This window comes from Drosophila sulfurigaster, chromosome 3, assembly GCF_023558435.1.
Source record: "Drosophila sulfurigaster albostrigata strain 15112-1811.04 chromosome 3, ASM2355843v2, whole genome shotgun sequence".
Lineage (NCBI taxonomy): Eukaryota > Metazoa > Arthropoda > Insecta > Diptera > Drosophilidae > Drosophila > Drosophila sulfurigaster.
This window is the reverse complement of record NC_084883.1, coordinates 2,669,251-2,904,906: the sequence shown is the minus strand read 5'-3', so window position 1 is coordinate 2,904,906 and position 235,656 is coordinate 2,669,251. Positions and strand designations below refer to the sequence as shown.

At 39.2% G+C, this 235,656-nt stretch overlaps 35 protein-coding genes, 3 long non-coding RNA genes and 2 other non-coding genes across 66 annotated transcripts; 20 read left to right on the top strand and 20 right to left on the bottom strand.

The window, feature by feature from the left end:
- Window positions 1-21,712: 21,712 nt before the first annotated feature.
- Window positions 21,713-23,054, top strand: LOC133840789 (glyceraldehyde-3-phosphate dehydrogenase). The gene has a single exon (XM_062272842.1). It carries the CDS (start codon window positions 21,891-21,893, stop codon window positions 22,953-22,955), a length of 1,065 nt encoding a protein of 354 aa, XP_062128826.1. The 5' UTR covers window positions 21,713-21,890; the 3' UTR covers window positions 22,956-23,054.
- Window positions 22,780-24,126, bottom strand: LOC133840790 (protein C1orf43 homolog). 2 transcript variants are annotated; one of them, XM_062272844.1, is made up of 2 exons: window positions 23,491-24,122; window positions 22,780-23,422 (listed from the first exon to the last, which is right to left on the bottom strand). In XM_062272844.1, the coding sequence occupies exons 1-2, from the start codon at window positions 24,030-24,032 to the stop codon at window positions 23,014-23,016; spliced, it is 951 nt and encodes a 316-aa protein (XP_062128828.1). In that variant the 5' UTR covers window positions 24,033-24,122; the 3' UTR covers window positions 22,780-23,013. The 2 variants fall into 2 exon arrangements, with proteins under 2 accessions (XP_062128828.1, XP_062128829.1); XM_062272845.1 differs by having other exon boundaries at window positions 23,282-23,422; window positions 23,487-24,126.
- A 232-nt stretch (window positions 24,127-24,358) lies between these two features.
- On the bottom strand, window positions 24,359-26,158 carry LOC133840788 (GPI mannosyltransferase 2). 2 transcript variants are annotated; one of them, XM_062272841.1, is made up of 2 exons: window positions 25,942-26,158; window positions 24,359-25,881 (listed from the first exon to the last, which is right to left on the bottom strand). In XM_062272841.1, the coding sequence occupies exon 2, from the start codon at window positions 25,876-25,878 to the stop codon at window positions 24,526-24,528; it is 1,353 nt and encodes a 450-aa protein (XP_062128825.1). In that variant the 5' UTR covers window positions 25,879-25,881; window positions 25,942-26,158; the 3' UTR covers window positions 24,359-24,525. The 2 variants fall into 2 exon arrangements, with proteins under 2 accessions (XP_062128825.1, XP_062128824.1); XM_062272840.1 differs by having other exon boundaries at window positions 25,946-26,158.
- Window positions 26,159-26,229: 71 nt separating this feature from the next.
- On the bottom strand, window positions 26,230-27,392 carry LOC133840791 (uncharacterized). Its single transcript, XM_062272846.1, has one exon. The coding sequence runs from the start codon at window positions 27,234-27,236 to the stop codon at window positions 26,316-26,318; it is 921 nt and encodes a 306-aa protein (XP_062128830.1). The 5' UTR covers window positions 27,237-27,392; the 3' UTR covers window positions 26,230-26,315.
- A 744-nt stretch (window positions 27,393-28,136) lies between these two features.
- Window positions 28,137-35,658, bottom strand: LOC133845192 (uncharacterized). Of its 4 annotated transcripts, none has more exons than XM_062279575.1 (10): window positions 35,516-35,658; window positions 34,760-35,087; window positions 34,523-34,698; window positions 33,457-33,652; window positions 33,192-33,396; window positions 30,866-32,796; window positions 30,699-30,804; window positions 30,346-30,622; window positions 29,961-30,258; window positions 28,137-29,416 (listed from the first exon to the last, which is right to left on the bottom strand). In XM_062279575.1, the coding sequence occupies exons 2-10, from the start codon at window positions 34,953-34,955 to the stop codon at window positions 28,749-28,751; spliced, it is 4,053 nt and encodes a 1,350-aa protein (XP_062135559.1). In that variant the 5' UTR covers window positions 34,956-35,087; window positions 35,516-35,658; the 3' UTR covers window positions 28,137-28,748. The 4 variants fall into 4 exon arrangements, with proteins under 4 accessions (XP_062135559.1, XP_062135560.1, XP_062135561.1 ...); XM_062279576.1 differs by having other exon boundaries at window positions 34,760-34,928; window positions 35,516-35,654; XM_062279577.1 differs by having other exon boundaries at window positions 34,760-34,913; window positions 35,516-35,654.
- Window positions 35,516-38,848, bottom strand: LOC133845194 (WD repeat and HMG-box DNA-binding protein 1). The gene has a single exon (XM_062279578.1). It carries the CDS (start codon window positions 38,744-38,746, stop codon window positions 36,023-36,025), a length of 2,724 nt encoding a protein of 907 aa, XP_062135562.1. The 5' UTR covers window positions 38,747-38,848; the 3' UTR covers window positions 35,516-36,022.
- A 64-nt stretch (window positions 38,849-38,912) lies between these two features.
- Window positions 38,913-40,132, top strand: LOC133845196 (arginine-hydroxylase NDUFAF5, mitochondrial). Its single transcript, XM_062279585.1, has 3 exons — window positions 38,913-39,105; window positions 39,173-39,428; window positions 39,485-40,132. Exons 1-3 carry the CDS (start codon window positions 38,972-38,974, stop codon window positions 40,091-40,093), a joined length of 999 nt encoding a protein of 332 aa, XP_062135569.1. The 5' UTR covers window positions 38,913-38,971; the 3' UTR covers window positions 40,094-40,132.
- A 420-nt stretch (window positions 40,133-40,552) lies between these two features.
- Window positions 40,553-47,565, bottom strand: LOC133845195 (USP6 N-terminal-like protein). Of its 5 annotated transcripts, none has more exons than XM_062279583.1 (7): window positions 47,421-47,564; window positions 46,241-46,613; window positions 44,865-45,546; window positions 44,417-44,799; window positions 44,283-44,347; window positions 41,357-41,462; window positions 40,553-41,287 (listed from the first exon to the last, which is right to left on the bottom strand). In XM_062279583.1, the coding sequence occupies exons 2-7, from the start codon at window positions 46,417-46,419 to the stop codon at window positions 41,221-41,223; spliced, it is 1,482 nt and encodes a 493-aa protein (XP_062135567.1). In that variant the 5' UTR covers window positions 46,420-46,613; window positions 47,421-47,564; the 3' UTR covers window positions 40,553-41,220. The 5 variants fall into 5 exon arrangements, with proteins under 5 accessions (XP_062135567.1, XP_062135568.1, XP_062135566.1 ...); XM_062279584.1 differs by having other exon boundaries at window positions 44,444-44,799; XM_062279582.1 differs by having other exon boundaries at window positions 41,262-41,287; window positions 41,357-43,117; window positions 44,444-44,799; window positions 47,421-47,565.
- Window positions 47,566-48,179: 614 nt separating this feature from the next.
- LOC133845728 (uncharacterized) lies at window positions 48,180-51,904 on the top strand. 2 transcript variants are annotated; one of them, XM_062280280.1, is made up of 6 exons: window positions 48,180-48,359; window positions 48,622-49,007; window positions 49,691-49,939; window positions 50,006-50,198; window positions 50,264-50,571; window positions 50,895-51,904. In XM_062280280.1, the coding sequence occupies exons 2-6, from the start codon at window positions 48,732-48,734 to the stop codon at window positions 51,735-51,737; spliced, it is 1,869 nt and encodes a 622-aa protein (XP_062136264.1). In that variant the 5' UTR covers window positions 48,180-48,359; window positions 48,622-48,731; the 3' UTR covers window positions 51,738-51,904. The 2 variants fall into 2 exon arrangements, with proteins under 2 accessions (XP_062136264.1, XP_062136263.1); XM_062280279.1 differs by having other exon boundaries at window positions 48,619-49,007.
- Window positions 51,905-52,747: 843 nt separating this feature from the next.
- On the top strand, window positions 52,748-54,755 carry LOC133845730 (SET domain-containing protein SmydA-8). Its single transcript, XM_062280282.1, has 4 exons — window positions 52,748-52,884; window positions 53,001-53,083; window positions 53,146-54,409; window positions 54,484-54,755. The coding sequence occupies exons 2-4, from the start codon at window positions 53,031-53,033 to the stop codon at window positions 54,634-54,636; spliced, it is 1,470 nt and encodes a 489-aa protein (XP_062136266.1). The 5' UTR covers window positions 52,748-52,884; window positions 53,001-53,030; the 3' UTR covers window positions 54,637-54,755.
- A 116-nt stretch (window positions 54,756-54,871) lies between these two features.
- LOC133845729 (SET domain-containing protein SmydA-8) lies at window positions 54,872-56,739 on the top strand. The gene is made up of 4 exons (XM_062280281.1): window positions 54,872-55,032; window positions 55,090-55,218; window positions 55,293-56,418; window positions 56,473-56,739. Exons 1-4 carry the CDS (start codon window positions 54,968-54,970, stop codon window positions 56,641-56,643), a joined length of 1,491 nt encoding a protein of 496 aa, XP_062136265.1. The 5' UTR covers window positions 54,872-54,967; the 3' UTR covers window positions 56,644-56,739.
- Window positions 56,740-56,878: 139 nt separating this feature from the next.
- LOC133845725 (uncharacterized protein KIAA0930 homolog) lies at window positions 56,879-62,775 on the top strand. Of its 2 annotated transcripts, XM_062280273.1 has the most exons (7): window positions 56,879-57,424; window positions 58,265-58,431; window positions 58,486-58,908; window positions 58,969-59,413; window positions 60,333-61,826; window positions 61,957-62,106; window positions 62,167-62,775. In XM_062280273.1, exons 1-7 carry the CDS (start codon window positions 57,310-57,312, stop codon window positions 62,205-62,207), a joined length of 2,835 nt encoding a protein of 944 aa, XP_062136257.1. In that variant the 5' UTR covers window positions 56,879-57,309; the 3' UTR covers window positions 62,208-62,775. The 2 variants fall into 2 exon arrangements, with proteins under 2 accessions (XP_062136257.1, XP_062136258.1); XM_062280274.1 differs by lacking the exon at window positions 60,333-61,826 and having other exon boundaries at window positions 57,169-57,424.
- Window positions 62,776-63,114: 339 nt separating this feature from the next.
- On the top strand, window positions 63,115-69,019 carry LOC133845726 (spondin-1). Its single transcript, XM_062280275.1, has 5 exons — window positions 63,115-63,409; window positions 66,135-66,529; window positions 66,586-67,047; window positions 67,109-67,334; window positions 67,890-69,019. The coding sequence occupies exons 1-5, from the start codon at window positions 63,214-63,216 to the stop codon at window positions 68,915-68,917; spliced, it is 2,307 nt and encodes a 768-aa protein (XP_062136259.1). The 5' UTR covers window positions 63,115-63,213; the 3' UTR covers window positions 68,918-69,019.
- Window positions 63,149-65,819, bottom strand: LOC133845727 (protein teflon). Of its 2 annotated transcripts, XM_062280278.1 has the most exons (4): window positions 64,904-65,819; window positions 64,405-64,852; window positions 64,228-64,335; window positions 63,149-64,164 (listed from the first exon to the last, which is right to left on the bottom strand). In XM_062280278.1, exons 1-4 carry the CDS (start codon window positions 65,722-65,724, stop codon window positions 63,634-63,636), a joined length of 1,908 nt encoding a protein of 635 aa, XP_062136262.1. In that variant the 5' UTR covers window positions 65,725-65,819; the 3' UTR covers window positions 63,149-63,633. The 2 variants fall into 2 exon arrangements, with proteins under 2 accessions (XP_062136262.1, XP_062136261.1); XM_062280277.1 differs by having other exon boundaries at window positions 64,405-65,819.
- A 1,031-nt stretch (window positions 69,020-70,050) lies between the features above and the next one.
- Window positions 70,051-71,777, top strand: LOC133841544 (sulfotransferase 1C4). Its single transcript, XM_062274104.1, has 5 exons — window positions 70,051-70,373; window positions 70,429-70,663; window positions 70,726-70,930; window positions 70,995-71,121; window positions 71,235-71,777. The coding sequence occupies exons 1-5, from the start codon at window positions 70,289-70,291 to the stop codon at window positions 71,651-71,653; spliced, it is 1,071 nt and encodes a 356-aa protein (XP_062130088.1). The 5' UTR covers window positions 70,051-70,288; the 3' UTR covers window positions 71,654-71,777.
- A 25-nt stretch (window positions 71,778-71,802) lies between these two features.
- On the top strand, window positions 71,803-73,469 carry LOC133841540 (probable asparagine--tRNA ligase, mitochondrial). Its single transcript, XM_062274101.1, has 4 exons — window positions 71,803-71,988; window positions 72,044-72,251; window positions 72,323-72,549; window positions 72,612-73,469. Exons 1-4 carry the CDS (start codon window positions 71,830-71,832, stop codon window positions 73,467-73,469), a joined length of 1,452 nt encoding a protein of 483 aa, XP_062130085.1. The 5' UTR covers window positions 71,803-71,829.
- Window positions 72,627-75,058, bottom strand: LOC133841541 (nuclear inhibitor of protein phosphatase 1). Its single transcript, XM_062274102.1, has 4 exons — window positions 74,815-75,058; window positions 74,520-74,740; window positions 73,847-74,465; window positions 72,627-73,789 (listed from the first exon to the last, which is right to left on the bottom strand). The coding sequence occupies exons 1-4, from the start codon at window positions 75,056-75,058 to the stop codon at window positions 73,668-73,670; spliced, it is 1,206 nt and encodes a 401-aa protein (XP_062130086.1). The 3' UTR covers window positions 72,627-73,667.
- Window positions 75,059-75,239: 181 nt separating this feature from the next.
- Window positions 75,240-76,453, top strand: LOC133841543 (zinc finger protein ZIPIC). Its single transcript, XM_062274103.1, has 2 exons — window positions 75,240-75,584; window positions 75,658-76,453. The coding sequence occupies exons 1-2, from the start codon at window positions 75,240-75,242 to the stop codon at window positions 76,426-76,428; spliced, it is 1,116 nt and encodes a 371-aa protein (XP_062130087.1). The 3' UTR covers window positions 76,429-76,453.
- A 475-nt stretch (window positions 76,454-76,928) lies between these two features.
- LOC133845122 (uncharacterized) lies at window positions 76,929-82,246 on the top strand. Of its 2 annotated transcripts, XM_062279486.1 has the most exons (12): window positions 76,929-77,421; window positions 77,482-77,599; window positions 77,660-78,397; window positions 78,462-78,788; window positions 78,851-79,657; window positions 79,718-79,897; window positions 79,960-80,055; window positions 80,135-80,170; window positions 80,230-80,496; window positions 80,621-80,980; window positions 81,041-81,629; window positions 81,685-82,246. In XM_062279486.1, the coding sequence occupies exons 1-12, from the start codon at window positions 77,059-77,061 to the stop codon at window positions 81,827-81,829; spliced, it is 4,026 nt and encodes a 1,341-aa protein (XP_062135470.1). In that variant the 5' UTR covers window positions 76,929-77,058; the 3' UTR covers window positions 81,830-82,246. The 2 variants fall into 2 exon arrangements, with proteins under 2 accessions (XP_062135470.1, XP_062135469.1); XM_062279485.1 differs by having other exon boundaries at window positions 80,621-81,629.
- Window positions 82,247-82,699: 453 nt separating this feature from the next.
- LOC133845125 (zinc finger protein 226) lies at window positions 82,700-85,688 on the top strand. Its single transcript, XM_062279493.1, has 6 exons — window positions 82,700-83,408; window positions 83,480-83,785; window positions 83,841-84,053; window positions 84,114-84,215; window positions 84,295-85,009; window positions 85,073-85,688. The coding sequence occupies exons 1-6, from the start codon at window positions 82,850-82,852 to the stop codon at window positions 85,329-85,331; spliced, it is 2,154 nt and encodes a 717-aa protein (XP_062135477.1). The 5' UTR covers window positions 82,700-82,849; the 3' UTR covers window positions 85,332-85,688.
- On the bottom strand, window positions 85,626-86,475 carry LOC133845129 (NADH dehydrogenase [ubiquinone] 1 alpha subcomplex subunit 6). The gene is made up of 3 exons (XM_062279499.1): window positions 86,188-86,475; window positions 85,989-86,104; window positions 85,626-85,926 (listed from the first exon to the last, which is right to left on the bottom strand). The coding sequence occupies exons 1-3, from the start codon at window positions 86,315-86,317 to the stop codon at window positions 85,798-85,800; spliced, it is 375 nt and encodes a 124-aa protein (XP_062135483.1). The 5' UTR covers window positions 86,318-86,475; the 3' UTR covers window positions 85,626-85,797.
- A 700-nt stretch (window positions 86,476-87,175) lies between these two features.
- Window positions 87,176-97,043, top strand: LOC133845127 (uncharacterized). 2 transcript variants are annotated; one of them, XM_062279497.1, is made up of 2 exons: window positions 87,176-87,192; window positions 95,142-97,043. In XM_062279497.1, the coding sequence occupies exon 2, from the start codon at window positions 95,266-95,268 to the stop codon at window positions 96,676-96,678; it is 1,413 nt and encodes a 470-aa protein (XP_062135481.1). In that variant the 5' UTR covers window positions 87,176-87,192; window positions 95,142-95,265; the 3' UTR covers window positions 96,679-97,043. The 2 variants fall into 2 exon arrangements, with proteins under 2 accessions (XP_062135481.1, XP_062135480.1); XM_062279496.1 differs by lacking the exon at window positions 87,176-87,192 and adding an exon at window positions 89,715-89,860.
- An 863-nt stretch (window positions 97,044-97,906) lies between these two features.
- LOC133840540 (centrosomal protein of 131 kDa) lies at window positions 97,907-103,850 on the top strand. Of its 2 annotated transcripts, XM_062272427.1 has the most exons (9): window positions 98,027-98,183; window positions 98,263-98,484; window positions 98,543-100,103; window positions 100,184-100,298; window positions 101,738-101,875; window positions 102,104-102,524; window positions 102,586-103,241; window positions 103,299-103,592; window positions 103,657-103,850. In XM_062272427.1, exons 1-9 carry the CDS (start codon window positions 98,157-98,159, stop codon window positions 103,787-103,789), a joined length of 3,567 nt encoding a protein of 1,188 aa, XP_062128411.1. In that variant the 5' UTR covers window positions 98,027-98,156; the 3' UTR covers window positions 103,790-103,850. The 2 variants fall into 2 exon arrangements, with proteins under 2 accessions (XP_062128412.1, XP_062128411.1); XM_062272428.1 differs by lacking the exons at window positions 102,104-102,524; window positions 102,586-103,241; window positions 103,299-103,592; window positions 103,657-103,850 and adding an exon at window positions 101,934-102,098 and having other exon boundaries at window positions 97,907-98,183.
- LOC133840541 (uncharacterized) lies at window positions 103,821-104,477 on the bottom strand. Its single transcript, XM_062272430.1, has 2 exons — window positions 104,361-104,477; window positions 103,821-104,296 (listed from the first exon to the last, which is right to left on the bottom strand). Exons 1-2 carry the CDS (start codon window positions 104,451-104,453, stop codon window positions 103,874-103,876), a joined length of 516 nt encoding a protein of 171 aa, XP_062128414.1. The 5' UTR covers window positions 104,454-104,477; the 3' UTR covers window positions 103,821-103,873.
- Window positions 104,478-105,137: 660 nt separating this feature from the next.
- LOC133840537 (uncharacterized) lies at window positions 105,138-113,494 on the top strand. 3 transcript variants are annotated; one of them, XM_062272424.1, is made up of 4 exons: window positions 105,138-105,345; window positions 106,254-106,265; window positions 112,226-112,408; window positions 112,470-113,494. In XM_062272424.1, the coding sequence occupies exons 1-4, from the start codon at window positions 105,327-105,329 to the stop codon at window positions 112,958-112,960; spliced, it is 705 nt and encodes a 234-aa protein (XP_062128408.1). In that variant the 5' UTR covers window positions 105,138-105,326; the 3' UTR covers window positions 112,961-113,494. The 3 variants fall into 3 exon arrangements, with proteins under 3 accessions (XP_062128408.1, XP_062128410.1, XP_062128409.1); XM_062272426.1 differs by lacking the exon at window positions 106,254-106,265 and having other exon boundaries at window positions 105,140-105,345; XM_062272425.1 differs by lacking the exons at window positions 105,138-105,345; window positions 106,254-106,265 and adding an exon at window positions 112,011-112,162.
- LOC133840535 (fibrous sheath CABYR-binding protein) lies at window positions 106,493-107,905 on the bottom strand. Of its 2 annotated transcripts, XM_062272422.1 has the most exons (3): window positions 107,712-107,905; window positions 106,833-107,657; window positions 106,493-106,802 (listed from the first exon to the last, which is right to left on the bottom strand). In XM_062272422.1, exons 1-3 carry the CDS (start codon window positions 107,865-107,867, stop codon window positions 106,620-106,622), a joined length of 1,164 nt encoding a protein of 387 aa, XP_062128406.1. In that variant the 5' UTR covers window positions 107,868-107,905; the 3' UTR covers window positions 106,493-106,619. The 2 variants fall into 2 exon arrangements, with proteins under 2 accessions (XP_062128406.1, XP_062128405.1); XM_062272421.1 differs by having other exon boundaries at window positions 106,493-107,657; window positions 107,712-107,901.
- Window positions 108,314-109,465, bottom strand: LOC133840536 (SKI/DACH domain-containing protein 1). Its single transcript, XM_062272423.1, has 2 exons — window positions 109,304-109,465; window positions 108,314-109,243 (listed from the first exon to the last, which is right to left on the bottom strand). The coding sequence occupies exons 1-2, from the start codon at window positions 109,439-109,441 to the stop codon at window positions 108,386-108,388; spliced, it is 996 nt and encodes a 331-aa protein (XP_062128407.1). The 5' UTR covers window positions 109,442-109,465; the 3' UTR covers window positions 108,314-108,385.
- Window positions 113,495-113,877: 383 nt separating the features above from the next.
- LOC133840539 (uncharacterized) lies at window positions 113,878-114,909 on the top strand. 2 transcript variants are annotated; one of them, XR_009894192.1, is made up of 3 exons: window positions 113,878-114,117; window positions 114,187-114,367; window positions 114,449-114,909. It is a non-coding gene; the product is annotated as an uncharacterized LOC133840539 (long non-coding RNA). The 2 variants fall into 2 exon arrangements; XR_009894191.1 differs by having other exon boundaries at window positions 114,187-114,373.
- A 3,337-nt stretch (window positions 114,910-118,246) lies between these two features.
- LOC133845124 (uncharacterized) lies at window positions 118,247-166,416 on the top strand. 4 transcript variants are annotated; one of them, XM_062279490.1, is made up of 9 exons: window positions 118,247-118,719; window positions 133,485-133,657; window positions 149,281-150,227; window positions 153,050-153,295; window positions 153,718-153,962; window positions 157,872-158,001; window positions 158,148-158,807; window positions 161,313-161,751; window positions 165,444-166,416. In XM_062279490.1, the coding sequence occupies exons 3-9, from the start codon at window positions 149,843-149,845 to the stop codon at window positions 166,174-166,176; spliced, it is 2,838 nt and encodes a 945-aa protein (XP_062135474.1). In that variant the 5' UTR covers window positions 118,247-118,719; window positions 133,485-133,657; window positions 149,281-149,842; the 3' UTR covers window positions 166,177-166,416. The 4 variants fall into 4 exon arrangements, with proteins under 4 accessions (XP_062135474.1, XP_062135472.1, XP_062135475.1 ...); XM_062279488.1 differs by having other exon boundaries at window positions 133,482-133,657; XM_062279491.1 differs by lacking the exon at window positions 133,485-133,657.
- LOC133843171 (uncharacterized) lies at window positions 118,779-120,005 on the bottom strand. Of its 2 annotated transcripts, none has more exons than XR_009894478.1 (2): window positions 119,343-120,005; window positions 118,779-119,291 (listed from the first exon to the last, which is right to left on the bottom strand). It is a non-coding gene; the product is annotated as an uncharacterized LOC133843171 (long non-coding RNA). The 2 variants fall into 2 exon arrangements; XR_009894477.1 differs by having other exon boundaries at window positions 118,779-119,256.
- LOC133845126 (sodium-dependent nutrient amino acid transporter 1) lies at window positions 128,551-137,424 on the bottom strand. Of its 2 annotated transcripts, none has more exons than XM_062279495.1 (6): window positions 137,297-137,424; window positions 130,826-131,297; window positions 130,498-130,732; window positions 130,062-130,436; window positions 129,362-130,005; window positions 128,551-129,295 (listed from the first exon to the last, which is right to left on the bottom strand). In XM_062279495.1, the coding sequence occupies exons 2-6, from the start codon at window positions 131,271-131,273 to the stop codon at window positions 129,042-129,044; spliced, it is 1,956 nt and encodes a 651-aa protein (XP_062135479.1). In that variant the 5' UTR covers window positions 131,274-131,297; window positions 137,297-137,424; the 3' UTR covers window positions 128,551-129,041. The 2 variants fall into 2 exon arrangements, with proteins under 2 accessions (XP_062135479.1, XP_062135478.1); XM_062279494.1 differs by lacking the exon at window positions 137,297-137,424 and adding an exon at window positions 133,288-133,409 and having other exon boundaries at window positions 128,553-129,295.
- On the bottom strand, window positions 153,811-154,587 carry LOC133845130 (uncharacterized). Its single transcript, XR_009894699.1, has 3 exons — window positions 154,436-154,587; window positions 154,050-154,372; window positions 153,811-153,951 (listed from the first exon to the last, which is right to left on the bottom strand). It is a non-coding gene; the product is annotated as an uncharacterized LOC133845130 (long non-coding RNA).
- Window positions 164,393-165,043, bottom strand: LOC133845128 (programmed cell death protein 6-like). Its single transcript, XM_062279498.1, has one exon. It carries the CDS (start codon window positions 164,956-164,958, stop codon window positions 164,431-164,433), a length of 528 nt encoding a protein of 175 aa, XP_062135482.1. The 5' UTR covers window positions 164,959-165,043; the 3' UTR covers window positions 164,393-164,430.
- A 1,974-nt stretch (window positions 166,417-168,390) lies between the features above and the next one.
- LOC133841935 (transient-receptor-potential-like protein) lies at window positions 168,391-185,010 on the bottom strand. Its single transcript, XM_062274790.1, has 14 exons — window positions 184,701-185,010; window positions 182,296-182,364; window positions 181,715-181,863; window positions 179,300-179,537; window positions 178,388-178,530; window positions 177,643-178,015; window positions 176,921-177,155; window positions 176,494-176,767; window positions 176,005-176,397; window positions 175,748-175,943; window positions 175,517-175,681; window positions 175,233-175,453; window positions 170,126-170,464; window positions 168,391-169,162 (listed from the first exon to the last, which is right to left on the bottom strand). Exons 2-14 carry the CDS (start codon window positions 182,323-182,325, stop codon window positions 168,547-168,549), a joined length of 3,372 nt encoding a protein of 1,123 aa, XP_062130774.1. The 5' UTR covers window positions 182,326-182,364; window positions 184,701-185,010; the 3' UTR covers window positions 168,391-168,546.
- On the top strand, window positions 179,943-180,744 carry LOC133841934 (uncharacterized). Its single transcript, XM_062274789.1, has 2 exons — window positions 179,943-180,138; window positions 180,205-180,744. The coding sequence occupies exons 1-2, from the start codon at window positions 180,084-180,086 to the stop codon at window positions 180,495-180,497; spliced, it is 348 nt and encodes a 115-aa protein (XP_062130773.1). The 5' UTR covers window positions 179,943-180,083; the 3' UTR covers window positions 180,498-180,744.
- Window positions 185,011-190,192: 5,182 nt separating the features above from the next.
- Trnak-cuu (transfer RNA lysine (anticodon CUU)) lies at window positions 190,193-190,265 on the top strand. The gene has a single exon. It is a non-coding gene; the product is annotated as a tRNA-Lys (tRNA).
- A 263-nt stretch (window positions 190,266-190,528) lies between these two features.
- On the bottom strand, window positions 190,529-190,601 carry Trnar-acg (transfer RNA arginine (anticodon ACG)). The gene has a single exon. It is a non-coding gene; the product is annotated as a tRNA-Arg (tRNA).
- A 3,095-nt stretch (window positions 190,602-193,696) lies between these two features.
- Window positions 193,697-220,831, top strand: LOC133841523 (probable serine/threonine-protein kinase pXi). 3 transcript variants are annotated; one of them, XR_009894319.1, is made up of 9 exons: window positions 193,697-194,495; window positions 212,250-212,340; window positions 212,426-212,629; window positions 214,855-215,092; window positions 215,157-215,260; window positions 216,617-216,769; window positions 216,876-217,191; window positions 217,276-218,206; window positions 219,410-219,550. XR_009894319.1 is itself a non-coding variant. In XM_062274071.1 (9 exons), the coding sequence occupies exons 1-9, from the start codon at window positions 194,462-194,464 to the stop codon at window positions 220,657-220,659; spliced, it is 2,568 nt and encodes an 855-aa protein (XP_062130055.1). In that variant the 5' UTR covers window positions 193,731-194,461; the 3' UTR covers window positions 220,660-220,830. The 3 variants fall into 3 exon arrangements, 2 of the variants coding, with proteins under 2 accessions (XP_062130055.1, XP_062130056.1); XM_062274071.1 differs by having other exon boundaries at window positions 193,731-194,495; window positions 217,276-217,453; window positions 219,410-220,830; XM_062274072.1 differs by lacking the exons at window positions 193,697-194,495; window positions 212,250-212,340; window positions 212,426-212,629 and adding an exon at window positions 214,524-214,615 and having other exon boundaries at window positions 217,276-217,453; window positions 219,410-220,831.
- A 789-nt stretch (window positions 220,832-221,620) lies between these two features.
- On the bottom strand, window positions 221,621-225,719 carry LOC133842711 (cyclin-dependent kinase inhibitor 1). Its single transcript, XM_062275918.1, has 3 exons — window positions 224,839-225,719; window positions 224,357-224,775; window positions 221,621-223,122 (listed from the first exon to the last, which is right to left on the bottom strand). Exons 1-3 carry the CDS (start codon window positions 224,979-224,981, stop codon window positions 222,974-222,976), a joined length of 711 nt encoding a protein of 236 aa, XP_062131902.1. The 5' UTR covers window positions 224,982-225,719; the 3' UTR covers window positions 221,621-222,973.
- Window positions 225,720-229,751: 4,032 nt separating this feature from the next.
- Window positions 229,752-230,738, bottom strand: LOC133845118 (serine-threonine kinase receptor-associated protein). Its single transcript, XM_062279483.1, has one exon. It carries the CDS (start codon window positions 230,736-230,738, stop codon window positions 229,752-229,754), a length of 987 nt encoding a protein of 328 aa, XP_062135467.1.
- Window positions 230,739-235,656: the final 4,918 nt, after the last annotated feature.

Sequence of the window (235,656 nt, the reverse complement as noted above, 5' to 3'; positions counted from 1 at the left end):
CATTATTATTATTTTTAATGTTAAGGGAATTCTAGTCGAAACGTGTACTTTTAAGTGCAAAATAGAAAAAGTAATCCAGAATGTAATACTTATCTGGTGTTTTGCTTCAACTTTTTTAACAGTCAACGTATCGTCGTATACAATTCCTTTATCAGCTAAGAGCTTATTGAAAGCTGCCGCAGCTTTTAGGCCGTCCTTAAGCTTTATTTATTGTTGTTTGCTTTGCATTGAACATCTTGCATTGTAATGGCATGAATCTTTTTTGGTGGAAAATTAAAGTCGTGTTGAATATTCGCCAAGGAGCTTTATCCTAAATATTTTAAGCTAATTAATTAATATGCAAACAATGCTGCAGATAAATGTTGGCCACTTAAGCCAAAGGCCAAAACTCACACAAAACACCAAAACAATAAAGTTCTCTCTAGAGAAAGAAGACAGAGAAAAAGGGGCAAGACATATTGAATTACTCAAAGGCAAAATCGAAAGTGATTTCTCTAATTACCCAATGAACGAAGCAAGCATGGAAATGTTCGGATTGTATTAGTTACATTTAGAGATGAACGTGGTAAGGATTTAGTCATACGATATGAGTGCTTGCAGACTTTTATTGTGATTAATCAGTTTTTGATTTAATATTAATAAGATCACCATTGAATTGATTTTTAAAGACACATATCATCAACTCATTTTCCCTGCCGTAAAGAGAACAACTTAAAACAAAATATTGATAGTAATGTTATATGATACATCGATTAAATTAGAGATGTGATATTGTATGATATATCTAACAACAATATTTATTAATTGTGGACGCTGTATTTTTTTTATCATCTCATCATCGAAAATCATAATCAATTGTGTTCATTTCTATATCACGCTACGAAGCACGACGTGCACCCATCTCTAATCTATTGTTGTATCTATAATTGGTCAGGTCCATTTCTGAATGGAGTACGTGCTTCCACTTGTGCTCTGCCTACAAATTAACTTAATTGCTCTGCATTAATTACAACATCTCTTGAGAATGAGTCGAATGAAATGCAAGAAGAAATTTGCCAAAAGCTACGCTTTGTTCATTGAGTATTGGCGGTAAGCATAAAAAACAATTTGTTCTTCACTCTGACATTTTCAATTCAAGGCTTTGGCAATTTGTAAATCACGCAATGGTGACAGCAGCAGCAACAGCTTGAACAACTGCAAAACTTTGAAGTGAGTGTTAACGGCTTCCCAAACTACTCTGCTGACCATCAACTATACCTACTCTTTCTTTTTCTCACTCTCTAATCCTTTTTCTTTTCTATTTCGTTTTCTCTCTCTCTCTGCATGAGTCCCTCTAAATAAACGTGCTGCATAAATCAACTTTGGATGCCGTTGTTAAAGTCCCGCTATTGACAGATGCTCTGGACCTTTAGACAAATTGGGCCTGACATCTTTTAGTGGATTTTGCCTTCACAAATATGCGGTGTTCATGTTGTATTTCACATAGTATGAGCAACCATGGTAGATGAATAAATCGTATGGTGGCTTTTTGAATAGTAGAAGTAAGCAATGATAAATTCAGAGAAGAAATAAATAAATAAAGAAGAGCTATGCATAAATTGATTCGCAGAAAGAGAAACAAAAATAAAATAGAGATGAAATAAATGTAATTAGAAAAAGAAATTCCCATGGTAACTTTTAGTCGATCATTCGAACTGAAACCAGTTTTTAGTTGTACAATTTGATTTTGTGCATCTGCTGTCAAACGGTCGCCATTTTGCGTTGACAACTAGTAACGAGTGCAGCTTGCGGGCCACCATTTAACAGGACACACACACACACTGACACACTTGCACTTGATCGGAAAATACGCATGCATGCTCCACATTCATCAACTCACAAACATTGACACATAAATTGTTTAGCTCTGTTTGATAGTCCTCAATTACGGTTGCAAAAATACATGCATGTGGGACCACCAGAGAATGGCAACTGCAATTTCGACAGTCAGTACATGATTTAATTCCCTTTGGCGGTTGAATAAGTGCATTACAATCAATTCACTTGTAAACGAGTTTCATTTGACTTAACACATATTGTGTCAGAAGCGAGCATTTATTGCATTTTAGAAATGTATACTCATAATTTAAACTTTCTTTAAATGTGTCATTGCAACCATTTCATTTCGCTCTCGAAGTCTTTTTAGTTGCACTTTCACAGATTTAGCTTAGTCAGTTTTCTTTTATACTATGGATAATGGAAATGAATGTAGCAGTGCTAATAGCCATAAAGTGGAAGGAATACAATCGGTTTAATAAGTGTTCTAAAATCTTAAATTTTTCCTCGATTATTCTATTCACCACTTAAATAATTTGAACTGATTGTAAGATTAAAAGATAATTTTCAGAAATAAAGTGAGTCTACATAAAAAAACAAGTAAAATATATCAGTTTATCTCCCAACTGTGCATTTATTATTAAAAGTGACTACAATACTTATTTACTATAGCGGTCTAGTGATTGCATAGCCTTATGCAAACTAATCCGCCCATAAATTAAATATTTATTTAATGGACTCAATACTCGAACGACACAATCCGCAATGATACAGTTTTTCTCACTGCTTCCTTTTTGCTTTAAATCAGCTTGTCGCTCTCACTGCTTGTCTGTATCTAAGGACCGTGTCTGCATTTCTCTGACACTTGGTGCGACAGCATCTGCATTTTGTGTGCTAAGTACACAAACGTTTCTAGCACTTTTCCAATTGGAATTTATTTATTTTGAAACTGCATATTGTGCTTCCACATTCTTGACATTGCTGCAGTAAACTAGCGTAAACATTGCATGTTCATGGTGCATGCAATTTAAATTGAGCATTGATTAACTTGATAATAAATAAGCACAGTGGAGAACGTTGCTTATTATTATTTATGATGCAACAGCTTCGCAATAAAAATTGTATTTATAATTTAAATAAGCCCACGAGTTAGTTTTTCCTGTATGTTTATGTTTAAATTATACTAATTTGTAATATGCGATTTTATTTTATGCTGTTTTCCAGTAAAAGATATATAGTTTTGTGTGAATGTTTGTCAAAGAAATAATGAGTCAACTTCCTTCCTTTACATAAAACTACTGTGAAATCTTTTTGACTACGAGATACCAGCTACCCATTTTCAATAATAACAACACATTGCAGTATTAAAGTATACCATATTTATATACCATGTAAAATTCTAAATATATACCAAATGCTAAGTTATATATATCGAAAGACTACTTCATTTCAACTACACAAGATTGCCAATGAAAGCAGCTAAATCTCGATTGCGGTTTATTGCCATACAAATTGAATTCCCAAATAACTTCTGCAATATTTGAGTCCTGAGTTCTCAGGAATCATAAATACTGTTGTTATTATTGTACGTACTAAATCATAATTCTAGCTTAAAAATTACGCTTACGAAATCTTTTTCGCTTAAAGTTACTGATATCTAGCTGTTTACATGAACGGACGGATTAACCGGCGGATATTCTCTCGACTGTTGACCCTGAAGAAGAAGAATATATATACTTTATCTGAGATGCCTATTTCTTTCCGTTATACAGTTCTGACAAAGTTGTTGTCTTCTACACTATGAGCAGTTGATATAAAAAGAGTACTATTTGCTATTTATAATACATAATATAGACATAAAAAAAGTTGTTATAGAGTCAATTTGATACAGAAGGTACTATCAATGATATTCTTAATCATGTAATAATGTAATTAAATACCATTTATCACTTCTAATCCACACACAGTATTAACCTGAGTATCACATAGTCGGGCGCACTCGACTGTACCTTTGTTAAAGATTTTTCTGTATTTTCCATACAGTTTTTCACTTGTTTTCGACCACAATCATGAGCATTGTGACCTTTATGAGAATCGTACCCAAGCAGCCACCTAAAGCATTTCAATTTTAATTAAATGCACATCAAATTCAGCTTACCGCGTGCTTGATACGCACGCAGTACCTTAAGCAATGCTTTTAAAAGCCACTTTGAAGTGCTGCCTTCCTTGGCTCAGACATGACTTGAGGGAAGAGGCTAAGGAACAGCACACACTAACATAACATACTTTTCACTTGGCAGTCACTCGTACCCCGCTTGGCATCACGTGCCACTCATTTAATATGCGCTCTCGTGTTCCTACTTGGCTGCTGTTTGCTGCTGCGATTGCGATTTTGCGCATCATTTGCATTTCTAATTACTGCATTCGTCGTCTCAGATTCAGAGCTAGTCTCGGTCTCGGTCTCGGTCTTGGTCTCGCTCTCAGTCGCAGTCTTCCCCTCTACGTTTTCTCCTCTTACTTTTCTTATATTTCCATTGTTTGTACAACATAATGTTTCAGCGAATTCAAGCTTTCCTGGCACTCGGTGTCGCATGATTTTTACTTGCAGCTGGAACAAAATTTGCATTTCGCATTTGAGCTCTTTGTTTAGTTTTCCAGCTTGATTGTTGACCCTGTAAATTAAGTCCTTAAAGTGAGCGAGAGAAATTGCAACATTGATTAACGCACTTTCATGCGCTTAAAGTATTATCCAATAAGCATAAAATTCAGCTTCATTATTGAAATACTGCTTTAAGCTCCATTTACTGAAAATGCTGCTGGCCAAAAAAGGGGTAAAATCCTTGCGATTGGGGTTGCTTATCGCTTGGTTTGTTATTCTCAGCTTACTGATAGCTTGTACTTAAAGTCTGTTGCTACTTGATTACTATAATTATGTTCGTCTATGGTGCCTAATTACCGAACTCTGTAATTGAGCTCAGCACGCAATAAACGAGTGGGTTACGTGGAGTTCGTATATTATTCTGGTAGTTCAATACTTAACTTGTTTTAAGGACGTAATAAAAACTTTTGATACATGATTACATGCATAGTGTTATGTAGTAAGAATATTTGTGCAAGTGGCAAGAAGGCCACAAAAACGTTGAGCCTTGAACTACTGCCTATTGATTTTATATGTTATGTAGCTCCAAAGACCATTTTAAGTTTTTGGGCGACCCAAAATGGCAAGCTGCACCTTGAGAAAACTGCCTGCACCTATTAAAAAGGGGCAACTCAGCTGAATGGCTGCAATTGCAACTGTCACACTCCTTTGGCGCCATGTTTCATTTCCGGATTTTCAGCTTGAGCTTGAAGTAAGTCAATGCAACATTTCACTTTTGCTTATCTATTTTTTGAGTTCATATTATGATTAGAAACTTTTGCTGCTGCATTTCCGCTCAACGGAAATTTCTACTGATTTACAAAAGAGAAATTTAAGTCTTAGTTGCTCAAGTGGAAGACGTCAGATACTCGTGTTTGTATTTTGCTTGCGAGAAAAGTCTGCTACAATTTTCAGCATTTTTGAGGGCAACACATGGGACACATGGCGTATACTTGATGTCGACAATAGTCATACTCATAGTGCTTGTTCATTTGGCCAAGATTGCCAATATTTATTTACTCCATGGCGTTATTGCATTGTTGTTCGTAGACTTTCTTTTCAACTTTCTCAATGTCTACCCAAGGCCATTTTCATAATAATACAAAAAAGCTGCGACCTTTTAGATACACTATCTATGGGTAATCCATATTTTGCCACTAATTGTTTGATTTACAGCACATTTAATTGTTAAGTAATATTCCATGATGTCACTTTATACAGCAAGCTAACAAATTATGAAATAATATAACATTATTTATGAATTAGATGACAAGCAAAATAATTTAAGTGAGTCACTGGCTTATACATTTTTAAGTTCTTCATAATTAAATTACACATTTAACATTTCCAAGAATTTATCAGTATTTGGCCTTATTTACATTGCGCAAAAGCGTATTTGAGCTGCGTTGTGCTATAAATATTTTTGTATTTTTATATTCATTGCGGCAGACATTTGCTATTTGCCATTTAGTTTTATTAGTCCTTGTGCCTTGTGCCTTCGGCACTCGGCATATTCAAGTTTAAGTTGAGTATGAGCTTTTTAGTTGTGGCTACGTTTTTGTGACTGTGTTTAAAGTGAACTCACAACGTGTCGTATACTTAATGCGCTCGCTAATTGTCTGTGTAAGTGCTTTGGATTACAAATTCATGTTTGCAGGAGAGCAATGTCATCAAATATGCAAAAGGCCGCACAATTAATATTACAAAAGCTTTCATGTGAGCGTCAGCGTCATTAAAATAATTATTGACGAGTGCTCGAGTCATTGTCAGCGTCATTTATTCAAATTATTTCCAGCTTAATGCCACATTACACATGCGGCCCAGTGGCGAACTTCCATGTGTGTAGGAATTTGCTTTTAACGAGTTTGTTTCTTTTGACTATGCCATTCCCATTTCGATTCGCATCCTCATTCCCATTCCCATTCCCATTCCGAAAGTAAATTGGAAACGCACCATTTGCCATTTGCCTGTGGCAAACAAAGTGCCAAAACTGAAAATGAAACCGCACAAAAATAAAAATAAAAGGAAACTGAATGTGATTTTGTCGTGGGGCAAATGTTGACAAATTTTCATGGCACAGTGAACTTCCGGCCGTGTCCGGTTACTTCCGGAAGCCGCTGACTTTGTTGCCGATAAACAAACACAAGTTGCTCTGCCCTCTGGCAGCCCAAAGGCAGCTCAGCTGCAATCTATTCGCTGGCCAGAAGTGAACCCGTTTTAATTGTTGCGATAGCGCGAAACGATGATGCCCGAAACGTGGCACCAAAGAACAACAGTCAAGGAAAACGGACACTAAGGTGCTGCAGACATAAAGCGAGGAGGAGGACATAAACTCCTGCGGGGCGTTGTCCAGCCTTGATTTATGAAGGCAAATGTTAAATATAGTTTGAATTCCGTTGCCTCCCAGAGCTCTGTCTGCAGCTCTTTATATCTTTATCACTTTTGGGAGTTCACAGACACGTCGCCTTCGCCTGCCACATGCAAATTAGTGTGCGTGTGTGTGTGTGTGTTTGGTTAGGAGGGGCTCTTTAAATGGATATTTAAATAGGCACCCAGCATGAGCGCTGTCCTGGCTCAGAATTTTGTTAGCTGTCACTTTTAATTGCCTTGTAGAAGAGATCTGAAAGAGACAACGACCAAAGGCTCAGGCGAAAGCACTCAGATGTCAAATGCCACAATCCTTGTGTCAATATGTGCTTGCCAATAAACAACCACACACTGGGCCGCAGTCACAACCAGCGATCAGTGTGTGTGTGTGTGTGTGTTTTCTGATTGTCCAAAATGTGGCTTAGTTGATGGCTCTAGACTTGCCACTCAATAAATGAACAATGCCAAACTATTGCCAGCAGTTTCTATCTGGGTCTATTTTCCTTGGCTCGCTAAGGCTTTAAGTTGTTATTTCTTTGCGGATTATTGTCTTGTTTATGGCCTTTTAGGCTGTGGCTTTCTAATACTTTTCAACCCATAAAACCACTTTAGGCAACATGCTAAGTCTCCGCCCAAAGCAAAGCCCTCTTCCACGCCCATCCAACTCAAGACTAACTGCAGCTCATTAGCGCAGCAAGTGGCGCTGACAAATTTTTGGGAACGCCCCGTTGCATGCAACATTTACAAATAGCGAAACATCAGCGCGCTTAGCGGAAGGATAAAGAGCAACAACAAACAAAACCCGCAAGTGCAAAAGCTGAAAAATAAGCTGATAAAAACGACAAAGCTTGAATTAATTAAATTTTCATAAATCTCGTCAGTTACCTTAAAGCGCTTTTTTTTAAATTATAGCACAAGTATGAAAATAGAGATTATATGATACTTGGTGTTTGATACTCTGTAAAAAAAAATTCATATTTAAATATAAATCAGGTAATTGCTTATTCAATGCAAATGCAAATTCGAAATACTTTGCATAATTCTCTAACCAAAAATGTTAAAATGATTTAAAAAATTCTTTTATTTTTCACCCCAAATAGGTTATAATTTTATTTTCGATAATTTGTACTTGTAGAAAAATATTAATGCCCACACAGAACATACATTTACCCAGGAGCAAGGAACTGAGGCAGCCAACTGTAAATGAGCTGCATTTAAAATTAATGTAGCAATAGAGTTGGGGCCACTGAAGGAGGAGAAGCAACGCTATAAGCTATGTGAAAATATTTTTTTTAAGCCCAGACACGTCAGCTACGAGAATGTGAAGCTCAGAAACTCTGAACTCTGAATGCAAGCAACGCGGCGTATGCGTAATGTGCACATAATTTGCATCACATACTCGAGGTATGGGACATGTGGGGTTCCATTTAAAGCGATTTTCACACAACTTTAAATCATATCATAATATTTATGAAGCGCCAAGGCAGGAAGCCATAAAATGTGAAATGCAGTTGATGTTGTTGAGCGAAACTTTAAGGCAAGCGTTGCATAATAATTGAAAATTTTCATTTGAAAACTTTTACAATTTGTTAGTGACAAGCTGAAGGCTAGCTTCCAATCGAATCTGAATCGCCTTGCAGTAGTAAAAATTGCAAAATGGCAACAATAAAACGTGTCACAACATCTGCCAATTTACAGACGCACATAGACAATCGCAAATCTGCTCATCCACATTCATATATATACATACATATATTTCACAGATTTCAATACAAAAAAGATTTGTTACTACAGTCCTTTCAGGTATGAGTGAGTGTGTGTGGAAGTTGATGTGAGTTGGACGAATGAAGTGAGCACCCATTGCGTTGACATGACAGGTAATCGCCTCTTTACCTGAGCCATGTCACAATATTCACACTTACAGCGACAGAAAATGCAGAGATTTTTAGTTGAACGTTTGTCAGAAAAATCGGAATACAATGTCAAAATATTTTGTAACAAAAAATAATATATATTATATTTGGATATTGTACTACTCGTATGTAATAACATTCTTATTCCCGCTACCTACAAGGTAAGAGTAAATTATTGCTTTGTTCCAACAGGAAATTCATGTAACTTCTGCATTAGTTACTGTCTATTCTTAAATGATTTGGTTGACAATCTGATATATTTTGTACGTTATAACAATTTTCAATACATATGAAATACACAACGTTATACAATTTCTTCTTTAACTAATTTATCATCTTAATAATAAAAACTTGTTTTGTATTACGCCATTTATTGAGTTTCTCTAAAAGCAAACGGCTTTTGAAACTATTCAGCTGGTTATTTACTTTTTTCCTATTTCTAATATAATACTAATTATATTGTAAAGTTGGTCTAACTCCTCAACAACTACATTGTCTGCTCTGTCATATAATATTGTACACATTCTTAATTATTAGCATAGCATACTATATATTTTTTTGTAAGCTTATAAATTAGTATTCTTCAATAAAATTCCATCTACATATCGGAAATAAAGTGTATGTTTTTATAATAATACGATCAACTTATAATCAACATAAGATATATTGGCCTGTACCACTACTAATTATGTATAGCGTTCGTCAATTAAATTTTAAACACAATAGCTTCTCTCTGTGTAGTCACCTGGAGAAACAGTGCAAATTGAGTCAGTAAACATTTTGCCATTGTTTTTGCCTGTGTGTCTAGGGAGGCGTGTCATTGTAGCGAATTGCAGCTGCTGTTGAGAGTTGAGAGTTAAGTTGCGACTACGCGCAATCATTGCACATATTCGCATTCCCAGCAGAGAGGGGAGAGTGGAGAAGGATGTCACGCCCATTGTCATGCAGATTGCAAATCGATACAGCAGATGGTAGAGCCACCTGACAAGTGTCCCAATAATTAGCTCAACACCCGACGGGAAGTACTGGGGCCTAAGTGCCAACATCGAGCTTAAAGCTTAACCGCACACAGTCGGCATATGCATCTCTCTCTTTCCCTCTCACACGTTCTGTACTTTGCCCTTCGTCGACACTCTGTCAACATTATGGTCTATGGGGACAGCGCTTTCATGCGCGATTTGGTAAATTGTTTTTGGCGCGATACGTAATTACAAGAGCTGCAAATAGGAGCAACAAAGTCCATTCGTTTACGGGCAAGTTGCTTTTTTTTTAATAATCGTAAGGGGGCTCATACCTTGCCACCTATTGATGTGCGTCGTCAAGTTGGCTAATAGCCAACGTTATTACATTTGATATGCATTAAAAGCTAACATTGAGAACAACACGATACAACAAAAACCCACACAAACACATGAAGTCATCAACATCAACATCATCATCGATGGCAAACGCGTCGTATGAGTAATCAAACGCCCAGTGGCGCACTGCATAAACATAAAACTGATGGATATGTACATAATATACGTACATATTTATGTGACTCAAACTGATAAATATTGAGAGAGTAATGGACTCAAAGTGAAAGCGACTGTGAGAGTGCGGGTAAAAGTGTGAAAATTAAGACATTTACGTTAAAAGTAATTTATTAATTTCCTCAGTCAGTTTTATGCCTCCCTATTTTTTAATCTCCAATTAAAATTTGTTTATATTTAATAGACTTTAAATGAATGAAAATAATGTGGGTGGGTGGGTATAAATCAAACACGTACAACGAATTAAAAGTGCAAGATAAATGTTAGATCCCAGAGGTTAAATTAAAGATGTTATTCAAGCAGATAAATTTAATATTTCCTTAATGTGTACCAAAAACTGCATCATAATATTTTCATTTCATATTTTATGTAGATTAAATACGCTCCGACTAATCAAATTGTAACTTGTTCAATGTCGCAATTTCCTAGACAATCCATAACTTCCTCCATCTTCTCATGAACTTACTTCCCCTTCTTTCGCGAGGCTCATCATTCATTTTTGAGGAAGCAATTTGTTTTTCAGCGAATTCCATTTGCTATTTAAAGCCACAGTAAAAGTTTTTGTTTTGTTTTCGGCTCAATTTCAATAGCCAATTAAGAGCTTACGAGGCCTGCCTTCCCCCTTCCCCCCTTTGCCACTTGCCCCATGCCTCATGCTAATGTGTTGCGAAAAGATTCATAAAATATGCCCGGACAGGCAGCTGGCAAAATTCTCGAGTCCTGTTGCCTAACAGGGAATCGTCCAGCTTTTTGTGTTTGCCCACACTTCCAATGCATGGTGCCCTCTTTTCCATTTCCCATCTGCTTGTTTGTGGATTATGTGGCATTTTCTTTGTTGGTGCTACTTTCTGCGTCTCCACTTCAACTCCTCTTTCCTTTCACCACTGCAACTTTTGCTTTAGTTCTAGTTTTTGTATTATTAGATCTGTGAACAAAGATTTGTTTCAACAAAATGTGGTCTCAAAAAAAAAATAACCTCGAGAAAATCTTTGTTAAAAAGTTGTTTGTGTGTATGGGGATTTACAGAGTTGATTTCACGCTCATTTTTCCGGGCTTGCCACTCACTTTTAAAAAGCATAATGTTTGAGTACACTCTATGCGTTTATAATCCAGGTTGTGCTAACTTTTCCTCACGCTATGCCTGTCAATTAATAATTTTTAATTAGATTTGAAAAGCACTTTAAGTATTTAGCAATCAGATTATGAATACCTTAGAGTGGCAGAAATTCCATTCAAAGCATTGTTGACCCAAGACAATGTGTTGCATATTTTATACTCAAACAAAATAATGTGTTGCATATTTTATACTCAATACTTACATGTAACACACACTCTTTTGGTTTGCAGTATTTTAAGTCAGGTGCGGCAATTGGTTTACCTTGAAAACTGTAAATATGCATTCAAATTAGACAGTTAGCTTGGAATGGATCAGGCAACGTCAGAATGAGAAGCGTTCTCTGCAATTAAACGGTCTGGCAACATTACGCTTTCGAGCCTGCACTTATTTTCGATAATCGATGTCGATGAATCGATAACAATAACGCCAGTAAATATAAACTCGAACGAGACGATCGCATACACGGCGCATTTGAAATAAAATGGAATGTCAATCACAGATTTTAGTCTATAAATGCTTAAATTTTATAACTAAAACATATATAGTATGACTTTCATAATATTGAACATGATAATGGAAATAGACACGAAAATATAATTAAGTAAATTCACAATTATGTAGAATGTGTAATTATGTCAAGTGCTAACACCGTTTTATTTCACATGCAGTGCATTTAATTAGTGTAATACAAGCTGAAACTGTTGTTGGTAAAATCTGACCTGAGTGCATTTAGTATTCATGCAGCGACAGTTTGTTGGCCTTGACGTAGCGTAAACTTGAACAATTGCAACTCAATTAGCAATATAAATATTGATTGGGGCATGTCTATGACTATATTTAGAACATCCCAGCACTGCACGAGAGAAAGAGAGCAGTAGATAGACCGAGTGAGAGAGTGAGTGTTTGTGTTGAACAAGGGTGAACTGAAGACGTTTAAGGATGTGCAGGTATTTTGCACACAACTTGCTTTTGTATCTGTATTTTCGTATAGTAGATGTGTATCTGTCAGATGTATTACTCGCATGTGTGGAAGGATGAGTTACTGTTACTACTGTATCCACACTAGCCAGTGCAACGCTAGCAGTTATTTAAATTATACTCGCAAGTGCTTTGTTGTCGTTGTTGTTGCTGTTGTTGCAGCATATTTACATTAATATGTGTATTTTTAGCTCTTGTTGCACAATGCCAACATAAACAAAGACAAGGACAAAGCGCAGCCAAGGTGGTTTCAGCTGACTGAGGTGGAGGTGAAGATAGGATGAGTGGTGCTTTTCATATATGTTATGTTACATTCAAACGTATAGTACGTACTACATATACAACAAAACAAAAATATCTCGCTTAATCGCGCTCTACGCCACGATGCGGTTGCTCTTGTGGCGCCGCAACCGGGGACACAGTAACAGGGACAAAGACAATTGCCATATGCAGAAGGTTATTTAGATTAAACACACGAAATGAAAAGAAAAAGAAACGTAATAGTAGAAAAACGAAGGACACAGTCAGCAGCTGGAAATTGCATTTCATATCCACATTCGGCTAAAAAAAAGGGAACCAAAGTGTTAAACTGAAGCAAGCAAATGCTATTTAGCCTTGACAACACGTAACCACGAATAAAGTACTACAACATTGTTGTTGTTGCTGCTGTTGTCGTTGATATTAATGTTACTTGGGTTGGTGCTGCCTCAACAACTTTATAAACTGCACGACAAACTTGAAAGTGGCAATACAACTGGGAGTTTTCGGTACGTCCCGTTGATGTCTACATTTTGCTGTTATTTATCACCTCTTGCACTTTGGTCACGCAAAGTCAGCAGTCGTGCCATGTCGCCGCCTAGCTGCCACGTCCCAGTCACAGTCACAGTCAGAGGCACAGTCACAGCCAAAGCCACATCCACATCCACAGTCTGTGGCATAAGTTGTTGCCCTTCCACCTTCAACCTTCCACCCACTTCCACTTGACTTCATTTTGCATGTGGGCAGCCATTGTCAACTCTGTGCCACGAGCACGTGCTCATAAACAATTATTTATGCACAAAACAACAAAAAAAAAAAACACAAGAAAAAAAATAAATTCAAATATAAAGTATTGCTCTCAGTTGCGAGGATATGCGGGTCAACTTCTGGTAATGATAAGGCACTAAAAATGTCATGGCATAAATTCGGGAGTGCACAAAATTTTTCTTTCATTTCTGCCAGGACACAAAGTCAAAAAAGCAAATGGCGTTTGCCCTTGCTTTTACAAATATAATTAAGAATTTTCTTAAAAATGTCACTACAGTGTCAATAAACATAACATTTCCTGAACTTCAAACACCATTTCGTATTTTTTTATAATATCAATGAGCAGTGTTTTTTGATTTAATCAAAATTTAAGTAGAAAGAAATTTAAAACTTATTTTCGCTTCGCTGTTTCTTATACCAACCACCCAAGAAAGGCAAGGCTCCAACTTAGTGTAAATAGTTCTCTTTCAGTCTGTAAAAGTAACTACATTACAAATCAAGTATATCAAAACTTCCTTTGAACTATACCGAAATAATTATACCCGCTACCCAGGGTATTATAACTTTGTGCCGACAGGAAATGTATGTAACAGGTAGAAGGAGGCATCTCCGACCCTATAAAGTATATATATTTTTGATCAGCGTCAACAGCCGAGACGATCTAGCTATGTCCGTCTGTGTGTCTGTCCGTCTGTCCGTATGAACACCTAGATCTCAGAGACTATAAGAGATAGAGCCAAAATTTTTTTTCGACAGCATTTGTTATGTTTGCACGCAGATCAAGTTTGTTTCAAATTTTTGCCACGCTCACTTCCGCCCCCGCAAATCAAAAAAATCGAATAACAAGCGTAATTTTAAAGCTAAGGTTGTGAATTTTGGTATATATACTAATAACTATAGTAGTTATGATTCCTGAGAATTTGGTTGCGATCAGATAAAAATTGTAGAAGTTATTAAAGAAATACTTTTGTATGGGCAAAAACGCCTACTTACTAGGGGTCTTAGTTGCTTTGGCTGACAATCTGGTATATTGAGCCGTCCATGGTATTTTTTGAATGCGGTACTATATCGATATACCACATATACCATTTGGTATATTTTTAGTATATTTGGTATATTTTGAGAATAATACCGCAAAATATATTGCTTTTAATCAAATTGGGTAGCGGGTATCTCACAGTCGAGTACACTCGACTGTAGCTTTCTTACTTGTTTTTTCTTAATTGTATTAAACTTATTAGTGACGAAATAAAAATATCAATATAAATGTCAAACCAATTGTGCAAAGCTAAAACTTAAATTTATTTTAATCTTATAATAATTTTAAAATTACTGTAAGACGTCATTGTGTACTTTCTAATGCAAATTAAAAACACTATATGAATTTAATATTAAATAATAATATAATAATAAAAATAATAATAATAATAAAAAGTTGAGTGCTATTCACTCGACGACTCTTAACAATGGACAAACTTCAATTTCATGAAACTACTTTTGCTTTGATTTAAAAGCAGCATTGTATTAGTAGCACTCTAGAAATCAAAAGATGTTTTACTTGACACTTTAAGAAAATATGAATACGATTATCATGCTCGTCTGTTGTAAAAAGAACCAGAGAAGTTTTAGAGATCAACTCAGTTTTAAAAATTGGATCCATAATTCATTCAGACTGTCAGTGCGTCGTGTTGTGTTTGTTCCACTGCTTTATAATAATTTTGATAAAAATTTAAAAAGTTTTGTATGCCTTTCAGTGTTGTGCCCAACTGTAATTTAATACACAGACCCATATATATACATATATATATATGTATGTATGGATATACACCCGCATCTCCGACCCGTACAACACACGCATTCAAGCAATACACAATACACAAGCAAAGTGCGTCAAGTGTCCGCGGCTTTGCCACCTTGGTGGCATCGTCCTTTATGCCACATTCAAGTTGACAGCTGCCCCCTAACAAAAAAAAAAAAAAAACTTTTCAAATGAGCAGCAGGCTCTCTTTCTTTTTTTGTTCATTTATAATTTTTTGGCCTGATAATATTTAAATAATAAATGAGTTTTTGACAGGCAGACAACTGTTTGGAGTTTGGCGCTTGTTTGGGTCAATCACTTGAGCGTCCTTTTTCTCATTTTTACTTTTTTCGTGCCAAGTTGTTTATTCGCTCAATGTTGTCTGGAATTGAATAAATCACTTTAACTTCTCAGTTGCAGCTCATTACAGTGTTTCGCCAGTGGAAGAGTGTATGTCTGCTTGTATTTTTACTGTTTTTCAACGACGTTTCCTCAGTGTGGCCATTTTTCAAGCGTTGTTGCTGCTGCGGCTTCCGTTTCCGTGCAATATTGTTGCTGCTGCTTCTGCTGCTGCTGTTGACATTATTGTTGCTGTTGTCGTGCAAATGTAATTGGTTTAGCTGACAGTTTAACTCAGTGCTCAACATTTAGTTGCTGCACTCGAACCGTAATGAAATTTCATGACATTTGGCTCTTGTGACATTACGTAACATATACGCAGTCTTAAAAAGTTTACCCTTAGTGAAGACACGTAATGTGCCACATTTATCGAGCTGCAATGCCGTAGCTACAGATCGACATGGACGACCCCTATAGCTTTATACCCATTACTTTCTACATTTATCAATGTTATGGCTGTGGTTGCTTCACCTCAAGCTGAATTAATTGCTCTGCTCCTTACTGCATTTCAATTTCAAGCAATTTCTCAAATGACCAGCTCATAAATAAGCAACGTATACACCTGCTAATTGCCGCACTCCAAGTAAAGCGTTGTGAAGCAGCTTTAAATTTGTTTATTGCCAACCCTTTTCATAAGCTGACAACTTGGAAAAGTTTGCAAAAGGTAAAATTACTTATCAAATTATATCATGCCTTAAAACGCTCTCTTTATTCGAACAGATGTCATGAGTGTGAGAATGAAGTGGTCTTTTATAACTCGAACTGAAGCCATTGATTTGGTAACCATAAGATTTACTCTTAGATATTCACTTAATACCCTCTAATGAAAAATTTTTGGCAGGGAAGATTTCAATAATTTTTATAGAGATACGACTATAGTATATTTCCAATGTGACAGTATATCGATATACCAAAATTAGCATTTTGTATATAATAATGAAACAGTATTAGAAGAGAATAGTTGAAGAGTAAAAACAGGGCATCAAAAATACTATATCTTAACATAAATATTCATATCAGCAAAAACATTTAATTAGGTTCTTTCAGGCAGTACAATTCATCCTAAAACTAGAATTTTAGAAATAATTTATTTATGCTTTTGCACATTTGTAGCTACCATTCAAATGATTTATTGCACATGATCTAGTCATTTACTATTACCTGCTGGTTTTTAGTGCCATTTTGTCTGCATTGCTCGTAAAATAAATGCCAGTTTCTGTTTCTTGTGGCACAAAAAAAAACAGCAGTGCAAAAGAATAACCAAAGAATGGGCCAGGAGGTTGGAAGTGGGTCGCTGGCTGTATAGGTCTTTTGATTTAATTTCGTAACCATGCCGATGCCTACGCTTGAGCGCACAATTAGCTGTCAGTTGGAGACCCTCTGGATGCAGTTACTCCCTTTGTGTTTCAGCATGGTTCCAACTGTGCGCCTGCCTGTGTGTCTGACAATTCAATTTGTAGTCTGTAGTTTCTGCATCTGCATCTGCATCTTTATCTCCATCTCAAGGCTGCATTTGAATTTTTTGGCAAAACTGCAAATAATTGATGCTGCCTGATGTGGCACAGCATGCCAGATGCTGTTGCTGTTGCTGTTGGTGCAACTGCTGCTGCTGCTGCTGCTTCTACTGCTTATGCATTATGCATTGACTTTACAGCTTATTATCGTCATCGTAATCGTAATCGTGCACAACGAGTTTATCCTGAACAAATTCATCATTCGCTCTTACGCTGTGCAGCTTATGGAAAATATCGTTATACATATATAAAATTATGACACTACTTGAGCAGATGTGTATGTACAATGTACATACTTATTTGAAGCAAATACGATAGCTTCCTGTTGACAGCTGGTAATGCTGTTGTCACCCGCTTGCCAAAAACAATTCGCCATTGTTAAAGGATGTAACGAATTTTGCTGACAACTTAAATAGCAACGCAATTCCGCTAATGCTCTTGCTGGTGCCATCCGGCTTATGTTCTTTGGGCATGACTTTAATGTTATGGACTCTTAAAGTGCCACTATTTATGCGTTTGCTTATTTATATAGCCACAACAAGTGGTGCATAAATTTAATGTTAAGACACCCTTGAGTCCCATTTAATGATACGAAAATGACTGAGCCTAAATTCAAGGCATTGGATTGGAAAATTATTTTAGACCTACTTGAAATGAAAAGAGTGAATAAAATTATTTTTATTAGCCTTACCATTTTATTATTATTATTTTCTTATGAATTGTTATTAATATTTTTATTAGTTATTATCATTATTTTTATATGTAGCAGCATTAGTCAATGATAATCTAATCTCATTGAATCTAAAATGAATTTGACATCAATAATCATAAATAAAGAAAGAATAATATTATATGTTATACGCTCTTAGAAGAAAGTTATATTTTATTCTGAACTCCGTCTTCTTTTTGGAAACAAACAAAACGAAAGTAATTTAAATCACAGTTTGCAAATCAAAGCTACACATATCAAATTGAGCGGGGATAATAGAAAAGGGTCCAATGCGGGTTGTTTGTTGATTATCCTGCAAAAGGATACATTTTTATTTTATTATCATATTGATTAAATCACTTTTGATTGAATAACAATTTGTCAAGAACAAAAAAATTTAAGTAAATTCCGTACGGAGTCTAATGAAATGACAGTTAACTATATAAATATGTATGTTTTTATGTATAGTAAACTATTTGAAACTATTTGATGATAAATTAGTATTACCCGGCTTTCGCCATTTATAATTGACAGCACCTTGACACTGTTCAATCTGAAACTTTGCCAATAACATTCGAAAACACATAAAAAGTTCGCTGCATTTAACCTTGTCATTAGGTTTTATGTATTATTGCAGAATTTCGAATAAAATTTTTAAATGCAAAACTTTTGGCTGTCCGTGCAGTTTCAATTTTAAAGTTTTGCGCATAAATTTCCAAAGACGAAGAAGCAACTGAAATAATTGAGAAAACAAACAAACGACAAAGAAAAAAGAGCTACAAAACAATAACAAAGTCGCCTGACTGCCACTTGCAATGAATTTCCGTTTCCGTGTTGGTTTTGGTTTTGGTTTTGGTTCAAGAAAACCAAAGGGAAATACCAAGTGAGCGTTCTGTCTTGACTCGTCTGTTGCCATCGGTTTCAATTTCCATTTAGCCAGAGTTTATGATCAGCAACAGACCCAGCAAACTGAAATAGAATGCGGTTTCAATATACAAATATGAATATAATATGGACAACAACTCCACACGCTGCCTAACTCCAAGCAATTTCGTAATCAGCGGCCCCATTTGCCTGGTCCGGGTACTAATTCACCACAGTCACCACAGGACATGGCCAGGAGAGCAACAGTTAAAACAATCCAGAGAGAGAGAGAGAGAGAGAGCGTCAGCGTGAGACTTTGAGCTGTGTGGGCGTCGTTTTTACCGAGTGCTTGGCAACATGTTGCATTCATTTAAAATGTTGCAAAGAATTGCTTCAAAGGTTGACAAACTTCTACGACTATGTAAAGCAATCGCACTGAAGTTGAACACTTCCATTTATAAATATGCATTTGGCCAGCACATTTAATGGAGCACGCAAAACTTCAATTTAAATGTCAATGCAAGGCGTCATAAGAGCAAATGGTAAGTCAAGTATTCTCGGCAAAAGTGCCTCAACCCAAAAGCCGAACCTCTTGATCTCTTCAACCATGTGGCCCCAGGGAATGCCATAAAAAATGCCATACTTTCCGGCCATCAGCTATGCAAAAGGGAGCCAAATGCTGGAAGGGGCGCAAAGGCAACGACAGCGGCAACGGTAACGAAACAGACAAAGGTGAGTAATGACGCCCTGGGCACAGCCGCAGCTGATTTTCATGTGTTGTGTTGTGCTCAGTTGTGATGTGTTGTGTTCTGTGTTTGTGTTCTGAGTCCTGTGGATTCGCATTTGCATTTTGTTGGAATACTTAGCCCATGACTTGCCAGCCTGCCAAACCAGCCAGCTGGCAGCAGTCGATTGATTTATAAGCAATAAAACCAACCAGCCAACAACTCCCAACTACGATGGCTCAGCAAAAAAGAATTTTTAGCAAAAGTTGATTTCGCTTGCATCAACAGCGAATATCACATTCCCTTTACACTTGCTTCAATTCGTTCCTATTTGCGCAATCTCTTGCATTACTATATAGTTAATATACCCGATCTATACTATTTATGCAAATCATTTTTACAGTTGCTCTTTTTGTCTGCTAGTTAATTATGCGTAGACAATAAGAGTATCACTCAGAAACGTCCAACAAAACATGTTAATCCTGCAATCTACCTTTATTACTCATACGACCCATAGACTCCCCAATGAGTATACATTTATATTCCTTATTTAACAACATCCGCTTTTATTGATGCAAGAAAGTCTCCGCTGTAAACATATCACGAGTGCTGGATGACACTTTCATTAATTTGGAATTTTTTTATTTTCAATTGTATGTAACAACTTTTTCCGCTACTTGACTTGCTTTAAATTTCTTGATTATTTTAACGAACACATCTTTTATTTGATCTCTTCTACTTCTTTTTAAGGCAGCGTTGGTTATGGCTTCCGGTCGGACAACACTCTTTTAAAATAAATCGTGCACCGAATGTTTTGTTTCGTGTTACATGGTAAATTTAGCTATCACAATTGCCTAATTATAATCCGAAGCTGTGCTTCTGACCTTGTCTTTGCCGTAATCTTCTTGTTCGAACCAAGTCATAACTACATATACATATATGTCATATGTACATAATAACATGCATACATTTCATATATGGATTATTTAAGGCAAAGTGTCTATCTCATTTCAAAAACGAGTAAGAAAGCCAATTTTTTTTTTATTCAATAATAACTATACTCTTTGTGATTTTTGGTTGCGATCCGATAAAAATGGTCGGAGTTATTAAAGAAATTATTTATGGGCAAAAACTCTAGGGTGTAGTTGCTTTGGCTGACAATTTGGTATATTTTAAATACAGTAGAATCCGGTTATAACGACGCCGCTTATAGCGTCCGTCCAGTTTTTGAGACGAAAATTCGATGACTTCTTGGGTCCCCATACAAATTAAATTAATTTAAAACATTAATTAGTTGCATTTTAAAAACTTATGGCAACCATAAAATAAACAAAATGTTATTTTTCAACTTTTGGTTTGTAGGTGTTCCGGATATAACGACGGTCCCTTGAAAGTCGCTATAACCGGATTCTACTGTATAGTATATCAATACACCAAATATACTATTCGGTATATTTATTGCTTCTGCGGTATATTATTTTGGTCTATTTTAAGAATAATGCCGCACTGTTTTGCTTTTATTCACAACGGGTAGCACGTATCTCACAGTCGAGCACTCTCGACTGTAGCTTTCTTACTTGTTTAATGTAGGTATGATCCGACTGCAACCGCCGTTTTTACCATATAAAATGATTTCTTAAATAACTTTTACAATTTTTATCTGATCGCAACTAAATTTTCAGGAATTGTCAACCTACCTTGTTCCTATGTACTAAAAACCACGATTCCAGCTTCAAAATTAGGCTTGCCATTCGATTTTTCCGAATAGAATATAACATATATACTGTATGGGATCGAAGATGACTCGTTCTGCATGTCAAATACATTTCCTAATATCCTATTAGCGCGGACATAAAATAACAAAAGCTTTTTTATCTAAATTATGATGATTAAATTTCATAATCATGTCAAATTTCATAAATCATGATGTCCGTTCCGTTTACCGTTTGGGCTGTACGTTGATAGAATTATAAAGAAGTTTTTAATGACACGTCAGTTCAACTCGCAACTTTACTGTGATCTACATATTTCTATTTTGATTAAATTTTTTAGGAATTGAGAAGAGAACTACTAGCTTTAAGACCAAATCAATACGTTTGTTGCCTTTTTAAAACCCATGACTATTAATTGACAATTCAACAGGTTAATTACAGGGTGGTTTATTATAGTATGCCTACGATGCGAATTGAGCGAATTTTGATAACTCCAGAATTTTGATAACTCCAGTAATAAGTTTATTTTTTGAGAAGATTTAATTTCTGAAGTAAACCTAACTTTTCTGTAGTAATATCACATGTCAAAAATACAAACTGTTCACAACTATTATTTTATTTGACTACTTGAAACGTTCGATTTAAATTTCTCGTTTTTTTCGAGCAACAAAGATTTGCATATTTGTATAAAAGTGGACCTAAATTGGTATTATTTACTAATCTTTTATTGGCATCAATTATAGAATATAAGCTATTTGGTTGTGTCCTTTAAAATTTTTGAGAATGTCTGGTATTGGTATTAACGGTTTTGGACGCATTGGACGCATATTTTTGCGTGAGGCTCTTCGTCGAAAGGACGTTCAGGTGGTCGCAGTAAATGATCCAGCCATGGATCCCAAATACATGGCCTATATGCTGCGATTTGACTCCGTTCATGGTATTTTCAATCAGAAGATTTCACTTGAAGGCGATCAGCTAGTGATAAATGGTAAGAAAATGCAAGTGACCTTTGAGACGGACCCAAAGAAACTCTGTTGGACAGAAAAGGGTGTGCACACTGTTGTCGAGTGCACAGGACGATTTACCACTATCAAAGCGTGCCAGGATCATTTGGATGCCGGTGCCAAAAAAGTTGTTATATCGGCTCCATCCGCCGATGCACCTATGTTTGTTTGCGGCGTTAATCTGGACAAATACAAGCCTGAAATGAAGGTCATATCGAATGCATCTTGCACAACCAATTGTCTCGCCCCAATTGCCAAGGTTGTGCACGAAAATTTCGAAATTGTCGAAGGGCTTATGACGACAGTTCATGCGTGCACGGCCACGCAGATGATACTTGATGGTTCCAGTAAAAAAGATTGGCGCGATGGTCGAAGTGGCATGGTGAACATAATTCCCGCCAGCACAGGCGCCGCCAAGGCTGTTGGTAAAGTGATTCCCGATCTAAATGGTAAACTAACTGGCATGGCTTTTCGAGTTCCTGTGGCAAATGTTTCTGTCGTGGATTTAACATGTCGTCTGGGCTGTGCAGCTAAGATGGATCAAATCAAAGAGGTTATCAAAGCAGCTGCCAAGGATGAAATGGAGAGTATACTGGGATACACAGAGGACGAAGTGGTGTCGACCGACTTCAATGGATCACGTTTTGCTTCTGTTTTTGACGCCAAGGCGTCTATATCGCTAAACGATAATTTTGTGAAACTGATAAGCTGGTATGATAACGAGACTGGATACTCTTGTCGCCTCTTAGATTTGGTTATTTTCTCTCAAATGATGGACAAGTGTTCCGAAGATGAAAAGAAGCGAAAAGCCGAGAAGGGGAAAGACTCTAAATGCAAGAAGTGAAATCGTTAAAATTAAATAATTTATATATCAGACAGTACACTTAAAACTAAATACACAATTAAACTACACTGGAGTTACGTTGAAATTGAACAGACGAAATGCTCATTATTTCATTGTCAGTATTGCTGGCAGCCGTATCGCTCCCCTGCTGTTGATCGGTGACATCCACATCAATGTCGTCTAGCGTTGGCGTCTTTATGCGATTACGAATGATGAGATCTCGTTCGGCAGGTGCTTGCAAATGCAATGGATTGGTGGCCAACTCTGCAGCCACCAACTCATCGCCCTGCAGCCCCAGAGTCATGTTGACTTTGGCATGTTGACCGGCTGCCAACTCGTTGTTTGGCGGCTCCACTGTAGGTGGTGGACGCAAACGAGCTGGATCCAGTAGAGAGTGCATTTTCTGTTTACGTGGTGTTCGAGCAGGTGACGCCTTTCTTGAATTATAATTCTTTAACTGTTTGGCACTGTGTGTGAAAGAAGAGCGAGGGTCACATGTATAAGATAGTAGGAATAGCTGTAGCTACACACTTACGCTTCCATCAACTTCAGTAGCAAATGATGATATGCCTCATACTCATCCTTACCAAACTCATTGGGATCGTGTCTGGCATGCTCATAAGTGTCGCAGAACTGATGTATTATTCGCTGCCCAGTGCCATTTAATGTTACAGACAACGTTGTCAGCAGAAATGCACGTAGACTCTCGTGGGCATGACGGCTGCTTCCGTCGGCACGCGCAATCTCAGACTCCAGCAATTTGACATCGTCCACTGCCTTCATGCGATAATAGTAGGGTGGCAAGTTGGACTCTTGCTCCGGCTGCACAATGTACTTTTCCGTATCTGTCCACAGCAGCTTTGGTTCCTGTGCTATTTTCTGTATGCAATCCAAACGGCGCTCAATCTCGCGACGCAGTCCCTTTTTAGCATCGGTTCCCACGGCCACATGTGGACCTCGACGACTACGCAGAGTGAACCGCATTATCTGGCGCTTGGCGAAAATAAAGAGCATTACACAGGTCAGCACACCGCCGCCAATTATGATAATTATCATAACACCCGATAGCTGCTCCATGCTGCTTTGTTTTTATTAATTTAATTTTCAATCAATCCAATCGTAAATATACTTTGTTATGCTTAAATTAGTGGTGACAAACTAAACGATTATGTTAGTAGACGGCACTGCTTGCGACTTATCGATAAGTGGGAGCGCAAAATAATATTTTCAAACGCGTTTATTCGTCTTATATTTTCTTGGCATTGCTTCGATATTTTTGGCGTTCATCAATATTATGATATAATTTTTCTTAATCATATCAAATTTTTTGGTTTACAAAATTGGTCGCAAATGATACTGTTGCATCTCATAGCGCATAATTGAGCAATGTAAGCAAAAAAATATATTTTCAAAGGTGTTTTATTTTTGTTGTATTTTTATTCGCATTAAATTGGTATTGCTTCGTTATTTGGTGGTCAACATTATTGCGTGCAACGCATCTAAAATAATTACGTACTAATCCAAACCTAATACAGTCTCTTTGGCAACCTTACGCCCATCGTAGTGAAGTTCAAGTCCAGGGATAATTGTTGCTGAACAGGACGGTGCCACATGCACAGTATACGGTACACCAAAAGAAGAGAGCACCAGCTTTTGTGCGAAACTTCAGCTGATCCAGTGATCGCGGCATATGATCTGCAGCAAACCAATAGAAAATGGGCGTTGCTGATGCCAGCAAGCGTGTCGACACCTGAATGTGAACGAACAGGGCACACACCAACGTTAAAAATGCGCCGTGAAGCACAAATGGTAGCGTTTTTTGAACCTTCAGCACATCCCGCCAGCTTGAGGTAGGTGCCCACTTCCTGGTGGCAAATGACCACAAATAATCACAACAATGCCAGTTCATAAAGAGTAGCATGGGCAGCGCCAAAATGAAATTAGGCAGCTGACTCCACTGGTAGTAGCGCAAGAAGCCAACATCCCAATAGTTTGATTGCACATAGTTGTAGGGGAAAGGCAAGGTGTATTGGCACCATGGCGATCCTTCGGGTCCTCGACCCGCGAGCAGGTAATTACGTTCGCTGGCGTATGCCTGGACATGTTGAGGAATGTTCACTTTAACGCTGGGTATGCAATATAGCCGATAGATGTAGAAATAGTAAGCGTGCAGGATGATAAGCGGCACAATCACAGCCAATGACATTTTGAAAACTTGACGACAACGCTTCGCATTTGCTGTCAGCAGCACATGGCGAAGGAAGAAGTAGAGTGGGAATCCTAAGGCAATCAGGCCGTTGGAGCGACACATAATGCAAGCCGATAGACTGGCGCCGATACGAATATAGTTGAACTTTTGATGTGGCTTGACACACTCGAGCATCAGGAAAAAGCTGGTGTACGCAAAGCATGACTCTGAGTAGACGGCACTGAAGAAAATACTTGCCGGATTGAAGCAAAATATTAATGCTGCATTCCAGCTCTTGTTCAAGTCATTGAACATTCGTTGTGTCAGCTGATACAGCAGATTGGCCGCCTCACAGAAGAGCCACACATTTAATGCCACGCCCACAACCAGCGTAAGCGATTGCATCGACAATGGCACATATAAACTCTGGCAAGCCATTGCAATGTAACGCACCATGGTCGGATACAGTGGATAGAAGGCCAGCGTATTCTCGTAAGTGTATAAATTGTTGGCAATATGCAAAAAGTATTCTCCATCCCAGTGGCGTAGTCCATTCAAGCAGCCCACAATCAGCTTGTCCAGCCAGGGCAGAGGACCTTTTGTATAGCCTTCCGGTGGCAGAGGCATACGAAAAACATCCGGCTTATGATCGGGCACCACCCAGTTGGACACCAGTTGCACAGCCAAGACAATTAGGCGACTTGAAAGTGCCAGCTTTGTTACTTTCAGTGTCATTTTCTGTTGAACGCAGACGTAAGCATGTGATTCATGTCATTATTAACCAGATGTGCAACTTACTCACCGACTGGCTGCCTCTGCTTCTTTGTAGATGTAGTCGTGTCGTAGATGTTGTAGTAGTTTAAGTTTTTCTATGTTTTGAAAGTGCACAGCAATGTTACTGTGTGTGTCAAGGAGTCTCAAGACTCCCCGTATATTGATGTTGACATTAAATGGGCCGGCTAGTCCGTCGTAATATAATATTTATCAAATATGTCAAATAACCGGCAAGCGGAGTAACAAAGAGTGTGTACACACCATTCAGTGTGTACAAAACGAATGCGGTGCTATCGATAACAAGAACATAAATCGGCGCTTATTTCAAATGTATTTGCTAGACTTCATAGAAATGAAATTTAATATGTTATTTTTCTTTGTTTACATATTTGTATTTATTAGGCTTCAGATTCCGACTCAGACGCTTTCTGAACATCCACACCATCAAACATGCTCATAAGTTCTTCCTCCTTCCGTTTAATTCGATCCTGTATATTTGTTATAGACTCAGTTTTAGGAATTTCACGAGTAAAAAATTCATCCATAGATTTGAATACATTACTGTATTGCGCTGACTCAAAGTGAGGTAAAATTGAAGACGGCTTCTTGGGAGCACGTTTTGTTACACATGTGCGTTCCATATACTCCTTCAGTTCGTCCAAATGCTGTTCCTCATCTCGCTCATGGGAATCAAACTTACGCTTTGATTCGCGCTTACTTTTATTTGGACTTTCGCGGCGCGTCTTGTCAATTTTTCTGGTAATTTGTGCCGAGGGCATCAAAAGCTTAATATCCCCGACGAGTAAGTCACGATTCATTATTTCTGCCTCATCAGTTTGAATTCCAGTGTCAAGCATGAAGATAGTTGCTGGCTCATCATCTATCCTACCATTATTTTGAACTTCTTCTAATTTATCTTTTATTACTGTGGAAGCGCCTACAGCAGTCTTTCGAGTTGGCCACATGCGATCCGATTGTTTTGAAGCACCGATCGTAGCTAGTCTATCTGGGAACTTTTTGTCGCCATTTACTGAAGTTTTTCCTTTACGGGGACTGACTACTTTTTCACCAGATGCCTTATTACGAATGCTAGCAGCACGTAGCGTTGAAGCAATATTAGACTTCTCCTGACGCCCAGATGCAGGTATCCGACAAGCAGCTGTAGACGATGCTTTTAAGATGACGCTGCCTCCATCACCATCGCCTCCGGTTGCGCGTTGCCTAGCTCCGGTTTTGTGTGATGATAGCGGCGTCGCCATTCTGTTACAATGTGGAGTATCTACCAAATTTGATATAGTCAATCTATTTCGTGCGCTCATACTATAATTATCTATAAAAAAAAGATGAATGGCACTATTTATTCGACGTTGCTTAAATTTGAAGTTACGAAAATTTATACAATTTTCTCGAAAATCCAGTAAGTCTTATTTATAACTCTTATGAAATAGTGTTTAATCTGTTCGTTTCTCAAATTCTAAAATTGTAAAAAGCCAACTTTATGAAATACAAACAAAAATTGAAAGCAAAAAACTTTGAATTCAAAAACTACAAAATGGTTGAGGCATTTCACTAATCTTTTTATACCCGCACCCATAGGGCATCAGAGCTATAATTTTTTCTGGACAGCATTTGTTATGTTTGTTTCCAATTTTTGTCACGCCCACTTCCGCCCCCGCAAATCGACAAAACTCGAACAAGCGTAATTTTAAAGCTAGAGACTTTGTGATTACTGAAATTTGGTTGCGATCAGATAAAAATTACCGAAGATATACTTTTCTATGGGCAAAAGCCTACTTTCTAGGGGTCTTTTGTGCTTTGCCTGGTATATTTTGCACTCTATAGTGTATCTTGATTGTAGTGTCATGTTAATATACCAAATATACCAGTTGGCATGTATTTAATATTTTGTGGTATATTATTTGGGTATATTTTGAGAATAGTACCGCAATATTTTGGTTTTATTCAAAATGGGTAGCGGGTATCTCACATTCAAGCACACTCGACTCTAGCTTTCCTACTTGTTTATTGGTGGTTCAATATATTTTATATTACTTTTGAAAATAAAGTATTTTTCTGGAAAAAAAATTTTGTTTGTTACTGAGACCGATTACTTAACATGTACTCGATAAGTACATACATATGAAATTTAAATTCGCAAAAACTGCATTGCACGTTATCCGACGAATTCAATTAAATTAATGATAAAAGAAACTAAAATGTGTCGTATACATAATTGTTTATTAAAGTTGTTTTTGATTAGCATAAAGTAAATAATGGTCTGAAATCCAGTGCCCAATTTGCAATACCATTATTATTACGTAATGTTTTTTTTCCAAGGTGAATACATAAATTGATCAAATCTAACAAACGTATGGAATATACGCAGTTTCACAAATGTGTTAAAAACTTATTATTTTTAGTTAAATTTTTGGATGATTTAGTATCATTACAGACTTAAATATTTAATTTCAGACTCACAAGATCATGAATCTAACGTTGTATGCCTTTTCAATATATACGTCCATATATGCTGAAATAGCGTACAACTTATGGAACTTGTGCTTGAATAAAATAGATCAGAGACCTTTATCCAAGATCGTAAATTGTAGATGAAAGTGAGTTTCTCCCGTAACTCATTTGCAAATACAATATACGAATATTTTTTATTGTTTGCTCTCCAGAACATGGTGCAGTCGAAGCAGCCAACTTGAGTGAAGCAGCGTCCTTTACATCATGCTTCCAAATAGCAAGGTCAAAAGAGGATTACAGTGATACTCGAAGGTTCACGGGGTAGTCCTCATAAATGTAGTTCGTACTACATAATATAATAATTATGAAATAACACAAGTGCTTTTCTTTTTAGGCTCCGGTTTATGTGCATTATAAAACGGAGGCGGCTGTCTGTATTCTTCACTGAGCCCTGGCGAATGCTGAGTCGGTCTTCCACTCGAAATATGTGATGAATAATTTACTCTTGAACCTACATGCAAAAATCGCGAGTTGTCCGTCGGAATGTGACAATACTGCGAAGGGCGTTGCAAATAGGGACTGGCCGGTGGAGCAGAAGGAGCAAAGGAGGAACAGACAGCCTCTGTAGCAATATCGTAGTGAATTTTTGAAGTCAATGGTGATGCTCTTGAAGTAGTCGAAGAGGCCACATTTCCAGATTGTTTTATATTCGCACGTATATCAGCAGAAGGCTTATTACTGATTACTGGCGAAGATGAAGGTACCTTCTTCATATTTGATATGGTTGGCTTCAGAGTTGAAGCAGTATTGGTCTTCTCATTTAGGAAGAGCTTTTGCATATCTTCCCTAATTGAGCGAATTGTTTCCGATTCATTTTCCACATAACGCGGAACACTGGGTAATTCCTCAAGCAACTTGTCCATATCAGTCTTCTTGACTTGCGGTGTCTGAGATCCCAGCTTCAAAAGTTCTTCCTTGTTATAGACCATCTTCTTGGCGGCATTAAAGTTCGATTTCTTTTGCGTTGTTGCTAAATATGAAGAATATGAGAAATAGGTAAGTAAGTAATGCTGATATTAAATTAAAATGAGCTAGGAAACCCAATAACAACCAGATAATCGTGAAATTGATAACAAATACAGTGCATGATTTTGATAGTCGCCCTGATCAAAATATGCATGTGCCAATTTATTGTAAACATGGGACGATATTTGGATATTACAACTGAAAGAACTTCAATTGGTCCTTTATCTGAATTCCTGATCAACTTGACTTGGATTAAAAACAGCTGAGAATTGTACACAAAATAGCAGGCGGCGTCGCTTTCATGGGAGCGTATGAGAAATACGATGTGGTATATATGGTCTTGAAGACATCTAAAAAGCACGTAGCGGACATACGAATGAGATGCGTACTAGCGACCCCATTCACAATCTCTTAACGGATGATTCGAAATGCTATTGATTCGGCACAGGCATTTGAGTACATGCATTTGTAGTCATTCTCACGATTACTTTGGTATTTTTGGTAATGATATTGATGGTTATACTGATAATTATGATAACGATTATTACTTCGCTTGAATGAGTGTCCCAATGTTGAGTTCTCCTCGGTTGATGGTGGTGGTGTGTGTGGTGTGCGATTGTTTACATGACCATTTGTCCGAGATCCTTTAACGGCGGTGCCGGAGCCAGCGCCGTCACTCGATTCGCTCAGTTTATTGTCCTCCGGATAATAAGGCGAACCGACGAGTGTCTTTCGATCGCGACACATATCAATAATATGTTTGAATTCATCGTTCTTGCTAAGCGTGCGTGGATTACCAATAAGGATTAACAAAGACATAGGCCGTGACAGCAGTACGTTCAAACGCTGTGTGTGAGGAAGAATATAAATGTAATTCGATTCTCGCAAAAGTGACATGAGATATCTACATATATAGCTAAAAGAAGCACTTACCCGACTATTGTTGAGAAAACCCAGCTTTTCAGTAAATGAGCGCACAAATGAGACGATAATAATTTGTTTTTCCTTTCCCTGGAACAGTTCAACAGATCCACAATCAATTTGATGCCAATTGCGCATGTTGAGCTGCTCCTGGATGCGCTGATACTGATTTTTATATGGCGATATTATGCCAATGTCTGTTTCCGCCAACTTTTGACCGTTAATACCGAAATACATAAGATCCTTTACATAATCCATAACCGCATCGATCTCCTTATTGTTGCACAGACTGCAAAATGTGAATCACATGGAATTAATATATACGTAAATACACTTGATTGATCCCGATAAACAAACTTACTTACCTTACTGAACTTTTAGAATTCATTGTCGTGCCGAAAACCGAATGAAACATGATCGGAAAGTCTTCGTTTGGCGTGTGAAACCAATTTTTAGCCCGATTTACATTTTCTGCCAAGGGCAAAAATAATAATAATAAATAAAAAACTAAAGTGATGTTTAAAAGCCTTACCCAAAGCAGCTTCCGTCAAGAGTTCGTTGTCGTAATAAAGCTTACTGTAGAGCGATACAATTTCAGGATGGGAACGATAGTTACGTCGCAATCGCGTCTGCACGGCTACATTGTAATCACCATTCTCGTCTAAGCGATAGCACTCTCGCTTTATTAGACGATCAAACAGAGAGACACTCAGTCCCCAATCGCCGGCACGCTGTGATTGCAACACTGGACCAAGCTGCTTATGATCTCCAGAGAGTATAAGATTGGTGCATGGTGCTATTGTGCATGTGATGCCCATAAGCACCTCGGCTTCTGTTGATGCAGCCGCCTCGTCCACAAAAACATGGGAGAAAACACTACGTTTATCCTCGTCGCGTCCAAAACCGCCCGTCGATAGTTTACCGGCCAAGCTGAGGGTGCAAACCACAATGCGGTAGTTGTGCACCGCCTGCACGTCCGGATAAAAATGTAGGGCATACATGTTGGAGTACTCCAGCAACAGATCATCAATGTTATCAATGCGGCGATCGCAGCTGGCGGCAAAGATGCGAGTGAGCGGACGAGTCTGATTGGGCACCTTTGATATGGAGCGCAACAGACGCAAGGCAATCTCATCACAGGCCGTATTCGAGCCTGCGAGCACTAGTATATGGGTCTCCGGACGCCGAACATACAGTTGATAAATGGCTTCGCAAATGGTTGCCGTTTTGCCTGTACCGGGTGGTCCGAAGACAATGTATGGTGCTGGAAGCTTATTACAAAAGGCGATCTGTTGCACCGCTTGCTGTTGCTCAGGATTGCGTGCGATGTTCTTGTTGTAGAGGTTCAAAGCGCCAATGGCGACTGGTTGCTTGGAAATATTGGAGGGAAATAATAAGCGCTGCACATGCTCGGACGTAGTTAGCTTCAGTTGATGCAGAGCACGATATTGATAGCGCAGAACAGCGCGAACTGGTCGAAACACCAATGCAAATGTGGTATTATCGGGCAGATGGCGTTCGCAGGTGATATTGACGCGCTGCGGCGATACGCCCAAGATGCGGGCAAAGTAAACGCGCGGCTCGCGTCGCTCTTTTTCCGGCGGTCCGAACAGCTCGTTTACCTTGTGGCCCCACTGAATGAGCGCATCGAAATCCTTAAGTGCCAACTCCAATATGATGCCATTGTTGTCCAATAGTTGGCGTATGCTATTGGCTTTGCCAGGCTCGGGTTGGTTAATGATGTTGCTACGTTCGTTAATGATTAACACATCATCTCCTGGTGATAGGACATCTTCAGCACTAATTCCACGTGAATTTGGCTGCAATTTCACGGACAACTCCTTGCCAAACTGATGCAGCTCCATTTTGGACTGCTTGAGTGCCACATAGCACTGCAATCGCTCAATATCTTCTACCTGTAGCAGAGTTCTCAATGTTCCGTGCAGATTTTGTTGCGTCAGCTCGTTGCCCAGCTCACAATAATTACGATACTCCTTGTTGTACTCGGCCAGACGCAGTTGGGCATCCTGGGCATCGCGCTTCAATGCCGTCACAATTGCTGGCGGCGGTATAGCCGGCTCGAGACGTCCGCCTCGAAACTGCTTACTGTTGGACAGTCGATACGGATTCACATTGAAGCTGGCCTTGGGCAATGCCTCAGTGCGCATAAAATGATGCTGCTCCACGTAATGTTGACGCTGTCCATTCACCAACTGACTGTACCCAATCACAATGGGCTGCTCCCGCAAAATCATAAAGACATGCGAGTCCACAAAGAAGATCAGTTGTCCAGTAGCCGGCACCTCCACAGGCAGACGACTGTTGTGCACATAATAGAACTGCCGCGACTGAACAATGATGAACTTCTCAATCACCAGATCGTTCAATTCAGTCTGCAGCGTAAAGCCAAAGTAATGGCTGTCCACGCATGTCTGATACGATAAAGTCAGCATTGGCTCGGCACTGTAAATAAAAGATTGAAATAATAGATTTTATTGATAAAATGTCAATAATTCCAATATAATTGCATAACTAAAAATACTAGCAACTTATTTATTTTAACAATAGATAATAGAATAGAATATTAATAAATTATATATATATTTATATATAGGAAATATATAGTATTTACATTTAGAAATTTTATTTTATGTGTACGTTTTACCTATTGTTTTTATGAATTGTTTTGTAATATTTAATTATTGTATTTAAATTTAAATATTGAAAATCTCTAGCAGGTAGTTAAGTTATGAAACCCGAACCAACAAATATGTGTCAAATGAATACACATTCGTAAGACTAAAAGTCTTCATTATATTGGGCGGGTATTACAAGATTAGATTTGCCAATTAGCTTACCGCTTTGTCATTTGCTGCAACGATTCGAAATCTGACTCATCACCATGATATTCTATATGCTCCTCGTACTTCTCAATACTCTCAAAATTGCGCTGACAAACATAGCAACCCAACGAGCTTAGTTCAAAGTCGACGTATCGCTGTTGCTTTTGGGTCTTCTGATATTTTAATGGTACCGATTCAGCCTTCTCGTCCAGTACGAATTCTACAACAGATTAACTTTAGATACAAACAACAAATGAATACAATTGCGATGTTTATTTACTTTGGGTTATCGGGCCGTTGTTCTCAGCGTCCGTCACATTGCTAACGACAGCAAGATCGGTTTGTCGTTGCTTCTCATCTTTAGCATTGTATTTCTCCTTTCGAAACTCTATCAAAGCCAAGCTTTTAATGCGATAATTTGGATCGCCGCGTGGGGTGTTCATCAAAAAGTTCGTTCGCTGCAACAATGTTCCGATCTACAAGAATAGAAGACCGCAAGACTCGTTCATAATAAACAATGAAATACTTATAATATACAAGTGTACATATGTACATATATATTTATTGAGTTGTGGTTGCACTTGTTATCGGCAAAGGCATGTGCAAATTCTATACTATTGTTCATTGCCCTTTGCGACTGGTAATAGATAAAATAAATGATGGGGAATTTAGAAACAAATATTAAATTAATTGTGTTTGTTGTCTGTGAAGTTTGGCTTCTAAAGTGGAATCCCCTTTTAAAAATATAAGCGCAGCAAGCTACAAAAAAAAGTATATTAAAAGCCCAAACTGAAGCATCTGAGGGTTTTTCCATGCAAACATTTCTCTATTAAAACCGGCTTTAGCGTTTACAACAATAGCAACGGCGAGTGTATTATACTATTATAACGCAAGCGGCTTCAAACACATATGACTCACACGTTTAATTTATACGGAAACAGTCGCTATCGATATTGCTGATACCAATAAGCGAAACTGATTGCAAAAATGAACCAAATTGAATCTAGCTAAGAATGCTACTTTAAAATGTAATAAATACTAAATTCCCATAGAAAATAAAAATTCTAAACATCTAATTATATTGTAGAGCGTATCAATTGTAAGAATATGACTACATACTTCATTTGACGGAACAAAATGTTCAAATTTCATATTGCGTCTTTTCGACTTGTCTTACTAAGTATCATCTACATGCAAAAATATACTGCACAACAATTAGATACCCTACATCTGAGTATTAACATGTTTAATTTTATTTAAGATTTCCCTAGTTGTAGATAATAACACTGAAAACCCGATGCAGTTCTTTAGGTCAATAATAATAATACACTTCTATTCTTACTTACATTGAACGCTCCGTTAATGGAGAGCTTTATGCGAACCTCTGCGCTGTTAGGCTCCGACCATATGTATTGATCGAATTCCCTTCGCAACGTACGCTTGTCCACATACCAGGCACTCCGGGCGCTGACCACTTGCTTATCCGCCATACGGAGCAGAAAGCTGCCAATGAGCTCTCGCTCTAAAGAGAAATTTCATTTTTTAATATAGTATTGTCTTCAAACTGATAATTCAACACCTACCCCAAGACTTGCTACCGTTGTTGTTGTTGTTTTTACTGTTCATATTCATATATGGATAAGCGGGAGGTGTCGATGGCGGCGTCAAAATGGAAGAAGACGGCATTTCTGTTGTTGTTCCTGTATTAGTTGCGTTGTCAATCCAATTGGGCGGCTTCTTTTGGCAAAAGGGCTTTTTTTGGTTTTTATTCTTTGTCATGTTAAATTTATGTACGTATATAAAAGGACACAAATTCACTGTGTACACACACGCACACACACACAAGCACACACTCTTAGACTCACAACGAAATAACGAAGGCAAAACAAATTGTCGCACACTGGATTCTTTCTGGAATTATAAACTGCAAATAGTAAGAATTTTGTACCGTTTTCTTGTTAAATTTTTAGCAATCCTCCTAAAACACACACACTAGCGGACACACAACTTATTTATTTTTGTTGTTCTTAGTAATAAGACCACTGCGCACCACACAATTAACCGATCACTGCTCTATAATGACCATCGTAATATGCTGTCTCCTCAAAAATGTATCAAGTGTACACATTTGCTTAATCTCTCATTCGCACAGTTTCGCGGAAAGCGAGATCGCCTGAGCTTGTCATATGTGCATGTGTGAGTCTTTGTTTGTAGCCCGCGCGTGTGTGTGTGTGTTTTTGGTATATGCATGTGTATGCGATAGTAACGGTAAAACTTGACAATTCAGCCAGTATTGCCGTGCATAAGTACGTAAATACGCACACATGTATCCTACTTACCACTGCGAATTTTTGTTTGCGATAAAAACATGCCACGCCTTCTTGAAATGTATTATATGTATGTGTGTATTGTATTTATTTTGTTTGTATATTTGGGTATGTATTAAAATATAGCGTGTAACACTATTCAAAATAGAACTACTAAATTCAATATGTATGACTTAAAAATCAGACCCAGCATGAAATTACGAGAAATATTCACCAACGCTAACAAAGAGACACTTATTATATCTCCCACTTCTTTCACGGGGAAGACCACTCTTCTAACTGATCGTGACTCGTTTTCGCTGCAATCATTGTTTGATCGAAACCTGTGTTGCAGTGTTGCCAGACTTTCGAACTTAGATATAAAAAACCATGCCGCATATACAGTATATTTTGTGCCATCTCGATGGTCACACTATTATTTATTACGAATTTAAAATTTAAAAATTAAAACATAAAGCCGCTCTGAGTTTTCTTCTACAACTGATTTATCTTAACGCTAGTATAAAATGAAAAAAACGTTTACTTTTTGGCGAGTTTTAGCTTCTCCGATCCAAATATAACGCCGGTATCAACTAGCTTGCGCTTCATGGCAAACGGATTGACCGAGTTGAGTGGTAAACGCTGTTGATCCTCGCTGCCATCGTTGACACTCGCTTTGCTAGGCAGCAATTCGCTCTGCTGCGACTCGGACTCACCAAACATATTCTCCTGCGTGTCCAATGCTGCTGTGGCGACATCTGGTGTGGCAGGTCGCGAGCTTGCAGCTCTAAAAAGGCTTGGCGAATTGGAGAAGCGCTTGAGTGCACCTCGCTTCGAGGCGCTAAGCTCCATGGCTTTGGGCGCTAGTTTGGGTGTGGTTGCCGTAGAGGACGCACCTACCATTGGCAGCACAATGGTTGCCGCAATGCCATTGGCGCCCAGCAGCTGTTGTTGCTTACGCGCCTCCTGTACAGCCTCAAGTTGTGGCAGCAGTTCGCACAAGCGATCCGACAGATGAATGCGTCCACGTTTCGAGGCATATTTCACGGCCAGTTGCAGCAGATCGGTGCAAGCAATCGTTTCGATCAGTTCGCGGGCTCGTGTCTCGCACTCTCCATTGCAGGCGAGCGCAAACAACTTGATTGCCATTTCCTTTTGCAGCTTCTCGGCGCCATCCACCTGCATTATGCTGGCGCGCATCAACGTGTCCTCAAGCTCGGACTTCTCCACCTCAATGTCACACAACGGCAGCTGCATGCGCAACTCCTGCACCATAGGGCGCGGATTTGTCATGGGATACGAACTGCCACGACAGAGCACAGCCTGCACAATCTGTCGGACCTCCGATAATGCCACAATGAAGTAATTATTCGAGACACTGGAACTTTGCTTCATGGTGTCGCAGATGGGGAACCAGGCATTGCTCGCGCGTCGATACAACTGCACCAAGCCCATGTTGTCCGCCATGCTAGGCGAGCCCACATCCGTGTAGCCCAGCCAGCTGAGCTGTCGTCCTGGGGTCAGCGGCACAGGGAAATGTTCCACACGCAGATTTAAGCCGCTGACACTTATGAGCATGGCCGACAAGTGCTGTTGTGTCTGACTGCTTCCAGCGCCGTGATAGACACACAACAGACTATGGTCATGTCCGGCTAATGCCACCACTGGCCCAGGAATGCTGAGCACCTCACGCTGTGTGCCCATCACGCTGAAAAGTCGCAGAAAGTGTGTACTTGTGGCCACGCCAATCAGTTGACTAGTGGCCGCTAATGCCTCGACACTCTCACAATCGGGCAGGCCAAGTGACCACTCCTTGTTGCCGGCCGCTGCGAGAGCAATCACCACCAGCTTGTTGCTGTCCGTGGAGGCTAGGGCCAAGGCGCTGCGACTGAGACTGGCCAGATTGTGTTGATTGTAGTTGTTGCTCAGGTGCAGGGCATGGTGCACGCTAGCATCGTGAAACTCTACGTCAATGGCACCATCGCCGCTGGGTTCTGTGTGTGCGGTTACGATGCCCACATCATTCCACACCAGATAACGATGCTCGAGCTCATTGGGCGTGGCGCCCGGTTGGAATGCCGCCTGTTGCTTAAACCACTTCAATTGAGGTGCAGCTGGGGCAGTTCGACTGCTAGCCATGGAATGTCGGCTCGCATTGTCATCGTCCATGTCATCTGTAGCCTTGCTCATCACCTTGCGTTTAAGCTGCTCCAAGCTCACACCATCGCCGTCGTCCATCTCATTCCCACCGTCGTCGTCACCCTGCTCAAATTCATAGTCGTTGCCACCCAGAAAATCATCCTGCTCCTCTTCCGCTTCCACGCCATTAACAAGATCATCCTGTGGCTCATCGTCGCCCGCAAAGATGGTACCCAATTGTCCGGTGGAATCGCAGAAGGCTACCTCATCCTCGTTGGCCGTATTCCAGGCCAAGCAAGTGATAGCCTTGCAATCACTGGGAGCCGTTTCCACTTGCAATGCTTTGCGACGCTGTACATCAAAGATGCTTAGCTCCCCGCTGGTGGTGCCAGCTGCTAGGCGTTTGCCATTGGGCGAGAACTGACAGCAGCTGTAGTTGCTGGACACACGCTCATCCTGCAGTCTATAGGAGACTTGCCAGTTCGTTGTGTTAAGCACTATGATCTCTTTGTCCAGGCAATAGGCCAATTGCTCGCCGCGTTGTGGCTCAAAGGATGGTGTGCCAAAGAGGCTGGTGCTCTCAAAGCTGTTAGAACGCGGCAGACCACCAAGACTCTTCAGCTCCTCACCCGTTTCAAAGTTCCAGACCTTGAGTTCGCCATCACCGGCAATTGAGACGAGCAGACGACGCTCGACGTGCATGTCCAGCGCCAAAATGGGTCCTTTGTGACCTTCCAGTGTTATCTCGGCGCCAGCATTGTCGCCGCGCAGCAATTTGATGGTGGTGTCTTCGCTGCCAGCTGCCGTGTAATCACCGCAAACACGCAAGCATGTTGCGGGCGCCGTGAAACGCATGAGGATTCCATCGCTGTCCATTTGCGGAAAGGTATAGGCGTGCACAGTGTTGCGATCTGTGGACGCCAAGAGGCGGCTGCCCGTGTGCGCAATGCACATGACGAATTCGCCCAAGCAAGTGGATCGGGGATCATCGTCGCTAATACATGTCCAGTGGCGTATGTCGCCGTCGGTGCCGCATGTGATGATGAAGTCACCTTTGGGAGTGTACAGCAGTCCTGTGTAGCCATTAGTATGCGCATAGCGCAGGGAACTGCGCGTAAAACTCATTGTAATTTAATTTAATGCTGCTGCTTTCAATGTCCACTTTTTACTATGTTTCGCGCCAAAACAAAACAATATGAGTGTTGGTTAAGCCTAAACAAGTATCCGCCCTGCAACACTAACATTATGGGCATTTAAGTTGTTTTGAAAATACCACTTTAAGAAATATACTGACAAACAGCTGACCGGCGTTACGGCATAACAAACAAAGCTGTTGTAAGTAAATAAATTATGATTAAAACGTGCGCTCAGCACTTTAATTTAATAAAATGCGGCGCTTGGCGCTCGCTTTCAACACAACCCTCGCACATGAACATATTCGATCGGAACGCCAAAAGACTACAGAAGGAACGCGCAGCACTCAGGTAGGATTATCATTCAACATATACGAAAGTTGTAATATTTTATGAATTAAATGAATGTTCTGTGCAGTGCAGATGTGGGTCTCTATGATTACTTGAAAGAGGAGGTCGGCTTCCGATTGGCGGATCGAGTGTTTGACATTAAGCGCGAATTTAAAACTGCTGCTGACATTGGCTGTAATCGTGGCTACATATCGAAGCACATTCTCGCCGAGTGCGTCGAACATCTCACGCTGACCGACACAAGCGCCAGTATGCTTGAACAGGCTCAAGGAACACCAGGCCTCAAAATGCATAAACTGGTGCAGGATGAGGAACAGCTGGAGGCGAGTAAACTGACCACTTTTATTCTACTTACATACTGACCATTTTCTTGTAACAGTTCGAAGAAAACTCGCTGGATTTGGTTATCTCCAGTCTGAGTTTGCACTGGGTCAACGATTTGCCCGGCTGCTTTGCCAAGATCAAGAGCAGTCTAAAGCCAGACGGCGTTTTTATTGCATCACTATTTGGTGGTGATACTCTGTACGAGCTGCGTTCTTCGCTGCAGCTGGCGGAGCTGGAACGCAAGGGCGGCATTGCGCCGCATGTTTCGCCGTTTACACAGATACGCGATATTGGATCGCTATTGAATCGCGCCGGTTTCACCATGCTGACCATTGATACGGACGAATTAGTCATTGGCTATCCAAGCATGTTTGAGTTGATGTGGGATCTTAAGGGCATGGCCGAGAATAATGCGGCATTCAATAGGCCGGCGCATGTGAGTCGCGAAACATTGCTGGCAGCCAGTGCTATATACAAGGAACTATATGCGAAACCGAACGAAGAGGGAGTGCCAGCCACGTTTCAGATCATCTATCTGGTCGGGTGGAAACCGGGGCCAAATCAACCACAACCTTTGCCACGCGGTACAGCCGAAGTATCGCTTAAGGATTTGGGTACGATTTTCGAGAAGGGTGGCAAGATCAAGGTGGATGGGGATGCTTGAAGAACACAAAACACATAGATACTAAATAAATTGTTATAAACAAATGAAATTTCAAGTTTATTTTTGTTTTGGGGGAGGGAACTTAGGTCAATCAAATGAATGAACGTTATTTTGAGGAAGCAAATATGTATATCCTTGATTATTACGCATTTCTATAGTATTTGTTCAAGTGCGTTGCAAACTTAAATTATGCATATAAATATAAATAGTTGTTTATTACAAATTACAAACAATTACTTAAATTAAATGTGTAAATTTGCATTTTTTGCTGCAATAAATACCTATACATAATCGATTTGTATTTCATTTTTTCATTTTCAACTGCTAATATTTGGTAGCATTTTGTTTTTTCTTTTTATTTTATTATATATTCATGGACGTAACGTTTTTGAAATTATGTTTGTATATTGGATTTTAACGTTGCTTTGTATTTTGTTCGGTACGTATATACAATTACAATTTACAACATGTCTTTAATATTTTATTTAGTATTTCCATATCCGTTATGTTCCTTTTTTTTTTGTTATGTTGTATTAAATACGATTTGCTCTTGCTACAATATTGTTCATTTCGTTTTGCGTATAATTCATGATTGCTTTCATATAATTCCATGTCTTGTGATTGGGGCATGAGGCGCCCTCGTCAGATTTGGCGCTAGTTATACATACTTATACAATTATCAATATCTTAGAAGTCCCTCGAGAAACTTGAGCCCTTTCACATAAGCACAAAGTTTCTTTACAAGCACACTTTGTTAAGGTTATATGTACAAAGACTAAACTAAACTAAATCTCGTCCAAACCCCGAACTGAAAATTTACGAATGTGTTGGTTTTGTATGTTGTTGTGGTTTTCTTTTCTCAAATGGCAAGGCGAGACAATGCTTAAAACTATGCACAGGACAATGCCGACGTCGATCATTTTGAACAACATTTAGTCGCCATTGTCCTCTTCATCATGGTCTTGGCGTCATCATCCCAGCGCCAAAGGCGATCGCGGTGGCACTGGTGGCGGTGTAGCTGTTGTTGTTATTCTACTATTGCTGTTTGCTGCCGCTGCTGTCGTCATCGTCGTCGTTGTCGTCGTGGTGGCAGTAATAATGGACGATGGCGGCAGCGGCAGCTGACGTCAGGTGCCCAGAAGCATCTCACGCTGCGGTGCATTTTGTAACATATTGGCGGTTTTTAAATGAATACTGAAACGTAAATGAGAAGCAAATTAATATATAAATTTTAAAGTTACATTTAATGTCGACTCTACTCACTTATTGTCCTCCAGTGACATCGTCTCCGATGAGCCGTGCGAGGCAACTGAGGTACCTGCAAGCGAACTTCGTATTGAGTGCGTATCCTCTGGTACAGTAAGCGTAACTAATTTGTTTAATTGTTGTCGAGTGTACACAGATTGTATGTATGCCAATTTGTTCCAAATTGTTTCGATCCCGTTCCCATTTAGCCAATGCGTGCGATTCAGTTTCGTTTTGAAAAGAATTTGCATTTAGTTTTCGTATTCAGAATTTTGTTAGGAATGTTAGTGTTTGTTGTATCGTATTGTATTGTTCGTGTAGTTTGTGCAAAAATAATGTGTATACTTTTCATTAATCAATTATGAGCTGCAAAACACAGTCGATTATTCTAGAAACTGAACATGCACAGTAGTGTCAAAGAAGATGTAGAAGAAACAATAAACTAACAAAGAACAAATTTCAGTACAAAATCATATATATATTTTTTTATTTCTTGTGTGGCATTTATCTAATATAAGTATATAATAATGTATACATTACATCTTTTGCTAGACAACTTAAATTTGGCTTCAACATAAACTAATGTGGAAATATGTGCGTGTGGATGTTGTGGATTTAAAGTACATGTTACATATAGAGCAAAAGTATATCTGATCCATATTCCGAGTTTCACTTTGCTAACAATCTCAAAATGCTAGAAATACGAAACGGAACTGTGTTCATAAATAAATGCAGCCTTAAACGTAGGCAGAGACACATAATTTAAGTAGAATAGTAGTATAGTAGTATACATAAATGTATCAGGAATAATTAAGTAAGGGCGGTGTTAATAATAAATATATACGTAAGTAATTAGTGTTGGTTGCTTGCTTGTGCATTGGAATCGTTGTACGTATTGCTGGAATCGTCGTTGGTAGTAGTAGTAGTATTATCTTAGGAATTATCAGTGGAATATGACTAACTCATAATTTGTATGTATATGTATGTTTGTATATGTGTAATATCAAAGTTGTGAGAAATTTCAACGTAATACAAAACGTTATATATTAATATATATATGTATGTATGTATTGTATATAGATATAATTATGTGCTAGGCAAATTTGAACAACTATTTTGATAGCCAAATTAAAGCTAATTACATAAATTTCCTTCACTAAATAATTGGCATAACAATTAAACTTTGAGCAACGGTAAGTCATGAATCAAATACAGTACAAAATAAAGACTAAAGACGCGTGTTCTCCACGCTCAGCGCATCATCTTCTTGATCTTGCCCTTGCTCCTCTTCGTTCTCTTCCCCCATGAAATTATTACCAGTATTTGAATTATTAACAACAATCACACTACGCTGCTTGTGCAAGTTCGTTGTATTGTTCAGCTGTTGATCGTCTCCTTTTCCGTTCTGCACAATGAGGCGGACACTGTGAGCTGGAGGCGATATTGGTGCCGGGTGATGATTGTGCTGCAAATTCAAATGCAGCTGCTGACTTTGAAGCGCCTCCAGCGCCATGTCCAGATCGAGGCGATTGCGACTGTCGCTATCGCTGCCGTTGCTGTAGCTGTGCCTCTTGCCGCGGCCATTTGGCATTGATTCAGCAGGCGCCAGCTGGTGCATTTGTTGCCAGGAGCTATAGTTGAGATTATTAACGCTTTGGCTGCGGCCATCTTCGGGGCCAGTGATCACGAACCCATTGCTATACAGCGAGTTACTGCTAATTGCCGGTGATGTGGCTAAACTAGTCATACTCTGATAGGTTTTCATTGAATACGCATCACCTACGAACAATAGAGATTACAAGGCAATTGGCGGGTTTTAGTTTCAACAATTTTCTCCATTACATAATGAGAGATATAGACAAGTGACAGTGACAGAGAACGGCACACAAATCACAGAGCTCCAAGAGTCCCACGCAGACAACATTCAGCGTTAAGCGTTTATTGATTTTATTCGAATGCTGCATGATACATGATGGATACATGGACCATGGACAATATGTTAGACAATGTATAAGTGTGTGGGTTTGGGTGTGGGGTGAGATATAATTACAAAATGTGGGACCACCTTCTTCTGAATGGCATGTGAACGGGGCGTATTTATCATATAAGCGTGACTCAGCGGGTTATTCTTAAATATTTTGTTGGATATTTATTACACACTTTTGTCACAATATTTGCTACTGTGATTATAGATATAAGTAGCTTATTTTGCTATTGATTTATATCAAAGGGGGTTATCAATTAATAAGTATATACAATTTTAGTAAAGTGCCCACAACATCCGAAACTCGTACCATCTAAAACCTGCTGCCTACAAAAACTCAAACCGGAGACTGCCCCAATCACGGAAAACCACTTTGAATTGATCAAAAGTCTGTTCGCTCTTCCCCCACCTAATTTGTTCAAACTTTTCCAGCATGCAGCAATATGTTGGTTATAAATTAATAAGTATAAGAATATTATTTTAAATTTGTATCGCCTCATAAAAAATAGATATGAGATAAATATGTACATATACAAATCTTCAAGATTGCTGAACACAACTAAATGATACAATAACGAAATCTTCGACAATACCAAGCTAAAAGATCAAACCACTATATACAAAGGAGAGAACGTAAAATAATAAATATTTATATATACAATACAACACGAGGGCTTACTTTGAATAAAACGAACATAAGGAGTACATTTAAAATTGTAAAACTTACATAATAGCGTATATAACAATGTTGTGAATTCAATACTAAGTATATACAATATTTTGAATCAATATCTAAAAGCTTGCACCACACACTAAATTCTAAATCTATCGAGAACCAAATATAATATTTATTAGTTGAATTGCTCGTGGATTAAGTAAGAAGCAAGCATTAGTAATTGTGTCAGGTTTAGTAATTGTGCTAAGTTATACAATATGGAAATGATGAAGCCATTAACTCACCTGTAGCACACTCGGATGTCTCATATGATACAGTTGATTGCACCTCAATTGCGTTTTGTTCTTGTCTGTAATGAACACAAAAACGAATCAATGAATAATTGCAATCACATCAATTGTAATCACATGCTGTCCACCTTGATATCACATCGGTTAAGACTTGCTTTTCCGTATCGGTGTAGTCTCGTCTACGTCCGGTTTTCTTCTCGCCATCTGCCTCAACGAACACGCCTAGCTGACGTGTGGGAAACTCATTAGATTTCGCTGGTGGCGGCACATCGAGTTTAAGGTCCTTTAGCTTCTTCATGACACGTTCCAGCGCCTGAATGGCATCGTCATCGTTATAGCCAAAGTTCTTGTGCAGCTTTACCTGCAGATATTCAATAATGCCGTCCATATCCTTGAGGCGCAACAGTTCATCCTTGTGCAGATAGAGAATGGTAACGGCCATGGCCAAAATAACCCGATCTCCGTCTAGCAGAAAAGTATCCCACACACGTAAACTCAGACTAAAAGGCACCTGTAACATTACAACAAGAATATGGTTAAACAATGATAAAGAAGAGATTCACTATTGCAACTCACGCGCTCCACAAAGACGACAAAAAACCACTTGATGGCATAGAGCAGTGCGTCCACATTGTGTTTGATAAAGTGTTTGTGTAGTTTACGCATGATCTTGGATAGAATGCGATCGTGATGCTCAATGAAACGCGTCAGCTTAGGGAATCCCTCAATGAAAAGTCCATGCATTCCATACTTGCGATCCGTAATGAGAGTATTAAGGGCCCAGAAGGCTTCCTCCTCCTGCATATACAGCAACAACACGCCAGCCACACATGCCATCCCCTGACAATATCCCAACTCCGAGTTATAGATGCTGTACGCATTCAGCACATTGAAGAGCGAGCATTGCTTCACACTGTAGCGTTCCCGATAGGCGAGATTATCACGAAACTGCCGGTTGACGTCCGCGTCGATTTGTCGCGTCTCAGTCGCATGCTCTTTGGCCAGCTGCAGCATGCGGGCATAGACGCCCTTGTTCGTCGCCATCGATTGATCCACGTTGAGCAGCTGCTTCCAGGCTGGCCAGCGCATGCGATCCGGAATGCCCTTGTAGACACGCTTGTGTAGTTTGTCCTGCGGCGGCGGCCAATGGCTGAGCATCTTCACCCATTTTTTATCGCGCTCCAGCTCAATCTTTGTGCGTTGCACTTCTTGTGAGTCGCGTGATGATGGCAGGCGGGAGTCGTGCATGAAGCCGTATCTGATCGTCATCATAAAAGAACAATAAAACAATATAACAGTTAGTTGACATGAATTTCTCAGTGCCATCGTCGTAACTGATAAGATAATGACGGTGATTGTCGCCGTCTTTGCTAACTGCCAACTGCGATTTTATCAGGTACACAAATTCCAATGAATATTTCAATGCTGATTCTAATACATATTCTTGTGAATAGTTTTTAATAGTTTTTACTGCCCCTTACACGGTCCATGGCAGCCCTGGCTTAGCCCTGTTGCTAACACTGCAACTAGCAATCGCTAATCAACTGTTATCGATCTACGATATCTTGTTAGTTTACAATCAAATAGTGTGTACACATCCTTAATCTCTATTCAAATAATTATACCATCTATGACTATACACATAAGAGTAGATATATCTCCAATTGGTTCCTTCACTGCTTAAATAATTATAAAAATAAAAAACGTATGCCTCCATCGTCAACTTAATGTATACCTATTTAAATAGTTACACTACTGATAAGTGTGTCTACATCCTTAATTTCTTTCTATAATGTTTAAATAGTTACATTAGTCAGCGAATAGTTTAATAATTGCACATAAGTGTGCACATATCCTTCAGTTATAATTTCCAATTCAACAGCTGCTCGCAGTTGTGACATCATTCTTATGATATCACATGCTTCGCATTTTGCAGGGAGATTCGCACTTACTTGTCGGTTATGTGATAGATTTCAAATGTGGGATTCTCCCATGAATCCACCACATTGTTGGGATCCAGGCCCAGTTCATAGCGGTTGAATATATCCTCGCGCTCGTCCTCGGCGCGCTTCACTAATGCATGTTGCTGCTGTTCGCCATTATCGTGTACGGCGGGCGGAGCGGCTGTCATTGTGGGCGTGAACAGACAGTGGGCGTGGGCAGCGCCAGTTTAGCTATCCAATTGCGGCTTCTATTGTTACTGTTACTTTTGTTGTTATTTTTGCTTTTATTCTTCTTTTCGTCTTTGACGCTCAATCCGCTTTGACGATGCTTGGCAAGAATGTTGAATGGGAGCGGCTGCTGCTGTTCGGCGATAGCGCGAAACTTTTCAAGATAAAAAGTCCGACGAAGTAAAAAACAAAAGCATTAACATATGAAACCAAACGCACACTCATATACACATACAGTAACAATCGCACATTCACTCACACACACAATCATTTAAATGCAAGTCTTCGATTTCACTGCAAAAATAAAGAGCAGCAGCAACGAGCATTAGTTACATGGCTTGTGAGTGTTTTTCATATTAAATATGCAGCAATGGCAATAACAACACACGGTGAGAGAGTGAGTGAGAGAGGGTGAAAGAGAGAGTGGAAATCAGCGTGGCCAAAATGACGTGATATTCAATAATATTTAAAAGCGTCGCGTCGTCCATGGAACTGCTTGAAACGATTGAAAACAGCGACAAAAAAAACACAACACTGAAAGTTACTCAGAGACGCCCCCATACTACAATGGACGAAAGGGAGAGCAGTCACACTTATTATGTTATTGTTGTTGCTAGTGCTTCTGTGGTTTACTTTTCATGCTGGCGGTGCCTTGTGGCTATAAAACATAAATATGCTATTAGCTAACAAACTGGTGTATTACTCTCTGTGTAATATTATTCGTCAGACTATTATTGCACTTGGAAAAAGTGTTCAGCACACATTTCCTGTTTTGATTTTCTGCGATTTTGTTGTATTTTTGTCAACACTCACTCACTCACACATAGACGCGACGCTCACTAACAGAAACACATACGCACACTCTCACACGAAACTTGAAAGCATTTTGTTCTTGCGCTTTCACTGCGATTGTGTTTTGAATTCAGCATTGCGCATCTCGCGAAAGCATCGCTATTATTACCATTTAATTTTGTTGTAATCTCAATGTATAAAATGTATTCAATTATTTAAATTGAGTACGTTTAATATTATTTTTTCAGCCTGCATGTTGGGCGAGATTGACCTAACAACAGAACCAACTGTAGAGATGGGGAAATAACGATGACACATTCGATGCATCGGTGTTTTGGAATCTTTTTATATCGATTTTTTAATGTTAATATCGATGATTTTGCGAAAAATAAATGGTCAACTGCAAATTCGAAAAATGCCAAAAAGCACCACAATTATTTTCCGATGCTGCTGCGAGATCGTTAAACACATCGAAATCTACATATGTCGATATTTGTCCTCTACTAAAACCCATAGGGTTGCCGGCCTGCAATATTTTCATTTGCCGCGAAATTTTCTTCATCGAACTGGTTCGATAGATAAGAAATCAATATTTGCATCCTGTGCTTCAGTGTGACCTTAAATCCTACTACCAACGTAACAAAAAATACTGAAAAATATTTTTAAATTCCAAATCAACTCATATATGCCATATTCGTTCATAGAAAAACTATTTGGGTAGACAAATTTCGCAATTTGGTAATGCACAAATGCTCAGTTCAAAGATAAAAATCAAATTAATACAAATATGGTGTACGGTGTCTAGTAAATGCTGTTTAAAAAGTGCGCCTTTTTACACCCAAGGCATTGAAGTGTAACCAAGGTATTAAACGTTAGAAAGTATATTTTAAAATTTAACCTGCGGTCACGCTGGTCAGGTTCCTACGTCTTCGACCATTTTTTTTTAACGTGAATGTACTTTTAATTGTGCTTGTTGAAATTGTGTAAAAAGTCAATGAAAACGTTTCGAATACAACTAAAAAGTGTTGTGCTGTGCACTAAACGCTCTAGCACGATAATTAACATACAGCAAACAATGTGCACACAATAATTCCATTGAATAAAACGGGTATGAAAATCACTTCAATATTCGTGAAGTGCGTAGCTAAATTACTATGAATTTCTTCTCGTCGTCCACTGTACTCGTCGTTCAAACGAGTTACTTTGCTGGGTACATGTTTTTATTTTTGAATGAAGCCTGTCATCCATCGGTAGATTGTCAATCATAATCAAAGCGATAATCGAAATTAAAATTCGCTTTTTAATACATATTTTCTTAGCGCACGCACATATTTATGGTATAACGTTGTTGTTAATTTAATTCGCAGTAGCACAAAATAGCGCCTGTCAACTTCACTCAGTAACAACTACGGGTATCCAAACTATTTTGGCATTGGCATTTTGAGTGCTGTGTTGTTGCTTCTCCAGCTGCTGCATCAATATGGTTTCAACGCGTCAAATGTGTGGTGCTGGTGCCGGATTCGAAGAGACGCCAACATCGTCCACTCGAGCCTCTGTGGTGCGTCGCACTACACAATATCAAAACCAGCATCAACATCAACAACTCCATCAACATCCACAGCAGCAGGTTGCTGCCTCCAGTTCAACGGTGGCGACAATTGCAGCACCTGTTTTGAATTTTCTTGATTTGCCCACGGAACTGATTCATAAAACACTTGGCTACTTGGATTATAAGAAAATTAGCAATCTGCGATCGGTAAGTGTGAGAGACCAAAAAATGCTTGATGGGATAGGTGGTGGGAGGGGCGTCAGTGTTGCCCCATTATTTAATCAATAAAAAGCAATTTGCAAAATGTAAGTAGAATGCGCGTGGGTCGTCTCGGTTGTAGGGGGGCATGTTGCCAGTTATTCAACACAACTACCTGCCTGGAATTGTTGTTGTTTCTTCTACTGCTGATGTATTTATTATTTCTACCACTCAAAAGTTGACTATAGAGTTGAGCGCGTGACACGGACAGATTGCCATTAGTTTCTTGCTTCATCAGTTTGCATTGAAAGCAAACGTTAACTGCGTTAGGCGACAGACAGATCAACATGGCGTGTCACGCACACATTGCTAGCTTGTTTGCCTGTATTTGCGAGTGGTCCGGGGATCCGTTTGCAATGTCGTAAAGTAGGTAGTCGCGTTATCTGTTTTATTAGTTGACATGGCAGCTATCGTTGAGTCCTCGACATGTCGTGTCACGCGCACATCGCTAGCTTGCTTGTATCTGTGACTGGTCCTGCGATCCGTTTGGTATTGTAAAGTAGGTAGCCGAGTAATCTGATACATTCGTAAGCATGTTTGTTATAGATGCCCTTCAAATTTTGAGATGCGGGCCCCTTTTTTGGTGATATATTTTTAACTTAAGAGACGCTAAACCCCCTACTTGCTTTTAGGTATCCAATCGGATGAACGACATTTGCATGAATATGCTGAATGCTGCCTTCGCCAGGCAAATAAAGACGACATTCAATCGATTCCAGTCGATCAAGGCGAGCATGCCACGTCGGGAGTCGGCACGCCGCAATCATCCGCTGGCCTGTGAATGCGACATTATCGAAACATGTTACATGCGCCTCTCGTTGCTCCAAATGTCGATGGGCAAGCACATTGAGCGTGGTCATTGCTGTTTCTTTCCGGGTGCCGTAAGTAGATCCTCTTAATTAATGTCTACGCAAGATTCCTAATGAATCAACTTTATTTCCCGACAGATACTTGATGAGGTCCAGTCTATTTTGAACTATATAAGTATTACGCCGCGATTGCAGCGTCCATATCGCGTCACCGACGAACTTTTTGATCTCTCCACCATGGCCATGGAGTATTTTAAGGATCGCATTGAACCCACACTGCCTGGCCTGGCGTACAAGGACTTCTTTCAATTACCCATCACCACAAAGCGGCGTAAGCTATATCAGAATAATAATAAGGTTCACGAATGAAATCATAATTGCTATTTATCTTTAAAGCTACTCTGGCCATCAGCTCGGATCTCTCGGACAATTCGAATAACTCACCACCTCAGAATCATATGGTACTGCGTAAGGGAATACGCAAGATCAAACAGGGCATGAAGATGTACAACAATCAGCTGTCGGTGCTGCGCACCGAGCTACGCACTTGCAAGCGCAAGGCTGCTGAGCAGGGCAAACAGCTGGCGGAGCAACAGAATCTGCTGGCCGAGCATCAGAAGCAGACGCTTGAATATGCAAACCGTCTAGACGAGAATGACAAAAAGAATGAGGAAATGGCTCGCAAATTTTCCACATTGTTGCAGGTAAGCTAGCTTAAACATAATGTCATAGTTAAAAAGATACATACATATTAGAAATACGTTGTAAATCATTGCAATAAGGAAGGCTTTTTACATATGGCCACTTGTAACTCGCTTAAGGGCATCTTGTCTGACCTTCCTTTGCACTTAATGGCCACTCAACAAATCTGGATTTCAATATTATTAGTTCACGGCTCTGTTAAATCGAAGTCGCCTATTTCATAGCTTTTTCTGTGCCAAATAATATTTATAAGCCTAAGCAACGATTTTAGATTTGCAATATTTTTCAAAAGATGTAATGTATGGAACATTAATTCTTTCCGCAGGAACTCAACAAGTGTAAGACCGAGCTACAATTCTGGCGCTCCAAGAGTCCCGCCATTCCACCAGTTTGCAGCTCGTGCAATCAGAAGCTGCCACAAGTGCTGCCGCCAGAGGACTTGCAGGCACTGGTTAATCAGGGAGTGGATCCCGAGAATATAATCATCATCAACGAGGAGATTGATGCTGATGCGGATGTTGAAGTCGATGCAGATGGAGATGCGAATGGATCTACGGATAATAATGATGCTGTGACCACCACAGTCACGGTGACCGTTGAGAAGCCATTCGCCTCACCAGACGAAACCACCACAGCCAAGCTGCTGGCCGTTAATTTGGCCGCTAAAAATCTAAAGCGCAAGTATGCGAACGTGTTCGATGCCGACACCGCAACCACCGCTGCAACGTCCAAAGCAATTGCGTCCAATGCGTCATCGTCTAACGCAAACATGAACTCGAATTCGAATTCGAAAGCTGTTCAGCAGCAGGAACAGCCGACTGCCAGCGCCAATTGTGGCTATCCAACGAAGCTCTTTTATGGTAATCAACCGCAGCAGTCACAACAACAGCAGCAACAACAACAACAACAACAGCAGCAGCATCAACGTAGCGGTGTCATTGTCAGTCCAGTGTCCATGAAGCTGGCAGTGATCAATAATGGCAATGGTGGAATCTCATCATCGGAGCAGCAGTTGCAATCAAGTGCCGCCGTCGACACATTGCCAACGGCTGTCGGAGCAACTGATCCGACGAGTGCTGGCAACGTGGAGCCGGTGGAGTCGAAGAAGGCACGTAGAGTACAAAAAGCCAATAGATGTGTAAGTGCACATGGCAAACGGAGCAAATAAGCATAAAAACAAAATACATTTTTTACTACTTACGTATATACAAACTCACACACACATACAATACATATATTTACATACATAAAAGTCGCGACCGAACACACACACACAGAAAGAGAGATGTGCGTGTGCTCGCGTGAACTGTAGTGTTAAAAACAAAACAAAAGAAACAAACAAAAACAAATGATCAAGAGAAAAAGGAAATCAAATTAAGAATATACCTTAAACGAACACACAAGCATAGATAGATGTGTATGTATATGGATTACCTATATGTACATGTATAACTTTTATGAACATCTCCGAGTGCATTAGGCGCTCTGATAATCATTATCATTATTATTACAATTAATTATTATCATTACGATTTACAAAGTGTATCTCTGTACGTTCTTTGGCCCCAAATTAGCGCCAATACAATACAAAAACAACAAACATTACACCAGCAATTAAAATCAACACACACACACATAGAACACACTCGTCGTATACTTAACGAAGCTAAGTTTTTTTTTGTAGTTTGAAGTGTATTGACAGACAGAGCAAAAGCGATAATAATAATTTAAAATCGACATAAGTTTAATTATGATTAGTAGCCACACACACATACACGTATATACACACACACACAAACACAACCACTCCTCAAATTAAGGCATGTGTGTAAAACAGAAAATGGAAAAGAAATGGCAAAGGAATATTTTAAATAAAACTTTAACGCATACAAAAATCAAATGCAAGAACAAAACTGTTTTTAATTTTTTTAATGATCGATAACTGCTTTAACGATCGATTAAACTAATTTAGAATACAAATGAGGAAAATGCGAACCCCACAAAAATGGAGACAGTATCGGGTGCTGTTGCTGTTTCTGCTGTTGCTGCTGCTGCTAAAAAGGCCGGCGAGCAACTAACTAAAAATAAGCGAGCAACAACGCGTTGCGTTACGCACGCAATTAGCCAAAGTACTTAGTACACATCCAAGCGATCAGCCGAGGGAAATTCTTTGGGCCCCAGCATAGACCGAGGCAGCAGCGAGAGGCCGACACAGAGAGAGAGTGAGAATAGGATCACTTTTCTCTTGGATATTTATAATTGGCGACTCCAACTATAATGTGCCTCTGGCAGTCACCGGGGAGCGTTCGCTTTAGGTAACCGCAGCACGCGCATTGCCGTGAAAATAAAAAAAAAGAAGGAAAATCAAATCGAAATTAAGTAAACAATGAAATGAAAAGTCTTTGTTGTTGTTGTTGTTGTTGTGTTTCAGACATAGAAGATCCACGTAATCGGGGAAACAATGCAAGATTACAGCGAAAAGTTGCAAGAGGTGACCAATGAGCAGTTGGGCAGGTGCTGGACACGAATTGCGAATGCTTACTTCATAATGGTATTGCTAATGCATCACATTCCAGGCACTTGGTGGTCAGCGAGCGAGTCGAGGCGGGTGAAACGTTGCTGGACGAGCAGCCCTTGATGGTGGCACCTCATTGGGAATGCGGCCAGCTAAAGTGCGCCCAATGCATGCAGGAATCGTACATCATTTGCCGCAAGTGTCAGGTGTATCCGCTGTGCATGGACTGCAGTGAACACGATGCCTTTGAGTGCGACTTCTTCGCCAGCGGCGCCGGCAGTCGCATCAGCAAGGATCTGCTGGTCAAGCACTACAGCATTTGTGCGCTGCTCAAGTTGCTGCTGCTGCTCGAGGATCCAGCGCGACGAGACCAATGCCAGGCGCTGGTGAATCGACCCATCACGCTGGAGGATTACCGTGACAAGGATGGCATGTGGCAAGAGCACGAGGAGCAGGTTGTGCGTCCCATAATCAGCAGTGGCTTGGTGGAAGCCTTGCCCGAACAGCATCTGACGACGGACATCTTGCACGCGCACTGCATCCGCATCGACAGCAACGCCTTCGAGGTGACGGCACGCGATGGCGACATGTTGAAGGGCGTGTATGTCTGCGGCGCCAGTCTGCCGCACCATTGTGTGCCCAACACTGTGGTGTCCCTCGACGAGCAATTCAACATGAAGCTGTATGCTGCAGTGCCGCTAGAGATTGGCACCGTTGTGCACACATCCTACACGAATCCTCTGATGGGGACTAGTCAGCGGCAGCATCAGTTGCGTCTCACCAGGCACATGGATTGCGCCTGCTCGCGCTGCTTGGATCCAACCGAACTGAACACGCACATGAGCAGCATGAAGTGCAGGGATTGCGCCGATGGCTATGCTGTCTGTGAGTTGGCTGGCAGCGGCGATTGGCGCTGCATGAGCGAGACTTGTGGAGCAGTGATGCCTGCTGGGGATGTGCATGAGCTGCTCGGCGAGGTGGGCAGTGCTCTGGTCAGTGCCAAGGGCGAGCTGGAGGCCTATGAGTCGTTGCTGGCCCAGCACAAGCAACTGTTCCATCCCAATCATTTTCTATTGCTGGACATTAAGCAGAATATCGCCAGCATTTTGCGTGCGGCGACTCTGATGAATTCCCTGAATGATCCTTGCAAGAAATTGATGCAACGACGCGTCGAACTATGCGCAGATCTGCTGCCAGTTTGTCGCGCTGTTGTGCCTGGCATCTCCAAGTTGTATGCCATAGCGCTATTCGAGTACCTGGTGGCCTTTGTGGAGCTAACTGAGCTGCAGTTTGCCGATGCCGATGTCAGCAAGAAGGAGTATGTGGTAAGTGGAAGGTTTATCGGAAAACGGTATAACGGTAAGGGAATACTAGAATACTTATAATCTTGCCATGCTAGGCGCTGTTGATGCGAGCACGAGCGGTGGCCAAGGAAGCCCTGGAGTTGCTGCAGTTCGAGCCGGAAAACTCCGCAGAGGGATTTTTGACCGAACGCATTGGAATGGAGCTGGAGCGCATCGAGTCGGATCTGATGAAATACGGCAAACTGTAATGATTGCAAATAAAAGTGAATTAATTTAGTCATAGTTTCTATTGTGTTGGCCCTGAACGTGGACGACAGCACAGAAGGTTCAACAGCCAAACACACAGCTCGCTGCCAGAGAGCAACGGGGAAGAATGGGTATCAATCGAATCGGGTTGAAATAAATAAAGAATTGCCTTTAAATATAAATGAGAAATGCGAATTGCGAATTGCAAATTGCACTCGCGCCACATGCAATGTCGGCCACTAGACACCACACTATTCAGTTTGCGATTGATAATAGACGACGCTGCACGTAATTTATAGCCCACGAAGGGATCGGCAAATTGTACTTTATAGAATGGCCGCAGTCAGTGAAGATTTTCTGAAGAAATGTGAGGTGAAACACAATGAAACGCTGGGCAGGTGGGTTCATCTCTCCATCGCTTCAACTGTCTACTCCTTATTGTAATCCATGGCTAGGTTTGTGATTGCCTCGCGCAATATTGGAGCTGGAGAGACGGTGCTTTTGGAGCAGCCGACTCTGTTGCTGGCCAACAGTGCGGATCGACGTTGCTGCAGCTGCCACAAGCTGACGACATCGTTTTGCGGGTAAGTCTCTGTCTGTCTCCAACAACCAGCTGAGCATTATATAAAATCTTTTGCCTTGCCTTGGGAGTTGTTAGCCAGTGTCGTCTGTTGCCGCTGTGTGGTGAATGTGCCAGTCACGAGAGCAGGGATTGCCAGCGTCTAGCGAATCTGCAGTTGAACGCCGAGCAAGTGGAGGAGCTGCAGACGCACATAGAGGTCCATGGCGCTCTAAAGTATCTGCTGCTGCGGGAACACACCGAGACGCAGGCTCAGTATGAGGAATTACTGCAGATGGAGTCGCAGCTGGCTGTCAGACGTGATACGGACATTTGGAGACACTATGAAGAGGAGGTAATAGCGCCACTGCATGCCACGGGCTTGCTGCTGCAGCTCCACAATGGCGCTGACATCGATGCTGAGCTGCTGCAGCGTTTGCTGGGCATTGCGGATATCAATGCCTATGAGATACGTGCTCCTGAAACAGGTGGTGCCATGAGGGGCATCTACATGCGAGCTGCTCTCTTTGCCCACAGCTGCCTGCCTAATCTGGTGACGGCCATCGATGAGCAGCGGCAGATTAAGGTCTACGCCAGTCGAGCTATAGCTGCTGGAGAGATTCTCTACAATTGTTACACCAATATTCTGCTGGGCACCGAGGAGCGTCGGCATATTCTGAAGACTGGCAAATGCTTCGATTGTCAATGTGTGCGCTGCCTGGATCCTACAGAGCTGGGCACGCACATGAGCAGCTTTGTCTGTACCAGCTGCATACCTGGTGGCTACATTGTTCGCCAGTCGGACACTGGAGTTTGGCAGTGTTTGCTCAATGCTGAGCATACGCTGAAAGCTGAGTTCGTAGCCAATGTTCTGGAGCGCGCCAAGGAGGAGGTATTTCATGCACGCGACGATATATATCGCCTGGAACTGTTGCTCGTCAAGCTGGGACGTTTGTTGCATGGCAATCATTACATTATGTTGGATCTGAAGCAACATATTGCCTCCATACTGCGACAGATTCTGCAAAACATGGCTCATCGTCCCAATCGTAAAGTTTACGAACGAAAGATTCGTTTGTGCCAAGAAATATTGCTTGTGCTAAAAGTTGTGGCGCCAGGACTTAACCGATTGAAGGCCATTGCCCTATATGAATTGGCCAATACCCAGGCAGAGTTGGGACGCAAGTTGTACAGCGAACAAGAGCACAATGCTTCAGATTTATTGGTAATGCAATTAAAAAGTACATTTTCTATTTAACTCATTTGCAGCTGTTTTTAGGCTGAGCTCCAGCAGACTGAGGTAATGTCACGAGAAGCGCTTCGAATGCTACTTTACGAGCCAATTTCAACTCCTGAGGGTCAATTGGCTCGCAATATGCTAAGGGAATTAAAAGAGCTGCAGAACGATATGAAGACACTACAGCAATCAAATGATGATGTTATAAATTAAATTAACGTTTTATTTAAAATACAGAAGTTAATAACTGTTTATTTAAATCTTTTGAAAGACACCAAATTTGAATATGCAATAATCGATTATTTAGCTTAAAGCTTCTGCTATCGGAACTTGTTGGGTGGTGGTAGTCGATAGGAATTATTTAGTTGAAGGTATCGGAATTAGTGTTGAATATATTAATAAAGTTAATATGTTTAAAAAAGCTTACACATTGATGTCTGCAGGCATACACAAAATGGAAAATAAAGCTTAATATACTGCCATTGTTGTGTTATAGTTGTAGCTTTTGATAGATAGCAGGTCGCGATTAGTAATTCTTCGGCGCAATTGTAAACACAACAGCTGGCTAACCAAAATAAGAGAAACTGGAGATGATACGCAAGTGGAACCAGCTGAGAGACAAACAACCCCAAGTTCAAAATTGAAAATAGGGTGGCCAAACAAAAGGTGGATAGACCTCTGTTACTCGGCTGCAGGATTGAAGAGTGTGTTAGTCGCTGTCCGCTGTTTAAACCGTACTCATTGCTCCCACTCGCTTATTAACTACTCAAAGAACTCGCTAATAGAAGTGAATTTAACACATCAACATGCAAAGCTGCAGAAATATTGCAAAATTGTGAAATAATTGTAGCTTGCGAAACCGAAAGCGACGTCATCGCCATGGCGTTGGCGAGTGCAGCGGGTGCTCTGCTCAAACCACAGACTCCACTCCAGCAGCTGCTTGAGGACATCAACTTCCAGCGCACTAAGGAGATGCGACAGCTGCTCAAAGATGGTGATTAAATTTACCTTTGAATTGTATAATCCATTATCAACTATTTTAAGTTTATGAGAAATTTGTCTACATTTGCACATTATCGATTTATCAAGTGCTCTCTAACGGCAACTCCTTCTACCCTTGTCCAATGTAAATGTGTCTGTAAAAGTGTGTGTGCAGATTTTGCTCCACTTTGGACATGCATTAGCTTTGTATGTATGTATGTGTATGCATATACATACACAATTATACTTTGAAGTATGCGATCCACAAACCGGATTTTCGCTTTTGTTTACAATGCCATTGAAGGAAGGGTTCTCTTAAGGCTTTGTTACGCTTTGTCGAGGGGGCGGAAATTGGTATGATGCCCATTTATTCAACAATACCAGCGAATATTATATCGACTAAACAATTTGTATTTACCACTTAAGAATATGGTTTCATTTTCTAACTTTCAAGAGAAAAACAATTGTGGAAGACTAATTAAGATGGTATAATGGGACGAATATTTTGTGATCTAATGTATGTTTGTTTGTTTGTGTACAAATTTCATTCTCCTACATATGTAATTCTATAAGTTTTTCAACTCTTCTATATTACTTATACATTCTTATTTTCAAAATACATATGTAATATTGCTGAACACAAATTTCTTCTCAAAAACGGTAATATGTAAACTTCGGGTTTGCGATACATAATTTAAAAACATGTCTTTGAATAAATATAAAGACGATAGCTGCGTAATATTGAAGAAAACTAATTTTCCAAAAGTAAAAAATAAATAAAATTATTTTTTATAAAAAATATATTATTATTATATACTATAGTAATCGTAACAATATATATGTGTCCTTGTAGATGGCGGCTTTGTAGTGCTACAGGGTACAACATATTGGACGGATTTGTTCGTGCGGCATTTTCTATTTCAAACGGAGCCAGTGCACAGCATTGACTCAGATGATTTGCTCTTTTTTGTGCGAAAAAAGCATGTGAAGAGCTCATCGCGTCACATGCCAAAATATGAGGTAAGTAAGTGTACATCATAATCTGGTGCAGTTAGTTCAATTGTTTGTTTGCAGACTGAAGTTGAAGTATTTCGCAAGGACTCGCGCAAACTGCCCATTGGAGACCCAGATGTGGATTGGGAGGAGACTGTCTACCTGAATATGGTTATACATCAGTTTGACTACACATTGACCTTGGCCATTTGCACCCGAACATCGCCCAAAGAGTTGCAGGTGCTGCGTCGGCACTCACAGCGTGTCTATGCTAGTCCAAGTCGTCGGAAGATGGACACCAAGGGCGAGGGCGAAGAGATCACGTACCCACACATTTGCTTCATGGTGGACAACTTCGATGAGGTGTTCAGCGACATTCTGGTGCGCGATGGCGAGATGGTGTGCGTCGAGCTGGTGGCCAATGACAAGGATGGTGCCGTTCAGGGTGTCATCTTCTTAGGATCGATACGTTACGATGCACTGAAGAAAGTCTACGATGCCAGAGTAAGTTAACCATTATTTCTACCTAAATAGATGCCTGATTGAGTGTTATTTTGTGTGCAGCAATCCAGTCTGAGTTCCAAGGTGGCGCAGCGTATGTCCTTTGGCTTGTTTAGCAGCGGTGCTGGAGTGCAAACGCGCTGTGAATTCGTACGCATGAAGGGACCGCAGGGCAAGGGACACGCCGAGATGGCGGTGACGAAGCCAAAAGGATCGGGCGTTGAGACTCCAACCAGTGAGCCCGGCTTTTGTGCCACGGACATGTGGGACGAATGGGAGGAGGAGAACGATGACTATTGCACGTATCGCCATCAACGACGACTCAGCGATCCCAGCGCCAATCTCAATAATTTCTCACGCTACGGCTGGCGCACCAAGAACACCAACCAGGACATGGTGACTAGTGGCACCAGCGCTAGTGTTGGGGCTAAGGCGCGTTCCGAGAATGAAGGACTCGACTCGTTGGCCAGTGAAGTGTCTGAGATTGAAGCCGGAGACTTGCGAGACGGTAAGTAGTGTTTGGGATTAATCCACTAGCTTTAGTTCAAGTAACATTTGTGTATTCGTTGAATTGCATGCTCTTCAGATCATTTATGTAAATAATGTGGATTCGCTATGTATTTATGTGTTATGTACAAATAGCTTGATTTGTGTTGCGCTTCTTCTGCTTGCTGTGATCAATTCTTTCCTTGTAAACGTAAACATGTTGTGGTTCCTACGATTTTTCCTTAAATTAACAAATTTCAAATTTCACACTAACCAATCAAATGTGTACAATATTTGTTATATTACGAAAAAGGATTGCCGAAAACGTATAAATGTATATTGTATATTGTAATCAATACATGATATATTGCCGAGAAAGCAGGACAACTAAACTACAGTAAAACCAAAATTAATTATTTGCAATTTATGTTTGCTTTTAAGTTTCAAATTGTTGATTACTTTACACTCAGTTTCAATGAATAGAACAGAGATGAATATAGAAGATTATAGTAAAGAAAACATGGGAAATGTTTTAGCGAGCCAGATCTAGAGCTTGACTTCGAAAATGATTAATTAACGGGGATGGGTTAGCTAATAGATCATTCATTCGGTACTGGTTACTGTTTACTCATTTCTCCAGTTAGGCCTATCCAATGTCTATATATATAGCACCAACTAATCCTTACACTCCGCATCCCAATTAATAATTAACACCAAAATCAAATAGTGCCCTATTGAATAGAGTCTCCCGCTACCCGCTACCCGACTCCTGCCCTCCGCCATCTCCTGGTTATTTATGATTTCCCCTGCTTATTTGATCCCGTTGGCGAAACAATTATGTTATAAGTTGCTTGGACGCCGATTGTATGTCGGTTGTTTTATGTGTCGTTGTATATGCTTTTAAACGGAAACAAAAAAAAACGATCTATATCTACTTGTAGATCAGCAACGTCCTGCTTTCTCGGCCTCCGCGACAAAACTGCACCCAAATCCGAATTGTGAAACGCTCAATCTAGCTCAAGCGTGTGCTGGTGACGAACCACACAAGGCACCAGATGCCCCCACACCGTCTGACCCAGTTCCAGAATCCGTGGTTAACGAGATAGCCGCTGCGGCTCCAGCCGTCACTCCTCCGCCGCTCAGCGTTGCCGTCGAGGTGACCGTGTCCAACAACAGCAACAGCAACGGCAGTGGCAGTAGCAGCACAGGCTGCAATTGCTTCGGTGGCAAAAAGTGCAAGAAACGCTGGACATCGGGGGCCAGTGCCATAGACACGCCGGTGATGTCGGAAGTGTATTGTCCCAGTTGCGAGGATGCATCTAATGAGACGCCAGCTTGCCTCAGCAAAATGCCCGACAAGCGTCAGACGAAGCTCAAACCCAAACCGCCCAGCATTCTGTGTGTGGAGAGCGAACTTGTGGTCAGCAAACGTGGCAGTCTTCGGCTCAGTTCCAGCGAAAATAAGCGCAAGGGCAACAACATCACACGCAGTGTTTCACTGAGTGCCGCCGATCGTCGGACGAGTGTGCCAATCCCGGGAAGTGCCAAGAAGGCGCCAGCGGTATCGCGAGTGCGCGTTGTCAAGGGAAAGGAGATGGACAAAAGCAAGGAGAAGGAGAAGGATAAAGAGAATGATAAGAAGTCTTCGAACCAGAAAGCCAATGGAGCCAGCAGTCTGCTGGCCAAGATGTCGCCCAAGAGGTTGCGCAATGCCAAAGCCAGTGACAAGGATAAGGAAAAAGACAAAGACAAAGAGAGAAGCAAGGAAAAGTCAAAGCTGACACCAAAAGCAAAAAGTAACAGCGGCAGCAACAACAACAATAACGATGCCAAAACAGCACCTACAACAGCATCTGGGACAGATTCTGCTACCAAGGTGGAGGAGTACGAGCTGGCCGATGATGCCACTTCATTGAACGGCGAGGCTGCGGAGTCGGGCGATAGCGCCTGCTCCGCCAAGATGGCCATACTCAGCGAAAGCGACAGCAAGATGATGATAAGCGTGCGCGGACGTGAAGAGCTGCCCGTGGTGGAGCAATCTGGCACCCCATCACCGCCCACAGTGGTGCCTGTGACGGTGTCGATGCATCGCTTTGAGAAGTGTATACGTGTACCTGTTAAATCAGAGAGCCATCCATTGCAGCTGGACTTGACGTTGTCACCAACGACGGCGCCGGCTGACCACACAACTAATGATAATAACGAGGAGCAACAGCAGGAGTTAGGGGCCACAAGTGGTGATGCGGTATCGCCCCTACTAAATGGCGAGGCGGATGTGGCCAATGGCAATCAGCCACAAGCAAGCAGCGCCACATTGCCACGCACCTCCAAGCAATCCTATTATAACAAGGTGCTGCATCTGGTGCCCAAGCGTCGCACACCGGACGGCACCAACATATACTATTGGTGCGATCTCCCCAAAAAGGCACTCAAAGGTCATTGCTACGATATCTTATTAGTTATCAATTATGCACTCACGATATTCCTGCCACTTTGCATGCATATAACATTGAACTGTGCTGAACTTGGAATTCATTGTTCTGACTTTTATCCGTTTGCTTACAGAACTCGATGATGGTGCCTACAATCCACTGTGGACCAGTCGAGGGTTCACTCAATCCTTTCACTTTTGGAAGGAGAATCGTCGCCAGCAATCGACGCCACTCAATGCATTCCTCACTTATGTCACACTGCCCTGGTGGAGCATTGCCAAGGGTGAGTTGCTGTCTTCAGAGTTCGCCATTAGAAATATTCTAATCCCTACTGTTGTTTCAGATTTGCTGGATCATCGAGAGACACCTATACTAACCTTTTAGTATTAGATGTGTGCTACGCTTGTGATTTGCTATTATTATGCTTTAAAGTATTACCTATCAAGTCTCTTTAATTTGTAAATTATGTTAGTTATCTTTTGTGATCTTACGTGAACGAGTGTATCTCAGGTAGCTAACTTCATCTGGCTCCTCCCTAACAAATTCCCAATTTGATTTAACTGCATCTAGCTCGGTTATCCTTGACCAAATGCCAACATATTATATTTCGCTAGGAATCTGGACTAGAGCGTTATTTACTATATATTATGTAGATGCGAATTCCCGATTGAAAGTGTGTAGTATAGCAGTACGAGTATAACGAATGCAACGCCAACCTACAAATTTATAAACCACACATATATTATGGTATACTTGATATTATGCTGCATTTTGAAATGATATAAAGATTGTTACCAAAAATCAAATGTACATGTAATACTATTATTTATATATATATATATTATATGACAACATTTATACTATATACATGCGTATGTATGTACAATAATATATGTATATGTATAGTGAACAAGTGCGAAACAAAGTAAAATAAAGAATTGCGTACAATAAATACAATACGAATACAATCTTTGAGTATCGTCATCAGTGTCAACTTAAGCCGAGGTCTCCTGCCGAGAGTCGTGTACTATATTTAGACGAAGACATTTGCTCTTATCACAGTTGCTTACGCTCCATTAGATAAAACGCGGAAGACATCGCAGAACAAGTGAATTTTCCATATTGGTCATACGAACAAACTCTTTTTTATCCATCCACACAGATCCCATGGCAGCTGTTCAATCACAAGGAGCAAAGTACATATGCTAATCGATGTACATCCATTGTGAGAGCAGTAATCAGCTGTCGGCTCATTTTGATGATAACTCGAAAAAGCAGTTCAGAAATGGGATTCAGTCTGTTTGTGTGCATTGCCTGAAGCGGTCGCGTCGCGTTATTATTATTTTGTGTTGTATTCGAGTAGAATACAAAAATATAGATTAAGATTAAGATGTCGCATTCACTGCGGCTGCTTGCCAGCATCATTGTGGTTGTCTGTGTTGTGGCCGGCACAATTAGTTCAGCGGCTGGTTGCTCGCGGGCTCCCACACATTTGCCCCATGGTCGACGAACACGCGGTGATAATGGATACAAATTAATTGTGGCTGATGGTCCCAATGGCTATGTGCCTGGCAAGGCATACAACTGTAAGTTAAGGTGGCCTGGTCTAGTCTGGTTTGTCTCACTTGAGATTGAGAGGTTTCATAATCAGCACTGGGGTTACGGGGCCTAATGACCCCATAGATAACAATGGACGTACTCTCAGCACTCGAGCATATAATAATATTGTATATTAAATCATTTATTTATTCTATGTTGGTGTACAATTATTTCAATTTGTATAGTATTATGATTTCTAGAAGGCTGCAAGTTAAGTGTTTCCATGTAAGATTTCGAAATGGGTTTTCAGTTGGCCGTATTTGAGGAATCCGCTTTCGCACTGTGGACAATAGTAATTATTTAAATGGCTCATCCGATGTTCATTGTAGCGTGATCTGTTAGCGCTGCATTCATCACACCATTCACAGTAATACACACATCTGTTAAGTTTGGGCAGAAAGCCAAACAATAGTAAGTAATTTTCGGTTGTCGATGAAAGTTCAACCTTTTTAAATAATTTTTCAGTGGTTTGATGCGTATACCATTTGCTAATTAAGTTCAAAATGCGCTTCACTTCGCTCACATTTAGATCAGCCTTAAGAGTTTTATTTGCTTGTTCCGTGAGCATCGACAATTCACTAGCGATCTTTTGAAATGTCTGCACAGTTGCACTTTTTTGAAAATTCCATATAATGTCTCGATCCCTTAGTATTTTGCTGAACTTAGTAGCTTTTGAGCGCAAAACCTCGCAAAATTCCACTGGCTTTCGGTGCTCGTAATATGGATCCTTGATAATATTCAACTGCAAATAAATGAGAGCTCAAAAAATGCTGATCGAAAAATGAATAAAAATGTCATAACTTACGCCAACAAATTGCAGAAGGACACCATCATCGCGTAATTTAGGATGAGTGGTTTCAACTGATTTTACCTCAATATCTTCCAATCCCAATAGCTCTTCACTCAAGTCCGTCTTAAATATAATATGCAAAATATTCAAGATATTTTTCCCTGAAAGTAAGTTATTATATAGATAACTTACCTGCTTAACATCAAGCGTTCTGTTAGATGTTGCGTTCTTTGGAAGTTTTCTTTTGGAATTATCATCAAAAATTATTGACATTTTAATTTCGTCAATCGATTCAACTAATGATCGTTTACTACTTGATTTAACTTCTGGTTTTGTCGAGATTTGACTTGTTAGCCCTTCTGAATATGTAGGTCTCCTGGGTATTTTGTTATTCCACATCGCCGGATTTGACCTGTCAGAAAAAGATTCCCGAAGAGCGTTTTGCATTTTCACTTCTAATTTAGAAGTTTCCTTAGTTGTGCCTTTGGAAGTTTTAACGAAATTTAAATCAATATTCGGCAAGTACTCAATTTTATCTATGATTATAGAAGACAAATTTCGATGGGTTTTGTGGTCCAGCTTAAAAGAAGAATCGGTCTTTAATGAATTGGTTTCAGTTATTATTAATGACTTTTTCAGTTTGGGTTTGGTTCTTTTCTCTCCGCTATTCATTGTTAAAAGATTGTAGAATATTGGCTTATTACGACTGACGGGAGTCTCTAGATCATGTTGACCAGTATTTTTCTTCTCTTTTAATAGCTTTCTATTATTTTCGTTCATCTTAGGTATGTTTTTCTGAGGTACATAGACCTCTTGCGCCAATTCTGCATTTTTGTGTATATTAACAATGTTAACTTTTTTAAGTCTAAATGAATTAACGTTATTTTCGTCCTGAATTTCAGTTGATGCAGTAATTCCAGCATTTAGTTCCTCTTTGGTATTATTTATTCGCTTAATCTTTTTATGAGTTATGGATGTGGAAGATTCCTTTGCTACTTCTGAGGCTCCATCTTTTTGAAGAGTCAGTTGTCTTTCACACTTAATTTCTATCCTAGGTTTCAGAGCTAGTGTTTTATCATATCCAGTGACAAGAGTTTTATTAAGTTCAGCACCTTGACTATATAATTCTGTGCCGGAAATTTGATTGCCTTTGACAAGATTGTTTTCCTTTAGTATGTTGATTTGTAATGTATTAGCATCTAGTCCAATTTCCAAGTCATTAATCTGTTCATCTGTTTCTCCGTTTATAATAACATGTGAATCAACCTCAACGTCGTCGTCTTCAAGGGACATTATTTCATTCATCGTATACACGTTGTGTTCTCTTGGAAATTCAAGAATGTCGCAGTGCATCTTCTGCAAGTGATGCAAAAATGCAATCACACTGATGAATATGTCACAACAAAACTGACAAGACAATCCCACGATATTTTCTTTTCGTGATACTACCACATCGCCGCATTTTTCGAAATTTACACATGTTTCTAATAGAAGATTAGCAAACAAACTCATCTCGCTTATAATTGCTTTCGTTAATTTTTAAATAATGTGTTGTAAGCAAACCGCGGCTGTAGCGATCGCATATTAGAGATGGGGAAATATTGATAGCACGTTCGATATTGTGATAGTGTTACCAAAAATAGAAAAAAAAATTTAGTATACTTTGAGGAAATATACTTAATTTAAAAGTATCGTATCTTTATAAATAAAGTTCATTGCTAACACGTAGAAAACACTTCAAGTACATAAACAAATTTTCCATCTTTACCGCATGTTGATCTGCAAAACACCACTATGTCATATCGAAATATGTATACACCACATTATACTCGTTTCTTACAAAATGCACGATCGAAGTATCGAGTACAATAACGAAACGGTTATTTGAATTGACTGGCGTTTAATACTTTGGTGTTTTCTAGTATTACTGCTCGGCTCTCGTACACATACGAAAATTCAGCACTTCACCCACTTCACCATCGCTGCTGAGGCACACACCGGCGCCAGACGTCCCCAAGTTGCCAGTCCACGCCGTGTTGGTCGCTTCCAGCTTTTCAGCGATTCGCTTACCAAGTTCAACGATCGCTGCGTGAACACGGTGTCCGAGGCTGACAATCTACCTAAGACTGAGGTGCAGGTTATGTGGGTGGCCCCCGAAGCAGGGTCAGGATGCGTCTCTCTGTCCGCCATGGTGTACGAGGGACCAAGAGCTTGGTTCTCCGATGACGGTCAGCTCACCCAGGTGATTTGTGAGCACAAATTAAATGCTGCAGATACACAAAAGGAATGCTGCGCCTGTGATGAGGCCAAATACAGCGTAAGCCCTAGCAATTAGTAACAGTTCATAGTTTTTTGCTGTACCGTAAGTTTTAGTTTGTTTTTGAAGGAATCTGGTCAAACGAGACACATCCTAAGGATTATCCTTTTGCCATCTGGCTAACGCATTTCTCCGACGTGATTGGTGCCTCTCATGAAGCAAACTTTTCATTCTGGGGCGAAAATCACATCGCGACCGATGGTTTCCGCTCATTGGCTGAATGGGGATCGCCAACAGCTTTGGAAACTGAGCTGCGCGCCCAAGGTCCAAAGTTACGAACTCTGATTAAGGCTGCAGGACTTTGGTATCCCAATGTCAATCAGAATACATCGTCCAAATTCCGTGTTGATCGCAAGCATCCAAAGGTCTCATTAACCTCCATGTTTGGCCCTTCTCCTGACTGGGTGGTTGGCATCAATGGCGTTGACTTGTGTACCTCGGACTGCAGCTGGAAGGAGTCTCTGGATTTCGATTTGTATCCCTGGGATGCCGGCACCGATAGTGGTATATCCTACATGGTCAGTAGAAGTGACATTCCTAAATGTTATATTACATCACACACAACTCTATCTTCCATAGTCACCCAATGCTGAGACGCAGCCCAGAGAGCGCATGTATAAAATCACAACAATGTACCCGGAAGATCCACGTGCACCATTTTATAACCCACAGACTCAAAAGATGACACCTTTAGCTAAGCTATATCTGCGTCGCGAAAAGATCGTTTCCCGCAACTGCGACGACGACTTCCTTCAAGCCCTCCAGCTGGAAGTCTCTGACGATGCCGAGGAGCACGATACCAGAGGTAAAATTGAAATCGTATTGATCAAATTTACAGCCATAATTTGGTTTGGGCAATCTTAAGCATACCTGCTAAAGGACGAATTCATTTTCTATATCTTTACTCCAACCTTGGTAACTAATATTTAATTTATAAGATTAATATTGAGTAAGATGGGAAAGCTGCAGCCTTAAAAATAAAATTAATTAAGTGAAAAAGGAAAGCTTGTTAGGCGCGGCTGGGTCACCATATTTGAAGCTTCTAATGGAAATCCCAGAGACCATCCTTTAGCATTAATTTCGCTCTCTCAAAAAACTGTTTAATAGAATAGTCGCATTGTGATTTGCGAGCTAGATAGCATGGTCAATTAGAATACAATCTCGATCTGCGGATGATCCACAGGACTATGGTCTCTAAACTTAATGTCTATGGTACTCACTATCTCTAAAAAACTGTTTAATAAACAGTGTTTAGACTGATGGACAAACAAATAGAGGTCGAATCACATTTAAGTTTCCAGAAAATTGGAATACCCTATCCATTAAAAGAATGCTAACTAGTTGTGTGATGTCATTACAGCCGAATGCCGAGTGAGCGACTTCAGTGCCTGGAGCCCGTGCTCCGTCACCTGCGGCAAGGGAATCCGCATGCGCACTCGTCAATATGTGAATGCTGCACACGCTGAGCAAAGCAAGTGCACACGTCAACTGGTGTCCAAGGAAATGTGCGTGGCAAGCTTAGCAGAGTGTCCCAATGGTGCGGGTGCACAAGATCGAGATGAAGATGAGGGCGAGAATCTTGCCAATTCGCAGTCGCTGGTAAGCGACAACGGCGAAGGAGCTGGCTTGTGCAAGACTACGCCTTGGAGTGTTTGGTCAGAGTGTTCGGCCACTTGTGGTATTGGCATCACTATGCGTACCCGAACATTTGTGAATCCCATGGGTCGCAAGCGTTGTCCGCACATTACCATTGTAGAGAAGAACAAGTGTATGCGACCGGATTGCACTTTCGAGCAGGTGGAACTGCCCGATCCCAAGTGCCCGACCACGCAATGGAGTGACTGGAGTCCATGCTCTGGCTCCTGTGGACGCGGCAGTGCTATACGTAAGCGCTTGCTGCTGCTTGAAGATGGTCAGGAGAAGGACGACTGCACAAAACGCATGGAGTTGCATCAACAACGCGAGTGCCAGCATGCTCTGGACTGTAATATCAACCAGGAAATGGCCAAGGAGATTTGCGTACAGCAGGCCGAAGCAGGTCCTTGCCGTGGCAGTTATCAGCGCTATGCCTACAATCCTGAGTCCGGTCGCTGCGAGGCTTTTACCTACGGCGGCTGTCGTGGCAATCGCAACAATTTCCTCACTGAAAATGACTGTCAGGTGACCTGCAACAAGATCAACGATGGTCAGCAGGAGCAGGAGCAAGAGGTTAATGTGCCAAAGCGTTGCGTCATGTCGGAATGGTCCGACTGGACGCCATGCAGTGTTAGCTGTGGTGTCGGCCACTCCCAGGGATATCGCTATCTCGTCAGCTCACATGCTCGCTCAGGTCAAGCCTGTCCCCAGCGTCTGGTGAAGCAGCGTCTCTGCACTATGCCCGCTTGTTAAGTAAGCTGAGAATTTCAGCTGTTTGCTCATTACTAACCACAACATTTAAATTTTGATTGTGAAATTCCAAATAAAGTTAACGTAGCTTAAACTGCCTCTTAATCGTGTTTATTATGTGTTTTTGTTATTACATATGTATGTATGTATGTATGTACATGACACAATTAAGTGCCCTAGGTCACTATTTGGATGGGTATGCTCATTTACCATTTGGTAATGTGAAAATTGCTATTAATCATAAAAACAGAACATGGTGATACACTTGCTCACTTATAGGTAAGTTTGACAAAATCTATTAGCATGTCAGTTATCGCAGGTGTTTAAATCCGTAAAAGATAATTGTACAGATATTGGTTTGAAATAATTTATGCAAATGTTGTAAATATATGTATGTTTGAATTTAATTATACAAGATTATGTCACCGCTGATCTGCGCCGTGTATAAATTATGTATGGTTATTTATAAATAGAAAGGGCTTTTTTAATAAGTGGAGGTCAATAAGAATATAAAAACTGAATTCTGGCTGTATGATATGAATGATTTTAAAATTAAGCGTCAGTTCAAATATTGAATTCGACGCGAATCGTTGTGTACAAAATTTTACAAATGAAATTCAGAAGTAAAAAAATGTTTATTTTTTAAACTAATTAAGAACACATTCAACTTTTTCATCATTTGCATTTTAAACAACTTATTTAATTATTGTGTTCATATTCATGATTAGAATTAGAATGAACCACAACAACAACAACCGTATACATATCTAGAAAGTGATATTAAACAGATTTTCGTTTAATATTTTAAAGAACAACTACAAGTAACTAGTGAGTCGTCAGTATTGTGTTCCAAATATACAAAAAAATACCAAATGTATAATATAATTTTTGCCCTAAAACATTGGTTTTTATATATCTTTTAAGGTTTCATCCGATTACTGCCAGATTTTCAGATGATATTATTTGAATTATATAAATAAGTATTTTTTTGGCGACGAATGTAGTAATTATTTTCTTTGTGTGTTACATACATAGATATTTGTGAATTAACAATTGTCTGTTGCTATAACACTATAATATTCATCTGTCCTAGCATCTATAAGCTATTTTATTTATTGCAGAACTAATAAGTTAATGGGTATATCTTGAGTCGAGATGTCCAATTAATTCCATTGCTAAGCAAGTACATTGACAGTAACTATTTTCCGCTTGGGCCAGCACTTACTGTCGAATTCAAGACAGAGTCAAGTCACTTTCTCTAAGCCGAAAGTGCAACAGTCAAATATGTATTGTAGTCTGTAAAAGAAACGCTTTCCCGACCATATTGGCAAGCGGCAACCAGTTTAGTTGGTGCTAGCCACTTGTGGAGTGCAAATGGATAAGTTACAGGTCAAGTTTCCACATCGCATACGCGACGTAGATCCCGCCATCAGTACGGAGCTTTTGGAGTACTTTAAAGGTTTGTGTAAGATCACAACTAGACTACTGCTTAGTAATCCTATAAATTTAAATAGGTGAGCGCACGGGATTTGTACAAGTCGGACCCGAGGGATACTTTTTTCCCCACAAGTTCAAAGAAGAGGCGGAGCAATACTATAATTTCGAGGCACGACCCGATGATATTTGGATCACCACTGTGCCACGTTCGGGCACCACGTGGACACAAGAGCTCATTTGGCTGGTTGCCAACGGTTTGGACTTTGAACAGGCCCAAGAACGTCCGCTTACAGAGCGTTTTCCTTTCTTTGAGTGGGTGCAAAGGGAAATTCCTTGGGGAATCTTTCGATATACTTAATACTTGTTTTTTACAGATTTCCTTTGTTTATGCATAATGATGTTAAAGCTGAGCTGATCGCAGAGAATGAGGGTAATGATAAGGCTATTGAGTTTATTGAACTCATTTCTCGACCAGGTTACGAAACACTAGATGAACTGCCTAGCAATCAGCGACGCTTTATAAAGACACATTTCCCGTTTTCCTTGATGCCGCCGAGTGTTTTGGAAAAGAAGTGCAAGGCATGCAATAAATTCAAATTGAACCAAATGTCTTTTTGCATGAACACTATCCATCTCATTTTAGATCATTTATGTGGCGCGTAATCCAAAAGATGTGGCCGTCTCCTATTATCATTTGAATCGATTGTTTCGCACCCAGGGCTACACCGGCGATTTCGAACGTTATTGGCGTTATTTTCAGCAGGGATTAAGTAAGTATTAGACGATCCTTCATTTATGATTGGCGAATGTTTAAAGTTTATAAATTATGTGTTTAGCACGAACATAGAAACACGAGTCAGCTTTCTAACTTGGATTATTTCAGATCCCTGGCTGCCTTACTACAGCCATGTGAAGGAGGCTAAGGAATTCAGCCACCTGTCGAATGTGCTCTTCCTTAACTATGAGGACATGTTGACTGATTTACCTGGGACTGTGAATCGAGTCGGTGACTTTTTGAATTGCAGACCAGATGCAGAAGGATTGCAAAAATTGCTCGATCATTTGAGTATTGGCAATTTTCGGCAAAATAAATCAGTTAATATGCATCAAATGGCTGCCGTGGGTATTCTAAAGGATGGCGAAGAAGGATTTGTTCGCAGAGGCGGCAAAGATAGGGACGCTACTAAGCAGGCGGACCAGCAAGAGTTTGTTAATAATCCTAATCTTCTGAAGAATGCAAATGAATGGGTGCAACATAATATTGAGAAATTTCAAACTGCGTGCGATAAGAATTTGCATTGAAAATGTTATCGATTTTTAATGTTCTACATTTACCGCCGCATATTTCTTAATCGACTTTTGTGTTGCATTATGGCTCTAAAAATATTTATAATAAAACTGTTCAATTATAAAATCATTTAACACACTGTTTTAATTTGTATTTAAAGTTTGCAGAATGAACAGCGTATGTAGCTTTTATGCAATCAATTGTGCTCATCACTAAGCTGATCAGCTGTTTCGCCGGCTCTTGTATAAAAAGGGAAACAATGTTGTTATTTAAAAGATTTCACAGCAGCGTACACCGCATTGCAGAAATAAGTAGAGCTAGCAAGCCTGGAGACACGTTGCACGTTAAGGTGAGCACCAATTTTCATTCAAAGATTCGCTTGCATTACATTCGTGGCTTCACAGGGATGGATAAAAAATGTGAGGCGACTGAAGAACAACATATTCTTGGACATCAACGATGGATCAACGAATGAGAAATTCCAGCTTGTTGTGCCCCGTAATACAGGAACACAGCAGCTGACCTCTGGTTGCGCTGTCAGCGCCACAGGTTGTGTTCAAGTGGCGCCCAATGGACACTTGGAGCTGCATGCCGACGAAGTAGAGTCTCTAAGTAAGCAACTATAATGTGATTCTATAAGATGTGATTCTTAACTCAATTTTATCTATTTTGTTCTCTTTAAGCGGATGGTCATTTAAAGGATGGCTATCCCTTTTCACCCAAACAGAAGCATGCTCCCGAATATGTACGTGAGCATCTGCATCTGCGCTCCCGCATCGACTATATTGCCGCACAAATGCGTGTTAGGCACAGGGCACAAAAGGCCATCCACGACTACATGGACGAGCTCAATTTTGTGCAGATCAACACGCCGTTGTTGACTACAAACGACTGTGAGGGAGCAGGAGAGGTTTGGAGTAGCATAACTCGTCTCTGATAACTTTCGTAGAATAACTGCAATTTTTCTTGTAGGTTTTTCGAGTGCAGCCAGAGTCGGAGCCACTGCTGAAACAAATGGCACGACCCAATATTCCATCAGACCAAAGCTACTTTGACCAAAAGGTTTTCCTCAGCGTCTCCGGCCAGCTACATTTGGAGGCCATGTCCTACGGCCTGGGCAATACTTATACATTGGCCCCTGCCTTTCGTGCCGAGAATTCCAAATCACCATTGCATTTAGCAGAGTTTTATATGTTCGAAGCAGAGCTGGTGCATATGGAGCAGCTGGAAACCCTGGCTTCCTTCATAGAGTGCATGCTGAAGGAGATTACTAATCGCCTGCTCAATGCAAACGCTGCTGATCTGCAATTCTGTCAGCAGAGCGCCAATGCTAGCACGGATCTGGCTTGGTTACAAGTACCGTGGAAAACGTTATCTTACGATGAGGCGCTCGCATTGGTTATAGCCAACAAACAAAGCTTCAAAAGCGCTGTCACTCCCAATGAGGGTTTCAGCAAGGAGCAGGAACTGTTTCTAGTTGCACACTGCGGCACACCAGTGTTCGTTATAGATTGGCCGGCACAACAGAAACCCTTCTACATGAAAACTTGCCGCAGCAATCCACAACTAGTGCATGCCCTGGATCTGCTGATGCCATCGGTGGGTGAGCTGTGCGGCGGAAGTTTGCGCGAACCTGATGCTGAGCACCTAAGTAGGCATCCACAGCTGCCGAAGAGCTTGGGTTGGTATGTGGAGTTGCGCAAATACGGCGGATTGCCAACAGGCGGATTTGGCATGGGTTTCGAGCGATATCTGCAGCTGTTGACGGGTGTGAAGAATATACGCGATGTGATACCGTTCCCTCGCTATCCGCACAGTTGTAAAATGTAAGCAAAATGTAATGTATAAATTGTTGTTATTTGCTGGGAAATATGACTACAATTTGCTCAATTTGTAAACGACGGGATTGAGGGATTCCAACAGGCGGAATTGGAAGCAAAGCATTCTATTTGTCCAAGGTTTTATCTCCCCGATGATCAGCTTCTTTTATGTTGCACTGGAAACTCAATGCATTCTATTGATGGGGTTTTAGAGCTGTCCAAGCATCGGCTTACGTCCTGGCCACGCTTCTTTGGCGTACTTCTTCTTTTGTGGACACATCGAGTCACTTTCGCCGCTAGTATCATGCACTTCGTCCACAAAGCGACGCACTGCAACAACACAATTGTTGAAGGGATTCGTACTGAAGATATGAACACTGCACTCACCATTCGCATTGGCCATGGCCAATTTTTGTGCTATAGATGAACTAGGCTCAAGTGGCTCCTCGTAGATAGGCGTCACGTCGGGTGCCGGATTGGGCAGCATTAAGCCTAACTTGGAGTTAATTCCAAGCGGTGAAATGGGTTCAAATTCATTGTTTTTCAGTTGATTTCCCGCATCGCTGTTGCTAGCCGGTAATCCCTGATACAATGGCGAATGGGGAATCGCAGGCAACTGATGCTGTTGATGGTGCTGCTGTTGCAGTTGCTGATGTTGTTGTTGCTGATGCTTCATTTCGACTATGCTCTGCTGGAACATTTGGTGACTCGCTGAGAGTATGCTCGCTGCATTTGAGCTACTGCCGCTGCCCGTGTGCAATCCCATGTGATTGGGCTCGTAACGGGAGCGTTTGGCAGGTACAACAGTTGTCTGCACTAGATTCCGAAATCGTCCCACACTGGGATCTACGTCTTCAGGATTGATGATAATCTCCTCATCGTTGAAGGTAACATTGCGACGTTTGCGGCCCTGCTTCAAAGCATTCTGCTTGCGCAGATTGTTATCGTCGGCAATACCAAGCATCGAAATGCGTCGATTGTGTGCCGTATTGTACTCTGTCAGATTCTACAAAGCAAGTGTGTGACCATGGGCATTACATTCACAACATTTTAAACTTACATCTAATTCGGTTTGGGTCTCCGGCAGCCCCAGCAAAGCGCCATCACTTGTTTCGCTCAACGGCAGATCCTCCATGATGTTTGCATGCTGACCACCGGCCGACGGACGTTCTCTTAGTATATAGTTGCGTGTCGATGCGCCAAAATGAAAGGTGCTATTAATCTGCAGTTGTGTCGGCTTGTGTGCCTCCAACCGCAGGGTGCCAATAAATGTGCCATGGGCTGCAAGAACGAATAAAAAACTGTAGTAAAACTACATACTTAACATTCCAAGTCAAGTAGGCAGGAAATCTCACTTGAGCCCAGATCCACTAGGTAAGCAATGTTTAGATGCTTGTGGTAAACAAAGGCGGCATGCACTCGTGAGCAGGAGGCGTGGTCAATGCAGAAATCATTCATTTGGCTATTGCGGCCAAATAAATAGCATCGTTTGTCATCCACCATTAGCTTTTGCACCAGTTTGTCGTCCTTAAGCACGTCCAAGTGCAGCCCCGTGGGCGGTTTGCCAGCCCAGCTAGGTATATCATAACTGTTGGCCATTCAATTTATTGTAACTTTTATGAGGATAAAAATCGTTAAAAACTCGATGGTGTACACAAACATAAAGACTAGACCGGTCGCGATGTTAATAAGGTACTAAAATATACCAAATATACTGTGTGTGAGTGCCAACTCGTTTATAACTGCACTTAAGTTGGCAGGGTACTTTCATTGCAAAACAATGAATGTAAACAAAGATTATATACAAGCTGCGCAACTTTATTTAAAGTTACGAGAAGGAGATCGAGCTTTAATTGTTATCAAATGCTGTCTTTGTGATGCAGGCGAATTAACAGAGTGGTCGCAGTTTTCCCGACACTTTGCTGTGTCACATTTTGCCTTGGATACATGCTTAATAAGCCAACGCACAGAGCTGGATGACGAGATTGAAGCGGAGGTTGAAATCGAGTTGCAGAATCAGCAAAACTGCGAGATATCTGAAACCGAAGAGACACATAAAGAAACAGAAGTGAAGAAAGAATATTCATACCAATCTGAAGAAGATGAAGGGTTAGAGGGAAACAAGGTAAATACACAATATACATACATACATGTTGTATCTCGCAAGTATAATAGTAAGTAATATTACTATTTTACAGCTAAATCAGCCTTTCTACAGTCTGCAGAATACACATCCCAAGCTTATACATTACTTTATTCAGCTCCTGCGCCAACATGAATATCTGTGGCGTGACGAGTTTAAAAACATGGATTTTAGGAACGAGCGAACTGAAAGCGCCCAACAAATAGGCAGATCCCTTGCCAGGCGTTTTAATGTCAAACTAAGGCCCCAGACTATTAGTCTTAGTGCTCGAGCACTGCTGAATTGGTTTAGACGTCAGTATGCTCTGCACATTAGTAATCGTGCCTTTCGTACCCGTCACCAGGATTACTACGATAAGTTGCTGAAATTTGTGCCCATATCGGACATTTCTGTTGTCAATTGCGACAAATGCCAACGCCGTTTCATCAATGAAGATCAGCTGAGACGGCATAAGCATCGCATCCACTTTGGAGGTGATCCTTATGTCTGTGATGTGTGCCAAAAAGGATTTGTGCACGCGAGTAAACTGCGTATGCATCAGAATAGATTTCACAAAAAATACACCCGTTGGAGTTGTCAGATGTGCAGCTATAGTGCTCCCAGCAAATGGGATCTTAAGTCGCATGTTGCCTCTCACAGTGGAGATCGAAATTTCATTTGTGAGCTTTGCGGCGTATCAACCAAGTCAAGTTCTTCGTTGGCGGTTCATCGGCGCACGCATTCGGAACCCACTATCAAGTGTCCTTATTGTCCAAACAAGTACCGTGAAACATATCTATTAAATTGCCACATTGCAAAGTCTCATTACATAGAAGAAGAAACTTAGTAAATAAAAATAAATGCATTTGATTTTTGAAGAAGGAATTTATTAGAATTTTGTAGACTTATGTATTTAAAAAAAAACTGTGTTTTCTCACGATATTTTGTGAATCAGATGTTGTACGACATCGATATTCGCAAAATTCGATGTTTTCCAAACTCAAGAATTCACTCAATTCAATGGTACATACATATCTACATACAAACATATGTATGTATGATCGTGTAGCGCTATAGAGCCATTGCCATTCGCACAAAATTTAGCGTAGTTTGCGGGCTGGAAATATCGATGTGAGAGAGGATCGATGATTTTGTAACCTTTGATAGTTTAAAAAGATGATATTATATAATGATTGTCAATTCAAGGACTAACTTTCACTATAATTAATAAATAAATAAAATACATATAAAATCTTTTCGTGATAAAATAATCGATGCTTAAAAAATGTAAAAGTATCGATTCATCGATAGTTTCAGCATTTTTTTCTCCACCTCTAATGGCTACGATTTGAGCATAGCCAGGTGAATCAATTTCGCGTTAGTGCGCGATAAAAGTGTATTTGTTTATTTGTTAGTATTATCGGAAGAGCAATAGATTTGCCTTTATCGTAAATAATAACATATTGAACATGCAAAGATGGCGAGCAAGCGATTGAAAATAGATGACATGGTTGTGGATTACAAATTTGCTTGTCGCTGTTGCCTTAAATCGGAGGCGGAGTTCTTCAAGCTGGACGCTCTGACCGAGTCTAGTTTAATAGACGACAATAATGGGAACTCCACAAAAATACCTCTAATACGCTTGCTATTATTCTGCATGCGTACCGAAAATCTGCCTGAGCTGCCGCAATATATTTGTGCTGATTGCAGTAAGAGTTTGCAAATTGCCTACTTTTTCATACAAAACGCTCAAAAGGCTCATGAAATTCTCTGTCGCAAATTGTGCCCTGGCAAGATAACGAAGGCGACAACGCGATTCAATGGTCAACCACCCCTAGAGGTATGTGATTATAATACTATGCGAGGCATCATTTATACACAAAAATTTATACAATTTCAGCTGCATCGCGGGGACAATGTGAAGCCCTCAAAGTCTTCTGTTCGCCACGAGTGCAAAATCTGTGGCGCCATTACTAGCAATCGTCTGGAACTCAAACAACATATTCGCATGCATTCAGGTAAGAAGAAGGAATTGACAAGATAAGAAGACTTAATCATTTTGTATAATTTTTTAACAGAGCAAACGCGCCATTCATGCAAGTTGTGCAAATTCGTGACGTTTAAGCAGCGACTGCTTCCCGAGCATTACAGGAAAGCGCATGGCTTAACGGCTGCTCAAATAGATCAGCAGTTGAAAATGCGCAAATCCTTGCAGGCCGCTACAAATGCGACGACATCAAGGCAAGCGAGGGAAAATGATGATGCACAAGTGAAGGTGTGTACACTGGAGGACATGGAGTTGCTGATTCCCACTGTGCTGACGCCCGAAGACTTCTCACAGCCTCAACTGGACGCGGATCAACTACGTGATATTGAACAACAGCTGGGGAACTCTTTGGATGTGAGTGATTCCGCCGTCTTGCCAGTTGATGATCCTACGGGTGGCAACTCGAATATGAGCATTGGGGCGGAGTTTCTTGTCATGCCCGATGGCTCGTTGCAGCAAGTCCATGGTGGTGCTGGGGTTGTCTTCGAGTACATCGATGACAGTAAAACCCCACAGCAAATAACGGCAAATGTCACGACAAACGTAAGTTTGCAGAACTTACTGGATGACTCCAAGTCGGATGTGAGATACAGTGCAAGGGATATTGAAATAAACCATCCGGTCGGAGATTCATTGCCACAAATCACTGTGAAACCAAAACTTCGACCAGGTCCAGGATCGACGAGTTTAATGAAGCACAAGTGTAATCTGTGTCCCAAAGTATTTCCCACAATTGCACGCCTTAAATCTCATCAATTAACACATAGTCGTAAGTTAATTTTTTGCCTAATCTCTAAGTTTCCAATCAATTAACGTTATTTTCTTTTATTTAGATTTACCCAAGTTTTATTGTGATCAGTGCTCTTTTCACTCGCTGCGCAGCTCCGATCTCATTAAGCACTATACCGAGGAGCATAAGTCTTCCATTGGCGATAGTAAAATTCACGTTGAAAAATCCTTGCAGTCGCTGTCGACGGACAAAAGTCGTATCTACTCTTGCGACATGTGTTTGTTTGAGACACCAAGTAGTGCTCATTTAAGATCACACTATAGTGATAAGCACATGATACAGCCAAGTGACATCCAACTGCGTCCCAGCTGGTCTAACGACACCAAGGATAAGGGATGCAGCCCGTCGCATTTGCCTCTTGGTATCAAATGTGTGTTTTTTACAATTTATATTTATGGAATTTTATTTACAAGCTACTTCGCTTCTTCACAGATCCATCAACATTCACTGGATCAGAAATTGAATCATCAGCAACAGCTGAGTCGACTGGAACCACAACGGCTACAACGCTACAGGAGCTACAACCTGCTCAGCCGACAACTACAGCTGTGGTTACGCCTGCTGGCGATATAAATGTGGTTGTGGATGCCACCTCGTTATTCTATGATGCTGGCGCAGAAACATCAACAGCGACAACTACAAGTACAACAACATCAACAGAACCAACTGAGAATGTCTCTGCAGCATTTGAAGTATTCCCGGAGCAATCTTTATCCAAATCCATCAAAACAACACCGAGGAAAGTCGATTTAAGTGGCATTCTGCCTGCTGTCAGTGTTTCTACTACTGCTGGTGGTGGCAATATTGGTGTAGTTACCACAGCAAATCCAAACAATTCTATTTTTGGAGACATGCAAGACTTCATTGACAATACCGACGTCGCCGCCATTTGCACTATACCAGCCGACGACATGCCGGTCGTTGATGGCGACGATATTGTGATTGATAACAATAATATGAGTTTGGATTTCGATGCCGAGAATTTGTTTGATGACTTTGAGGAAGATGTTGAAGTGGGTGACGATGAGGATGAGGATGAGGATGATCCCGACAATGAGGATGAGAATGAAAACAATGACGCGGCTGCCGATCAAAACTTGCTACTTACCAGTGATGATGATGATGTCGATGACTTTGATGACGAGCAATCCAAGCATCTACAGAAACCATATTGTATCTATTGCAACAAAAAGTTTACGAGCCAATACAAATTTGAGAATCATATGTTTGTACATCGCGGTAAGTGCAACAAGTTTTAATTTAGTTACGCTTTAAAACATATATGAAATCTGTTCTTAGGACTGGCGCCATATCGATGTGAACTCTGCACCAATCTGTACAATATGAAGCGTCTGCTCATACGTCACTACAAAACTGTGCATAAGCGGATGCCAACGAGGGATATGGTTCAGGCCAAGGGCGACAAAGTAACAGTGGAGCGCACAGCGATCGAGAAGCTGCACGTCGGTGTGGATAAGCGTAAGCGCTGTATGTTGTTTCAAATAGGCTTTTGGTATTCATTCGTTTATTTGACCTTCCAGCTCCGATACTGATGTGTGCCAAGTGTCCTTTTGAATGCGAAGTGGAGGGTGAGATGCGAAAACATCTCAATGCTCATCATGGCATTAACGATGGCGGTAAGTATAATGTTAAAATGTTAACACTAGAATCTTGTTTTATCAAAAATTCTTGTTGGGCTTTTAATATTTTCTACAGTCTCAGTACATGCCAACGAGGTGTTTATCATACGCAGTAAGTTTATTATTTTTTACTTACTACGGCAAATAATAATGGCTAATTCTTTTGCACAGAACTACCTTTTGAGTGTCCACGCTGTATTCGCTCGTTTGCAGCAAAACGCACGTTGACTCGCCATTTGCAGCGAAGTCACTTAGTAGACACAATCATTGAGATGCAGGCGCCTCAATGGACAACCAGTTCAGCGGCAACAACAACAACCACTATGACGTCTACAACCGCCTTGCCGAAGAATGCACACCGTATTGTTGCTGAGGTTGACACTGATGGCGATGGCGATGGTGATGGTGATGGCGATGGCAGTGGCTATGGAAAAAGCGGTAAGAGGATCAATAGCCTAGCAAGAATGAATTCAAACTCAAATTCCAAATATGCTCAACACATGCCGCCACAACGACAACATCTGCAACACGTTTTAAATACGAAATTGAAACTACTCTTCAGCGATGACATTGAAAAATGATCTTTGCTCATCGCCGTGTGCAACACAAGACAACATAGTGATAAACAGTGACACAGGAATTGAAACGGATAATGAGGATAATGACAGTAAATCATTGACCTCAACACCAACGTCTGGATTCGCAACAATTACCACAACAGCTGACACAAATGATGCTACCGATGATAAACAAAAAACAACTACAGAATCTTCGCCTTTAACTTCAACCTCCCAGATAACGTCCGAATCACCGACATCACCGCTAACAACAACATCAACAACACTCGAAAAAACACCGACAACATCAACACTTTTTCCAACGCCCACGCCATTTGATTTTGATCTGGATTTCATAGAAAATGGTGCGCATGGCAATCCGCTTAATAGCAACAACGACAACTTTAACGTTTTGCCCATCACAGGACAATTGCTAAACGGCACAGATAAACTACTTACAGCAGCATTGGAGCCGTCACCAGTTAAAGATCTTCGTTCCAGATTACCCCAAACTCCAATTTTTGTGTGCAAACAATGCAATCAGACATTTGACGAATTGAGTAAAATGTTGCAGCATGAATTGGAGCAACATTCCAGCGGCATTGTGTCGCCGCGTAACGTCTATCAGCATCAGTGTAAAGTCTGCAACACAACATATCGAACAGTGACGCTCTTAAATTATCACATGAAAAGGCACGCACCACGCAAAATTCCTTGTAAGCAGTGTCCCAAAGAGTTCACAACGAGTGCAGAGCTAGAGCAACACGTGGATGCCGAGCATCGGACAAACACGGCCTTGAAATGTGGCATCGATGGTTGCGAAAAGACTTTTAATTACAAGCATCATCTTAAGCGACACCAAACAGCTTCCCATACTCCTGTACAATACATATGTCCCGAGTGCGGACGCGATATGTTAACCAGTCTTCTTTTAAGAAATCACATAAAAATGCATAAGGGAACACATTCCTACAAGTGTCCAAAGTGCGTTCGGACTTATATGCGACCCGGACCGTAAGTTAATGATCCACTACCCATTTATATAAGCTAATCAATAATTCCATTGCAGCTTTCAAAAACATGCACTGCGTGAACATAAATGGCATCTTACTGAGGATGAGTTAAATAAAATGTATAGCGTGAATGAATCCACACCTCCGATAAAAGTTCGCGAACGAAGGTCGCATGATGTTGAAAACGATACGTCTGATTAACCATTTGACGCACCACGATTATTATATCATAAAAAAGAGAATATATATTTTGTATACATATGTATAATAAGTAGTATAAACGTTTATCAAGCTTAAGTTTATACTACGTTGTTTGGTATAGAATCTTGCCGCACAATGCAGATTGTCTGTTAAACATCCTATAGTTGTTTGTATAAATGCACGAATGAGAGACAGTTGGTGATCGAGTTAATTATTATGTTAAATTATATACATATATATACGAAAGTGATAGGATTACTGTTTTTTTTTTTATATTATTTTTAATTGACTAAGTATGCTTAATTTAAGCACACATGAACTAAGCCTTGAACTTATAAATTTTAATTTCTTTCTGACTAAACTGCACAAATCTCAATATATTTCACATCTACCTTAAATTAAGTGTTTGTTTCAAACATTATTAAATCATTAAACGTAGTCAAAAATACGTAACATGACAATTATTTCGGGCTGCAAGGGGGGTTTTCTTGTTCTATCCGACCAAAGCGTGAAGTAATCAAAACAGTGGAGTCTCCTGTATGATTGTGAATGTTTTAACTACTTAGCTTCAAATGTCTTTGGTGATATTCAATTGTTCGCGGTTTTTTAGATACCCCATTGCACTTATCGATAAATTCTAATCTTTATTGAATTCTAATCTTTCAGGAATTTCCGTTAGTAATATGAATTCAAATAATATTATTACAATAGAGAGTAAACTAAATTTATTAATTGTACAAATTAATTTGAGTCATGAATGCGATTAAATTAAATATTACGATAAGCTTCGTTTAACTGGAAAAGAACAGTTAGAATTGAGCGACCGTCTTGGTATATTTTTTCAAGAAAACGGTATACTTTGCAATGTAGTATTACGGTCACACTAACAATCACAGTCACAGAAGAATTTGCAAAACTTTTGTTAGCCGGAAATAAAAATTGTTTTCAACCCAAATAAAGAATATTCGACAAATATATTTGCACTCCCGAATCGACACAACATCCAAAAATATCAGACGCATGGCCGCCGCAGCGGATGCTGCCAGATCCAACGCGTTGCTCGCAATGAACAAAGCGAACAACACAAAATGCCGCGCGTGCCTTTCGGTAAGTCGCCAGACCGTCAAGCTGGACGCCAAAATACCGGATTTGCAAAGCGTACGCACATACGGCCAAGGCTTGCGGCAGTGCACCAATTTGCCAATGACCGCGCGCTCCGCTGGCGGCTACAAGTGGCCCATGCAGATCTGCATACGCTGTTGCCGCGCATTGGAGGTGGCCATGCATTTCATGGAGCTGGCTGTTGACTCGAATCGCAAGTTGTTTGCTGAATCGCAGAATGTTAAGTTGACACCACCGCACACGCCAAGTATGCCATCAACAGGCGAGCTCAAGCGAAAGGCCAGCGTTGAGCTGTTGCATTGGAATCAATTTAGTCAGGAATTCGAGCAATTCGTGGAAAGCTATGATGGCATTTCAGCGCCCATCGAAGAGAATGTGCTGTATATGCGAGGAGCGAAGGTGCCACGCTTGGACACTGATGCAACGCCGAGCAACGAGCCTCCAAAAGAAGATGATGGTAAGAAAAAAGACTCCAAATTAAATAAGTCTATATAACATATATATAAATATAAAAATTGTGCTCGGCAGTTATCTTGTTTGATGTAAAGTATGAAAGCAATGATCAGGATCAGGAAGATGAGAATGATGGATCGGATGCAAAGAACAGCGAGACATTCTATGACAATAGTATTACAAACGACGCTACTAATAAAAACAATGAGAACAACAACAATAACAACAACAACAACTTTAATTTTAATAACAAAAATGATCTGCCTGATGATCTCATTCAACGTGCACTCTTCATGACCCTCAACGATGTCGATGTCACTAGAAACCAAACTCCTGAGGAATTGCAAACAATAGAGTCGATCAAAGCCACACTACTAGAATGTGAGACTAAACGTTTTTTGTTATCCTTTTGAAATGCTTATGTGTATTTATTTAGCTACTGAGCAATTGCTGCCCAATAAGGAGAACTCCACAACCATGCTGTCTCAAAAGTCCACACCAAGCAGGGAAATCAATCCCGCACACATTCCTTTGCTCAGCTGTCACATATGCAAGCACACAGCCATGGAGGCCAAACAAATGCGCAGCCATTATATGCGTGTGCACAACTCTGATGTGTCTGAAGACGATATCATTGGTCTCACTAAAAGTGCGTTGATTCGTTCTATTAAGAACGACTTTTATTAACTAACAGTCCATGCAATTCTAGATCAAAGCTTTAAGTGTAGACCCTGCAATAGCTATGAGACCAATAGTCGTACTGACATGCAACAACATCTGATTGAGCATCACAAAATCGATGGTGACTTTGGTAATTGTGAAGACTGCATTACTGCAGTGAGATTTGGATGAATGCATAGCCTAATTTTCTTTACTCTTATTGTTTCCAGAAATGTATTGTTATGTACAGCAGAATTGTCCAGCCTGTGGCCGTATCTTCAAGGATCAGCGCTCAGCACGCACACATTACACACGCATGCACACACCGCAACAACAACCGCAGTCGCAAGCAGGCGTCAGTTGTGCGGGACGTGAAGGAGCAGAACAGCAACACATGTGCATTGCGTGCGACAAAGTATTCAGCTCGAAGGCCAGTCTACAGGCCCATCAACGCTTCTGTCAGGTGAAGCAACCGGTGCACTGTAATTTCTGTGAACAACAATTTAGCAGCATGCGCAAGTACGAGATGCATTTGCAACAGCAGCATGCAGTTGATACGCTGCACGAATGTGAAATATGCAAGAAGAGCTTTAAAAACAGCGAATCATTGTCGGTGCATCGTAAGCGGCACTCGGAGCGTCATTATCAGTGTGGAAAGTGCTCGCTTAACTACATTAATGCGGCAGAATTGCGTGTGCATTATGAGCGAGCCCATGTCCAAGAGGAGGAAGTGGTCAGCTGTCGCAACTGCGGCAGTAAATTCCAAAATTATGCATTGCTGCGTGAACATGAGCAGCGAAATCACCAGAAAGCAAAGGTGTGGCGTTGTGACAGCTGCACCTTTGAGACAAGCACTCGGGCCCGTCTCCGTCAGCACCAATACGAGCACACCGATTATCCTTACAAGTGCCAACATTGTCCCGAGGAGTTTGCCGATCGCGGCAAGTAAGTGAAGTGTAAAGATAATGAAAAAATTGGTGTTACAATCTAGTTTTACTTTAATTGCAGAATACGTCAACATTCCAAGAAGGTTCATGCGGTGGAGCTGACCGATGAGCAGCTGGCCGAAATGTTTCGCGAACGTATTGGATATACCAATCGCCATGATGCATTTAACAAGACCAACAACTCCTTGGAGATACCGGGCTTTAGTGACGATTGCTATACAGAGCTTAAGAGCCTCGGTCTGGACTACGATGACATTACAACCGATCTCTTTTCGAATTCCATTAGCGTACTGGACAATCTGCTCGAGTTGGTGCCATAAAAAACGGAGAAAGAAAGCACCAATATACATCCATTTACCTGCCTAGAATATAAGTAAAAACATCCTGAATAGCTAACGAGAGCTTGAAGACTGTCCATACTAAGCACCTATCAATCAATCTTTCACTCCAACTTCAGCAATCATTTCCACTTCCAATTCCATTTGTACTTTATGTTTGTTTTGATTTCCAAACTGTTTTCTCAATAGTCGCGCACACCAAAACCAGCAATCATAAATTAATATCGAGTAAATAGGTTTACGCATATTTACAAAACAAAAAAGAACCACTCACACTCATAGTCTGTATAAATTATATATACAAAGCATTGATATTTTTTGAAGTAGCTTAATAAACAACAAACAAAAAACCAAGCGCTTGCGAAGCGCTACCGAAAAAACGTTGTTTGGTTTTCGCGACAAACAATTCGTTTTATATTTTTAAACTATTTAAATTTGTTATGCATTTCTAGTTAATGCCCTGAATGAACTTTGAGAGGAAATCTGTAGGTTTAGGATCCTGTGACTCCTTCCAATAGCGCATTATGTGGCCCTTCTGCTTCCAGATCTCCACAGACTCTTTCAGCTCCATTTGGCCCTGTAATAGAAGTTGTGTTTTGATATAGTTGCTTAAGGATAGGACCTAAAGATCGCACATACCTTGATGACCAGCATGTCGATAACTCGGATGTCGGTCACATTGCGGTTTTTGATGAATTGCTCGCGCAATTTCTCACGGCATTGCTCCACACTCACGGGTATGTCATAGTCCATAACTGTGGATTAGGGACGCACATATGTTTATATTTATGGCCGGAGACGGGATAATAGAGTTTGATGACATAACCAAGTGGCTTACCAATGTAGGGAATTTGACGATACCAGGCTTTGTAGAGGTTCAGTGCACGCTTACGTGCTTCCTCGCGATCCACGGATAATATGGGACGCACCTGCTGCACAGCACGTTTGACGACTTCACGTCCAGCCATTATCCCGCTGTGAGTTTATAAATTTAGCAAAATAAGTTCGTGCAAAACGCTGCTGCTTCTTCAACGGCAGGCAACAACAGCTGATAGTGCTGCCAGATGGAGTTAAATTACAAAATAATCTAATTTACGCTCAAAATAAATATACCAAAACATACTGCTGGGTTTAAATATGTGAGCTTTAATAACGTTATCGTTTTGGTTTTTAAATTTTGTAGGAAATATTGCCTACTGACAAGAATCTAATGATCGAAATGTTAAGCTTTTGTGATATACTAATTGACTGGTTCGATAAAAAGCAGTGTTGTAAATGGCATTAGAGATGTTATCGATAAATTGCTGCATCTATGCGCTTGAATTTCAAATTTCTATGCGAATTTTCAATACGCAGCATATGTTAAATTTTTTAGTCATGCTTTTATCGCATTGTTATTGGCCTTTTGTGGGAGTGCAAAGGACAGTCATTGTGGGCTTCGGGCAATGTGGAAAAACTACACATTGTCATTGTAACAATAATAGAGGCAGCTATGGCAAAAAATTACACTTTCATTCATTAAAGCTAGCTATTGTTGCTACTGATGTACTGTTGTTGTTGTTGTCGCTATGTGTTCGCGCTGTTGACCGATCAGCGATCGTCGCTGGCTTTGCGCTCAGTTCAAAACACGTTATGCGCCTGTGCAGAGCGTTTTTGCGCATTACCAATTTCAAAGCCGAGAGTTTCGAAAGTTTTTGTCCACCCTAAGCGCGTGTTATACTTGTATTGCAGTAGCAACTACGCAGACAAATTTGTGTGTGCTACGTTTCTGTGTTCAAATATTTTAATTTATTATGCAAATGCACTAAGCGGGCCACATAACAATACTTATAATAAAAATTTGGTAGGTCAACAATTTCTATTTTAATTGGCATCGCCCGGCAATTTACCATATGAGAAAAGAAAGCTGAAAAAAAACGACAAATATGTACTTACATACATATATGCATAAATATTGTATGTACATATATGGAGGAACTATAATTTATTGTGCATAATTAAGCCAATCAAATGTTTTTGTGTTATTGTGTTGAATTTTTTCACAAATATTTGTAGAATTTCTCAAAGAATTGCGTGCAAATTGGTTCAATTTTCTTCCAACTCACAATATACAGTTATGATAAATACTATATTGGTCAAAAGAAATGATCTTCTAACGTTTGTGTTCGTGTTCTCGATTTCGTTAATGTTGCTGTTGTTGTCGTTGTTGTTGTTGGTGTTGCTTTGTGCGCCTCTTTTCGACTTTTGTACGCAAATTAATTTTAAACGTTCATTGAAAATTTCTTTGTCAAGGTTGTTTGGGGTAAACGGGCAACAGGCAGACGGGAAAACGGGTATGAGCGGTGCGTCTAACGCCGGCTTCAATGCAATACCATAGCGTAGCCCCTCTACCGACCTTCCCCCTCTCTCCCCATCGAGCGCGTACATATTCCGGTTCTGCTTTGTGTGTTTGTATGCCAATTAGTGTTATTCAACCGGGCAAATACATACTATATACTATGTAGATTTGCAGCTGAAAGGTACTGCGTACTCGCTAATTGTAATAATGTGCAAATATTGAATTAGTTGCAGAACATTTCTACAGTCAGTGGAATTATTAACACATATTCGCATTATTTCATTGCCATACTAGTAAGTGTAAGTGTAAAACTGGCTTGGGATCTATTCGCAATAAGCAAAGCGGGTCGAAGGCTTACACCTCTTACCAGTTTTGAGTTTGTTTGCGATTCATGAGCATTTTCATATGATGTACGAGTACCGTTTATCGCCATAGAATGAGGCCACGCCTTTGGCTCCTATTCCTCGTTCTTCTAGTTATTCACCTCTGTCTTTCTCTCTCTCCCTCTCACTCTCTGGCTCGCTCTTTCTATCGGCTTTCATGGCCAACAAAATCTGTCTATAAATTATTATTTTATTTTTTATTGACAGTCTGTCCAACGACGGAAGCTCCGAGGCGCATTAGGGCCCCAAAAAAGTAACGTGTAAAAGGCAGGCAAACAATCGTTGAGCCCGTATCGTTGAAACAATCAAAGAATTCACACACGCACACACACACACATACACACTGGCTACAATAGTCGTGGAGTACACAAGCCAAATTGGTGATAGCGAAATTATCAAATCGATAGGTGAAGCGCCTGTTAACATTTTGTGTTTGCGTGCGCCAACTTCTCTCGATGTGAGGAATGTTTATGCGGTGAAATGAACATGATGAAACTGTTAAAAGAAAGAAATACCGGATTGACAACGTTCTTAGCCTAGACTGGAATTGCTGAAGCATCTGTGCTATAATCGTACTCAACTTGTTTTTTCTTTTTTTTTTTTGGGTAAAAATCTTTGTATGGAAATCTTTAAGCTCGATGATGCTGATAGTTGTTAATCAGCCTTTCCTGCTGAGGAGCCACTCTCTCTTTCTCTTTTTCTTTCCCTGAGTTCTAATTCTACTTGGCGGTGCTACTTTTGATCTATAATTTGCTGATAATGAATGCTCTTATACAAAATTATCTTTGTTTATTTGTCAAAGTCTTCAGATATCTCCAAGTGTTTGTTTGTACGGCACTATTAGCGTGCTATTTGCAGTCTATGAGTGCAATTAGAACAGTAATCTCTATAATCTCTGACCCATATTTGCACATAATTGTGCCATTTTAAATAACAAATACTTAAGGTATTGCGAATGAGTCGAGCGTTAAGCGGTTGCATAATAGAAGCAAAAATAGCAAAAGGCTTTGTGCAACTGGTTGCATACGTGATCAGATGATCACGTGCTGAGCACACGTGTAAACCCTGCGTTTCACTATAAGAGTAGTATACTATAACAGCGGAGAGTATAGCACTTAACGTCACGTTAGTTAAATATTTGCGCAAACCATTTGTGTCAGTTCTTTTGATAGTTTTTGGTTTTTTGGGCGCTAGACAAACTGAAACTGTAAAGTGTCGGAAACGCCATTCACAACAAATTATGCATAATTTGTGCAACAATTAAACGTAAATGCTTATTTAAATAGTTGGTTATTTCGTGTTATAGCATAGCCTGTATAATACTTGATGATGACAGTGCAGCATATGGTAGTTATACCTTTCACACTGTCCGTTGTCCGCTGTCCCCTGTCCGCCTGTAGGGCATTTGTTTAGTTATTAAGCGTCTTTACTTTTGCTCAGCTATGTAGTTTTTTTTTTATTTTTGCCCCTGCTATGCGCACGAGCACTTTGCGCGATAACCGACAACACCGACAACACCAACAACAATAACAATAGCAACAGTAACAACAACAACAACAACGAGACGACGTCGACGTCGACGGCTGCTTCAGACTTTAGAGGTGCTCGTCAGTGTTGAAGTTGGTTCAGGTTTAGTTTCAGTTACGTTTTGGCGTTTTACGGTAACGCAGCGGACGACGACAACGTGAAAGATAACAACAACAACAACAACAACAACAACAACAACAATTCCAACACAATAGCATCCACAACAATAACAACAACAACAGTTAGCTCTACAATTCAGCGAGGTGCGTGTCCAAAAATTCTGCTAACGTGTAAATACTGTAATAACTGAGCGCATTCTATGCGATTAACGAACAAATGACAATAACAAATATTGTACAATATGAATCCGCTTAACATTCAATCGTGTCTGTGCCCGTACTGTGCTCCTGTACCGTTCAATTGCGACAGTGTTGCCAATTGTCGCGTATCTGTAAATTGGCCAAAAATGTCTATTTTCACGTTCTATCAAAAGCGGCACATTCCAAATAAAATACAACACACTCTCATTCACTGTACAGAGTTGCTACCTTTGATGGTTGCGTTTAATCGGCCAAATGGTTTTCACTTTTTTTTGTGTTGCAGCTCGATTGCATGCAAAACTTCATATTACGAGTGTTGAACAGAAACAAAAACAAAAAAAAAAAAAGTATTTACAGCTATTGCGCCCAAGTTGGCAGCTGACGCGTACCTTGAACCCACTTTTGTTATTATTATTATTATTCGTGTTTAGTTTTGTTTTTGTTTTTGTTTTTATTATGCTTTGGCTTTTATGCAAAAACGAAGGAAAACAAAAACAGTTAGCAAAAGAGTTGGCTTTTCACTTTCTTTAAAGTAATTTCCAGTTTGAGTTTGCCGTTAATCGCAGTACATATTATTAGATTAGATAATAATACTCTGCGTATTACATGCTCTTGAAATATTCTGGATTATGTATATGGTTTGGTTTTCTTATCTGCACAATTCTTGTGCTCTTTATTGTTCTTTTATTTTTGCCAAAAAGTTCTTGTTATCATTCGATAAGATTAACGTCTGCCGCAATCGTAACAATTTTAACATTTATGCATTAAAACTGGTTTATAGACCTTACTTTAATATTTACGACTGCCAGCCAAACACGTAGCGCACTTGATGGAAGTATCTATATACATAGTTGTGTACTTAGATATACGAAACTCAGGCGCACACAGGCAATTCCCAGCTAACTGAGTCAAGATGAGATATATTCATATTTTTAATAACAACTCATTGCAATTGTGTGTAAAAATATTGTGGCAATACAGCAGACAGTTCACACTGCTAACGCGTCTGTCTGACCGAGTTGGCAACACACCTACCTCTCAGTCACAAAAGGGGGCCAAGTAACCAATTTGATTTACCAATGATAGACGCACCGAACTCACGCAACAAAACATGGGACTCTGTTCCCGAAAACCAAAAACCAAAAACAAAAATACAAAATACAGAAACCAACCGAACCAACAACTTCAATGTGAATGGCCGGGCTTTTGGGCCGGGTTCTGTATCTGTATCTGGGTTGGGGTTTTATGTTGGGGAATTTTGTACCCTGTGGTCATAAACCACTCATAGTGGAGTGTTTTAGCGATAGTATTTTAGTAATAATTGGCAAAACACTCGACCACTCCCAAATAAAGTTAAAAAATGATGAAAACTACTTTGCGGGTAAAAATATTCCTCTGTTTCTCCGTTTGTGGAGTATCTGAGAGTCGAGCAGTCTCCACTTTTACTTTATTAGTATGTTGTTAGATACCACTTTCAGAGTCGTTTTTCGTCACACTCGCAATTCACACCTCAAATTTGTTGTTGGACTTCAGAATTTTGCCAAGTGAAAGAAGAAGAGACTTGCTCATAAATAAACGCCTCGATTTATTGTTGTGATATGTGCAGATAAAAAAAAAAACAAAAAAAAAGAGAAAGAAGAGCTCGACGCTATTGACAAGGGCGGAAGCTTAAAGCATAATCAAATGATATAAGAAAGTTGTATCAATACGAACATTTGTCCAATTTTTAAACAAATAAATCAGACTGCGCTTTCCCTTTCTTTTTCAATCAATTCAAGATCAAATTCACCATAAGTCTGATATATTTATAGTCGCATTTTTTCTATTTTTCTGTCTAACGTTAAGTGCAAACTGTTGTACACGAAATCATACAGGTTCTTGCTCACCTTATGCAAATAACAAAAAATTAAAAAAACATAATATATTTTTGAATAGTAGTTGTTGATTTCATGGCGTAAATTTTGAAGGTCAATTCGCACTGCAGCTTCTGGTTCCCCTCTGGCAATATATATTCTCTAGTATTTTCGAGCACAATTAGAAAAACTAACAAACAAAAAATGAAGAAAAAAGTTGCTAAACAGCTTAAATTATTTGCCGTAAACAGCTGAACCCTATTGAGCTGCATATTTGTATTTAATTAGCGAGCCACCAAAAAGCAAAAAGCATACATCGGACACCCCCACAGCAATTTCAATTTCTATATAAGTCGCCGTCGGCGAAATCACAAAACAATTGAGATTTGTTGTCCGATTCGCTCGTTTTGTAATTTAATTTATTTTTGTATTTTATCAGCCAGCTCTACATTGTTTAATTGTTTGTCATGGGGTTTTGGGAACTTTAGGTTTAGCAGCAAACAGAAAGAAAAAAAAACAATGACGACAGTTGATATTGCTAATGGCACGTTCGATTGAATAATTAAGTCAGTGTGTTACTTTAATGAATGCCAGAGCTCAGCAGTCACATCATAAGCCGTTAAGTACAGTGAACAGTGCCAAAGTGCCGACAAAATAGTTTAACTGCCCATTCGATCAGCACGTGTAGCTCTAAAATGTAGTTCAGCTGTTCCTAAACTGGCAATCAGCAAATAATAAAATTTTAAGTGCACACTCACAACGGGCGAAAATAATAACTATAATTTCATATTTTGCATTTAAAAAAATATATTGAATATTTTTAATTAGTTATTCCATTTTCACAGTCGACATCTGCTATCGATTGTAGTTGAACTTACTCTTGCAACGCTTCAAATGTATAAACTTATCTTCAACGAGAATCACATGAATCTTTTTCCATTTAGTTACTTCATTTAGGATGCATCACAATTGCCAGACACTTGGCCAGACGCCATAAACAAATAAACAAACAATAACCTTCATTACAAGCGGACAATAAAATTGAAACTGAAATCAAATAAACTCTGCTCTGCTCTGACCTTTGGCTAAGTAATTGAACGTGCACTGAATTTACGAGTAGCTGCAATGCAGCTCCACATAAATTGCAGCTCTTAATTTAATTAGTTCCAGACATTGGCCACGGGAGCAGAGTAGGAGGCAGAGAGAGAGAGAGAGAGGAGAGAACGCCGTTTGATATTGAAAATTGTTTGTGGTCTTCGATATCAGTTGTGATCAACCTGTACGTGTGTTGGCGCACTGATAAGACGCCAACGAAACCAGTTAACTGGACAGTCACTCAGTCAGCCAGCCAGCCAGCCAGTCAGTCAGTCACATGCACTTGATCGATCTATGAAGTTGGCTGGTCGCCTGCCCAATTAGATAGACATGCGCCTATTTGGTGCTTGGACTTTTCACACACATTTCTATGCGAATTAATTGTTATTTAAGCTCGCCTGAGCTCTATAAACAATCAATGGCATTTGTTTTGGGGGTCTGCCAATGACCAGCATATGACCCTGGGGACATTGTGTTTGCCCCCTCCCAAGTATTACGTAATTACGCATACGCCATGTGGAACAGTAGCAAATAATTGAAAACTGAACTGACTGAAAATTACAATTTGCTAGCGAAAGTCAATACTGAATGCAAAGTTTGCATTACTGATGATCAAATTGGGGGAAGTGTGTGGACAGGCATGTGATTGATAGCGCGAACCTAGGAGTTGATTGTAGATTGATAAAGGTTTAGTTCGGTATCGGTATTATACAATTTTTTTGATGATAAAACAAAGCAGAAGCGAAAATAAATTGATTAGGTTCCCGGTAATTGGGCTAAGTTAAGTTATTCTAAATTGAATGACATTGAAAAAATGAAAACTACATATTTCGATTTGATAAAGTTTTCGTATCATTGAAAATTTCACGATATTGCTAGTTACACATTTGAAAAACATATAGCACAACATTTTTTATTTTGAATAGAGTTGAGTCTTATATCTATTTAATTAGTAATACAAATGATTTTGAAATTATTTTTTTGTTTTAACAAAACAAAAAAAAATTAACGAATTTATATATTTTATCTCCTAAAATCCTATAAATGTAGTGGTAATCAAGGGCTAAAGGAATAACCCATAGTTATTTTTAAAATTGTTTCTGTTTATGTTTTTTTCCTTGAAATATTATCGCACGCTACATTTTACGTCAAAGAATTACCCAGATATTATTACTTGGCATGTTTAGTGACGACAATGTTCTTTATTTGAATGTATGTATGAATGTATTTGATTTGATAACACAATATTACTATAATAGAGTTAGTTAAATCGACGAATAAATTCAAAGTTTTTAAAAATTTATTATTTATTTATTACTGGTGATCTTTTAGATATACTATACTTTGAACCATAAACTATAGGATCGCATTGCTAAAGAGCGATTGTAATAACGTATTTATTAAATTCTTTACTATCAATTTTGAACAAAAATAGATAATAGCGGTTGATGTTATTTTACCAAATTAAATGTACATATATATCTCTTTGATATAACACATAAACACACTTAATTGAGTTGGTCAACACCAGCGTTGAAAGTGTAATTGATGAACATTAGCAACTTCGAACTGTTTTATAGTCACAATCAATTGTAGATAGCAAATATTAATTACTGTTTACTCTAACAATTAAATGTCTTGACTTAAGCCCCAGTTATAAAGTAAATTGTGTACTTTTGACTCTGTTATAATTTTGGTTTACTAAATAAATTATAAATGAGCCACGCGCTTCAATTGATTAATAAGATTATCAGTTTTGGTCGAAGCAATTGCTAAACGACTTCTGGCACGTCACAATTGATTATAAGTATATAATAATATTTCCTGAAAACCATTTGGCCAACAAAAGACGATGAGTAACCATTCCAAACCAATTGAAATTCTTCTAATCTATATTTTCTACTTGGATGATTCATCATCATCATCATCATCATCATCATCATCATGGAATTAGGCCCAGGGCGAATTGGTTTAAAAAGCGACTGTTTGGACTAAATAGCGAATAGTGCAAAGAAAGTTGTTGGCAGCATTCTAAAGGTGCTAATAAAGCAAATTAAAATAATAATAATTAGCTGGCGAATGTCCACACATTGAATTAAATTTGATTATAAGCATTTTTATGTTGTGTGCGAGTGAATATCCGCGACTAGTATTATGTTATATTTGGTTGCTTTTCACCGCAATTTGCTCATTATTATGATTTGGCAAAAAATTAGCATTTGGTGAATTTAAAATGTTAAATGTTTCCAAGCTTAAACATCTTTTTACTTTTACAGCTAAACACGACGAAGCGAAGCCCCGTTAGCCAACGACGACGACGACGACGACGACGATCAGAGATCGACGGAAAGTAAAAGCGCTATTAGACTCGAGACTCGAGAGAAACACACACATAAGATCATGGCTGATACCATCAACAAGCCCAGCATACAAATTCGCAGTGGTCTGCCCTCCCCGCTGCCCGACAAGAGCCCCTCGCCGGCCACCAAGCTGCTGATCAGTCATGGCAAACCCAACTTTACCATCGCCCGTTCGCCCAGCACCAAAGACAATGGCAATCCGTTGTCACCGCAGCCCAATGCCAACAACAACTACAACGCCTATAAAAGCGCCAACACCACCACAGTCAACAACAACAGCAGCAGCTTCATCAGCAACACCAACAAATTTGTGGTAGGCACCAAGTTCAATGGCGTCTTCAAGCCCTCGAATGCATCCGCCACTTGGGCGACTACCAACGGCAATGCCACCGCCACCGCCAATGGCAATGGCAATGGCAATGGCACCGCCACAACGGAGCAGAACGAGGCCGCCAAGGTGGTGCTGCGTCGCCCCAAGCCCGTTGATGTGGAGCCTGTGGCGCAGGGTGAGGATGAGAATGTGCCGGAGTTTATACTGCGACAGCGACGCATTCAGGAGCGTCTGGCCAAGGAGAATGTGCTGGACTTTGAGAATCGCCGCAGTGGCTACTTCACGCATGTCATGATCTCGCCGGACTCACCGAATCGCACCTCGTTCGTTGAGACCATGGCCAGTCCAGCCATAGTGCCGGCCCTCGAAATGCCCTTGCCGGCCAAGATTGAGGAGGAGCCGCAACCAGCTACAAATGGTCACAGCGAACCGGCTGCAGAGGCAGAGACAGAGGCAGAGACAGTCGAAGTGGTTGCGGCTGAGGCCGTTGCCGTGGCCGTAACTGCTGCCGAAATTGCGGTTGAATCCAGCAACGGACACATCGAAGAGCCCGAGGTGCAGCCTGTTAGCAATGGCCATGTGGCAAGTGATGATGTGGCACCCGAGGAGGTGGCCAAGGCCATTGAGGAGGTCAACAAAGCGGTGGCTGGCGAGGATGATGATACCAAACCGGAGGCAGAGCCCATAACCGAAACAAAGTCCGAGGTGGAATCGGTTGTTCCTGCCGCTGTTGAGGCCCAAGTGGAGGTCATAACGCCAGTGGCTGCTGTTGAGCCCGTGTCGCCGCCTGTCCAGAATGGAGATACTGCTCCTGCTGCAGCTGAGAGCAATGGACACTCTGAAGATATTACCATCTCGCATACCAATGGAGATGTGCCCAGCATAGCCACACCCGATCCCAGCGGTGCTTTGGGTGTCAACTACGAGCCCAAGACGGTGGTCAGTTTTTCGCAGGAGCTTGGCGGCGGTGAGAACAATTATCCCGACACCGTGAAGGTGCTCAAGGATGCACCTGCGTCAGCAGCCGATGCCGAACTTCAGGAGCTGGCCAAACTAAAGTTCGACATCAAGAGCGATGCACAGGATGAGGTGCAAGTGACGCCCGTTCTACGTGCGGAGTAAGAAGGCGTTTTGGAGTTAGTGCAATTGTTATTAATCAACTAAAACTACAAAAAAAAGGAACGAGAACATTCACTCTGTATTGTATTGTATTTTGTGTTAGCCTCTAAGTTCATTATGAGAAATGTTGCCAAATTTAATTTTATGCTTCACGCATCAGTCAGTATCCGCAGATACGCATCCGTAGACGCATTCCGAAGAGGCATCCCATAGATATACCATATCAATAACTACTGAATGTAGTATGTATGTACGATTTGTATCTATATGACGAGCCAACTGTTGAGGCGGTCGTCAGACCTGCTATACTTAATTATGTTTATTTCAAACAATTTGCTTTATTTAAATAAATTATTATTATTAAAATATTCGTTGAATTGCTTGCAATTGGTTTCATTTAACATACGGATAAATTATTAAGAAACACTATAATAGAAAATATCATATTAATCTTTGGTATATTTCACCAACTTTAGCCAGATGATTTATTCTAGCACTAAAAATGTTACTTTGAAGTAGCTAAGAAATTAATTACAACATCAAGAATACTTTGTTTTTAAAAAATGTTTATTTAAGTAAGTGACATTTACATTTAGTGATCACGTAATTTAATTTCATTTCAACTCTTTAAAATTGGTCTTAAACAGTTTACAATTTTCCTATATAATAAGTTATGATGACTAAATTCTTAGAAGTAATTATCATTAATAACTGAATCCCGTTCAAAAGTAATTAATTTCTTAAATTTATTCAAAAGTAATTTATTTTAAAAAGACCAGTCATATGCAACATCTTGTTTTATTTTCTTATTTTAATGTATTCTCAAAAGCCTCAAACAGGATTTTTCTAAGATGAATTATTCTCTTTAATCAACTTTCAAGTTTACTATTATTTGAGTCTCTTTGGTCTGACATTGGAAGATCAAGTTTACTTCAACTTCGTTTGAACTTTGACATTGCGAAATATATTTGCCATGACCTTGGCAGAAACGTTATCCATCATAGTAGTGCATAGATTTGATTGTGCTTTTTTGAGATTGCCAAGATATATTGAGAGTGAGCTGCACCCATAAAAATTGGATTTTAATTGAAAGACATTTATTATTATCATAAAGCAAGCTGAAACCGAAATTGAAACACCTGTGCCTAGCGGGTGTAATACTTGTATTTTTGTTGGGTTACAAAGTGTTGGGGTGCGTACTCGTAACCATGTCAACAGATTGTCCACGACAGGGGTTGGATTGCTGACCAACATCGGGCCAATATTGGGCAACATCTGCCGGGCACATGTCCTGACCGTAGCGTGCGTTTAATCGATATTATAGCCAGGGGTTGTTTTTGGCCAAAACAAACTGCTCGACCATGGGACAAGCTCAGTTGGCTGTGGCGCAGCCGTCAGTTCGGCTAAAAAGGAAAGCAAAGCAAGCCCTGTTTAAATGCACTTGAAAAGTATATACTCGGAGTGCTAAATCGGGTGCTATTATGGATTTATGTCTTAAGGGCTCGCAGGTACGTTTCGATTGTATTGCAGCAGTATCTATTTATGGACATCTTTCCTTCACTCGTAACGCCTCGGCTTTATCTGCAGATAAACCTCGCCACACGACAGAAAACGAGACCCAAGCTCACCAGTCGCTCTCTGACGACTCTGAACAATTCCGTGCCCCATTTTCGTCCTCGCTCGGCCAACTTTCTACATCAACGCAGTCGTTCGTCGCCTTTTCTGGGACGACCGCAGTCGGCGGATCCGAAGTTTGGCCGCAAACTCAGTGTTTACTTTGCCGAGAAGGATCTCAGGACTAGCAAACACGTGAGTAGCTACAGAAATGAAATAAAAGTACTTGCAACATTATGCAATTCGCCTGCAGCGTCAAGTATCTTCCACGGATCTGTTGAAATCGCTGCTGGACGAGCCCATCAAGCGGAGTTGGTTGTGTCGCAGCGGCTGCAATTCTTCCACCGACGATCAGTCGGACTGTTCACAAAAATCGCCACACAACAGCGAGGGGGAGCACCTGGAACGGTTTATGGCCAGCATGCCGGAGTCCGGCAGCAGCGACAAGCTCAAATCCTACGCTTCCAACTGGTCAGCCAGACAGGCGGGACTCAGCAATGCGACGTTACTGCAGAAAACCGCCAAACCGGATCTGCCCGGTAGAGTGTCTTTCAGCAAGCCGAATATGCACAACGACATGGATTCCAGTGACTGCGACAACGACAAACAGGACATGCGACCTGGCAGCAGCAGCAACAGTAATAGTAACATCTCTGCTCCGGGTCCCTTAACTCTGCCCAGCTTCATCTATAACAATAATAGTACTGGTAACAGCAATGGCATCAGTGGCAGCAGCAAACTGGATGCCATCGACACTGGCGCCCAAAAGAAGTCCGTGCACTTTGGAACATCTGTCTCGGCGGGCAGCAGCGCTGAGGTGCTCGCCGAGACATACGAGTACCCTAAGTGTCCATCCGAGAACTGCACCTGCAGCACACGTTCCTCATCCACGGCCAGCACCAATGAAGCTGCATCCGACGCTAAGTGCGCCTGCGATGCGCCCAGTTGTCGCTATGCCGATTCTGAACCCGAAGTGAAAACATCTACCACACCTATAGCGCCATCGTCGTCTTTGGCGGCAACACGGCAAAAGTCACCCACGCCGGAGCTGAATGTGATCAGAGAGTATAAGCAGGCGGTGGGTGGGACCTTAGATAACAATCTGTTGTCCAAAACCAAATCCCTTGAGCCCATGAATAACGTGGAATTGCCAAACTATCTGGAAAAGTACGCGGCCCAGAGCAAAGACCAAAAGCAGAACAATCTTTCCGAGAAGAATCTCTCCAGCTCCATCACACACCCCAACAACAATAACAACAGCAATAGCAACAACAATAGCAACAATGGTGGCGTGAGCTCTTATCGATCGACAGGACAACGCAATTTTGGTGCCGAGAACAACTTTCTGCCCCTTGTGCAGGACGATCGACGTCAATATAGCACTAGCAGCAACGCTGATTCTGTGATCAGCAATTATCTCAAAGTGGCCGCCACGACGCCGTTCGTCGGCAAGAAAAAGGAGAATGTGAAGCCGGCGAGTGCAGAGACGAGTTCTCGGAATAGTAAACCCAAATTCCTGACCAAGAGTTCAATTTCCAGCACGGGAGCCAAACTCAAGAAAGCCGTCAGCGTAGGGAGCCTGCGGGAGGAGCGCAAGCTAAGCGAGTACAATCTGGATAAGGTCGATAGCTGGATGAGCATGCAGGAGCAGAAGCAGGCGTTGGCACAATTTGAGGAACTGCATAAACAGGGAGTCGATGAGATGGACGACAGTAACTCCCAGTTGTCACTTAAATCAAATGAGGATTCCAGGGACTCGACTTATGATGAAATTGTGTCGGTTATCAAAGAGATCGAGGAAGACAAAAAGCGAGGTGGGCTTGATGAATCTTTTGAATACTATCATTACCTAATCGTTGATTTCTCTATATTTTACTGTATTACCACAATTCAGATAATTTTGCAGAACGCTTACCCAGCGAGTTGAACCTGAAACTCGATTCGCGTTCGGAGACTGCTGAAACGGTTAGTAATGATGATCGCGTTCCGGAAAGCGGCGACAAGTACAAGTGAGTAAAGTATGATCTGGTGTTTAAAAATCTCATATTGCAAGAACTTTATCGTGATGGCTAACGATTAGCCGAGGACCATGAGACGACTGACTTCTTTCCAATAACTAAATATCTAAGTAGTCCCAAAGCTTGACAAAAGTGCCACGTTCCCAATGCTGGAGCAATTATAGTTTGCATAGTGTGTTGATTTTTATAAGTTTCATTTTGGAATCTGATAATGTATGGCTAAGTTCCAAAAAATTGGACAAACCAATTGGAAAGCCAACAAGGTCACCCAAAGTTTGGTAAATCTAGCCTTTGCACCCTTTACCGATAGGGTAAATATCCTGCCGGCAAGAAATATATGTAACAGGCAGTTATCATCGACCCCATAAAGTATATATATTTTGGTTCAGGCAATAATAATTATCGTTTTTATAATTCCTGAGATTTGGTTCTGATCGGATAAAAATATATGGCTAATTACGCCTACTACAATGGGGTCTTAGCTGCTTTGGCTGACAATCTGGTATATGTATTTTGATCTGTATGATATATGTATTTCGAATGTATTATTTCATCGATATACCAAATATGGTATATTTAAGTATTTTTGCGGTATACGTTAATTATGTGGTATATTTTAAGAATATTGCCGCACTGTTTTGTTTTTATTCAAAATGAGTAGCGGGTATCTCACAGTGCAGCACACTTTCTGAAGCTTTCTTACTTGTTAAGATGCATTTGAAATTTACCCGCTACCCATAGGGTAGAAGGGTAGAATAACTTTGTGCCGGCAGGAAATGTATGTAACAGGTAGAAGAAGGCATCTCCGACCCTATAAAGTATATATATTCTTGATCAGCGTCAACAAGACGATCTAGCCATGTCCGTCTGTCTGTCTGTCCGTCTGTCCATTTGTCCGTCTGTCCGTATGAACACCTAGATCTCGGAGACTATTAGAGATAGAGCTATAATTTTCGGCAGCATTTGTTATGTTTGCACGCAGATCAAGTTGGTTTCAAATTTTTGCCACGCCCACTTCCGTCCCCGCAAATCACAAAAAACGAATAACAAGCGTAATTTTAAAGATAGAGCGGCGAATTTTGGTGTATACAATGATAACTATAGTATTTATAATTCCCTAAAGAAATACTTTTGTATGGGCAAAAACGCCTACTTACTAGGGGTCTTAGTTGCTTTGGCTGACAATCTGGTATATTGTGCCGTCTATGGTATATTTTAAATGCGGTACTATATCGATATACCACATAAACCATTTAGTATATTTTTTTTTAGCATTTTTTGCAGTATATTTGGTATATTTTGAGAATAATACCGCAAAATATATTGCTTTTATTCAAAATGGGTAGCGGGTATCTCACAGTCGAGTATACACGACTGTAGCTTTCTTACTTGTTTTTTACTAATACTGAGAGTACGTCCTTAATTTTCAGAGATATTTTGGCCTATTTGAATAATGTGGAGAGCAGCTGTGACAAAACGCTGATGGAAACTCGACGATCTATGCCGGATAGCAATCGCTCCGAGGTTGAATTCGTTGTTGAGCCAGACGTTACCGACGAAGTGCCCAAGTAAGTTGATCCTTATACGTAGAAGCAATAAAATAATGTGTTTTATTGTTAACGTCAGCTACTTAAAAGCGAGTACTAAATAATGAATATAAAGATCGAATAACGTTCAGAGCCAAATTAGTCATCAAAAGGGTAATCGAAAGGAAGCCATTTTAGATGAATCTATGATAAATGGGAAAACTCATTGTAAATACCAAAATTAAAGGTCGATAATTATTTAATTTGCAGACTGTCGGAGCTGTTGATGCTGCCCAATCATCAACTGGCACGTCGTGTAATTGCACTCACTCTACGGGCGAATGAGTTGGCCAATGCCATTCACATGTCCAAGGAACACGTTCTTCAGCTGCGCAGTGAAAAGCAAAAGTTACTGCGAGCGGAGAAGTCTAGCAATGCCATCAAATTGCGTGACCAGAAAAAGCATTACGAGGAGGTGGTGACTCGTCATCAAGGATTTATCGAGCAGCTGCTAAAGGATAAGGGATCGCTGTGTGAGAAGGTTGCGGCGCTAACGCGACGTCTGGAGAGCCAGAATCAAGCCTGGGAGCATAGACTAGAAACTGAGCTAACTCGAGCGAAGGAGACGACTTTGGCTGGAGAGAAAATACGTAGGGAGCGTTGGGTTCGTGAGAATACCAAGAAAATCAAGGTGGGTTGAAGGCAGAGAAGGCAATTGGGTTTACGCTGTAATCGTGTTTTGTTCGAAACAGGAGTTGACAGTAAAGGGACTGGAAGCAGAAATCAATAAGATGAACTGCAACCATCAACGAGAAGTGACAGATTTGAAGCGTTCTCATCAGATGCAGTTGCTCGATGCATTGGAGGAGGCGCGACTCAAGCACGAACAGATCGAGAATGGCATTCGTGAAAGCTGTGCCCAAGATCGTGAAGCGATTATTGAAAAGGAACGCAACGCTATACGAGAGCGACTCGAGCGTCAGCTGGAGGAGGAGCAAAAAACCCAAGCGGAGTTAAGGCAAAAGCTGGCTGATGATTTTGCCGCAGAGCGAGAACGACTTCAGGCGGAGTTGAGGCAAAAGGAATGCGATTATCAGGTTAAGCGACAGGAGGCGCAGCGCGAACAAGATGGCGAACTGGAGCAGGCCAAGTTCGAGATGCAGGAGAAGATGTCAAAGCAGGAGGAGAAATATCAAAATCGCATTAATACAATCGAGCAGCAATATCTTGCGGACTTTGAGCTTTGGAAAACCGAATATGAAAACAAGTGCAAACTGGCGAATGCGGAAAAGGAGAACGCTATTAGACAACATTATCGGGCCGAGCGCGATCGCCAGCTGGATGAGCTTGTGGTGCGCATGGAGGCGGATGCTCTACAAAGCGGTGAGGAGCACGAGCAGAAGATGCTGTAAGTAGCCAAAGAGCTAGAGTTAGAGCAAAGTGAGTGACTAGTATTTATTTGCAGGCGATTAAAGGAAAAGTACGAAAAGGATTTAACCCTTGCGGAGAATGTGGAAAAGTCGCTACGGGAAAAGTATGCGGAGATACGTGGCAAGCTCGCAGAGTCGGATGCTCAGGTGCGCAATTCCCAGGCGGAGGTGCAACAGTTGCATCTGGAGCTGGGGCACAGCAAGAAGATGTGTGGCGATATCATCAATGAGCGTGACAAGCTCCGCGACAATCTGAACACGGATATTCAGAATGAGGTGGCCTTGCTCAATGAGCGACATAAGCAGGAAATGGAACAGTTACAGAAGCGGTAAACCTAATGCACAATTGTATACTAAAAGTTGTCTAATCTCTTAACCTTTTATCTGCTGCAGAGTTCATCAGACCATACATCGGCAAGAGGAAACCATTGATGTGCTTAAAGGGGATAATGACAACCTACGGCAACAGTGCCTAAAATTGAATGCGGTCATCCGGCAACAACGCAAAGATTATTGCGTTAAGTAGACCTGCAATATTAATGTAAAGTAGCTAGTCATATCTGAAATATACCCATATGCTACAATAACATATGTCGACTGATCTTTATTATTACTTGGGTATGCCAATGACATCCTTGGCAATGTCGCTCATATCACAAGGAAGGTCTGTAGAATATTTGTCTTTATAGGTGCTGTTTGTCGCCACACCATTGCAGATGACGGCCGATGAGCAGACATAGCGACGCCGACGTAAGCAGTAGTCTGATTCAAAGGTTAACTTTCCTTGAAAGATGGGCTTTAGAAAGATGCAAGGCTGCTCAACATTGATAGTGGCTTCGGGTGGCATATATTTAACACCTTCGTTGTTGGATACATATCGAAGTACATTCTTCTCATAACCGTTTAGACCAATCCAATACTCCTCAGTAATATTTAATTTTCGTGGGAGATCATCAAATGCTTCTTTTGTATCAAAATTAGCCAGACATAGTTTCTTTTTCTGACAGGCAAATAATGCGTCGAACCAGTCCAACTAGAAGAAAAAAGATTATTTTTTTATTACATCTGAGTGTTCTTATCTTAAATGGCTGTACTACCTTGTTTTCACTGAAATAATGACAGGCTCCGCCGGTATCTCCCTCGCGAACGTATATAAGAACTATAATGTATAGACAAACTTGTAAATTCATTGTGACTGAAATGAAATATGCTTGACTTTTAGATTTATAGTAGAACTTACATAAATAGCGGAAAATATTGTTAAACGATAACGAATTTCATTTGACGCGCCAATTTGACCCTATATAAACAATTATATTTCCGGATAAAGAAATTTTTTTATACGAATAATTTACATATACAATCCATATAGATAAAATATATGTATGCAACTGGACTGAAAAGTTTCAAATTTATGGCTTTTGAGAAAAGAATAACCTAAATTATTTGTCTTAATTTTAAATTTATCATTTTACAGTGCTTTTATTTTTAAAGAATAACTTTAATTATTTGTTTAGATTTGAAATTCAGATTGTTTACTTTATTGTTTTTATTTTTCTATAGTAAATGCAAAAGTTATGAATATTCGTTACAATTGTTTTTTAATTTGGATTTAAGCATAAGATTCCGTTAATTCAAAGCGGTTAACAGCCAACTAACAGTGCACTGCAGTGTAAACAAAATGCGCGCATCTGGCAACGCTCGGTCGGCGCTCCACAGGTTCCACAAGCGAGCGAATCAAAAATCAAAGAGTGCAGTTAACACACAGGTCGGGATCCACAAAATTAAGAAGCAGTGGAACAACAATAACAATAATACGAACAGACGGCAACAACAACGCTTCCAACAAGATACTTTCGTTTGGTCTTTATTCGTATTTGTGCTCTCGACGCTGTCGGAACGTTTTAAAAATAAACGCGGAACGTACCAAATTAGCCGACTACAAATAAAACTATAGCTAAGCTCTAAAAATTTAATTCGACAACTGGACGCATTTCGGTTTAATAACACAACACTTTACTTAAATTCTAACTACCAAATACAGTAAAAACACAATCTTTAACATGTTCAGCTCGTTTACAGGTAAACATAAGAAAAAAAATAGTAATATAAAAACACGAAGAATATTGTGAAAGTTTTGAAATTAGAAAATGAACTGAAATTCCAACGTATTGTCTGTCCAATTAAGTATGTATGGAGTGCGGCAAGTGTCATGTCAAAAGAAAATCGAAAGCAATAAAAATACTTGTAGTTTACATGCGAGTATAAAGTAGTAGAAATGAATGAATTAATTGTGAGACCTTGCTTGTGACAGAGAGAACCTATGACCGCATTGCAGGATTATTATAGAAGAGTTACATCATCGTCCGTTCAGTGGCAAAGGAGTTCGTTGAGCAACTCTTCCCCCTACCCCAGGCTGTCTCTCTTTCTCTCACTCGCGCTCTCTATGTGTTTCTCCCATTCTTTTGTGCTGGATTTTGCTGATCCCAAGTCGCAATACAAAATTAATTGCCCGTTACAGTTACTTATAAAGGGTATATTCTAGAATAGCGTAAGCCACTTATGGCGCAGTACATCTTCTACACTCGCACACACGTGCATTTGGGTATGGGCGTGTGTGTGAGTTTAGCACAAGTTGTTGTTCTTCTCTCTGTGAGTAACAGACACAACCCACACCCAAAATGATGTGATATCTATACATACATACATCTCTATAATTATAGCGTGCATACACATATAGAATACGAACAAACATATGCGTATGCGTATGTGTGTATACCAATATCTGCATGATTGGAATTATTTTGTGTTTTTAGTTATGTTTCTTATAATTTATATTCGCTCTTTGATGTATTCTAAAGTACACGCCCGAAATAAATGACTCTATTTCCGTTTCTGAAATTCTAAATTCCAAATTCCTACAAACTGTCTGAGAATTTATGCTTTTTGGTCTAACTATAATATTCTCTGTTTCCACTTAATGCAAACAGACGCTTCGAAATGTAAGTAACAACGTTTCTTTTCAACTACCATAAGAATATTTTTGCAAATCCAGTAGACTTGACACAACTATTCAAGTTTTTCTTTTGCACTATAGAATATATAATATTAGCTTGCATCAATATTATCAGTAGTTTTTATAGAAAACAAATCCCCTCGCATGTCCACTCTTCCCTCACTCTCTTACCCTTCACGTATTAGTCATACAATTATTAGATGCCAAATGAGATAGGTTTAACGATTTATTGATTATTATACAAAGAAAATCGGGTTCTTCGTTCTTCGTTCCTCGTGTTTCATTTCCCCTTGAACTCCATCTAGTAGGTGTGCAGATCTCAGGTTGGTTAGCTAGAAGTTTATTCATCTTCCATGTCAAAGCTAAGAGGATTGGCAACTGGAGCACGACCTGCTGGCTCATCATTCGCTGGAGCAGCCTCCGCTGGAGCAGCCTCTGCTGGAGCAGCCTCCGCTGGAGCAGCCTCCGCTGGAGCAGCTTCTGCTGGAGCAGCTTCCGCTGGGGCAGCCTCCGCCGGAGCAGCCTCTGCAGGAGCGGCTTCGGCTGGAGCAGCCTCTGCAGGGGCAGCTTCGGCTGGAGCTGTTGCTGTTTCTGGAGCTCCCTCTAAGGCAGTTGTTTCACTGCCCTCAGCTGCTGCCGTTGTTACTCCAGTTTCACCAACGGGTGCTGCGGTAGTTTCACCTTGACCTGGTGACGATGTTGCTCCATCGCTTGTCGTCGCGTTCTCTCCCTTTTTGTGATGTATATTAAGTTCATCTTGCGGTTCTCCTCCTGCCTCATACGATGGTAAGCTTTGATCACCGCCGCTTTCCATAATTTCTGATCCGTTTTCGTCTTCCGTATCTTCCGTCTCTTCCTCGCTTTCCGGCGATTTGGCGTCTTCCGTTGAATTCGAATTATCAGCCGGCCGTGAATCGCTTTCCACACTTTCCTCGCTCCTCCCCTCTTCAACGACCTCACCTTTTGCAGCATCGTGGTGGAAGTGATGCAAATGCTCGTGACTATGATGCTCATTATTAGCTCTCTCGTAGACGGGTTGGGCACATTTCTGATTATTCTCCTCGCAGATGAAATACTGCGGTTCATAGCAATTTTCATCGGTTATCGTGGAGGAATTTTCACGCAACCGAATCTCTAGACAATCATCCATATTGGAGCGTTGCGTAGGCTCCACTCCATGGAATGAGACCGGCTGACCATTGCTGATATAGGTGAAGTAACCCTCAGATTGAAGATCATTTCCGCCAAACCAAAAGTCTTCCAAGCTGCCTTTCGATCCCATGAATTCAACTATTGCCTGTAACTCTTCATTAGTTTGCAAGTTAGCCAAACTGAGACCCTTGCGCAAGCAATTATTTAATGCTCCAAACCAATTCATCTGCAAGGGAGTAAAGATGAATCAAATCCTTGATTTACACTTGGTAATACCAACCTTCTTGGGGGCAAGGTAATAACACTTGCCGTGAATCTGACGCATAAATCGCTTGCCACACGGTCCATCGCTGTTCTTTTTGTCTCTTTTGGCTGAGACGACTTCATCGGAATATACTGCAATAAGGGTCAGTATCACAATTGGCAGAACCCTCATGACTGTGCCAGTCCCAAATTACATAAACTGTACAGCCAGCACATTTTTCTTCTATATATACACTCTTGGTGGGCGTGACAAATTGGATACGCCTATTTAAAAAACCATTAATTGTTTTCAAGTGCAGTTTCGGTTGGTTTGATTGCCTTGAGGTGAACAAATCAATTAATTTGCATTTGATGCGGTCAATTTAAGGGGCTTTATGGGGTGAACATATCAAGTGTCGATCTATAGGAATGTATTCGTGACTAAAGTATTGGGTGATAAACCAACAAGTTGGGCAGAAATAACATGCAACTGGCTTTTGACTTTCTTAAGCTTATATTAAATCTAAATAAGTAGTAGACACTACTTATTACAACTTTTGTGCCAAGCTTTCTATGGCCAATCTTACCGGCTATTAAACCCTCCGTTTTAGTCTAGTTTCAGTAATAATATCTGGTTGCTATTTTGAATTGATTGATTTATTTTGTATACATATAAAATTTAGATCTCTAAATCAATGATTTAGGGATTATCTATGGATTCTCTACCTCGCCTGGTGCAGTTGCCTCTGTTTCTTCTGCTGCAGTGGTCTCTGTCTCGCCTGCTGCAGTTGTCTCTGTTTCTCCTGCTGGAGTGGTCTCTGCCTCGCCTGCTGCAGTTGTCTCTGTTTCTCCTGCTGCTGTTGACTCTGTCTCGCCCGCTGCAGTTGTCTCTGTTTCTCCTGCTGCTGTTGACTCTGTCTCGCCCGCTGCAGTTGTCTCTGTTTCTCCTGCTGCTGTTGATTCTGTCTCGCCCTCAGCAGGACTTGTGGCATCTGACTCCGACACGGCTGCAGTTGTTTCCTTATCATTTTCATTCGATTCTTCCAATTCATCTTCGGGAACAGCACCCTCATTTGACTCTTTTGAACTCTCCTCGGAAGCACTACCGAAGGGGGATGGTGTGTTCATATCCTCATCACTTTCGCCGCTGGGCTCGCCAACATCATGATGGAAGTGATGCAGATGCTCATGGCTGTGATGCCGTGGCTTTTTCGCGTCTACGCTATCGCAGTAGACCTCGGAGCAGATGAAATATTGTCGCTCCAGGCAATTTTCGCTAGCGGTAATAGTCATATTGGATCGTATGCGAACCTCAAGGCAATCATTGCATAGGGCGGACTCATCTGACCATACCACACTGTAATTGCCGAAGTATCGAACCAAACGACCATTGCTTATATATTGATAGCGTCCCTCGGTCTGCAGATCGTTGCCGCCGAACCAAAAGTCCTCTGTGTTGCCCTTGGAGCTGAGGAAATCGATGGCGCCATTAAAATCGCCTGGATTGCTGAGATCGGCAAGCGTTAGACCTTTGCGCAGGCAATTGTTCAGAGCGCCATACCAGTTCATCTGGGAGGCAATCAAATGAGTTTATTTACGTGACAGAAAGGTGACGAAAAAGCGATTTACCTTTTTAACAGAGAAGTAGTAACACTTGCCATTGATGCGTCTCAGATAGCGACGTGGGCAACCTGTTGTCGAGCTGACCAGCTGCTCCCTAAGCAGGACACTCAGCAGGACAATGATTGCAATCAGACAATGCTTCATCTCTCTCAATGGATTGATTGTGTTGTGTGCCGCCCTTGGGCTCCTCTACTTATATCCTCTCCTAGCGTGCAACTTGTGAAAATGCATTATCACAGCATTGAATCGATTTGTCGAGAGCAAAGCACGCTGTTATCTCTTGCCACACGCGGCAATTAATTGAATTAGATTCCATGCATTCCATTCCACAGCATGACTCGATCATGAGCTTCTCGTTCCGGAATATTGCGGAGCATTTGTGGCGCTGCTGTCGACGTAATTTGGTCTTGAGTATTGCGGGTCAGCGCTTGGGGTTATATACAAAAAATATTTAATTGATTGGGTGTGACTGTGAGTGTGAGTTTTCAAATGATTCATCATAGCCCTTGCTAGACTTGTAGTTCATTTATTGATTTACCTTGGGACAGTATAGTATATGACATCATCGGTTGTATTGGTTAGAGGTGTCCTTTAGCAGGACACGTTTTGGCTCATTGCCAGTCGTCAGTCGTCAGTTGCCAGTTGCCAGTTGCGAGTTGCCTTATTTTGTTTGGGTATTGACCTTGGACAATGAGCTAACTTTTAGCTGGCTGACAGCTTTAACTTAAACAAATTGCTAGTCGTGCGAATTTCCATCTGCTCGATTCTTATAGATATAGTACTTAAGTGTGTGTGTATGCTATGACATCATCAGCAATGGCAACAGCGTCAGCGTCAACAACAGAAACAGCAACAGCAACAGCGACAGCATCATCGATTGCCTGTTACAAATGTAGCCAAAGGTTTTGTCGAGAGAGACTAGCCGGCTTTTTCGATTCTGACGGCCAAAAACTGGTGTGGAACGTGAGTTGTGTGTGACCTGGCTATGAGCTGTATGTTACTCATAGAACGACCAAAATCTCATACAGATACAAACGTATCTGTGGCTGTGCCAGTATTTGTGACCGTATCTCAGTATATAAGCACGCTTGAGTTCAGTTGCTCTTGGGTACAGGTTTAGTTTTGTCTCTGTTGTTTAGAGCTTCTGCGCATTATCTGTTGAATGAGTACAACAACAATAACAAACACATTAGCAACATCAACAGCTGTGAGCTTCAGTGTTCGCTCTGGCTGTGTTCTTGACTCTGCTTCGACTGCGGCTTATTGTGTTGCCTTATGGCCATGTTGTGGCATTCTAGCCGGTTTTCAGAGTCTCTACGTTATTGTTGTTGTTGTTGTTGCTATTGACCACAGCATGCCAGAATATGCGTCGTTCTATTACGCAAAATGGTAAGAAAGATATTATGATTCTAGTCAAGCGTGTGGTTACGAATTTCAATGAGTTACATTGTCAATGCGAAATATTTGTAGCAGGCAGCTTTGGTTCATAGCTCCATTTATGTCATATCCTTTAGCTTCAACTCGATTCACAACTCTCTTCTCTCTCTCTCTCTCTCTCTCTCTTTCTGCTTGCTGTGAAATTCGTGAGCAAGTTTATCAGACATGCGTAACTTTTCGATCTACTCAACAGTCTATTGCGTTTCGATCGAATTCCACCACATTCTTTATGGACGCGTGGGCAATCAGAATGTTAATTGAATTTTTGGTAAATAAATATATACACTAGTGTTCGGTATAAACAAAAAGCCAAGCATTTAGAGTCTCTTGTGCGTTTTATTGGTATTTTATGTTGGTTCTATTATTCATTCAGTTTTAATATAAACACTTGCTTTCACAGCCACAGCCACAGCCAGAAAGCGTGAACAAGAGTTGAAACTATTAAAAAATATAAAATCGCCCGAATCGCCATTATGACATCACATACTGTAAATTATTCAAATATTTGCGCATTGTTTTCTTTATACATATGCATAAAGCAATAGACTTACACACCTACATACATAGTAGACACGAATACAAGCATATATAGAAAATTTCTTTGGGTATGCCATATAGAATAGTGCTCGTTGCTACATCGGAAACTGCCGGACCGAGTGGATTTGCCGCTGCGGCATTTAATGGCGAAATGTTTCTATTTGAGTGAGCGCACACGTCATTTTATGGGAATGCAGCAACAGCAGCAGCAGCTCCCATTTAGCGCAGTGACCGAGCTTCCTATGCCAGTAGTTTCGCTTCTATTAAAATGTAGTTATTATTCATATTTCTTAATACCCTACAGCCTTTATTCAAAGTGTATGCTAGATCAGTAGATTGTTTTTATTTTAATTTGTAGTTAAATAAAATTTATTTTATTTGTAATTCTCTTTTCATATGATATATTTTTAAGAATAAGCATGCTCTTTACTCATCTTTTTTACTGAGTGTTTTATAGCCTATGCTCAATTTATTTTCTGCTTATATTATTTTCTATATAGTATCTAATGAGTTTAGCTTTTTGCTGGCGCCCAATTTGGGGGCGACGCAACAAATTGCGCAGTTGCTGACAACTGTGTAACTGTCACCCGAGCATGTAATCTGAAAACTGGAAATCTGAAATCAGAAAATCTAAAATTAGAAATCACAAAAATCTGGCAAGAGCAATGCATGTAATTACGAACTGATTAGTGGATGTTCGATGAAAATTCATATTGTTTATGATTTGGTAATTAGCAAGTCTGGAATTTTCATCGAAAACATCGATAAGCAGTGCAAAAACTGATTACTGATTACAAATCACCCTATAAATTATGATCAGAGACAAGACGATGAATTAGTTTTACTTCCATAGTCAAGCAAAAATGTTTCCCAGTCGCCAGCAGCAGCAATGTAATAAAAGGATCTAAGCTCTAAAAATACTAAATGTATAATTGTTGCCATTTAATTCGACAGCATCTCTGAAGAACTTTGGCGACAAGACCGCCAATCTGTTCAGCAAGAAGAAGGATGAGGCTGAGAAGTTGGCCAACGACAAAGCCGTCGAGGCACAGAAGCTAGCCGAGGAGCAGGCCAAGAAGGTCGGACAGTCCGTGCAGCAGACGAAGAGCGAAGCTGAGCAGCTGGCCACAAGCACTGGTAACTATAATTTTTGAACTAAAAATAGTTTAGACATACTCAATGACATCTCTTCGAGCAGCCAAGGATGCCGCTGCACTGGCTGCTGCCGAGGCACAGAAGGCTGGTCAGGCCATCGATCAGGGAGTGAATCGTGCCGCCGGCGCCGTTAACCAGGGCAAACAGGCTGTGGATAACACCGTGCAACAGGCTGCTGCCGTCGCTCAGAACTCCAAGCAAGTGGCCGCCAACATTGCGGAGTCATCACAACGTGCTGCCGCCAATGCTGTTGATCAGACCAAAAAGGCTGCCAATGAGGCGATCAACAAGAGCGTCAAGGCTGCCGAGTCTGTCGCAGACCAGAAGCTCAAGGAAGCCGAGGGTGCCATCGATGGTGCCATGAAGCAGACCAGCCAGGCAGTTGACCAGAAGCTGCAGGAGGCCAACCAGTACGTTGACCAGAAGCGCGAGGGACTCGAGAAGAACATCCAGGAGGCTGCTAGCCAAGCACAGGAAAGCGCCGGCGCACAAGCCACCCAGCTGTTGGGTAAATTGCATCTTGGCCAGAAGTAGATTCCCATAAATCCATCCCTTAAATTCCCCCTTTCCCCCAAGAATAATAATAATACCCTACCTAAATAATTTCATCTGTGTGTAACGAACAAATCAAGAGAGATGCTTTAAACAAACAAAAAGAATAAAGAAGGAAAAATTGCTTCAACGTAACAAGTGCCAGTAATGTGATTGCTAAATAATAGTTCATAAATGTATTTTTTGATTATATTTTTTGAATATTTGTTTTCAATTTGTCCATTTTCCTCAACATGCAGCGCAGCTTTTGATATTGAAAATGTATTGTGCACTTACTTGTATTTTTTTTATAAGGCAACAACAATATTTACTATTGAGTTGTAATTTTTATATACATCAATTTGTTACTTTGAAGCATTTTATATATATTTATATGGAAATGAGTAGAAGATGATCAAATGAAATCAATACTGAGCTATGCTTTTTCAAAAGTATATTCTGTTTTATAAAGAAATGTATGATTAAGTACTTTTAACTTTTTTGCACAATAAATTGCAAATGTGTTTTTATTATGTATACGCAAAATGTCTTTAAATGATGGTGGGACAAATCAATATTATCTTATCTTTATATTGTTTTCATAATTCAAATGTACCGCGCGTTTTTTATTCAGTTTGTAGTTGCAAAGGTTTGTGTCATTGCTAAACGAATCTTTTAGCGCATGTTACAAAAAGCTGAACTATAGATGGCGCAATTGTCACAGGGTGCCTCGATTAGCAATATTTTAAAGGAAAATTGTTTTCGGGAAATTTAAACGAATATTTAAAATAAAAATGTGCTTGTTAATTTCAATGCAAGTTGAACTCCGTGAGTTACAATGGATCATCAACAAATGAAGGCAAAAGTTTTAACCAAAAGGTGCAAAAAGTTTACCTCGACTGACGAAATTCTAGACAAAGTACACAACGAGTTTAGTTTAGAAATTATTTGGATTTTTACTTTTTTTATTCCTCATAAAATTTGTAAACCTTTTCTTTACCCGTTTTGTTATTGAGTTGTCTGAGCTTTTAATTATGTGAAACTTTGTAGTTGTTGCCTCTAACGGACTGTCGAGCATTGAAAGTTGCGTTCGTTGCAGCAAACAAAGTATAGAAAGTTGCCACACACCGAATATATATGTAGTAAATATTCGTATTTGTGTACGTATTCGTATTCGCTTATTGGCAAAGCGTTGACAAAATTTATGTAAGAGCGATTTTTAATTTCAGATAAAGTTCGCTTGGCTGTTGATTACCTGTCTTGGTGCAGCATTTTGTGGCAAGTATAAAATGATAAATGCATTTTCATTGCATAACGACGAGCGCTTTGGAATTTATGCGGCTGAACAAAATGTCAGAGCAATTAGCTAGGCACTCAGTAAGTGTTCAGGGCTTTTGTCTACGCGTGTGTGTGAGTGTGAGTATGTGTGTGTGCCAGTGTGTTGCATGCAAAGTGTTGCAAAGAGTTCATTTAAATTTAAATGTTGTTAAGCTGCGCTGACCACAAGACGGCAAGTTGCTGAACGTAGACGAGGGACGGCAACGACACCTGGCGATTAATTAAAATAACTGTTTATCAACACGAATTAATCATGTTTAAACATGCTCCAAGCTCGTGAGACCGCATTCAAAAGTGGCGTGCAACCGCCGTTTGGGTCATGTTAGCAGCGAACCCTTGACGGATGCCACGCGGGGCAAACAAACAAGAAACCTGAAACACACGCATGTGTTCCAGAAACTAATAACCGAAGCTTAAATGGGCAAAGTTTGTCCAACGAATTACAGAACCAACAAGCTTTGCAACGTTCACAGAATTTGAGAATGAAGAGCGGCAATGTTTTAAACTTAAATTAAAATTAATAAAGCAGAAAATTGTTCTGTAATGTAATCTGATAAAAACAATGTTTCGAAAACTGTGAAAATTTGTCGTACTGATATATATTTCTTAAATGAGAATTAGTTGTAAACGATGCGTAATGCATAAAATCATGAAAAGGATATGCGATTTTAAATAAAAATTTAAGCGAGCTAAGTACGAGAAGAATTCTGTAATTTCTAAATAATTGAGTAATATACTCAATTTTCAATTCATCTTTAGTTATGTATTATGCGTTACAGATTTAGGATCTCTATATAAAACTAGCAAATAGTAATGAGATAATCCGAAAATAGGATTAACGATTATGTTTTGTGGAACACGTTTTTATGGCATGCTGAGCTAACCTCAAACAATGGCCTGCGGCGTTACTTTTATCAGAAAACTTTAATGCGCGTGTGTGTGCAATTAAGAGTATAAAATAATATGTACTTATATACAATATACGTATTATCGGCAAACGTACATATGTATGTATAAAAGTGTTGCACGTATGCCAGCAATGCGATTAAATTCGGATAAACTTTAAAAATGACAAGCTGTGATTGGGTCCATTGCCATTGGGGACCATCAACAATCAACCGTCAGCCATCAAGCGTCAACCGTAAACCGTAAACCGTAAACCGTGGAGAGTCGAGAGTCGTGAGTCGAGCGTTAACTGACTCGTTCTCTAAGCATTCTGTCACGCGGCTGCCATTAGCCTCGAGCTCAATGGAGCCTTGCAAGTTGCATGCAAAATGCGTTGTAATTGTCAGCTGAATGGACATGTTGGAGAGTGTTGGGTTACCCAAAGCAACAGCAACAGCAGCAGCCAAAGGAGAGACATCGGAGTGCACACAATTTGAGCCAGTGGCGCGTGTCGAAAGACGCAATGAACTCATACGTCAGGACATTGTGACAAAGGAATTCGTTGAATAACTCCAGGACAATTTCATTTAGACGTGTTACAGTATTTAGCTCTTAAGGTTGCTGTTGGACAAGCTGTGCAAACTAAATGCAGTATTCGAATAACGTTCGTGTATCATCACTTTTATTCATCAACAATTGACCTTTATTATTAAAACTTAATAATTAAAGAATGTTAATTGCTCTTGTTCATTACTTAGAGATGCTCATACATATTTATTTTAAAATAATAAGTTAATTGATGAGCTTATTTTTGCAAGCGTCTATTTCTCTTTTAAGTGTGTACATAATACTAAATGATTACTATCGGTATAATTTTTATCGATTACAAGTATCGTATGAATTTATCATATGCTTGTTTTCTTAATTTAGCTGTGACAACTCTAAAATATTTTCTTGGTCATACTAAAGAGCCAATTATCATTCGTAATTGCTTTGCTATTGCTAAATCTGATGCTGATTTGTGTTTCTTTGATTTATGCGTCTGTTGGGTGTCTAAGCCCATTAATAAATTGAGCTGCTGGCCAAGTTAAGACCTAAGGTGTTGGTACAAAGCTGTTTAGTGGACGACATCCATCGAGCATTCGAGAGATAGGAATGATGTCATCAATTGGCTGCACATCCTGCATGTTAATGTGTGTGTGTGTTTTTGTGTCCTGTATCCTCTCGGACAATTAACAACGCTTGAGCTGTTTCTTGTTGGTTGCTTGTCTGCCTATTTGACTGAGCGTGACAATTGGGCAGCCAGCGATTTATGGGTGACGAGAGTTTGATAAGTTGTTTGCCGCAGGAGTAGACGAGAAGTTGTTTCAACTTGAAAGCATCCTTTAAATAAATTCCTAAGCCAGCAAACTCTGGTCACAGCAACTCCCACGCAACAATGTTACAAAATAAATTGAGCGCTGCGATTGCCGGCAATCGTCCTTTAACTCGTTTGCACAAAATTCAATTACTTCCGTTGGCTATTACTGGCTCCCTTTCGCCTGGCAATATATACTTACACACCTCTGCCGTCGATACATATATAAATATGTACACTACATATAAAAGTATATATGTATACGTATACTATATTGAAAGCTAGTCCAAGTGCTTTGGATGCGGATGAAATTGCATTTAGGCAGCCGGCGCACCAACTGTGCACGCATTTTATGCAGCTGTTGGAATTGCCAACAGTGAAGTGGAGAGAACGGGAGAGAAGGGAAGCAGAGAAGTGCAAATGCAGATGCAAACAAGGTGTGTACAAATGTACCCATTATAGAGGTGTGTATGGAGTATGCGATTGCCCACAGCTAAAGTTATCTATTAAAGGTAAGTTGGAGACAGCTTGAATTCAGTTAGATGCTGACTTCAATGATTATTTTAACATTTGCAACTTGTAATAACTATAAAGATAATAAATAAGTATGTTCTTGCAAGGAAACATTATTACCATGTATTAAGAATTTAATATATGATCAAATATAAGCACTGTAATTTGGTGATAGAGAAACAATTTAAAAGTTGGTTGACAAGAATTATATAACTACAATTATTTGTATAATTTATCGTAAGCTGTACTAATTAAAAATATAATTAAATTTGGAATACAAATTTAAAAATAAACGCAATTTTAACTGTAAAAGTGTTGGTCAATGTCTCTACTGTTTCAATTTGTTGTCCGATTAATACATTTTAATATGATTATTTAAGAGTTTTTGTTGATTCTCGCATACCCATCTGAGATTATTAATATTTAGTTAGACTGAAAAATAGCATCTTTAAATCGTTGAAGGAGTCGCATAGAAATACAATTTTCTAAGAGTAAATTAAAATCGCAAAATTATACTATAATATTAAGATATAACATTTAACTCCAAGTAGTATAATATAACACTGAGTTCAATAAAGAACCAAGAAAGACAATTATAATTAATACAAGAGTTATACAAAACAAAGGCTTGGTTAATTGCATTAAGCTAAGTAGAAGCATTCTCAATTTGTCTCTGTTTTTCCCACCTCCCACCTCCCACGTCTCGCACTGATTTTTGTGTGGCAGACACAATCGAGTAGCCTGCATCTAATAGCACTTTGCTTGCTTTATTTACTCGCATCTAAATCCCTGACATGAAAATGGACACATGAACTGTGCACAGCATGGAGCACAGGTAAACTAAGAGCTATTGCAATTGCATTGACTGCTTGAAGTTCAGCTTGTGCTTAAGACCTAGGGAGGAAGTGTGCAACAATGGCAATCGACGGATGCTGCATGCCCCATTTGGGGGCGCCACTTGTCACAGCTGTGTGCATAATTGAAATACCGAATTCTGGTTAAGCGACCGAATCAAATGTTATTCAGGCAACAAAGTTGTTTTTACCGCTTCACCCATTGAAAAACTAACGTTTTTCAAATAGCATCCACACGCAGTACAAAGCACACAGCAAACACACGGCGCCTGCGCAGATTCATGTGGAACGCATTCATATTGGCCATTCTTAAGCATTGCCTTCAATTGGTGTCGCTTCAGTACGACGTCGGCTGGCAAATCAGACGCATCGTCGCCAACATCGCAACGCTGACGTGCCACGAGTTCGTTTTTCGTTCGTTGCTCTGTTTAACGGTATTTTAAATAATTGAAAAGCGCGTCAAAAACACTTTTTGAGAAAACTAAAACTGAACGAGCGCCGAATTGCCTTTGAAGGCTACAAAGCAACAAAAGTCAAAACGAAAAAAGCAAACGCAAAAAAGTAAATAAAACGGAAAAGAATAAAAGAAATTGTTGCATGCTTTTAGGCAGCACAATTGTTAATTGATATTTGCAGTAGATGTGTGCTTGTGTGCGTGTGTGTGTGTGTATGTGAGTGCTGCTAGTTCGAATGCTTTTTTGATTAAAGTGCGCGCGTGAATAGTTTGGTGAATACTTTTTTGTGTGCAATCAGCAAATTGAGGGCCAACTCTTTTGGCTCACACAAGCAAGTCTGCAACTAATTGCCCAAAGCTGGTAAGCGAATTGACTCCCAATGATAAGTCAAAAAAAAAAAAAGAAATAACATGTTAGTCCCATTCGAGTATCGGGCAAATAAATGTTGCTATTTAAGTGTTCACATCAATCACAATAACAAACAAGCAAGCAACAACTCAAAAGGAACACTGAAAAAGTCAAATACAAGAATTAAGTACCCGAGTTTTTTATGAGATTTGTTGCCAGTGGCAGTTGACTTTTAAGTGGCACTGTAGACACATGTTTGCTTCCTTTGACTTTCACAGAGACCCAACTTGGCCACGCACACATTCGAAATCACTTAGCAATTTGTAGCCACAGCACTCGATTCAGCCTGGCAGTTCTTTCTAGTACTGACAGTGTGGCTTTGACATCCTTTCCACAACTCTTGTCGCTGTCATTGTGCCGTCTGTTTAATTTCACAATTCATTTCATGTCAAACGGCTTGTCAATGGTTCTGCTTTTGGTTTTTGCAGAATTCAGTGACGCTTTTATGGTTCTTCTCTCGCCTTCCCCCACAATCATCAAGCCCCAACTCTGAACAAAGCCAACAAAACCAAAAAAGAACATGGCTGTCAAGACGTTTGAAGTTGATGTATTAACTGTTTGCCTTTGGTACTTACTCGAATTGTGCTGCTGCTGCTGCTGCTTAGCATACGAAAGATGTCGCCGCGAAATTTTGTGAATAGGACAAGTGCTTTTGTTGGACATGATTGTGGCACCTCTAGACGCATAAATTCATGCCATTGAATTAGACACTTCCCACAGCAGTGTCACGTTAAGTACTGATCCAACTGATAGAGACTGTTTTTATGGGAAGGCTATGGAATGGTGATAGCGTCTGGTGCAAATGTGACTTCATTTTTCGAGGCGGATAGATTGCTGTTAGACAGGTAATGTCCAGATTTTGTTCTGAGAGCTGATTTTGCTTAATTCAAAGAAGAGTCGCTTCAAAAGTAACATTTGTGTATTGTTTCATTCCAAGACTCTGACGAATACCGCTGTGGAGAATTTAGTTAGTTGAGAGTTTAATTAGACTTTTTTGCATTTAGTATTGCATAGATAGGCAGCTTCAATTATCATTCTAAAATGAAAGCGGAATTAGTTTGCTGATGCTGTCAAAATCACGTTTCGTTTAAATAGAATAGAAATGTAATCATTTAGCAATATTTGAAGCACTGCTAATGCAGACAGCTTGCCAGTTGTGTTCAATGACTATTAATTAACAATAATCTGATACAACTCAGGCATGCACTCGAGCACACACACAGTCGGCAAGTGGCAGGCAAATGTCTAGTGAATGGCATATTAATTTATGATATTACCTGTTTGAATAGCCGGAAATGCTACTTATGTGGAGTTAAGTTGACGTAAGTAATATGCAAATCTCGCTCGTCCTTCAACACGCTCAATATCCAATTAGCCCTTGTCCTATTCACATAGAATAGTCCTCTTTGGTTAATTGAGCTCAGCTCTAATGGGGCACGGCTCTATAAACATATATCTAAACATAAGCCAAATGCCAAGTACTAACAATACTTCAAACAATTTGCTTACCTACCCAAAAAAAAAAATCGGCGAAAAAATAGCAGCAAATATAAGTGGAGGAGTCGCAAGTCTGGCATTTCTCGCAAGTTCGCGGAGCGACGCCTTCGGTTTGGTCTTTTGGGCGGATTTTTCTGGCTTTACTTTTGCTGACTGCTACTTTATGGTGGCCATTAAAGGAAATTGAATATAATTTTGTTTGCTAAGCTCTTCCATAAACTTCCCAAGTGCCCTGGTGCTGCTATATGATTTCTTCCTGTTTTTCTGTTTTTTTTTTCTTTTCTGTTAGCTGCTTCTGTTTTGTAAGGTTTTTCATATTTTATTAAGTTCACGCCATAAAAAGGTCGACGGGGCAAGTCAACCTAAGCGGCCTTAGTTTTAATGGAGTTCGAGCTGGACTCTCACATCTTTCGACACTCTTTGAGAGAGAGAAAGAGAGTGTGCATAAATATGATTGAGAAATTTACAAGCTACGTTAGAATCGCAGCTTAACAGTTGACCCTTTGGTCAGTCGAAATGACTGATGAATGCCCAAGACACTCAGATGGATTTGGTTGGTTTTGCACCGCATTCTAGACAATAATGCCAAACCTATTTCATCTGCATACTTGTACATACATATATTCTGTGTGTATGGGTTAGTTTACATGTACAGACACTTATGTGCAATATGTAACTGGAGACCACAAAAGCCCTTCATTTTTGGCATCCAAGACATTTCGTGTTTGGCCCACTTGCTTACCGATTTCATTATTTATTTAAGTTCGTAAAAGCAAACTTGCATATTGGAATCAACTGTGAAATGAGAAATGAGAACATGAACTAGAGAACCGAACCGAGTCTGGGAGAACTGGGAGCAGCAGAGAAACTGGGAAATGGCAAAATAATAAATTGTTTGCTGCGGTTGTTTGCCTTTTGTCTAAGTTCTTGGGCCTGTTGTTGGCTGTCACCACATCCTACTGTTATTTGTCTATGTTTGGGTTAGATTTGTCGAGTTATCCTTATTGGGTTTCCAATCAAATGCAAAAACATTGTTTTCATTTCATTTAAATTTTGATGTATTGTTCCAGCCCAACACTTGTCCCCGAATTGTATTCTCTTCTTTTTCGCTTTCATCAATTTAATTTTAGTAACAACAAGGATATAGAATATTGGCTCTACAAATTTAATTTTGCATTTTACAGATTTAGTTTTCTTTATTTTTAGCAAGCGTCTGAGATCCTTCTCTCAGTTGTGTGCCGAGTCCCAAATGCCTTAGCCAACAATGCTGTAGGTGAGCTGTGTGTCTTGCGTCCTTTGCCTTGTTGACGTACCTGGGCCAAAGAAAACAGTTCTCATTGGCTCTGACGGTTCTGGTTCTGGCTCTGGCTGTAAGAGCTAACGCAAATCATTTTGTTGATTTTGCTTGGCAAATGTCTTCGACTTCATCTTGCTCCCACGCAGATGGTTTCCATTTTCATTTGTATACGTCCTGGGAGACCACGAGGCGATAGGAAGCCATCAATCAATTCCTTAGATAATTTACTAAGACATTGCTATAATTTGGTGGTAAAAGGTGTATGCTTTTCGGTTGTTGTGGTTGTGACTGACAGCACTTCAGGGTCAAAGGTTGTGCTTAAATGTATAAATAAAACAGAACGAAAATCAGATCTGCTTCTTCGCTTTCGCCTTCGGCTTCTCCTTTTTCTGCTCCGAGCTGTAAGCTGGCTTCAATCCAATTTGGAAATATGTTTAATTTAAAGTATATTTCTGTTAATTTGGGATGTTGAATACAAGTCGAACCGATTAATAACAACAGAACACACTACCTAGCATATTGCGTATACGTACTGATGGCCATATTGAGGTTAAATCTAATAAGCATTTCCGGTTTCATGAACTCATGCTTTGTTGCGGTGATTCTTGTAACTTTTCTACTCGAGACAGACAGTTTTGAAGACTCAACGCCTCAGTGCTTTGCTTTCCTCCTTCCCTCCTTGTGTTGTTGCTGGTGCGTTATGTAGTAGAAATTATGCCAGAAAAACCCCAAAGACACAACCATCAGGCAGAACATACTTAAACACACAAAGGCTGACAAATCTAGTGCTCGTCGCAGCTTGTTGCTTGTTTATAGTACATATAACTAGGCACAGTTAAGGGTTGTTGTTGCTTCTATTGCTGTCTGCCTATTTGGCTTTTATAGTTAGCGGCAGAGGCAACAATTTTGGCAAAGTTTATGTGCGCTGGCAGCCAGAAAGATGCACTGACGATAAATTTAACTTGAGTTGACTTCAAGTTTAGCCATTTAGATTGAAAGATCTAAAACTTGAAACTAGCAAAAATATTTGACATGCCCATAGTTGAAAAGGGTAATAAGCCGTTGGCTATCTGTTCGGGTTGCAGTCATAAAATCAAGCCACAGGCAAACTAACCACTTGATAGCAGAGCATGTAATTTGATTTCGTTTCTAATTAGCCAGTTACATTTAAAGTTTTCCCCACAATGTTTAACCACTTCCTCCCTCATTCCATGCTCTGTTCAACGATTTCCATGCAGAACTACACGTGTTAAACAAGTTCATGAACATCAACTTGTAAGTGAGTTATGCAGCTACCAACAGTCAGTTGCGCTTTTCATGGGATTTCAAAAAAAAACATCCGGAGACATTTCTTCAAGCAATAGTAGTAGATATATTTTTGTACTCTCTGTCTGTTGCACACTATGTCGGCTGCCACTTTTTGTGGCACTGTGGGCAAGTCAGCATCTACAATTTAAATGGTCAAAAGTGATTTTTTTTAGCCCTATTTATCAATATTTCCATGCTTATTGAATTCAGCGTCGAATATTATTGAAGCGATTAAGCTGCTTAAATTGTAACAGCTTTTATGTGAGCTATATTTGTACTTGTAAGCCATGATGGAAATTGTAATCTGCGTATCAATAAATAAAATCAATAAAAAGGAGGAATTTATATATAAATATTGTTATTCAATTTCGAATAATATTTGAAGTGCCTTAACTCAACGAAACCCTAATGCACTCGTAGCTACAATATTTGATTGAAACTCAAATATATCAAATCAAATTCAAATCAAAGTGTATTGAAATTAGTTCCAAGAAAACAAACTCACATTAAGCACAAAGCACCATTGTTGTATTTTCTACCAACTCGAACTACTGTGCACCTACCTGACTGACTGCCTGACTGACTGACAGCGAAGCATTGTGTTGTCAGCTTTTGCAGTGGTTGCCTCGCGTCCTTTCTTCCTTCCTGCCCCATTCGCTAGGGCTGCCTAATGTCTGTTTGGTTTCGTGGCACGGCAAGCCTTGTGGAAAAACTTATCATAAAAGTTTTTGCAAAAGTTGTCAAGGTTTTTGCCAGTTTGTCCTATTCGTCATTTGCAGCGCCCAGCAAAAATAATTATTTATAACTTAAAAGCAAAATAGTAGCAGGAGTCAAATATGCGGCAAAATAAATAGAAATAAATAAAATAATATAAAGAACACCAGCCACCGCTGAAATATAAAACCAATAAACAAATCCCCATTTTTAGGGCCAAAATGATGTTCTATGGCAATGCACACGAATTGCGATATAATTTTTTATGCTTTAATTGGCACTATAAGCAAGCCATGAAAATACTTCTATAGATAGTACATAGAGAGAAAGAGAGCAATCGATAGCTCAAGAGCGGCGACGTTCGGCCCACTTGAGGCAACAATAATAATCGTTCGAGTGTGGCAATCTACAGACACTGTCTCCCTGGTTCGTCTCTGTCTGTTTGTCTGTTTGTCAGTTTGTTTGTCTGCCATTGACAGACAGTCATAAATATGGAAAGACATAAAACGCCAGCAAAAACTATGTACTACATATGCCAATGACGACAACTCCAACACCCAACGCCCTTTTTTCTTTTGTTGCCCACTCCACATCCGCCATCGTCCATCGCCCATCGCCCATCGACATAACAAACAGCAGGATCTGTTTTTCTGATTGTCCTTTGCCAGGGCAACGTTTGATGGAATGTCTGAAATGTCGACAATTTCGGTCTGTCTACGTTCTCAGCCTTAACTTCACTGCTTCGCTCAAGCGTGTAAAATGTGCACGGACTTGTCTACATCTTAAACTTGCTTAATTAATTTAAATTGTGAGACTCCAATGTAAATTTGAGTTTTATGTATTACATTTAATTGTTCAGATTTAAGTTTAATTGCTAGCCTTACACATTTCTAACAAATGTAATCGAATTATTAAATAAAATATAACATGGCAAAATTAAGATAAATGAGTACTCATACATATATATTTTATATTGTCTACATCCTTTGTTGATTTAATAAGATTTATTTTCAAATAATATTTGCTAAAAATTCCTAAACGCAACTCTAATAATATTTTTAATTATTTTTTGCCTCCAGCAAAACACAGAGGAGGACTCATCTCCGAAATGAAAAATACGGTTGCTGCTGTCGAGTCTGAGATGATTTTTTTCTCAATCTGGTATATTTGATAATCTATGGTATTTTGACCGTAATAATATATCGATATATCAAATATTATCCGTATTTGAAATATACATTTTTGATATATTTTTAGGACAATACCGAAATGTCTTACTTTAATTGAAAATAAATAGCAGGTATCACACTGTCGATCACACTTGGCAGAGATTACTTAATTATTTTTATACCCGCTACCCATAGGGTAGATGGATATTATAACTTTGTGTCCAAAATATATAAGTAACAGACAGGAAGAGTCATCTTCGATCCTATAAAGTATATACATATATTCTAGTAGCTATTTAAAAAATAGTTTTAAATGGCGAGTCTTACTTGCTTTTGTTCCCAATCAATATTTGGAATATGTTACTAATTTGGAATATTTTTAGAATAACATTTTAATTGAACATAACTAGCAGGTATCTCACAGTTGAGCCGTTGAACTTTTTTAATTGTTATTTATTTATCTACATTTTGCTTTTTCTTATTTTTAATGCATAATTTCAGATGTGTGCATTATTTTTTATTTATCCAAGCAATTGTTTCTTTCTGTTTTAAAAGTTTAATGTAAATTTTTGTACTTTGGCTATTAGCATTAAATTGTAAAGTATTTCAAGAAGTCATTTATAGCACTTCTGTGGGAATTGTTCGGGATAATCTAAAGCAGCAAATGTGCTTTTATATGGTTATTGTAAATGAGTAGACAGTTGTGGCCTATAAACTTGGCCAGTAAATTTTTACAACAATGCGTTTTGGTTTACCTTTCGGGATGCATCCCAGGGTTCCAATTTTTTGTTTGTTTTCGTGGCTGCGAAATAAAAAAGGAAATTCAGCTAAATGGCATTCAAATTAAATCACCGGCAATCTGTGCGGACATCGTGAAAAAAATGCGTGCTAATTTATTTAAATAATTTAAAAAATTTCTCAAAACCTCACGAACAAAGAAAACAAATAGCAGCTGCGTCTAGTCAAGTTGTTGCCTTAAGATAACAATTGAGCAGCAGCATCAACAGCAGCAGAGCCATCGGAAGCAGCAGCAGCAGGTGAAGAAGGCCTTCAAACAAAGCGTTTTGCCTAACAAAAGGCCAAAAGTTAATGTGTGCCTAAGTAGCAGTCAGGTCGACCCCATACACGCATACACTAATACACGCACAAACACACCAAATACACACACACACACTTCTACTATTTGGCCATTAAAGATGCCCCCATTTTGTTTGGCCAACTGCTTTTTGGGCGCCTTCCGTTGCCACATCCGCCAACTGTCGACTGCCGTCCGTTCGTCGTGCGTCTTTCGTCGTCTACCGTCTGTCGTCTGTCGTTTGTCGCCTGTCCTCTGTCCTCTGTCGTCTTTGCCTACAGCCACCTTGTGTCGTGCCCAGGCTGCTTTTGTTTGCGGCGAGTGCGTTGATTACTTTGGGGAAATGTGCGTGAAAGGTAACGGCGCGTACCTGTCCTGTCGTTTTCTGTTCTCTGTTTGGCTCCTTTGCCGTTTTGCTGGCTTCTAGCCTCGTGCCTCGTGCTGCTATTCAGCCTTGCGAATGCCAATGCCAATGACTGGCGACTGATTTATATGCTCGTCTTTCGAGGGTTCTCCCCCAAATGGCATGTAGCGCTTCCTGTCGTCTCTGATTTTCTATGCAATACACCGATAGACTCGATTTTTACTTACTATTACTACTTGGCTCATACATCATTTATTCAATAAAGCACTAGATTCCCGTAAATCATAATCAACCAAATATTTGTCTAAGCCAACAATTGACAGCAGCTTAAAACAATCTAAAGTAGATAAACGGTGAGCAAAATGAGTATGAGTAATTATATTTTATTACGAAATTTTCGGATCATTTTAAATATATAAATATTGTACAGATAATATGTATTGAATATTTCTAATGTACAATTTCGGAATTTAGTCGCCATTGGAAACACTTTAAGCTGTTTATGACGGTCCTGTGTTGTTATACATTTATTTATTGGCAATTTGTACGAATTCGAATTCGGCATTATTGACAAATTCACTGACAATACTAGTGCTTATAGACCACTAAACTGACTGATATATTTTTCACATGAGTGTTAATTTTATTCGCTTTGATTCAATAATGGCTTTTGAGAGTGCGTCTGAGCGTGTTCAGTGTGTTTCGGTCATTGGCTATTTAATATATATTTTAATTAAGTATACGCAATGGTCGCGTGGTCAAAATATCGCATTATGTTTGATACACAATGAAATTAAGCGCAAACAGACTGAAGAGCCAACAGCAAAGCTTTAGGCTGAAAGATTGGTCGGCATGAAGCTAAAAGGGCGGCCACTTGAATGAAATGCACAAAGAGTTGTGTTTTCAACATTTGCCCATTAAAAAACTCATTAACAAGGCACAATGGCTTGACAAATAACTCGAAATGCATTCACTTCCGCTCTGACAGTCACACACGCACACACAAGATGGAAGCAGACATTACGTATACGCCGTGGTGATCATGACAGCGAGTGTGAGTGGAGTTTTATGCACTTTTAAATGCATTTTATCATTGCAATTAAGAATACAAGCTGCTGACAAATGCACTCAACCTGGTAGTCAGCCAATGACAATACCATTAATTTGACAGCCAAAAAGCTGAAAGCCAAAGGAAATCAACAGAATTGCGCGGCATCGATGTTATGTTAGCTTAACAATAAAATATCCTGCCCAATCGGTTTATTTCAAACTTTTAAAATATCAGTTTAAATAATTGGTTGGCTTACTTTTAGTAAATATAAATTCAGATAATATCTGTTGAAATGCTTTTGCTTTAATACCAAAGAATACCCGTTTGTTTGCTGAGTAATGATTATAAAACAAAAAACAACTTCTGTTTCACCTTAGTACTTGTCAACCTGCCGATTTGTGGACTAATGAGCACAGATTTCCTGATGCTTGCCTGTCGCTTTCACCTAAAAAAGAAACCGCGTGATTTATTAGTGTTCTATTTGTATTCTGTTCGCTTTTTGTCTTGGGTATATGTGGAGCGTTTTATATTGCATGCTTATAGGCAGCTCGTTTGTCATTTCGCTGCCAGCGAACAACAAACAAACAATGCCGAGGCGCCATTTGTGCTTATCTGCACAGCAGGCAAGCAGGCTTCAGGGCGAGTAAGTAGAAGGACTGAGGAGGCAGGCTGTCTTTTTACTTACAAATTACTTGAATACTTTGCGCCTGCTGTTACACGGAAACGGAAGTGGAAGTGTTTTACAACACCCCACACACATACACACACACACACACACACTCGCATATGTATTTATACACAGATTTCTGCTTGCAACTTTTTGCTTCAATCATAAAATCAGAACTTTTTACCCTTTACAGCATAATCAGTGCATGTGAGTGTGTGTGTGTGTGTGGGTTTGAATTGAGTGTGTGGGAGTGTGTATGAGTAGAGCGTAAGCGCCGTTGGCTGCAATTGTCTTGTCTTTTATAGTTGTGCCAGTTGCTTTGCTTATGCATGGTTAGCGCGGAACGCGTGAGTGAGCACGACTAGTGATGACAGATTTCCCTAATCGATTATTTTATTATATGGTCGATATGATGTGACCGTAAATTGTGAATCGTTATTAATCAAAAGAATATGACATAACCGATTTATCAAATGATTTTATAGACGATTTTTCGATATTTTTAAATTTAAATATTACTTGATATACAATATTAAAAATAAGACTAAAAACTTGCATAGATGCCTGTGTTGCTTATCATTTCGCATCTCGTAACAGGAATTAATGGCGTTACTTTTTAGCTTAAAAACAGGAGAATTGAAAAAGTTTCTGAGCTCTTCCTAGTTTTGAGATGCATAATTACTTCTATTAACATATCAATTATAATTGAAACAAAATTATCGATTATTGTCTATCTTATGATTAATCGAGCCATCACTCATTGTGACACAATTTTTAATTCACTCGCACTCATTTATTTGCTAATATTACTTAAATATTTACTTAACTCTGAAATTCATTTACATTTGTTGGAGTTTACGAGTAATATTCGTTCCCAGTATAGTTGTCAGTTTTCGATTTCAGACTTGATCACGTGCACATCTCGAATGGATTGCATTGACAATATGGTCGCTTTGGGCGAACTATCGCTGCGACTACATTTGGCACTTAAGCCTGGATTTTTGTGTTGAATTTTTATTATAAAAGGGTTGCGCTGTACTCAATTTAGTACTGCGAAAACAGTGGCAGGCTGGCAGCAGTAGCCGGAGCAGCAGTTCATGCAACGAGCATTAAATGCTACAGATTTTTATTGCTAACCAAAGATATTGTCATAGATTTTGTGCCAGATACCGCTGCGCTGGAACATTGCGCTCACATTGGCCTGCTCCATGTGGAGCTGGTATCGTTTGAGGGTGTGTGGATCAGCGGGTCCCCAACTGGGCAGTGGCTCAAAGGCTTTTTGTATGCGCTGGCAAAGGCTTAGTTCGGCGGGTTGACTTCTCACTGCGGATATCGCCCAGAACAGTACTTGACCCACACCAAAGGCGCTGAGGCACCAGCCGAAAACTGTTTCGGAATATTATTGAATTAATAAGCGAACAAAATTGGCTTGATTCGGACTTGGGGACTTACCATAAACGCCTGGCAGATAGGTGTAGTCCTTGTACTTAAGGGGCTCGTATCGGGCGAGCATGTAGACCAGGATGGTAATCATGAGGAGCGGCGTAATGAAGCCCCAACAGATACGGTAATACTTGGACGTCTTGATGCCCAGCATAAATTCAACATCGCGACACACTCGCTTCACTCCATACACCCAGCCAATTGCAAGAAGCTCAAAGATGGCCAGCACGAGGGCCACGAAGGTGGCGCCAAAGAAGTCCAACAGGTTGAGAACAAACTGTCCACCTGGAGTAATGTACAGCAGACCCAATAGGTAGCCAATAATGGCGATGAAGACCACGATGCGCCACTGCTTGATTCTGACAAACTCATCCTTGAGCACCGTTGTTAGGCAGGAGACCATGCCCACATTGCTGCCAATGCCCAGCACGAAGAGCATGAGGAAGAATAGCACCGAGAAGAGCTGCGGCAGCACCTTGAACTTTGCAATGGCATCTGGATAGGATATGAATGCCAAGCCAGGTCCGCCATTAACCACCTTCGATATATCCGTTGTATTGTTCTCATACGCCAAGTTGCCCAATATGCCGAAGATGATGACGCCCGAGAGCATGGATGTGAATGTGTCCAGCGTGGTAACGATATTAGCATCTCTGAAACAGCAATGGAATTAATTAGAGCTGAGAATTAATAGGGAGAACGGTCTCACCTATAGATATTCTGACCAAAGCGGTTGTAGGAGGCGTACATCACAATGTTGCCAAAACAAATGGCCAGCGAGAAGAAGACCTGAGTGACGGCCGCATACCAAACCTGGGGTTCCAATAGCTTGTGCCACTGTGGCTTCAAGAAGTACAGCACGCCATCAACAGCGCCGGGGAGCGTGAGAGCCCGAATGAGTAAGATGACCATGACAACGTATGGGAAGAGAGCCAGGAAATAGGACGCCTTGCCGGAGCTTTTAACACCCCTGAACATAATCCCCGCAATAATGAGCCAAGCAGCAGCCAATGCAACTGCCAGAGTCCAGCTGGGATAGCCAATGCCATCATCAATACTCGTCTTCTCTCTCAGTATGATGTTGCTGTTCAGAGAAACGAATACATTGATAGCTTTCGGACGTTGCTTTTGGGGGATTCACTTACGTAAAGTAGAACTCTGCTGAGGTGGTTCGGACTTCGGATGCGTTGCCATTAGCTTCGCTCATTGGCAGCGTCTGTGGTGCGGAGTCCAAGCAGCTGGATCCCCACTCGGAGCGACAGTAGCTCCATGGCAGTGTGGGGTAGAATGATTCCACAAAATAGCGCAGCGTGATGGCCATTAATGTGGCATAATAGGTTGTCACTATGCCCGTGGCCAGCACCTGACCGTAGCCAATGCCTGTGGCGAAATGGATATATCATTAAATATACCCAGCACAATTGCAATCAGAGAATCACAATCACAATCGCAATCACAATCACAGCCACGTACCTCGCATGATGGGCGCAAAATCGTAAACTTTAACACTGCCACGACTCGAAAACTGTCCCAGCAGCATTTCGAGATAGTAGACTGGCTTGCCCACCAATATGAGCACTATCAGATAGGGTATGAGAAATGCACCGCCGCCATTCTCGAGTGCAATAAAGGGAAAGCGCCACACATTGCCGAGCCCGACGCTCAGAGCAATGCAGGACATTAGAAACTCAATATCATTGTTCCAGCCATCGCGTTTGATGCCCTCTCCCACGTCTGCCTCCGTCTCCTCCTCCGTCTGCTTTTGCGGGGTTGTTGTTTCGCTGGGCTTATGACCATTCGCTGCTTCCTTGGCTGTGGTGTCTGCATTGGTTTTGTACGCTCCCGGTATGGAGATCGTGGTGGCATTTAGTGAGCCCACATAAGCTGGATTGAGGTATCCATTGTTATTGCTTTGCTCCATTGCAGCTGCTATTGGTTGGCGTAGCTGTAAATCAATCAAGGTTAACATTAGTTGGTGGTCAAGTTGTGTGGTTCAATAGCTAATTACAAGCTGCAATTATTTCACTACGCCACAAACTGGTTATATACTTCAACAAAAAACTAACAATAAAACAAGTCAGTGACCTACTGACAGCAACACCGATTATATAACAGTTTGCGGCATTCATTCACTAAACTGCAAGTCCCGTGGCTGCATCGATTGAGGGGGGCGCAGGGACTGGGGAATGGGGGAACTCGTCTGTTGCCAACTAAATACAACTATAGGGCTCAAAACAAGTTTCTCAGCAATGTCTCGAATTGTCTAGCACGAAAGGTATTTGCGTTTTTCAGCTCTTTGTTTACGTTTCTCTTTCGTCGTTCCGGTATTTGTCGTTTGCCGTTCATCTTGTAATGGGAGAAGAAAGTGCTTCACACTCATTTCAAGTGTGGAAAGTGAAGGATGCGCACATCTTGAATTTCAAGAGAGTGCTGTGGATAGTATATCACACACATATAGATATTTTGTTAAATGATATTGCGTAATTGCACAAGTTAACACCGAATTCAAGGCGATTCAGTTGACACTATAAATTTACATAAATACATATATAGTGTTTACTTAGTTCCGATTGTTAAATAAGAACACAATATCGATTTGGATTTCACTATATTTAATAATCTATTAAGCTAGTCACAATCCCTTTACTTCATATTTGTATGAGGAACAGCGAGTAGTAAGATCAAAAATGTGACCACACAACATGGCTGAGTGTTCCCGAATAATACATTCTAGAATACAGTCACATTGTATGGACACATTTACAATAATATATTTCGATGTTGCCTTCAAATCATGAGTTGTGCTACACTCTATAAAGTGTGTGACATTCTCAAAAGTTGTGCAATTATTAGAAAGAGCATTCACACTTCGTTAGCTCTGATGAAATTTGTAGTTGTTTACTTTTGCTTTTGTGATCGTTGCTTTTGCTGTTGCCACAGTGTTGCATTTGCGCATGCGCTATGCACAGCACGTTGCAGCTGCATTGTTGTTGGTGCCGCCGCTGCTTGTTCATTGTTCTCGCAATTAATGGAAAGTGAAGGTGCACAAAGCTGTTGCCCTCGCTGTGGAAATGTCAGCGGAAAGAGGAACGTATAATTATCAATCGAAATTTAGCTTTAGAATTGGCAAGTTGAGGCACGTTTGATGTTTTAGTTTTGGAAGTGCGAAGTGTGCATTGCATTGAATAGTTATGAATCAATTACTGCTGTTTCATTGCATAAATATGAAATAAAAGCGTGATAGCTGTGATTCTATTCTATTCCTCTGTTCTATTCTTTCTTTTATTTGGACACGCTTGAGTCATAATAAATATTATATGCAAGTCGAGGCCTTGATAGACAGTTTAGAAATAAGATAAAACCACTACAAGATAACAATCATGCAAACAAATAAAGTTAACCATCGCTCGCCATAAACAATGCCAATTATGCGATACGCCGACAGTTATCAGAGAGATGTCTAGCCTAGATGTATATTATACATATTTAGCAGCAACCATCTCTTGAGTACCTTGACCCATTAAATATTTATTCAATCTTTACCTTGAAAGAATTTTATGAGTTTTAATCTAAGTACCAATCATGAGATGACTGAGTTGGCTTTAAACAAACTTAGTTTTATCTTCTCTTTTACTCTTCGTCACATAACGCAAACTACTTGATTTATTTGAATATTTTTATTGCATTTGAAGCATGTGCCTGCAAAAAGGCCTTATTTTAACAGCTGGCTTTAACCCCACATGAATAGTCAGTTAAAATTTTTATCAATTTGCTTATGTTTGTTTTTATTACGATTTGCACGCGACCATAGTTGTTTATAATTATGGTTTGTTTGTTAGTTTATTGCGATAAAAACTATAATATAATAATAAATTTGTGCAGTTGTTTCCAGTTAAAGAACAACCTGTTGACGCGCCGCTCAACAGTACACTCACTTTTATGAAACTTAGGTTAACCGCGAATTCGTTTTCTTTCACGTTATTTTTCTCGTTTGTTGGTTGTCAAAATTGGCTTAAACACATGCAAAACAATTCATCACCAGAGTTTTGTATTTCAATTTGTTTTCTTATTTCAACAGCATAAATAATTATGAATATTTTTGTCGTTTTCTTCACTTCACTCTTTTCAGCAGCCTTAAATGATAAAAGGTTTTACTGAATTTCAACCGAACTGTTCACGTCGAATGCCAAACAATAACTGAGCGGATCGTCGCGGATCGGTGCAAATTGTTGTTCGACATCGTCGCAACGTCTCGTCGGGAGAGGGAGAGCTGAACGGTAAAAGGCGCTCACACTCTGACCTAGAGTAAGTAAGACAGGTATTTACATTGGGACTGTAAATGGGTCATATTATTACCATATAAACTTAATTAATGCAGTTGAGTAATATTATATTTTGGGGGACATTTCCAGTTCAATCAAACAATTCCCAAAGCAGTTTTTAATTGAATATTTTATATAAAAAATAATATAAGTGTAGACTGCTCAAATTATAATAATTGACAACTATAATTTGTATGATTAATAGCTATGTAATTTCCGTCTCATGGGAGTAATAATAATAATTTAGATAACCTTGACAGCTTGTTGTTCTATGAATAGCTCGATTCAAATTATGAGTAACCCTTATTACGAGTTAACAAATTATTTACCTTAGCTTGTATCTCTGGGTTATTCAACTTTGTTTACAAACAGGTATTTCCTCAGCTGGGATTTGGATATTTTGGTTCTTCACAAAACAAACTTTTGCCTGATTAATACGATGTTTATAATTGTACTTTTTTTGCTGAAGAGAAACAGGTTTTACGATCGCAATTGTAGTGATAAGAATGAGATGTTCGAAATGAGTTTGGTTGTACAATAATTAGATTGCGTTTAGACTGATAAGCCCCTCGAAAATGTCATTCATAAAGCAAACATTTTAAGTGATATACACTCGATATAAATATGTTATGTGTTGCCAAACAAGAAGTGCAACTGCGTAATTCCAATTTGTGTGCTAAATGTGGCTAAACACATGACAGAGTCACCTCAATAATGGAAGTGGTAAATGCATATGCGAATGCATGTGTTTCAATGTGGCACAGAGCAACATTTTAATTGGATGCAAATTGGGAAACACCTAAGTTAGAGCAGCATTTATGGGTTGCGGTCGAACTGTAGCAAAAACCCGTGTTTTTATCTCACAGTTCGGTTTTTGGGGCATTAACACGAAAATTGACCGCAATAAAATTATTTAATTTGAGCAACGATGCGCTATGCATTGATTAAAGCAATTCAATTAAAATTATCAACGGTACTTTAAGAGCGTACAAAAACGCATTTATGGCACCTGCATAAATAAATTATTGCAATGACAATTAATATTTAATTTTTTATTTATTGTAATTAAACGCTGTGATAGAATAAACATAAGTACTTGTGTTACATTTTTTACAAAATAACTTTTCCACATTTAATCTGTAATTAATTTGTAATAATTCGCTTCAATTGGTTAATCTCTTTGTATTGTTGTTGTCTTTTTATACCCTGTAAACAACAGAACACGGAAGCAGTATCGGGATTTTTTATGTTTCATTTCCTCTATCGGTATATTCCACTTATCATCTGCCTATAGAGTAGATGCAAGTTGCGTCTGTTTAATCGCGAAATTCTGACTTTCTATAAACATTAATAACATGCACTGGCAATGAGCCAAAGGATTTATTATCATCTGACACAGTTTACATACGCAGTTCAGTAAATTGATAACTTAATTAGTGTTGGCTAACGGGAAACGTAAATAAATGAGTTTTTCTATAAGCCAACGCATGACTTTTAAAGCCAATAAAGACGACTTTGTACAGTCATATAAATAATAAAATAAAATTGTTAGTTATTTCATGAATTGCCTTGATTATGACTTGGAAAACATTTGTATTTAAGTGCAGCCAAATTACTTTTCCTGTTTAATTAGTTTACTGTAATTGTTGTACTTTTTAAATGGAAATACTCGCAAATATCAACAATTAACTCTATTCTATCTTGGGCATTTAGCCAACTGCGAATTTATGGCCCACAAAAGCCACTCGCAAATTTTCTCAGTCATTTATCAAGTGCCAGCAGCACATAAATCTATTGGCTAAGCAAATCGCAGTGACAACTGTTTAACTGGCACTGAATGCCTGTTTGCCTGTTTGCCTGTCGCAGGAGCTAAAAACAAGCCAAAAGCTAACAAATTCTAAGGGCAAACTCACAGGCTGCCGCCACAATCGTCGTCCTTCGTCACGCAATTCTTGGGTTGCTTTGCATTGTTTTTGTTTTCTTTTTTTGTGCTTGGCCAAGGCATTAAATTTTATAGCATTTACCTGTTCGACATTAAAAACAAAAGACACAAATGTCACACAGTCCAAACAGATGGCGGGCTACAGCTACAGGAAAAGGTTGTTGGTCAAAGCGGCGGCTAACGTAAATGTCACAGGGAAAAGTGGCGGAATGCCAGGATGGCAGGATGGCAGCTTGTTTGTCGCTCTTGATTTATGCTGTTAAACAACATTAAGAATTGATGATTTAAATTTAGAGCTTCGCTGATTTTGTTTAGTTTTCTTTGTGGCACATCGCATAATTAATGTGTCTTTGGGGTGTTGTTAAAAAAAGAGACAGGAATGTTTTTGCAGGCTTTTTGAAGATCGTTCTTATGATAAAAAAGTGTAATAGGAATTCAATGAATATAAAATTGTGAGCATAAGAGATAAACAAGTACTAGATATAATACTACTTAATTAATAACCATAAAAGAGCATCTTAGTGTGATCAAATCGTCAGGGAAAATAAAGTTTAACAGCACTTTGTTTTTCCAATTTATGTGACAAAAGCTTACTGATTTCTTGTTGCATACTTTTACGCCAAATTTTAAATATAGAGTTTATTAATCATACGCCTCTTTGCTGGACATTTGCTGCAGTATTTGGTGGTCATACATATCCTATATACGTCCCATTGCCTCCAAATCGCAATCGCAATAAATTAAGTCTTATGTTTGACGCTTGTTAAAGTCAAATCCTATTACATTTCAAATTCGTTTTGTATTTGTATTTGTATTCGTCTTTGTATTGTTTTTTTTTGTTTCTATACATACACATTTGTGCACCAAGGTGCCGTCGGCACTGCCATAAAAACGACTAGCGTACACGCAACAACAACAACAACAGCAGCGGCAACCGCAATAACAACAACGACTACAACAACTCGAACTCAACTTGACTCGAGTCGCATGGTAAGCGCAGCGCATTTCGTGCGTATAAAAATCTGCAATTCATGCAATTTTCATGGAAAATTTGCCACGCAAAAAGAAAGCACAAAACAACAGGCGCACATGTGTTGTGTGTGTTGATTGTTGGCAAAGCAATAAATATGTGTGTGTGTGCGTATGTGTGAGTGCGAGTGTGCTTACTCACTTTCTTTCTGTGCCTTGAATGTCAAAATATTTGTGTTTGGCATTTTAAGCGTTAAATTTTTGCTGTCAACAATTCGTCTAGTGCCAGACAATGTCATTCACTTGGCACTGTGTTTTCGCCTGTGGTTAGATTTTGCTCAGCATCCACAATAAATTCGCTTGGCACGTTTTTCTTTAAAGGAGTAATGTTTTTACTTTAAGAGATTAGAGATTAGAGAACGCAAGAAGCCAAGATAATAGATTCTACGTATTCAGTTGCGAATTGAGTGATTTAGTAATACATCAATTTCAAAGTGGTTCACAATTTATTGATAAGAGAGAACGGGTCTTAACAAGGTTGTAACATATTACGTCATCAAATATAAAGATTTAAGTATATGTTGAATGGAATGGAGCATTTTGAATCCACTCTTGCTACTCCAGGGTGAAAATATTGCAATTGAAAAATTAAGATTTTATAAGTATAAAAAATAAACGATATGTAAATATATTGCGGAATACTATACTGACCTCTTGATATTCGTAACAAAAACAGTTAAGAACTTATATGCAATCACTTGAAACACTTCCATAACCACTCTGAAAACTTCCGGACTCGGGTTTAGTATTTCAACAAAAAGAAATAAGTGATTGTCTTTTACAACAACTATGCAGAACTGATGTAGCTGACCAGCCGTAAAACTTGCATAACTAAATTGTGAATTTAACAGACTCTCGAGGTATTTTCTGTTGCTTTTCCACATCCGGATTGCTAATTTCCTGTATCTGTGGCTGCAACTGTGCCTGTGCTGAGGTCGATGGATATTGGTCGAGCACCTTAGATTCTTCTTGTGGTATTATTTTGTCGTTCATCACATCCTTAGAGTCCGACTCATCGCCAACGTCGACCTTAACAGTCTTGCCAGCTGGTGTAATAATGTAAATGTGCATTATATCCTCCTTGAAGTTGTGCAGATTAAATGTTAAGCAAGCCGAAAAAGTAATTTGATCATAAAGAGCTAAAATTATTCTTTTGTAATTATTGGCAATTTTGAAACTTTGAATTTGGAAGTCGAATAACACGAATTTGGTTTGAGTCTGAGGAAGTGTAAAAATATTCTGACAGAGTAAATCTTTCCAGCTAGACTACTTCAACAGATTTTTTTTTTGATACATACATATAACATAAAGTGTGTGATATGTTGTTGCAAGTTACCCAAACATGTTCTTTCACAAAGAAAGGAAAAATCGCGCTGCGTGTTCTAAATTTTTTTTATAATTCTTCAGTTTATTTAAATAAATAATAATTTCAGTAAAATCACACAATTTTTTTCTTGATTTGGTAAGTGTAGGTGTTTCTGACCTTCATTCTTTACCATTAAGACTTACCTCTATGGTAAACAAAAACTCGTTTTAAGTGTTTATGTTCTTGATTAGTATGTTAGGATAATTAATTTTTCAACAAGTAAAACTATTTTGGCCAGAACTTATATTTAAGAGAAGCATCCGACAAAAGAATATTTACATCTACTACCTCATATATAGAGTATAACTTTCTGCCTCCAGAAAATATATGTACTAAACAGAAGGAGTCATCTCCAACCACGTAAAGTTTATTTATTCCCAGTCTGCGTCCGCCTGTCTGACAGTCCATCAGTTCGTCTGAACACCTAGATCCATCATTATAGCCTTAACCATATGGTAGAGGAGTTGTATAACTTTTTTTTCCGAAAAAGGCATCTGCGAGGCGCTATTTCTATATTTCAAATCCACCTCCTCTAATCGATAATAATTGAATAACAAGCGAAATTTTGAAACTAGAGTCGATTTTTACGATCAGATAAGAACTATCGCTCTTTTGCTTTTATTCAATATTACATTTAAAATTTCATGTTTAATAAATTGTTTGTGGCTTCTTAAAAAATTCAGCTCCATCCAAGAAAGTGTTTTAATTTTTATCTGTTTAATGAAATTTCAACTTCAGTATTTGCTCCAAAAACATGGTATCAAACTAAAATGTTGTTTTCTAATTTTTAAGGTGCACACTTCTGTCAAACTTAACTTACTAGAACATGAAGGTTTATGTTATTATGAACTTCTGAACTGAACTTACAGCTCAAAACGATAGAAGTTTAATTCATAGTTTAAAGTTCTTTCAATGGAAACTCGTTCTGCCGTCGCCTCGTAAGTTAAAGCTTAATTGCTAATTATGAACATTTGCTTTTGTCGCTGCTTTAAGACACATTGCGCTTTTGTTCCGTTCTGTTCCGTTTCGTTCAGTTCATTTATGTTGCGCAGAGAAGTAGGCAATGAAAATCATGAGCTGTGGAAGCTTTGCCAAATGCCGACAAGCCGAGCCAAGCGCAGTTCTCTTTATCCTTCCGTTCTGCGGCACATTTGTGGTTTTATCTATGTGTGTTTCAGTGTCTGTGTTGGATTTTGCTTTAGTAAGCTGGAAACAAAAAAATATATGTCTCATTCGGTACATCACACGCGAACACACACACATGTGCTGTGTTGTGTGCCTTCTGCTTGTGCTTGTGTGTTCGGCTTGAGCAAAGCAGCGAGTGTTTGTTTTTGGCATGTGGAAAGTAGAACATAATTAATTCAAATTAATTACAATTTGTATGGAATTAGCGCTTGCGGCGAGCCGCCCACAAACAATGATGATGATCATAATGACATTGTTGCTGTTGTCTATGCCAATGTTGCCCGCAAACACACATATTTCAAGAGAGATTTTTATGGGCACATGTTTAGGTATGTTCATTAGCCACGTCCGTTCTCTCCCGTTCATCCTCTTTAAGTTGTATGTATTTTAGCAAAATGCAAATTTCGTGTGACAGCCTAAGTACTTGAATTATGTGCTGGCACTGCAACTGCAGCAGCCTTCAAATAATTTGGCGTATTTTAACGTGTTGCCCTCGTCCTCGTCCCCGTCCTCACCCTGTCCCTGGCTCTTTCGTTCCTCATTGTTTGCCTGACCCAATTAGCACAAAACTGCAACAACGTCATAAACTCAAGTGCACGGCTCAATTGGGCAGTGGAGAGCGAAGGAGGGAAGAGACGGGGAGATAGGGACATTTATAAATCAATTATCCAACGATTGCACGCTCATTAGTGTCAAACTCAATTAACGCTGTGACAGTTTTGCATGCGCTGCAGTCGCTAACCAACTTGCCCTTTTGTCCGCTTGCCTCTACTTCCTCAAAGTGTCAGCTTACTCGAATGGTCTGGCAAAATTCAATTCGTTAATTGGCCTGACAAGCATTTAAAGCATTTGTATTATAATCCAAATGGCATTAAAACAAAGAGAAGGGATTTTCAGATTTGAGTTATAATTTTGTATATCAATTTTATTTGCAGTATTTCGATTTCAATAATGTTAAGAATTATTATTCAACTATTATTAAAATAAGAAGAACCGATTTTTGAGAATCTTGTCCGATTTTAAATTTTTTCAATTATCAAATTGTTGTCAATTATTATTTTTTATATAATAATAATTTTCCTACATTGATGAGGTTTTTGCAAATATTTTTACCTTAAAATAGAGTGTATTTTATTCCTTACCTTTTTTTATTTTTTCGTTAAGCCAATCTGCTTAAGTAGAAGGTGGTCTGTACTCATTTTTTCTTGACCTTTTTACATTTGTTATTTGACTGGCATTAAAACAAAGAGAAGGAATTTTCATATTTAGTTACAATTTTGTTATTGGCCTAATCAAATTTATTTGAAACTCGTCAATTAACCTGATAGACATTTCATAAAGTATTATGACTCAATTAAGTAACAATTTTCTTGTTTGCATAAATAAATACGGAAAATGGCTTGGTTTCATTATTTTCTTTTCTTTACTCTTCTAGTTTTTCCATTTCTAAAGAAGTGTTTAATTAGTACACTTATAACAATTTGTATAAAAACTTCACTAAATTTATTTGTATTTCTTTGATGGATGGCAGCTTAAAGCCAATACGTTGACTCCATTGAGTTAATACAAAGACTGTAATGGAAAATAAATGGATTCATGAGTATTGAATTACAATTTTGTATATTAGCTTTATCAAATGTATTTGCATCTCATCAATTTCTCTTTCACAGCTAAAAATCCGTTATTGATTTTTGTTGTAGGTCAAAGATTATGTGGAATCCTGTCATATTTCACATGCTGCAATCCCTTATCCTTTATGACCTTGGTGATTAGCACCTGACACATTGACTCAAATATTCATGTGTGCTAAACTCAACTTTAATGCTGTTGGCGGTCAGGCTTTGGCCATTCAATTCGCCCACATACAAGTACATACATATGTGTGTACACACACTCTGTGTGAAGAATCTTATGTTATCTGGTCACATTTTATTCAGCGGGGCTCTGTGCCTTTTTTGTTTTTCGCTTTATCGAGCCCAACAAGTATTTTATATCATAATTGCAATCTTGCATAAATGCGTATGCCAGAGTTTTCAGGCACAATTACTGTTTGTGAGCATGTGGTGTGTGGTGTGTGGTGTTAGTGTTTGTGTGTATTTAGTGTGTTTGTTTGTCCTTCGAATCGCCATTTTAGTATGCGCCTTTTTTCATACCAAACAGCAAAGCATCAACTGCCAGCCCACAGTTGTCGTTGTGTTACTACATGTGTATCTGTGTTGTTCACACACACAAATACTTACAAACCGAGCATGTCCATGACACACTTGCCAACGCATGTAAGCGTGTGTGTCTGTGTGTGTGTGTGCTTTTCGGTGCATATCTCAATGTTTGCATCTGCGACCAGGCTTTGCCCCAATCTGCAAACATGTTGGCTCCGCTTCTTCTTGTTGTTGTTGCTGTTGGTTTTTGCTCAACGGCAGCAACGCATTGAAACGCATTTTGTTTGCACTGACTGGACACCCTGACTATGAGATGCCTCTCCCCTCCAGCTTGTCATCTTTATCCACCATCGCTCTCTTCAGACACCAATGAGGTCAGCTGTTATATTATTACACATGTATAGTGTGTGTATGTGTGTGCGTGTATGTGTGTGTGTAGACACGTTTTCTTCATTTCGCTTTGATTCCTTGCGGGCCACGTTCGCTCCATTAACACTCAATCATTAGCTGCTATTACAGGCACTCGTGCATCAAATTAAACGCTAACGGAAATATCATCAATAACAAACGCGACAAATACCATGCGATGGATAGCTAGCTACTCAGCTACTGGGCGACACGTCTTAGGTCAACGTGACCAATTATTGCCTTGCTATGCTGGCGACAAACAATTAGAACAGACTAAACAAACCAATTACGTCCACAGACGAGTTGATTACTTTATGTCTGCGATAAAAACCACTTTAAAGATTTGTTTCTCCAAAAGAAAAACTATAATATAAAATTAGTATGTATTGAAATATTTAGCTACACTGCGATGCTTAATGCTGAAACTTGTCCTTAACTGAATATTGTATTGGACGTTATATATTTTGCGTAACGTGGCTTTAAATAAAAATAATTGAACATACATAAAATGTTAGTTATTCACTTTGTAATGCTTTGCATCAATTTTATGTTAAAACTTGCCACCAATTGAATATTGGTTTTTAAGCATACGTAAAATTTAGTGTGAAATAGTTTAGTTATTTTATGAATATTGGATTGAACGCAATGAATATTTGTTCTTCAGTTGTATGTTCAAACTAGCCTTCAACATAATATTGGGTTGAACGTAATATATACAAGTATTGCGCATAAGTAACATGGTTTTAGTCTATAAAAACATACGTAAAATTTAGTGCAATGAAATATTTTTTTGTAATGCTTAGCTTAAAGCTGAAACTTGCTTCCAATTGAATATTAGATTGAGCATAAAATATTACGTATACGTAAAAAGGTTTTAAATATAAATTATTAAATGTGTCTAGTCTATTTTAGTTACTTTGTGATGCTTGAGCAGCTTTAATCTAAAACTTTTCCCAATATACATTGCGTATACGTAACGTGGTAAAAAACAAATACGGTTAAGTGTAACTAGTTTATTTAAACATACTTTGAATTTAGTATGTAATGAAGAAGTTTAGTTACGTTGTAATGCTCTCCTGCAGCTTTAAGCTAACAATTGTCCCAACGTAATATACGTATGCGTATACGTAACGTGGTTTTAAGCTTAGCAATCAAAGTGTTTAAGATCCAGTGGATTGTCGCTTATTCACACATATAGCTATGCAAATCGCTGCAGTTTATATATCAAAGGATTAGCTTGGGGAGAAATCTGCATGTTTTCAATGACATTGGGCTGAGGCAAAGCGAGCATAAAGTGCATTTAAAATGACATTATCAACGATTCACACATACATACATACCTAGAGTTGAGGGGCTTTTATGCAAATGTTTTTTTACCTGCTAGTTGTGCATTTTATGCGACTATTAAATGGTTCCAAGCTTCAATTGGCCAACACTTTGATTTTATTTGATTACATTTTTCTTGGCGCTTTTATGAGTTGAAAACTTATTGGCTTTTGTCTTTGGCGTCTGGCAAATTCAGAGAAAGCATTTGTTTGTTATGGGAAATTGCAATGGCTTACAGTTGGGCTTAATTAACATTAAATTTGTAAGTTGCTTGGTCTTTCAAAAAAGTGTTAAGACAAAAGCAAATTGCTGCTAAATTGGCACTTAAGGAATTTTGTTAAGCTGGCAAACAGAATGTCCTCGTTTTACCGTGCTCAACCATCGTCTTGTCCGTCTGTCTGCCTGCCTGACTGTTGTTAGCTCAACCCTGGCTACACCGGTAGTCAATTAAAGTCTAACTGATGTTTAACAATTTAATTACGAAAGTTAACAAGTTTAAGTTGAACTGCCAACTACCAACGGGCAACCGGCAACTGGCAACTGGTAACTGGCAACTGGAAGGTGACCAGTAGCAAGCAGCTGCCTCTCGGCTGTGTCTCGACAATTCAATTGTCCAAAACGGAAGGTGTTAGGCAAAATATGCCAAAGGCTGTATACATTTATAATATTTCGACAGACATTTTTGACCTCGTTTTACTTCTGTCGAGATAAAAATGTCGAGTGACTTTCAAAGCGAAATGGTGAGTGGAGAAGACTCAAATGTTGCATAAATATATTACATTAAAACATAAATTTTGCAAATTAAATCTGCTTAAATTTGAAGAATACTTTTAATATTTCAGAACGTTATATTAAAGTGTATTTTTGTGCCTATTTAAATATTAATTTGTAATTTTGTCAGCCAATTAAAATGTCAAATTTTACATTTCTGTTTTGTTGTTAAATATTTTGTTTTCGTTTACTACACCGTATTTTAGCTAATTTGTGCTCGTCTTTGTGATTAATTTGCCCTTTACATGGCGTAAAGTCTGCCTTTATAAGCGTCTTATGAAATTTGCATCTAATTATTGTGCATTTTCCATTTAGTTAGCGTTGCCCAGGATTTTTTCCTTTTTGCTATTTTCCTCATATTTTTGTGGCAGCTGCATTTGTGCCGTTTTTAATGAGTTTTTGTTGCAAGAAAATGTTGTTGTTTCGCCAAAGTTTACACGCTTGACCAGCGGCTACTTGCTGACGGACTCGGTCGTAGCTGGTTGACTGACTCTTTGGATGGTTGGCAACTTGACTGCTTGACTCGCACTTGAGGCACTCGAAAAACTAATCAGCGTCGGCAAAAGTGCGCCGAGTGCCCCGCAAGTTTTACGTTGATTGTGTTGTCTTAGTTCGAGGGTATAAATAGGGTATGTTAATGTGCTGGTTAAATGTGTAACGAATTTCAAAACACAATATTATAGCCTAATTAAAACCTTTCTTTAGTTCAATGGCTTTTGTTATTGTAATATTACCCGCTTAAGGGTACGCATACACCTTAGTTATTTGGCCTAAAGGGTATTAACTTTCTTGCTTCGCTTTTGTTGGCTGACCCGAGTCTTTAGAACATAATTAAGTCTGTTGCAGTTTAGCCAAGTTGAGCGTATTTAATGAGCACGCCAGCCCGACTTTAACCAGGCCTGGCCAGAAAGAACATCGTTTGTGTTTTGCGAAACTTTTTTGGGGGTAACTGCAACATTTTCGGTCAGTTTTGGACTTGACACGGGTCTCGTTACTTATCTTGCTCATTTCCTTTCAGTGCACTTTTGTATTGCATTAACATCGTCATTATCCTGTGTTATCCTTTCGCAGCTTTTGCTCTTGCTTGCTAATGTTCTAGGCACTTTCCGAGCTTTGGAGCTGTTTTTATTTTAAATTGTGTCCAGGATCTGGCCCTCTCAAGTGTTTTCCTTCCGCCGCGCTCAATAGCATAGTTATTAGCTATTGTTATTGCTGTTGTTTTCTCACGTTGCTGTTCTTGTTGCTGCTTGTATCTGTTGTGTGCTTTTGCCTTTCTCACACCTCTGCACTTTTATTCACTGGGCAAATGTGTTAAAAGTTCCGTGCACGCTTCGTTGCCTTCCTGCCCGCAAGTGTATATCCTGGAAAATCCTGTTGCGTGTCTGTCCCCACCGCCTGACGCATTTAATTTTCATTATAGTCACTTGACTGCACACAAAATTATGAATGCAGGAGAAATGGCGAGATATAAGTACTATAAATAAATTCAACTTAATCGTATTGCTTTCATTGCTTTGCTGATGCTCAAATAACCTGAGCATCTTTTGCACTCACGTCTCAATAAAAGTATTCTAACATGAATTTTACTTTTAATTTAAGTTTAAATGCTTGATGAATTTAGCTTTCAAGTCTTATCAGCTATTTGCAATTCCTCTTTTATTAGCAAGTTTTAAAAGTTACTTTAGTACTTCGTCTTGGCTGACTAATTGATGGATTTGCAGATACAGCACACAACATTCTTAATTGCATATAATTTGTGGTATCAAAGCCAACTTTTTCTGAAATGCAAAGCCTTCCCCATTGAGCTGTGCTCTTTACTTGTGTGTAAAATACTGTTACATCAGAAAGCATAAACATTATAATTGTCAGTAAAGCAAAAATAAATCCATAATGCATTTTAAATGCTACTTAATCCTTTCGCTTAAATGGGATTAGGGTCTAACTTTGAATTCGTGAAGCCTTGAAAGTAATACTGTACTACAATTTATAATTCTACGTGGATTAGTTAAAATCTGTTTTAAGAAAGAATCCTTAAAAAAAAAATAAAATGAAAACCAAACGAAAATTCCAAAAATATCTTAGCTGCTTTGTCCTTTTCCATTTATGTTATTTAGTCGTTTTTTCTTGTCTTGTACGTTTTATACGCTAGTGCTAAATGTCAGCGCAGCAATTAAATTGGGAATAGGCGACAACGATGACAACGACAACGACAACGACAACGACAACAACAACGACAGAACCAGAGACAATGAGAACGAGAAGGAGAACGACAACAATTGGGCGAAAGGCAGAGCGAAGCGAAAGGAGTGACGTTGCAGTCGGAGTTGGAGTTGGAGCTGGAGTTGGGGGTGAAGAGGATGAAGGTTGACTTGGTGTCCGGAGGATAGCCCTTGGCGCTTGGCGTGTTATAAAATTATGAAGCAAAAATTGGATTTAAAAAAGCTTGGAACTGCCGCTGGAGAAATGGGAGAGCCATTAGCGTCGCTTGGATGTCGTTTACAGAGCGCTGTGCTGTGGCTGCTGCATTTGATGAGTTTAAAAATTGTAATTAAACTGCGTTTGTTGTCATTGCATTTATAAATAATAATAATAAATATTGCATAATAAGGCAGACCCCTCCAGACGGTTGGCACCAACCAAAGAAAAGCGCTCAAAAGGAAATGAATGGAAATGAATGGCACGATGGGCAAGGGTTCAGTCCAGAGTGAGGCAGGCAGGGAGGGGCTTGAGCTATAGCACTGCAGTTGTTGGCAATGGCGGAGCAAAGTTGTTTCGTTTAACTATTAAAACTTTTGCAGCAACTTCATAAAATGACGTGCGAAAAACAGCGCGCAATGAAATGAAAGAAAAATGCCATTGAAATCAACTCACAGGAGAACTCCCTTTTCTCTTCCGAGTTTATAAAGCAGACCTCTTTTTGCTGCGTGTTAAAAGGTTTTTGGCTTGGGCCAAACACTTTAATTAAAGTGAAATGCAAACATTTCAATTAAGTCCCGGACTAAGCTGATTTCAATCTGACTAAAAGGGATAACTTCCGGCAGACATTTTGCCTTTTGCTGTCGCCTCAAGGGTTGCAACTTCTTTTGCCTCCTCCTTGTCTCCTTCAGCTCCTCATGCTTCAACTCGTTGTCCGGGTCGTGCGTGCTTGGTTGCCTGCCAGCCAAGCTCAAATGTTATCCAAGCACAATTAAAAGGGCATTGCCCATTGCTTGCGACGTCGATGCTGACACGCTGAACGAAGCGGTTGACATTAATTTTGCATTAGCCAACCCTAAGTCAAGTTGCTCATACGCCACGTTAGCCACAAATTTAATTATGCACGCTTGGCAATTAAAAAAAAGACGAGAAAAGAATCGAGACCACATACAAATAACAAGCGCCTTTTGTTAAAGAGCCAAGTAGTTGACCTACCAGTCGCCAGTCTCTTTTTTTATTTTCCAATTAAGTAAATTGCTTAAGCCAGCTGCAGCTAGGCTGCTCCTTTATTATATAAATCACATCGGATCAGGCTAGCCAAATGTTTTTTGTCCATTGATAAGGGGCGCCGTGTCAAATCAATAAAATAAACAAGCCCTAATCGCTGTTTTGTGCATGTGGCTTCTATCATCGTATTTAATTGGGAGATACCTCCATCGCACTTGTTCGATACTTGTGTCTGGCTTTAATTGATTCCGGGGAAGCAGTCTAAGCGTATTATTAGACAAGCCTCAACTTCTATGCCATAATGATTAGTTCTTTGATGTGTGAGCCAGACACAATTGCCATTACGAGTGCGGTTCCTTTCCTTTCGGTCTGCCAACATTCAATTTGTATTACACGACCTCCCATTGTTATCGTTTTAATGCCTTACGAGTATGACGCCCTTTAATGGCCTTAATCGATAATGGGGCCCATTGTAAACGCCTGGTAATCTTAACGACCCCAGTTAAATGAGCTAAATGAGATATGTCAACGCTTTATATGGTAATACGACTATGTGAGTACTGAAATATATGCTCAACGATAGCGCTTAGCGAGTGCGACTTAGAGTGAGAGTAGATTAACTCTTAAGCACACTATGCTCATAGTTTGATTGCGGAACTACATCTCTCAAGTATGTTAGATATCCAATAGAGAGTTTAACAATCGTAATTATTTTACTTCTGATTAACACTTATTCATGAAAATATTTAGGCTATGTAGGTGAAATGGTTTCAAATGGTGCTCAGTTAAATTACATCATTACATCATTATAAAAAATAGATTTTTGATGAACTTCTTTTTATTATCACAAAATCTCCGAGTAGCATGACATTATTGCACAAAAGGTTCGATACTTTGCCTTTACTTACGTCTTTAAACCATTTTTACTTTCTTTTCTTTTTTAACATACACAAACTATGTTTGATTCTAACAATATGTGTGCACAAAAATATTGTTGTGAGAGCATCGTTCAATCATTATGGTTAGTCGTTCAATTTATTGAAAGCACAAAAGTAAGACACATGAGTTTAAGTAACTGGACGATAGGAGACAACAGACCGCAAAAAAACGACTCATCAAAAACGAAACATGTGAAGAAGAGTGAACTAAAGATCAAAAGTGAACAAGAACAAACTAATGAACAAAATTGAACTATGGAACAAAATAGAACGATGAAGGTATTTTTTTCCATCATTCGTAAACTAATCCAACTCTGCTACACACTATGCAGTTCATAAAGCTTGGAACTGACACCAACAATGTTATTAAGCAAATTGACTACTTCATAATCGATTTAAACGTCAAACTGAAATTACGGAAACTATTGTTTTTATTTCGATAACTGTTAGGTTATTAAAAGAACAGAACAATAGACGAATAAAACTGATTCTCAAGTTATCGATGTTATTGTCAGTTAATTTTTTAAAGAAGAGAACGCCGATTTTAAATGTGCAAAATCACTTCGATTGACATCGATAATATTAAATGAATACAATGATTTTGAGATATAAAATATCTAACATAAAAATAAATGAGTCGGAATGGCCATATAGACTTAGCATCTCTAATACGAGTAACAACGCATAAGAGTTGTTGAGGGTACTTTAATGGGGTAAATAAGTCAAGTCCTGCATAAGTGCTTTTAATTATAATCACAAGTTGACTCGTAAAGTTGATAGAGAGCAACTTTATTAATATAACTATAATTTATTTTGCGAGCATATGTTCACATGTGGTTACAATTATGTGTGTTGGCTGCTAGCTCACAATATTGTGAGTATTTAAGAGTTGCTAATTAGATTAAGTGAAGTGTCAAATTTTAGTGTGTTTTCACTTTGCCAGCAAGTTGTGTGCGCTTAACCTGCCCTCAAGTGCACTTAAGCACAAGCAACGCAGCCAACAACTGCAGCGACAGCAACAACAACTATTACAATACTAGCATTTGTTTTCTATTACAGGAGTCAGACGAAGGTGTAGGAGACGAGCGAGGCGAGCGAGGCATGCAAAAGCTGGCTGTGTGAAGGGGAATAAACTGGCACAACAACTTTAAAAGTACAAACCAAGTGCAGAATTGAAGAGCACAGACCGAGGAACAATGCAAAATGCGATGTCAGCAACAGCAACAGAAACAGCAGCAGCAAAAGCAACGACAACGACAGTAAAAGCGAGTCAACAACAGCTTAAAACATAATACGCTCATGGCAAAGTAGGAGGCGGTATCCAGAAGAAGAAGTCACCGAGCTGCATTGGAAAGAGGGGAACAGAACAGAGGGCTGTGGAAAAGTTGGAACAAAGCGTCAGCAGAATGATGAGAAATCTTTGCTGTAATTAGTAAGCGGATAGCTGACAAACTGCACTGTGACTATGAATCAAAAAATGTTAAGCTGGGCTAAAGCGGAAGCGGAAGAGGAAGCGAAAGCGGAAACGTTTGTGCAGGCCCAATAAAACAGACTAAATGTTTCGTCGACCGCGGCAGAAGCGATTGCAGCAACAGCCACAAATGCTAAACAGTTTGCGATCATGTGCGACGTTGAGAAGGCGATTAGGAGCAACCAAAGCGAAGACAATGACGATGATCAGGACGATCGAGAACAACAACAGCAACAACATCCCCACCATCAACAGGAGGATGACGACGACGAGGAGCAGCTGCATCTCAATGATGCCACAGACGTGAAGTCATCGGCTTTGGCCACATCCTCCAATAATAATGGCAGCAAGCGATGCTTGGGACAGCTTCTGAAGCTGTTGCTCTCATCGCCTGGCCTTGTAATTCTGGTCACTGGTTACTCTGTGCTCGGAGCTCTGATCTTTCCGCTGCTTGAGGCACCGCAGGACCTGAGCAAATCTGCAGTCATTGCCAAAAGCCGTGAGGATTGCCTTCGTGAACTCTGGATCATAACGGGTGAGTGAACACAGCATGATAAAGAAAGAACTACTTTAATAAAGGTCATGTTAATTTGAAAGATACATATACATTATTGGAACTCTTAATATCATAAATATTGTTTAATTTCTCGACATAAAATAGTAGCAAAATTATATATTGGTGAACTGAATACGCTATCATGTTCTTTAAAATCGATATCAATCAATGCTAGAAATTTATTTATACTAGATATTCTTGGAATACATATTTTTAAATAAAAGTATATATGATTTGGTATTTGATATATATATATTTTTGGATGAAAATTATGATAAAAGATCTTTTCTTTTACTTTTTATGAAAAAATATTATTAACTATTAAATTTAATTTGAAAATATAAAAATTCAAAATGATATGTTATTTTTATATATTTCAAATTTGAAATTTAAAATTAAATTTGATTTTTACAATAAATTTACGATTTATTTATTTCAATTCAAACTCAAAGGCTATCAAGGCACTTTTAAGTAAGGTCATAGCAAATTTTATATTACGATTAATTTCCTCAGAGCTGCAGCAGATTCCAAGGCCGTCTTTTTCTTTTTTGTTAAACATGATTTATTGTCATTTGTATCGATTGCTATTGAATTATGAGGTCTAATTTAATGTCATAATTTTAGCTGCACATGCAAAAGGGAATTAACGAGAAGGAGTATTTGCCAAAGAATGATTGCAACAATATTGAAAATTTGTATTTATAGATACATTTATTATGTAGTTAAATTTTGGAATACTTTGCTCTGTTAACAAAATATATTTCAGGTAGCAACCAAAATCTACCCCATGGGTATCCAATGGGTAACGGGCATAGAATTTATGCGGCAAATATTACCCGCAGTGAACATAAATTTCAGTATTTTACGCATGATTTCATAATGGGCAACCCACATTAAGTCTCATTAATGGAAATTAATGCCAAGCAAATATCAATATTTTAATTGAAATAAACTCACACCTAAATACGCGCAGACACAACCAAAACAGTCGGAGACAGAGACAGTGACAGTGACAGTGACAGAGACGGAGATAGAAGCAGAAACAGGAACACAGTCAATGGAATGCAATTTCAAATGCATAAATTGAATAATAATAAAATATTTGCATAGCCAAATATTTAGGTAACCACAGGAAAACAAATTTCATGAATTTTCGCGGCACTTGCATATAACTTGTCTTCGAACTAATAGCAGTGAATTTTGATCTATTTTATATTAATTACTTTGGCACTTCCATTACAGCTGCCGTTGGCACTTAACACAAAAGCATTATGTGTGTGTGTTAATTCAGTATGTGTGTGTGTGACTGTCGCTGTCTCTCTGTGTGTGTGCGCAAGAGCTTATGTTGATTTAATGAAAATTTCACATCATAAATAAGCTAATTAATTTACACGGTGTTTGTATTTGAAATTGACGCACCTGGCGTATGATTAATATCATAGACTATTCATTTAATGATGTCGGCCTCTGCCACATCATAAGCCTTAGATAAAGTTTCGAAATTAGCCAGTTAATTTATTTGACAAATTCGTGACTTTTACCTCGCATGTGCTCTAAAGTATAGAATGACGAATTTCCCAGATTAAGCTCATGATAGCAACATTTAATTAAGATAATTAATGCGATAACATATGACAACAGTCAACACGAGATATGCCCAATCATAGGAAAAATAAAAGAAAAATTAAGAACAAAATTTAATTTGAGAAACTCAAATTAAATGGTCTTTTTGATAAAATTGATTCTTTTAGCATGAACTGAAATATTACTAATTAAAAATGAAACCCAAATATTTATTATGCATTTATGTTTTTGAAATGTGGTCTACTTTTAGTAATCAGATGAACTTCCACAAAATGAAGTATCGATATCACACATATCTTGAAATAGAAAAAATGTATTAGTTTCATAAGTTTGTTTAAAATTGAAACATTAAATTGTGTTTCTAGTTATTGGTTGTAAATTAAAGCAATCAAGTTAGATTTTACCTAAGAAGCTGCTTTAAATGCTGCTATACAGCACCGAGCACTTTCTAACTAATTTGCTATTAAAATGACTACAGAGTGTATTCAGTATGTGAGCAGTGTTCGTCTAGAACGCCTTGAACACTTAAACTCATGTACTTTGGTATTTACTTACAGCTCCCAAGCATCTTCACATCACCAATATATGACCTATGCGTATGCGTTGAGTATCGAGTGTTTCATTTCATGTTCAGTGTTCAATGTAGAAAAGGGGTCGCTGTGTTTGCTAGGGGGGTTAGGGGGAAAATTGTGCCCATGGGGCCCGAAGCTTCAGACTGTTGTGGCCCAGAAAGGCCAAATGGCGTCAAGTGGGCGTTGGCAATGGCAAGTAACGATTCTTGATTCTCCTCTTGCTGTTTGTTACTGATGTTGTTAACAAGATGCGGCATCTACCTCTACAATTTGCTGGAAAGGCAAGGCAAAATCAAATGCGAGCATCGCCTCAAGACATTTAGCAAGCCATCAATGGATGGAGGGGAGCAGCGGGGTTGTGGAGGGTCTAGCCATGAGATTGCCAAGAGTGCGCCACTTGGCCAAAGGTCGTAAGCCGAGTCTGTGTTAGACAGACGACAAAAGGTTGTCATTGCATTTTACACAAAATTGCATAATTATTACGATTATTTTCTCTTCGTTTCGTTTGGTTTGGTTTCGTTTCGTATTCCATTTTCAGTTTTCAGGTTTTCGATTTTCGTTTTGTTTCTTAGTTGGCAACTGGCAATTGGCCAAAACACTTAACCCTATCCAATTATGTTGACCTAATTGTGCCATTATTTGCAGAGAAACTAAACGTTCTGTATGAGCGCAATTGGACGATGCTGGTGCACGAGCAGCTGCGACGCTTCGAGGGCTCCATTGTTGCTGCAACGCGGCCAGGTGGCGGAGGTGGTGCAACATCGGCTCAACTTGCTGCTGGCGGTGCCAGCGCTCTGGGCCATTTTGGCTACGACACTTTCACCGGCGACACACACAGCTGGACATTCAGCGAGGCTCTTCTCTATTCGGTGACTGTGATAACGACCATTGGTGAGTTTTTCAGATCAAGCTCCGCAAGTTTTCATTTTGAGCCGCTTTCGCTGTTTACTGTTTATCATTTGCATTTCACTGAGTATCATGGCTAACTGCTTATTATGTTTTCGGGGCATTAAAATTTATGGCGTGGGCCTGTAATAACTGTAAATATTGACATTTGCCTCCGGTTGCTTCAATGCTTGCCACAACGAACGAAGACAAGCATCAGGCGTATTACGTATACGCCCCATTGCCAGTTGCCACAGACAAAATATTTGCATATGGTTAAAGTCTTTACTCCATATATTATAGAGTGCTTTTCAGCTGAGTTCTGTGTTTGGTGGTCGTCGGCAGATGAAGACCAGATTAAAGCCAATTGGTTTATGCCAGACAATGAACTCGATTCATATCTTATCTTACACATATTTCCATTCCAGGCCACGGCAGCCTAACGCCACGCACAGCAGCTGGTAAACTAGCAACGATATTCTACGCACTCTTCGGCGTGCCCTTGATGCTGATGTGCCTGTCTAGCCTTGGTGCGCTGCTTGCCGAGGCATTGCAATGCACGTACATTCGGCTTTGCTGTCAGTTGCAGCGAACGTCAGGCGACAGCGGGAGTGAGAAGAAGACGTCAGCGACGGGAGCGATGACAAAGCGACGTCATTCAGCTAGCAATGGGGTAAGTCAAATAGTCAACAGTGCGTATGATTGATGCAACAGCTGCGCATTGTAAATGAGTATTTGAGCTATAAGCAGCTCAACTTACTCAAACTTTATCGTGTTCACTTTTTATGGATTTTAATTCGATTGCTTGCCTCGAAAGCTGGCACGGCAAACTTGTTCACCGGCAAGGAAAGGCAAGGCAAGCATTGTTCGCTGTCAGACATCTCACTCAGCTCGTATAATAGTTAACTGTTTTTGAAATCTTGGCCAAACTATTTACTATGCCTTCCGAACCCAAGCCCCAGGACAAAGTTACAGCACTCTGATGTATCCTGTTCATGGCCACAGTTTCGGTCGGTCACTTGCCATAGACTAGACTGGACTGAGTGAGAACCATGCTGCGCGTAGTCCTGAGGCTGATGTTGCCTAAAAACCAAAAAAACTTTCACTAGCTGTTGGTATTTTTGCACTCAAACTTTTCGTTCTTACAAAAGCAACGTGTTATTTTTCCTGCCAGTAGTTTTCATTGCTCCTTTTACCAAGTTTTTCACAGTCAGTTGTTAAAAGGGGAGAGTTACTTTACTGATACACCAAGTTCAACAATTTAAGTTGTTCAATCTTTTTATGAAATTGTTACTTTAAATTTATCCAAATATTTATATTAGAAAAATATTTGTATGAAAACTATAACAAATATATTTTGCTGTTTATTAAGTTCTAAAAATATAGAAAGAAGGGAAAAATATTGTAAGAACTACTTTAAGAAATACAAAATGTAAAATGATTGCTCTGGGATAATAAGCTGACTTTTCTTTCAAACTTTTCTTTCAAAAGTATTGAATCTTGCCGTAAGTTTTCAATGTTAATTTCTTCCTACGAAATGTGAAATAATTGCTGTGGGATAATAAGCCGACTTTTCTTGCCAATTTCCAACAATATTGAACCTTGCCATCAGTTTTCATTGTTAATTACTTCTTTGACTGGCTTGCTGAAATTTGACCAGAGTCTGAAGCCTTCCATTTACCATCTCTGGTTTAGCCAGCTAATTTCAAACGCATTTAGTTTTGGTTTTTGGGGTTTGGTTTTGTGAACTGCTGCTGAGGCTGAGAGCAACCTTAGAAGTATGTACTTACATTCCACATTGATTTTGTATTTCGATAGGGCAAAACGAGTTTTAATTAAGACAACAGAAACCTTTTAAGTTTACAAACCCATTTTGAGAAATGCTGGGTGCCTGATGGGTGATTGTTTTGGTATTTGAGCGGCAACTGAAAGTTTGTAATTGATTTGAGCAAAAAACGGAAAGAACTTTTTTATGTTTGTTTTTGGGATCGTGCTACAGATTGCGGGCTGTCCAGAATGTCTCATTTTTTTTATATTTTGCTTTTCCAAATCAAGTAACTTTTTTTTGTACTTTTTTTTATTTGCTGAGATAACAGAAAGTTGCCTGTCGCACGCCATATACATATATAATTTGTAGTCCCAACCGAAACCAGGAGCTAGAGCCAATCCCTTTGCTTGTTTGCATGTTTTGTGCATTCGTGCATAAGTTTTGTAACTCATTTGTTTACTATCCACGAGTACTACTGACATTTTTATTAAAGCTATGAGCTATGAGTTCCGGTGATTTGACAGCGGCATTTTCATTCATAGTCGCAGAATAAAGCTAACCAAAATGAGGGATCATATTTTATTCATTATCTTTACACTTTACTCTGACAAGATTTCTCTTTTCTTTTAACCTATTTTATTGCAATCCACTTTTTACAATTTCATTGAAAATATATTCTATTTAAATTGTCGGCGAAAAATTAATAAAATGGCATTCAAAAGGGTATTACAGAATTCATCAATTCAATCAAGTTAATAGGATATTCACATTGAAAAATATTTGTTCTTGGATGGTCACCAAAGTTGAACTCCATTTTTGTGTCACTCGTCATTCGCGCAATTGTTTGTTTTGGTTTTAAAAATTTCTGTTTAATTGGCAATTTTTCAATAAAGTTTTCTGTTAAATATGCATCTGACCACTGGCGAATGTAAACAAGTGTCCTGTAATTGGGATTGGTGGTTGCACTTCGCAGTGTGCAGAAGCTCGATGGAAGCATAAAAAGCGCTGTTTAATTTCGCTTTGTTGCAATTCATTAACATTTATTTTACTTCATTTTTAAAGCAAATTTGCTTAATGGACCTGCGCTGCACTTTGCAGTGAATCTCCTCGACGTTGCCGACAGGGCGCTGATTTTAATGAAGAGAAACTTTGACTGTCATCGCGAAAAGTTTAGACACACAGCGGCGCAACCTTTAAGGTTGACACTTTAAGCGTGGCCCAAAAAAAACTTTGCTTTGCCAGATGCAGGTCAAAATTAGTTCAGAAACTCGCAAGTCGAGAGTGCGCCAATTTAAATGAATTAAACGAGTGTTCCACTTTAAAAATTATATGCTTGGACTCGACAGCAAAACGGTTGCTTGCGAAATGGTCAGAGCTAAAAGCATGCCATAACTTTTCATTTCCTCCTGCTTAGTGGCGTACTGAGAAATGTAATTGATTTTTTTACGAGCCACGATGGAAAATTGTGAAAACTTTGTATGTAAAAAGTAGGAAATTGCAAGATTGATGGAATTTTCTGTTTTATTGATTATGCGATTAATTCGGTTGTGTATTAAGTTGATTAACAATGTTTCTCAATTTTAAATTTAACAAATATGTCCAAGTTTATTCATTTATTTGGGCAGCATTTATTAATTTATATAAATGTTTTTATATTTACCTATTTATGTATTCGCTAATAAATTTATTATTATTATTCTTATTTATAATTACTTAGCTTACAATTCAAAGTAGGTTCTGAATGCTAATCACTATTTAGCTATTTGCAGCATGAGTTGAGTTTGAGGCTCAATCCTAGCCTTTCTCTCAACTTGTTACTAAATAGGCCATTTGCTAGCTTTGAGATAACTTTTCCTAGGGATAATTGCAAAGTTACGTTTTAAATTTTTAAAGTCTGCTAAAATGAATCAAAGTCTTGTGCTGATATTTGCATGCATTTATCGAATCATTAGGGCTTAATTCAATCCAGGCAAATCACAGTTTGCAGCATGTTGACGACACAACCAAGAATTTTTGGCTTTAGTCTCTTCTTCGTTTTGACCAACCGCATATTGCTCGAATGTCCCCAGGACACTGGCAATTGATAAGCCCTGCGGTTGACTCTGGGGACATGCGTTCGTTGCTTGAATTATTATCAGCATGTTGTCCGTTGGCGTTTCGCCTTTTGCCATTGTCATCGTCATCGTCATCGTCGTTGCCGTTGCCGTTTGCAATTATCATGACACGCACTGTGAATGGTTTTTGGGCAACCACAAAGTCACAGTGGCATATCATTTGTGTGAGTTAAGAGTGTACGTCTGTTGGTGTGCTGGTGTGTTAGTGTGTGTGATTGCCTCGGCATCTCATCATGATGCCACAGAACCGCAACTAACATGATGGCAACATGACAACGTTTCGCATCGCAGCGCAGCAGCCACACACACAGAGACACACACACATAAGCACATACGATGTTGGTTATAAACCACGACAAGGACAAGACAAGAACGAGGACACAAAACTTAGTCATGTCATTCGAATTGTCATCACTTAAATGTGCAAATGACAATTTCATTGACATTTTAAGACAATTCTCGAATCTTTGACGTTTGCTCTTTGATAATGACGATTTCAATAAAGCTGCTTAATTATGCTTTTGATTAATTACCAATAACAGTTGAAGGCTAATTAACAAAAATTGAATCACTTTTATCAAGTGTAAACGAGTTATTCGCATTTATTGAAATTCATTTAAAGTCAATATTTCCTAATTATGCATGTCCATTAAATGCTCCATTTACTCATCTTAAACAAAAATAAATAATTCATTCACAGGCAAATTGTAAGAGCTGCAAATACGATGTGGCCAACAGCGAAACGAGCCTGAATGAGTGCTACGAATATGGGCAGAAGACCACAACATCGTCGAGCATGAAAGGCAAGTTGTCACTGGAACACGCAGAAGGTGGGTGACAAAAGAAAATATTTATTTTTGAAGAGTGCGAGAATGGCTATAAATTGAATAGTCAGCATTACAACAATCGTTGTAAGTCGTTAATCAACTTTCACATGTCCATTTTGCTCTTCTTTCCAATGTCCTGCGGTCAGCAGATGCCTGTCAATTGTTACACAATGCGATGCCAAGTAAGTTGAATCACCAGCAACAAAAGCAGCAGCAGCAGCAGTTTTACCAGCAGCAGCAACAGCAGCAGCACCAACCGGATGTCATGCTAATGACAACAACAACGAATGGCAATACATTGCTGAAATATGCACCGTTGCCACAACAACATCAACATAATCAACAGCAACAGCAACAGCAGCAGCAGCAGTCCTTGCATTACATAAACGCAGCATCGCAGCAACAACAGCAGCAATTATCGACAGCAACTTTGCCGCGACAACAGCAGCAACCACAGAATTTTGTCGCCGTGCCGAGCAGCATGCTGCGTTTCAGCGGCCCATCTACCTTGCCACTCACAGCAGCAGCTGCAGCTGGACCACCGAATTGCTATGCTCCAGCAACAGCCACGATTTACTTTCCATTCGCGCCAGCAACATCCAGCCCAGTGCATGCTGCTGCCACGAACTGTCACCAGCCGTTGGTAAAGTATCATACGATACACTTGCAGCCATCTGCCAAGCATCAGCATCGGCTGCTCACTACAATCGATGCAACAGCACAAAGCGACGACATGGTGGCAACGACTTCAACGCTGGAATCCATCACATTGCCACCGCCGCCAGCATATCAAACCGCCAATACGCATGGTAAGTAAGAAAGCTCTTAGTCAAAGGTGTGAAATGCAATTAGTGTTAATTTACAATTTCTGATAATGCGTAGTTATTTGATTGAATAAAGCAGTGTGTCAGTAATTTGTGCAACTAGTGCTAGAATTCTATTTTAATTACTTTTAATTATTCTAGCTTTAGGCTAGCAGAAAATCAGCAACAACATGTGTAATTAGGAATATCAGGTTTTGAGCACAATTATTACTACAAAACACGCCACAGACAAGGGAAGTTTCTCAACATTATTTAGCTATTTGGTATATACAATGTTAACTATAGTCTTTGTGATTTCTGAAAATTTGGTTGAGATCATATAAAAATGGTTGAAGTTATTAAAGAAAAACGTTGGTATGGGCAAAAACGCCTACTTATGTTACTAGGGGTCTTAGTTGCTTTGCCTGACAATCAAGTATATTTTGCACTCTATAGTATATCTTGAATGTAGTGCCATTTAAACATACCAAATATACCATTTGGTATATCCTTTTAGTATTTTATGGTATATTATTTTGGTATATTTTGAGAATAATACCGCAATATTTTGCTTTTGTTCAAAATGGGTAGCGACTATTTCACAGTCGAGCACATTCGACTGTAGCTTTCTTAGTTGTTTTTTATATTTGATGTCTGATAATAACACTAGTTCAAGACAATTTAGGATGACGTTTTATAGGTGTTTTTAAATTAAATTATACAAATTGGCAATATTATTTATTTTTAGAACAGCTGAACGACCACAAAAATGTATGCGCCAACAACTCAAATGTGTCATCGATATTAATCAATCATTCGCACCTTTGCTCTTTGGTCGCCTGTCAGCTTGTGTGTGCATACAATTATGTAACAATTTGTAGTGAATGACATAGTCATCATTATCATTATCATTATAAGCATCATTATCATCTGGCATAAATAGGCGCTGCGTGTTAAAATGTCAGAGTTAAGCAGGCATACTTAGCGACTTTGGCCTGTACTTTATGGGTTGAAGGAGAAGAGAGGGCAGGAGGGACATTAAAAGCTTTCAACGATGTCGTCGCGGCAAGGACATGCCAAGGACAACATGCACTTGATGCGAGTCGAGACATGTGCGACAGTTTTATTGACGATAATGATGACTTGGCAGTTCACACTTGGCGCTTGCCAGTTGGCAGTTGCCAGTTTCCTCAGAAGACGTCAGCAGGATGTCCACAAGCTGGTACTTTGTGTCGCGTCAGCTGCATGCAAAACTCATTAAACTTTGTTCTTCCTCTGTTGTCGCTCTGCAAAAAGCACGTGACAGATTTACACAAGTAGAAACTGCCGTGGAAGTTGTTGTCTTACGACTCCGTTCCCTTTGTGTCACATGAAAAGTGCTGCAAATTGCAGTCAATAAAGTTGCATCGATTCCAATTTCAATATGCACGTTAATTATTTCAGCTGCGACACAAAAAAGCAACCCATTATCCCGCCAGGCAGTCACTCGGAGTCAGTCTTTGTCCCTGCTGCAGTCTCTGTGTGCCAGTCCCTGTGGTAGACCACGCCATTAGCGTGCTACAAAAAGTTGCAACACGCTGGCAACCACGACATAGCACGCAGCCAACTACAAAATGCATTCAACACAGTCTAATGAATGTGTGGGAGTGTCCATGTATCTGTATGTGTACTTCTCTGTGCTTGTACTCTGTCCAAGTTTAAGTAAATATTTTCAAATTGACCATGTCCTGGAGTGGCCAGAGCTCAACACTCTCCTCGCGTTTTGTCAGCAGCTGCAACTTTAAGTGAAAGATGCCATTACAGTCGCTTCCTTCCGAGGTTTTCCTTTTCCTTCCGTTCTTTTAGTTGGTCAGTTAGTCGATGTGCCAAACGGGCATTTCAACTTTCTGGCAAATTTCGGAAGTATTTTCAGCTCGACTTTATGCCATGCATATGAAAATTAAACACTTTTTGATATCAATCAATTTTGAAGACGTTGATGCAGAGAATTTTAAGAGCTTCCTAAATAGAATACATATAAGCACAATATGTTGATTTAGTTTGTTTATCATTTGGCACCGCAACATCCTGTGCGGGACCTTTTTGGCTAGAACAAAAGCTACAAAATCATACCCTCTCTGTTGGCAGCTGTTACATTTGCCCTCTGACAGCAGTCGCCAAACTTTTGCTGGCAAATTCGCAACAAACCTTTTGCAGAAAAAACAAGGACAACGACATTGTTGCATTACGCCGTGGCAAAACTTTGTAAATGCAAAAACAAATACTGTTAGTGGCTATATACATATATACACACATAAGTACATTTCCACCTTGGGGCACATGCAACACCCACTTCTAACGGCGTGCAGCAGTTGCCGGAAGTTGCTTTGCCAATTTGTGAAACAGAACAAAGTTTTGGATTGTTTTACTTAGTTTATGCCGAATGCAAAAATGAAACTTAATTTAAATTTATTTCAATAGCATATATTATTTAATCAACATATTGTGTATTTTTTGCATTCTTTTTCGCAGCCGTGAGGCGAGCCAAATTCGTGACCCAGCCATTGGCCCACGAGATCAATCCGCTTCTGAATGTGGGTGGAACAACGGCAGCAGGGTCGAGTGATTTATCCTGCAGGCATGATTTATTGCCGCATGCATTATCAACAACAGCATCAGCAGCGGCATCAGCAGCGGCAGCCATAACAGCAACAGGCACAACTGCAACAACTAGCATCATGCAACTGTCAGCAGGCATTAAAACAACAGCAACAATGCCCGATAACAGTTTTATAGCCGCAGGTGTCTGTGACGTTGGCTTTGGTGTCCGTGCCACAGCAACAGCGGCAATGGCAAAAACAGTCCCAACAACAACAACATCAACAGCAGCAACATTGTCGGCGCTGCTCAGCTCGAGTGGCAATGTGGACATCATGGAGGATGAGGACGAACAGGAGCGTGAACGCTCAAGGTATGTACTCTGTATACATTCTGTGAGTGTGTGTATGTGTAGTGTGTACTTCAGCATCTGTGTGTGTGAGTGCGTACATTTTGTTAAAGAGCACAGTTGCCCAGCCAAGAGGGAAGAGGCTGAATTGGTCTCGTTACATGAGCATTAAGTCAGCAGTTTTTGTTGCGGTCGAGCTGCAGCCACATTTGGATATGCAGTTGGTTGGCCAACTACTCGTACAACGAACTACATTTTGTATTCCCCTATTAAAAAATCGATAATTCAAAAGTGAATTGGAAAATGTTTGAGTCAAACAGAGATAGATCCAAAGAAACCCACTTCTTAGTTTCAATTCGCTAAACAAATGACTCTTTTTAAATTCTTAAATTTCCATATTTTGTAATAAATTAATTTAATTTATTTAGTTATTTAATTTGTAAACACTATCCAACACATAAGCTAAGTTTTTGTTATGCAAAGAGGCATTGCCAAACGATTTAAAAAAACCAAATTGTAGTTTAAATTTTCTAAATATTTGGTGATTATTATTTACTTTCTCAAATAAATAAATTGTAGATATGCTTCATTTATATCTTTATACACTTCATAACATTGGCAATAATCAAAACATCAACTAAAAAGTCATAACGGAAGAAATCAAGAATCCGTAATAAAGAGCTACTTCTGTGTGATCAACACTAGAAGTGACTTTTTGAAATATGAATGTAAATTAAAAAAATTTTAAAAACTAAATATATCGATATAAAATTAGTAAGAATGTCACCCTGCACTCATTTTTTATGTTTTCAATTATTGAAACACTCAGTAAATATTTTATGCTCCCTCCATAAATTTCACAATCATTACATATTTCATGCACATAACACATTGCATGTTATATCCTTGCAACTGCCCCATTTTATTATTAACTCCCGTAAAAAGCTTTTTTTTTTAAGTTTTTTACATTTGATTTTGAGGAAAAAATATTTTTGCTATTGGTATTTGTTTTAGATCAACATGCGAGTAATTTTATTTTAATCCAGCCACGTCAAGTAGGGGGAGCCAACTCTTCTCACCAAGTGGCCTTTATAGTAAAACCAAAAAAGCCAAATTGTTAATTTCATTTCATAAACAAACTTTCTGCACGTCGACCGTACTTTAAATCAACACTTCAGAATTTGCTTGCATATTGCAACTGACTCTTGCTCGCTCGTTCTTTCTCTGCCCCTCTACGTGTATATTTCTCTCTCATCTCTCTTTTACTTCTCGCGCTCTCAATCCCTCTATGCCTCATGCCCCAACAGTCGTAGCCAAACATTTGCGGCCGCGTCTGTGGCAAGTGGCATTTTCAGCCCGAGGCTTCGTTTCTGATTTTTCGGTTTTTTTTTCCACGAGTCTCTGCGTTTGTGTGTGTGGTGTTTTTATACATTTTGCGCATTTTATTTAATAAAATCCAGCAGCTGGTAATTAATTTTGACAGTGAACCTGTGCACGCGCTTGTGGCGCCCTCTGGCGTCCGCCTGGCACGACAGGGAAGCTTCTTCAATTTCAGTGCCTCGCCAACCACATACAAGTACACCCACAGCATGTAATTAATTGTAAGCTGAGCTGCAAACTGAATCAGGTCAATTAATTTCATACGAATTGTGTTTCACACGCCCTGCGTTCTTCGTGTCTGTTTTCCTTACTCTACTCTGGTTTAGCGCCTTCTTAAAGTTAACTTAAATATGAGCGCCTTTAAGCATTGCCCTCGTCCAAAGTTGCCAACGTGCCCTCCAAATCAAAACTGTTGACTGCCACAAGGCCTCTGGAGAGCCTCTCAAGTATGCTGTTCCTTGTAGTTTACTGAGCTGCCGGCCAATCGCACATTAAGTGCAAGTCGAAGTGGCTGCCATTCGACGGTCGACGGTCGACAGTCAGAACAGAGCCGAGTCGAAGTCGAAGCAGCCCTGGTCGAGGCGACTACAGACAGCTCGTTGCTGCTGCCTGCAGGTCATCAGCACAGCACAGCACAGACAAGTTCAATAAACGTACCGCAAATTGATTTGACCGAGTACTCTTGAGAGCCACTGTCGAGCGCAACTCAAGTGGCTTTTCCACTGACCGGCAGCAACATGCATTAGCATTGGCTTCACAACCTTTTTGAATGCATGGGATGAGTGTAACAACATTTAGATATTTTCATAGCAAGTTCACTTTCAACTTTTTCGAAAAAATATATCATATGAGTACACTATTTTATTTTAATACTCTTTCTAATATCTTGATTATATATTTCTTATACAATAAGAGGTCAATTTTAAATATACCTTAAGCGAAAATACAATTATTGTAAACACATTTTTATAATCCTCTTTATCTTGTGTCAAGCATAAATTATATCTTAGTGAAAATACTATCCTTATAAATAAATTTTGTAATTTACAATTGGTTCATTTAATATATATTTCAAATTTGAGTTATATCTTTAGTGGAAATACCGTTCATTACCAAATTTCTTGAGTGTATCACTTGATTATTTTAATTTGATTTATTTCTTATTATTTTTGAGTTATATCTTTAGTGAAAATACAATTTTTATTAGTACATATTGGAATGCATTGTATATAATTTTTTGTATAAATTTTAAGTTATAACTTCAGTGAGAAAACCATCAATATAAATAGATTTTTCAATGTTTAATATTATTATAATTTTTAGTTATATTTTTAAAGAAAATACCATTCTTAAGAACTGATCGTAGTCAATTGTGATGATGCCTTTCATATCGGTATCGTAAAACTTGAACGCAGAAGTCAATGTCTGCAGAACAATACAACATTGTATGAAGTCATCGAAAAGAATATTTCCCTGGCCAAAACGATCGAATTTGTGCAGTAATATTTGAATTAATGGATCAGACAGACGATAACCAAATGCCGAAAGTGCCGATTTCAATTCATTATTGTCAATATTGCCCGAATTGTTTTTATCAAAGGTAAAAAAACAATTTCGCCACTCAGTTATATATTTCCATAAAGCTCCAAAATCACGAAATGAAACACTTCCTCGATTCTCTCGATCAAACATGCCGATGATCAATCGAATTGTCTCTGAATTAAAAGCTGACCAAGTGCCATTGGAGAGAGCCTCTTGAAGCTCGTTAGCTGAAATATAACCACTTTTGTCCTTATCGACACTCTGAAAAACGTTCCATAGAAATTTCTCATCGGGCATATCAGTTGCCATAATTTAGACCGAAAGGATCAAAAGTTTAAATTTTAAAGTATAAATATTGAGAAAAGGCAAGCTTATCAAAGCTGACTTTATGCTGAAAACTAAAGCATTAACTCCCTATGGCAATCACCTTCTCATCACCGTTTAAGTTATTTGTCTCACAGCTATCATTCTTAGTCGTATTTCCCAGCCAAGTTGCTGTCTAGTGGAAACAAAAGCCAGACAACAAACGTATACGCAATAACATAACGCATACGTCATGCATGACGAACACATACCATTTTTGATGTCTTATTGATTGGCCAGTGCCGCAGGCACACGTGCCTGGGTATTGCTCTTTTTTTTACGGCTTGTGGCTGTTTGCTTTGAGGTTTTGGGGTTTGGGGACTGGCTTCTTATATATATTTAATTGATTCAGTTTTATGGGCAGCCACTGTGTAAATATTTATTAAACGATTCCACAACTCTTCTTCTCGCTTTTCTTGTATCTTTAACAGCAACTGCCCACATGGCACGCCCTCGCGTGTCCCATTGATAGCCAGCTCCGGTTGCAGCCCATTAAGTCTGCCCCACGAGCTGCCTCTGGCCGAGAAGTCGAACTCTGGATCTGGGGCTAGTAATCCGGCACGCGGTCTGCTTAATGCGACGGCTGCCTCATTTCATCGCCACACTCTCCAGCCGCTCAACCGCAAGACAATGCTGCTGACTCGTCGATGCCAGAAGCATGCCACGGAGCTGTACGATGCCACAGCCAACACGGAAACTTCGGACGATGAAGAGTATATGCAGCACGGCAGCGAGCAGTTTGTGCTGAAGAAGCTGAAGCACAGCAGAAGCAGAAGCAGCGTGGCTGACTCACAGGAGTGTCTCGACCATCACGAGCTGGATGATGAGGATGATGAGTATGAGTTTCAGCGTCAGGTGCCCATCAGTCTGGTCCTGCTCATTCTGATGTGCTACATCTGTGTGGGCACAGTCGTATTTGCCCTCTGGGAGAACTGGTCACTTGTGGATGGCGCCTACTTTTGCTTTGTCACACTTTCGACAATTGGCTATGGTGATTTCGTGCCGTCTCGCAGCTTTAATGGCCCTGAACTTCAGCTGTACGCATGCTGTGCCTATCTGTTGCTCGGCCTCGTCCTTGTGGCCATGTCCTTTAGCATACTGGAGACGCAGCTGATGTGGAAATGCAAACGGATTGCGGTGCGACTGAAGTTGGCCAGCGATTGATTCGACTCCTTGCCGTATATGTATATGAAGGACACTCCTATTAGAGTTTATTCTAGAGCCGTAAACCAAATAAAATTAAAATGCTTAACCATATGTATGATAAACGTAATATTAACTAACACTAAATAGTAAACAGACAACACGCATAATGTAAATTTATCTGGTAATCCTGTTGTCTACTCTCTACTCCTAAATGGCAAATGGAAAATGTAAATAAATCGAATTTTTGCAAATTCCTGTCTACACTTTTCTATGCTAACAGTTAACAGCTAACAGCGCTAACATCATTATTATATTGGGGAAATTTGATAGATGTTTCAACGACGTGCTTGGCATACCAGACATCTCGCATCAGCCTCTGTCTTCTCTCCCCTATGGTGTCTGGCAATAAGTGTCATGCTGTGTTAGTGCCGCATGTGGCAACTGTTGAGGACACAGTGTTCTGTTCTGGCAAGTCGACAGTGCTGCTAATAGTTTATGACACTTTGTGTAGTATACACAAGTATTTATGGGCCTTCTGTCTGCCTAGCCGATTCGCATTGAAGCTGCGAGCTGACAGCAAGATTTGTCACGCGATTTGACGACAGCCAAAATAGCCCGTCAAAATTGCTTAGAGAGTTCGCTTTAATCTTTGATTCTGTTTAAAGCTCATTACCAAATTCTCGTTGTTATCTATTGCGAGTAATCAAATCATATTAACATACTTATTATATGCTGGGTTCATTTTCGTCTCAATTTATACTAAGAATATACCTTTTTTTGTTGTTGTTGGTTGTTGCCTTCCTGTTTTTGTGGTGCGTGCTCAAAATACCTTTGCTTATCCTCTTATGACAGTCCGAATCAGCTAAAAGCCTCAAATTTCAGCCATACTAGTAGAGTGAGTACACACACGTAGCACGACTTCATGGAGCCGTTCATCATGTTCTCCGTCGCATTGGGCGCATACAAAGTATGTTTAGAGTAGCGCATAAATTTCAAAAGTGCCACGCGTCATCAAAATCAAATGCCAGGCGCAGCAAATCCCATGGAACCTCTCGAGGATGGGGCCAACAAAAAGCGAGAAGAAGAAAGCCAAACGAAACCCAAATCCAACCGAAGCCAAGACATCAGCAACTTGTCAGCGGCAACAACGACAACGACACACGCACATACAAAGAAGATGTATCACAAAATCAATTGATATGATATCAAATTGAATTTGTAATTTTCTTTTTACTTGAACTTTATTCGCCAATAGCCCGAGGACATGGCAGGCTCCCGCTAAGAGCAGCGTTTAGCTAACAAACGTCGATGGCGACTTGTTTATGTTTGTGTCTTTATTGCTTTTAATGCTTCCAGCTTAAGAATTTACGCACGTTTGCGTCTCCAGCTGGCAGACGCATAAAACCAACCAGCCGGAAGGGTCACCATGCTCGACATGCGTTTCCTCTGTCGTCTGCAGCTTCCCCCAGGTCTCCTCTCCACGCGATATTGTGACTCTATGTAAATGGCTATATTGCTAGGCCTATTAGCCACAAGTATTGTGCCCGAAGAGAGTATATTAACTGAGAAATTCAATTTGATACATTATGTTATCCATTGAATGTGTCACAATTGCTCAGAAAGCCATAGAAAAGTTAGCTAAATCTAAAATTGATTGCAAATAACAAAGCAGATTGCAAAAACCATTTCTAAAGTTAACATACAGACTAACGAATTATACTTTGAATTACTTCCGAATATACAGAGTATTTACAATCTGATCCATATGAACCTACTGGTTAACCACTGGTCTCAAGAAAAATTTAGCTCTAGAGAAAATGAAATTGTTGAAACTCAAGTCGATAGTATCTTAAGGCAAAACAAAAATCTACCTAGAACATGTTATTCAGCAATAAAGGTTTAGAATGAAACAAAAGTGTTATGCTCAGCATTGTTAAAGATTTAAAAATCATTTTTCTAGTTACATTAAAATTTTTCTTTATGCTCGGAAATAAATATAGTATATAAATTTACTACCATTTTTCGATTTAATCTGAAATAAGTATTCACCATATTAAATTACTTTGCAAAGCTATTAAAATTCATAACTGTAAGAGTATCTGACATAAGCCTTGGCAATTGAAAAGTCAATTATCCAATCAATTTTGAAGTATTCATTCTGTGCCTGGGAATTACGTGTGAATAAATAATAACAGTATTAAATGAATATAGGCAGAAAAAAACAATTTCGAGTTCAATTTGTTGATGTATAATTTTATTGTATTTCCATGTATAATAGGTATTTGCAAGAATACGCACTTTTGCCAATGGCAACACGATGAGTGGAAGTACAATAAGTAAGGCAAAACCTGTTAAGGCTTATCACAAGAGTCCACGCCAGAAGCGCATTTAATGATTTGGCCGCTTGGGACTCATGCTAAGAATGGAGCTAACATCTGATATGTTATCCTTATCCAAGGGCTGGCCACTTTGGTTTCTCTCGTCCAAATCCACAACATGTATATCGAAAGCATTTGAATTGCCGCTCGGCATGCCATGCGAAGCGTTAACGGCGCCTTGGCGTCTGGCCAACGCCAGCTCTACGGAAAATGGTGTCGTTGTGGTTTTCTTATTCGAGTTGTAAGCTATGGCTGGTGGTTGGGGCGCGACCGGCGCCGTCTTTCTGATGGATGTTGCAGCCGCCGTGACCAGTTTGCTGGGGCATAGTGGAAGCTCGCGTGTGCGACTATTTGCGGGCCTTGGCGCCGGCGTCAACTTCCTGGCCAGCTGCAACTCGGGGGCAGTGTTCGATCGAGACCATTCGTTGTTGGCCGCCATGGCGCGGCCAGGCACCGACTTCAATGGTGGACGCCAATGCGTTTTGTTGCGGGGCTTCTCACAAACGTTGATTTCCTCGCTGATCTGATTGAGCAGATCCAGCAGCGTGCTGGTCTTCTCGTCCTCAAACTCAATCCGTATAGGCGACTCACGGCCCGAGGCACAACCGGGATTCAGTAATATAAGCCTGAAAATATAATTTTTGAAATTAAATAAAAAAAACTTAAAATTTAATAATTCACATATATCATATGGCTGAAGCTTTCGGGTCTTAATTGCTTTGCTTGGTCTATCGTATATTTTGAATATAAAAAGTAGTATGTATGTTAATATTTATATCAAATATCGATTTCTGTATATTTCACTATTTTTGGTACATTAATTTGGTATATTTCAACGATAAAAACGCTGCAGGGAAATAGACATAACATATGAGTAATTCCATGACGAAATTTGTCCCGTGCGAGACTCTTTACATTGAAAATAACATAAACTGAAAGAATTTTAAGAATAAGAAAAGTTTATTTTTATAGCTCTAGATAAGTACTTTAATTAGAGCTAAGAATGGTTTTTGGAATTTTCTTTCTGATTTGTTTTCTGTTGTGATAATTGCAAAAATTAACCAATTCGTACGCAAAACCAAAAAATGAACGAAATTATATATTTTATCGAAAACAGATCAAGTTCCTAAATTAATCTAAGCTCTAAATATAGTGCTTATCTAGAGCTTTAAGAATAACATTCACTTATTTTTAAAATTGTTTCAGTTTATGTTATTCTCACTGCAGTGCACTGTTAAAGGTCTCGCACGGGACAAATTTCGCCATGGAATTACCCATATGATACTTTTAACTAAACAAAAAAACAAGTAAAAAAGCTACAATCTGGAGTGTTTAATATCTGATATCCATTTGTAATATAAAACATTAAAATGGCGATATTATCGTTAAAATATACCATATAAATATACCAATTCTAAAATGAAGGAAAAACTGTATTCGGTATACTAGCATTAAAAATATACCATGGATAACAAAATATACCACATTATCAACCAAACCAAGTAAAACTTAACAGCTGCAGTAATTTTTTTTCAGAAATGATAAATAATAATATAGTCAGTATTGACTAATTCAAAAGCTTTACATACTTCTTGGCTTCTTCAATTGCTTTGCCCAGATTCTGGAGACTCTTGCGTTGTGTTTTGGTGCTGCGTCCAATTTGTGAGTTGGGCATTGCACCCTGCAGCACCATATTCCACTTGTGGGTGCTCGACTGCAGCAGAACAGTTCGTGCCACGCGCTGGAAACGCTCGCGAGCGGTTTCCTTCGCCGGCTTTGAGGGAATCGCTTCCACTTTGACTTCGTGCATTTCTCCATCTCCATTCACATTGCTCAAGAGATCCGTTTCACTGCTGGTTTGTACTGGTGCCACCTGGAAGCCCTTCATTAAACGTCGCTCCCAAACTTTCATGCGTCTTGGTCGAGGATTTTTTTTTTTTTTTTTTTGAGGACTTTGCTTTTATTTATTGAATCTTCTCTAGATTTTGAGACTAACAATAAGTTTACGAATCTTAACATTAAAATTTAGCTAACAGTGTGTTAAAACTGCATTCTGGTTGCGCGTCCCTCAGGTCGGTCGCTGGGTAGGTAAGTCATTACGACGAAGACGTGATTGGTTGCTCAACCTTGTTAGACCTCTCGCCAGGTGGTTAGGGTGCAACAGTAGCTTGGTAAAGTACTTTTCCTTCTGTTCTGCGATCACTTCTTTGACTGGTAGGATGTTTAAGTCGCGTTGTATGTTTTCGTTGCGAACGTACCACGGTGCCCCGGTGATGGTTCTCAAGATCTTCGACTGAGCTCGCTGGACTATGTCAATATTACTATTGCTGGCACTCCCCCATAATTGGGAGCCGTACATCCATATAGGTTTTAGTACCGAGTTATACAGCAGGACTTTATATTCAAGGCTAAGGGGAGACCGAGCGTTGATAAGCCAATGAAGGCTGCTGGCTTTTAGCTTTAGGTGTGTTCTTTTGGCTTCAATGTGCCGGCGCCATGTGAGTCTTCTGTCGAGGTGTACTCCTAGATATGTCACTTCGTTTGCTTGCGGGAGTGGAGTGTTGTTTAACGTTAGCGGCGGGCAGTTTTGTCTGTTCAGGGTGAATGTAACGTGCTTGCATTTTTGTTCGTTCACTCTAATTCGCCAATCTGATAGCCATTTTTCAACATCGACCATATGAAGAGCTAGCTGCGCAGTTGCTTGCCTCGGGCATTTTGAGCGGCTAAGAATAGCTGTATCATCAGCAAACGTAGATGTTGTTATTCGTGTGCTTGTCGGGATGTCTGCTGTGTAGAGGACGTATAGTGTTGGCCCTAGCACACTACCTTGAGGAACTCCAGCTCCAACAGTGAAAACATCAGATATAGCAGAGTTGCATCTCACAACAAATTTTCTGTCGTAAAGGTAAGACTCTAAAAGCTTATGGGTGTTGCTGGGGAGCATTGTCTTGATCTTGTACATTAGACCTTCTAGCCAGACTCTGTCAAATGCTTGAGAGACATCTAAAAATATGGCAGTACAGTACTCTCGTTTTTCGAACGCGTTCCGAATTTCTGATGTTATCCGGTTGACCTGCTCAATTGTTCCGTGCTTTTCACGAAACCCAAATTGATGTGACGGGATTCCTTCCTGGAGTCTTAGGTACGTGTTTATCCGAATCAAAACGCATTTTTCAAAGAGTTTAGATAAGCATGAAAGTAGGCTTATAGGTCTATACGACGTGGGGACTGTGTGGTCTTTTCCCGGCTTTGCTATCATTATTATAATTGACTTCTTCCATCTCATTGGATAGTAGCCAAGTTTTGCGATGGTGTTGAAAAGCTGGGTGATAGTGCAAACGGCGCAATATGGGAGCTCGATGATCATTTTGGGAGTTATGAGGTCGCATCCCGGGGATTTTTTCGGATTCAGTTGATTTTTGATGATGCTAACGATTTCATTTGGGCGAAATTCGATTGGCTCACGTTGAAGCTGAGGCTCATTTGATAAAGTCGGCAGAGTAAACGCACTCGTGGCAGGATTTGGTTGGAATACATTTTTAAGGTGGTTGGCAAACGTGCTGGCTCTGTCTGCATCGCTACGCGCCCAGCCTCCTGTGGGATTTCTTATAGGCATCACGGCTTCTTTCGGTGAGCTCAGAGTAGGGTGAGCTCTCCATAGTGAGTTTTTCGTACTAGAAGTACACAATTGCTCTATGTAGTGGCGTTGGACATATGCTTCTTCTTGCTGTAGAGCTTTAGTAAGTTCACGTGAGGCATGTCTTAAACGTTGCTTAGAAGATGGCGATCTGTGGAATTGCCACTCTCGACGTAAGCGTCGCTTTTCGAGGACGAGCTGCTCGATTTGTAGATTTGTCTTCTTTCGATTGCTTTGTGTATTTATGGTTTGAGGTGTTGAAGCTTGGGCTGCAGAGACAAGTACAGACTCCAGTGAATTAACAAAGCTGTCTACGTCGGCTTCATTATTGAGATGGGGACTTAGCTCAATGTGTGAGCTTATATACTTTCTGTACTTAATCCAATTAGTTTTCTGTGAGGTCAATTTTAGTGATTGTTCCAATGTTCCTGGATGCCGGAGTAGAATAAACAGTATAGGCGAGTGGTCAGATGAAAGATCCGAAAGGCATTCGGCGCTTATCAGATTTTTGGAATGTTTTTGGTAATCGCAAAGTCTATTAAATCGGGCAGTTTCTTTGGGTCTGCCGGCCAGTATGTTGGTGTGCCAGGAGATACATAGTCGAGCTTGTTCTTGGCGTTGATAATGGCATTGTAGAGCTGCTTTCCTTTTGGAGTCACGAGACGAGATCCCCAGTGTGTGTGCTTGGCATTGTAGTCTCCTGCTGCTATGAAGTGGTCTCCTAGTGAGTTGAAAAACTGCATAAACTCATCTTCAGCTATAGTGAAGCGAGGGGGCAGTATACGGCGGCTAGTGTAAGTTCGTTGCCGGTATTTAGTTTTATATTTATAGATGTGGCCTGTAGGTAGTTTTAGCAAATTTGTTATGATAGTAGTGCTTAATACGGCTTCTGATTAGAATTCCAGTCCCACCATGTGCTTTACCGTCTGGATGATTTGTTCCGTAGAAAGTATATCCTCGAAGATGAAAATTGTATTTGTTTGTAAGGTGTGTTTCTGAAAGCAGCATTACGTCGATTTGATTGTCGAGTAGGAATTGAGCTAACTCAAGTTTATGCTGTGAAACGCCGTTAGCGTTCCACGTAGAGATCCGTAGGGAGTCATTATTTGGATTGTTGTGAAACCAGCATTTCAATCAATAGATTTTGGTTTCGCATTAAATCTTGCATAGTTGTGCGCATAAATGACATAAATTCTGTAAGGCTTTGTTGTAAGCTGCATATCATAGCTTCGAAGTTGCTTTTGACTGCTCCGGCGATTGATGTTGCTGAGCCATGTTTGGTTCTTGGTATGCTGATTGCAGAAATGAACTTTTGAGGCAGGGATAGCCGGTCCTGATTTTAAAGCGCTTGCGTATGTCACACTTTTGTCAGAGTTAATAGGTCCTAGTGAGGATCTGGCTGCAGTCGAGAAGAAGACTTCAGGGTTTGATCTGGAGACTTTCAACGTTTTATTTTGGGTGCGGGCGGTAATTCCTTTTGATGAATGCGGCTTTTCAGATCCTTATAAACTGGGCAACCTCTATAGTTAGCAGTGTGATTGCCACCGCAGTTGCCGCACTTTTCGAGTTGCAGTCATCTTTGCTCGCTGGGCAGTGTGCGGAGTCATGAAGCTCTCCACAAACTACACACACCGGGCGCAGTTTACAGTATGACCTTGTATGACCATATTCTTGGCAGTTCGCACATTGTACCGGACCATTGCGTTTGTGCGGTTCCTCAACTGTAATTCGGCGATGCAGCAGGAACTGAAGATTGTATATAGGGTGCACTTCGTATTTCTTCAGGGGCTTATTGTCTGGCTCGAGCTCAACCTTAAAGAGTGGCTGCGGCTTTCTATCCCTGTTAAGGATATTGAAGACTGTCTTTGCGCTAAATCCCTTCTCTTGTAGTGCCTTTGTTATCTCTGCAGGCGTTACTTCAGATTCTATACCCTTGAGTACGACTTGCAAACCCTTGCTGCTTTTAAGCTGATACGTGTAAAAGTTCTTTTTATTATCGGTAAGATATTTCGATAATACTCTGTAATTATCTTCAGACTTCATTTGAACTTTTGTTTCGTGAATGTTGCCCTTTACAAGGGGTATTATGTGGAAGTTATCCTTGCCAATAAGCTCAATAATTTTGTTGACGAGAACATTGGAACTTTTTTCTCGTATATAAATAGGCGGAGGCTTAGGCTTCCTTTTCTCGACTTCAGTAGATTCGGCCGCCTCAACCTCATAGGCGTCTGCCAAGATTTTGAATCGGTTCGAGTTCATGTCCGTTTCTATTGCAGCTAGGCTAGCATTGCCACGGGTTATTTTGCGTTGAGAATTTAGAGGGCTCATCTTTCTTTTTAATTTGAATGTAGCGATCCATACCAGTCTGCACAGCCGGCTTAATAGGTTCATTGTTTTTGTTCTTTTTCGGGCAGCGCAGCGACAGACGTAGTAATGTTTGCGCTGCTAGCTGATGATGTCGTTAAACGCGCTGTCGATACAGTTGCGGTTGTTGTTGTTGTTACGGTTGACGTTGTCAGCGAAATTGCGGTGCTGGTTACTGCGCTCTTAGGCTGCAGAGACATCGATGGTAGCGAGGGAGAGCATGAGCGCGCTCTATTACTCTCTACGTTTAAGAATTCGGTCGAGTTGGGGGTAATTGACCGCACTTGATCAGAGCTTGCATTATATTCGGTCGCTTTAAAAGAGAAGTACGCGTTGTTTCGTTGTTGTGAGAGCCGTCTCTCGTCTTGCTCACGGTGACGTTGTGCACGAATGTCGTTTTGACTCATTGTAATCGAGATTGATTAATAAGAGTTTTAATTGTTATGATTTATATTAATTAATTAATCAATCAATATAAACATTAGCGATTTCATCGCAAAGAGCGTCTTTTCGCGATATTGTAGATTTTTTTAAACCAGTCACTGCACTTATGTGATCTTATTGAATATTTTTTCCCGGAGCACAATAAATACACGTCTGCATGCGACGACGGTTATTGATATAGTACTGGTCGAGGATCTACCAAAAATATATTTGCATGAAAAACCATTTTTAAACTCACGTTCCACAGCTTACGTTTCTCCTTCTTGTTGGCTGAGGACACATCCAATCCACTGTTTTCAAAGATTTCAAGCATCTCATAGCGCATTGTACTGATCTCGCTCTTCACCTCATTGATGTCGTCCTCGGTGACGGGATTGTGCTCAAACTTACGGTGCATGGCAGCCACATAGCGCCAGACTAGGGAGCGCATAATGTTGTCATATTTGTTGTACTGCTCCTGCTCCTGACGTTTCTATTGGACACAAGAAAAAAAATAAAGTTTCAATATGAGCAATAGACCGATGATTTAACTTACCTTGGAGCGCTGTCGATCAATGGATTTGCTAGACTTTCGGAACATTCGAATCACCCACTTCACCGACGGCAGCACATTGAAAGGCGGTGGCAGGGTTGAGCTATCCTCAAAGAAACTCATCCAGAGTTTAGTTCTGGCAAACTTCCACTCGGTATCCGAGTGCTCCTGGTAATTGACAAAAGCCAAAAATCATTTACTTGTGTGTGGGCTACCAATGAGTAAATGACTTACATCAATCATGGCATAGGAATTGGACATCATGGCTATCAGAAGGTTCAGCAAAACAATCACATTGATGACGCTGTACGAGCCAAACATGAGTAAGCCCCAAAAACGAGTATACGACTTGATGCCGGTCAGCTCAAAGTCTTCCAGGTCAATCATGCCAAAGCTGGCCCAAAACAGCGATTGTGAGGACTCAAATAAACTACAAGCAAACTGAGTACAGACAGACTGACTTCGATAATTAGTTAGATGACTGGACTTACTTGCCAAAGCGTCGCCATTTCATGCAGGAATCACCGTGGCCAGCCCAATCCGCCTCACCTCCGGCCAGGGAATAGCATTTGCTCTTCTCGAGCGCCGCAAAATACCAGAGAAGCTGGTTGAGGCCGCAGGCAAAGGCAAAGAGCACCAACGTATAGATAAAGAAGAATTTGACAATGTCAATGACCATGCGGCCAAGAGAGATTTGTAATGGACCCAGATGCGGATTAATGCTGAACAAATGCACCAGCTTGAGGGCAGAGAAGACATTCGCCGCCGCAAAGAGGCCCTCGGCAATGAGCTGGGGGTCAAAGTCGTTCCACTTCTCTCGGGGTATGTAGGCCATCTGTGGATCCTTGGCTATTTCCGTTGCCTGCTGTATGTAGGCAAATGCACTGCGGAGCGGAAGGAGGAGAGAGGCGAGAGGTGGGAGGAGAGAAAGTGAGATGCAAGCGAGTGATTGCGCTGTTTGCAGCTGAACCTGAACTTACCGCAAACACATGACACTCACGTAGAGACTGTTGCGCAAAAAATCGATAAAGTTCCACATGTTACGCAAGTAACTTCGCAACCCAACAGCAAATATCTCCTGCACCTCCTCCCACATGAACCCAATGACATAGAGGACGACAAGCAGCTCCAGTTTGCTTGGCGTCTGGCCACGCTGACGCTGCTCCTGTTCCACCAGCTCAGCCTTCATGCTGGCTGTGCCCAACAGGCGAACAAAATCATCATCCGCACGCTGGGAGACCAATATGAGGATAACTGCAATGTAAACGTAAAGGATATGAACTCATAACAGGACACAAACACACAGACAGAGGCAGAGAGGATACTGCATCTTTGCGAGTTGTTATTCTAACTTAAACTGTTTGCTGTTAGTCCACACAGTCTGCACAGTTCTCTCCCTCTACTTACACAAAAAGAACACATAGGAAGAGGCATGTATGAGGAATTTCATAAATGGTTTTCGCATCAATTGGCCCGTCCGACAATTTGGCGCAAACATGTAGATGAAACAGTAGAGTGGAAACATCAGCGCCACCTGAGCTATGCAAATGAATCTGTCCACTATGCCCTTCCGCCGGAATCCTGGCAGTCCTTCGTACCAAATCGATGACAGCAATTGTTGAATATTGGAGTGGGCCACAAACTGAAACACAGCAGTGAAAGCGAAGTCAGAACACAAACGAAATGAAGAATTCTCTGATTCATTGTTTTACATTGCTCAACAATTCCGCAAAAGTGAAAGCAATTTTACCGGTATTTCTTTATTAATAATAAAATACTTGTTAACGCGATTCACTTACACTCAACCAAGCTTAATGGGTCGCTTTTCCTTATTTTTACTAAACGTAGGCGAATGCTTACCTCAGCACCTTGTGGAAATACCAGCTACGTACACGTAATATTTTTATGATGATTTATCTTTGAGATCACAAAATAACTTGAAATAATGATATTGTTTTTCAACCACTTATTCAATTGACACAGAGGATACAAATGTATCTAATGCTTAAGAATGTCCTTTACATTTGTCCCCTCTATAGTCTGTTTTATTGATTTCAGTTGATGCCGTTCACCGAAATTCAGTTGTGTTTATAAACAAAATTAAATTTGTAGAATATCTGCCAACTTACCGTCTTTTGCTTGTATGATATGGCCTGAACAAGACGTGTTAAACTCATGCGATCCCCTGGCTCATAGGTCGATATAGTGGGATCGTAGTTCAAGATGATGGCCAGCTCATTAGAGGAGCGCGTTTGATCCAACAGTGAGCATGCAAACTTCTGGCATTGTCGCCTCAATTCCATGTACTCTGACTTGCATTCCTGTTCGGTGAGTGCCAGATTGCGCAAATCCCACGACAATTGGAACGCCGTGAGAATGGGATCGTTAGAGGTGAGGCAAATGAGCGAGGGACTGCATAAAGCTCGATAGATATTAACGCGCGAGAGAGAATGCCGCAGTGAATCCTCCGCCATAAGACGCACGCATTCTTCGCAACCGCAGCTGAGATGGATAAGCAGCAAGTTATAAAATAAAAACAATGCGAAAACGATAATTTCGATTAAATATACCGAATTAATATACCCATAAACCTCTAATAAACCAAAAGCTATGTAGATATATTTGGCATGAAGGTATACTTTAAAGACTTAAGGTTTAAGACTTAAGGTTTAAGACTTAAGGTTTAACATTTCGCTTTATTTATTCCATTTATTTTGTTTTCGATTTGATAGACAGTAACAAGTATTGCCACAGACGGACATATAGGCAGATTAACAGAAAGATGAGCACGGCTGTATCGTCTCGGCAGTTAATGTTACATTTAGATGTTAGATAAAAAAAATACGTTCCAGATTAAAGTCATCTTGAACTTACCGTATATCGTGTGGCACAGGGACTGCGGCACCTCGGTCGAGAAGAATGCGCAGTATCTCAAAGTTGTTCTTGTGCGCAGCCAGCATTAGAGGCGTTACGTCCGGTGCAAACATGGCTGTGTTTATGTCCACAGTCTGCCAACTCTGTGCGTAGGATCAAGTTAAGGTTAAGTCAAGTGTATCGTATAGACTATCAACTACTTGGTTGGCTCTATTCGCACTATGTCTGGATGCTATTTTTTTTTGAGCGTTAAGCGTTTTATTGCATATGCGTTACAATTGTAATTTTCACGCTTCAATTGAGTCCAATGGCTGCCTAATGAAGCGTGCTCGTGTGCATAAATATGAGACAGCAACCGGAGGTGCCATTGCCACCAGCTCATACAACTATATTTGCCATAAGAAGGCAACAGCAAAGCGCATAGAAGGAATACCCTAAAGTATTACTGTTCAGAATTAAGTAAATAAAGCTTCATTCTTATTCCTTTTGTTTTATTTAATAACTATGGCAAGCATTGAAAACAACATACGAGGTTATGAAGTTCAGTCAACACTGAAGAATTAAATTAATTATTTTTATTATCTGATGTGATATTATTAATTCCGATTTATAAAGGGTATTGTTTTTGTTTATCGACCTCAATAGGAATCCTTATAGGATATAGGGTATAAAATTGGGAAGACGGAAGCGTTGTCCGCTTATCGCACACTCCCAATCACTCGAGCGTCTGTCATGTACGTGCTTAACGAGGCCACACAAAACTGATTAAAATCGTGTTAGCTTCAGTCGAGGCTGAAGCTGAAGCTATGAAGCTCGAGATGTGCTTAAAGCCCAACCACTCGATGTGTGCCACAAATTAGCTGAGTGCAACATAAGTACAAATAGTTGGGGATGTTGGTGGGAATTACTTACGTAGGGCTCGCCCTCCTTGAAGATGAGTTCCTCGTGTTCGAGAAGCAGCTCAACGGCCTCGACAAACTCCGCATTGATGGCATGCAGTAAGGCATCCTTTGTCTCGACACCCATGATAACCAACAGTTCGACCATCTCCAGATTCTCGTTGTCAATAGCCACAGTGAGAGCACGTCGACCCAATGGATCCATGCAATTGATATTGATGTGCTGCTGTCGCAACGCCTTTTGCAGTATTCTGGAAAACACCCACACACATACACACACACTTTGTTGGACTGGGCTTGGCAATGTAATTAAAGGCAAATTCATCAAATTATTGAACTTTTGCTTTTCTTTTATTCGCTTTCAATGAAAACTTCTGCTCGAAGTTTTTAATTAGATGCGTTTTGGGGAGCGGAACCCGAAAAAAAAGTTTCCCAATCAATCGAATACAAAAATTACATAAATAATTTAATTGAAGGAAAATAATATTTAACTGAAATTCAAGATTTAAAATAGAGAACCAGTGTTGAGCAAGTAAAGAGCTTAAGCGCATTTTGCAACACTTCTTCTTCAATGTGACACTGAGTGACATCAAGTCGCCTTTTGACTGACGCTGTCATAAAATCATTTTAGTTGGCTGACAACAAGAAGTGAATACATCATTTTACAATTGTTCGTCAACATAAATTGTTGTAAAAAATTCTAATAAAAAGAACAAATATATATTGAAGATAACGCCGAATAAAACTACCCATTTGGCAATAAAATTATTCGTAAATCATTTCCAAAACTTTAAAATATGGACGCTACTAAAGATCAAGGCTTGGTCATCAAACTAGCACAAAAGAACAAGGGTAAGTGGGCTTTTTTAAGCAGATTCCACATATATACATATATATGTATATGTATTTTCCTTAAAGAAACTCAAACAGTCAAGCTGGGTAGTGGCAATTGGTTTGGGGCCCCGCATGCTGCAGGCACCGGATACAATCGGATGCCGGCATATAGCCGCATCTCCTGGCAGTTCTACAAGGATCGCGAGGAAGAGCTTTATCGGCGCGCCTGTCATTTAAAGGGCATTCGTGTGCGACGCGAGGAGGAGGAAGAAGACTCATTTGGTTCAGAAGAAGAACCAATAAAGCCGCATTATCGTTACACATTGGATGAGATGAAAAGCTATAATCCCTATCGTTTCATCAATTTAAAAATCTAAAGAAACACAAACTATCAATTAGGCAACAGCAAAAGCAGCGAGTACACATCTACAGAGACACAGAAGTGAAGCCCCTGTTCAGAATTATCTGGGTGTTTCCCCCTCAGAGGCTTAATTATTTTTACACTTTTTACTGCTTTCAAATTTTCCAAGAGTGTCAAAGACAGATTTTCAAATGTAATACTACTCGTACGCATACAATTAAGAATACTATTAAATGTTCAATACAATTGATGATTGTTAAAAACAGAGTGTTTTATTTTGAATAACATCTAGTACAACTCTTGAAGCTACAAATAAATGTATGATACAAATAGTTGATTAAACGAGATATATAAAATGAATATAGCATTTCAACTAATTTCAACTAACAAGCTTTTATGCTCGTACCTCAGTTACCACCTTAACTTTGTTCGAGGTTGTAGATTAAAATGATGTTCAATTCGAGACGTAAGAAAAGAATTCCGAATAAGTTAATTTCGCTTTTTACATCTAAAGAATGTAATTTTGTATTTCAATAATAAAAATCTAAAAAATAAAAAAATAAGTGTTTTCATACTTGGTTTAAGAAAATCTGGCATTATTTAGATATGGTCAAAGCTGTAATTTAATTCGGCTATTCACGATTTTAAGTACTTTAAAATTATTTGTCAATTTATATTAAACCAGTAAATTGATCGCAATAACTTTTTAGGTAGTCTACAAATTTCGTATGAATATTATGTAAGTATTTTGCTCCACTTCCAAATGTAATCAAAAATTCATGTTACATTAATTGTAAATTTATTAAAATGTGCTTGAAAACGGCGTTAAACTTGCGAAAGGAACTCGTTGCCGCATATTGCTTATTAAGCGGCATATAAAATATCCCCGCCCATCCGTCCGTCCGCCCATCTCCACAATCCTCATCCCTAAGACACCCATTCTGACGGCTATGCAAATAATTGAAACCACCCAAAGCAAACACTCACGCCGAGCACCGTAAGCGTGTTGATGGGATTTATGCGTTTCCTGAGCGGGCAACAAACAACAACACACATATCGCAGAAGAGGGATACGAATATGCATACGGACACGGATACGGATACGGTTACGGGCCATCGACACCTGCGTGTCCCTTGACGCACCATTTAAAGTATAAAAAAAGGCGCAAATTTGGCAGGCAAAAAACGATACGAAAAACGAAAACACAACGTCATGGCTGGCATAGGACTCACCTGCGCACATTCGGTATATCGCCACGCTCCACAGCCAGCAGAAATTTCTTCTCCTCGAGCAGCAATGGTTGAGGTAATCCCAGCGGCACACAACAGCCGCCCACAGTTTTAGGAACACCACCAGCGGCATTGGTGCCACCAGGCGGCAACTGTGCCACGACACGTTCATTGAGGAACAAAAAAAAACGAGTGTCAGTTTGTGCAAATACACGCAGGTGGTTAACAAATAAATAAAAAAAAAATAAGAAACAACAAAATAAGAAAATAAACATAAACATATAGGGGAAAATTAAGTGCAAAGTGTTGGATGCTTGGCTGGCTGAGCGGTTGCTTTATCAGCAACACTTAAATGGCATGGAAATGAAATGTGCCGCTTGGAGTGTTTAAGCCAATTGTCGGTAGTATAAGCAGCTAATTCAACGCAACGCAACGCATCGCAGCGTATGCGTTATTTTCAATTTGGTGCAAATGCAAAGCTGGCAGATACTTGTATCTTGTATCTTATGGCTTGTAGCTAGTAGCTTGTAGCTTGTATCTACTTTCGTATGAGTGTAGTTTATCAACTTGTGTTCAGTACTTACGCCCATTGGCTGCCTTTTCTTGCGACCCATGTTTATTATTTTCTGAGTGTAGTTGTGTGTCCTCTATGTCTGTAAGTGTGAGTGTGCAATTCACTTAACAAAAAGCTACTTGTAATTTCGTGTGTGTCTGTGTCTGTGTTGTCGGCAAAGTTTTAAAGCTCGCTTAACACTACAGTTCATTTATTGCAACTTCTTTTTGCAGCTGCTTGTCAACGTGCCAGCTTAGGCTACACAAATACACACACACACTGCCACATGCATTCACACACACACACACACACACACATTCACCCAGATATGAGTATATGAACTCGAAAGCTAAACCAGAAACTCAAAACTCTAAGCCCCTGTGAATGCTACTTTGAAGTAATTCGCCTTTTTTGTTGGACACTATTATGCTTTGTTGATGCTCTTCATACGAGTCTTTGTTGTTGTAACTGCTCTTTTGTTGTTATTGCTGCTTCTAGCATAACACTCGCATGTGTTCAGTTTGGTTTTTGTCTTGGTTTATGGTTTTTGGGGTTTTGTGGTTAGCGTCTGTTCAAAGTTGTCCCTTAAGCTGTTTATAATTTTAATTTATTTTTATTTCATCCATCCCTTTTGCACTTTAGCTCTTTTGAGCGCAAAAACATTATACGTATTAATTTTCCTCAACTTTAAGCTACAAGTACATTAAAGTAATTATTTCATGAATATTTTGTCATTTCTGCAAAGTGTTCGTGATTTTCATTGTTCACAATCAACCGAAAATATAATATTTGTATATTTTTTAGTTATTAAAATTATTATTTTGGTTTTATATAAAATGTAATTTGACAATCACTATCCATGGCTATATTTTTTGTTTAATTCTACATTTTCTTTAATTTGAAATAATAAACTCGAGTATTATATATTCATTGTTATATTCAGGTATGTTTTCACAATGCTTTTTGCATTCACCAGCGCACAAAAACTAATAAGCAAATTTGTAAAATCTTGAAATACATGAATTTGCTTTTGTTTACAAATTTTTTCATTTTTGCTTTTTGCACTTTCAATCTATTCACAGATATTTTCCTTTAGCTTTTGTAATTTCATTTCAGTTGATTGATTGTTTGTTTATTAATTGAATAATAATGTATTAAGCGCTCATCGATAGTGTTTGATATTATTAGAGTGTTTTGTTCATTATCTTAGAATATATAATTTCTATTATTTCAGACTTTAAAATACACACATTTTGAATAAATATTTATATATCTCAAATTTCCATCAATTAAACTACTTGTTGATTTTTCCAATTGCCAGCCAATTAATGTTTAAATATACGCAGTAGCAAAAAAGTCGAATTTATATATATTTTTTTATGGGTCTGGAATTTGCTTTTGCGTTTTTCACAGTTTGCAGTTTCATAAAAAAATGCATATGCATATTTTGCAAGCTTATAAAAAACTGAACTTCCGCATGAACCAACAGCGAGGACGCTTTGCATTGTGTACAACAGACAAAAGCCAACAACTGTATTGTTTAATCAAGTTAATAGAATTATAAGTGCAACTTTTACGAGTTTCTCATACAACATATGAATACTCTGTAGCCAATAAAGTGTCGATGGCATCTTTGAATTATTAAATTATTTGGAGTAATTCAATAAGTAAACTATGGAGTTTGAGTTTTTTATTCATTGGTCATGATATGACTTATAAATTACTCTTAATTAACTCTTAATATGCACCGCCAAATAAGGGGTATCTATAAGTGGTATACTTTTGACGCTAGTTTTTCATTTGTTTCTTTTTCTGAACACACAAAATGCGACTATAAATTTGGATTTATCTGGAAGTGGAACCGATAAAAGCTTTAAGGTGATGTATATATGGTTTTATGGTCGTTGAAGGTGGACGGCTAAGGGTTCAATTTTATTGTCAGGACAGGTTGTCAAGCTGCCTTGTTAAGTAATTAGTCATCAACAATGGAACTATGGTATTAGGGAGAATTAAGTTTGTAGCATTTGCTAAGCAAATAGCTAGATGTAATGATGAGTAATGGAATAGAATTGCACTTCATAATTAGAAGCCAATTTCGATATTTAAAATACCTTAGTTAAAGAACTCAAAAACATTTTGTCGCCGTCGAATTAATGTAGTTCTTCTATGACACCTTTGGCACAATACAGCTTAGTTGGTAGTCAGTGGATATACGCGGCACAATCGCAGCAGTCGTCTGAATGCCACAAGATGCGAATACACATACACGCTCATAGACAGAACTAAAGACACATTCAATGCTTGAGTACAATGACCGGCAGCAGCTTTGTTGGCAGCTCTTTTAATTCCTTTTTCTCTTTCACTCTCTCTCTCTCTCTCTACCACATGTAGGGGCTACATAATTCACTTGGTTGCATGGACTTTTAAGCCACTTACTTCTTGCATTCTGGCACATAAAAACGTGTGCAATTGTTCAGCTTGGCCACACAATGGACGTCGAAATTTCATGTGGCTCAGTGCTAAAAATTATTGTGGTTGGTAACTTTTGTATTGCATACGCTAAGGCGCACCCGAGTTTTGTTCACAATTTATAAATGCATATTTTATTTTGCTATATTGTTTCATTATTTCATTATTTACACAACTATTATTTATTTGCCAAGTGTGTAAATACACCGAAGCGTTTCGCTTGCCGCACTTTTATACAATGTCCGAGTTCCGCGCGCGCCACTTGCGAATTTTGCACGCTTTGCGGTTGCGGCGAGGCAGCAACACAGAAATTTATACCATTTCCCGAGGGCAGAACGCCGCCGCGACGTTCTGGCTAATTTAATTAGACTAAAACGTCAAATATTTGTTTGTTTGTTTGTCATCGCGGCAATACGAGCAGTACGATGTGATAGAATAGAACCGCCCCAGACCAGACAAGCCTCGTCCATGTTCCTTGAACTCGTCGATGTCGATGTCGCTGTCGATGTCGAGTCGATGTCGATGTCAATGTGTTGATCACCTGTCGCGTCGCTCTCGGGTCGCCACTTATCAACAAGTTCCGGCCATGCTCTTGGTGCTTTAAGGCGATTAGAGCAAAACGCATGCAAAGTAGCCAACAATTCAATTACAACTAATTTTCTGTGATTTCATTTCACAGTTGCTGTTGCTGTTGCTGTTGCTGTTGTGTGTGTGTGTGTTTTTTTCGCTATTACTATTGCTTTTCCTTTTGTGGCGGCTGCTCGTTTTTCACACCTCTTTGCGTATTTGTTACAGTTGTCAAATGCAGCGTGTTTAATTTGTTTTCAAAATAAGCGAGAATTGCATTCGTTCGCATGTCTATCGGGGACATTTGACAGGCATTGAAAGGATTTCAATGAACTCAATGGTGATTTATTTATTTTAAATTCACGTACTAGATTGGATTTATCTACCTTGCGGTTATCATTTGAAACAATACAATTTTCAATATGACAATATTCGAGATGTTATCCAATTTATTGATATTTTAAATGTATTTTTCAAGTATTCAAGTATTTATAAATGGTCACAGCCTTTAATTTTAATTTCATAATAATGAATTCTGTTTATATAACTTTTATTTAATAAAAAAAAAAAACTCATGATACTTCACCACTAAAATACACATTTATCAAATTTTAGCTTATAAATAAAGTCAGATAAGGGTATAATTAAGTCTTCTAAACTAACTTTACAAGATTTAAACCCAATGTGGTAACTTTAATGAGCTAGTCAATTTCTTTTAAGAAACACATGATTATTATTAGTTTGAGAAACTATATCAATATTCTGGTCTGTAATTAATAAACTTGTATACATAAACAACGAAGTGAAAGCTAACTTAATCCTAGATTAGCTTTGCATATTTAAACTTGATTCTAAAGCAGCAAGTGTGCACAAGAGTGATTCACTCAAAAAGAGTCTTTTGACTGCCACATCTAAATTCGACTGGCAACTTGAGTTAAGTCAGTTGTTAGAGCAACTGCGAAAGTGAATCAGAGGACAAGGTACGTGCATCAGGAAAGCAACAAATTAAATCAAAAATATTAAACTGGATTTTGATGAAAGAGCGCACACACCACGAGAGACTAAACCAAGCAGGCAACAATCGAGGTAGCCATCCGCTCATCCTCATCCGAATTCCAACATTGTCAGAGCCAAACAAACAAATAGCATAAGAATCAGTACGAGTACACGAGGAGTTGCTGAAGACAGGAGCTTGGCAACGCACACACAACAAGAACCGCACGTAAACTCATTTAAACGCACACACGACGAGCACATGCCAAACGAATGCTAACGTCAAGTGGATGAAGTAGGCGGTGGAAACGGGTGGTAGAATCTGGCAGGTGGGTTACCATGACTGCGTATGTGTCTTTTTCTCAGGCAGCGATTTTCAGCGGGCAATGAATTGACAACAACCACAAAAGAAGAGCTGGCTGGAGCAGAATGAAGATGAAGTATGAGCAGCGCCAGAAGCCACAGCAGCAACAACTCTTCTCCCAATGACAATGTGCAACAAGGAGCTGCGCCCGACGCTATGCCTCATTGTGCGCAGCAGGAAATAAGATTTTTGTTGGATAGCAAAGTATGCGTTATGTCTGTGTGTGTGTGTATGTGTGACAGCCAACTTATAAGCAGTATCTCTCTTATGCAAACAGAAACAGACACTAAGTAGCATAGTTACACGCACACTCAGACACACGTACGCACATACACACATACAAGCACGAAAGCCAGACATCAGACACACAATATGATATATTTCTATAACCTCAGTTGTCCTCCATTTTGTGTTGCTTCAAAAAGCGTAAAACGTTTTGTGGTTGCCGCTGCAGTTGCTGCAGCTAGCTGCTTCTGCTTCTTCTCTTGTTGTTGCTGCGTGTGTGGTAAATAAAATTGCATTCAATATTTTCCTTGGTTTTGCGATTTTGATGAGATTTTTTACAACCTGACTGCAGCTTCTTGCCACATGCCCGGGCCTTTTGTTTGTCTTGCATTCAATTTATTGCTGCTGCGTTGCATTTGCCATAAATTGCATTTTTTAGTCGTTTTTCCTGCATAATGTTGAGCACACACGTGCATAATTAAGGACATTGATTTACCTGTGTGGTGCTGGGAGCATAAGTACTATATAAATCTAAGGGTGTGTTGTATGAACCAGTTCGAATTATCAACTCAAAATATGCTAAATATTAAATCTGCATAAACATGCTGTGAGATTCAAGTAACAGCTATGATCCACACATTAATAAAGATTTTAGATATAACAAATTAAAGTTTGATCCTCGTCTGCAGCATTGAGAAAGAAACAATGAAATTTATTAATGCAGTAAATAATTTGGATCACTCATCGTGTGATTTCTAGAAAGCATATTTCGATGTACACCTAAAAGTATGCAATGACTGTGAGATTGAAGCAACAGATTTGTTCTTCGGATTAATAATTTGCTTAGATACATAAATTGAAAGATTGTCCCTTAAAAATAAACTATATCATTTATTAATTCAATTTCTAATAGGAAATGAGATGCAATGAAAAACATACAAATGCTTTGGCTGCCTTAACGTAAGATTTCTGATATTTCAATTGGCACCTAAAAGTATGCAATGCTTTCATCTCAGGTTCGTTCATACTCCTTTGCGAAATCCGTTACATACTTTCGAGTGCTGTTGAAAATTAATTTACCGTCCACTTTCCGTTTTTTCTTCACATCGAATTTGCTCTCACTATGTACATATTTGTTGCTATTTCTATTCGGTGCTATGTGGGTGTAGAAGTAACGTCATCAACTGGAACTGGCCATTTGTGTTGGCATGTGCGCAATTCATAAATATTTATTTTTAGCAGTTGTATACGAATTTCAAGAGTCTGTATAGTGCAATGGCATGTCAATCCATCCGTTGGGTCGACCTTAAAGAATGCGAGAATTTATCAATGAATTTCTGGCCGACTTTAAAAGTTTAATCTAAATAAATAAACAAAACTTGTTTGTTTCGCATAAATCCGTGTTGGCCAAAAACTCAACCCAACACAATCCACACCATCGAACAACAGTCCTTGCGGTAAAATAAATTTTCTGCAATTCATGACAGCAGAACCAACATCTGAGATGAGGAGTGAGCGCTCTCACAAGTACGTGCCGAGACACGAAACTTTGCCAGAAAAGGATTAGAGAGCCCAAGAACGTTCATAGCCACCCTTAAACAAAATGCTCAAAGGATTTAAAAGGCAATCAAATTAAATTGTTGTTGCGGTTAGCCGCAAAAGTTGAGCATATATTTAAAATGTTATGCCCTCACAATAATTTGTATTTATTTTTTGTGTGCATACTTAATATTCATATGATAAATGTTTGCTCAGCTGGTTGACAAAAGTGTCAATTAAATTTATTTATATGCAACGCAAAATCAAGCGAAATTCTTGGGTTATTGACGCATCTACAGTGCGATCCAACCAAATACCTCAGAGCTCCTATAAATACTCACCTGCATGTAAATTTGTTTACGTGGCCAGCCAATTAGACGTAAACAAGAACCGCCGGAAGTAGGCCACATAAACAACAACCACATCGACCGCATCAGTAGAAATAGCAGCAACATCAGCAGCAAATCAAATCAAACAGCCAACAAGATGTGGAGCATGAGAGAGGTACAAATATGCTTCAAACAGTTCAATCATCTTAATTAATTATCTAGTCGAGTATACGCACAATTATTATAAAAGGATTGCACCTCGTAACTATTTAGTTGCTGTTGATAGATTCACGTTTTCAGTAAACTTCATCTATGTGATTTTTTCTCACTTAAATGAATAAGTTTTCACAATTCTTTTCAATCAATTTATATTGTCAATTTATTTTTGCCATCAAATTTAACCAATTAGAAAAAATCAAATTTTTCAAATAACTTTCACAAAAGTTTCTATGTACATATATACCATGAAAATGTTAACACGCTATAGGGTATGAGTGATTCAACAGACTTTTGGTCAGTTTGCCACATCTGTGAGTGCTGAAGATAGCGTGCTGTATTGCGTATAGTTTCTGTTTTTTTGTCATTGCGCCACTTTGACACAAGTTCAAGCGACAAGGTCCACGAGGCATATAAATTTAAAGCGCTTCGGGCCACGTTAACATTGATTTCTGACTGTCAACGCGCTGCAAAAGGCCAAATGCCACTAAATTTAATAATAAAGTCTGAGGTGGCAGATATATTTCTATATATAAATACTTACAGAGAGGCAAGCCACTTATGTATCTGAAATGTCATAAAATGCGGCGCCATGAATAACAACAAAAACAACAACAGCATGAGACATATGAAGAATTCGACCGCATCTGCAGTCAACGACTTGGCGACGACCTTAAAGAAATGCCTGCCTGCGTATGAAATATTTTCCATCTAGCATAAAATTAGGGCGAATATGTTTGTGGAAATTAAATAATTTATATTGCCATTTGTCTACATACTCTGCATATTTTCCATTAATGACCCAGAAAAATAATTGCGGCTAAGCAACTAGAGAATCTCACACATACATATGTATGTACATACATAGCACATGCTGAGATGAAAGACGCGCAAATTGACTTGGATAGATGGCTAAACAGAAGACGCCATGCGGTTTTGACCGCACTACAAAAAATTCCGAGTACTATATGCGAGTGTGAATGAATGAGAATGTGCATTCGAGTGTGTAAGTGCGTGTTTTGGGGATGTGCAGATCTGCGCAAGGTCGCCATGTGCGTTTAATGCGAAATGGCATTAAGACAAAGCATAATTAAACAATAAACAAGTTCAGTTCGAATTATCATGCTATTTACAAGTTAGCCCTACGAAGAATAAATTCCTTTTATCCGTATAGTATTTATAAACTAGTAAAATGTGAAGAGCTTTTGACAGCTGTCGTCCAACAGGCCCGGCTAGCTCAGTCGGTAGAGCATGAGACTCTTAATCTCAGGGTCGTGGGTTCGAGCCCCACGTTGGGCGCAACGCAAACTTTTTTGTGAGTTGTGTGTTCACGTTTTCAATAAAAATTAACACTTTTCAAAATAATTAGATGGTAACAGCATGAAGAAAATCGTGCATTCAGTTAGTAAAATGATAAAAAGAATCAGGAGAAAGAGCAAGAGCTGCAGAACCAAAAACACTACAATTGAAGAGTTTCTGTCTGTCTGTATGCTAAATATTTTTCTAGAAATTCAATAAATTCATAAATAGCGCAAAAATAAAAAAAAAGATTTACTTAATTTCGATCCTGCCAGGAGTCGAACCTGGAATCTTCTGATCCGTAGTCAGACGCGTTATCCATTGCGCCACAGGACCGATGTTATTTCCGTTTTCATAGAATAATGATAAAATATACAATTTCTACGATTGCCAAATTATACTATGTAAGTAATAAAATATTTATTTATTTAAAATAAACTAAAAAAAAATATTATTAATATCACATAACATTTTGTATACTCCATAAAACTTTAAAGTTGGCATAGATCGGTCTTCCTGCTTCCATGCACGTATACAGCATTGAGTTGCCAGTGTTTGGTCGCAGAGACCCACGCCCACACAGAATTGGGGCAAATGGACCATCGCTATGTTGTGTTGCCTGCAACCGACGCGACGACGTCGAGAGTCTCGGGTTTTATTATTAGCTCCAAAGAAGTTTAGCGAGATAAACACATTTGCTTTATATTGCGCCGAAAACATGCAGCCCGAACATTACAAACAAGTGGGCTTTCAGGAAGAGCATGCTGAGCTAAATGATACCTTATGAGCAGTGTACAATACATTTTAAAGATAAACGTAAGTCAAAAGAACATATTAGCTTATATACCCCTTAAATGAGAGTTGGAGGGCATTCAGATACAGAGGAGAAAATTGTTTCGAAAATTGTACACGAACAATACGAAAATAGAGCCACGAGGCGTGTTGGCAGCCCGAAAAAAATTTTCGAAACTTGATTGAAATTAAACATTTTGCCGCTAGTTTGCCCCAAACAGTTGAATGTGCAATGAGCTGGCGTGTGGAGCACGACGTGCAACAAAATCCGTGAATGAAATGAAAGAAAATTGTCAAAAATATATGCAAAAACTATATACATATAGTATACGTTGATATGTAAACATTTACGAAATAAAAGTGCAAAAACGAACAACAATGTGAAAAAAATACCATACGAAACAATTGAATATGCAGACATAGCCGGTCGCTAAATGATTTCGTGCACACTAAATAACAAACAGAAGTTTTTTCGGTTAAAAAGCATTTTAGGCAACAGCAAGGTGCTCAGCCGGATGCAAAATCAACACAACAATAACAAAATAGCCAGGCAGAGCTAGAGAGAGAGATATAGAGATAGAGAGAGAGAGAGTGAACGGAAAATGTGAAAACAAAAACGTGCTGTTTGTGCGATGTTCGATTTTCAAGGGAACAAAAAAATAAAAATAAAGGAGCAGAGCTCCCACCCGCTGCGTTTAGCGCATTTAAGGGATTTGCATTATTTAAAACAAAGTCGGACTAAAACCACCGTGGCCGTAGCCATAGTCACTTTACGTGCACACTATACACTGCATCAAAAGCCGAGTGCATTTGCCCCACCTTTTGCCAAGAGCAGCTAAAACACAGCAACAAAGCCTGGCCTAAAACTTTAAAGAAGCTATCTATATGGAGTCTGGCCGTTCCACGCTATTCCAGGCAGAGGGCAAGAGGCCAGACACTGAACCAAAGCAAACCGCAGCGTGTCTGAACACGTTCGCATCAAGTGGACAGGCAACGTTTTGTTTATTTGCCTTGCTGGCCAATGGCAGCCGCAGCTGTAGCTGTAGCTGTAGCTGTCCACTGCCAGCGGCCCATGGCGCGTATACGTAATTTTATTGCCAAGGCTTCGTGCTGGCGCCTGTGTTTTCCTTTTTCGGCTTAGCCCCATTCTTGTTTACTTTTGTGCTGCATTTTAAAGCAATTTAAGTTGGCTCCTACAAAACGCGACCAATTAGACAGAAACACTTGCTCATGTCTACATTTCTATCTGTCTCTCTCTTGCTCTCTTCGTCTCTCTCCTTTTTTTTGCCTTCACTTCGACTTCACCACTCTCTCCCATGCTCTTTGTCACTCTTTCATGCTTCGAGAGTGACGCATTTATTGCACTGCGTTTGTTTCCCCTGTCTGTCCGGCCACTAGGCATATGTCCGATCGATAAGATAGCGTCTGATGGGTGAGCTGTGCTTATCGGGGGGGTGTGACTGCTATCGGGTGTGACTGTGATGTTAACCCATATAAAAATAGAAAAGCGTAATTTAATAATGTTCCCCAGAGATAAAGCAAAAATTATTCGCGCACATATTTCTATGCGATTTAAGCTCACACAATATTTACACTTCGCGCCAGACTTATGTGGGATCAGAGTTTACGTACGACAAAAATATGTGAAGATTATACAAAGATATCTAAAACTCTCACTATTTGTTCAGCTTTTTGATACTAACAAAACGATTTAAGATGTTTGTCTGTGAAGCTAAAGCGTTTAACAAGTGTTGTTTTTAATTCTTATAAATTTATCTTTTTATTTAGCTTTTTGGCTATTTTTGCTCTAGATAAATAATATATGTTAGTGATCACAGCACATTTAATTACACCAGGAAGTGAAAATGCAGCACACAGTGAAAAATAGCGAATATTTCTATTCTCTTCGAATTGTGGTATAAAAACGAGCTTTACAGTTATTTACTACAGTTTGATAAGACAAATCTCATCGAAGGTCAGCGATATTATGAGGCAACAGATAGATAGAGCTTTTAACTAAAACGTGACACATGCATCACACCGAAAAAATGCGACTGGCAAAGGCAACAAGTTGTACGAGCCAGATAAGAGGCAGCAGGTGCATGAGGAGAGCTGAGAATGTGGCAACAGAGGAAGCCATGCAAATATAGTACATCGTACTGTTTGCTGTGGCATATATAGACACTCGAATGTGTGTGTGTGCACTGTGAGAAGATGGGGCAATGTTGCCAAAAAAAAAAAAATAGAAGAAAAATCAAACTACAAAAATGTGCTAAACGACAACAGCGAAAATGATTTTCATTTGCCGCAAAAATGAGCTAACACACAAGAGAGCAAATGAGTTGGGGGAGAGAGAGAGAGAGAGTGAGCAAGAGCAAGAGCGAGAGAAAGCGCAACATACAAATTGTTTTGCAATTTATTTTTATAACTAACAACAACAGAAACAGGCACAAACACACACAGACACGTACACAGAGTCAGAGACAGAGGCGAAGCTATAGATACAGCATGTGTTTGTATCTTTTCATTTATTTTTAGCTAGAATAGAAACGCTCGTGAGCACTGCGCTTCACTGTGTGCGTGTGCTAGCTGGCTGGCACTGGGCTAGCCTGATGAGAGCAGATCGGCGACAAGTCGTGCCTTACCGGCTGCCAGCTAGCCACCCAGCCCTAGTCTCCATTCCTCCCTCTCAGCCAGGCTGGCTGGCTGACTGACTGGCTGACTGCCTGCCTGCTATCAGGCAAAACACATTTATAATTGAGCGCCAAGAGCGCAAAGCACAAAGAAAAATATTGGCAACGCAAGTCGAAAGCGGCCCAAATCAAATAATGTGGCGCAGGCCAAAAACAGTTTGATGCAAAACGCTCGCTCGCGACGACGCTGACGCTGACGCTGCCTCTGACTCTGATGATGGCACAATAGCACGCAATCAAAGTAAATAGAACAAAAGAAAAAGGAATACCAGTCAGCTGCAGTTCAAAAGAAACGTCAAATCAACACACACAGTAACAACAAATTTAACTAATATTACGCATACGTAACGTGCAACAAGCCAAGGCTATAAATAAAATTCATCAAAACGCCGAATAATTCCATTTCATTTTTTAAGTGCGCAGCATAAAAAAGGCAAAAATATAAAACGAAATCTCACTGTGAAGAAAAGTTCAGTTCAATTTGAAAAAAGAAAAATATATATATATCAATTTTTGCCAACAACGCAGAAAAGAAAATGTTTTGTGTTAAAAAAAGAATGTTGTGTTAACATAAATAACCAAATATTCAATTTGAAATAAATCCAACAAAAAGTAAAAATCAGTTTTTATATATACTCTTTGTGAAATTTAACAACCAAAACGGGAACTCGTCTACGTCAACCCAGCGCTAAGCGAGGCAGCCAGAGAAAAATGATCTACATAGATGATTCAGAGCCGGAAGGTGGTAAGTTCAAGCAACTAAATGGTAATCGCAATTACTTATATGACACTACTGATAGCTGACTATATATAAATGGACTGAGAAATGATACGAAAACGAATTTATATACCTTTATCAGCGCGCCAAGTGATAAAAGATAAGAGAACAATGTTCGCTGTTTCATTATGTCAATATCTACTTGTATGTAGTTGTAAATTACCTGATAAATGCCGTAAAATAATATAAAATTGATACGAGTTGTGAATTGTGTACTAAAAGACCGTAGCATCAGTTTTGAATTGTTAATTACGGTTACTAAGTGGACATGTTTTATGAATTTTGTGAATTACAAGAGATATGAATAGTTATTCTAAATAAGTTGTGAATTAAAGAGTGTGATATATAAAAAAAATATGTTCAAGAGAATAAGTTCCAATCATTTTATAAGTGCTATAAATACGTATTGATTTATTAGGATTAAATGTGTCTGCAGGATATCCACCAGTCGACTATTTGAAAGTGCACTTCTCACAGGCCCCTAAAGCAATTTAACATTTAGCATTAGAATTAAGCTGGAAAATAACAACTGACAAACAGACAAATCAAATCAAGACAAATCTATAGATTAGCAGCTGTTTCATTTGGGCCTTTGACAATTTAGTTATCGCTTTAAACTACGCTTTAATAAAGGGCCAATTGAGCCGTCACATAAACATTTTGGGGGCCTATGATGCAAAGCATTAACTTTTATGCACAGATAAAAGCCAATCCAAACCAACCGAATGCCAACAAAATATCTCTAAAAATCAAGCGAAAAAACACAAATGCTTAAACGATTTAGAGCCAATGCTGTGCAGCTACACAAATGGCCAAGGCTTTTAAAAATACATGATTTTCAATAAAATACGACAACGGAAAAAGGCCAACAAAAAACTGTGAGGGGGGAGGGGGAAAACAAAAGGGTCTATAGATAAGACGGGCTGTGATCAGGAAACGTTTGTGTCGCCATTTTCATTGTCAGAAACAATAAATTTTACGCATAAAACACTAAGAGCAAGTGTGTTCTTCTTTTTTCCCTATATTAAAGTTTTTTTTGGGGACCAGAGTACGGAAAGGCGTTGAGAGATAAACGTCACACAAGATGAAACTAAATTTGTATAAAACTCTCTGAGGGAGGAATGAGGAAAGGAGGGGATGACAGGGCGTATGCGTAACTGTAACTACAGAGCTTTTGCTTTGAAAATTTGCACTGGCTTAGAAATCCAAGACAATATCAGGTCAACTCAAACGGAAACGGAAGTGTCAAGTAGTCGTAGGAACGGCATGTGAAAGAAAGGAAGCTAAAAATAAAAAGACGAAAGGAAGAGAAGAACAAAATAAAAAGTGGAATGAATGTTGCATGAAAAATGGCAAGCGCGAAGCAATTTGAAAAATGAAAGGGGTAAAGGCATGAAAAAACGGCAAAGCAAATGTTATACAGTGAAGAATAAATAGGACAAGCCAAATTATACCCTGTAAAGTGGTCTTAAAAAATGATCAAATAAGTAAGAATGTGAAGTTTGAATTTAATTTTGATGTGAAAGAACATAAGTTAAATTTAGAGATAGCTGTTAGTTTTTTAAGTGTTCCTTGTTTTACTCTATATAACTAAGCAAAAGTTCTCCAAGTCGTAAACAGACTGGTTGAAACACTGCGTGTATTTTCTGTGTGTGGCCGCGCAGAGGCGTTGTGATTTAGTGTCGAACAGCCAACCTCACATCGTAGACATCACGCCCACAAGTCGAAAAAAAACAGAAAAAAAAGAGAAAAGGGTTTTTAGTATGGTGGCTCGTTTTCCCAGGCTGTTTTCTCAAATTGGCAAATAACAACAAACGGAAATACTTGTCTACAGGTGTTGGGGGACCCTTTGCCCTTTTCTATCTCTCTTGTTGTGGCTTTATGTTTGCCGTGAATTTTGTCACCTTTTCCTTGCGTGTATAAAGTGTGTGTGCGTGTGTATTGTCACAGCTGAATTATGTGCTAATGGTGCGAAAGCTGATTTCTCAATTTCCGTTTTGGGTCCTGATCTAAGTGGAGACAGATACTGAGTTAGCTATTTGAGCATACCTTAAATTCCAGCACCAATGTGGCTTCCAAAAGCTTTAATGGTCAGCGGAAATTAAAAGTTTTAACAGCAGTTGCACGGAAATTGCCAAACCGCAGAGAAATTAAAAACACTCGTTAATAAAATTTCAAAATATATGTATTTACTTGTTTCTTTTTTTTGCGTATAAAAAACACATTTTAACACTTGGAATTTGTATATATTTTCAAACCCATAGATATACACACATATTCTCAATGAATTCAATTACTTTATCAGCAGCAAGAGCAATGGCTAAATTAAATATCTGCATATAAACATATATCATTTTATAAACATTTTCTATAAACATTTGCCGAGCAGCAGTGAAATGCATAAAAATTCTGACCATCGTTTCATGTTGGCGTCATTAAATGCGCATATATTTCGTGTATATTTCACTAAGAAAATGCTGCGCACAGTGGAATACAGAGTGCAACTTATTGGCATTTTTAGAATTGAAAAACAATATAGAAATACCTTTTTCTTTCTCTCCCTGATACCACCTACTTATCAATATGCTTTAAGTATCTTTACCGATTTATTAAAGACAGAGTATCCACTGTATTTAAAAAGATATTTCATTCTTTTTTAACGCGTTTGGCGCACAAATATAAAAATAATTTTTATTTTGCTTTTAATTTTTGTGCGATGCCAAGGTGAATGTAAAGCAAACACACACACGCATACGAATACAGAAAAAAGTACAACAATTTCTCACATCGCGTCTCAGAGTTACGCCCCCAACCCCTCCAACCGCAACCCGGAGGAACAGCGGGTGGCGCAAATGAGCGAATATGAAAAGCAAAGTATACAGCTAAGAACACACCCACACAAATAAACATATGTATTTATATATAAATACGTACGTATATATATGTATATGTGTATATAATTGAGATAAATTTTATTTTACGTCGCATTTCATGTTGAAGGTCGTTCGTTGATATTCACTTCATTTGACGTTGCGAATTCCTTGCGACTGTCTCATGCAGCGTTTCATTTGGGGGATTTTTGTAGTTGTAGTTGCTGCTGCTGCTATCGTTGCGGGTAGTTGCACTAATGATCGACAAATTGATTTACACAATGTGCTTATATATTGTACGTGAAAAGCACAACATTATTATATCAGACAGTAAGTAAGCATTATCAGTCAATTATGTGCATATTTTAAGCACTCGTCCTTCCTGCTTCGCATTCACTTCCCTCAATTGTATTTCAGTGTATTTTCGGTTGGTTTCTTTTTGTTTCATTTCTACTAGCTGCCAAATATAATGTATATTTCAATTCTGAATGGCTGTGATTATATGTCTGCGGTTATGTTCTTCAATATTGGCAAGCAACCAAAATCTAATGAAAAACCATTTTGTTCAAATGTTCGACAACAGCGATACATTCCCGTATTCGATAGTATTTCTATGCTATTGGTATATTAATTAAATGTAAGTAAAGCTAATCAGAACAGCTCTTGCAATTCACAATCAATCTGATTAAAAAAGAATTAAGACTAAGACGAACACGTTAATCACCAAATAAACATATAAAAGCAGTTGCTTAACATATCTAGCCAATAAACTAAAAGTAATTATTGAACAAAATATGAATATAAAACTTTATTTTAAAAGTTTCTTTTATGGAATTATAAAAATACACTCTACAATTCAGATATCAAAATTATCTGTAGTTGCTCTTATTATGAAGAGAGATATCGAAATTCGAAATCAAACATGGCTGATGATTTATGTTTACAACAAATGTTTTCCTGATTCATATATTTCAGTAAACTAAATAGACTAAAACATTTTTAAGAACAACGTCTAACAATGTTGCTAAAAAAAAATAAGAAGAAATCTCAATATAGCAGACTCGACTACCAATTTTTAATAAAAGCAAAAATATTCTGTATTATTAAAAAAAAAAAATATAACAAAAAAAATACTGAAATATAGTGATGGTGGTTTTTGGAATATTAATATTATATACTATTGCGTCTGAAATATACCAGATTATCAAACAAATCAATAAAACGCCAACTTCAGATGTATTCATAAAATATACCATATAAATATGCCACAAATGCTGAAAAATACTGAGATCTGTACTTGGAATATCGAAATACTAAAACGTAAAAAATATACCAAAGAGTACAAAATAGACTTGATTGCCAACAAAATCAATGAAACCCAAATTACAGCGGTGGTTTTTGGCTATATAAAATGATTTCTTAAATAACTTCTATAATTTTTGTTGACTTTCGCCAAGAATATTTCGTGCCGATGCAAAGCTATAGTATGATACCGTTCTACACTATGGGTATCGGGTACAATAATGTACACTTAGCTAAGCAACCGCATACCTCTTACTTCACATTGAAATATTTATTGTTTAAGGCAATCAAAATATTCTTTGGAATAACAAGCGGTATAGAGAATGAGAGCACTGAGCACGTAGAGCGGAATCAAATACCCATTTTTATATATAACTGGCATATATGGCATATCCAATGCCATTTTCATTCCCATTCTCATTCCCATTTTCATGCTGTTTCCTCTGCAATTTTATTTAAATTTTTAATGTGCAAGTATCTGGCGGTTGTCTGAGCCGCAGCTGCAGGTGGAAATTCAGCAGTCGCAACACCAATAACAATAGCAACAACAGCAGCATTAAAATTGCAGACAAAGCGTGAATGCATGCATATACGTATGTAAATATGTATGTATGCCCGTAAGGCTATAACGCATACGCCATGTGGTCCGCAGGAAACTAACAAATGAGCGAAACAATGCAAAAGCGACAGAGAGAGAGAGAGAGAGAGAAAGAAGAGAGAAGGGAGAAGAAGAGGAGGTGGAGAATAAGAGCAGCGGATGCTAAACAAATTAAAATTGCAATTTAATGCATTGCAGACTGAGCAGCAGTCAGAGTCTTGTTAAGATTGCATTTGCCAAATGCAAACTCAACAAACCAAACACACACGCAACTCAATTCTGCATGTAGACCTTTCGCGCCAAAATGTACAAACTGTAATTTCCATATTGCAAACATTATAGTGGTCTTGTTGTTGCTTGCTTAGACGCTGCTGCCTTCGCGTCAGTTGCAAAAATAATCGAAATTATGTAAATGCCATCAGATGGTGCTCGTCATTTGTTTTATTTATTAGCCATAGCAGCGTCAACAGCCGCACATGGGTCATCATCAGCCAATTTCATTTGCATCAACAACAGCAATGTCCCCAATTCGCATTTCACATTTCCCATTTCCCGTTTTGCCATTTACTCTTCCATTTCCCATTATCCACATTTTCACTCATTCACTCATTTCTCTCTCGTGTAATTTATGAGCCTCAGGTAACCTTCGGTACATCACAATTGCACTTTTCATCTATTGTTCTCTCTCTCCTAATCAGCTTATACACTTTACATTGCGTATACGCAACGTTTGATGCCCCAAGTGCTGCCTGCATTCACACACGCAATTTCTCATTTGCTTCGGTTAATTATTACCGAAATATAGCATGTTGTGTGTGCGATATTTAATTGTTGCTGTTGCGCAATTACAATTTAAATGCAATAAGACGATAAGTGTTGTTTGTTGTTCTTATTGTTATTGTTGCTGTTAATTTCACATATTAAACGCTTTTTATGTAACCAACAAACTGCTCATTATTTTCGAGTGCTTGTTCAAATTAAATGCGATGCCAGCCAGCTGACCATTAAGTGAGTAGCCCAGCTCCCTCGAATAAAACCGATTCAACACTGAGTTATGACTCTTTACGGCACATTCTCGGACAGCTCAACTTGATGGTTTCACAAAAGCTTTAATATGAAATTTGTCCTACCTTGAACTGTTTATGGCGTATTTTGCTGTCTAGCTCTTTTAGCACGTTCCATGCAAAATAACTAACAGCATAATTTATGAGCTATAGTTTCTAAGGCCAGGAAACAAATAAATAATTAAAAAAATAATAACTAAAACATTATTAAGTTTAAAGAAAATTATTTTAATACACAGAACTTAAAATCATTATCACCTAGAGTCCAATCTTTGGAACAACAAATTTATAAGAACAATACCATTAAACGAAAAGTTGAACTTTTAATAAACTTAATCAAAAATTACTGCAACACTTACTATAAAAATAAACAAGTAAGAAACCCGCAATTGAGTATGCTCGACTGTGAATTACCTTCTACCCATTTTGAATACTAGCAAAACAGATATAGTATTGTATTAGAAATATACCAGAATTTCAACCAAATCAACCAAGACCCGAAAGCAGCAGTGGTGTTTTCCGAATTAAATTACTTCTTAAATATCCACAATTTTTGGAAATGATAAATATTGTAGTTAATATTATAAGTATCTAAAATCGCCACACTAGTTTAAAAATTACACTTGCTATTCGATTTTTTCGGATTTACCGGTGTGGATGTGACAAAAATCTAAAACAAACTTTATCTGAGTAAACAAAAAAAAGGTGATGCCGAAAAAAAATGTTCATAGTACAGTGTTTCATACGAACAGAAGGACAGACAGACGGATATGGCTATATCGTCTCGGCTGTTGACGCTGATCTGGAAAATATTTAGTTTATAGATATATGCTATATGCTAAATAAAAACTATATGCGCTGCCTGTTATATACATATGTACATTTGTTGGGGGCACAAAAATTGTATACCCTTTAGACACTATTACTTAAAAATAACTCAAACGTCTGTTCATATTACACACATACAGGATAGAAAGACCATCAAGTCAACGAAAAATTATTTGAAAAAATATAACTTGAATGTACAAATATTAAAAATTCAAAGGATCAAACAAAATTTTGTTTTACTTGAATTAAGAATAGATATATATGGTATTACTTTATATTAAACGGATAGTGCTGGCTTTAAGATATAGTTCGATGCTACTAGGTTCTGACCATGTCAATTGCTGCAATGTCCTGAATATTTAACGAATTCAGCGAGCGTATTGTATAAATAACCTCAACACCATTAAATTGTCAAGCAACCCCTGTGTGATGTGAGTGTGTATGTGTATCTGAGTATCGTGTGTGTGTTTGAACACGTAGCTAGACTGCAAACTTTATTTAGAGATGTCAAACTGTCGTTCAACGTGGACACGTTACACTGTCCAGGACAATGTACCGGGGAAGCGAGCTGAAATGCAGGAGAATTGCACTGAGAAGTGTTCCTTCTCCCTTGCCCCACAATGGGGCAGACATTCAGCGAGTCAACAGTAAATAAAGCGTTAAATTTTAACAAATTGTTGTCAGCTGCGCGTGTGAACATGTAGCAGCTGCTGTGAAAGTGGATGTGGATGTGGATGTGGATGTGGATGTGGACGTGGTGCTACAGAGCAGCTACTCAATAAACTGCCAGTGGAATCGATGGCTATTCAATTACCTCATTTCCGGCTGCGCATGGTAACTAAAAACCTGCATCTTGATTAATTGTTTTGTTTGTGCACGTTAATTGATTTATTTTTCGCTGATCCGCCGAAACAAAATTCTAACAGACAGAAAGAGCCCTAATTATTTATGCCAAAATACATTTGCCGACACCAAAAACCGACCCCATTTGAAGCAACGTTAACATGCATTTCCGCTCCGATCCGCAATGAAATATTCGAATAGTTCGCAGTTCGCAGTTTGCAATTCACATTTCGCAGTTGTTATTAGATTATGGCTAAAATTCAATTCAATTTGAGTGCAAATATGTGTTCGCTAATGTTGCCCGCCACTCTTAAAGCAAACGTGGCCAACCAACCCACAAATCCCACCAACTACTGGCGTCTGTGGCAACGTTGGTTTGCCTTTGGCCCGCTCTCTGGGCATCCTCTGGCTTGTTGTGGTTCATGTTCTTGCTCGTCCGGTAGGCTGATGGCTTCTTGCTTGTGCGTAGTTAGCGTCTGGTGGCATTGGTCGCATTTGCTTTTGCTTTAAAGTGGTTTTCCGTTTCGTGGCTGACCAGAGAGAGAGCGCCGTGAGTGAATGCGTTGCCATGGCACGTGTCTAATTAGAAACAGAAAATGTTGGTCTGGCCAAGTCAAATCAAATACTCGTAGAACTTTCCAAACTTTCGACAACACAACTTCTCGCTTTTCAACGCATATCGAATAAACTATAGCATATCTATCGAACTTTTATGTTGCAGAAAAATTGCTTCAATTACTACGACTACAACAATATAATTTTAATCGATACTCTGACCCGTCTGCCCTTCTTCCATTATGCTGGCCAACAATGCCAAAGTTCCCACAGGTAGCAGGTAATCTGCGGAATAATGTCGGATCATTAAGCGGTCGTGCTTGCTGCTGTTGTTGACAGCATCATAACCGTTAGTGAGCAACGCGGCGTATGCGTGTTATAAATTAATACATTTTACGTTGCACGCTGGTCACCACAAGAGCCAATAATTAACTAAGCACCAGCCAGGCATCCAGCCAGGTTCGATGACAAAATACTGCCGGATATTGCAGCAGCTCACTGCAATCAGTTTGGAGTTTTATGCTAACAAGCTGCAACCAAACAGCCAGCCAGCCAGGCAGGCAGTCTCATAAGTCAAAGTCATTAGCACACGTAGTCAGACATTGACTGGGTTGCAAGGCAGCTCATTAAATTAATTAAACGTCGACGAATTGCGGCCTGTTTATTATTTAGCTATTGCGCATTTTTATTTGCAACGTTAAGCATTTTCAGCGCAGTTGCAGACATTTGGTTGCAGTTGCCGTTTTGTTGCAACTTAGCTATAAACTTTTAATGAGTTCACTGCGGCCCATCTTTGGCAACGTGTTAGTGGCAACTATACGTCGCACATCGTTAGACAGCCTTAAAAATCGTTGTGCATTTTGAATGCGAGTGCCACGTTTAGCTAAGGACTTTTGCTGTGCTGCTGCTGCTGCTGCTCCTGTTGCTGTTGCTGACATGGCAAAAGAAATAGAAAAAAATGCAGTGATTGCGTCAGGATTGCTGGAGACCCAGAGCTAGAGCCAGATACGAGAATAAGCATGGGAATGTGGGTAAGAGTGAGAGAACGAGAGTGAGTGAAGTCTCTTGTGTTTATCTTTTGCAGCTGTCAGCTGGCCCTTTGCATTCATCTTGTGTGGCTTGCGTCTGGGTCTGTCGCCAGCCATCCTGTGCCTGTGCCATTGTTGAGCCATTGTTGAACTTTGAAATTGCCTTGAAATTGCTGTGCTCACATCAATCAATTAGCGTTGCCCATGCCCGTTGCTAGTGCTGTTGCTCAGCTCTCTCTTCAGCTGTGCTGTGGCCTGTTTGTTGTCATGTAGACAGCACTTTTCAGCTGATTTAAATTTTATGGCATTTGACTTAAAGCGCTTGAGAGCTTTGCCAAAAACAAAAAAAGCATGAGGAATCCAAAGAAAAAACACATAAATTTGAAAGCAAGTAAAGGCAAGACCGAAAGCAAAAGCAAAACAGGAAACTCATACAGACGCAGCTCGAATAGCAGCGCTGATTATATATAGTATAAGCGCGAAATGTTCGCTCACACAGACACGCACAGACTGCGCACACACCCACAAAAGCCAGCGTAATGAATGTGTAAAGGGTTAGCCAAAGCGAATGAGTGTGAGAGCGTAAGAGTGCATGGACTAAGATGCCCGAGAAGCGAGGGAGACGGTGTTCGGATGCCCGACCAGGGACAACCACAAAGTGTTTGGTAAAAAACAATTTAAGAAATGTACGCGCCAGAAATGCTTTTAGAGCAACAAGACTTTTTTTTTTTTTTGTTTGTCATCAAACCACATGGCGTATGCGTGTTTTATGCGCTTCCACATCTAAATTAAACAGCTTAATGAACTGTACGTCTAAGAAATTCCAAAAAGTGAAGAGAAGAATAAAATAATTGAAATGCATAGAAATAACTTGCTTAGTCAATGAATGAAATTTCGCACTTGATGAAAACGACAGCAATGCAAATGCGGAATAAAGAAATAAAAGTAAAATGAAAATGAGAATGAAAATGTTAACAGGCAGCATTCAATTTGTGCGCTCACTCACCACACATGCATACAAATTACTAATGCTAATTTTATTTGCTGCTGCCAACGAAAAAGTACAAAAAGTGACAAAGCAGACACTTGAATACACTTCTAAAAATGCTCTTTTATGTTAATTCGAATTACCAACTAATGCAATTAATTAAAAGTTTATTATAAATTCAGTAAACAAATATTTTCAACTGAAGCGAAAGTAATAGTTTTCAAAAAAAAAACTTCATATGACAGCTACTTGATACTCTACATTCCTCCCTCTGCTGGCTGGAAATAATCAAGTTGCGCAAGCATCAAATTGGCAAGCGGCATTAGAATCATAAAATCTTATGGGCCCGGCCCTCGGTTAGGTGGCACTTTTTTCGCTGCACGCCCGCGAGCGGCTTGTGCTCGGCATAAATTTAAATGTCAATGGGCAATTAAAGTGGCCCACAAAAGTATGCAACATAAACTTGAAAGTGCGCGCGTGGGTCACAGCCACACTTTGGAACAGTCGGTAGTTGGAACACTTGACAGTGCATTAGAACAGCTTAACACACCCTACACACCACAATCCCCACACACACACACACACACACACACACACATACATAGACCTCCAGCTAGTCTCATTTTTCTGTGCTGCTTCCCGTTTCAGGGTTGTTGGTTGGTTGAGAGGTTTTTCTCTGGCAGCCAAGGTTCCTCCTTTCTTTCTGATTATTACTTTTCATTTTGTCATAACGATTTTCATATACATTTTTTTCTTTTTTTCATCTTTGCTATGCCGCGGTTTGGGGCATGCTCGAATATTCATGGGCGTAGCAACGGATTTACGCATGGCATGCAAAAATGATGAAGATGAATTACCGCCGCTGTCATGTCGCTGCAGATACATCTGTATCTATCTATATATGCACACCCGGTAGATACATATGCATATGTATTTATCTATTTTAGGTGACATTGTTGATATTGATTTGTTGCCTGTTCGCTGAACCGAAAGCATTTGTTTAAAGCAAAAAAGAAAAAGAATACGGGAACGGTAACGGTAACGAAAATGAAAATAAAATCATATCTTGGGCTTAGTAATTTGTGCTTTGTCATTTATCATTTGTTCAATTGATTTTCGTCAACATTGGGAGGGCAACACGCAAATGCATTCGCTCGTAAGAAATAAATTGATGTCGCCATTTGATTATTAATTGTGTTCAGGTATTCCTATTTAGAATTCAGTAATTTGACACACGGGAATGCTTGCTTTAAATGGCCAATAAATATTTAAACGAGAGAGAAAACAGATGCATTTAAAGCGACATTATTTCAAAAATAAAATATTCATCTTTATTTAAATGCCCTCATCGCAAGGACAATATTATTTTGCATAATTGAAAAGCAATATTATTTTACCGTAATCAAGTGAATTATTTAAAGAGCGGACTTAAATAAATGGTTAAACTGTCTAACATCATAAGCCGCAAAACTTGCAATTAGCAGACTAATTCAAAATTTCGCATTATTATTTTAATAGTTGAAAGTTTTACTTTCAGCGTGTTTATTTTGGCCGACATAATAGCTGAAATCAACATGTGCATAAAACATGAAATATTAACTGTTTATGAGAGCATGGCGTGGGTCGAAAAGTCGGCTTTAAAAACTAATGCAACTCTCATTCTCATTTTCATTCTTGCAACATGGGCAGGCAAACAAAAGGTGCGGATACAAACAAACTGTCGACAACCTCAGAGAGTGCTGCAGCATATGCTAGTTTACTTGTTTGAGTGTATGTGTGTGTATCTATGTATATATGTGTGTGTGTGTGGCAAGTTTGTGTGTAATAACCAATTTGAAATGGCACCACACAGTTACACAGTTATGCAGCCAGCAGCCAACGGAGCAGCAAACGAGCAAAGTTTTACCATTTTTAATTTCGCCAGTTCGCAGGGGTAGTTACACATTTTTTTTCCTTTGCCAGCACTTAGGCTGATTAAAGTGCACAGACCAGACAACCAAAACAATAACAAGAACAACTCTTGCAACAACTACCATGGCACAAATATTTGCAGCAGTCTGTCATATGCGATTCGCCATTAGTTCCCAACACTGGCAGCTATATATTCTTGTCTGGATAAGAGCTAATGGCAGAAAACTTGTAAATTACCAAAATATTCTTGTCGCCAGCTAAAACTTTGTGCTTCTTAAGTCCGCCAGGTTAAATACTGTACGTTAAACCACTCAGAATCACGAGAATATTGAACATATTTAAAACACATCACTTATTATTAATTGTCTATTATTAAATATTATATATGTACTTAATCAAATTGAATACAATAGATAAACTTCATTTTAAAGGAAAAACTAAAAATATCAAGTAAGTAAGCTATAGTCGACTATGCTAAAAAAAAATACCAAGGGCTATATTCGGTATATTGACATAGTGCTACAATTAAAATATACCACAAAGTACAATACAATTGCTTCTGACACTTACTTCATTAATCGGCATTGCGGAAGAAATTGGAAAAAATGTTTTAAATACGGAATGCAATATAATAAGTGCCAACCAAAAGCAAACGGAATAACGAAAAAAAAAATTATATTTGAGGATCTGCTCAACTTTAATATAAGTGCAGGCCAAAAAACTTACTTAATATTTGTTAAATTCTCACTTACTTTGTTAAACCACCAGAAAACACAAGAAAATTTATTAGATTTAAATTTGAGTTACATAATTTCTTTTTACACTTACATTATTAATCGGCCTTTTATAAAAGATTGCCAAACATGTTTTAAGTACGGAATACCATATTAAAAGTTCCAACCAAAAACAAACGAAATTCCAATAAAAATATTTTGTGAATCTGCTCAAACTTATACAGTTAAGTTATTGTGATATTAACTTTAATATGAGTACAAAACTTACTTAATCTTTGTGCAAAACATGTTGTTGATTTATATGCTTGTCGTTAAATTCTTGACATACTTTTGTTTATTCTGTTGAGCCTGCGGCCAGGAGCATACATTTATTTGCTGAAGTTGGGCATTTGTTATACCGCTGCCAGACGTATAAAAAGTGTTATTAAAAACCTATAAACCCAATAAAGACCACCCATTTCGTTATTTCTGCACAATTCATATAAAAAAGCCAAAGCGTCTGTTTAAAAAAGAATGTGTTTGGGGCCCACGCGGCGTATGCATAATGCGACACGTTAACAATGTTGTGTGTGAGTTTGTGTGTGTGTGGGTATTTATATTTTCTGTGTGTGTGCGTGTTATTGCCGTTATCATTTTGATGTGCAACAGTTTACAATTGTTGAGCAATTTGCCGTACAATTTTAAAGCTCTTAAATGGCAGGCATTAAAAATTTCATTAAATTAACAACAAATCAGCGACATCAAAAAACAGTTGCGTGTGCTAGACTGGAAAATACTCTGGGCTCCATTTCCATTCTGTTCAAAGGTATGAATTGTGACATTTCACTGAATAAAACTTTTTAAACATTTAAAATTACTCATCGCGTGTTCTTGGCGTTTCTGTTGAGAACGCAAATAGCGATAAAGTCAGCGAGCTGCTTCTTGGCCGAACTGTCAACAGTTGCCAAAATGCACAAATTGAGTAAGAGGAAATTGCGCGCTTATGTGTATGTGTTTGTGTGTGTGAGTGAACGGATGATAGGGAAAACTGTGAATGCTCTCGGCAAATCAAAGAAAAACTGCTGATTTTCATATCAGAAAAATTGCCGGCGAAATCACAAAAAATCGCTTTACTATCCACAGACAGCACTCAATTGAATTGAGAGTGCATGCAAATACTTACACACATACATACATATATACTCAGCATTTAGATATACTATATATATGTATATGTAGTGTGCATATCCCCGATTAATGTACCTCTCTCTTACACAGAATTGCTCTTTTGATATTGTGCATAAATTAACTTTACAAAGTTTTTGCTGATTGAAATTGCATCAAATGAGATTTTATCAATGGCTCACGCCCGCCCATCGAAAAGGAGGCGTGCTTTTGCCTATACGTGCTGAGGTGTGGCAAATTATATTTAATGATTATAGCAACACTTGTCAAGTACTGTCTGCGATGTTCTCCTTGAACTCGAGTTCAATCAAATTGGTTAGCAATTACAAAGCTCTTAATGTTGCAGATGTATTAGGGGAACTTTGAATGAAATTAGACATGTTTTTCTAGATTTAGAACAAACTTAAATTGTAAATTTACTATTCTTTGGGTGAATTACGTAACATATAATGTTGCAGATGCCGTTAAACGAGACTTGACATTTTTTTATAAGTTAAGAACAAACTATTAAATTATATTATGAAATACACAAATTCTAAATGTAAGTGTAAATGTAAATTTAATTCAAATATATAGCTTATAAAGATGCAAATGCATTAAGGAAGACATACTTTTATTATTATGAAATATTCAAATTTAAAACATAAATTTACAGACATAGAGAATAAAAATCGTGCGGTTAATTATACAACTCTTAATGTTGCGGATGCATTAATTAAATTTGTTCGAAATTGTAAGCATCGGTTAATAGATGTAAAACAAAGTATTAAAAATAACATAAATTTAGATTTAGAGCAATCTATTAAATTATTGTAAAATATATAAATGTTTAATGTAAATTTACAATTCGGTTTATAGATTTAGAACAAACTATTAACTTATTATGAAATATACAAATTTAAAACATAAATTTATGGATCCAGAATTAATACAGTGCTTAATACTCAATGTCAGATCCATTGACATTATTTTATAAATGTCTAAACAAAGAATTAAAATTGTTATGAAATATACAAAATTTAAATACAAATGCACAAAAGTCAGAATTAAAAAATTATTGGTGAAATAAATAAATTTTAATGTTTTGTTGGTATATTAATTTGGTATATTTTAAGAATAATACCACTCTGTTTGGGCTATACTAACAAAAGCAAGCTTTTTAATTTGTTTTAAGATAACCTCAAAATATAAAGTTTTAATTCAGAAAACACTTCACAGTTAAGACTATTGCGATAATTTGCAATGGCAGAACAAACTCCTAACTTGCTATGAGCCAGGTCTACTCCAAGTTAATCGGAAATGCATGGACTTCAGGCAATTCAGCCAGGTCAATTCCATGAATCTCACATGCTTAATATGGCTCAGCATGACTCAATTTAGCTGCGTTTATACGCAAATTTGCGAGCTCCAGATAGCTAGTGAATCCCCCAAGCGAGTTCCCAAATATCCAATGCAATTCAATGCTGCACATGAGGGTTTGAGACAAACAAGTTGGAGCTAAGTCAGGGACAAAAGTGAAGCAGATGGAGCTATAGAAAAACACATGTGTAAGTGGAAGATAGCGAGGGGATAAGCGTAGGAAAGTATGCAATGCAGTTCAACTGTCAAAGAGAGTCGATATAAATTCATTTATTCATGAGCTGAAAACCGGAAATAAATGTGCTACCTGTGCAACGATGACTTCTCTTTACTCCATGTGTGTGAGTGTGTTTAGGACTGGGGGATTCTGTGTATAAAATATGAATGTATGTCTGCATCGGTCTGAACGACATGCGTGAAAATATTTGATTTGGCTTTGTCTGGCCATAAATTATGATTGCAAAAAGTTTGTTGCACCTGCACGGGAAAAGTTTTGCAATGGTTCAATTGAATATGTCGTTGATCTAAGCTCGATGCGAATGAGTACTAATTCAAAAGGGCGTGTTTGCTCAAATTTAAATTGTGCGCATTATTGGCAGAGTGCACTCAAAGGTCTCCACACACACACACACACACGTTCTCAAAAATTTGCAGCAGACAGGCACAAATTTGATGCCAAAAGCCGTTTTGCTAGACAGAGATGGTGAGAGTTGGAAAGAGAGATAATGTCAAGTTGAAGCAATCGCTGCACACGCACAAGTTCTTGACTGCACACAAATAGCAAAGCACTCACAAACACACCCACACATACATACACTCACGCACACACGCGCGTATATGCTGCAGATGCCTCTATTCAACTTTCACTTTGAATTTGCCAAGTTTTTGCACACGAGATGCCACCTCCCCCTTCCTCAGCCCCCGCTTACGGTTCGATTCTCGCACACACAAACACACACACATAAACTGAGATTTTGGGCCCGCCTTTGATTTTAAAGATTTATCGTGCATTTCGTAGCATACTTATATGCGCCATTTGCATATTAATAGAGCAGGCGCTTTCCAGTCTTCCAGATGATGGCGTTTATGAGTGCATTCCAATTGCTTAAAACAAGCCACGTGCTGCCAGTTTATCAATAATTTAAATTGCAAATTCAAATCGATTCCTTTTTGACTTGCTGCGAAATCTCTGTGGATGTCTGCCGCCAACATCAATTTTGGCTGCTTTTGATTAATAGAAAAATATTGAAATAATAATATAGAAATGCAGATAGCAGCAGCAACTGAACATTTTCAACTGAATTTTCAATATTTAATAAATATACAAAGAATGCTATGCGAATCGAAGAATTCTCCAACCTTAAAGAGTGCTTGGCATTCATAAAACTTTTGATTGACCATTGTTATTGTTGCAGGATATTGAAGGCACATAGTTTTCTGACCGCAAACAACTTACCTACATATAAAGTGTGCAATGTGTGTGTGCTTGGGTGTGCGTAAAGAATTTTCAGTTAGTCATCGTTGTCGTCATTTTCCTTCGACTAGTTTGTCCTTGTCGTTCCCTCTGCTATGTCCCTCAGCTGCAAAACTCAATTCAATGAAGTCATTTTTATTTGTTTGGCAACTCGTAGATATATCGACAACAACATTTTCCAGCAAGCAACGAGGATACGTACTATGAAAAGGGTAGCCCTTTGAATAGCGAAAATAATCATAACAGCAACAAAAAAAGAAAAAGAAAACGAGCAAAAAAATAACATCAAATTGTGTGCAATATGCTTGAGTAATATGTGACAAGTAGGCACGAGAGCGAAATGAAATCGAGGCAACATATGACCATAAGAACCGATATTAAATAGATTTCCTTTGGTCGGACAATGAAAACGATTAAATGCAATATTTCAAGAGCCATTATAAGTACTCGATTTGTTGTGCATGTTTGCAAGTTGTTCATATATATATATATACATACATATATATATATATTTTTTTTTTTGCTCTTGGCTCCTTGGGCAGATGCAATACTATGTGCGCATGCAATAGACCAAGAAAAACCAAAAGAAAGGTCAACAAGAAAAGAAACATGTGTACTTGTTGAATTTCAAGTAGATTTTCCTGAAAGAAATTGATTTATCAAGAAGAAAAGTACTCGCACAGAGTGCTCTGCTTGAGTTTATATAGCAGCACACGTAAATATGATTTGTAGTAAACAACCTTAAGTGGAATGATGAGTTTAAATTATAAAAATTGGGCAATCAGCATTAAAAGGTTTAACTCGAATTTGTTGAAGATAAAGCAATTTTACTTATTAAAATTGTAGATTAAAAACTATAATAACAATTAGAGAATAGCATTGCTTTTCATTTTCATTTTTTGCACAATGTGACTGCTAAGACGATAAACATAAGTCTACCTGAACAAACTATTATATATTAAGTATCTAATTTACTATTATATATTTCTGTTTTGTTCTGCAGCTTTGGAACCGGCTTTTCCAATGCGCGATGTGACCATAAACCGTAACGTGGATGCCCATAAATTGTACGACGTGCTTGGTGAGGTGGGACGGTGAGTAGTCGAGAATCGATTGAGAGAGAATCGCACTTCCAAATGCAATGCTAATCATATTGGATATTGTGGATACAATTCTCAGAGGTAAATTCGGCACTGTGTACAAATGCAAGGAGAAGACAAGCGGAATCCAGTTGGCAGCCAAATTTGTGCCGATACCGAAGCGTGAGGACAAGCGGAATGTGGAGAGAGAAGTGGAGATAATGAATTCATTGCAACATCATCTCATTATACAATTGTATGCTGCATACGAATATCAGAAAATGATGTGCGTCGTCCTGGAACTGTAAGGATTTGAAGGCAGTGAATGCTCCTTTTTTCTACACTACTTATGTATACATTTATATGTGTGTTGAGTGCTGTGTTCTGTGTGTGTTCTTCTTCTTCTTCTTTGTGTAACAAACATCAACAACAACAACAACAACAGCAACTTCATAACTTTGTTGGTCTTTTGTGAATGCCTTTTGCTACTTTTCCTATTGTTGTTGTTACATTGTTGTGGGACACAATATCTTGCAATCAGTGGAAATGTGCATAAAATACGATTTACACGTACGCACATTATCGTAAAGTAGTAAACTTCTGCCCACCCAACCCCACTTACACCCACCCACACACACACACACACACATGCACAACTATAAAAGTTTCACTATATTTTTTTTTTTGGTGGGTGAGGGAAAGAAAAACCTTAAGCAACAGGTTCGCACTTCTTGGCAAAGCAGCTGCTTATTTTTTTATCACTTGTTTTTTTTTCTCCCAATATTAATGAAAACAGACAAGGGTTTAGTTTTCGGACCAAACTCAATGGGCCATAAAAAGAATTCGAGGCAGGTAACGACGCACTGATTATGCCATGACCTTGACCCACATTGGTTGCCGGAATAATAAAAACGAAACAACGACAAGAACTAGCACAATAACAAAACGAGAACAACAAACTGAAAAACAATAAAGTCCCATTGCCTTTGTACAACTTATTGTCTAGTCTCTTGGCTTGTCCTGTTAAATTAATATTCATGCCTGAAGTGTGTTATGTAAAAATTTCTTAACAACAATGTGCAGTCACCAGAATGCGAAATAGAATGCATATTTGGAATCTGACAAAACAACATAGAAGCAGTTTCAAATATCCTGGAACTAAAGGAAATGTCTAATATATCTTAATATAATAAAACATTTGATATCGTTGTATTATATTTAGTATATTTTTTAATATATAGTACTCCTTTACGGAGTGTGTTTCAGTTGAGCTTACAATACTAAATTAGAAGTACTTTCGTTTTCTATATAACAAAAGCAAAGCTCTTTGTAAATTTTATATGAAAATTAGTAAAATATTTTATATATTTTTTATTTAGGGTATCTATTAGTCGAGTTTAACGTTCAACGTCAATCTATTGTTGCTGATGTTACACTTGTTACCCCTTTAGTCTGCGAGAGAACTTAATTATTTACTTGGCAACTTGTCTCGCTTTGCATATTCATAAAATGTAGCAAACATACTCGCTTTTTGTGGTCAAGTCCAGAATTCTTTGTCAAATTGCACAAAAATGAAATTTTCGTGTAGTTTGTCCCTAATGAAAATTGCAGTTTACTTCTGTGACTGCTGTGCTAAAATCCACAAAACAAATAAATAACAATACGAGAATAGCAATAACAATAATATTTATTTAGATTGCCGCACTAAAGTGGTATTTGTCATTGTTGGGTGGCTTGTAAATATTCCATGAGCAAAGGCAAATATTTCCAAACTGCGTTAAGCGTATAAGTCATATCAATTATAAGTTCAAAATCGATGCTGATATAAGCTCTATATGTAGTTTGTACACATATTCTCTCAGATAAGCCGATTGTGATGCGATGCGACTTAGTGCAATTTAGCATCAATCGAATGAGATGAATAAACAAAAGTGAAATCACAAATTGATTTGACGCTGAAGCTGACAATTGAATTGCTTTATTACGCAGCACTAAGTTAATCTGGGATCGATTTGTTGATGATAAAATTGTTGGCCATTTGTTGTTCATTTCGAACTTTTACAGTTCTTGACTACTTCAAACTGTGAATCCAAAAAATGTATTGTTATATATTCAACTTTCATTTAATATGTTTTAAATGCAAATGTACTTTTTCTGAGTAAAGCGCCTTAACTGGCTAAAATTGTATATATACACTTTTATATTTCGCTTTGATGAGTCAGTTGAGAGGCATTACTCACTCCACTTGGCTAGATGTTCATGTATTATCTGATTTTCGTGTTTTGGATACGTATGTAGCTCTTGTAAATAACATAAATATTTTAGGCGGTCAGGTAAGGCAACTAAAATGAGCTTAAAATCTAGGAATAAGTTGGGAATAACCAAATACATAGTTGCCTTAACTTTTTTTGTCTTGGCCACTGCTTGCATGTGTTATATATTTTTATTTATTTTGGTATTCTACAATATGAAAATACTCTCTTCATTCGATTAACATGTGTCTTTATTTCTTTTGTACTTTCCATAAAGCATTGAAGGTGGTGAACTATTCGATCGTGTGGTGGACGATGAATTCGTACTTACAGAACGTGTGTGCCGGGTATTTATACGTCAGGTGTGCGAGGCGATGGCCTTTATACACGGCAATGGTATTATCCACCTGGATCTTAAGCCTGAGAACATTTTGGTTCTGACACAAAAGGGCAATCGCATCAAGATCATTGACTTTGGACTGGCACGCAAGTTTGATCCTGATAAGCGTCTGAGAGTAGGTTGATGAAACACTTCTCTATATCTACATTTTTTTGTTATCAATCTTTTTCATTTTCAAGGTTCTCTTCGGCACACCCGAGTTCGTTGCACCAGAAGTTGTGAACTTTGACTGCATCTCATATGGCACAGATATGTGGAGTGTTGGCGTTATCTGCTATGTGCTGTAAGTACTTCAAATAAATACATAAATACATAAAGTATGTTGAAACTTTTATAGAAATATTTAAAATAAAAATAAGAAAACTGCAGTCGAGAGTGCTCCACTGTAAGACACCCTCTACCCAAGCTCAATAATTCGAAAAAAGAATGGACTATTCTTTAAAAATATTCAAAAAATACTTTAAAAAAACCCGAAGTCCTTGTTTGGTATATCACAATACTATTGACGACATTGACAATTTTGCCATAAAAAATTATTTCTTAAAATAATATAATAATGTATATATGTATATATACTTTATAGGGTCGGGTGAGCCTTCTTTTGCAAGTTAATTAAATATCTTAGGGCACAAAGTTAGGAAAACTATTTATATACTGACAAATAGATAAAAAAATATACCAGATTGTCAACCAAAGCAATTGAAACCCAAAAGCTGCACAAGGGCTTTGCTTTATACAAACTATTTCCTGAATAAATTCTGAATTTTTTATTTAATCGCAACTAAATTAGGAATCAGTAATCCTAAAGACTTTAGTTATTTTCCGAGCAAAATTGAGAAGCTATCTTTACGATTACTCTCTGTGTTCTTTTGGCGCAAAGATTTGATTCACATGTGATTATGTTCGAAATGTCGAATGCAGAGATATAAAATATGTACAAATGCCTATCTGAATAAAATATTTGGTAACCATTCAATTCAGTTATTATATTAAATCATTCTTTTTTAAATTTTCCGAATTTTATCGTTGTTTGCTTTCATTCTCTGCGTATTGTCTATAATTTAATCAGTTAGCTTTAAACTTTAAGCAGTTTTTACAAAAATGAAAATAAAATGATATTTTAATCTTGTTGCCAAGAGAGAGCCCTTCTTCTTACTTGACATGGTACTTGAGAATTTAATCAGTGCTCCTTCCAATCAGAGTTTGGGTTCAGGAGTTCTTTACGCCAAGTGAACTAATTAAAAATCTGTGAATATTGCGGCGGATAAGAATTAAATAATCAAAGTCTTAGAAATGCCAATGAAGGTGTTTTCTGGCAAACCGCACAACCCCAAGGGGATGCCATACCCCAACACCGCACCGCCCCGCCCCGCCCCGCCCCGCAACGCCCCGACCATCTCTTCACACTCGACAAACCCTCATGAGCTGTGACTGCAGAGCGTCAATTTAATTTAGTTAATTAAACACTGCTGCTGTGTGTTTTTTTATGTGTTTATTTATTTTGTGTGCGTTGCTTTTACATTTCATGTTTATTGACTTTGCCGCACCCACGCACACACACACACACACACCTATCACACACACACACACAACTACACATGTGCAACAACAACAACTACAACGACGATGGCAATAACAGCATCTCTGGTCTGTCACCATTCATGGGCGAGAACGACATTGAAACAATGTCAAATGTAACCATTGCAAAATACGATTTCGAGGATGAATGCTTTAATGGCATATCCCCGGAGTGCCTGGATTTCATAGCCAAGCTACTGGTAAAGGACTTGAGGTGCGTTTTCTTAATTAGTGTCTAGCCATAACCAGGCCAGCAGCCAACAGCCAACAACTAGCAGCTTTTAATCAACCAAATGTTCTTCCCTACCTCCATCGTCTAGCACCCGCATGACAGCCGCCGACTGTGTTAAGCACAAATGGCTGCAACAACGCCCCGCTGCCACGCCCACGCCCACGACAACAGCGTCAGGCACAACAATAGCCAAGACAGCCTCGGCTAGTGCGAAGACGCGCCTGGAGTCAGAGTCGCCCACACCGTTGGCCTCCGAGTCTTCAGAGGATTCAACGGAAACAATCGAGGAAGCCGATCTGGATGACGATGACGCGGACGCGGACGAAGATGAGGACGAGGACGCGACTGAACAGGATGAGGACAGCGAGGAGCTGGCACAGTTATGCAGCACACACGACCTGGAGGTAAGCAAGCAAGCAAAGAGATAGCAAATTAATCAACTAGTACTACGCATACGCATACAATTTCTTGCTCACCTCCTTGCATAGAACAAAGAGCTGGATGCCACCAAGGATAATTTAAAGAATTTCATAGTGCGCTGGGAGACACATCCAAACAGTCCGTACGTATTCGACGTCGAGGGCAATGTGATAGCGCCATTAAACGAGACCAGTTATCCGCATCCACGACGACCCCATGGCACCGACAGCATCTCCTCATCCCGAGGTGAGTACTGCCGCGGGGGCGGCTCCCAGCGGCAGCGCGACCGCCACGCCCTCATCCATGGCAAGTGAGGCGGAGGGGTCGAGACGGGGGCAGTGCAATCACAACCAATTTGTAAATTACATAATTAACTTGATAACTAATTGTTGTTCTCTTAACTTGAATGAGAAGCGCAGAGAAGGGCATTCCTCTTCTCGCTGTTTCCCTCTCTCTCACACTCTGTTTCTCTCTTCTTTCGTTCGTTCTCATTCTCTCTCAATCTATTAATGTTGTGTTTTAACATGAATATGTTAATCTATTGCTATTGTACTTATGTTGTATGTATGTGAGAGAAAAACAAAGGCATGTCAGCAACAGCAACAATTACAACTACAACAACAACAAACAACAATTACTTCTTACAAAGTTGTTTACAATTTAAGCATAACCGTAACTTTAAGCGCATCCAACTATCGGATGTTAAACACTACTATACAATATTAACCCGATTTGATTAGTTTAGTAAGTCGCTTAGCGTTTTGACACTGTGATAAAGACAGACAAGAGTAATACCAAAATATACTTACTTCAATTTGAAATACTGCAAAACAAACCTTCGTTTAAATACCATTATTCGTCCAGAACTCAATCCAAACATTCCAAATACTATTCCAATCTACCCTCAAAAACAACAACAAAGCAAACACACAGACTCTATCCTAACCTAGTTCAAGTTTAGCTCAACACCTAGCCACAGTTTCTGAAATGCCGGACAAGGTAAGACCCATTATTAAACAACAACAACCAACCAACCAAAACAAAAAAAACACGAAAACAAAATTTTCAAAGTTGCTGCAAAATTCGAGAATCACTTGAGAGATCATCCCATTTAAAAAGAGTGTCATGCTTTAACTATTGAGCTCATTTATGTATGTAAACTCAATTCCTTTTTATATTTTGGATTATTCAAGTAAAAGGTATATAACAGTGTTGTAAAAGTATACATTTAAATGTCCTTTTAATATACCAAGACAAAAGTGAATGACAAAAAAAAAAGCTTAATAATTCAAACATTTTTACACTTTTAATTTCCAAGAAATAAAATGCGTATTTCCTAAATTAAAAAATAAATAAAACTATAAAAAAAAAATAAACTATTGTACATAAACATATTATCAATGAATTTAAATATCGATAGATTACAGCCTGAAATCAAGAAAAATCATGTCAACATTGAGGAAGATAAATTCTTGAATCGATACCATTACTCTAAATTGATTATTTTAACAGACTTGAATCCGCAGGACGTCGGATCACATTCAGAAATATTTCTGAATTTGTTAGTTAACATAGAGAACACTAAGTTCTACAGAAAGTTTTAGAAGAAGAAAATTACAACATTCGTTCTGCCCAGATTAACAATTCTTTTATTTAAAAATTGTAGTTTCGATTTTGTGCATGATATTTTTTAATTTATGGTCCACTAAATAAAGCAAAAACTTTTAAAACTGAAAACGATGATTCAATATTGAAATATTGTTTTGAGATTAAAAAGGTTTTTGTACTAATCCATCTAGTTTTTAGAATGTAGTTTTTCTTTCTGTATACTTATAGTTTGTACGCAATGAATTTTTATATTAACTACTTGAACATATTTAAGCTCAATAGTTTTCGAGTGATAATTATGCACAGTGTGTTGTCTGACAGGGCTAGCTACTACTTTGATCCATGACTAACTTCTCTGTGGGCCTAACTAACTGAGCAGATGTGTCATAAGCATGTTTCCCATACATAGATGTGTCGTTCATGAATGTATGTGTGCGTGTGTGTGTGTCAAAATGACAAATCGTTTGGAAAACAATTTGATACTTTTCGTCATTGTGCTGAAGTGGCGCTAACAACACTTATCCATTATTAATCTGTATGTACACTTCAATTATGTTGAACACCACATTAAGATTCATTGCAATGCATTTACAGTTTGTTCGCCCTCGCCCTGTGAATCGATAGCCACGCTGATAGATGACGAACCATCCGATGAACTGCAGGCAGTGAGAGATGCCGACGAAGAGTCTCGCAGTGCCGATAGTCCAGCGTCTGCAGCCACGACGCCAATCAATGAGTCCCGCGAGAAGCTATTCCCCATTGGGTCCGCGAGTGCCGCCAGCACCTCAGGATGTGCCACGCCCACGCCGCAGCATCTGTTCAACGAGAACTTTGACGAGTTCTCCGGCAGTGAATCGAGTGCCCAACAGCAGCGTAGCATGAAGAGCTATCTGCACACGTTCGATCGGCGCAATTCTGATACCACTTATCTCCTAGGACGTCGCAGCTCTGGCGAGCGTGTTAATCTGGCGGATGAGATACGCAAACTCTCCGATCATCTGCTAATGCTGGCCGAGATCAATACCAAGCTGGGCGATAACAATAGCACAGAACCAAAGGCCACTGAATCGAGCAGCACAGTGAACAGTGTCAGTCAGGAGGGCAACAAGTGGACAAGCACAACGCGCACCAACAGCACCTCCAGCAGAGCAACGCCTCGAGGCGTCTTGAACAGCGCCAGCAGCAGCAGCAGCAGCCAAAGTCAGACGCACAGCAAGGATGGGCAAAAGCAGAAGATTAGCTCGCTTTCCGTGCGCCTGCAGCAGTCCATTGAGGAGACGCCAAAGCTGAGCAATGGCAACAGCGAGCAACGCTGGTCACAGAATTCGCTGCGCAGCAAATCCGCAGTGAGCACCATGAGCACGTCCAATGTGAAGAGCAGCAGCAGCACACATGTCCAAACCACTGTGTCGAGCAGCTCAAAAATCAGTTCCAGCAGCAGCAGCACTATCAACAACATTAATAACACCTCCGCCAATAGCAGCAGCAATCATCTTCTTTCAGAGTCGGCGAGCAGTCGTCGTGCCAAGTTCCGCATCAATCAGATGAGCCGGGATGTGCCCATTGGCCTGCCGGACACACATCAGACGGTGAATCTCGAGGAGGCCGCCAACACTACCAAGGACTGTCTGCTGCACCTGTTGGAGAAATACAACGAGACGAAAATCCGCAATCCTGTGGGTCGTCATCAGAGCATCAGTGTCGATTGGCATGTCAGCGACAACCTCGAGTACCGATCGATGAGCTCCATTAATGCCTTCTTCCAGCGTCACAGCAACACCAGCGGCGGCCAGAATGTGAAGCACATTCAGGCACAGCTGGAGGAGAAGGCAACGGGGAAGTAATTGTTGCCTAATTACTACTCCGATCAGTTGATATACATATGTATATAAATTCAATATAATTTATGTAATATATGATGAAGCAATGAATTCGATCAAACTAATTCAAAAACTCAACTAAACGAATAGTCGATCGCTGATAAATTTTGTAAATTTCTGTTTGCAAATCAATAAAATTATTTATGTATTTATCGTAAGTAATTATGGTAATAAATTATTGAAATAAAATTTACATTGAAAATATAATTATTGAGTCTATGTCATTGGGATTGAAAGCAATGTCTACAATATTTCCCAGAAAACATACAAACAAATATATATGTATGTATGTATGAAGAAGAATAAACAAGTATGTGAATGCGGCAGGACAGATGAGATATGCAAGTATATCGAGTATATACTGGAAATATACCAAGCATACTGTAAAAATAAAGTCCATTTGATATATTTGCAATAATGTCCAAGTATACCATTGATGCGGTATATCTTTAACTTGCTAGTATAATTTGATACTATGTATTAGATGTGATCTTTATACGTGTCCCAAAAAATACCTGCCATCGATTTTGATAACTCTTTATCTTATAGTGACAACTCTCAGGCAAAACTACATCGTCCGTTGATCATTGGGCGATAAGTGTATGGCCATATGTAAATACTGTATGAAGTAAGATCTGACATCTTCAATCAATACAGTAATGGTATATGCTAACATAAAGAATATATCAATTTTTGGACTTAAACGAATTCATCTTAATTCATAAATAAGATTTTGTATAATATTTAAACATTTCAGCCTCGACATGTTATCGTTAAAATGTTTGTCTATTTGTCAAATAACAGTTGTGTTAATTATTTATCTATGGTATTATTGATTTGGAAGTTATTAAGTGTGTAAGTAATAAATTAAAATAAGAAATTAAGCTGCTACAAAATGAAAAACAAATTTATTGAAAACAAAAATCAACTTTATAAAATTACATATTTAAGCTACGTATAAACAAATACGTCTACAAAATAGCAACAATATATAAATGTAATCGTATGATATATTATATGTATGTATGTATGTATGTGTATAAGTTGGCCAATTCGTTGGCTAGTTGAATCAAATGAATTTTTGGGTGGAACAAATATTTTAGAGTAGTTAATTTGATGTTTGTATTTGTGTTTTGTTTGTTTGTTTATTGAAGAGTATGAGTTGTATAATTATGCACACAATATGAATTCTATATATAAATATTAAGTGAATACTTTGGATTTGTTCTTATGCTAAGCTTACAAATAGGATGATCTTGTAAATGTTATTCAATAATATAGGCTCTGCCTATGTATATAATATTTATAATTATATAATGAATATTATTTATAGCATTTGTACATGATAGTTGAGCAAAATAGCTCTAAATTTATTGCCAAATTCTTTGGCAAGCCATAAAGAGCAATTTTCCAGTTGAGATGTAAGATATAAGCAAATTTATGAACTATTGGGAATATATACAAAATCAATTTCCAAAAGCGCACAAATTAGCCAAAGTTTGGGTTTTTACTTATTATACATAGGGTGTTCCACTGGTCGAATTAAGGACATTTGTTTTGGCAAAGCCACGAAAACAATGAACACAATAAGCTCAATAATTTAAATAAAGCTTATTATAAATGGTTTTAGGGCCTGCGTGACAAAATTCAACGTAACTCTGCTTGCAAATAGTTTCATATATATTAACAATTAAATATATATAAGAGGGAGAGTTGGGAAATTGGGGAAATAAGCAGAGTGACGTCAAGTTTTGTTTGATAACAAATTTTACGCACAACCACAAAACAGTTGAGAGTAAAATTTACAAAAAGGGAATTTACATAATTTATAGGAATTGAAATTTCATGGATTTTTCAAAAAACGTGTGTCTAGGTTTGTATAGTTGGTGGTTGTTGTGTTAAGAACTAATCACTTAGTTTATGGCATTTCTCACTAGAGAAATCTACAAAGTTTCATATAGCTCGTACTTAGCGCATGTTATTTAATTAATATCTATTTTGTTCTATCACTAGTACTGGTTAATAGTAGCTAGCATTAATCTAGTAATGTTAATATTCGCAACTTTCGCCCTTGCACTGCACAGTTATTTTTTCGTTTTGCTTAATTTAAAATATTTACTTAGAATTCTATATTGAATTGAATGTAAAAAATCGAATTTTCGCAGTGGCTTAAAAAATAAAATTACAAATTGCAAGTGAGTTGATTTGATAGATCGAATATAGCTGCAACTAACTCTTGGCATTTCATAATATTATTTGGTACATTGCAACTAACTATTCAATTGTTGCGCTGACGTTTTAACAAGCTTCCAAATTGTGATCCAATGGTGGCGCTACTACTGCTGGAGCCGGAGCTTGTACGCATACGTTTGGCGGGTGAGATTTTCTTTGGCGCCTGGGCCAGACGCTTGCGTTCCTTCATGAACTCTGCAAAGGAAGAGAAAACGGAAACATGTTAACGTTGGTTATTGTGAATTGGGATTAAAGTCAGCTGGCAAACTGAGCAGGGTCAACTATCCCTATTCGATGATGATGAATGAACAGCAGGCGCCGCCTGTTTTTGCACATTTTGATTTTGAATTGTGGCACGTGGCAGGGGCACTGCCAGGGGTTGGTGCAACACACAAGGGTAGCAAATTGTAGACGGTAGACAAACAGACGGCAGCCAGACGGTTTCAGGTAGCACGCTGTGATCACCGCATGCCAAGTGAGAGCAGCAGTGGATGTTGCATAGCTGCATAAATTACACGCCCCGGCGCCGCAGTATTTTTTGGGCAGGCTGCACAAAAGTACAGCTCGATGCAAGGCCTGACCAAGCCAACCCGCTGGCAATGCGGGCTGACCAGAACAGAGCTGACACTTTTTTATTATGTTAATCGCAATATGCAAAGTGACCAAAGAACCTACAAAAGCAATCAGCGGCAGCAATTGCTGATAGCGGCACATTGTGTGTGTATGATGCAGTTGCTCGGCTCGGCTTGGCTCGGCTTTTGTCTTTGTATCTGCCTCTAATGAGGTCAACCGATGGCAGAGCTGCGCTTGGCACATCTGTTAACATTTACAGCAAGCCCGCATGTAATGATCACATTTGAGAAATCAACCCCCGCGACGCAGGCGCAGGGATGTTGCGTGCATTGACTTCGAGGGGGGAGCGCAACAAAACAGCTGCAGGCAACAATACTCAGATCTGGCTTGTCTATAGCCCAACCCCATACTACCATATGAAATCACATAAAAACAGAGCTAATTATATATTGGATTGGAGGAACCTATAATTTTGGTTTTGAAAGCGATCAACGCCCCCGCCGAAACACAAGTAAAGGGTGAACATCTAGGGCTCAATGTTGAATGTGTGCTCGAAACGCAGTACTGAAGTTTTCAATATAGAGTCGAATAGTAATTAGTAAGTAAGGATAAATATTAATTAATCATGAGTTTAAATTCTTCAGGCCACATTCTGCTATAGACTACAATATCGAAACGAATATTATATCTTATGGGAAGAATTCACCCACCCTAGAAAGCACAAACTAACTTTAGTTGTGAACTATGGAAATTGGTAACGTTCGATGTGCAATCAGGCGCAACGCTGGGAAAGGACACGCATGGTCGCATAGATCGAGGGATCGGTTATGGGAATTGCCTCTTCGAGAGTGCTCACCTGTGATTTTGAGCTGTCGCTTGCGTTGCTGCGTCGACGTTGATGATGAGGAGGAGGAGGCGGTCAGTAGAGCTGCAGCAGATGTAGAGGCGGCCAGTTGCATCGACTCGTTTTGCGAGTCGTACTCATTGTCTGTGTTCGAATCCAGCGATGAATTGGCCAAATTCTCACGATCAGCACGCTCATTTAACAGCACATCCATATCACTGGGCAGCGCAGAGTCGCTGGCATTGGCATTGGAGCGCACGTGGGCAGCACGGGTTAGTGTGTACATCTGAGGCGCAAATGTGGATTCCTGTGAACTGACTCGCTCCCAGATGAAACTGCCATTGGCGCTCAATGGACGATCGGCACGAAAATCAAAGCCCCACTTTTGTGTGGCCATTTCCTGATGACGCTCCAGCTCCGCATTGAAAGGTCTAAGGTAAAGATCGGGTTAACTTAGTTTGTACCGTTCAAAAACCATTGCAATTTCTACTTACGATTTTGTGGTTTCCACCAATTTCGCTGGAGTTGGGCCAAACAGATTTCGCTTGATGCGCTCCAAGTTGCGAGTAACGCCTGGGCTGCCACTCATTTTGCAGAGCTCGCTCAGCACAGGGTTGAAGACGCGTGCACTGACCATGTTGTCGTTGTTGCTTGGTTATTTTGTTATTTGTTTGTTATTTTCCTTTTGGGCTGCGATGCGACGCAGTTTTGCTGTCTCTGCTTTGGCCACTTGTTTGCGAATCGCACGACCAAGTGAAATGTCAAACTTTTCGCGCCAAAAACTTTTGTTTTTCTGTGCTCGCCTGTACGTATTTCGCTGCCCAACGAAAAGAGGGGCGAGCTCACTGACAAAACACTCGCACGCACACACACAACACGTTAGTCTCCAAAACGCGTTGCGATGAGTGTGAGAAGCAAGTGAGCACAAACGTTTGCTGCTTGGTGTGGAGCACGCTCACGATGTTGTCGAAGTATCGTATTTTTTTTAGCACTTGCTTTGCAAGTGAAATTTTGTTGTTTTTGCAGTCGATTTGTTTAGAATTGTAATATAAACAAATTGGTTCGTCTTGCTTATTATATTGCTCAACACTTTTAATATGTGATTTTCACTTTTCGTTTTGTATGGCCCAAAAAGCCACTCACACAATCCAAAAAAACTGACGAGTTGAGACTTCCCAACAGCAGTCGTATACGTTTTTGGGTTTGCACTTTAACTGTTTATATTTTTTGTTTTTTTAATTATCGATTACAACTTCAAACGTTGTAAATACTTTTTTATATCTTGTAATTCACGTCTTGGAATATTTTATTTAACTGCTGAAGTAGAAATATTCTCAGTTCGAACGCACTCTCGAACCTAACTCAGCGAGCAGAAAAACAAAACTGAAATTGTGTAAACGAATGAACAACCGTTGTTAACCAATTGTGATATTCATATGTTCTCTGAGAGAGCATATTTCAACTCTCTGTTTCGATGATACTCCACTGATGCGCAGTCCGCACATTTCCGAACGAGTGACTGAGTAAGAGGATAAAGCGCTGGCTGAAAACAGCTAGAAATCAGTCAAAAGTAATACAGATACAGCCGTTTTTCTCTAACTGCATCGGAAGACCACCACTGGCGGTCTCTCTCTCTCTCCCGCTATCTCTCTCAGAGAGTCGGGCTCTCACAAGTGAACGTGTAGAAAACAACCACAAAATGAAATGTCAAACAACCACCACAGCGTTGCCATACAACGGACGCGAAGTCGACACAGCAACCCTCGATTTGAAAACGATCGAAGAGCAGCGCTGCTGCAGCGTTTTGTATGTTTACAACTACTCTTTCTAAAGATGAGAACCTTAAATAAAGCAAGAAATTTGGCATAATATGATAACAGCAACTACAAGCTGCCTAGTTTTTAACACAATAAGATGATTGGGAAATATAAATGCTCTATTAACCACTTTACTCCCATCCATTTCTCCAAAAACTGCCCAATAAGAACATGCACTATTCGATGTGACCCGATCGAGTGTTGTTGCTGGCCCGTTTGGAGCTGTACTTTTGGTGCATGCGATGAGTAGATAAAAATGTTTTGGCTTCGGTTTGTTTAACCTGAAACTGGATTTTTTGTGTTGCTGCCACGCAAAGTGAGTTGAAATTGAATTTGGGGCAATGCAGACATACATTTTCACTTTCCTATTGTGTCTTGGGGCTAGATGGGAAACTCGGAAAAGTGCAGTAGGACACACGAAATAGAGTGTAGAGATAACAAAAATCTTTCTAGTCATTTAGCTTAATACCGTTACTTGCAGTATAAATTTAAAATATAGAAATTTCCCAAGCTTTATGTTCAGCATTATAAATGTGCAAAATCGTAAAAAATTAAATTACATAGAGTAAAGGTAATAAAATACGATTTATGCTGTTTGCACAAATGCAATTAAAGTGCACAAAAAGCGAATAAAAAAAGTTATAGATCGGTTCAAAACTAAAGACATCATTTGGACTTCAACAAATAATAGAAAGAATACAAGAAAAAAATACTTGGGTTTTCCTATAAAAAAGAAAATAATTAAAACCATGCCTCGAGTGCAATCACCCCAAAAAGGCAGCCAGGAAGCGATCTACCGATCGATTAGGCAGCCAAGTCTCGATTTCTGACTCGACTCCTTCCCTATTTTCAAGCAGACACACCGCAGAGACTGTTTATGGGACACACCCCTCTGAAACCGAAAACTGAAGAACAAAAAAAGAAACGTAAATTTACACACTTTTTAACAAATTTGAAAAATTCTGCCGGCAGTCATGCCTGAAACATAAACAACTCAAGAGATCCTGCACATAGGCATCATATCATCGATTCATGTGGGGGGTAGCGAGTTCGTGATCCCTTTAAGTAATTTCCTCAAGTTGAGAATGTCGTGAAAATGTATATGGGTTGAATTTTGCTGTGTAAACACACGGAAAAAAGGCGTCGAATTGAGGAGGAAAAATACGGTTGCTAACAATGGGGTGTTCTTCAAGTGGTGCTCTTAATCCTTTATAAGGGCATACCCATAAAAGGATTGCCCAATATTGGAACGTGCGGGTATTTTGATGCGTATTTGTTTATCCATCGATATAAGCCTATAATGCTGGTTATACAACCCCGAAACACAAACTTGGACTTATCAAAGACGATATGACAATAATTAGACGCTGATACAACGATCAACGTCTTAGACTGCAATAGAGTATACCCCAAAATTTTAGAGAGATAAGAGCTGAATGCATAATTTTATAGCTCAACCTTAGAGAGTCATGATAAGATCTCAAGTTGAAGGTCGCCATTGTGAGTACAAACATACTTAGTATTTATTATCTGTAAGTCTCTGGAAAACCCCAACGGCCAGTTTCCATTCTGCATAAAATATACGTTACACTCATTTCAAATGCGACGCGCCTTATCGCGCAGAGCGGAACATAAAATCAACAAACACCCCCCGAACCAAGATATGATATGCTACTAAAACGCGACTCAGTATAGACACGTGTTCTACGAAATGTTCAGCTTAGCGTGACAGACCAAGTAACGTACCAAATTGTATAAGACATATTCCATATAGCGGTCTGTTCCACTAAGGAAATTGGCATAAAATTGTTCAACTCACGAACTGTAACCGCAAGCTCAATTTAAACTGAGATACCTATTCGGGGCAGGTGCGCTATGGTTCAGGATATTTTACAATTAATGCCTTGCCCATAACGTAGCGGAAGTGCTCTCGATAGGGCGTAAGCAAGTGAAGTAACCTATGGGAAAAAATTCGAAATTATCTGCAATGTTGCGACTTATTGGGAAACCTGGGAAAGGCATTATGTAACATGCAAAATTATTTTGTTCTGTAAATTGAGAATAATTTTTGTCTACAACCAAAATACACTTACAAATACATCGAAATACGAATCATAGGGTCGTTAAACCATTCTTTAATAATTGTAGTACATACATACATAGAATCTAAATAATAGTTGAAATCATATTAAAAAGATTTTATTTTAATATTAGGCCTATAAAATGATGTTATTTCTATCAGCTTATTTATAAGTACAGTTGAATTCGAAAGGAGTTTTTTAATGTCCCTCACAGATCTTACACTTCACGAAGTGTGATCCCTATCTAAACGCAATCTCCTTTATCTGTGATCTTCCAACACAAAGTAAATGACCAATCATTAATATTGTAGCCAAATCCCCGTCGAGGACATTTATAAATGACTTTGGCTCATCTCTGTTATTTAGACAAATTGTTTGCGGTCAAGTCGGATGTTCGTCCAATAGTTTTGAGCACATTGGGGAGAAATATAAAGTACATTATTGATGGATGTTAAAATACAAAACAAACAACTATCGTCCAATAATATATTTATGCAAATATTTATGCAAACAAATACAACTCGTAATCCTTTGGCTACTGTGCTACGAGTTTTGGCTAATGACTCGGACAATCATCAATCAAAGGAGGCACACACACACACACTTGTGCCGACCTCAGAATATACTTGGATATGCATACATATAGTTAGATAACTGGCCATGACAATCCACTTTATTGGAACAACTACTTCTAGACAAACATACGGAGGAAAAGAGAGGGACAGTCGTCTAGGGAAAAAGGTGGCGTGTTTTCCTGGTAAACGCGTGCAAGGAAAAACTCGTTTTATCTAAAGTGGAAATTATAAATATTTATGGAAATGTTTAAAAAGTTAAGAAAAAAAAAACACAAACAAAAAGCAGAAAACCCAAAGGAATCTCGGGCTGAAAAAAGAAAGAGCAAACACTCCCTGAGCTCCCAGTTGAATCTTGGCGAGTAGATGAATCTCAGTCTCGCTGTATCTTTGTATCTTTACTTTTGACTGTTTGCCCAGTCTATCAGTGGCTAGAAGTCAAGCTGTGACTCTGCACCTACCCCAAAAATGAACTCATTGGATACAAAGTGCATACTGAAATGATTCCATCATGCATTCTGGCGACTGTATAAATAATCGTAAAATGCATTTATGACTCCCGATTGGTGAGAAGCAACAGAAATACTATTGGAGCTGCAAGTAGACGAGCGTCTTAAAAATCCTTGAGGAACGTTCCCAAATGCGTAACGAAAACAGGTTGTGACACCAAAAGAAAAACGTAGTTAGGTAACCAGTTAGGGATTCGAGTCAGGCCAGCAAGCAGGTAGAAAGATTGGGGCAGTCAATCACAACAACGCCGCGGAATCGCAGACAAATTTATTAGAGGGATCAGAGCGTGACCCTTTTCCTTTTATTTTATTTTCTTTAGTTTTATTTTTTTATTTCGTGTCTATTGGAACCAAAAACTGAAGAAACGAACGAAACACAACACGTGTACAACTGGAGTTAATTTGATCAGAGTTTTGTTTTCGTGTGTTCAAATTGTGCGGATGGATATATTATCATCGTCTTCCACATCGTCAGATCGAGTGCCCCACAATGCGTACGTCTTGCCCACATTTTGCTGCCACAAACGAAGTCCGCCATTGTTCGCGCATGTGGCAAATACCTCACCATCGGGACTGTACCTGATACACCGCACCTTGCTATCATGCGCCACAAAGCTCTCCAGTATTTCACCAGTTGCGTAGTCGCATTTATAGATGACCCTATTGCTGCCCGCACAGACAAACGTCTTCCTCTCCGGATGCAGCGAAGCGCTCATCAATCGAGCAGGCAGTTTAAATTGTTTCAGCACCTCGAAGCGATCCACATCGAGGAAGACAATGCTGCGGCCATAGGCAATAGTTAGAGTGCGTCCATCGCCGCACAGCTCCAATGATTTGGCATGATGAGGCAGCACCATGGAATGGGTTTTCCGGTCACTAATGAGATCCCACAGACGCACGGTGCGATCATGCGAGGAGGATAGCACCATTCGATCATCCCGACAGAACACCAAATCGCGCACACCTCGCGTCAGTCCCGTTAGGGCTCTGGGATATACCAACTCACTGGCCAGATTGTAGACATATAGAATTGTATCGCAAGTATGATCAAATTGGCGATCCGCACAACCCACAGCCAGCAACGTTGAGTCCTTGGAAAGTGCCACACTCCTCACTGGGGATTGCAGCATAACATTCATCAAATGACGCCCGTCGATAGCATTCCAAATGCGAGCTGAGCAATCGACGCCACCAGTTGCCAATCGCGTTGCATCCTGATTGATGTCGACGCTGAGCATTGCATCGCCCTCCGTTGCAAAGTTGCCAACCCAGTCACCGGTGTCGCCATGACGCAGCATCGACTGCCCATCGTCGCAGGCAGAGGCCAAATAATAGCCTGAAGTGCAGACTTTGCTATAAGCCAAGCTAACCACATTTCCCATGTGGCCCAAACAATTAACCGGTACTTGCGACATTCTCGCGTTCGACTTTTGACTTTTTGAAGTTCACTGAAAGAATTGTAACAATTTAAACGACTTAGTACGACTTGCGAAGTTTTATATTTTGATTTTAAGATTGCCAACGATTAAGTTTATTTTTCCTATAATAAATAACTCTTGGCCTACTTTAATCGGAAAGCAAACTATTCAACCATTTTCAGTATACTCTAACAAAGATAGTTCATATTCCTTATACTATTTTTGTAATACCAAATAAATACATTTCTGTACTTTAAATATAATATAAAAAAAATGTAGACTTTGAATTCGTTTATCTAATATGTAATTGAATATACTCTCCACTCAATATTTTTTTTTTAAACCACGAAAAATATATTTCTGTACTTTAAATTAAATTGATAAATAACTGTATACCGTTACTTCGTTTATTTAATATATACATATAATTGAATATATTCTCTGACTAGTTTTTGGACATAACTCCGTAGAGATCTACGATATGAACTGGTAACGTAGACTTAATTAATTTTACTAGCTACTAGCAATCCTTAATTCCATAATTTGTGTGGCTTGCCAAAGTGCAAGGAAAGAACTGATATGAATCCTGACAGATTCTGCTTACACTAGTAAATTTCCTTTGCTTTGCACATCAATTACTTGCGAATTTCTTCTTGCAGCAAGTTGGAAAATTCTTGCAGTTGCAATCTCTGTCTGTCTTCTCAATTTCTGTGCTTATCCAAGAGTTTAGTGTGTTGAAGACAAGCTAATTAGCATAAAGGATGACTTCACCAAATATCCTGCAATCCAGCTATACTGCACTCGAGACTACATTGTGTGCAGGAATTTGGGAAATCCGTTTAATTTCGAGAAGCAGCCAGCAGCAAAGGCAATTTGAGTTGAGTTTGGCACAAATATTTCGACAGGACAAAGGATTTCAGCTCGGCTTAGTAGTGAACTGTGTGAAAGTGAAATCGAGTCAATTGTGGGCGTGTTCTTGTTAGTCTTGCGGTTTCTCCAGCTACTGCACACGTCCAAGTGAGACTCAGGAGCAGGTAAAGGTTAGCAGAGACTATTGCAAAGGTGATGCTGATGACAGCAGACTCAACCTCAGACTCAGACTGTGGCAGACTCAGAGACATTGTCTCGCTGTTTATACGAGTGTGTGTGTGCACAGGTGTCATCATCCTTGGGGTAAGGAAACCTTGTTGGTGTAAACCACTTAAAGGCAGCGCACGCGCTTCCTAAATTCCTCACATGTTGCCGCCTCGGGGGCGCCGAGCAAAGGACCTCGGAAAGTGGCAAGGAGCTACTCTGAGTGAGTCTCTGAGTGGCAGAAGGCAGCGCCTCCTTTTGTTGGCCTCCTAATGAAAGCAAAACGTTCTGAAATATGAATTGAATCTTCTTGAGTGCATTTAATATACATTACGCTTTTGTGTTACGTTCTCCCAGCTCCAGCTCCAGCTCCGGCTTCTCCGGCGGCTCCTTTAACTCACCTTGTTAATATCCTGGTGCCAACGCAATTTGGCTTCCTGCTTCCAAAGCCAACTTTGCCGTCAGCAAGTAGTTTGCATTCAGCTTTTTGGCCAGAGCACAAAAAAAAAGAACGACATGAAAAAAGACGAACAAAATGAAAATGTGTGCGCAGTACAATATCCGCCGAAACGTTTAACTCAGATTAACAAGTGATGACTGATACGGAATTCAGCGAGGATGCTCCAAAGGAATTCCATGAGCTGTGTGCTTTTTTATTAAATTAAAATGGGAGTAAGTTTGGATGTGAAGGGATGCGTGTATGTGTGTGTGTGTGTGTGTGTGTGTACAAGTATATAAAGCCTTAGATAGCTAAAGCCTTATCGAGCTGGCAGTTGACAGTTTCGGTTAGCTGTTGGTTTTATGCTTCAGATTAGGCTGATTCATGTTTGCAATGCGTAAAAGAGGTAAAGAGAAGAGACAAGTTATGGCTGTAAAGCTGATAACAAAGTAAGGGAAATACTAAAGGCACCAAATGTTAATAGATATTGAACATATTCTACTTTTTCTAATTAAAAGCTATACAATTGCGCTGGCATTTGATGAATAATTATCTCTATTACGTTTCATAATGAATGATAAAACTATTATAAAGTCCACATTTTTGCAATTGCGCATACATATCATATGCCAACATTTTGCTTCATCAAGAATTGGTTGTAAAGAATATTTTCCTTGTATATCTTATTCGAAGTTATTAGATGACAATGATACTAAAATTTGAAGGGGAATAGAATTCTATTACCGAAATTGCTTTTGAATAATATAAATGAAACAACGAATTTAAAATTTTAAATATTTAATTATTTTAGATAAAAGGGATTAAATCCTTCAGTTTTTTTTGTATATATACTCCAAGTGTTAAAATGAATAGTCTCTTATATCATTGAATTAATTGAAAAATCCCATTTGATTTATATTATATTTGTTTGATTTAATTTATATTATCAAATTCCTTATAATAATTTTGAAAGGAACCTTCTTGTCAAGTTTCATGCTGCTTAACATATCAAATATTCTAGTTCGAATGTGGGGTAAACAAATCTATAGCTACTCATCTGCTGCTATTTATGAATTATACTTTACCATTCGAGTCAATTGGAAGATTAACCTCTAACGAATACATCATTACCAGCATCTTACCTTTCGAGTTTGAGACCACAGACTCGACCATTACGAAACGCATTGACCCACAAGATGAGTATGGGGATTATGCAAACATTGTGCACAAATGTCATTAGTTAAGCGGAGATGAATGCACCCATATTTGAACTCTGACCAGATCAGTGTTAAATGGACAAAATGCCAGCAAAAAGATGCCAATTTTTGTTGGCCAAAAATAACCGCAAGATGTGCACACACACACACTCCGACAACCCTCCTCTCCAGGGAGACAGCAGAAGAAAAGAAATGAGAAAAGAGAGATTTTCAGTTGCGAAAAGAAAGCCGATACCTGATGGCGAACCCCTCGATAAGGAGCATTGGAATGGGGTAGTATCTGGAAACGCTCGACGTCTTGCCCCGTAAAGCGACATAAACAATCTTATTGTGCGCACTCGAATCAAATGATGTGTGAGATATCAATTGTCAAATTGACAATAGAAATTGACAGATCGGTATCTGTAACGTCTGCTGGGCTGCTCACACCGTAATAAAATTAGAAGTTTATTGATTTGTCTTGACACATTCGCATAGCGAAAATATTCCTCAACTGGGAATTGGGTATTGAGATTTTCTCCTGCGCCACTTTCCATTTTTTCCTTCCTGTCGATATTATCAAATGGGTGTAACTCGGCCAGTTACGTTCTTTCCTTGCTTACCCCTTGCTGATTTTGCAATGTTCTATAAAAATTATATGCAATTACATACAAAGCAAAATTTCGAGTCTACGAGGACTTTTATCTGCGACTTAAAATGCTCGCTGGGCCTCATAAAGTGTACAACTTTATGAGCCCTGTAAATATTTTGATAGGCGAACGCTAAAAATTCGTTGAATTCGTTGAATTTCCGCTGACGATAGCCAATATTTCAGCCCGTACATCATTATCGTGGTGATGGCTGCCAATGACAATGATGATATTCCTCTTACTTTTTCCTTCGCTTCCGCAGCGAACGTTCAACGCTTCCGTTTCAAGTGTCCCTTAACCGTTTTGGACTACGCCCCATTTTCAATTCACTCACGATTTCAATAAAAGTGAAAAAGTGAAGTGAACAAAATAAATGAAATAACTATCATTAAAAGCATGAGTTGCGCTATTTGGAGTAACGTTTGTTTCGAGTTCCATGTTCTCGCGTTGGTCTACTAATTATTATTAATGCTTTCATAAATGACTCTACCGAAATAATTATTGAACTATTGATGAGGTCTTTGAATTAGTCTTTCGTCATAGCCAAACTGAGTAAACTTCTTTGGGGTTAAACATTCAGCTGGCAACGTGGGAAGTAAGCGAGGCGATGATCGAAAAGATCTGCGATTTTATGAAATTGAATCTTAAACTTATATTTTATATTAAACTATTTGAAGAGTGAACAAAAATTACTTTTCCAAAGACAATAAAAACTTATTAAAATCATATAGTTAAGAATTTAAATATTTACAGCCCTTATATCTTAAAAAATTAAAAAATAACTCAAATTTAAATTTAGAAAGTAGAAAAAAAGAAGTATGTCAAAATCAATTGCAGATTTTAAGTTCTCATTAAGGTTATCTGAATTCGACTAAAACAGCGAGATGATCTGTTGTACTCTGTTCTACTTTTCCCTTAAGAAACTGAGTTAAAAAGGAATTCTCAATCTTAGTTTTTCCCATTACTATCCTCACTCACTTCACTGTTGATCCCTTGTAAAACTCTTGTAAACCCATACTAAATTATGCAACAAAAAGAAAGGAGAGAACAAGCTGTCTATCGTGTTAGGAGCAACTTTCAAGTGATCAATTCCCAAAATACCATTTTTGACAGAGAGAGTGAAGAATTCGCCACGGTTGTTGCAACTCAAGGAACTTTCACAGATCCTCCAGGACGCGCACATATCAATCAAAGTTCGTCACAGTGTCGGGAATTATGTCACTCGCTTACTCAAATTGCAAGCATGATGGAATGATGTCGGAAAGATGGAACGATTCATCGCGTCTTGTCATTTCAACTGATTTGCATAGCGATGCGACTTTTGCTTTAACGGCAGATGTAAGATAGCAAAGGTGGTTGGAAAAACTAGTGCAGACTTTGCGGGAAAAACTGTTTAAAAGTTTTCGGTTATTTTTTATGGAATTTTCTAACTGCTGTCAGCACATCAATCATAGATTTTATGTTTTCATGAAAGACGACACCTTTTACGTAATTTTGTTAAATACAAAAAATTGTAGTTTTTCTCTTTTTTTCAATTAAGAAAAAAAGTGAATTTA

Bases quoted from the DNA above. Each gene is read 5' to 3' on its own strand.
- LOC133845192 (XM_062279575.1), bottom strand. From the start codon at position 34,955: ATGACAAAGAATAAAAACCAAAAAAAGCCCTTTTGCCAAAAGAAGCCG. The intron at 34,699-34,759 runs GTAGGTGTTGAA...ATTTCTCTTTAG, and splicing joins CAACGGTAGCAAGTCTTGGG to AGCGAGAGCTCATTGGCAGC. The intron at 30,805-30,865 runs GTAAGGCTTTTA...TGCCCTTGGCAG, and splicing joins CTTGACGGAAGCTGCTTTGG to AAAATGTAAATCGGGCTAAA.
- LOC133845725 (XM_062280273.1), top strand. From the start codon at position 57,310: ATGGCGTTGGCGAGTGCAGCGGGTGCTCTGCTCAAACCACAGACTCCA. The intron at 58,432-58,485 runs GTAAGTAAGTGT...GTTTGTTTGCAG, and splicing joins GTCACATGCCAAAATATGAG to ACTGAAGTTGAAGTATTTCG. The intron at 59,414-60,332 runs GTAAGTAGTGTT...ATCTACTTGTAG, and splicing joins AGCCGGAGACTTGCGAGACG to ATCAGCAACGTCCTGCTTTC.
- LOC133841540 (XM_062274101.1), top strand. From the start codon at position 71,830: ATGCAATCAATTGTGCTCATCACTAAGCTGATCAGCTGTTTCGCCGGC. The intron at 71,989-72,043 runs GTGAGCACCAAT...GTGGCTTCACAG, and splicing joins GAGACACGTTGCACGTTAAG to GGATGGATAAAAAATGTGAG. The intron at 72,550-72,611 runs GTTTGGAGTAGC...TTTTTCTTGTAG, and splicing joins ACTGTGAGGGAGCAGGAGAG to GTTTTTCGAGTGCAGCCAGA.
- LOC133840536 (XM_062272423.1), bottom strand. From the start codon at position 109,441: ATGAAGCATTGTCTGATTGCAATCATTGTCCTGCTGAGTGTCCTGCTT. The intron at 109,244-109,303 runs GTAAATCGCTTT...ATTGCCTCCCAG, and splicing joins ACTACTTCTCTGTTAAAAAG to ATGAACTGGTATGGCGCTCT.
- LOC133845729 (XM_062280281.1), top strand. From the start codon at position 54,968: ATGGCCGCAGTCAGTGAAGATTTTCTGAAGAAATGTGAGGTGAAACAC. The intron at 55,033-55,089 runs GTGGGTTCATCT...ATCCATGGCTAG, and splicing joins CACAATGAAACGCTGGGCAG to GTTTGTGATTGCCTCGCGCA. The intron at 55,219-55,292 runs GTAAGTCTCTGT...GGGAGTTGTTAG, and splicing joins CTGACGACATCGTTTTGCGG to CCAGTGTCGTCTGTTGCCGC.
- LOC133845127 (XM_062279497.1), top strand. From the start codon at position 95,266: ATGGCTGATACCATCAACAAGCCCAGCATACAAATTCGCAGTGGTCTG.
- LOC133841543 (XM_062274103.1), top strand. From the start codon at position 75,240: ATGAATGTAAACAAAGATTATATACAAGCTGCGCAACTTTATTTAAAG. The intron at 75,585-75,657 runs GTAAATACACAA...ACTATTTTACAG, and splicing joins AAGGGTTAGAGGGAAACAAG to CTAAATCAGCCTTTCTACAG.
- LOC133840540 (XM_062272427.1), top strand. From the start codon at position 98,157: ATGGATTTATGTCTTAAGGGCTCGCAG. The intron at 98,485-98,542 runs GTGAGTAGCTAC...ATTCGCCTGCAG, and splicing joins ATCTCAGGACTAGCAAACAC to CGTCAAGTATCTTCCACGGA. The intron at 101,876-102,103 runs GTAAGTTGATCC...TTTAATTTGCAG, and splicing joins GTTACCGACGAAGTGCCCAA to ACTGTCGGAGCTGTTGATGC.
- LOC133841523 (XM_062274071.1), top strand. From the start codon at position 194,462: ATGATCTACATAGATGATTCAGAGCCGGAAGGTG. The intron at 212,341-212,425 runs GTGAGTAGTCGA...TACAATTCTCAG, and splicing joins GTGCTTGGTGAGGTGGGACG to AGGTAAATTCGGCACTGTGT. The intron at 217,192-217,275 runs GTAAGCAAGCAA...CTCCTTGCATAG, and splicing joins GCAGCACACACGACCTGGAG to AACAAAGAGCTGGATGCCAC.
- LOC133845728 (XM_062280280.1), top strand. From the start codon at position 48,732: ATGGTTTCAACGCGTCAAATGTGTGGTGCTGGTGCCGGATTCGAAGAG. The intron at 49,940-50,005 runs GTAAGTAGATCC...ATTTCCCGACAG, and splicing joins GCTGTTTCTTTCCGGGTGCC to ATACTTGATGAGGTCCAGTC. The intron at 50,572-50,894 runs GTAAGCTAGCTT...TTCTTTCCGCAG, and splicing joins AATTTTCCACATTGTTGCAG to GAACTCAACAAGTGTAAGAC.
- LOC133840790 (XM_062272844.1), bottom strand. From the start codon at position 24,032: ATGGAGCAGCTATCGGGTGTTATGATAATTATCATAATTGGCGGCGGT. The intron at 23,423-23,490 runs GTAAGTGTGTAG...TTTCACACACAG, and splicing joins CTACTGAAGTTGATGGAAGC to TGCCAAACAGTTAAAGAATT.
- LOC133841541 (XM_062274102.1), bottom strand. From the start codon at position 75,058: ATGGCCAACAGTTATGATATACCTAGCTGGGCTGGCAAACCGCCCACG. The intron at 74,741-74,814 runs GTGAGATTTCCT...TCGTTCTTGCAG, and splicing joins CCTAGTGGATCTGGGCTCAA to CCCATGGCACATTTATTGGC. The intron at 73,790-73,846 runs GTGAGTGCAGTG...GTGTTGTTGCAG, and splicing joins GGCCATGGCCAATGCGAATG to TGCGTCGCTTTGTGGACGAA.
- LOC133840537 (XM_062272424.1), top strand. The intron at 112,409-112,469 runs GTAACTATAATT...CTCTTCGAGCAG, and splicing joins GCAGCTGGCCACAAGCACTG to CCAAGGATGCCGCTGCACTG.
- LOC133845194 (XM_062279578.1), bottom strand. From the start codon at position 38,746: ATGAGTTTTACGCGCAGTTCCCTGCGCTATGCGCATACTAATGGCTAC.
- LOC133845124 (XM_062279491.1), top strand. From the start codon at position 149,843: ATGTGCGACGTTGAGAAGGCGATTAGGAGCAACCAAAGCGAAGACAAT. The intron at 153,296-153,717 runs GTGAGTTTTTCA...TTTCCATTCCAG, and splicing joins GACTGTGATAACGACCATTG to GCCACGGCAGCCTAACGCCA. The intron at 158,808-161,312 runs GTAAGTAAGAAA...TCTTTTTCGCAG, and splicing joins TCAAACCGCCAATACGCATG to CCGTGAGGCGAGCCAAATTC.
- LOC133845126 (XM_062279495.1), bottom strand. From the start codon at position 131,273: ATGGAGCAAAGCAATAACAATGGATACCTCAATCCAGCTTATGTGGGC. The intron at 130,437-130,497 runs GTAAGTGAATCC...TTCTCTGAACAG, and splicing joins TCAGCAGAGTTCTACTTTAC to CAACATCATACTGAGAGAGA. The intron at 129,296-129,361 runs GTAAGTCCCCAA...ATTCCGAAACAG, and splicing joins CTATCTGCCAGGCGTTTATG to TTTTCGGCTGGTGCCTCAGC.
- LOC133841544 (XM_062274104.1), top strand. From the start codon at position 70,289: ATGGATAAGTTACAGGTCAAGTTTCCACATCGCATACGCGACGTAGAT. The intron at 70,664-70,725 runs GTGGGTGCAAAG...TGTTTTTTACAG, and splicing joins GAGCGTTTTCCTTTCTTTGA to ATTTCCTTTGTTTATGCATA. The intron at 71,122-71,234 runs GTAAGTATTAGA...GGATTATTTCAG, and splicing joins TTATTTTCAGCAGGGATTAA to ATCCCTGGCTGCCTTACTAC.
- LOC133840535 (XM_062272421.1), bottom strand. From the start codon at position 107,867: ATGAGGGTTCTGCCAATTGTGATACTGACCCTTATTGCAGTATATTCC. The intron at 107,658-107,711 runs GTTGGTATTACC...ACTCCCTTGCAG, and splicing joins ATTACCTTGCCCCCAAGAAG to ATGAATTGGTTTGGAGCATT.
- LOC133840541 (XM_062272430.1), bottom strand. From the start codon at position 104,453: ATGAATTTACAAGTTTGTCTATACATTATAGTTCTTATATACGTTCGC. The intron at 104,297-104,360 runs GTAGTACAGCCA...TTTTTCTTCTAG, and splicing joins ATTATTTCAGTGAAAACAAG to TTGGACTGGTTCGACGCATT.
- LOC133845128 (XM_062279498.1), bottom strand. From the start codon at position 164,958: ATGGCAACTGATATGCCCGATGAGAAATTTCTATGGAACGTTTTTCAG.
- LOC133845129 (XM_062279499.1), bottom strand. From the start codon at position 86,317: ATGGCTGGACGTGAAGTCGTCAAACGTGCTGTGCAGCAGGTGCGTCCC. The intron at 86,105-86,187 runs GTAAGCCACTTG...CCTAATCCACAG, and splicing joins TCGTCAAATTCCCTACATTG to TTATGGACTATGACATACCC. The intron at 85,927-85,988 runs GTATGTGCGATC...CTTCTATTACAG, and splicing joins TCGACATGCTGGTCATCAAG to GGCCAAATGGAGCTGAAAGA.
- LOC133845196 (XM_062279585.1), top strand. From the start codon at position 38,972: ATGATTAAAACGTGCGCTCAGCACTTTAATTTAATAAAATGCGGCGCT. The intron at 39,106-39,172 runs GTAGGATTATCA...TGTTCTGTGCAG, and splicing joins AAGGAACGCGCAGCACTCAG to TGCAGATGTGGGTCTCTATG. The intron at 39,429-39,484 runs GCGAGTAAACTG...TTCTTGTAACAG, and splicing joins AGGATGAGGAACAGCTGGAG to TTCGAAGAAAACTCGCTGGA.
- LOC133845122 (XM_062279485.1), top strand. From the start codon at position 77,059: ATGGCGAGCAAGCGATTGAAAATAGATGACATGGTTGTGGATTACAAA. The intron at 77,600-77,659 runs GTAAGAAGAAGG...ATTTTTTAACAG, and splicing joins ACATATTCGCATGCATTCAG to AGCAAACGCGCCATTCATGC. The intron at 80,056-80,134 runs GTAAGTATAATG...TATTTTCTACAG, and splicing joins TCATGGCATTAACGATGGCG to TCTCAGTACATGCCAACGAG.
- LOC133841935 (XM_062274790.1), bottom strand. From the start codon at position 182,325: ATGGGTCGCAAGAAAAGGCAGCCAATGGGC. The intron at 179,538-181,714 runs GTGAGTCCTATG...GGTGTTTTCCAG, and splicing joins GATATACCGAATGTGCGCAG to AATACTGCAAAAGGCGTTGC. The intron at 177,156-177,642 runs GTAAGTTGGCAG...GCTGTGTTTCAG, and splicing joins TATCATACAAGCAAAAGACG to TTTGTGGCCCACTCCAATAT.
- LOC133845118 (XM_062279483.1), bottom strand. From the start codon at position 230,738: ATGTCGCAAGTACCGGTTAATTGTTTGGGCCACATGGGAAATGTGGTT.
- LOC133841934 (XM_062274789.1), top strand. From the start codon at position 180,084: ATGGACGCTACTAAAGATCAAGGCTTGGTCATCAAACTAGCACAAAAG. The intron at 180,139-180,204 runs GTAAGTGGGCTT...TTTTCCTTAAAG, and splicing joins ACTAGCACAAAAGAACAAGG to AAACTCAAACAGTCAAGCTG.
- LOC133840789 (XM_062272842.1), top strand. From the start codon at position 21,891: ATGTCTGGTATTGGTATTAACGGTTTTGGACGCATTGGACGCATATTT.
- LOC133845195 (XM_062279579.1), bottom strand. From the start codon at position 46,419: ATGACAGCCGCTCCGCCCGCCGTACACGATAATGGCGAACAGCAGCAA. The intron at 44,348-44,416 runs GTGGACAGCATG...TGTTCATTACAG, and splicing joins TTAACCGATGTGATATCAAG to ACAAGAACAAAACGCAATTG. The intron at 43,118-44,282 runs GTGAGTTAATGG...TATTGTTCGTAG, and splicing joins GACATCCGAGTGTGCTACAG to GTGATGCGTATTCAATGAAA.
- LOC133845726 (XM_062280275.1), top strand. From the start codon at position 63,214: ATGTCGCATTCACTGCGGCTGCTTGCCAGCATCATTGTGGTTGTCTGT. The intron at 66,530-66,585 runs GTAAGCCCTAGC...CGTAAGTTTTAG, and splicing joins GTGATGAGGCCAAATACAGC to TTTGTTTTTGAAGGAATCTG. The intron at 67,048-67,108 runs GTCAGTAGAAGT...TATCTTCCATAG, and splicing joins ATAGTGGTATATCCTACATG to TCACCCAATGCTGAGACGCA.
- LOC133840788 (XM_062272841.1), bottom strand. From the start codon at position 25,878: ATGACACTGAAAGTAACAAAGCTGGCACTTTCAAGTCGCCTAATTGTC.
- LOC133840791 (XM_062272846.1), bottom strand. From the start codon at position 27,236: ATGAGCGCACGAAATAGATTGACTATATCAAATTTGGTAGATACTCCA.
- LOC133845125 (XM_062279493.1), top strand. From the start codon at position 82,850: ATGGCCGCCGCAGCGGATGCTGCCAGATCCAACGCGTTGCTCGCAATG. The intron at 83,409-83,479 runs GTAAGAAAAAAG...TGTGCTCGGCAG, and splicing joins GCCTCCAAAAGAAGATGATG to TTATCTTGTTTGATGTAAAG. The intron at 84,216-84,294 runs GTAATTGTGAAG...TATTGTTTCCAG, and splicing joins CAAAATCGATGGTGACTTTG to AAATGTATTGTTATGTACAG.
- LOC133842711 (XM_062275918.1), bottom strand. From the start codon at position 224,981: ATGGTCAGTGCACGCGTCTTCAACCCTGTGCTGAGCGAGCTCTGCAAA. The intron at 224,776-224,838 runs GTAAGTAGAAAT...TCTTTACCTTAG, and splicing joins TTGGTGGAAACCACAAAATC to ACCTTTCAATGCGGAGCTGG. The intron at 223,123-224,356 runs GTGAGCACTCTC...CTTCCTTTGCAG, and splicing joins GCGACAGCTCAAAATCACAG to AGTTCATGAAGGAACGCAAG.
- LOC133845727 (XM_062280277.1), bottom strand. From the start codon at position 65,724: ATGAGTTTGTTTGCTAATCTTCTATTAGAAACATGTGTAAATTTCGAA. The intron at 64,336-64,404 runs GTAAGTTATCTA...ATTATATTTAAG, and splicing joins GAACGCTTGATGTTAAGCAG to ACGGACTTGAGTGAAGAGCT. The intron at 64,165-64,227 runs GTAAGTTATGAC...ATTTATTTGCAG, and splicing joins TCCTTCTGCAATTTGTTGGC to TTGAATATTATCAAGGATCC.
- LOC133845730 (XM_062280282.1), top strand. From the start codon at position 53,031: ATGCAAGATTACAGCGAAAAGTTGCAAGAGGTGACCAATGAGCAGTTG. The intron at 53,084-53,145 runs GTGCTGGACACG...ATCACATTCCAG, and splicing joins ACCAATGAGCAGTTGGGCAG to GCACTTGGTGGTCAGCGAGC. The intron at 54,410-54,483 runs GTAAGTGGAAGG...TTGCCATGCTAG, and splicing joins TCAGCAAGAAGGAGTATGTG to GCGCTGTTGATGCGAGCACG.